A 229,523-nucleotide genomic window follows, 5' to 3' on the forward strand; every position below is an offset into this window, starting at 1 on the left:
TGAAGTAGCAATAATTACCTATACATATCTAGGCCATGTTCATAAATCGCACACATCATGTCTGTGCGCAGAGGGAGGCTGGCTTTCCACACGCTCTGCCTCTTTTCACAGCATTCAGACGTTCAGTAGCTCACTCTACACTTTCCACATTTGATGTTTGCAACTCCACAGGGGATTGTAGCCATGCCGAACTGTTCTGGGAAACAAAAATGCCTTTGAGGTTCAGCTATTAGCACATAGCATGCAGAGATTGTTCCCATCACTGTATCGGACTGAGCTGCATTAGTTCTAAGTTGTGTTTACAGTAGGTCCACTTAATAGCTGTTCCATGTCATTAAAGGTCCTAAACTTTGAATGGCAGATATAAATGCTCAAATCCATGCCAACCCCTTCCAATGTATTATAATGAAGTAACGATGATATATATGATATATGTATATTATATACTCAGACACGAGTTCAGAATGGAACCTTTCCCAGCTGGTGTCAATAAGCGTGTGTGGGTCCAAGTTTACGTCTGCATGTAATCAGAACGGAAAGAGCCAACAGCTTCCTCTTTGGCTCTATGAGCGTGTGTGGGGGTTTAGTGTTAGTCAATATTTGTCCCTATGTGTATTACGTGCATTGCAGTGTTTACATTGCCTCAAACATTTACAAGTAGCCTCAACCGTCCTGGCGTTACAATATTTTCCCATGCGCCTGTTTGTCTATCCGCCTTAATCACATTAACCTCAATGACAGACGGAAAGTAAAGGGCTTGATTTTGCTGCTAAATCGAATCATCCGTCAAAGCTAATTTGAAGTGGTTTTGATATAAATTTGTCACAGTGAGGAGAAAAGTACGGTCCTCTTACATGTGAGCATTTTTAAGCTTCAAATTCAAGTAAACATGCACTAGTAGTCTAGGATGGTGGTAAAGCTTCTCTTTGTACATAACAGCAGATTTTGTTTTGTTTTTCAGGGTAATTTGTCGAGTCTGTTCCAGTGTGGGGCTGCACGTGATCACTTGACAAGATCCTTGCATGGATAATCAAACAAAGCGAAGTTGGGAAACTCTCTAATTTAAACAATACCAGCAGTAGCTCTTCATCTTTGACTGATGATTCATGTCCCTGTTTGTCCTTTTGTCCTTAAGAATTCTGTGGAAACTATCAGATATCACATGACCAGTTTTGTGCACAAAAAAGTGGGCGTATTTAACTATCCAAACTTAAAGTAAAAGTAAAAACTTTCTAGAGAGCAAAGTTTGCTGACCTTCTCTGATTTCAAATAGAAGGTCATGCATTCAAGTTGGAAACTACATAAACATAGCCAAAACAAATCAAACAAAAATCCTTTTTTCCTGAATTATTGGACAAGTACTTTTACTTAACTATTTATGCATGGTGTCTAAAGAAAAACAACTTAACATGAATTAAATGTAAGGTAATTTAACAACTTAATTTTCACAAAGCAAACCACAAAGGGTGTTGACTATGAACTCTGTCGTATAAAATAAATTAATAATTTGGGCATGCTACTTCCAGAGTCGCAACTTTGCTATAATTGAGAATTCCAAATGTCCCACAGGTAAATATGGCTTTGCTTGGTCATTCATGTGCACATACCTCATAATTAGGATTTTTAATCCACTTAAAGGCTGCATATGACTTTAACAGTGCTGTGCTATGTTGTTTTGACTAGTTTACCCACAAATTAAAATTCTGTCATCATTTACTCACCCTCATTTGAATCCAAACCTGTATGACTTTCTTTCTTCTGTAAAAAATAAATATATTTTGAGAAATGTCAAAAAGTGCATGTTTTTTGTGCACACAACAGAAGTCAGTGGTAACCAAAACTATTTGGTTACCAACATGTTCCACAGAAAATTTCCACAGAATTTACATTTTTGAGTGAACTATCCTTTTAATTTCCAAAGTATTCTCATAATTGTGATAAAAAGTGTAAAAAAAAATCCAGCTCGATATGTTTGCGTTACCTAGTTGTCTTTTCACTTCTAGGCAGATACAACAACAACAAAATACTGCAAAGCTGCGACTCTGGACCTCATCTATTGGAAGTTATGAACTTTTCTCACTCTGTCACTTTGGTTTCTGTATGAAATATGACAGTGATGTCATGAGCAGCAAGCCAAATACTGACTCAGTGCCTGGATCCCCATGAAAAAGTAAGAACAGATGAACTTATGCGGAGCAGAATCTCGCTACTTAGCGTGTGGCCCCAGGGCTTGTTGACAATTTGGTGGCCCTTTATGAATCTTCTATGGATTTATTGGTCTGAAATTTTGAAATTACTCCCAGAGTGATTCTGGTATCACTCAGACTGCAGCTGGATCAGTGTGCGGTCGTCGTGACTCCCACAAACATGTGGTGAAGGTTTTATGACGTTCACGCTTTCACACAGACTATACAAGTTAGTGCATTAGTGATATTAGTCTTATTTATAATATTACCTGAAAAAGTTCTTCATGTGGCTGATAACACCTGACTGATTCAGATGCGTGGCACTAGCAACACTGACTTCATGGGTTTGATTCCCAGGGAACACACTGACTTTTTATATATATAAATATATATTGAATGAAGTTGCTTTGGTTAAAAGTATCTGCCAAATGCAAAAATGTGCATTCTTAGCGCATCTGATATCACACTCCCAAGGCCTTGCTTTGTCTTGAGGCAAAGGGTGGACTACAAAAAGTCAAATGGAAACTATTTTCTCTAAGTTTGTGGTAAATGTAATTTGTTGTGAAAAAGCACATGAAAATGTGTGGCTGTTTGATGTCAGGGTCCTCTGAGGAACTTTGGCACAGTCAGGAAGTAACCCATCTTGTGAAAATCAACAGTACATTATCGATTCATTACACCAGGGAAACCATACATAAAGCAGGACAGCCTGCGTAATACATACGCAAATTCAGAATGCTGGCATATGTGCTATTTGGCCAGACTCCAGTGTTTAGGTGGCTCAAATTGTTGAGTACAAAGAAAGCATCTTTTGTGTTTTTTGCATCCACAGATTTATAGAAGTGTTAAAGGAAAAGTTCACACAAATAAAATTCCATCATCAATTAAGGTCCATTCACACCAAGGATGACAAGTACTGTATAACAATAAATACAAAGTTTTAATAAATCTACAAGAAAAGGGATACCACAACTAATGCTAACGACTTCTTTCAGAGTGTTTTTCTTTCCCAGCTGATGAACGAAATATCGACTGATCAGAATCGGTGTATGAAATAACTGCATGTTTAAGGCCCGTTCACATTAGTTTCTACCCCAACACATGATAATATTAATTTACTATAAGTGTGCAATCAAGCCCTTTAAATTCGGATGGATTTTGATTGGCTGTCAATGTTTTTATCTTTCATCACTTGGGGAAGAAAAATGTTCTGCAAGTGATTCCAATGTAATTCCTTTGTGTCGCTATCATTAAGATGTTAAAATTGTTTTTAAAAGAAATCTATTATGGATGCATTCGAAAGCTTAAAAATGCTGCCTTTGGAGGGCGCATTCCAAAGTAAGGAGGCATCAAGGCACGTCCGAATCCAGTGTGGCTCCTGAGATACCTCATCTGATCCATTTTTGAAGGTAGCCTAGATGTGTCTTTCTCTGCCTTTGATTTCACACAATCCTGGGCTCTCCATTCTGTGACAGTTAAGCTAAAAAAATAAAGATGGCATCTGAAATTTGTGATTGGTGGTCATTTTGTGTGTAAATATACGTTTTTGATCAACGTTTTCCACTTTTGATTTCATACAGCCAGAAATCACTGTTGTAGTTATTAAATATTTGCTTACTTATTACCAAAGCTCTCTCTATTTTGTTATAGGTCATAAAACTATTATGCCTCCTCAGAAGTCTGTCCAAAATCATTTTCAGCAGTTACACAAACAGTGAATATTTACTTTCAGTGAATATTTCAGCAGTGAAAGCTACAGTGAATATTTAATGACTATGATTTCTCGCTGGAAATTACATCATAAGTGGAAAACATTGATCAAAAATGTACATTTACACACAAACTGATGATCAGTCGCAACTTTCAGACGCCATCTTTATTTTTAAGCATAACTGTCACATAATGGAAAGCGCAGGATTGTGGGATATCATAGGCAGAGAAGAATATATCTATGCTGCCTTAAAAAAAATCGATCAGATGACGGTATCTCATGAGACAGGAAGTGAAGCTAACATTGGATTCGGACGTACCTTGATGCCTTCCGACCTTGGAATGCGTCCTCCGAAGACAGCATTTATCCGTTATCGGACGCAGCGTTACCTGATAGGGCAGCGAGGCAACAAGTCATAATTCGTACGCAGCCAAAAGCATCCACAGCAATCCACAATAATGCTTAAGTTTGCTATGTACTCAGGCTCTTTAAAGTTGTGTGGATTCTGATTGGCTGTCAATGTTTTGTTCATCAGCTGGAAGAAAGACATTCTGAAAAGTTATAGTTGTGGTGCGGACTCTGCTATTCTTTTATATTTAAAATTATTTTAGAATATCGTCATAGTTATCGTCCTTGGTGTAAACGGGCCTCTAGCTGTGGTGTGCACTTCTCTATTCTCATTTTGGTCGATTATTAAAACTTTATAGATATTGCTTAACACCCTTTGTGTGAACAGGCTTTTATAATAAACAAAAAAAATTGTCTCTTTAATGCTAATATAATTATAGGTACTTAGACTGACACAATCGTAATTACCTTTAGTTTATTTTTAAGGCAGAACCCAACTGTCATACATGATCTCTTTGTAATGTCTCTTTCAGATGAAGTAGATCTTGGCACAGGTTGCCTGCAGTGGCAGGTTTAAGTCTACGGGCACCATGATGAATACACCCCTGCTCCATGTTGGCAGTCAAGTCTCATACACCACTCGAGGTATCATCTTACCTCCCTGCAGAGAGGAGAGAGTCTGCAGCCTGTCAGGATCTGGAATCTCAGCCCCTGTCAATCTTCCCACACACAGCAAATACTGGCTGAAAAACAATGACTGTTTTCCTACCATCAGTGCTGTTTTTCCAGCACTTCCTTTTCTAATTTCATAACACAGAGTTATATTGTCTGGACTTAGCGTGTGTGCCTGTGCATGTGTGTGTGTACAGGTTTATATTGCATTGTGGGGACCAAATGTCCCCACAAGGATAGTAGAACCTGAAATCACCCACAAAGATATATAGCGAAACAGAGCGTGTGTGTGTGTGTGCGTGCATTTAATGTTCAGTTGTTTTGAAAGAGTTGATGATATCCTCTTGAGAGTTTTCCAATGTCTTTTCAGAATGCATTCACTATAACAAGTCAAAACAGATTTAATTAGAAGCCATGGATCATATTTGTAAAAACTTGTTTTGATTCATGCCTTTTGTTTTACCTTCTTAAGGAGATCCTCACTCCAGAAACAAGTTAACTATGGTTTTCCAAATCTACATGAACTTGCTTATGTATTTTTAATATTCTGGCCACTCTTTACAATAAAAAAAAAGCACAAAGTCTCATAAACGTGGTCTATGCCGTACATGTGCTATATTTATGTTGCTGTGCAATCTGGACTGAATGGTTTATAAATCAGACTGATCTAGTTCTGACTGACAAGAAATCAAGGATCAATTATGGATGGACTATCACTTTTAAATATGCATATTACATTAAAACTTGCTCTACTAAATGTCTTTAAGATATAGGGAATTTTCAAACAATTTTTTTAAAACATTCACATATAACTGCAGTATAACACAGTACTCCGAAGTGTGTAGGTATAGGTTCCAGTGTACAGATACTCCAGATTGGACATATAACCCATACTGGAGCTCCTGCACATGCCCCTCGACCAATCTGCACTGAATTAACTCTTCATAATCCTGTTAACATCAACGTCTGAAGAAAACGATTGCATCAAGAGGGCTACCTGAAGTCCAAACAGCCATTGAGCCAGACAGGATGGCAGTTGAAGTAAAAACTGTTTTTGAATTGCTTTCCAATGACATGCTTGAAAAATGTGTGACACGCAACAGTGTCAGTAATGTGATGCACTTACAGAATATATATGTATGGAAACAAATGAGGAAAATTAACCCTGACTCGCATTACTGGCAGTGAAATATGGCTTTTTTTGTTTGTTTGTATTGGTTGCTTTTGTTAGCACGCCTGTGAGATAAGTTTGAACTTTGAGATGTCATAGGTGAACATTGAAGTGAAAACCTAGAGAATTGAATTGACCATGAAGTGTATTTATTCTAAGCTAGGTCTGGTGTAGTGTCAGGTTAACCAAGCAAAATGAGTTCAGAGGTCAAAGTTTACATTAGGGTTAGTAAGGTCATAGAGAAGACACAAACGATGGCTGGTTAAACTATCACTAATGCTAATTTGAGGTTTGAATTCCCTTGTTCAAACTAATTTCAATATGTACAAAAATGATGGTTACGCCACAGGAGAACGTTTGAGATGAGTTGTGAGAGTCCATAAATAACAACTCACCCACACACACTTCAGTTTTCACAGCTTCATATCGCCATCTGGTGGTTGCAGACCCCCCTTTTTTTACAGACTAATCAATAATATATTATTTTCTGATGTATAAGTTATCTTTACTTGCTTTTCTTAGCTTTTTATGGTTTTGTCTGTAAATTCATGCTAAAAAATGTTACAATGCAGCTAATCTTTCATATGTTATATATATATATCTCACAGAGCAAGCAGGAGCCAGCATCAGCCTGATCCCAGGTTTTGTCATTAGAGGTGAAATGAGAGCCATCGTCCCAAAACCTCAGTGATCTCAACAATCGAATGAAGAGGAGAACAGATGGTAAATGTGTCAAACACATATTGACTTAAGATGTTACATCACAGGTGGATGTCTGCCTAGTCATGCTAATACAAAAGATCAGAGATTAGATGTCCATTTAAGGAGCAAAATGTTACAAGCCTGAATAGCTTATATATCAAATGTCACCTTCTTTATAGATTATATCATCATTATATCATCACTTGCAAATATAATATGTGGCAATAACATCTGTGAAATAGAGAAACAAGTGGATCCAACAATCTGTATCCATGTGCTTGCACCCTTAAATTAAGACAAACTAGAGGACTCAGACTTCAGAACTCAACCTTGATTACATTATTAAAGCTCAGCAATAAACAGCATTATTACATGGCTTGGTTGAATTCTTATGTAGAATGCGGTCTGTTATTTATTTCTTGATAACAGACCGTTGCGAAGTATAACAGACCGTTGCCATGAAAAACAGCGCGTTGCTATGGACGCGGAACGGACTATTTTCTTTGGCGGAAGCAATACATTCGTTTTTAAATCAATAAACTCCTTTTTAAATCAATAATTCGTGTCAAATTATTTATTTATTTTGTAGGTAGCCATGTAATAAGCGGGATAATGTATAGAGAGGCGATCGTTATAGCGAATAACAACCCCTTCAGGCTGATTCAAGAGTTGTTCCTGTTCAGCCTGTCGGGGTTGTTATTCGCTATAACGACCGCCTCTCTATACATTATCCCTTACTTAACGCTACAAACACCAAGGTCATGCGTTCAATTCCCAGGGAATGCATGAACAAAAAATATATAAATGCAAATGTTTAAAATAAAAGTGTTATGATTCCAACTTGTGTTCCTGGACTTTTATGTTATTTCCTGTCTTGCTCCATGTTTTGCAGTTCCTTGATACATTTATTGTTGATTAGTCTCCCCAGGTTTTTCTTATTAGCCACGCCCCCTTGTTATCTTGTTAAGCTTGTCTGTCTGTGTATATATATAGCCCTTTGTTTCACTTGTACTTTGTCAGTCGTTGAATGGACATTCCCTGGTTTAGTGTGTTTCCTCCTGATCCTTGGTTTCATTTGTTTTCACCAGTTACTTTGTTTTTGCACTTTAATAAATCTAACCTGCACATGGATCCGCTTCTCTGCCTGTCCCAAATGCTACAAAAAGCTTCTGCCAAATACGTCAACAATGCGTTTTTTAATTTGCTCTTCATCAAAGAATTCCAAAAAATGCACCATGGTTTCTACAAAACATATTAAGCAGCACAACTGTTTTCAAAAATAAATGTTTCCTGTGCTTCAAATAAGAAAATTAGAATGATTTCTGAAAGATCATGTCATACACAGATACACCGTAATAAATGACACTTTAAAATATATTAAAATAGATATTTTATATTGTAATGAAATGTCACAATATTTCTGTTTGTACTGTATATTTGGTCAAATAAGTGCAGACTTGGTGAGCATAAGACACTTCTTTTAAAAACATCTCACTGTCACCAAATCATTGAACGAAAGCGTACATTTGAATAAGTCAATTAAATGTAATTTTTCCAATATTTTGTTTAAAACAAGTGCTGTGAAGAATGTATTTATGTTCCCCAGCGTCTGCCATTTTCATTCCAATGAAAACTAAGGAAGTCAAGTCTGGTTATCTCTAGGTTATTTATTTATTTATTTATTTATTTAATTTTTTTGACTGTTAGACTATTTTTACACATATTGAAGTAGCTATTATTGCAGTCTAATATTGACTCTTGAAAGAGTAACTAATTATTTTTATTGAAAGGCTCAACCCAAATAATGGTGGAGATGTTAGTGAATTTTTGTGGCTGTCTGAATATGAGTCCTATGTCGGCTATTTTATTCAGTTTCCCCCATCAGTTCAGCAGCTTTTTATTTGAACTGTGGTAAGATTTGTCTTCCATGATTTGTTTGTAACCACATTTCCATGTGGGAAGATTTGTCTTCACATTCTCAAGAAATGGCATTGATTTCTTGTGCTTAACTTCAGAAATAATTTTAGAACTGAAAGCAGATTGATCAAAAATGACGGCTGTCTGTTGGCGGCGTGCTGCTTCTGTACATTCAAATATTCAGTTCAGCTCATAAACATTCCTGCATTCATATTATGAGTCTACACCAGTATATCCTTCAGAGATGTAGTTTAATGGCAATATGCACAGTTTTAAATCCATTGTAAGTTGGCTGAACTTCTATCTTAACTATATATTTATTAGATTTACAGTAAGATAATAACCTTTGGTGAAATGTGATTCATGACTGAAATTTACCAGTAATGTGTGTCCCTTTATTCTAGTTTGTGGTTTCATGAACTAATGATCACATCAGCACTGTTTGCCATGATATAGTCATCATCACCTTTGTTGACACATTTAAACTTAAAGTCATCATGAGGAGCGAAATGAGCTTATACCTTTAACAAACATCAATCCTAACAAGATTCTTACTGAAGATTAAAGTGGCATTACAATGTGTGATTAAGATTAATGTGTGAAAGTGATTAAGGACATTTAATTTTGATGTTTTTGTCGTTTCTGAAAACATTTCTGTTCAGCATCACTATGAAAAACTACAGTGAAACACATTTAATATTATTTTTTGATTATCTTAAAGACCTTTGTACCTAAAGGCATATGCTTCTTTTTATTTATTAATATTAAACAGTGGATCTCAACCAGGAGGCAAATTTCCAAGGGGGCCACATCACTCTCAGAAAAAAAGGTTCAAAAGCTGTTGCTGGGACAGTACCCTTCAAAAGGGTACTAATATGTACCATTTAGGTACTAATATGTACACTTTTGATACCAATATGTACCTTTGAGGGACTAATATGCACTTTTTAGGTACAAAAGTGTACCTTTTGAAAAGGTACCGCCACAGTGACAGCTTTTGTACCTTTTTTTCTGAGAGTGCAGGATGACTTCTAGAATTTATTAGGCGAATCTGTTAACATAATCGAACTCTAATTTAAGTTAAAACATAAAATCAAGATGTAAACGGCAACTCAAGTTTCTTTCAGTTGTATAATATTGTTCTTATCAACAGACTACAGTTCTTGAAATTTCTAGAATCACAAAATGAATCATGATTTATGTAATTTATCAATGCTCCCAGTTTGTATTAATAAAACAATAAACCATACAGCTTTGTCATGATCAAAACAGAACATACAGCACATATCTTATCTTTTCTACCTACAAATTTTATGTTGGACATTGATTCAAAATGGATGTGTTGTGTTAGACTAGATTGTAAAGGGCATGCATGGAAATTCCTTCAGGACTGTTGGAATCCAGATGAACCTCGTGAAGTTGTATGTGCAAATAGTTTTTACTTTTTTAAAACGTGTTGGTAACGTTATATATCTCATACTATTATTTGTATTGTTTCATAGTTTCTGTTGACTTGTTACTATGCTATTCATTTCCCTTCTAAAATGTTGTTCCCCATTATGCCCCACCAGATGTCGCTAAACCCTCAATCCTCTGGTGCTTCACCCATCCCAGCATTTCAAGTTTGTATTTATTTGAATGGTTCTTCCTTCCCTCTGAAATCCACTCAAATTCCCGTTTCTTCCTGGTTGTGCATGGACATGCTCTAGGATATATAACGTGCTCTAGGATGCATAGACAACTTTACACAATGTTATGGTGGGTGCTTACGAAATACGATTAGCTGCTAACGTTGTACAAGTTAAATGTTTTGTACGTGCCAAGTCCTTGTTTGCTAGCAGGTGATTAGCCTGACTTGTTTGTTTAGCAACTAGCTATCTGGTGTTTTTTTAGCAACTGCTTTGATATGCACAGGCCAGTGTGAATGTAGACTAATCTCGAGACTCGTCTTTTGCAATTTAATCACAAATGATTGACTGTTTGTCAAAGCGTAGTTGACTTAATTAGCGCGCTAGTGCTAACAGACCTTAAACCTAAACAGCGACGTCATATCATCGGAGGCCTAAAGATTCGTCTGACAGATGTTCAGACATTTACCAGGAATATTAGCTTGTTATTCGGAAACTTATTAGTTGGGTTTCAAACGATTCATAGATCAGTTCTCTGACTCAGCAGAACGTGCTAAGTTACGTGGTAAGAGGTCCGTTTGAAAAATGACTAAATACTTTTTTTTTCTTTTTTTTTCTTTTTTTTTATGTGGTAATGAAATGCTAAATGCTTTACAGTAGGTTGGTATAAATGTTATAACTTGTGCATAACATGTATGTAATATTGTCTTGATAGGTTTTGAGACGCATCACTTCTTGAAAATACAATGTAATAACGTTCTCTCTAGGTTTTTGTAACAACAACAAAAAGAACCTTCACAGAACGAGTTTTTTTGTGACTACATAAACTCATACAGAACTTTTTCTAATGGTTATTATTATAGGTTTTGCTTTATAATCAAAAAAGTTCGCAAAACGTTGTAGGAATCAAAAATATTAGCTGTTTATGATGAAGCCATCAATGCTACTACATTGACTACTGTGCCAGACTTTCTAACAATGGCAATAGCTTTACATTTTAAAGTTTAATGAGGGTTTGAGTATAGCATGACTATAAGCTCTTAAATGGAAGCAATACAATCGAGGCTTTGAGTAAACAGACTGCACATATTTGCTTTAACAACATCATGCATCCTGTACCAGCTATTGTGTTGTTTGCATTGTTCTCTAGAGTCCCTTATTATGGCCACTGGAAGTCATGTTGGAAGTCATGCAGAAGTCCACAGGCTCAAGCAGGCCCAGCCCCATGATCTTCTCAAACGTATGGTTTGTTCTGGAGATGAGAAGAACATGAGGGAGGTGAGAGAGGAATCAAAAATTGACAGTTGTTTGTTTGTAATGTATGTTTGTTTTCGAGAATGGCTTGAAAGTCTGGTATTGTGTGGTCCTCAGTCGTTTAGTGTGTATGATGCAAAAATGTACGTATGATTTAAAACCTTTCAGGTCTTAAGACTTGTCATTTATTCCAGCCTTTAGGAACGCTAGCTTTAACTGTTATTTCTTTTCAGGTGGATTATTCACTTAAGGACGAAACCGATCAAGAGAGGTATGTTTTTGGGCCAAATGCAAACTAAATAACTTTTTGTGTTATTCCTTGGTTTGACAAGCTCACATGGGAACATTTCTTAGGGATGAGCATGTTTTATCCTCCATCCCACAGATTTCCAGTGGGCCGTTGTGTGCACAAATACAGCAAAGCGAAGCGAGCGTTGGTTAGCAAGAAGAAAACGCGACAATCCGGAGTGGGATCAAGAGTATGTCGGAGATCGCCCACCGCAAGCAGGACATCTGACATGGCAAACAAAGAAAATGAACTGACCTGCCCTGATGACGTGCAGGCTATTCTTTACAGTGACAACTGTGGGTTCCCTGTGAACTCAACAGACTCCTCAAAAATGGCAGGAGCTGGCTCCAAGTACAGTGATTATTTCACTGAGGTGAGTTAAGCTGAATGCTAATGCCAGTTTTTGGAAAGGGTGCTCCGATCGGGATTTTTGTGGCCGATTACCGATCACTAGAAGCAGTATTGGTCGATACGATCAATGAAATCGATCACTTAAATAAATAATACTATAAAAGTAGCTTATAATGTTAATGATACTATAAAAAAAAAATAAGGGATGAGAAAGTATCATGAATTGACAAGCAGCATGTGTAACATTTTCTGTTCCCTCTCCTAGAGGTGATTAGGAACAGCTTAGAGCTAAACAAATATAGCAATTCCTGAGAAATTATTAATAAAAATAAAAAACAGAACAGTCTCTGTCAAAAAGGACTTTTCTTGTTTGATTAACATTAATTACTCAGACGGCACAAGAATATTAGGCTGCTGTCACTTGAAGACCAATTGCATGAATCCATACAACAAAGGAGTTTAGCAGTAGACTTTATTTTATGATAATCGCTGATTTAGATGATTTGGATGTGAAGTTTGGGCTTTTAGGGAGGAATGAAAGCGCACTGCTGTGAAGGAAAGAAATGCCCTAAAGTCGCTCAGCCTTAGTTTCTTGCTGTCATTGCTGTAGTGTTGCAATGTCTCCGTTCTCAGCAATGACATTGCAAATTTATTGTCCTTTTCAGACACCTGGTAGAAATGCCAGACTGGTGAATATAGTGAAGTAATTTTAGCTGCGCATAGAAAAATTGTCTCGAAAGTTTTGCGTCATCTGATCGGCTCTTCCGATCGGCGACTGATCAATTGGTGCACCCTTAACTTTTGGGACATCTGTTATGTGTGGTCTATCAGAAAACTGTATTATTTGTATTAACTTAATCATTTGTTGAATTTCAGTTATCAAAGGACCATGAAGCAATGACTCACGTGCTCTTTGGAAGGAATCTCAGGCTGAATGTTGCTTTGACTCTTTGGCGGAAAAACGCGAGTGAATTAGTGGCATATTTGAACAGGTTAGCAATTTGACATTTACTCTAACTGTTCATAATGACACAAAATATACACCTCTATACGCTACCATAATTTTGTTTTGAAAAATGAATCATTTTATTCAGTAAAGGTGACAGTGAACAGACTTTTACATGGTTATTAAATGTAAAAATATTAAGCCGCACAACTGTTTTCAACATTGAAAATAACAAGAAAAGTTTCTTGAGCAACAAATTAGCATATACTAAAGACTGGAGTTTTAAAATGCTTTTTAATACATTTTAATATGTATTAAAATAGAAAACTTGTAATCATTCTACATTATTACTTGTTTTTACTGTATTTTCAATCAAATAAATCAAGCCTTGGTGAGCATGAGACTTCTTTTGAAAATATATGAAATCAACTCCAAACCTTTAAACAGTAGTGTAAATGAAATATTGCTGATATCTATAGATTTGTCTTTACAGTATGATGAATTTTTGGCATATTGATGCTTGCAATTCTACATTTTATGTGTCGTCAGTAGAACACCATGGTAATTTGGTAACTTATTTTCACTTTTTCCCCAGAATACAAGACACGGGGGTGCTTATTGACTGCTTGCCTGTACTTACTAAAAGGTAATGTATTTAAAACCTTTTCACAACATGTAAACTCAAAGTTTGATAGACATGTTATAGATTTGACAGACATGTTGTTTCATACCAGTTTCTCTCTCTATAGTCTTCAGGAAGAACAGCCATGCATTTCAATAGGCTGTTGTGTTGACCTTTTACCACAAGTAAAAATGATTCTTAACGCTAAATATGAAGAGTAAGTATTTTGACCTACTTTTTTATACATTTTTGACCTTTTTACACAAACACACGACACGTGCACACACACATACAGTATAGATATAATTGTAATATACATTTGTTGCTTTCTGTTGTCATTATAAGTTCTTCCCAAAATAATTAATCTTTTAAACTGTTGAATCTTTTCCAGACACCTCATTGTAGCTTTACACTGGGTTCAATCTATCATAAAAAATTGGTGGTCTGAGCTCTCCACAAACACCATAAGCTTGCGTGATGGCTGTTCAAATGACAGGTGCTTCATTTTTATATGTATATACGGAAATAAAATGGAAGAACATCTAATGTTTGCTGGGATGTGTAACCGAACATGTTTGCATCCAGCAGGAATGTTCAGGCAATGAAGACAATGCTGCTTGAACTGTGGGAGGGAAAGAGTCACTTAAGCTCAGTTCCAGGAACTGTAGGGGATACGGCAAAGGTGAAGTGTTCTTAATGAAGTAAAAAAAGGCAACTTTATAATAATCAGTTTAAACTTTTTCCTTACTTGTCATCTGTTGCTTTTCTTGTGCAGATTATAGAATCATATTTGTCACAACTGCGCTGATGTATCAATGTAGCACACTAAGGAGAAAACCACTACAAACTCTTGGTGCATTTTAAGCTCTTTGATCGGCTTGGAGCTGGTGAATCTGAAGCTCGGTAGGCTGTGGTGAATTGGGGATAGATGAACCGAACAATTCAGACACTCCGATTTCAGCACTGGAGGAGGAACTCTTCCTGCAGGCATTGAATGACTGCTTCACATTGAAGTGGACTTGCTTAGGGGCACATAATCAACTCCATGAGACTCTCTGGAATCAGGCGACTCACTGAAGTGCCAAGCAGAAGTTTTAACTGTTGCACTTGTAGTGCTATGGTGTGAATCTGCTTAAGTGGATGTGATTGTGTAAGTGTACCTTTATTAGATGTTTTTTCAGTCATGCACTTGAATTGCAGGAGTTTTAAGTTATTAGCGTTTTGTTGTCCATTGCCCGATCATGAATGGATATTTGAGTGTAATGTGTACATAGTGATTTTCTTTTAATGAGCTTTCAAATAAATTTACTTAATCTGAATGGGTTTTTTTTTCCCACCTTGAAGTTTATATGAATACTTATATTTTACATACATGTTATTTAACTAAGGTAAGAAATATTTCCCAACCATCCTGTGCAGGCACAACCCCGATCACAAGGGTAGTGGATTGTGAGAGTAAAAGATTGTGGCTAAATAATACCAAAATAATAATAATAATAATAAGCCTGCAAAATTTGCTGACAAAAAAAGGTTAAGTCAGTATTTTACAATAATATTGATGCAAAGATGATTTACGAAACCGGTTTGAACGATTCGTTTAACTTACGAGACTTTGCTTTGACTCACTGTTGGGACCAAAAATAACATAAATACATTTCTCAGCAGTAGCAAAAGTACGATACTGGAAATATATATTTGTCTCGAATTGCATGGGGTTTAAAATAATTTATTAACGAACACACTAAACTGGGTTTAAATTAATCGCACATTATGTCATGGTGCAACAAACTGAACTGGGAGACAATGACATAAAAATAAAACGCAATAAACGACAAAATGTGCCTACATATGAATTTACTGGAACGATTAGGAGTATTTAATATGATTCAGCACAATGTCATGATGTAAAATCATCTGAAGTGGCGTTTAAACCGTTTATAACATGAACTGTTTGAAGGAAAGAATTCAAGAAAACGAGTCGGACTCAGAGCTCCCATCCAGGCCCCGCCTCAACGATAATCACGTGTAACATGTTCTTCCGGTCTCTGCCTTCTATGATTTCCGCTTACTTCCTTCAGCTGAGTCCTATTCCTGTGGTCCATATTGACGCGTAGTGAAATATTGTGCGTTATTGTACGTCGTATATATCGTGTGACAAAGCACGATGCAATACATTAACCGTCTGTTAGATGTATATATAGCGTTGCAGGCTCTGTTTGCGTTGTCATGGGGGTTTTCTGACACGGAGCCGGGGCCCGTAGCAGGTTCTCAGTCGAATGGAGACCGTTTCAAAATCGAAGGACGAGCGGTCGTTCCTGGAGTGAAACCACAAGACTGGATCTCCACAGCCCGAATCCTGGTGGAGGGGGAGGAATATGTTGGGTTTCTCAAGTGAGTTATATCGCCAGCAATGCTAACGTCAAAAATGCGATGTTTGTGTGTGTGTTGCTCGATTTACAGCAGCGTGTCTCAAAAATAACAATGATAATCTCAATTACAATGATCTTGTTGGAAGCATTCTGTTTTATAAATCTTGCTAATGTGTTATTTTGAAATATAATATGCTGGTTATATGTAATGTCATTGCAGGGCATGATAAATTCAGATTAAATGGGCAGGGGTTTCAAAACATGCCTTTATTAAATGAGGTTTTGCCAAGATTAACCACATCAATTTGCCTTATAGGACTGATGGGAGCTTTGCTGTCAACGATGTGCCCTCTGGCTCATACGTGGTTGAAATTGTATCACCATCTTTCAGATTTGATCCTGTTCGGGTGGACATTACCTCCAAAGGGAAAATGAGGTAGCTAACATTCTGAATTCTTCTACCTTGTAACATGTGTATTCCCAAACACCTCGGTTAATATCAAGATGTTGCTGAACCACAGGGCACGCTTGGTGAATTACATCAAAACCTCTGAAGTTCTTCGACAGCCATACCCTCTTCAGCTCAGATCCGGTGGTCCACACACATACTTCATGAAGCGTGAAACCTGGGGATGGACTGATTTTTTGATGAACCCAATGGTATGATCATATGATTTCTGTGTGTTCATTATTATTAAATTTTTTTATCAGATACATTTGGTTGTCCTTTTTGTGATTTGAATGGAAATTAATCACAGTCTGTGTTTTCTTTTGTTTACTTATTCTTTAACTGTGTAAGTCTTCTCTATATGCATGAACTAACAATAAGCAATATGTTCTTACAACATTTATTACTGTTCGTCAATAAAAATTTTCATGTTACTTCACAGTGCATTAACTAATGTTAAGATACAACGTTTGATCTTAAAAATGTAGTTGTAAATGGTGAGATTAAGAATGAACAATACTTCTATATCATTTATTAATGTTAGTTCATGTTAGTTTATTTGTATCATTTAACTAATGAAACCTTATTGTAAAGCGTTACCAGTGTTACTAATGCACATTTTCAGGGCCATTTATAATAGTATGAATTATCTATGACGTAATATGTGTTGCTGATTGTTTCTAATACTTGTAAATGTTTTTGTTGTCCTTAGGTCATGATGATGGTCCTTCCTTTATTAATCATTGTCCTGCTCCCAAAGGTGGTAAATACTAATGATCCTGAGATGAGAAAGGTAATACAAAACATATGCTAAATAGACATCCTCATCCACTGTATATTTCTTTATTCATACAATTTTGTCTTTTTTTTTTTCCTGCAGGAAATGGAGCAGTCTATGAATATGTTGAACCCTAACCCTGAATTGCCAGATGTTTCTGAACTGATGACTAAATTGTTCTCCAAGGGCTCCAGTAAGTCTAGCGGAGGGAACAAAGGCAGCAGAAGTGTTGCTCTGAAGAGGAGGTAGTGCCGTGTGTTTGGGATCATTTTGTCGGTTTTCTTTAACACTGTTTTACTGGTTTTCTTCTCTCTCTTTTTTTTTATTAAATGAACCGTTTCTTTTTCGACTGAAATGCTTGACAAAACAGGACTGTGTTTGCACTGTGCTACTTTTCCACGCTTAATTGTCTTCTTTAGCGTCATTGTTAATAATCAGATTATTTTAATCATTGTATGATACACTGAAAACTATACATAACATTTAAAAATGGACCAGTACAGATGGAGCAAGGCATGAATTCATCTTTTTTAATAAAAAATAAATAAAAATAGAGCTCAAATAGGATGTTTTAACTTTAAAAGTAGAATGAGTGTGAAAGTAAAAGATTGGTCAAGATTCCTAGAGGAGATTGTTAGACTGAGATGTTCAGTTTTGCTGAAACATTTCAATATCTTGTCATGCAATTAACATAGTCTATGCTTTCTCTGCTGCTGCATATACGATTCATCACACAGATATGATTCCTTCTCAGAATTGAGGGCAATGCAGTTTCACCTCCGTTACAACTTGAATAAAAGCAAGAATTAAAGATTTAAGTAAAATTGAACATATTGTGGCTGTTTGGCAGTTGAGTGCTTTGGGTTGATGCAATAGCTGCAGTTTTGCTTCACTGATAAAGTCAGATGCAGAAGTCAGTACTCGCTGTATGTAGTTGTTTTGCTCAGTTTGTCACAAAGCCTTCTGGGATATTTCAAAAGCACACTTGAGCTTAAGGGTCAAGATAGATGAAAAAAATCTTTCCAACTTTGCAGTGATGCCTTGTGTGTTTTCAGACCAACCTGAGGAGGTGACATTGACCCAAATTCTGTTTCATAACTACTTGAAATAAAGCTTCTAGGTTATAATATTTACTATATCTTGTTTGGTTTGTACACGACTGTGAATGAAGATGAGAAATGTGTACGATTTAAGCTATGAAGTATAAACTTATTTAAACTGAATGGAAATAAACTTTGGTGGGAAATATCCTTAATGTCTTGCTTATTTTATGTTGCTTGCATGGTAAGATGTGTGGAGAATGAGGTCAACGTTTAAGAACATGTTCATGATAATAAGTGACTGATAAAACGTTGCAAGTATGTCAGACTCTGGGTTGTTGGAAAGCTTTAGTTTGATTAAAAACATTAGTGGAAGAGGGAACCCCTGCCAAATCAGACTGATGAAATGTTTCAATTAGTTGGGTGAATTTCATCTTAAAACATTTATTTCACAAATTAAATGGCATGTCATCACAACACAAAGAGCAGAGACTTATTAAACAACATGAATGGGAAAACAGCCAGTTAACATCCATAAATGTCTTATGTGGTGTATGTTAATGTGCAAGCGAGTTGAGATCTAATTCATGGTACCACAAATATGGATTTGTTTTCTATTTAATATGAACCACTGCACATTGGGACTATATGGGTGATGATGTAGAAATGTTTAAATTGTGTTTCATTTCACATGTGCCATATCATGGATATGACATCCGGAGTGAAGCTACAATCTTTTGTGTGTATTTGCCAGCTCAGAAATCTGAAGATCCATATTTAACAATGTCTAGTTATGCAAACATAATACAACAACATTGCTTTGCACACTAGATATTTCAATATTTACGTTTCTATGCATGCAGTGTCACTGACATGACCAAGACGTACAATACATAATATTTAAAATCATTCTATCGCAAAAAGTTAACCATGTTTTTGGTATCTATAATTAAAACGTCACAGTCCATATCTTTATTTATTGTCCTCAGCATCCCTGGCCTTTAGACATCACACAATATTAAAATACACACTGCTATGTAAACATGTTAAATGATCTTTAAATAAAAACAGATTAGAAGCTAAATAAAATATTAACAAATCATATTTTCAATCAATAAGGAATATAAATGAATACTAAAATGAATTGAATGTTAGCCATCTCTGTTGTATTTAATGGTTTTGACCAGACCAGTACAGTTTCTCCTCTCCTTTATTTTTCTTCCATTTGCAGAGGAATAACATCCAAAAGGTCTTCTGGAAGGTCTTGTTGCATAGGGCGTAACACATAGGGTTGATGGTGCTGTTGACATAGCAGAGCCAGTAGCCCAGATGCCAGAGGGACATTGGGATGCATTTCGAACAGAAGGTGGAGATGAGCACCATGATGTTGTACGGGGTCCAGGTGAGGATGAAAGCCAGAAGGATGGCACTGAGAGTCTGTGCAGCCTTTTTCTCCTTGATGAGGACCATTCGTTTACGCTTGGTCATCTGGATCTTCAAGTTTGGATCTTCTGGTTTGGTTGGAGCCGATGTGGATGAAGGAGCCTGTGGCTCTGAGGACTGACATTGATCTGTGTTTGTTCTCTCAGTCTCGCTACTACCTTGCAAAACGGTGATGTCACTAAGGATCGGCTTGAACTTGTATGACATGCATTTTTTATTGTTCGTCTGGGAGCATTTTGCAAGATCACTTAGATATTTGCTGTCTTCATAACAGTCCAGCTGTCCATTTTTATTGAGTGTCGATTCTTGGTTCTTGAAAGATTCTCGAGGGGTCGTCTCAGAGACAGACCGCTCGTCGTCTTCTGAGGATGTGTAACTGTTCAAGGTGGTGACCTGGCCTGATTTTGTCCACAAGTCATCAGACTGCAATGTCGTCCTAGTTACATAACTCTGGTTGGACGAAGACCATGACGCTTGAGTCCCGTCCCGCTTGTTTTTAAAGCTAAAGCATTGTAGTATTGGCTTTCGTGCTTTAGAGTCTTCACGGCTGTCCAGCGATGGGTATCCTTGGAGTTCTGCTAAGTTCTTTGTGCGTTTCTCGGTTTCTTTGTAGATTTTGCAATATAAAATCGTCATGATGGATACCGGGACATAAAAGGCTGCTATGGCTGTACCAAATGTAATTGTGGGTTCTGAGAAAAACTGGATCTCGCATTGGTCGGGAGAAACCGTCCTCTTGCCGACAAAGTACTGCCAGCACAGAATGGGTGGAGCCCACAATATAAACGATATCAACCAGGCCAAGCCAATCATGATGCCTGCACGTTTCGGGGTCCGTTTAGCCCTGTAGGTAAGTGGTCTTGTAATGGAGAAATATCTGTCAAAGCTGATGACCAGCAAGTTCATCACCGATGCATTACTTGCAACATAGTCAAGGGCCAGCCACAGATCACATGCTATATTCCCTAAAGACCAGTATCCCATGAGAATGTAGGATGTGTACAGGTTCATGGAGAACACGCCAATAATGAGGTCTGCAAAAGCTAAACTGAGTAAGTAGTAGTTGTTAACAGTCTTAAGTTGGCTGTTGACCTTGAAGGAGAGCATCACCAGAACATTCCCCACTATTGTGATGAGACTCACAACAGCTGACACTGTTGCAATGGTTATGACCTCCAACAGACTGTATGGGGCTGGCAGGACAGCAGAGACATTTCCACTTGCTGTTAAATTTTGGATATCCATGTCCACTGCTGACAGGTTAGTAAATGCTGGATAAAAGTTGCACTGTATTCTTCATGCTCACTTGGCAAAGGATCATCTGAAAACAGAGAACAAAGAGACTTAAGATTTCAAAAACATGAAAATAGTGTACTTTTCTAAGACATTACAGGCAAAGCATTGTTTTTTCATGCACATTTCTTTTAGACTGGTGGAAAGAAAACATCCAAAATGCACATTCAAGAGTTTTTATCACACATTATCTTTTTGTGTCTGTTGATTTTAATTATAAATACATGAAGGCTGTTCAGTAGGCATTTCAATAATTTCCAGTTTTATTCATATGTAGTTTCTCAAGGTTTCAACAACAACAACAAAAAAATCTATTTCAAAAAGATTCCTATAACCTTTTATTTAGAAAAACATGTTTTTTTCTCTCTCTCTGGCTGTTGACAGTATTGATTTATGGAGTGATTAAAAAATAGATATAAAAACTTTAATATGCCAACAAAATGAAAGAATGAACCTGGCTTTATCCAATGTTCTGATTTAATATTTTGGAAATGCATGCAAATGAGAGCAATATTAATTAGATATTGCTTATTTAAATTTGCATATTTAACATAGCATTTCAGAAAACTATATAAATATAAAAATTGTCTTAGGCCCAGTTTCACAGACAGGGCTTAGATTAAGTTAGTATTAGGCCTTAGTTCAAAGACATTTAGTTTATAAGCAGAGCCGGACAGTAAGGGAGTACATTTACTTGAGTACAGTACTTAAGTACAATTTTGAGGGATCTGTACTTTACTCGAGTATCATTTTTGGGGAGTACTCATGACTTTACTCAAGTACATTTGAGAGGCAAATATTGTACTCTTTACTCCGCTACGTTTCTATCCATATCCGTGAGTACCCATTACTTCAAAAAAAAAAAAGAAAGAATACTCTCGGAAACCCTCAATTTGTTGTTTCCCTCTCAAACGTGATTGGATTGTGCAGGCGCCACTGATTGGACAGCCTATCAGAAATCACCTTCAGCTTTCCGCCAAAGTCAACTCCATGGTCAGATTTTTAGATAAGAGACGAAACCGGACGAAACAATGGATGAAGATGCAGCAGGTCCATCCCGGGAATGTGCAAACCCGCGGCCCCACCTCGCCAGACTATTTCAATTTTCTGAACAAGTTAATGATAGTTTTCGCTTCAATTGTTTGCTATGTTTCAGTTTACTAATGTAAGCACTGTGGCAGTAGTAATGCAATATTTAGAAAACGTACTCTTGATACTCAAGTACTTTTAAAAACAAGTACTTCAGTACTTTTACTTAAGTAGACATCTGACTGTAGTACTTTTACTTGTACTTGAGCAAAATTTAGTATCTGTACTTTTACTCAAGTAATGAAGCTGTGTACTCAATCCGCCTCTGAGTTTAAGTAGGTTTTTTAAGCGTGCCTTAGGAAAAAAAAACATTACTGATGTGCATCTTGAGATAAAACAATAACAATGACATATTTTAAGATATGTCACTGTAAGTTGCTTTAATTTAAAACAGCTAAAACGTGTATTTTAGTCTGGGACTATAGTTTAAGCCTTGTCTGTACTATGATTAATCAACTTTGGAAGTAGGCCTATTTTTTATTTTTATTTTCAATCTGACAAGCACATATTAAGAGTTATATGCATCGCAATATCGTAAAGATGACTGTAATAACTACCGTTTACAGTCCATTCTATGAAAAGGAATGACAGGACTGCATGGGAGCACCGAGCACCCGGTCAGATCTCACATGCCCTCAAAAGAGCTGGTTTCTCCCCTGGTCCTACTACTTTTGATACTACTGATACTCATACTTTTTCCCCCAGTTCGACCAGCATAAATTTGACAATATCATTCATGATTAAGCGGAACTAGTTGAATGAGGGGGAACGTTTCTCCATTGAAGAGGGTTCTTTTTGACTGTAACAACTGTTGTGGTGTTACATGATTACAGTCTCGGTAACTGTTAGTAGTTCTAATTTTCATATTCAGTTATGGAGAGTAGACATAGTCGGGGACGCGGTGGTCATTGGAAAAGAGGAGGTGGAGGCAGAGGTGAAGGTGAGGGGGACACTGGCGGTTCGGGAGAGCACAGGGGTCGCGGAAGAGGGGGCCACTATCGTGGAAGAGGCAAACGGGACCATCGCAGAGGAAGAGGGCGCGAATATGGACCTCCCGCAGACTTTAGAGAGTTTCGACGAGTGAGTGTCACCCATACAAAACAAGCTCCATGGCAACCATAGTTTCTGCCGAGTAACTTACTATAATGCCATAATGACAGTAAGTTAATGATTACTATAAAACTCTGGCTATTTGGTATTAGACACAGATGTCATAAATATTAAGTAAGTTATGTGAAAATAAAATAATGTCACAAGCACTGTCACACTGTTTGAATGAGATTAATGGAAAATAATTGTAAACTTAATTTATGGCATTTCTGTAGTAACATTACTGTACTATAATGTGTTGGCAGTGGTTACTGTACTATTTGTCTTTTACTCTATCAGTAGTTACATGTTTACCTGTATTACTGCTACCATGTTAATTTTTAAAATAGTTTTTTATAGTTTATTAGAAACCAATTTAGAATCAATAAGTATTCACTGTTTGTATTGTGTCATGCTTGCTCACTGTCATCATTTTTCTGATTGCTTTTCAGAATCAAGATGACCATGATGACAACAAAGAAAACTTTGAGGAAGTAGAGGAGCACAACACCTTCTCTCGACGAAAGCTTGAGCCCAACTGGGACCGTTATGAGGAATCGGAGAAAGAGGACATTAATGAAGATGTACCTACACAAAGAGGCACAGACTATCATGTCCTCCTCACTTCAGCTGGTAAGACATACTGCCCACTTAAATCTGTGTCATATTTCCCCCGTGCCTCTGATATAGCTCATGGAGGGAGGAGATCAAAACTAAAATTAATGTAGAACAACGGTGGTGTTAAACAGCTGTCCTGCTGTGTGCTATTGAGATACTAAAGGTGACGAGAAGGGCAAAACTCTATTTCTGTTGCACAGTTGGATCTGATTGATGGAGGAGGACTCATCTCATGATGAGCAACAGTTTTTGCCATGTTTACAAATAGCACAGCGAGCAACCATTACCACTCACAGAGTTTATTTTATGCTGACTGAATGAGAAGTTTGGGACTAGTAAAAATATTTTATTCAGCAGGTATGCATTAAATTGATCAAAAATGCCAGTAAAGACATGTGTAATGTTACAAAAGACTTCTATTTCAAATAAATACTGTTATATTGAACTTTTATTTATCGAATAATCCTGAAAAAAATAATCATGTGTCCACAAAAATATTGATATTAATTAGAAATGTTTCTTGAGCAGCAAATCAGCATATTAGAATGATTTCTGAAGGATCATGTGTCAATGAAGACGGAGGTAATGATGCTGAAAATTGAAAAGCCTTTGTGAGCATGAGAGACTTCTTTCAAAAACATAAAAGTCTTACTGACCCTATATTTTTCAAGTTAAAACATGAAGAAAACATGATTTAAGTTGTTTTCAGGGAATGCCTGTAGCCAAAGCAATACACGATTTAATGTGCAGCCCAGTTCCTTTATGTATGTCAGTAAGTGAATGCAGAGATTGTACATTTTGTTCAAGGGCAGGTCATACACTCTCTAATTATTCAAAATTATCCATTACAAAGGCATTTGTACCTCAAATTTAACGAGCCTAAATTCCCTGTAAGTGCAGAATGAGTTTCCATTACGCTGTTCTCTTGAGGGAATTTTCTTTGCTCAATTTGCCTCTCATTTCCCTAATCTGCTTCCTCAAAAGCCACATTGATATTCATGAGATATATTTGTGGCATCTAATTTTACAACAGTGAAGTACTGCAGAATTGCACTGCCTCTTGTGGTATTGCAAAAGAAAGACTATTTATCCCTAGTAGTGCATATCTGCGCAAACATACGTACTAGGAAATGCCATTTGTTAGTAGCAATATGTTTCTGTTTGTCGTGGCCAAACAGTTAAAGTTGTACTCCAAACTAAATTGGAGCACTTAATCTGTTTTGTTGCTATCTATTTTTTCCTGTGTTGTTCCCTGCACATTTACGATTAGTCATCAGAGGTTCAAATTTGCTGATCCCTGTGAATGTGGGTGGAATTTGTATCTGTTCTCCAGAACAAGTATTGTATCCATGACTTCAGGAATTATGTAGGACAGCTTTACCATCATGATGTGGTTGTACAGCACCATGATAACAACAATAGAAATAGTTCAGTGCTTTAACTTGACTGCTTTGATGAAGAATCTTCTTTTCTGTATATTATATTTTAACAGTGAAAAAAGTCTTGTTTGACTTGGCAAGATATGTAAATATGGTCACACCTCTTGGTCAAATATTGCAATATAATGACTTCAGCTAAGTTATAAATAGACAAATGGCTGTTCCGGTTTGTTCAGCTCCACATGTCTTTCAAAGTTGCCTGACCTCCCCTGCGATACTCAACTTACTGTCCTTTATCCTATTATGATTCTGCCAGCAGGCCCTGATTAGTGTGTGTGGTGGTAACAGACTGATTACATACCAAATGAGTGTAATTCAGCTTTCACCAGGAACACCCTTCAATTACCCTTGAGCTTTCTCACAAATGACCAAAATCATAGCTTAATCTGGATTCTTTAATGGGGTTGGTTTGCCTAAAATTAAAATTGTCATCATTTAGTCACCTTTAAAGGTCTACAGGTTTGGAACTACATGGGGGTGATAATTTACACATTATTACACATATTGCATTAAAACAGATGAGTTGTCTTCTTCATGACAGCAGGTGCTTGCACCTGTTTGTCACCCACATGGTAGTTTGTAGTGTTTAATCTATCAGTTTGAGTGAGGAAATCATCATGCAGTTCATAGAAAACTCATTCTGTTTTCTTAACCATTCTTTGACACGGTAACACAGGTGTAGCAACGTTATGTAATTGAGACAATATTCCACCAGGTTTGATTTGCATTCAGCAGCAAGATTGCTGTAATCTGTTGATTTGCACTGATCTATTATGTATGTCAAATTATGGTCCCTACCTAGTAGGCTTATCTTTTAGGCTTTCACTGTAAAGAAAACTACGTTTGTCAGATAACAATTTGAAAATCTGCTCACCGAAAGGCTTCATGCTGTACCAAATCTTTGATACGATCATTTTTGTGCATATTACTCGCACTGATGGGTAATTTTATTTTGTCTAATCTCACAGTTGATCAAAGATTAATCTGTCAGAAACTCTTGATCAAATAAAAACATCTTTAAATTTGAATTGCATCATCCAGACCTTGTCACTGTGGCGGTGAACTTGTTGCTAGGGCCAGCATCATAGGACATTGCTCAAGCATTGGGAGTCTTTGTTGGTCTCAGAATAACCCTGCAACTCACATTGCTTTGAAAATCCACTATGAGGAAGAATGTGGTAATTGCTACCTCGTATTACAAGGTAATAATGATCTCCTTCAGATGATATTGATGCACATTTTCCCGCTTAAGATGCTTGAATATTTAAACATTTTGTAAACACAGCCATATAAGCTTTGCATTGATTTCTAGTTTCGGTAAGGAGTCTGTATTGTTAACACAATTGTATTTACAGTAAATGTAAAAAACAATAGTGCATGCAAATATAATATTAATGGTGTAATTTACATGACAATAAGGTGACATCTATTAACATTAGTTAATGCAGTGTGTACCATGAACTATTTTTACAGCCTTTATTAGTCACATTACATTAATGTTGAATGTTTCAAACTTCAAACTTTGAGTATTAGTTTGAGTATTAAAATGCTGTAGTATTGTTCATGGTTATTTTATGAAAGCTAATGCATTAACTAATTTAACAAATTCAAGCATGTTTATTACACTGAATATACATCATAGCACATATTGATTTATTTGGCAATTTCCAAATTACTGTAGGTAGGAGCTTTCTTTACTGCTTTTTTCTGTCCATTTAAATCATCTTAGTGGAACTCTGGGATGTCCCTAGCATAACATTAAAAACAATGTCTGTTTTTTTTTTATTATTATTGTTAAAAGGGACAATAGACCCCAAAATGAAACGTCTGTCATTTACTCACCTTCATCTCCAAACCTGTATGACTTTGTTTTATTATGTGGAACATAAAAGCAACAAAATGAAACCCTATTGACATTGAACGGGCAAGGTTGTATGCCCATGCTAAAATTCTGCTTTTGTCCTCCACAGAAGAAAGACATTTTTGATACAGGTTTGAAACAACATGTGGGTTAGAAAGTGATGACAGAATTTTCATTTTTGGATGAATTGCCCATTTACATTTTAAACATTTTAATTGAAACATAACTAATTCATTAGAATAGCAGTCAGTGATACTCTTTTAATAATGTTGACCTAATATTCAGCCACCTAGTTTGACCAATATTAATTACTACATTGTCTAATTATCTGTAAAAGATGTATGTATTTGGTACTCACTGTTTTCATATCTCAGCCTTGAACTCCATCTACAGATCTGGCTCGGTTACACTGTCACTCATCCCAAACCTTTTCCTCTATTGTCAACTCTCACCACTCTGGAAATCGAGTGTCTAGATGTTGCTTCTTCATCCAGTCATGAGCCTGTTCTTAAATTATATAATCCTCAAAGTTGTAGTAAAATGTTCTCCTCGGTTTTTGGATGGTTGTTGGTGCTCAGGGAAGAGTCAAAGTAAAAAGCTCCGTCTCAAGTTGTGCCGACTACGCCAAAGTCCATTGTTAAGCATCTCCTTTTCTCTCAGTGGTGGAGGATGATTGGGAAACGCTGCTGCTGCTGCTGCTGTTTCTTTGGATGAATGTGTGCTGCTGCCTGTGGATGCTCTGACAGACACAGATGTGAATGGCTGGGAGGAGGTCATTCCCTCTGGGCTGGGATGATCGTCATGATTTGGGGCAGTGAACAACAGGCAGACGCCGAGAATGGGAGGAGGAAGAGGAGAAGAGCAGGGGGCTGAACCGAAGCAGAAATGAGGGGATGGAGGTTAGACCGTTCATGCTCATGCTGGAGACAGAGGGGGTGTGTGAAAGGGTGGTATGATGCTCACTGAAACATAATGGAGGCATTAATTTCTCTCTTTTGACACAGATAGCGTGGCTGCGAGCAAATAAGTGGGTGGAGATGATCGGTTATCTAGAAATACAGAAGTAAGAGGGTCATTTAATGACTTTTTGTTGTGTCTGTATAGGAGCTACTTCAGCTCAACTCAAAGTAAAATGGTCCTCTAAAATAGTACAACTTATTAAGGTGCCAGGTGATGTTTCTCCCATATATTTTGAGGTAATATAGCTGTTTGTCTGATGTTCAACATGAGGTTATCAAAAATCTGTGGTCATTCAAATATGAAAGTTAACCTTACAGTTAAATTGTTTTTGTTCCACTAGCTTCACCAAACAAACAAAAAATAAAGTAAATAATTGTTTTATAAAATTTTATCTACCATTGGTTAGCCAAATGAATAGCCTCACCCCAAATTCACATCATTAGTTGAGTCAATGCTACTGCATATCACACTGGAAGTGATATATTTAACATTTACAAATTATGTACTTCAGCATTTAGCTGTCATATATCCTTGACCATTATGAATTTGTTTATTTATTTATTTATACTGATCAAAAGATTTTTGTTTTGAAAGAAATTATTCTATATGTATTAAATTGATCAAAAATGACATGAACATTTACAGTGTTACAAAAGAAGTATATTTCAAATATATGCTGTTCTTTTGAGCTTTTTCTATTCATCACATTCCACAAAAAAATATTAAGCAGCACAACTGTTTTCAACTTTGATGATAATACGATTTTTTTTCCGAGCAGCAAATCCGCATATTAGAGTGATTTCTGAAGGATCATGTGACACTGAAGACTAAAGTAATGATGCTGAAAAAAAACAGCTTTGCAACACAGGAATAAATAGCATTTTAAGATATATTAAAATAGAAAACAGTTATTTAAAATTGTAATACAATTGAATCACAATATTACTGTTTTTACTGTAATTTTTATCAAATAAATGCAGTCTTGGTGAGCTTTAGGGACTTTGTTTAAAACATGACAAAAATCAAACCGACTTTTGAATGGCAGTGTAATTTATTTATTTATTTTTGCACTTACACTATTTTAAGAGGTTAGTATTAATGTTCATTTGAAGATGATGCCTCTAATTCTGCTCTCACAGCTGCATGGGTGCAATTACTTAAATCACAGGCCATCAAAGGAAGCCTTGAATGATCAGTGAGAAAAAAAAAAACAGATTCAGTACACACAGTACAAACATAAAGTTGCAAGAGGGCAAGGACGCTCAGGAAATGAGTGACATCGTGTCCTTGCAAGTTGTGTCTGTGTAAGCGTTGTCTGGTTGGGGATTGAGTACAGATCGACCAATTCAGGGTCATTTCTTTTTACAATTTTTCCTTTTGTCAGCCGTCACCTGTTTTTTTTTACAATGCCACAGTGTGATCACAATCTCACATCTTCATGTCGTACAGTCAGGTTGACAGGAAATGGCTTATGTAAGATAGTTCCATGTAGGGCAGGATTTCCAGGCCTCCAAGTTTATTGATCATAATGAGATCATAATGGAGGATATGAGCCGTATCACGTACCCTGGAGGAGGACTAATAATGAAGGGTATAGATATACAGTGACAGCTCCGCTGTGTTCCCTGCATCTGTGTGTCTGTCCTAGAGTAGTACGTCTCCTCTGGGTCTCAGATGGCTAGCAGACACAACTCAGCCCTACGCGCTACATACTCAGGTTACACTTGACAGTGAGAGCAGCAAATGAATACTAAACGTTGCCTGAATTTCATGACCTTGTTTAGCTGTTGACTGCACTTCGACCTGTCTGTGTCCCTGCAGAGAAGCAAAGAGATGTTGATTCATTACCAATGACATTGCACCTGTAGGAAACCTTGTCCCTTCCCAACTTGCTGTCCATTATTTCAGTGCCTTGGCCCTCCACCTGTGGCCCTGCTGCTGGCAGTTTCACCAGCTGGACCCTCCACAAATGACTGCACCCTGGTGGGACACAGCTCTCTAGATTTCTCTCTTCTTCATATTCTTGGCAGGCAACAACCTACTGTATCTTGCACAAAGCCAGCCATTAAATTATTACTACCATAGAACCCTTATTGTTTTTAAGCATGCTGATAAACACATGCTAGGTGCACTTTATAAGTTCAGTTTCAGTTGGACTAAAGCAATAATTAAGCTTTTTTTACTGTCACTAACCTGTCCTGATTTTGTGAATTTGGACCAACAGACCTAGATAATGCGATTGTAGCTCGGCTTCGTCGAATGCAAGCGGAATCAGCGTTGTTGCGCATGCTCTGAAAAGGCAAAGGTCTTTCAGAGTATTTTTTTAAAAACATTTTTAAAAATTAAATTGATCAATGACAAGGACACATTATATTCATCAATGGTGATTAAAGTCTATTATAATGTTACAAAAGATTTCTATTTCAAATGAATGCTCCTTTTGAACTTTCTATTCATCAAAGAGTACATTTTTTTCATTATTTCATTATTTTCATTATTTCATTATCACAGTTCATACAAAAATCTTAAGCAACACGATTTTCAACATTGATGATAAAATGTTTCTTGAGCAAATCAGCATATTAGAATAATTTCAGTAGAAAACAGTTATTTGAAATTGTAATAATATTACATTATTACTGTTTTTACTGTATTTTGATCAAATAAATGCAGCCATGGTTGGCAGAAGAGACTTCAGAAACATTATTACCGGCCCCAAACCTTCGAACTGGATTATACTTGCTAAACATGCATTGCCAAATTTGATTAATTGAATATCAATTATGGACTTTGTTTTCTCTGAATCTGAGTCTTGTTGATTTAAGTTAAAATATGCTAAATGGATGTTGATTCCAGCCTGCTAAGTGTAATCACACAAATCCAGCACAAACTGGTGTTTCTGGAAGAATGCTGGAGCAACCTTCACTTAAATGCTGAGCACCTGTGTTTTTGATGGAGCTCATACTGTGACTGTAGTCCCCTGCTTCAAGCATTGGACAGTAATTATGATGCGGGGGTGTGCGTTTGCACCCACACAGAGTATCAGAATGTCATCTCTGTAATAATGTGTAACAGTAACAACCACTCTGTTAATGACTGTGTGTGTCTCTCTTCACACTCGCTCTCTTCCCTCGCTGCCGTTGTTACCATAACACCTGTGCGATTTGCATGAGGCTGCTCATTATTTTAAAGCCATTTTGACACCTTTATGAATGTTGGGAAGAGCAACAGTGGCCACTTGTTTCTAATCCTTTCCATATTAGCGTTCCATATCTTTTTATCTGTCCACCATAACTTACTCCTTGTTTGTTTCCTGTGGCGATTGTTCCCTGTTGTCACATCACTGAAATATGGGAGCTTTTTTCAAACCGTATTTACAGGTTAAAGGTTCAAGTGACACTTTTGCATACATATGGTTGTGTAATAATGATAGCTTTTGACTATAAATAGCCTGAGTGATCTAATATTTTGTCCCCAATGAATGTGTTTTATAATTCTGCCAGGAAATGGTCCCCTGATTGTCCCTTTAAATTCATGTATGCCCAGAGATGCATTATTTGGGGCAGTGTTGATATTTGGGCCATGAAGTCCTTTGGTATTTGGTTGGAAGTGGATGTTCTTAATGGGCGCTGTCATTGAAATACCTCTGTAATCAAGATTCTCTGTTGTTGGGAAGTCTATAAAGAGAAATCTTCCTAGATATTTTGCACAGGTTTTATGTATGCCATGTAAATGGTACTCATGTTCAATAGATAGATTTCCGATTCAATGTCCGTCTTGGAATTGAATGCAGTCCTAATTAGACCTGGGTAAAAATGTATACCTCGATATTTTTTTATGATATTTTATATATAGAGATGTTTTTGCAATTGCTCTTGAAAAGAGCCTTTCAACATTATTGAGATATTCCCTAATTATATGTATTTTATGTCAGCAAAGAAGATATCGCAATAATGTTGCTTGTAGTAATAATAATAATAATGTAACGGCCAGCTCTAGTCCAAATGCATTTTGGTTTTGAATGTTCTGAATCAGTGCCATTATCACGTCTCGTCAAGTCTATATCAAGTATTTCAGGTCTGAATGTTTATAATAAATGTATTATTTTAATAATGAATTTGTTTACTTAATAAAAGTAACAAACATATTACATAATAAATAGTAAGTAAGTAATATAATGCATGTATTAAGTTATAAAATAGATATTTTTTTTCTTGTATAAATTAAAAAAATACTTTTTAATTTATTTGGTTAATTCTCACAGAAAATCTCACAGTGTTATATGACATGCTTTTAATAATTTCTATAAAATATCTTCCTCTTAAATATTGACATTGCTTTTTTAGTAGTTTCTGAAGAGGATCCTCCCTGAGATGTGTTTCCTCTGTGTTCATCATTGGTTAAAGCATCTCCTTTGATCAAGAGTAGCGCATTGAGTGCTTGATTCATCTCTATGGAAATAAATGACTCTTCTAGATGTCTTATTAAGATGAGCCACAGCTGTCTGCTAACCTGATGGTCAGCTCAGCCCATCGTCCCGGCTGCAATACTGGCTCCACTTGTAGAAAGTGAACACGCATTGTATGTAACTTAGTGTAGCTTTTATGTTCAGGTAAAAATATCAAGAAGAAAGGAGAATACTGCTGCTCTTGTAGTGTAGGTCAGGTTGTGCCGAGACAGAAAGGACTCTGGACGACTTCTGCTCTTTGTGGTCTTTCGTTCATTCCATGGCTCGCATCTAGCATCATTCACTTGAGGTGCACCTCACACCAGAGCCCTGTTCTCATACACACTAATGCACCGGACATATGGGGACGTGCATTCACAAATAAATAGGAATTAAATAGATTAATATAGAGCAGTAGGCGTAAACACTGTGTCTGTAACACTGGAAAACTCATCAATCATGAGACTCAATCCTGTGTCTGATAATCTTTCTTTATTTCTTTGTCCAATTGAAAAAAATAAATGCTTGTATATAAATATATGCACATATTTAAAGCTTTTTTTGAGTTCAAAAATTATATAATGAGCATCATAAATCCATTTTTCAAACCGTGTTCTTGTTTTATCCTGAATCACTACGGTACACGGCTATTTTGGCTGGCTCGGGTCGTACCACTGCGCAGTAGCCCAGTATCTGCGTGACTCGTCATAGATATAAACAGAGAAATAACTATTATTATTATTATTTGATTTCTGATACATTAAAGGTTTCAGAATAAGAGTTGATTTGTCACTTTCTGCACCGTTGAAACCACATGAAGAGATTCACAGCTATAGTTCCAGTCATTTCTTTTGTAAATTAAAGCTACACTGTGTAGGATTTTCTCCCATCTAGTGGTGAAATTGTTTATGACTACCAACTAAATATTACTTTCTAGCCCCTCCCATTCCGAGGGCGTTTTAACTCCTACGGTGGCCGTATTATTTCAAATCTGCCGGCAGTCGCGAGTAATCTCCCCCTCGCATTCGTCACGGTGCCACTGAGTGTAAAAACGCGAAAGGCGAAGCTTGAATTTCCAGGTATGTCCCTCTTTGGCTAATGTATTTTCAAGATGGAGGCGCAACATGGCTGCCGCCATTCGAGCGACTCGCTCTATGGGCCCTATTTTAACGATCTGCAACGCAAGTGTCAACGCGGGTCTTGGGTGCTGTTGCTATTTTCCCAGCGGGATAAATGATTCTTGCACCCGGCGCAAATCTAAAATGGGTTGGTCTGAAGTAGCTTCATTATTCATTGGTGTGGTTTGGGCGTAACGTGAAAATAACCAATCAGAGCGTCATCTCACATTCCCTTTAAGAGCAGACGCGCTTTTTCCATGGCGGATTGCTATTATAACGGCAGATTTGCCAGGCGCGCGCCAGGAGCGGTTCACAGCTCGTTACGGCCGTAAAAGAGAGAAGTTACATTGAAATGGAGAAACCCACCCAAATTAACTTCGGTTAAACAGGTGTATGATAATTTGGGTAAATGTGTAAGCTAGATGTATGCTTTTATAATAAATTCTCTATCTATCTATCTATCTATCTATCTATCTATCTATCTATCTATCTATCTATCTATCTATCTATCTATCTATCTATCTATCTATCTATCTATCTATCTATCTATCTATCTATCTATCTATCGTAATAATGTATGATTTGCAAAAATGAAAACTGCTGCTTCTGTGTAGATGAGAGCATTAAAGTGCATGCGAGTTGTGCAAACCCTACATTGATTATGGCCAAGCATGTGCCCTTAAAATAGCATATGAATAACATGCGCAACGCGCCACTGACTTTAAACAATTTTTTCCTGGTTAGTGGCGCAATTGTTTTCTAAACCTGCAAAATAGCGTGAAGGAACGTTTGCGCCGGAACACGCCTCCTCTTTTGCGCTGAACCGCCCAGCAACCACAACCGCAAGTTCATTCCCTAGTTTAGCGACGTGCTTCTGTGGAGGGAAAAGCGCGCTTTGTGCGGGTGCACAATGATACATGTGTCGGTGTACAAAGTCAATTGCGCTGGCTGCAAGATAGGGTCCTTAGTATTCTAAATGGCAGATTCTACGCTTACGAGAATAATTGATTAGTTGGTAGAAGTAATTACACATTAATGAGCACATATCATTTTGAAAGAATAAAGTGTTTTTTGCTTAGAATCAACTTAAAAAATTGTTTTATTCCCCATTTCTGGTTTAGGAAGCTCAGACCTCTTTATAAACATAATGATTTGAAGGTTATGCAACAGTTCAACTTCAACAGATCAAACCCGTAAGCAGAGCTCAAACTTTTAATGATCTGAAGGAAAACATTTTTATTTTACACATTTGGCGTCTTTCAGATATCCAAGCAGTGTTGCATTTAAAGATGTGTTTTCAAATGAACCAAGTGTGTGAACTGCACAAAAGTCTTTCCTTTCAACTCTAGACACTAATAGGAAACTCTTGGTGTTCTCCATGGCAGCTATCCTGAAGCGTATATTAAATAACTGTCTTATTGTTTTGAATGTTCGGCTTGAAATGTTTTAATTGCAATCATCACAGTCTGATTTATTTTGATGGTTCAGTTCGTTACGGAGTTGCTTTGTGCTAATTGGCTTAGCAATGATTTGCTCAAGAGCCGTGACGACAAAGCAAATTAGCAGCTTCTTCCAAAGGGCTGAAGCCTCCCTCCATTAAGTGCCATTTAATGACTAACAGTGGATGGCCTGTGCTCGGTTTAATGGTGCTGTGCTTGTGGGTCCACACAGCGCTTCATGGTCCTCCTGTCATCAGTGTCTTATTGGGGCCCTTGAAAAAGCAAAGAACACTGGCCAGTTTTGGGTTGGCAGACTGCATGGTGCCACTCTCTGGGAGGAAATGACCTGTGCTTGTAGCGTGGCTTCCTGTGAGCGGGTCAGAGGACGCCAGCCTGCAGAGAGACAACATCTGCCACACTCACATCGTGCCAGCACTGCACCAGAACCGCTACTGACAACTGCTCTTCCTCTCACACCACACAGTTTTACTTATTTGTAGATATGCACAATATGGCAACTTTTGGTTATCCATTTCATTTGAAAGTCTAAAAACTGTCCAATGGCATTTTTCTAAACTTCTAAACTAAAGAATAAAAATACAATAATTTGGGAAATGGATTAAGAAAAAGATTTAAAGCAGTCAATAAATCACTTGAAAAGTGAAAAGTTATTTATTTTGTGCAAAGTGATTATTTTTATGGAGGCTTGTTTCCATGGTAACACAAATGTTTCATTAATTAACATGCACTAAGATCGAACAATACTTCTACTGCATTTATTAATCTATGTTAATGTTAATTTCAACATTATGCATTGTTCAAATCTAAAGTTGTTTTTTAACATCAGTTAATGCACTGTGAACTAACAATGAACGACTGTATTTTTATTAACTAACATTAACAAATATTAATTAATACTGCAACACATGAACTGCTTATTGTTAATTCATCTTAACACATTAATGTTAATAAATGAGACCTTATTGTAGTGTTACCAAAACATTTTTTTTTTATGTAATTGTGACTTTTTATTGAACAATTTGTACAGAATTTCAATATATAAATTCGCACAATTCGGACTTTATGTGTAGTTCTGAATAGCAGCATTATTATGTGCATTATCAATTATATTATTCATCAGCCATAACAAAAAAATTGTGGCATCTGGTTTCAGCCAACATATTCTATAATTTTGTGTCCCTAGTAAACCGTACATGATTATTTCTACAATTATTCTTGCACTGTTTCACTTGTACAAACAGTGTCTTTACCATAATTAATGCAACACAACAGTACGCATGTCGCGTGCAGCTGGTTTGATATATTGGCCTATCACACACACACACTCGCTGTGATAATGCTTCGCTGACCCTCACCACACATGCTGACAGGACTTTTGCTCATTGTTATGGCAGCAGTTTCCATGGCGCTGTCGCTGCCAGTGAAGGAAACGTGATGTCTTCTCCTGTCCACAGCTCCTCATTCTCTCATAACAGCGACATCAACCACTGCGTACTTGGCATTCTGCTCCACGTTACGAGGAATCTGGTTTACTGTGAGTCACTGGACTGGTATATAGACAATTTAACATCTTTAGGTTCTTCTTTATCAGTTTAATGTAGGCTGCTTTACATGGAGCCTTTAGTGGCAGAATGCTCGCTTTTGAAGAAGGATCCCTCTCCTTGACCTCGAGACCCTGCGCTGTATCATCCCTGTCAGTTTGGCCAACTGCAGTTGGCAAGTGTGTCTTTAGTGAAAGCGTGTTTCTGAGACAGGACGCCTGCTATTCTGCCTCACCCTGGCTGGACAGCTGTGTGTGACAGACCCACGGCTTCTTTCTTCAGCTGTCCCAACTTGCTGCCGCCTCACATTTCACGCTGCTTGTGTCAAGGTGAAAATGACTTCAAAAGATGACACGCGCTCAGCTGCGGCTGTGATGGTGTGCGGTGAACTGAGGTGCTTCTTCTTGGCCCGTGTCATTGTGTCCATTTGGAATTGAAAACAAAGTGGAACATGATTAATAATTGACTTGTAACAGCAATATAGGGTCTGGAAGGTGAGCTGTAGTACAGCAGTTATTGTTGATGATTAGTTCATCAAAATAAATCTTACAATAAAATACAGATATTATATGGAAAAACTTTTATATGGAAATTACTAAAACGGAAATAAAAAATTAAAGCTAAATAGAAATTGTAAAAAACAAAAATAAGAAAAATGACAAAAGCACATAACATAATTACTAAACTTGGTAACACTTAATTTTACAGTGTTCTTGTTACATATGTTACATGTACTTACCATAGTAATAACAGTAAACTATGCATAATTACATGCAACTGACCCTCAACCAAATCCTAATCCTAACCCTAAGTACATGTAATTGCTTAATATTACTCAGTACTTCAATATATAATTACACTGTAACACTGACACCTTAAAATAAAGTGTAACCAAACTTAAATTGAAATGAAAACTGAAAATATAAAAATTAATGCTAATTTAGAATACACCGAAAGTAACACTAAAATAACACAACTGTCGTATCATTTTCAATGAAATGTGTTAACTGGATCATTTTAATCCTGGTAAATAAATCAACACAGAGTGGGCAAAATAATCTATGATATTATTGCATTATTATAATACTGATTTTAAATATTGAATTAAATCAATTATCATTATTAATTTGTTTGTAGTAATATTTAGTTAGATTCATATAAATGTACTGTACTGTCAAATATTAATAATATTTGATAGTAAATATTATAACACTTTGAGAATTTTGAGTTTGTTGATCATTTAATAGTGTTATTAGTAATAAATAAAAAAATTACACATCAATAATTTCACCAAAATAAAGAATTCATTCCAAGATTCCTGAAAGTGTTGAAACAAAACCAAGATATTAGCTGGTGACTCACTTTACATACTCTGGTTGATATACTGTATAAACATAGTTTTTTTGTGTGTGTGTTTTTTTTTAAACAATGTATTGCATGTTTATCTATTTTAGGGGACTCCTTCACACAGTTCAGGTTCTCTGATGAGAAGGACTGGGACATGGACTCACTGGCAAAAAATCAGGTGCATAATCAGTCATTTCTCAAGTCACTAAATATTAAGATTTGCTTGTATGTTTTCCAGTGCAATTATTGCGTTTTTTGAGGATATATCTTCCTCTGGTTGATTGTGACTTCTCCAGATTCCAGCTCTTTTTATTGACCTGCCAGCTTTAACTCAGTCACTTCAAGAGCTTCCACTGCACACCAGACTGAACCTGGAGGCTGAGTTTGTTCAGGTAGATCCATTGCTTTTTATGTTGAAATGTTTTGAAATGCTACTGCTGAAATATTTAGTGAAATACTACTCAGCCTGCAGCCATATCACCCTGTAGTCCTAGACTGTTGCCCACTGAAGCTAAGCAGGGTTGAACCTGGTCAGTACCTGGATGGGAGACTCCTGGGAAAACTAGGTTGCTGCTGGACGAGGTGTTAGTGAGGCCAGTAGGGGGCGCTCACACTGTGGTCTGTATGGGTCCTAACGCCCCAGTATAGTGACGGGGACACTATATTGTCAAAGAGCACCATCCTTCAGATGAGACGTTAAACCGAGGTCCTGACTCTCTGTGGTCATTAAAAATCCCAGGATGTCCTTCGGAGAAAAGAGTCGGGGTTTAACCCCGGCATCCTGGCCAAATTTGCCCCTTGGCCTCTGTCCATCATGGCCTCCTAATCATCCCCATACATACTGATTGGCTTCATCTCCGTCTCCTCTACACCAGTAAGCTGGTGTGTGGTGGGCGTTCTGGCGCAATATGGCTGCCGTCGCATCATCCAGGTGGATGCTGCACATTGGTCGTGGTTGAGGAGATTCCCCCTTCCATGTAAAGCGCTTTGAGTACTTATAAATGCTATATAAATGTAACGAATTATTATTATTAGTATTATTACTAGTAAAGTATGATGTATTAGAGCTTTAATATGCTTCAGGTGACGACTCCTGTTGAACTGCCGCCCGTGACAGTCCCTCACAGAACCGACTCGACACCGCCAGCTCTTCACGCAGGCCGAGAGTCAGCCCTGGGCATTTCCTGCAGTGTAAAGCCTGTTTCAACCGCCACAGCGTCACTCCCTGCGGCCACTGATGATGCTGACCAGGAGCTCGACCTTCTCCTCAGCTTGCAGAGACCCGTCACAGTTCAATCCCACGCTACAACAGATGATGCGCTGAACACCCCAACACAAGGTATCCAAATCAATTGGTATATCTTGTTTCTTTTTTGTTAAACAGTGTTGGAGGGTACTAAAAGAAGTAGTAACTTTCAGTAACAAATTAACAAAGTAGCGTAGAGTTTGGAAATCAGATTCAATTTAGTGAGACAGTTTTTTTTTTTTTACTATATAAATAAGGTCAGTAAGATTTTTGTGGAAAAAAATATTAGTTTATTCATTAGTTTATTCATAAGAATCCTAAAAACTAAAATCGAAGTATGGTTTCCAGAAAAAACTGTTTTCAACATGGATAACTGGAGACTGACGTAAAAGCCGCTGAAAATGCAGCTTTACCATCGCAGGAACAAATTACATTTTAAAATATATTCAAATACAAATCAGTACTGTACTTTTTTACTGTATTTTTGATCAATGAAATGCAGTCTTGCTGAGCCTTCTGTCAAAAACATTTTACCAACCACATTTTTTTAACATCAGCATATATAACATAGTTAGCCTTTATTTTTTTGTAAAATTCGACCTGAATTCTATTGCAGTATGAAAATATCCTCTGATACACATATAATCCTTAAATACTTGAGTTTCGATTCTGTTGAACTATTTTGCAAGTTATAGATTCAAAGTAGCTTCCTGAACATGGTGTAAAAAATGACTTTATCACCTCAACAGAGGATTCAGAGGAAGAAGAGAGAGAAAATCAAACAGTTGTTATGAAAGAGACCCAGCCAGAAGTGGAGAGTGAACCTGAACCCACGAGACAGGAAGTGACAGAGGAGGATCTGGAGGACTGGTTGGACAGCATGATCTCCTGACCTGAGATAAGCACTTTCTCCCTGCTGACTGACACGGCTGTGGATATGCTGACAGCGTTACATCTGTGTGCACGTGTACATCATACTCAGACACTTGATGAAGTCTTATAATAGCCAAGACTAATTCAGTCATGTGGAAAATAAAATGCTTCATGAATATATAACTCCAGGTGTAATGCCATGTAACAGTTTCCCGACTCATCATATTCTCACTCCGATTAAATGCATCTATGGTCAGCTGGGATTTATTGCATTAGCTACTTTATTTTCGTTCCCCCTGCTCAAAACAAATGCAAATCACCAAAGCCACTACATACATACAAATGGCCATACAATAGCAGTTTACAGTATTGACTGTTCAATACATTTGTTAATCATTTTTATCCTTGAATATAGATTTCCATTGTTTTGCGATCGTACTTCATAAATGATCAGGCAAACACGACTTGAGTTATTTAACCTTAACCAAACATTTAAAAAAAGCAGTGATTATCTTTACTCATGAACCATCAACGAAAGCTACAAAACTACTAACCCAAGTGAGACTGTCAGTGAGAGTCTAAACTAAAATGCAAACTAGCAAATCATACGAGCGGGAACCAAATGTTTGCATAGTCTCTTGTCGTAAGGCACTTTGCTGTATGAGAAACATCTAGTGGACTGAAGCAGATGATCTTTATATTTCTCATTCCACCAGTCAGATTACTGTCTTTAAAGGCATTGCACATTCTTCATAGTATTTTTTGTTGTTTGTTTTTAAATCAAACAGGCATAAATTGTGTTTGGCACTCAGAAGGTATTCTTGTGCATATTTGTGTAGACGTTCATTCAACACATCAAAAAACATATATGTGGTAACATCTCATCTCACAACTTCATGTGCATTTGTGAGTTAAGCAAATGAGGCAATTTACCATGTTGGTGTTTTTTTTTTTTTTATCAAACATGGCTTGTGTCTTAATTTGGCAATGTGTGCTACATTTTTTTTTTTTTTTTTTTTTTCTTTTTTTTTCTCAATGTTGGACTTGAGTTCACATTTTTGGCTTGATCACAATGAGTTCTCGGTATGTCGCTGTCATTTCTGGTGGAGAAACGGCTGAGGTTTTTTTGTTTGTATGAATCATTGAGCAGCATTTGATGAGAGCTAGTTTAGGATGTTGTGTCCAACCTACATAAGATCCTAAAATCCATTTACATTAGGAGCTCACGTAGGTTGAACATGTGGTTTCTCTCATATTTGGACTGAGGACGACAGTACGTCCTCTAGCCCAGCAGGTCCTCGTATTGCTTCCGGAAACAGTCTCCAGCAGGGAAGAAATCCCAGCACCTCTCCTGATACATCTTCCAAACATATGACTCCTGTAGTAAAAGGATAGAGAAGTAATGTGATGATATAATTTATGAAATATAATATACTCTACCGTTCAAATGTTTGGGGTCAGTCATTTTATAAAAAAAAAACAACTTTTTATTAAACACGATAAATAAAAATGCAGAACTTGGCTATTCTATTCATCAAAAGTCTTGAAAAATATTTTATCACGTTTACTATAAACATTTTAAGCAGCACAAATTTTTTCAACACTGATAATTAGAAATGTTTCTTGAGCATCAAATCAGCATATTAGAATGATTTCTGAAGGATCATGTGACACTGAAGACTGGAGTAATGATGCTGAAAATGAAGCTTTGCATCACAGGGATAAATTACAGTTTTAAAATATATTCAAATACAAAAGTTATTTTATTGGTTTACTAGTTTTTTTTTTTTTTTTTTGATAATGCCTAGGACACATTTTTCTATATTTGGGTCACTTTTCACTTTTCCAAAACTCTTCACGCTGTTCTTCCAACCAACTTTAAACTTGGCACAGCAGTTGATTTCACATTCAAAATTCACTAAAACTACCAAAACACTTGTCAAAACGCACAGTCACGTCTCAATTCAATTCATTCTCCCATAACATTAGCAAAGTTTGTCAACAAAAACATGAAATGACATTCATGATATTACTAAAACATACTATTTAGAATTCACCACAGTATGTTAGATGGTCCATGTTTAAATTTCAGTACAAAATAATTCCTTTTGTACAGATGTTAATGCAATTGAAAGACTAACACCTGTGTAGGTGTTCAGAAACATCTAATTGTTTTGATAGTATTTGATTTTTCAGATTCAGAATATCTTTCAGTTTGGTATTATGGAAATGTAGTAAATTACTGTCTTTTTCAGTTTTGAAACGAAACTAAAGTTTAACAGATTTGAAAAGAGTATGTAAACGTGTGCTATAGTTTAGGCCGGTGTTTGTGTCTAAATGAGAAAAGAATAGATGCAATTTGAAAGATGTAGTCGTTGAATGCATTTTGTGCCAAAGCAATGATGAATAATCCAAAGATTAGCCCATATTGACAGCTGTTGTGATCACTGTGTGAAGAGTTTTGAAGAAGTGCCCAAGTATTGAGATACGTGTCCTATAAATTGTAATAATGTTTCACAATATTACTGTTTTGATACTTTTTACAAAAACAAAAACCTTACCAATCACAAAACCATTAATCAATTCATTTAAATTAGATTAGATTACCTGACCAGTGTATTCAGTCTCATCTTTGTTGATAAGGTACATCAGGAAGAATCTGTTAAATAGGAATATTTGAATTTTTAGATGTGTTGACTTGATTCGTTTATAAAGGAAGCATTCTAACTATAAAAAGGTTGTCATCAGATGACATACTGTACGTTCATGTTAGTTGAATTACGTCATATAGGTGATTTACTCACAAATAGTTGGCCAGATTGTGCTCTTGTAAGGTATGGGTCTCAAAACCATGCGGGATTCTGTCAAAGTAGTCATTCCCGATTCCACAGATGAAGCATTTTGTCTAGACCGAAGACAAAACGTTAAAACAGGAACAAACTGTGGTCTTTTTAGACTTCACAGGAGGACGTGTGACATCGCTCACCTCCATGTCCTCTTTCACCTGCTCCTGCTGGTCTCTCAACTCGCCGAAGGCATCGATGATCAAACCTGGGTTGAAAAATAAAAGCATTCACTATTATGTTGATGTTCTGAAGATCCAAATATTGAGTGTGAGGTTGATAATACAATACTGATTATGATGGGTTGGGCAGTGCTATTTAAGAGCAGTGTTTAATGGAGCATGTAAATCAGTGCAGTGCAGCATTACCCTGAATGATGGCCAGCAGAATGACGATGACAAAGAAGAAGAAGGTGATGTCAAACAGAATGCGGTAGAGCTCGTAAGGGTCACCGGCCGGGTCCACGATTTCATCACCGATGCCACCGCCAGCCCTCACACCCACGTACATGTGGAACAGGTAGCACTGAGGATTCATGGGATTTGTTTTAGTTATTAATGATCTAGCAAAGCAGTTTGGGCATACACACACACACACACACACACACACACACACACTTCTGTTTTTTAAGATTTCTTTCACCAAGGCTGCATTTGATCAAAACTACAGTAAAAACAGTAATATTGTTAAATATTATTACAACTTTTCTATTTGAATATATTTTAAAATGTAATATGTTGAAAACAGTTTTTAGTTTTCTTATTCTGGATTCCTTGATGAACAGAAAGTTCAAAAGAACAGCGTTTATTTAAAATAGAATTACTTTGTAACATTATAAATGTCTTTATTGCAATTAATTTGCTATATTTTACAATTCACCGTCTTTATTTTATCAATTTAATGCATCCTTGATGAATAAAAGTGTTAATTTCTTTAAAAAACTTTTGAATGGTAGAGTACAATCTTTGAATATAAAAATGTAAAAATCAAGCTTTAATATATATATAATATTTCTCAATAATAGAAATTCCCATTTAAAAAAAAAAAATTGAATAGTAGGGAGTAGTAGGGAGCCCCTAAAGGGACATAGTGATGGGAAAAAAAATATATGTCAATGCTTTTGCGTTCTCTCACATATGTTTTGTGTTCCCCTGCAAAATGTTTGCATTTTCCCAATAAACTCCAAGTTCACTTGGAAAACATTTGCAAAACGTTATTTTGTGCAATACTACGCATCCACACCAATAGTCAGTATGAGTCCAGATCAGACTAAATCCACATTCAAGCCCAGGAAACCTTTCAAAACGAAAACCTAAACTCACAGTCATCATATCATCACACTTCATGTCAGGTGCGTCCTCATCCTCGCTCTTGTTGTAGAACTTGCGGAAGAAGTTAAAAGCCACTACGGTGTACAGGTAGACCACGACAGCCAGGAGGCCCACGGTCAACACCAGCTGTTCAAATCAAGAAGGTGTTTTCATCAGATCTGAAGTATTTTGGTGGTAAAGCTGTACTGCAGTCACCCCCTGCTGGATGACACTTGCCTGTTTGCCATTGTGAGTCACAGAAGAGAGGATGGTCCTCAAGGTCTTGAAGCCCATCGCAATGTCCAGCAAATGAGCGGCAAAGAAGAAGTTATTGTAATGCCCCAGAATCGACATGGTGGTGTACCAGATCAGGTAGAGGTAAGACTAGAGATGAAAGACAAAACGTTATCGTCCAGGAATAGGATAATCTTCCTGACATTCTCAAATCTGAACCGTACTCACGTTGTCCGTCATCACCACCCCCATTTTCCAGATGTGGTACTTGGTATCAATTGAGCTCAACCTGCAATTGAAACCAAAACATGACTGAAGTATTCAATGCTCCTTAAAACCAAATGTTTTTGGGTCCCGTCAGCTCACCAGGACAGCAGGGAGGCTTCCTTCACCACGGCCTCTTCGGTGGGATCAAAGTCCAGAGCACTCTTATCCAGACCCAGGAGTTCAGCTATGCGCTCGGCCCCGTACAGGTCACCGTATTTATTGATGACCTAAAGAAGACAGTGAAAAATGTGGAATACAAGCACCGTAAATGAGTAACATCACAAGTTTACTGTGATTCTGCTTACCTTCCTCTTAACAAATTTGTCCCAGTAATTGTTAGGGAAGGACCTGAAAGACAGGTAAGTTAGTTTTTCAAGTACTCAAATCCATGATAAAATCAAGTACAAAATCCAGTAATAATGGATATTAACAGATGCATGACAATAATTAATGGATGATCTAAAGGATTAATGGTTTGTCTTATATTTAAATGTAAAAAATTGTAACAGGTCACCATTAATTTTTGAATTACATTTGCATTCACTGTTTCTTTTTAAATGGTTTAAATATATTTAAGTTACAAATATTGCAGCCTCTCAATAAATATGAAATCATAAAAGTGCCATAAATAATTGATGTTTAAAATAGCATTACACTTTTGATTGAAAAGTGAAATGTTTCTTTATGTTGATTGTTTATGACATTTTTTTTCTGTGAAAATGTTTCGATATGCATATTTATTGTAAATTCTAGTGCCGTGTATCAACTTTCCACAGTATTTAATGCCATTGTACATACACTACAATTCAATAGTTTAGGGCCAGTAAGATTTAGAATTTTTAAAGAAATGAATAATATTTTTATTCAGCAAGGACATATTAAATTAATCAAAAGTGACGGTAAATTTACGTCACAAAACATGTGGTATGTATGTATGTGGTGCTCAATGCAATAGAAATTTTTTTTTTTTTTTTAAACACTGACACTGTATTGTAAATATACCATAAGGGACTGAATGAAAGGCCCTGTTTACACCCTGGTATTAAGATGCGTTTTGGTTGATCGGATCACAAGTGGATGATGCAAAATACAGGTGTAAACGGGGTCGCTTGAAGGTGAAAATTGTGAAAACGTTTCAAGCTCTTCCAATTTCGACCTCTTCCAAAGGTAGTCAAAAACGCATTCGACCGGATTGCTTTCGTAGTATAAACACTAATGTGGTTGAATGTGTTCGAACAGCCACAAAAGACCACCTACTGACCTAACTTGTAAACATTTTGGGAAGCGCGCAAGCCAGACAGGATTTAAACTTTGTCGGCTGAAGACCCAAGTTTGGTTTGAGAAACAAAAGTTGCTGCTCTCCGTATGTTTTTGTGCCGTCTCTAGTCGCATTCATATGTAAATTGCGCAAGCTTACTGTATTTCATCAATTAGACTGAAAAAGCTCATACATTTACCCGCCCCTTAGACCCTCCCCTCGAAAAAATCAGGACAGAAGTGGTTGAAAGTGGACAAAAGCGACGGATTAAAACACCAGGTGTAAACCGGAATGTGTCTCCCTCATCTACTTGTGATCCGATTGACCAAATCACTTGGGCCTAAGAGAATGTCAAAAGTGTTTCTTACGGAGTTGCAATGACCAAACGATCCCACTGTCCTTTGATGTCATCATCAGACGGCTGCTCGGTTATATACAAACCATCAAACTCAAGCTTCCTAGCGATCTCCTTCTCCCGCTTGAACACGACTAAAGGAACCTAAAGTGAAGAGAAAACAAGGACACAAATCATGGACACTGTTGTGCAGCATCTGGCTTTGACACTCTTAATCCTGATAAGTATAACCAAACTAGAGGAAACGGGATAAACCTTAAGGTAGTAATATCCAAAGACACAGAGCAAGGAGATGATCGTGTGCGTTACAGCCAAGAAAGTCAATGTGGGAGCCATGTAGCCAGTGCTCTCCTGAAGAATGAAGTATTCCAGTCCTTCATCATCTTCATCACCCTCCTCCTCTTCTCCACCCCAGGATCCCTCCTCCTCTTCCTCGTCATCGAAACCTCCAGTCACCTTTAGAGTGGCAATATTCAAACGTGTTAGAGAGCAACTACAAAATGACCAAATCGGTCATTTAAAATGTCTTTTAGACTATAAATGTCTACTTCATATTTATAAGCACAATTCAAGTTAATAGAAAAGTAATTTGCATGACACCTTGTAGAAGAGCAGGATGAAGTTGATGGCGAAGGCCACAAACAGAGCCAGAAAACGAAGGTTGTAGAAATTACGAGCCAGGTAGTTCTACAGAAAATAAGAAGTAAACTTAAATTTTTCATGTTTGCCACTTTAACAACATTTCCTGTTTAACTAAAAACCTTTTTCTTACTAGTGTTTTGGTTTTGTAGATTTCAAGCACTGCAAAGAAACTGGCCATGAATGCTGGAGCTTTATCTTTGGAAGAGCCACGTTTGGCTTTTGGAGCTGGTTTTTCTGCTGCTGGTTCCTCAGGCGTTTCCTCTTTAACCTTGTCTTCTTTCTCCTGATTCTCGGTGCTAAAAAAAAACATTGCCATGTCAGAACATTTTGACAAAAGAAATAATATAACAATATCTTAATTCAATAGTCAACTTACTCAGCTTTCTCTGGCTCAGATTCTGGCTTCTCTGCTGCTACTTTCTGTGTAATAAAAAACAGTATACTTTCAAAAATACAAAAATCTTACCGTGTACGCCCGCCTTAAGTGGAAGTTGCTTTCAGTTAAGACCGCTTAAACATGCATTTTAGTCTAGGACCAGGCTTAAGCCATATAAGATACAAACCTGGCTTTTCTTCTTCTCAGTAGGGGCACTTGCTTCAGTCAGGACTTCACAGACATCGCCTAGACCGGGTTCTGCTCCATGCTTGCCTTCTTTCTTTACACCAGTATTAAGCAGATCCATGATCGTATCCGGCTCCAGCTTCTCAGCACCAGCACCGGTCATCTGCACCATATCTGCCGACACCACCAGCTCACTGCTCTCAGTTTTTTCTGCTTCCAGTACATCGCCATGGATCCCAAACTGTGTTGGATCAGGCATATTACCCAAAATATCAGTCACTTTCATGTTTTTAGCTCCCTCTACAAAACCCCCTCCAAACATGGAGGACCAAATTATATGGAAGAACCCGAAGATGATGCCAAAAATGCCTTTGAAGAACCCGGTGAAGAGCATCCAGAAGAAGGAGAAGAACCCTGTGATCATTTCTCTGATGGTCAGCTTCTTGAATTTCTTAAACTGCTTCTTCATACTCTTAAATGTCAGCATTTGACGGAAATTAGATATGCTCTTCTTCACAGAGACGCAGGCTGCCGTGAAGGCCGAAGTGGATTCAAGAGATGCGTCTTCCTCCTCAGACAAGCCTTCAAGCAGGCTGTGCAACTCTTCATCTTCTTCCTCCTCAGGTCGTTCTGCGGCATCTGGCTCGGAGATCTGAGAGGCCAACTGCATTTCAAAAATGGTGTCCTCACAGAAGTTTACAAATAACTCCATCTTCTCGCTCTCACCGCCTTCGTTGACCACGTCGAAGATGAACTGTCGTTTGGACTCTTTGACTTGTGGCTTCTCCCACTGGGTTCTGCTAGACTCGCTGATCTCAAAGTAAACCCTCTCGATCCTCTTGGCACCACCCATGATCTCAATGCGGCCCAGGTACGGCTCAAAGTAATTGAGCACACTTTCAGCCAGGTCTAAGAAGGTGGCCAGGCGCGAGTCGTGAGGCATGTGCTCTGAAAGGTTAGTGAGAAGCACAACCACGTTGAAGCCGATGTCCTTGGCTGGTTCATGGAAGCGTTCCACAAACTCCTCGTAGTTGAATACGTCATTTTCATCTGCCTCCACACAGGAGAGAAGAAACTCGATTTCAGACTGTGTGTATTGCTTCTGGCTCTCCATAGACTTCTGGAACTCCTTCTTGGATATAACGCCTTTGCAATCTGGGTCATACTCCTTGAAGTTATCAGATGTAGTGAGGTCCTTCAGTTTGAGGAACATGTCGAAGAACTTGAGGATCATTTCCACATTGCTGGAGGACTCCACTAAAGTGTCGACCATCTGCTTACCGATAGTTCCATTCACCACATTACCTGTAACATACAGTTGACGCATTAACCATTACTAGTCTCTCACTAGCTCCATTGTGATGTTTGAAAGGTCAATACACTCTCACCCTCAAGAAGAGATAACATCATGACCACCATATCCTTCTGCAAATCCATCAGTTCCTTCAATAACTCTATTTGACTAGAATCCTGAAACAAATAGACAATATTCAGTTTTGAGAGACATCATCTTTGGTAAAAGCTAGACATTAACAGTGCCCTGACGGGTTACCTGTGACAGTTTCATTTGCATGTTTGCGAAAACATGCAGGAACCCAACCACTGCATCCCACAACCTGCTGTGTGCCAAACTCTGCTGATTCCCGATACAAGGGCCCTAAAAAGAGGAAATACAGTATTATGATATGCAGAAATCCATTGAAATCTAACATGCGCTGGTGCACTGGTGTAGAGTATATGCATTACCTGAATGTACTCAGTGAGTGAGTTAAAGATTTGTTTGGCTACTGCCAAAGCTTTGGAAAAGTTAAGTTGCCCAGCCTCATCCATGACGTCTTTCCCAGAGTAATACCAGTAGAAATCGCTTATGGATTCCTGGTAGTGAAAACAAGCACAACCAATATTACAGACTGAAGTTGAGAAGATTCATGGGGATTCAGAACTATGTTGTTCTCGTATATAACGCATCTACAAATGTATTAAGTTTGTGTTACTTGTAGACGTAATAGGTAGTCCACAGTGCTAATGATGATGTTGACTGTAGTAGTGTTTCCAGTCTGGGTCCGCAAGAAGTTTTGGAAATCTGTAAAGGAAATTTAAAATTTCAACAATGTTTCACCAACAATTTGCTGCAAATTAAATATATTACTTTCTTTAAAAAGTAATTACATTTAAAAAATTATATATTCTTATATATTTATATTTGTTATATAAAGATATAATATATTTTTATTACAAGAAATCACAAGTCTTACCATTATTGTGGCCCTCGCACAGAAGTTGCAAAAACCTGAATAGATCCTTTGTAAAGTCATCATTTTGTAGTACTTTGGAACCTTAAAACACGACAGAGAAATTAAATTATTTCTGGGCCATATGGTTAAAGCAAAACTAAATAACAAATTTACATCAGTCTCAAGCAAGCAGGTGACTAGCACATATTTTGGGAGCTTGCTTCACTTAGGATGAGGCTCGCAACACCATCCCAAGAGCTGACTGGAGAAAGAAAAGCTTGTCGATTAATACACAGAAATTTCAAGAAGCTGGGTTAGCGAGGTAACTTTCACAAGGATGGTGTACAGTATATTTGCTGGAGATACAAACAGATTATACTGGAACTTGACAAAAATAGTGCTATATTTTGTAGAATTGAATTATTATATACTGCACACATAAAGAGGAGATCCTGTTGTATTTATTATGTTCTACACAATGTCATACTTGTGAAAGTTAGTCATGTGAAGAACCAGCTTTGTGAAATAGCCACAGATTCACGGCCTGGCAAAGCTCTTTGCTCATTTTGTAGCTGTGTTCTAATGTTTAGCTGAGTGTACGCCTATTTTTATTTTTACATGTATTCATCTTTTTCAACAAAGTATGAGTACAGATGATTAATAAAGTTCATAAGGAAGAAAAAATGTTCCCATTGAGTGTACTAGTTTAGTAAAGGGAGTTAGATAAATGAGCCTGGCTTTGGTCTTAGTTCTATCTTAATACTGTGTCAGCATGCATTAGTCTCTATAAGCACTGAAGAGTAGTACATTCATATCACTAGTAGCAGGAGAAGAGAAAAGTTACAAGAAATGGAGACATGCCAGGGAACAGCATTAAGAAATGAGTAGCTAAACTTTATTTACCCCGCTCTCTCATGTTGCCTGCAATCCAGTATAAAATGATGGAAAACAAACACAAAGAGAGCAGACATAAGCAAATGGAGAGAGACTGAATTTCAGAAAGAAAAAAGAAGAGTCATTAAACTTTTAGTCAGAGGATGGATGGACATGCAGTTACAGATGTGAACAGAGACAGACTTCAGACGTGTTTCATGAAATGTAAGACCTGATTTTTAATTAGATGCAATCTATAACAGTGAAACTAAAGTTAGACCACATACTGTGTAACACATACAGCATATTATTCACTGGGACTGGACAAGGCTTTATTTGTTTAGTTGTGAGTACACAGTCATCCTGCAAAATCAGTAGTTAAGGAAGGTGTTAGTATTATTTCCAGTGCAGTGATTTCAATCATGTTCTGTATAATACTTGATATCCGATGCCTTTCATGTGATATCTGATGCAACAATATGGCTAATAAAATAAAGCTATTAGGTTACACTCATCAAGCCTTTCAAGAATATGTCTAGGTTAATATTTATATATAAAATGTATTTAAAAAAACGCTAATTGTGTAAAACATCTCTTCATTACAGTAATGCTGAATTTATTTAAAATGTAACTTATTACATCATGGAAATTTTTGTTCCAAATTAAATTCATTTAATTTGTTTAATAAATCTGGACGAAATGATTCTCATTATTTATAGTAATTATAATCTAATGAGAAAAATCATTGAGAATAATAAAAAATTGCAAACATCTGGACGGATTACAGGATTACATTGATTACAGGATTACATTGAATTGTTTCAATAAACCAATGATGATTTCTTTATTTTTTGTGCACAGCATCATCACACCACTGTGGTCCTTCATTTCACCTTTGAAGATGAAGCCCTTTAATTACTGGATAATAAAACATGTAGGGCCCTATCATACACCCGGTATCAGGCGCGACGCAAGTGTTTTTCGCCACGTTGTTTAAATAGCAAATGTATTTGAGCCCTTTTGTGTGCCCATGGGCGTGCTGGTCTGAAAACGAGGTGTGTTCAGGCGCATTGTTGGCGCCTTGCTATTTTGAGGCAACTGAAATAGACTGCGCCATTGACCGCAGTATTTTTGTAAATAGCGAATCTGCATGTTATGCCCAAAACACACCCATTACTCATTAAGAGAATAGGGACAACCCTTTTAGACCATGCACCAGGCGCGCCAACCTTTTTTCCCGTCGTTAAACTAGCAAAAGTGGATTCGGACACGGCCTATGTGCACTTGCGCCGTGCGCTTTAGACCATGCGCTTAGATCGTTAAAATAGGTGTCCCATAGACATTTGACATTGCATGAGAAGAATACTGCAACTTCCACTGTTGCAGTGAATCCATGTAAACACATTAACTATGCACTTCACAAAGTTATCAGGGTGCAGCATTTGCCAGCTAGCCAAAGGAAGGACCAGAACTGGTACCACTTTCAATCCTGACAGTACTAAAAAAGGCAAAACGTTTGTCTGTATTGTAGTATAATGGCAGGACAGACATTATGCAGATGTTGTTATCAAATACATTAATTACTCATTTTATTCATTAAAAAATTGCAGATGGAGAAGGCAAGGCAAGGCAAGGCAAGGCAAGTTTATTTATATAGCACATTTCATACACAATGGTAATTCAAAGTGCTTTACATACTATTAAAAATAAACAGAAGAAATAAGAATATACAAAACAGTTTAGAATAAAGAAACAAGAAAGAACTAAAAATAATTAAAACAGTTTAGAATAAAGAACAGTTTAAAATAAAGAAACGAGAAAGAACTAAAAATAATTAAAACAGTTTAGAATAAATAAAGTTTATTGGCTTACTTGACCCCTCTTCAGTCATCATTCCAAGACTCTCTGCTTTATTTTGCCTTTCAAATGCATTCAAATCCAGCACACTGTCAGAGATAAAGAGATACTGTCAAAATGAATAATCACAGTAGGGTCAAATGGATAATCGGTGCAGGTCTGCGTTCACACACCCACCTGCAAGACATCATCAGTCCAGATAAACTTTTAAAGAAGCCGGCATCTCGCTTTTCCTTCAAATAATCCAGCATTTTCTGAAAAATTATAAATTACAAGTTTTACTGAGCTCAGTATCCTCTGTGGGACTAAATAACATGATCTGCCCAGTCAAGCTCTTTACCTGCTGGACAAGAACATTGCCTCCGTTTAGGATAGAAATACCCAGTTTAAGGGTGCCAGTCACCATAGGACCAAGTCGGCCTGTAAACAAACAAATGCTGCTGTAGAAAATCAAATGGATTAAGAGAGAGAGCAAAAGCAGGTCAGAAATAGAGAAGTGTACCTTTACTGGCACTGATCATCTGTAGGACCATTTCAGCAGCCCCACGGGCGTGAAGTCTGGCCTGCTGGTACAGAATCTTCTGCTTCTCCATTTCTTTTTCCTGTGAGACAAGACAAACGCATTCAAATTGTTTTGTGTGACAATACAGATTGGTACATTGATAATGAGGTACACAGTCAGACATTGTCCTTTATTAATATTTTCCATGATCCCTTTTAACTCAAATGGACAAGAAACCAGCAAATAAAGAGAAAAGGTCAAATAAAATAAAAATTGTAATAAAATAGATTAAGAAAAAAAGTTCTGTCTAATCGCTGACAAATATTATTTGTTGTCAGTTACCAGTGAGCAACGTAGGCCTTTAATGTAGTTCAAAACGGGATCCCAAGTCTTATAAAGGATTTAAGTGAGCCAGAGAGCTAGCATCTTTACATTTTTTAAGTCTAATACAGTAAAAAAAAATGTCCTATATCCACCCGTCATGTGTCGGGGAGAAGCATGCTTCCACTTAAGAATGATAGCCCGTCTGGTCAGGTTCGTAGTAAAAGCAACAACCTTGCGATCTTGGGCTGTTAAAGCGGATCTAGAGGAAACCCCACAGAGGGCTAGCAAGGGATCAGGGTCCATTTTAATGTTGAGAGCTTTTTTAAGTGGTGAATGTTTGCAACAGTCGCTCCTGTCTGGGAAAAAATGTGTCCAATTGGGCATTGGTGCTCTGAATAGTACTTTACACTGTGGTAAACCATGCCTGGCACATATGGAAGAGGAGTGTACCTGTTCATATGCATTATTTTTTAATTCAGGAATTAAATACCTCAAAAGTTTTTTCTTTTCCTTCCTCTTCTTCTTCTTCTTCCTCATTCTCAGCACAGCTCTGTAAATTAAAATATTGATTGATTGAATATTAACTTTAAAACAATCACAGTATAATTTAGAAGGATTAATTGGATTCAATACAACACTGACTTTTGCCATCATGTCAGCATATGCAATAAAGAGAGGATCCTCTTCTAGGAAACTACAAAAACACAGTAAGAAAATCAGTTGTTTATCCATTATTAAATGAACATGTATTTACTTCTATAATCTTTACAGCACATATATGAAAACATCACCTTCTCTCCGTCAGAGCATTGTGACTAAAGTGAAGGATGAGCTGATGAAGAGGGTCTGGCTGAACTTCAGCTTCCTCTTCCTCTTCTTCCTCTACCACAGCCATAGGAGTTTTCTGCAGGAAGAGCCGCTTAAGTTATAAAGACTGCACCTCCCACAATCTGTTAATCACCAGCTTTCTCTCTAACTTGACTCCACACAAGCAAATGTGAACTTTTTTTTTTTGCTATAATCAGTTCTAATTTGATAAACCTTGGTTTCTTTAACACCAGTCAAAATAAAGCAAATGACGATGCACTAACACACTCTGACACTTCAATCACTCTCTCACTAAAACCATGCTCATCTGCTCCACTGCCAGTGTTATGCTAAATTCAGAATTTATGAATTAGCTCCCTTTTAATCAATGAGTGTAAGTTTGAGTTCAATAGCTCATGTCCCAAGGGATGATTAACTGGAATTTGAAATTGCAATGTGTCCAACACAACTACAAAATGTTCAAGAGCAGATCACTTCATGCGGTCTGACATTTTGAACAGGTAAATCACAGCAGTCTGGCAAATAAAGTATATATTAAATACATTAAAGTCAACATTATCTAATGGTTTTGGAAATATCTCATGTTGCGTGTGTGATAACATGGATAATTCATCCTGACAAAATTAAATGTATACAGTATAAAAAACCTACAATGAATTTCTATGAATTCATTGCCATTCTATTACTTTCCGATCTTGCTTAACTTTTTTAATTTAGGAGCTAAATTCTCAATTCTAAATGGTGCACAACCTTGAACAAATAGCTTGTATAGTGTTACAAATCAAACCGTAACATCACATACATCAAAAAAGCTCATTAAAAACACAACAGAAAATCTGTTCTCCTCATTATGAGAATAAACATGAAATAAACACGTGACACTTTATGCAAATTAGTTTCATTCCAGTCATTTTCAACATTACGACTCCAATACTTTGCTTCCTGATCTTGTGACAAGGGTTTAAATTAGACATGCAGATATTTTACACAAAGACACACTTAAAGGGATAGTTCACTTTGAAATAAAATTTTGGTATGTTTTAGCTTACCTCAAGGGCATCCAAGATGTAGGTGTCTTTTTTTTCGCAGTAGTTTCAATTTTGATATTTTTAGGTCAAACCGTTCTTGTCTTTCAGTCATATAATGCAGGTCTATGGTCACTGTCTCAAAGAGCATGCACAGAGTCCAAATTAAAACAATTCCCTATCGTCCAAATTAAACAATTCCCCATCATATGTACACATTGATGGCCTAAGACACGAACCGAGCGGTTTGTGTGAGAAAACGAACAGTATTTATATCGTTTATACCTCTTGTAACACAGCCACATCCAAGTGGTCTGAGGGCGCGGGCGCTTCCTGCTGTGTGACGTGTGCGTGTGCATAGATATATATATAAACTAGATGTCGCCTTTAAGACATTCGTTCCAATGAACTGCCGTAGCCAAGGCGACATCTAGTGTATATATTTCTATGCACCAGTCTGCGCACACGTCACACAGCAGGAAGCGCGCGCGCCCTCAGATCACTTGGACGTGGCTGTGTTACAAGAGGTATAAACAATATAAATACTGTTCGTTTTCTCACACAAACCACTCGTTTCGTGTCTTAGGCCATCAATGTGTACTTACGATGGGGAATTGTTTAATTTGGACGATGGGGAATTGTTTTAATTTGGACTCTGTGCATGCTCTTTGAGACAGTGACCATAGACCTGCATTATATGACTGTCAGACAAGAACGGTTTGACTTAAAAATATCAAAATTGAAACTACTGCGAAAAAAAAGACACCTACATCTTGGATGCCCTTGAGGTAAGCTAAAACATACCAAAATTTTATTTCAAAGTGAACTATCCCTTTAAATGTAATCGAGATCGGTGTCTCTCTGTTCAGGTCCTGTGAAGCCACTTTAAATTAACATTTTAAAACTTCAAAGAAAGAAACTACTTCTATGTTACTTGGATCAGATGTGCTGCACAATTGGGTTAAATTTATTGGATCCTGGAAGTCCACTGAGCCTGAGCTGAGAAACACTTGTTTGGATGACATTGTGGTCTGAGCATGGTCATGGGGTCTAGGACCAATGACCAGCTCAGGATAAACATGCAAATTCACATGGAGACACGGCAATGGAAATGGCTTTGCAGTGTATGTTAAGTGTTACATAATGATGTAAATGAACTTGTTTCATTATTAAAAACAAATATTAAATATTACTAAAAGGGTGTCTTCATAAGATTTGAACAATGAGCGCCCAATTATTATTATCCCATTAAAAATAATGTTAAATATTTCATTAGTACTCAAAATATTTTCAGCTCATTAATGAATAATGAATATATTCTTATTTAAGACGCACAAATCAGGTGGGTCAATTTAGAGCGCAGACTAAACTTTAGCTGAGACATGATCTCTACATGAGATGAACATGCCACCGACTCTCACAACAGAGACTTACGAAAGAAAGACGACACCCAAAGAACAAATCAGAGCGTCGCGGGGAACGTCCGCCCCCTTACCAAAGCTGCGCTGAAACGGACTGCTTTTCTAGTGAGATGGCGGGTTCTGAGGCTCAGCCGAAACTCATGCATGCCTTGGCTGCTGTGCCTCGGTCTGTAGTGTGTCACGCAACCAGCAGAGCTGAACACAGGCCAGGATGAGTACATGAGGCAGGCAGAGACGTGCTCCCGCGCCTGAGCAGGCACGGTGCTGGCCGCAGAGCATTCGGCCGCCGAGAAGGCACCAGCGGGCACACACAGCACACGGGGCAGCGCTGATGCCAGCCCGGTACTTACTGCCAGGTCCTGCACTAGCCTCTCCTCAAAGGAGTACTCCTCTGTCTCTATCCAAAGTCTCTGATAGCCACTGAGGAAGAGGTTAATTGAGCGATGCCTGAGAAGTGGGGGGGGAGAGGGAGGTTAAGAGGAAGATGAGGGAAGGAGGTGCATTCTGTGGTGTGAGAGGAAGATGTACAGTCCATGGCCTGATCTGACTGGTCACCTTAATGAGGACTTCCATGAAAGCACGGCTACCATCTAAATGATCATTGTTGCATGAAGACTTATCTCAAAGTAGTACTCATCAGGTGAACAACCTTCCACCCACTCTGAAACTGAAACTGCCTGTCGCTACGTAAAGTAAAGAGACCCGTGGGAAACGGAAGGTGACCATTCAGAGTGGCGGCGCTAACTGTATGCTTGTGCTCAGCCCTTAGCTTGGAGAATGGAGGAGGAGGAGGAGGTTGGGATCATGAGTTCTCTTAGTCTCACATTACCGTTAGCATGGAGAACAGACGGTCGAAGCTGGAGGTATGGTACACCTTTTCCAGCCAAACGTACCGATAGCCATTCAGGAAGTAATTATTATTTTTGTATCTGAAGTGTGTTATGGAGACAATAGAAAGGGACAGGTTTTAGGAGGAGGAAGAAAGGAGCATGGAAAAACACCAATAAAACACATTTAAACAATGACACTAGAGCAGGGGTCTCTAACCTTATTTAATTTAAAAGTTACTTTTTAAAAATGAAAGTGGCTGAGAGGTACAGTTGTTTTTATAGTGCATCATAACTACAGATGAAACGGTATGAAAATTTCATATCACGGTAATAGTAACCAAAATGCTTACGGTTATCATGGTATTGTTAAATTGTGCTGGAAATGAAATGATAAATCTATAAAATGATAAACCTCACATTTCAGCCTTTAAATCGTTTTAATAAAAAGAGTCAACATGATAAATCATAGGCAGTTTATAGTGATGTAGTACTCGAGTCCTAGTCTCAGCCTCAGACGTCACGCCCACGGAACGTTGGCTAAACGTCTGATGCATATGGTACACTTAACTGGAAACACTTCAGGAATGTCGAAGTCGTCATCTGATTGGTTGAATTTTAGCGGATTTCCGGGGGGCGCGAGTGTCGCGTTTATTTTCGGTCCGCCGGGAAACAAAGCGCAGACGTTTACATGAGTGACAATGAGCATTTATCAAGATCAGCTAAAAGATGTGGTAATGCAGACGCCATTATTGTTATACGTACACGAACAGATCAATGACTCACTGCTTGTTTTCTTCTCCTTCTTTGATTTTCTATGCTGACTGACTTGTTGCTAGCCGGTCTGTTGTTGTGGGGACATTTCCACGCCCCGAAATGTGACGCTGAACGAAACGAACTGTAATTGGTTGTTTGACATGTCGGTCAAACGGCCTTATGGGCGGGCTTAGCCAAAGAAAGCTGCTATGAATTCCAGACCTTCAGCCGTCAGTCTGAAGGTCTGGCTACGCGAGACTACTCGAGTCCGGTCTCGAGACCGATTTCTGCTTTCTCGGACTCGACTCGGACTTGTTCCTTCAAAGACTCGGTCTTGACTCGGACTCGGCATTGGCGGTCTCGTCCCCATCACTAGTCCACTAGAATACATACCATTAGAAAATGTTCATTTGCTCTGCATGTCCTAACTATGATTAAAAAAGTCAGGGTGGGCTTAACATGTTGATGACAGAGCAGCACTGTTGAAGCAGTTTAGAAAAATAGGCAGAAGATGATGCATGTGGTAGGGATTTTTTTAATGATAGTAAAAACATAGTCCATATTAAGACTGCTCCTCTAAACAATTCCCAATCTAGCTTATTCTGTAGGCCTAACTGTTGATTATTAACTGGGGTGATATTAAATCATGAATATGAAAACTGACATTTTTTTATGGTCTTGGTCTCGACTCCTAAAGACTCGGTCTCGACTCGGACTCGACTGAATTTGAAAACCAACGGACTCGATCTCGACTCGGACTCGACCCTTCAAAGACTCGGTCTTGACTCGGACTCGACCCTTCAAAGACTCGGTCTTGACTCGGACTCGACCCTTCAAAGACTCGGTCTTGACTCGGACTCGACCCTTCAAAGACTCGGTCTTGACTCAGACTCGGCATAGGCGGTCTCGTCCCCATCACTAGCAGTTTATGTGCTCCATTAACAATTCATAAACATAACCAAATTGTACATTATAAGAATGCACATTATCTTATTATCCATCTACAGTAACAACAAACATTTGGTCTGATTTTTGCATTGGTCTAAACGAAAATGTAAATCCACTATCTGCAAGTAGGTGGCGTTTATGGAAGAGAAGAAATAGAGCTCTTTCCTCAGTAAAGGGATAGTTCACCCAAAAATTTAATCATTTACTCACCCCCAAGTTGTTACAAACCTGTATGAATGTTTATCGATAGAAATGTGACCATATTGTTCAAAATATCTTCTTTTGTGTTCAGCAGAAGATAGAAATTCATACACATTTGGAACAACTTTAGGGTGAGTAAATAATGATAACATTTTCATTTTTGGGTGAACTATCCCTTAACCTCTGTAAAGCAGTGCTGCACCTATAAACTACTTTATTAGGCATTACACGGAAGGGAAGATGAAAAGCAAATACCACCTTTCTGAAGACAGTTGGTTCCCTCTTAGATATTCATTAATTCATTCATTTATCTAATTTCTCTTAGCACTCTGCCTACCATCATGTTTTGACAATAACAAAGCCTTCACTGCATGCTTTCTAATTTTGCTTAATGCTGAACCATATTTACCACACATTTTTCAGATTGCGACAATCAAATACGGGTTTAATGTTAATTAAAATATGAAACAATTTTTGTTCTGAATTTTAAAAGAGCAACTTGAATGGAAAAGCCAAGAGGCTCAAGTTACTGTATTGCAATCACCACAAATTAGGCACACACATCTTTAGCCTATATTTGTAAAGAAAAACTCACTCTCCTATTCCTCATGAAAATAGCATGTTTTTTTACGCTGTCTTTAATCATCCAGATGCAAACAAAGTTTTCTAGCTAATACTGCCTTGTAGTTGTATAAACATGACATGCTTGAGTGAAACTTCCTGATAGTTTTTTCCCCCGTTGTTGGTTGTTATTCTGTTATATTGTAATTACATCTGCATGTTCATAAATAAAACAAATAACCTCATGGTCGAAATGTCAAATAAATACTTGATTTGCAATGATGGGGGTGGGACAACGGTCTATATTAGCTCAATCTGAATGGATGAAAAGTACGGCTGTGTCCGAAATCACATACGCAGATAGCTTCCTTATTTTGAATAAGTAATTACTTCATGACTGCTAAAAAATCGTATCTACATAGCTCGAATGTGTGTTGTATGAATGTAATCAGGACATACTACATTCGCCATGTTCTCATTATCATGTGACCTACCAGCTTCAGTTGCGTTGCTTCACTGCCATTCACAACTCCTCTCCCGTGGCCTCATGGGATGGTAAAGTGTCCATCGTATGCACACTTCAGAATCTCACCGGAAGTAGTAGGTCATCCGGGTACTTTTTATCTACTCTTTTATGAGTACCGTGAATTTTGACATACTTTTGTCATATACTGTTTTTCGGCTACTATATAGTAGGGAAGTATGCGATTTTGGAAGCAGCCATTGTCTTGGCGAGCTACCTCCAATCAGGCCACGAGCTACTGGTAGCTCACGAGCGACGTGTTGGAGACCCCTGCACTAGAGGGAGTACGGAATGCATTCAGATGCATTTGGAAGGAAGGAATAGCTATCAAAGAAACTTTCAGAAGTATCTACTGTCCATTGAGTTCATTTTAAAGCTGAATGGTGTGAATGTATATTGCAAAGTTGGAATTTTAATACAAAGGCTTCCAAGAACATACCTTGGTAAGTTGTAGAGTGGTGCCATTCGGAAACAGGCCACTACGGCACGCTTTCGTTGCTTTGACAGCAGCTTCTGAAACACCATCTTCTTGTTCCTAAGTGGCAGCTCAACCTGAGAGTGAAATAAATGATTAATAAAAAATGTCAGTAATCACACTAGGAAGTAAAACATTCATTTATAAGTCTACTTGGTGTTGATGACAAAACAAACTCACTAAATAAGATCAAGATAACATCTTTTGGATAAACAAATCACAATTTGGAGTTCATAGTAAGTGTCTGTTCATGATTCAAAATACAATTAATAAAATTTGGGTTGTTGATCGATTAAAAAAAGATCACAGAGTTATAAATATATTTTCACATTAAATCTCCAAATTGACGTAGAAAAAACAAAGACAGTATTTTACATATTCAATATTTGTTTAATGGCATTTTTTTTTTATAAAGGCCTACTATGAATGACGGCTAAATTATCACATTAGTTTTATTTATCATTTATTAACAATTACAGAACATTACCAATATTACAACAACTTTTAATTTAAGTGTACCTAAAACTTAAAAGCTATGAGAGGCGCACAGATCATACATGTGATCATACACTGTAACGCTAGCCGAAGGATGTAAATGAAAGATATTAGCATAGCTATTGTACTTCAGGAAGTGTTAAACAGCAAATATTAATTGCAAAAATGAATGTTTTATTTTCCCGGACCTACTTAAAATGTTACATTTATTAGCATAGAGTATGTAGAAATGAACATGAACCTAGAATAATAAATGCTGTAAAGGTATTTTTTATTGTTAGTTCATGATAACTGATGCATTAACTAATTGAACCTGTTAAAGGAGAAGTTCACTTTTAAAATGAAAATTCTGTCATCATATACTCACCCTCATGTCGTTTCAAACCTGTATGAATTTCTTTCTTCTGCTGAACAGAAAAGAAGGTATTTAGAAGATTATCAGTAACCAGACAGTTTTTGGGTCCCATTGACTTCCATAGTAGGAAAAAAATATACTATGGAAGTCAATGGGACCCAAAAACTGTCTGGTTACTGATAATCTTCTAAATATCTTCCTTTCTGTTCAGCAGAAGAAAGAAATTGATACAGGTTTGAAACAACATGAGGGTGAGTATATGATGATTTCATTTTAAAAGTAAACTTCTCCTTTAAGTGTTAAGTGTTTCCCAATAAACAAGGTTGCTGACCCGGTGTAGGCAAATGTGTAATGGCATTATATGAGCATGGTGGATTTAATTTGTATGCCTATTGTACCTGTTCAAGGTGGTAGACAGCAGCAGAGATGGCCTGAACTCTCTCCACATTTTGCTCTGGGTCTGGAGCTCCCTCACTCTTCACCACAACATCTTTATAGAGGTTTAGCTGCCACTGCACTGCTGGATCTGCCGACTGTGATGAGACAAGAAAAAACAATAAGCCAATGTCAACATTTCAGCATCTAATCATGTATGTTAGACTTTGCTCCTCCAGACCTTCTCCTGAAGATGGAGGTTCTTCCTCAGGTAATCCTTAACCTCATCATCTGTGTCTTTCTGTTAAAGGGAGATATTGTTAGAGGCTTGTTGGAGATCACTTATCGAGAATAATTAAGACAACAACACACACACACTCACCAGACTGTAACGGATCTTGGCGAGGGATATGAGCTCCTGGTCTCCAGGAGTGCACATGTTCAGGCCAATAGGCAGCATCTTCTTGTGAGCTGCTACAATAAGGGAAGTCTGGACGGAGTACAACTCTCCTTTTCTTTTTTTCCCTCTTCTTTCTTGGTCCTGACCTCCAGACTAGTTTTACAAAGCAATATATCTTAAACACATATGGCTCTATAGATCTTATAATGGCTTTTTGTTTTCATGAGCACATGTTTACTGGGTAATTAGCCTAGAGCTTTTGGGTACAATTTAATATAGCGGACAATTACTTTATAAACATACTTACCTTTGACATCTTCGTCTTGCTGTCTCCAGTAAGGAATGCCAGGTTGTTAATTTCATTTTGCACCACAAAATTTTGCTCTTCCCTTTTAAAGTTCTATGGACAAAGAGCAGAAACAGCTTTTGGAAGTCGTTTATTTGCAAGTCCTTAAAGTGATTCTTTGGAGCAATACAGAGAACTTACATGAGATTTACACCAAAGGATGAAAATCTCCGACACCATATTGAAAAGTTCAGTTGAATCTGAATGTGGTTCCTTCAGCCATGTGGATCTAGATTGTCAAAAGAGAGATGGTCATTGTTTTGGAAAGATTCCAGAAATAGGACTTTTATTTAATAAATAACTAAATAAAACCATAATCATTCAAAATACAAAAAAAATTGTTGTTTTCATTCTTGTTTATTGAAAAAGTTTAGCAGCTCCCTCACAGGTTATGGCATAGATACCTATTGTTGTCCACATAACGAATGAGCATCGGATAGAAGGCATACAGATCCCTGCAGAGAACAGCAAACTCATCCAGAATCTGCAGTTCAGCTTCCTGAGTGTCTATCCTGCTTTCAGCCTTCAGCAGCTCCTCCTCAGTCACTATCTTCACTGTTTTCTTCTTCAGTTTCTCCAGCGTTGGCAGGAAGTGCGCTCTCAGGAGATCTGCGCTAGCCCTGCTAATGATCGGCTGGGTGTATACTACATATAAGGGAGTTGACAGATATTTGACAATTGTCCTGAAATTTTGCAACCATCCTATATTAAAGCAGGTTAAACGTAATTTCCAATTCAAATTCACCCTCACCTGCAAGTCTTTTCATCCAGGGGGCGTTATCAATGCCAAGGTTGTTGTTTAGAATCTTGAGGATATTGCCCAGGATGAGGCTGAGATGCTCAGATGTGACAGTTGTGCAGCAATTGGCACCAACTGGGGAGTTATCTGGACCTTTTTCCCACCAGTAAGACAGGTAGTTACACAACATGGGAAGGATGACCTCGATGACCTGTGGCATCTCTGTATAGCGTGCTCCAGATTCAGAAATCTCCCCAATGTCCTTCATTAGGCCGTCTAGATGAGGCATCTCATGACACATCTCATCCACGGTGTCTGGCATGCTCAAAACTGTAAAACATTCGGTATTAGGGCTGGGAATGTTTTTTCTTTAAAAAAAAATAAGCCACTGTCATAAAAAGACCAATTTGCCTATTATGATTGGCTGCAAATGAACCATATTTTCATTGTATGGTTTCTTACTGAATTCTAAATGATTTAAAATAGTCTCAGATTCTGAAAAATATATACTCACTAGCTCGTTCTCTTGGTGTCTTGGTGTTGAAGACCGATTGGGGATTGTGCATATTTAGGTGGGGTTCCAGGAAAGCAACAGGCATGGCTCCAACCAGGGTAGATAAACATTCACCCAGCGAGGGCAGCTGTCTGTAAAAACCAACATATTGGTCTCAATTTCAAGAAGAAATGGATAGCTCCATCAGAAAAAAAAGTTCCCTCAGAAATTTTTTTTTTTGTACTTTTCCACATAGATGTTCTTGCCACTGCCCAATGAGTACAGGCTGGTCAGGATGCGGTAGCAGGACAGCTGAATGTCATCCACTAAAAAATACAAAGGCAAATATTTTGAGGAATATAATGATTTTAAGAGCAAATAGTGGCATGCAAATCCAATTTTTCTAGCTGGACTGGTTGCACTGTATGTTTTTGATTCACTAAAAAGAACCAATTCATGAGACTAACATCATATAACAGCTCACTTACATAGCAGTTCTGCTCCAAACTGGTGTTGGGTGATATGCTGAAAGACAACCGTCAGGATGGGCAGCAGGGCCACTGAGGTGTAGTTGATGATCTGGGTAACGCCCTTCATCTGAGAGCGTGACTGACCCAACTTCCCTAGCTTCAAGTTCTCCAGAGTCTTCTCCAGGTCTTCCGCTGCATTCTCGAAGAAAGTCCTGATACCAGCCTTCACCAGCTCTGAGCCAGACTTCATCACAGTCCTACAGTAAGAACAGAACCAGATCAAAACAACTTAGACATCAATCACCATTGACTGATTCGTATTGCACTATTTGCAGATTTTGCTCACTACCTGCAGTCCAGTGAGCGTGACAGGATGTGTAAGCAGCTCACCATGGTGGTGGAGTCACTTCCTGAAAGAACAAACAGTCTTAAATCAGTGAAATGAGGTATAACCAGGCAAAATGAAAAGAATTTGAATGCTCGGAGATGTCTTACCAAAGAGTGAAATCCTATGTCTGACCAGGGCTGCCAGCTTACAGAAAAGACTAAGAAAGAATGGTTCAAGTTAGAACTGTCCATAAAACAATTATTGCATCCAAATATGCACACAACTTTGCAACGCAATATACAACCCTCTCTCCCTTCTCAGGACAAACATAAATGATAAACATTTATACTGATATGGATATCGTCTCATTCTAAATAACAGTTGTAACAGCAGCACCTGGTGATCATCTCCTTCTCTTTGTTGGATGCGTAGCCACTGCTGCTAAGGTTGATGTTGGGGGTTGACAGGAAGTACATGCAGTGGTTCTTGAAGTACTGTTCTATGAGGGGCAGCAGAATCTGTATTTTAACCGATCAAGAGAAAAACCTTTTAAAAACTGGCCTCTAACTCCCATAAAATATGAAGTTTGAAGACTGTTCTGCATATGGTAAAAGAGTATCTGCTTGAAAACGGAATGCTACCTTAGCAAAAAACTTGATCTCTTGATCATGGGGAGATTTGTCCGTCTTCCCACTGGAAGCCATAGCCTCTAAAAAAATGTTATGCAAAGAAAACAACTGATCAACTTTTTATGTAAACATATCAATCTTTAATCGTTTACAGAATATTTGTCATCTTTTCTCACCAAGATGGGCGATAAACTCCTGTGCAGAATCAACATAACTCAAGAGCCTCTTGAGGAACTTATAGGCAATCCTTTTTTCCATAGAAGAGGAATCTTGCTCCAGGTCCTTCAGACCTCTGCATACAGAAAAAAAAAAAACATCAATAAAGAGATCACAAACTGTTGCACACTTCATGTGCTTCAAGACCCAGATTGTAAATCAAGTGGCGAGCCCCACAGTACTAACAAACGTAAGAAAAATGTCCTTAATATCGAATAAGAAATATTACTCATAGTGCAAACACTGGGCCAAATATTGTGTATATAATTATTATTATTATTATCTGAATACCTCTTATCTCTGTTTAGTATCTAAGTTTCATTTGGATTATTTATATCATTTGGATGTTTTGTATAATAACAATCAAATAACTGGGTTAGTTTTTGAAATAATTCTCTATTGCTCACCAAGGCGGCATTTATTTGATCAAAATTACAGTAAAACGTTTTTAAAAAAATATATATTTTTATTTTCAGCAGACATTACTCAAATTTTCAGTGTCTCATGATCCTTCATAAATAATTCTAATATGCTGATTTGGTGCTCAAGAAACTTTTTTTTATTATTATTATCAATGTTAAAAACAGTTGCGCAGCTTAATATTTTTTTGTGCATGAAAAATATCTGATTATACAAGAAAAACATTGTTAGTGTGCTGACCTGCTGATGGCATATCCATTGACCTGAACAAATTTAAAGAGCTCCTGGGCCTTCTCTCTGTCTCTGTACTTCTCCTTCGCTGTCAGCGTGTCGTACGGTACCAACAATGGATGATTTCCTCCTCCTTTCAATGACAACACACAATGAGTCAATGCACCTGGGACTGCTTAGACAGGACTGAGCCAAACAGACTTTTCCAGGAGAAAAGCGTCACCTTTACTGTCAAGTTCCTTCTTCTTCTTCTTTGCCCAAATGTTGTGGTAATTTTCTGCAACTGTTTCAACCATTGCCTGTTGAAATGATTAACGGTTTAATACACAGCATATGAGATATCTATTGTTTTTAACAATCCGATTCACACTTGCCTGTAGTTCCCTTGATAGAATAACATTTTCCAAATCTTGTGGGGCTGGATTAAACTCACCCTGTAAAGTGAAGAAGATGTCCTAAATGCATTGATTTGTTGATTAACACTATAAAGAAAGAAACTCTGTCCTCCGTTACCTGTGAGGACTCTGATACTTTGCGTTGTTTTTCTGTTTGCTGCGACCTGGCCTCTCCTTCTCTAGTCCTCTCAATGTTCCATCCCATTGCCAACATGCTCTTTAGAGTCTCTTTCACAGGGTAGCGATAAGTCTCCCTTTCCTATACAAAGTGACAGATTTGAGTAGATTAAACTTTGCATGTTAGAGACAAAAGTCAATACAGAAAATGTATGTGTACCTTTTCACTTAGTGCTTTGTATGGTTTCAGAAGCGGATGAGTTTTAGCTTTGTCATCTAATTTATCTCCCGCAGACCAGCCAAGAGCGATCTATCACCATACAAGATAAAAGAAGCAGTCATCTTTTGTCTAATTCAACAGAGGAAGAGCTCTAGCGACACAATGAACACGCAAGATTAATGAGATGAGTTTTAACATTGTCCAACCTTCTCAGAGGACCATTTCTCATGAGTATGCTCCGCAAACTTGCTTGCAATGTAATCTAGTTTTTCAGGGAGCGAGATACTGAAAAACAAAACGGTATGTAATGAAGTCCATATAAAGTTCAAATGAATGATGCAATTGTCAGTGTTTCTATGGTACTTACTTAGCAGTGCTAACAGGCTGGGGGTCGAAGTTGCCTTGCGCATCCACAGAGGCCTGCTTAACTAATGTGGAACCTGGGCTGGAGTCCACGTAGTCAGGTGGTAATGCACTGGCTATGGCACTCAGACACGGCATGGCCATTTTGAAAAGCTCTGCATCATATTTCTGCAAGACAGGATATGGCGTCAAAGAGCAAGGTTTGATAATATCTTTGTGGTTTAATCAATTTAGCTAAATAACTTTTAATTACATTTATAGTGGGGCTATAAATGTAGTGTTTTCATTTATCGTTATTAATTATATAAAAAAGAATGTGTTTAAAAATTAACAGAATTATTAATTCTTCCTTAATCACACTACTACCAAAAGGTAGGCGCATTTTTAAAAACTGAATCATATTAAAATTAACAGCTTAATATTTTTTTGTTGAAAAACAGTGAGACTTGACAGGATGACCTCAGAAGTGTGCCTTGACCAACAATTTAAAAATTATTGCAGACTTCCAAATCAACCTTTTTAATGTCCATTCAATGCATTTTATGTCATAACAATTAATAATAATAATTTGTATTACAAGTCATTACTATGAATACATTGTTTGTTTGATTGACACCCCAAATTTACACTGAAGTATGTTTTGTACCTTTTGAGATAGAGAGTCAAAAAGTCCCCAGAAGAGTTTCTTGGTGAGGTGGAGTTCCTCCTCTGATGCCATCCCATAGCTGCCCAGGCCCGTTGGCAGACAGTAGTACTTCCAATTCTGCTCATAGTGATTCGTCAAAAGCTGCGAGGATAAACAGATATGTGGATTAGGCTGTCAACATTCAGGATACTTTAAATAATATTCAAGTATTGTCTTGGGTAAAAAAAAAAAAAAAACTAGAATAATTGATTTTATATTTGGATTTAATTTAGGGAATTGTATTGGTTCACAGTTACTAAATAATTCAATGGTGTGTGGTCTACCAAGCACTCTTCTGATAACCTTGCCCTGTGGTAGGGGTGAGACAGCTACCACCAGAGAGACAAGGTGTTTACACCTACCTATCAAAGGCTCACGAATAGGAGGATCTGTGGTGACTCATACTGACAGTTGCATAAGGTAATGTGTAATCCAGATGCTCTGTGTGTTTGCAGGGTGTGTGAAGCTGTCAAATCACAGAAGCTATAACTGTGAGTTGAGTGACCTCACTGTAATGAAGAGGAACTTTTCACCAGGGATGAAGTGCGCCCCGTTATCAGGTAAACACAATGGCAATATGTGTCCCTTAATGCAATTAGCATGGAATACATCTTGTGGGTCAGAGTGCATCTGGCATACTTGATTTAGCTCTTTAAAATGTCAAAAATGTGTTTGATTACACTTTGTTTTTTCGATTTGTTTGGTAACAACACTCATCTCCACCATTTGATGAATCACTGCTGACATGATAAACAGAAAATGTACACAACATCTCTTTTAATGTATTGTATTTGTGAATATGGTGGAACTTACATAGTAACTTAAATCGAAATATGGCACATTTGCATTTAAAAGAATGACTATGACTTTATTTAAATAGTCACGTTGCACAGTTGCAGACAGTGCTATTTTAGTGCATTTAAAACCTTAGTAGAATTGCATGTGGGTAGTGAATAAGATTCAGGTTTAATGCTATAACTATGTTTAGTGAATTTGCCTCTTAAGGTTTTATTAACAGAGCCAAAGGGTAATAAGGATGAAATGTACACTACCATAGTTATTTTTTTAAAATAATTCGGTTAAGCAAGAATGCATTAAATAGATCAAAAGTGACAATAAATTTATAACTGTTGCAAAAGATTTCTATTTCAAATAAATGCTGTTCTTTCTACTCATCAGTCCTAAAAAACATCAATAATTAGAAGAAATGTTTCTCAAGCACCATATCAGCATATCAGAATGATTTCTGAAGGATCATGTGACACACAAAACAATAAAATACATTAAATTTAACATTTGTGATGCTGTGAAAATTATTTTTTAATTGTAATAATATTCAACAATATTACTGTTTTAATCAAACAAATGCAGCTTTGGTGAACATAATAGACTTCTTTTAAAAACATTCCAAAAAACCCCAAACTTTTGAATGGTAGCGTATGGACATTTATGGTTCACTAGACTCACATTAATGGGCATCTTGCAGTACTCTGTAAGCTGTGGGACATCAAACACAAGACGACGCAAAAGTTGCTGTAGCATTGATGGCCGCAGATGCCTGTAGAAAGAACAATCATATATAAACATGTATACATGTATAAACAAAATCTAAAGTATAACATCAGATGATACCTAACCTCTAATTGAGAGTTATCTATAGCATGAAAATGTAGTTTGAGTTTTCACTGAGCTGAGGAAACCATCCCAGCCTCTCAGCTAAAGGTTCTTACTTGCAGATGGCCATTAGACATTCATCAATAGCATCTCTCTGTGCCTTGGTGAGTGATCGGCCCTTTGAGAGGCGATAGATGGTGTGAAGCGTAGAGTCAACGAGCATTGCATGGTGCTCAGTGTGAGCGAACAGATGAGCACAGCGGGTCAGCAGAGGAAGCACTGCGGATCCAACGTAGCGGTTCATGGCCAGGGCTGTCTCGGTAGTCCTGAGCACCTCCTGATGAACACAAAATAACACAAATCAGGCAACTGAGTTGTATGTTTACATTTTTATAATTATTAATTATATTATAATAATGCAAAACTACTACATGCATTCTTAATACTATAGCAATCACTCAAATTAAAGAGGTTAAATATTCTTTTTAGCATTCATATCTACTTTTTGCTACTGCTAAATCACTGTTAAATGGTTGAAATCACATTAAACTTTTAGGCTTTTTCACACAAAGCGTGATAAATTTATGTCTGCGACTTTTTTGTTTTTCTCCGCAGAGCACCCTTACCGAGTCCAGGGAGGCTGAAGCTCGCAGGTCTGGCAGGAAGCCAACCTCAAGCAGGTGCAACAAGAAGCTTTGGTCGTCAATGCCATAGACACGGTCCAGGAAAAGCACCATGGGCGCCTTGTGCTCTGGACAAAAGCTGGCATTCATATCTGGCTCCGTCACAGTACCATCTAAGCAGCCGAAAGAGTTAAACAAAAAGACATTAGGGTTATAATGACTGCGGAACAAGAAGCACAGATAATGACAGACGTAGGGATGAAGATGACATTGAAAGAGTAATAGCATCAATCAATCTTATGCGCATAATAAGTTTCAGAGATTATGTCTTCAGACTCTTTCAAAGGCACCTAGTGACTTGTACAAACCTTTATTGACGACCGGCATTTTGAGAGGAATACTGATTATTCCAACCAAATCTTTAGTGGGTACTAGGGAACGGAGGATGGCACGGATACGCAATGCTTCACCTTTCCCCTTGTTTATAAGCTGTAAAAGAGCATCGGTATTATATTAAAGTGAGGCCGTATACAGTTCAACAGCACTTCACTGGAGGAAACTGAATGCTTTGTCCCCAGCTTTGTAAATCAATAAAATGTGACAGAAAGGAGCACTCACATGCATCTCAGGTGCACATCGGCCCAGAAGATCAATAAGGGCTGAGTAGAAGGACATAATAGAGTTGCCCATGTGGGCAACCTCCTCCTCCTCCTCTTCATCCTTCCCAACCCTGTCAAAACAAAAAGCAGACTTGCTTATTTTAAATCATGCTCGCTCAATCCTGAGGTCAAAGGACATCTCAACTACAACTCAAACCTAACATAAAATGGCAGATTATGCAGATATATGGAAGAATTAAGTGGTCTTACGTTGGTGCAACCCCTTCAGGTAAGTTGGGCAGGTCTAAAGCAGGATCTTCTGAGATCTTGATGGCTTCCTTCATGGCAGCGAGTAAACCTTGACCTCCCTCTCCTCTAAGAGCAGGTCCAAAGCACTCCGGACGCCTGATCAAAAGCTTCACAACGACATTAGCGTTCTCTTCAACACTTTCACCTGAGATGACCAGAACATACACAAAAAAAGAAACAACATAATGATCATGAAGTCATTTTCTATTAACCAAGATACAAAAAGTATTCCAAAACAAATATTATTGGTAAAAAGTACTAACCATTGACAAAAACAGCAAACCGTAGGAAGGACAAATAGCGTTCTCCTTCTATTGGGTTCCAGCCAATGTCTGGGTATCCCCTGGCAATGAGCATTGGGCAGTTCTGTAACCCACAGCCTGCCAGATATGTAACCACCTGAAAAACACATGGACAGAATCCAAAATGAAATCCAAATGGCTCTAAAAACTGGCTTAGGTAAATTTAATTGACAACCATTTGGCAGGAAACTTTATTAGGCATTGCAACACATTACATCAATTAAATCATAAGAAATATAGTCTGATCCTTGCTGTGCTCTATTAAAAGCTAAGTGAACCTCATAAGCCTTTTAGAAACTTCTACCTCAATTGTTAATTTACATTTAATTATTTAGCAGATGCTTTTATCCAAAGCCACTTACAAATGAGTAGAGCCTCGTTTGTAAGTCGTAAATATACAGTACCACCAGAAGTTTATCTAGGGTGCTTAAACTGAAATCAAAAATTTCACATTTATATTCCTCACACTGAACCACCAAAACTAAAGAATCAAAATATCAGCTTTTTAACTTATACCAAATTTGTTCTTTACAATCAACCCTTCTGTAAGTTATTTTTATACATTTTATTAAGAAGTATTACATGAACAGGGCTGATGTTGTAGTAACCAGTTACCTTCTCAAGATCAGGTTCCTCTAGTGCCAGAGCCAAACTGTTGTTGTCCATCACAGAGGACGCAGCTACGTCTAAAGGTGTGGAGCCTCTCATGGTTGGACAAGCTGGAAAGAAACTAAAGTTATCTCCATATGGCCACTAGAGACAGTAGATTTTCGGATTTACAATCACCAGCAGATGGCAGTCTTTACTTTTTTTACTTTTTATACAGCTGCTCTGTATAACCCAATCAGTGAGCTTATATTACTGAAATAAAAAATGAAGACTACAACACTATCTATGCAGCATGAAGATCTGTACATCTTTGGATGCTTCACACCCTGGTTTGCAGCTTGCGGCATTATCTTCATCTGATCTGATCTGTCCTGTCATTAATCTTGGAGTGATAAGGACTATAAAGGTGTAAGTGGGCTCTCAGCTGCTCAATAACGTACTGTTATAGGAAACGACTCCTGCAGAGTCAGGTGGTCTTAGCTGCACAAGCTATTATTCACAGTCAAAACAGAGCACTGTGCAGTGTTGCCAGATCTTGCTCGAAAAACAAGTAACCTGAAATAAATGAGTTGCTGCACAAACACAAGCAGCAGTTTTGTTTTTGGGCAGGTGTTTATGGATCAAGGAGAATTGCCTGTTACATTGATGTAATTTATTACAGCATAAACTTGCATAAAACTTTTATTCAGCAAGGACATTAAATTGAGCAAAAATGGCAGTAACGTAATTTATAAAGTTACGAAACTATACGAAATCTATCTAATATAAATGCTGTTCTTTTGAACTTTCTGATCCATGAATCCTGAAAAAAAAAAGTATCCTGTTTTCCACTAAATATTAAGCAGCACAACTGTTCAACTGTTCAATATTGCTAATGCTAATAGAAAATGTTCTCTTTCAGTCAGTCACGTTCGACGTTACGTCCTCAAGGGTTACATACGAAACCAAGACATTTTTTTGAGGACTAAATCATCATAGAATGATTTTTGAAAGATCATACTGTATGGCACTGAAGACTGGAGTAATGGCTGCTGAAATTTAGTTTTGCCATCATAGGAATAAATTAAATTAAAATAGAAAACAGTTAAATTGTAACACTTTTTACTGTATTTTTGATCAAATAAATGCAGCCTTGGTGAGCATAAGAGGCTTTCAAGAACATAAAAAAAAATCTTACTGACCCCAACCTTTATAATGGTAGTGTAATATAATTAGTGTAAATACAATTAATTGAAAAGATAATTTATTAATTATATCCTTTTACAAAAATAACGTTTCCAATCTTAATCATTTACACATCATTGGAGTTGGGGATAGGCTGAGAAAGGCTAAAAAACAGGAGGTAAGGACAAACAAAAAGTACAATGATTAATAATAATACACAGACTGTGGCTCAAACCACAGGTGGGGATATTGGTTAATTGCTATTAGTTGCCTTTATTGTGCTATGGAGCACAATAGCAATTTTTGCCACTCTCCTTTAAATTGTGGTCCTATGCAGTACAGTATATGTAATTTTTGCACCCCACAGAAAGCTAAAATATGTGACTATTTCTATAATAAAAACTTACAAAAAATTAAAACAGCCCAAAGTAATTTCAATAAGTGGACATGGCAACACAGATACTGTGATTCAGCCCTGCCTGACCTGCATCCCTAAAGAACTATGTGTTGTGTGTGTGTGTGTGTGTGTGTGTGTGTGTGTGTGTGTGTGTGTGTGTGTGTGTGTGTGTGTGTGTGTGTGTGTGTGTGTGTGTGTGTGTGTGTGTGTGTGTGTGTGTGTGTGTGTGTGTGATTACCCAGCCCCACGCTGCTGTTCTCCAGGAGGTAGCTCAGGTGGTCAAACATAGACTTCTGGTTCTGACGGCTGATGCGACAGAAGTAGCACAGAAAGCGACAACAGCTGGCCACCATCTTGGGGAAGGCAATCTCCTGAGAGTTAAAAACAGCATTCGTTTTACTTCTGCTCAGATGGAGATCATTTCCTTCACACTTCAAATTAATCTTTCATCTTTTTTGCGTGCATGTCCTCACGTGGTGGTTAAACGTGTGTAATGTAACATACTCAAGGTATCGAAAGAAGCCCCCGAGACAGCTAAACCAGATTGAGGAAATATGAGATGTGAGGCTCCACCGTGAATACAGGCAAATATGTTTTGTACTTCATCTGAGCAGGGAATATGGTCACCCTAAATGCCTGGAACCCATGTCCCTTTGCGTGAGGCCTCTTCAATGAGGCTGCCAAGCAGAAATGAGAGACACTGTGGCAATGTCATATCTGGCAAAGTCAGTGGTGTTAATTCACATCCCAGACTCCCGACAAACCCCAAAAAGATCTGCCCCTAAGATTGCCCCCAAGCATAAGACGGTGTAAAGCTGTTAGACACAGGCTGTATTTGCCCATGTACTATGTGTTATCCCTTAAGATGTTGTTTAGTTTAGTCTGGCTGAGAGGGTTTTGGTCTGGACACAATGACCAAGTACCCAACTGACTCAAAGGATCTTATTAATATAAAAAAAAGCAGTATTATCTAAATACTATATTCTTCTAGTTTTTAATCATTTGATAAAATGGACAGAAGAAACTTGTTAAGTATGTGCATTACAACCATCAGAATACAACACATCACATCAACAGAACATAATCAGAGCATCCCACCCCAGAAAAAACTATTTTGGTGCAGTTTTGCTAAAAAAAAAAAAAAAAAAACAGTACCTTATTCTTGTCTCCACCCAGCACATTGACCATGACCTCCATTACTGTCTCGTGCATGCCAAGAACACGCATCAGATTTGGATGCTGGTAAAACACTTTGTTGTTCATGATGTCCCTGAATGCAATAATAAGATACAAATTTTATAGGATGTAGCTGTACAATGCAGAGATGCTTGTCAATGCAATAAGGTGGATATTAAAATGATGTACTATTTTGTCTAAATAAATAGAAAATAAAACAGTAAAAAATAAATTAAATAAATTTAAATAAATTTAAATATATAATTAATCATCATAACTTAAAATGATTTAAATAATTAATTAAATAAATACATTTCTAAATAAATTTACAAAAAAAAAAAGTAAAAACTAAAATCAGTCATTTTAAATACTAAAATTGAATTTAGGCATCAAAATACTATAATGTACAGAATGAAAAATTGCTTAAGATTACATTTAACAGTGTTCATAATTTTGTTTTTTTAATTAACTTTAAATGAGCATTAGATGAGCGTTACATTAAATTCTAATGTAAAACTATGGCAAATGATTATGCACAATTAAATGTCCAATATTGGCCGATGTCGACCATTTAAAAATCTCTTAATATCAACTGATAACTAGTATGGAACAAAAATATTGTGCATCTTCAGTAGAATGTAAACATAAAGACTGGAAGATGAAAATTTACCCCAGGCCGTCAATCATGAGCTGGCCCTCCTCCTCGCCCATGCGGACGCTGAGTAGTGAACGGATCTGGCCCAGTGAGGCCAGCAGGTTGATCGCGTCCGCTACAGACTTGGCACTGATGGTGTAGCTCTTCCTCAAAGCTCTGAGCAGCTCACCGACGCCATCATACTGCCTCCTCAAAAGGCTGAACATGCTGCGAACCAGTTCTGGGTCTAGAATTTTGTACTCCTGAGCCCAGCTGACCATAGTCTGAGATATCAGCTCCTTCAGGTTGGCTAGAGAAGGCAAAAGCAGATGAAGAAATAAAGATATCTGAATTTGTTTAGGATTCTGTATCTTTTGGTATGTTTTACCAAGTAATTAGATCTCTGTAATGTGAAGCACTGAATATGGATTAATGCTATAATTGGTGAACTGGTATATTGTATTATATTACATATAGTATAATACTAATAAATGAGTGAGGGTGAATAGTAACTGTGTTATTGATATTAAATTAAAAAAAATAATGTAAAAGAGGTTTCAGACCTCTGCTCTAGTCATGCTTAATGTGTTAGGACCATTAGTGTATGTCATTACATCTATTAATATTTTCTATTCACATATTTCCCCCGTATGCGGTTCTTAGAATAGCTGCTCTAATCCCCTACTCTTCTCATCAAGAGAGAGTGCAGCACTGGCGCTTTTTATCCAGCATCAGCAAATTACATCCATTTTAATATCTACCTGTCCACCCATCGCTGGTAACATGATTCAAGCCTATGTTAATATTCTTGCCATCTTAATAGCCTTTTATGCTTACTTGCAGCTCAGTACTGGCTGCATTTCATTCCGGAGGCTATATAACAAATACAAAGTGGAAATACATTTCTAATCAGATAAGATTTTGCTGATCCTTTGGACAAAAATATTCCACTTCATACATATATACAACATTATCTTCCTTTTGATCTACTTCTTTGAGAGTCCAGCTAAGCTTTAAGCACATTCTGTACAAGTTAAACAATGTAAATGCTTTGCTTAACAAGTTATTTTTCATTAGAAATGCTTGCACACTTTGGTTTAGAATGTTCTGGCCCTCAGGACACAGTCTTTGTAACCAGATAAAGCAGAACAAAAGGCATAAAAAACAGTAAGAAATTAAAAATGTTAGAAGAATTTGTTTTTGACAAGAGCCTTACTAGGAGCGGCCTGCTCTTGCTCAGTTGGTTCTTCCTCAGTTTTTTGAGGACGACCTTTAATCTTGTATACCAGGGACATCAGGCGGCCTTTAAGAGATGTGTCTTGCTCCTCCTCCTCCTCTTCCATAGGGATGCCTGCATATATACACAAAGATGAACACCTTCTCATCCAACTACAGTAGTACATAGTAAAGCACTATATAAATGCCTCATTCATTCACTTTGTCTGCATGTTCCAATTATTTGCGCTGCAACTGGCATTTCACGGTATTAGGGTTGAATTAATAATGTCTTTAAAATTCGAATTGTGTTGGAACAGGTTGTAGATTTAAAGGAAGTAGAATTAAAATAGAAACTTCATAATCTCATATAAAGTAGAATTTGAAATTGATTTGACCTTTCAACACACTTATATAGAGAGAAATATGGGGTGAGAATGGAGGTGGACAATGGAAAGAATGGATAAATACAAACCACAATGTAGTCGAAGGTCATCATGGAAGCCTTGAAGTTCCTCTTGAAGCTCCTCTGGGCAGGTGCAATCATCACCAGCGCTGAAGTTCAACAGCATGTTTATCTGCAATGAAAAGTTATATGCTGCTTCAGGAAAAAAGCATCACTCCACCACAGCAATAACTGAGAAGTAATTCTCTGAGAAGTCTTCTTTTTTTAATATGATGGATTATGAAATATAGATTTCATAAGCCTAACCTTTCACAGAAGTTATGTAACATTCTAATGGAAATCAGATGTATCTGTAGGAAACCTTTCTGTTGCCCTGGTTACAGAGACAGACAAGTTTATTTCCAACATGAGCTTATGATGTAAAAGGCTAAAGTACAGAGGTGTTTCTCAGTTAGTAGATGTGTGTATTTTAAACAGGGTGAACGGTTCTGCCAAGCAGTCCTAATCAGTGTCTCTGAGAATAATGGAGTGGGTGCAGAAGATGCATCTTCTCAGTGACCGAAACAGACACGTGATTAAAAAAAGTAAACATGAATAATTTGGGAAAATGTCCATTCTGAATCAATCTTTGAGCTGTCCTAATGCAAATCAAAAGAAAATAAAGTCAAGGCCTTGGCACTGGTTTATTTGCACTACTAATTCAAATAAAAGGCAAAAATCTGTTCTGATGCCAAGGTGTTTGTTTTCTAGTTCCCATCCAAAAGAATGTAGTCGCTCGCATTCAGAAATTAGAAGAAACATGACGACAGCAGGAGGAACATTCCTCGGACTACAACCCAGTGTTGCTTGTCATTAGTTTTGTACAACAAATACCGTATATTTGGAATTACATTACAATGTCATGATTCTGCCTTCGTGTCCTAGATTTTTCTTGTTTTGAGGCAGAATCATGACAGACCCATGTTTTATGTGTAAGCACATGGCCATTTGTTTGGCTGTGTGCTTGCGTTGTCTCGTCACGTTACCCCGCCCCCTTGTTACCCTTGTTGAGTCTTCATTATTACTTCACCAGTGTCACCTGTTATGTTATCATTAGTTCCCTATTTAATCCCCTTGTGTTTGCTGTCCTGTGCTGGTTCATTGTCAATCAATGTGAGATCTGTCCGTGAGTAAATCTGTTGAGAGTCTTGTCTAAGTAGATGTTTGATCCTGTTACTGTTATAGTCAAGTTTGTCTAGTGTTAGTCTAGTTTAGTCATCCCTCGTCTGTCTTGCCCTTGTTTTGCCCCCTCGTGGGTTTTGTTTTCTCTGTTTTGTCACAATAAACTGTGTCTGAGCATTCAGTCTGCTTTTGGGTTCGTCATCAGCCTCCTTCCACATGACATACAAAGGAAGTGCAGTGAAACACATTGAGCGAAACATGCTGCATGTGATGAAGACATCGGAGTCTGTCATTAAAGTGTTTAAGAGTCATTAAAGGCCTTTGGACATTCTGAGCTTTATGTGGCTCTGTGTGGGTCTAAGATGAAGGCCTACCTGCTCTTGGGGAGGTGAGCGGAACTCTCTAGTCTTCTTGGCAGTAACAGCAGCTGACATGTTGAAGGCTAGCATCAACTCGTTGTAGCGGAACTTCTGATTGTACTGCAGCTTGGATACAAAATCATCTGAGAAGGCCACGATAGCCTCAATGCGCTGCTTCAGCTCACAGTCACAGAAATAGTGCAGTAGCTCACACATCTGCATGATAAACAAACAGAACCCACTTCATTTGAATGCATATATCTTATAGTTACTTTAGAAGAGCAACAGAGTCGAGGTTAAAAACCTGAAAAACTAAAAAAAAAAAAATCACTTCCACAGAAAGCTTTTACAGTTACTGTAAAATCGTCCATATACTCAAACTCATATACTTCAAACTCACTATACTTGTTTATACTTGTGTCAGGGCAATCGTGGTAGTCAGACTGGTAACTTAAAGGGATAGTTCACTTTGAAATTAAATTTTGGTATGTTTTAGCTTACCTCAAAGGCATCCAAGATGTAGGTGTCTTTGTTTCCGCAGTAGTTTCAATTTTGATATTTTTAGGTCAAACCGTTCTTGTCTGTCAGTCATTTAATGCAGGTCTATGGTCACTGTCTCAAAAAGCATGCACAGAGTCCAAATTAAAACAATTCCCCATCGTCCAAATTAAACAATTCCCCATCGTAAGTACACATTGATGGCCTAAGACACGAAACGAGCGGTTTGTGTGAGAAAACGAACAGTATTTATATCTAGTGACAGCTAGTGTATATATCTATGCACCAGTCTGCGTACACGTCACACACCAGGATGCGCGAGTGCACTCAGATCACTTGGACGTGGCTGTGTATAAGAGCTAAAAACGATATAAATACTGTTCGTTTTCTCACACAAACTGCTCGTTTCGTGTCTTAGGCCATCAATGTGTACTTACGATGGGGAATTGTTTAATTTGGACTAAACAAAATTGGTTTAACAAATGTTGTTCCAACCCCGTAAGACTTTCGTTCATCTTCGGAACACAAATTAAGATATTTTTGATGAAATCTTAATTTCATTCTGCCAACCCAGAAAAGTTAGTAAAGACATCGTTAAAATAGTCCAAGTGACTACAGTTGCTCAACCTTAAGTTTGTCAAGCGACGAGAATTCTTTTTGTGCGCAAAAAACAACAAAAATAACAACTTTATTCAACTATTCATTTTCTTCTGAGTGGGCCTCTGACGTGAGTTCACGAGAGCGCCACGACGCATTCGCGAGAACTGAGATGATGACGCTCCCAATCATTTGATGGGAAAGTGTGAAAGGTAAGCCATTCATTTTCCGGCATTGTTTTACGTTTTCTCGTTGTTGTTTTTCACGATTCGGATATCCAGGAAATGCACATTTTAGAACCATTTTAAACACTACATCGAGACCCATCTGCGTCATCTTCTCAGTTCTCACGCATGCATCGTGGCGCTCTCGTAAAAATATCTTAATTTGTGTTCTGAAGATGAACGAAAGTCTTACGGGGTTGGAACAACATGGGGGTGAGTAATTACTGACAGAATTTTCATTTTGGGGTGAACTAACCCTTTAAGGAAAATTGTAATATTTTAAATCATTACATAAATTAAATATTAAATAATGATTAAAATATCTGTCCAAAATTATTAGTTTGTCAAGAGCAAGAATATTCCAATAGCATGAAAATGAAGGTTTACCATAACATGGGCATTAATCAGAAAATGATGTGCATGGCAAACGACAGGTCATCATGAACAAGACAAGTCATTCACCTGGCGTTTGACCGATTCAGGCAAGCTCTTCTCCAGAAGACCTTTGGGAAGCTGCTTGGCCTCTTTACTCTCTTCCTCTCCCGCCTCCACAGCCTTCTCTTCATTACTGGTGGCCTCCTCTTTCTCTGCTCCTTGTTCTGCAACTGCTGTCTGTTTCTCCTCCTCCTTACCGTCCCCAAACACACTGGGGTCGACGAGGAGCAGAATGATTCTCACCTCCTCGCTGGTCAACGCCCCCATTATCAGCAGTGTGCCAATCAACTTGAGAATCGGAACAAACTGATACTCGACGCTTCCGCCCACAGGATCTCGAATGTGGGTGCCTCCGCCCTGCACAGCTTCCGTCAGCATACTTATGGCTTTCTCCTTCAGGATACCCAGAGGGATCTCGGGGCTATAGAGAGGCTGATCACGCTTGGTGGTAATGAAACACGGTGGGGAGAAGTTGAGGCGAGTGGTAAGTGAGGTGCTCAGGCCCACTCCAGGGAGAGAGTGGCGCTTTGAGTCGTCAGGGAAGAGGCGGATGCTCCTTGTCTCGTCCGTCACTGGGATTATAAACTCGTTGTTCATCATTAGATGGGCCTCTTTGGCTGTCTCCAGGTGAATGCTAATGAGGACATTGTAAAAGCCTTCACGTAGCTGACCAGTCAGGTATTGGTTATCAATGGTGTACAGGAGCTGCGATTGGTCGAGATGGCTGCAGAGGGCGTGAGCTACACGAGTGTTGCCCAGGGCACAAAGGGCGCAAAAAAGCTTTAAAGTGTGATAGTGGAACTGCCGTAGACCTTCATTTTCCGACAGCTCCATGATGTCGATACACCTATGGTGGGGGAAACAGGAAGAGGTTTAAGATCATCGAACTCAGTTGGAATTTGAGTAAGGAGCCAAATGAGCACTTAAGGGGTTTTATTTCAATGAAAGGTCACATTCCCAGGATCACAAAGTTGCCAATGTGTAAAACTGAGTGCATGAGTAATGCATCACCTGTTCTCCTCTGGGATATGCACGCCCATCATCTGCAGGGGCTCCAGACATTGCACCACCCAGCCATGCCTCTCACTCACACGGGCCGTCTCCACCGACAGGAAGGTGTTGGGCATTCTGCTCCACAGCACGGACACAATCGTCTGGACATCCAGCCGAGGAGGACACTGGGGCTCCGGGTTTTTTTGTAAACTCTTGAAGATGGCTGAAGACAGGGGCATTGCATCCTGTGTGACAATTGATGCAGATGTCAGTGAATTACAAATATGTGAACCAGAGGAACTTGAGTACATAAGTAGTATAAACTTACTGGGATTTTTGGAAACTCAAACTGGAAGAGGTTGGGACTCGTGGGTTGAACAAACACAGCAGGGAATAGCTTAGTGTTAGGCTCAACCTAAGAAGGCAGAAAGCATGAAGTCCATTGTGATTATAGTTTACTTGCTCTACTTGGACAAGCAAGTGTTGCACACTACTTGGTTTACGCTACTTTTAATTTAAATCCAGTCTGCTCAGACATGATACAGCCTTTACATAATTGCTAATGTGAGTCTGATTCAAAATCAGAACCTGAGGCAAACTAAGACTAGACTGAGCACAGAGCTTCATTAATGTTATATTGCAGTAGCCTTTACTAGCTCTCTGGAAAGTCTCACTTTCAACCCAACTGACGTCCCAAATGCTTAACCCTGTAAAGTCTGACACAGTGGTTCTCAACTCCAGTCCTCGGGACCCACTGCTCTGCACATTTTGTATGTCTCCCTTATTTAACACACCTGAACCAGATCATCAGCTCGTTAGGAGAGACTCCATGAACTGATTTGAGTGTGTCAGATAAGAGAGACATACAAAATGTGCAGAGCAACGGGTCCCGAGGACTGGAGTTGAGAACCACTGGTCTGACATATAAAACAATAGTCTGAAAAACTTTCTTCTTTTTTTTTTTTTATGGAACAGTTTATTGAACCTTTAGACAAAATTTTCAGGAAAAAAGTTTGTGTTGAGTTTTATATTTGATTCATCATGCTTTTATGTCCCATATAGTATTATAGATTGAGAATATGGAGCTCATACTCGAGGAGGAAATAAATACCTCAATTTTATTCAGAGGCCCAAACTGAGCAAAAATATGCAATTTGGTGCAGAGAATGTGATTTCGGATGGAGCCATTTTGTAAACCACTTGGTGTATGTGCCATTATTGTGCTAGGATAGCTCTGCACATTGTAACATCTCACTGGTCCAAAATAACTGTACAATAAACATCAAATATCACCAAATTGCCTGGGACTGAGCCCCTGAAATGCACTGTCATTTGCAATTTTAATAGATCTATTTAAATAAATGTAAATAAATTTTCTTTTTTTTGTATCTTTTACGGTATACCTCTTAGTTGATCACTTATTTTATTATCTTTTCTAGCAAACCTTTATAGCAGCATTAATAGTCAAAATAAAAATGTGAATTTAATTATTGAATTATTTACTCTTGTAGTGAGCTTTGCATTATAATATAGCATTACAATACTAAGCTCTGTATGTTATTTACATCTAGCGACATCCCTGTGCCCTATTTTGCTAAAGGTTCGAAGTTGAGATTACCTGGTATGCGTTAGGCAGCTCTCTGCCATTGGCAGTGAATGAGACCAGGCCTGAGGCAAGATCTATGGAGCAGCCAATCTCCAGATCAGTGTTATTACGGCCTGTGGACTGGCTGACAATGTCGCCAGCACAGACCATGTAACAGTTACTTCTCCTCACACTGAATTAAGAGAGATGACAAAAAGACAACAATGAGCACATTCTGAGAAAATTTCTGGGCTATTAAAGGGCTATTAATATATATCGGAGAGGTATGAAAATGACTGTGTGAAAAAGGAACAGCAGTCTGAATTGATGGGGTTTCTTTTGGTGTTCATTAGGCTAATGAGAACCAGTCTTTTGAACTAACCTCTCATGAACACGTCCCCGCTCGTCTCCCAGTGTTACTGTGACGGTGCGAACTGTGTTAAGGCTGAATTGTTTGCTGTAGTAATGGTAGTCTGGTGTTACCCAGCCCACCCAAACTGATGATGGATCTTGTCCGGCAAACACTCTCACAGAGTAAAAGTACTAAAGCACATAACCATCAAAAGTCAAATAAGAACAATAATAAGGTTATTTTATTATTCTCAAATGTAATTGATTAGTGGGCTGCAATGCAAATACTGTATTATTATTATTATTGATTTATTTTTACCTTTGTAATGCTGCCATAATCAATCTTGCCTCCATCCTCCTTCTTGGCTCTTTGGGCATCAGCAATCACCTCATTGATATCAGTGATCTTCCGAGGGCCAGAGTGGAAATCAACAGGCATGCTCAGACGACAACAGACCATATCGTCATTGCTGGCCTGGGTGCCAAATGTCTTGTGTGTCACCTTTAGGCATGGAGGTGTGTCCACAGACCCATCTATTCTAGTAACCTAAACACAAAGGGATGCCAATTAAAGAACCCATCCCAGTATTTTCCAAGACAGTCCTGGGATATAATCCACAAAATTCAACATCATTATATACCTCAATATGGGGGTGCTCCTCTGGCACATTCACAAATGTTGGCAGGCGTTTGCTGAACCACATGGTGACCTCTCGATTCATGTTGACAGCAAAGGGTTCAAAGCCCTCCTGAAGGCCACACATAGTGTAGTACTTAAAAGTATTAGCATCTTTCCCCAAGTTCATGCGACCAATTTGGGAAAGACCCAGGCTGCACACTGGAATGAACCCTAGGGGTGACAAAGGTCAGTTTGTATCAACATTTTCAAGGTTGGACTGAAAACTGATGACCAGTCATTTATATGAATGCCATGTTCTATTACTTTTATTTTGACCATGCAACTTTTTAAGTAATATAATATGTTACATGCTTTGTTTTTATGAAGATTATTGTCTGTTTACCATCTTCAGTTTCAAAGTCAGCAAAGCAGAGCTCGGAGCCCTTGTTGGTGATTAAGAGCTCTCCATTCAGGGTGAATATCATGGATTTGTCCTCCATGTTGATCATGCAGCCCACCACATCTCCTTTATTCCATGACCGCCCAAAGAAATGACTGCCCATATGCACCCGGCGGCCCTGGCAGAAAATTTTTTGGATTAGATCAAAACCATTAAAATCATGTATCATTATTGACTAATACATTCTTAGCAAACATTATTCGTTTAATTTTGTGATCGGATGAAATATAGTATTGTATGTAGATTCATGAGAAAATACTACTGTTTTGTTCAGTACATTCGAATGTGTTTACACATCCAAATCCTTTGGACTTCACTGTATGTCCTCAATAACTTGTACCACTATATATCAAAAATAAAACTAATAACAGGTCAATGTGTTAGTATCAGATAATCACCCTGTAGCCATCAAAGATATAGGCTTGGTCATCGAGTCCCAGTTCCTTGTCAGGTCTGCATCCAGGCCGTGCCCAGCCCACCCGCATGTCACCTCCAGTAAGCGCCTCAAACTCAAAATACCACTTCCCTGTCTTCACAGCGTAGGTCTTCTCCACACGGAACAGACGGATGGATTCAATGCCCTCATCTACATGGTGAGCAGCTAAAGAATTTGTGAAATAATTTATTGCATATTTATAAAATAAAGAATATATACAGACTTATAGAGACTATATTTGTTGGTACCCTTACATCTCATTGATAATATGCTTCATTCCTCCTAAATTAAAAGGAATTATCTCATGTATATCTGCATGCCTTTGGTTTGTCATAGAGTAATGCAAATAAAGTGTGTTCAATTCCTTGTTTTGAGGACTTTTATTTTGAAGTGTATTTTCTTGATTCCATTGTTCCCAATGTTCACCTCCTGTGTTTAGTTCCTGTTTACTTTGTTTCCAAAGTCACCCTTGTTAGTTTACATAAAGATTAATTACCCACACCTGTTCCTTGTTAGCCTTTTGTTATCCTGTGTATTTATATCCTTGTGCCTGGATTTACTCTGGTGTTGTTAGTAAAAAAAAAACATTTTAGTTGCAATTGGATCCTATCCTTCATCTTTCTCAAGTACCCCGCATTACAGTGAGAAGATTTTTGTTTATTCTACAGAGATTTGTCCGGACAGATTTGTTGGAACCCCTAGGAAAGAAATAATTGTATTATAGTGATGATTCAAGTGTTTTGCTTAATTAGTATCACACATGACTCAATCTTGTAATCAGTCATTCAGCCTATTTAAATGGAGAAAGTATTCAATCTGCTGTCTAGTATCATTGTGTGCACCATACTGAACATGGACCAGAGAATGCAAAAGAATAGAGTTGTCTGATGAGATCAGAAAGAAAATCACAGACAAGCATGCATCTCCAAGGAACTTGATGTTCCTGTGACTATAGATTTAAATATTGTAAAGAAGTTTAAGGTCCACGGGACTGTAGCCAACCTCCTGGACAGGACCACAAGGGGAAAATCAACCCTAGATTGAACAGAAGAGCCAAGGAAAACTTTCAAAGATACACAAGCTGAACTCCAAGGTCAGGGTACATCAGTGTCTGATCACACCATCCATCACTTTTTGAGCAACAGAAGCAAACTGAAGCTTTTTGGCAAAGCACATCATATCTATGTTCACAGACGGAAACAAAGCTTTCAAAGAGAAGAGGCTTCTTTCCTGCATCTGGCACACTGGGTGCCTTGAATCTGTGCAGGGCACTATGAAGTCTAAACACAATCAATGCATTCTGGAGTGAAATGTACTGGCAAGCATCAGAAAGCTCTGTCTCAGTCACAGCTCATGGGTCCTCCAACAGGATAATGACTCAAAACATACAGTTAAAAGCACTCAAGAATGGCTGAGAACAAAATACTGGACTGTTTTGAAGTGGCCTTCTATGAGCCCTGAATTGAATCCCAACAGACATTATGGAAAGAGATGCAGTCTGGAGAAGGCACCCATTAAAGCTGAGACAGCTGAAGCAGTTTGCTCATGAAGAGTGGGCATAAGTACAGGTGCCACACACACATACAGTATATATATATATATATATAGAGAGAGAGAGAGAGAGAAAGAAAGAGAGAGAGAGAGAGAGAAAATTAAAACTCACACTCTTGATCAGGTGGATCAATGAAATATCCATATCCAACCAGAGTACGGATGGCCTCACGAAGACTGTCTCTGTTCGATTTCTTAGTGCGTTCATCTAATAAAGCATATGGCACCAACCGTGGATTACGACGGTTTTTCAAATCCTTTGAATAAAATGCAAAAGACATGATTGTACACAACTTTATGGAGGAAAAATGGTTGATTTTACTTTTAATCATTCTTAATGGGTTTGTTTGTCAGTACGCTTAAGGCAACATCATATCTAATGAAGGCCATTTTTACCTGCTGAATACCATAGGTCCATCCTTGTTTGATGCGATCTTTGGCCCAAACATTATGAGCGTTTTCAGCCAGTTTATCAACTAGAACCTCTTGACCAAGTGTCAGTTTCACTTCAGAAAGGTCTAGTGGTGTAGGTTTATAACCATTTGCCATCATGTAGCTTTAAATTAATTAGGATACAAATGGGAAAGGAATTAAAGCAGAAACAAGAAAAATATTTAACAATATCAAAATGTTCATAAATCAAACTTCATTTAGACAGCTAGCTAAAATATGAACTTTATGATATTATTTTTTTTAGTGTGTGCTAGTTTTACTTCTTGGGGAGTTTCATCTTTTTCAAGTCTTCCTCAGCATCTATATTGACTTGAGCAACATGGCAGCCCAAAGCAAGTAGGGTCCTGAAAAAGAATAACTTTCAGAAAACTGAGGAAATGATCAGACAAACAGTATGAGCAATACTTTATGAAAGATGCAAGTCGAAGTGTCAAAGACAAGTAGTGTACAAGAAATGAATCTGTTCAACACCTCATCGAGCTGGTTATTGCGTTTCAATCTAAATACTGCTGAGTCTAGAGGCCGTATTGGGATGAATTTGCAGCCACAGCCTATCAATATTTACTGATGTGCATTTAATTACAATAAGCATTCTAATAATCGTAGCCCAAGGTAAAGCCTTTTACAGCATATGCAAGTCTGTATTATAGGGGACATTGAGGTAATACTCACTTCAAAGTTTCAGTTGACATTTGTAGGTTATAATTCTTTTCTGTTTCTGGCAGTTTAGAAAAGTCGACAAGACAAGGGTGCTGTCTCTTGTTGTCATCACGAACCTAAAAAATAGCAATTTATATTGATTAGTGAGTGAAATAATAAATCAACAAGGGCCGATTTCATGTGGAATATGGAAAGTCAATACTCCAAAACTAATACCACACTCTAATTCATGACACGTATAACTCTTTAGATTTATGTGATGCGAGAGAGAATGCTAAAGTGTTTAGGATTGAATAATGGTGGCAGAATGAAAGTGGCATTGTGCTTGCCAAGCCGCTCTTGTTCTGTGACCCCACACACTCACAGCAATGCCACATTGAGCCAGCAAAATCTTATTAAAATCTGATTAATCAGAGACCAGCTGGGCCTCTGAAATATTTGTTATTAATAAATGCTAAGATCTGGCCTCAGGAGTAACGGCAGCGCTCAACCACAATTCATTTTTCTGCCACGCTCTTGGACAGCACGCTGCTCATTAAGATTGTCTTAACTACTGTAATACCGCAAAGCTCTGTCATCAGAGTGCTTTTCCACTGTGCTCTGCAATTTTGCATTTACTCTCCTGCAGCGATCAGTGGAAGAAATAAGACCGGATCAAAGTACTTTCCTTTTGCCATTACTATCTAAAAATAAGATCTGCATGGCCATCTGCTGTGTAGCTACTTGGGATGCTTAAATATTCATTTAGACTGCAGCCAAGGACTCTCAATTCAGGTTGACATTTTCAATTATCCTTCTCTGGGTTCCTCCAGTAGTTAAAGTTACACAGCAGAAATTATCCTGATATCCGAGCTTGTGTCATACAGAGAGGATCTTGCTTTTGCTGAGAAATTCTGATGATGCTATTTAGTATTTTCACAGTCCCCTGAAATGTTTTCCTACCTTGCCGTACATCCAACCAAGCTCTATTTTGTTCATGCCCCAGAGCTCATGGATGTTCTCAGCCAACTTGTCCCGCACATTTTCAAGATATGGAGGCAGGACAATCTGGATCATAAGACAACACCAACAACAAAAAAATACAAATGTAAAATTACAAAACCAATATTTATGTCTGTCTTTGTCTTCATTTGATAGTAACACTAAGCCATTTCAGACTTGAATTCAGAATCTTGAATTAATTGAGCAGCCCTAGCAGAGCTTGATAACATGTAGAAAAGAGTGTAAAATATGGTGAGTTAATATCTCACCTGGCTGGTGTCGACAGGAACAGGAATGAAGGAAGCCTGGGACAGGAACTCTGTGGTGCCCAGCAGATCTCTCACTCCTTCCAGGTCTCTTTTATACTCCTTCACGGGCTCCACACGCATCTTTTCTTTGGGGAGCAGGGCTTCATAACATGGTGCATAGCCCGCAGGAGGAAGGAACTTAAAGTCTCCATGGCGACCACCCAACAAGAAACGGACCCTTGAGGAAAAATAAAGAAAGATGGCATTTAAACTCATGATCAATTACTTGATTAATCCTAATACACCACCGGGTTGTTCAAAAATGTCTTGGTGCTACTTAATTTGTTTGGATTTGGTTGAGAAGTCAAATGATGAGTAATGGCCTTTCTCTGTTGATTGAACATAGAGCGAAAGAAGAAAGGGTTCATTTGTCACACAGAACTACTCCTGTACAATCATTTCAGAAGAGCTAAGCTCAAAGTGAAAATGATAGAAACAAACTTGTTGACTGATTGTTACAGAATTTTGTCCTCGTTAATATTAAAACTAATGTATACTGTAAATCCGACTATATTTATTCTTGCTATTTATGTATCTGTATTAACACAACCCGACAGATCAGCAGTGTTGGGCACTTTATATTGGAGAAACTCACTTGACCCCTGCAGAGAAACTGACGACGGGAAAGAAGAAGCCATCTACGTTGAAGTCTTCAAACATGCCTTGAACGGGCTGACCGTTAATTCGGAAAGACATGCTAGGGGCTCCGAGATCCAGACAGCAGCTCACCACATCATCTGAATTCAGCAAGTGCTGGTTAATAGAGGCCACGGCCCGTGGGATTCGCCCTATCATAAGTGGAGAGAATAAAGAATTTAGTAGATTTGTGTGAATACTGCTGCTAAAACAAGAGAATCAGAAATGATTTATGAGTTACATTCATATATGAGTTCCCTTTCAAGGGAACTCGCGTTGCGTCGAGTTTGACGCTATGGGAACGCTTTGCGTGATGATGTCTTGAAGCACATGTAAAATCAGTCCAATGGCGTGGCGGAGCGTCAGATGCGGGTGACGTCACGTACCAGGAAACTATAAAGCCTGCTTGAAAACAGAGAGCGACAGCTTCTGTGTCTTCAGTAGCGCTTTATGTGAAATCTGTCTCTGTCTATTTATTGTTGCCTGATAGACCCGGTGTTTCTCATCAGGGTGCGGAAGCACGCGCGGCGGTTTCTTCCCCCCTGATGGTTACACAAACACTGCAATTGTCCAGTTCTGAGGAACTGGATGTTGTTAATGTTGAAGAATTGCTGGATGTAGTGACAAGAGCAGTCGATAGACTATGTATTGTGTGGCAATCTTATAAACAGGACGTTCGTTCAAATAAATAAATAAATAAATAATAAACTTGACGAACGCTTCCTGCCCTCACGTGCACAATCACAACGCCGAAATCTGCCGTTTTTCCCCGATCTCCATACTGAGGTGTCGAGATCGTGGGAGAAACCAGTGTCATATAGAGTGTTTAATTCCAAATATATCTGATTATTCCTCTATTTTCTGGTTAAAGAGACATGGTTATGAGGAGATGCCAAAGGTGGGAGAGACGCTCGCGAGCTATCTCTCTCTAGCAATAGCATCGTCCCTAAGTGTTTCGGCATTGCCTAAATAAGCCCCTCAGAGTGACATAAAAAAAATAAAAAATATATCTCTGGTGGGCAAGGCTTATTCCGCGTGTGTTTATACACGATGTCTTTGCCATTTATGCTAACCCTGCCACTTTGTGTGTTTCGGGGCGCAGTGGTCTCCGGCGAGCACATATCTCAGGGTCCACCCGGAAACGTAGTGGTCCTGGGATGCTTGCCCCCTCCGAGGAGGGTCCTAGAGCAGTCAGTTCAGTCGTTCCCTGCCGGTTCGCCATACAGGGCACTGAATTGGTCGCTCGAGTAACATCTACACCAGTCTTGAGAGGCTGGTTCTCTTAGTAAATTTTTTGTCCTGATGCTCGAGGGCTCAGGACAATGAGGGTAGTCCCCCCCCCCGAAGTGCAGCGGTCAACACCTCTTTTCACGGTGCCCGTCTCTCTTCGGTACCCTTAGGGGACCGTTCTGCCAACCCTGCCACCTCTGGTGTTTCAGGGCGCAGCGGTCTCCGGCGAGCACATATCTCAAGGTCCACCCGGAAACGTAGTGGCCTCGGGATGCCCGCCCCCTCTGAGGAGGGTGCTAGAGCAGTCTGTTTGGTCGTTCCCTGCCGGTGCGCCGTTACAGGGCGACGAACCGACTGCTCAACAGCAGGAGAAAAATACGGTGCCGTCTCTCTTCGGTGCCCTCAGGGGACCGTTCTGCCAACCCTGCCGCCTCCGGTGTTACAGGGCGCAGCGGTCTCCGGCGAGCACATATCTCAAGGTCCACCCGGAAACGTAGTGGCCTCGGGATGCCCGCCCCCTCTGAGGAGGGTGCTAGAGCAGTCTGTTTGGTCGTTCCCTGCCGGTGCGCCGTTACAGGGCGACGAACCGACTACTCAACAGCAACAAAATCCAGAAACCAGTCTCGAGAGACTGGTACCTCTAGTAGAATCTTTGACAGCGTGGAAGCTACTGTCAAATGTTTCTCGTTGGGTCTTGCAGACCGTGGAAAAAGGGTATTAGATACAATTCTGGTAACGCCCACCGCGGTTTATGGGGATCCTGCCCACAATGGTGGGCCCCGAGCAGGTTCTGGTTATGGAACAGGAAGTAAACACTCTGTTAGAGAAAGGGGCCATAGAATATGTACCTCCCTCCAACAGGGAAACCGGGTTTTTCAGCCGGTACTTCATAGTTCCAAAGTAGGACGGGGGATTGCGTCCCATTTTAGGTCTTCGAGTTGTCATGCAGCTCAAGTTCAAAATGTTAACATTGAGACAATCGTGCCACAGATTAGTCCGAGGACTGGTTTGTCACGATAGACCTCAAGGACGCATATTTCCATCCGTCCGTGTCATTGGAAGTTCCTGAGGTTTGCTTTCGGGGGCAAAGCATACCAATATCGAGTTCTTCCATTCGGCCTGGCTTTATCACCCCGCACTTTCACCAAATGCGTGGATGCAGCTCTGGCGCCTCTGCGCCTCCGGGGTATTCGCATCACGAACTACATCGACGATTGGTTGATTTTAGCTCAGTCGCATTAGATGGCGGTTCAACATCGAGACGTTGTTCTCGCCCATATGAAAGAGTTGGGGTTACGGCTGAACGGCAAGAAGAGTGTGCTTCTCTATTTTTGAGGACCACTTTTTTAGGCGTGGTTTGGGATTCAGTGTCGATGCAGGCACGCCTGTCATCGCCACGCTTCGATCCTGGCAGCTGTGAGAAGTGTAAAGCTAGGCCAGCTACTCACTGTCAAACAGTTCCAGAGACTGTTGGGTCTCATGGCAGCAGCTTCCAACGGGATACCTTTTGGACTGCTGTACATGAGGCCCCTGCAGTGGTGGCTCAGGACCAGAGGGTTTTTCCCCGAGGGGCAACCCATTTCGCACAATCAAGGTCACGCGGTGATGCCTACGTGCCTTGGTTATGTGGAAGAAACCTTGGTTCCTGTCCCAGGGCCCAGTGCTGGGAGCTCCTTGTCGTCGCAAACTGCTAACGACGGATGCTTCCCTCACGGGTTGGGGAGCGATCCTGAGGGTCGCTCATCTCAAGGTCTGTGGGAAGACCATCATCGTTCCTGGCATTCTATAGCCTAGAGATGTTAGCTGTCTTCCGGGCTCTGAGGAGCTTTATCACAGGTATCAGGGGACACCATGTGTAGTACATACGGACAACACGTCGGTAGTCGCCTATATCAACCACCAAGGGGGTTTGCGCTCGCGCCCGTTATGCAACTTGGCACGCCATATCCTCTTGTGGTCCCAGGGAAAGCTGCTGTCTCTCAGGGCAGCGTACATCCCCGGGGTCCAGAATATAGGAGCAGCCACTCTGTCGAGACAGGGGCTGAGGCCCGGGGAATGGAGGCTCCACCCCGAGGTGGTGGAGCTGATATGGAGGGAGTTTGGCAAGCACAAGTGGATCTGTTTGCGTCTCGAGAGACGTCTCACTGTCCACTTTGGTTCTCCCTCACGCATCCAGCTCCTCTGGGACTGGATGCTATGGTGCAGACGTGGCCGAGGCTACGTCTGTACGCTTTTCCCCCAGTTGCTCTGCTCCCGGGAGTTCTGGAAAGAGTTCGCAGGGACCGGGTTTGCCTGCTTCTGATAGCCCCGCACTGGCCGGGCAGAGTATGGTTTCCCGACCTCGTGTCTCTCCTCGACGGGCCTCCCCTGGAGCTACCCGTCAGGAGGGATCTTCTGTCCCAAGCGGAGGGCTCGATATTTCACCCCCGACCAGAACTGTGGAACCTGTGGGCTTGGCCTCTGAGGGGGCCCAGCGCATAGTGTCAGGTCTCTCAACTGAGGTTGTTGAGACCATTCTACAGTCCAGAGCTCCCTCCACGAGGAAACTTTATGCCCTGAAGTGGAGACTATTCACTTCTTGGTGTAGTGACTGTCGGTTGGACCCAGTTAACTGCCCACTTGGTACAGTGCTGGAGTTCCTGCAAGAACGGTTCACTGCAGGTCTAAACCCCGTCCACTTTAAAGGTTTATGTGGCGGCCATAGGTGCTTACCACATGCTTTTGGGTGGAATCTCTGTGGGGAAAGACCCCTTGGTATCTCGTTTCCTTCGTGGCACTTGAGGCTGAGGCCTGCAGTTTGCTCTAGGGTCCCTCCATGGGGTTTGTCCTTTGCGCTGCAAGGCCTTTCCCTGGCCCCTTTTGAGCCTATTGAGGAGGCTCCAGAGAAGTTCTTGACACTGAAAGCTCTGTTCCTTCTAACTATTTTCTGCAGGCCTTCTGTCCTCTTCCTTTTCACGGACCAGGAAAGAACTATTTGCTTTGCCCAGTTCGGGCGTTAGACGCTATGTCCACAGAGCTGCCCTGTGGCTTAAAACTACCAATTATTTGGGTGTTTCGGGTCCCCTAACAAGGGATATCCAGTGTCTAAGCAAAGGATGAGCAAGTGGGTGGTTAGGCCATTTCGCTTGCTTATGAAGCAGCCGGACAGCCTTCTCCTATGGCTGTCCGGTCGCACTCTACTAGGAGTATGGCGGCCTCCAAGGCCCTTATATCAGGAGTTTCCTTACAGGACGTTTGTGATGCGGCAGGCTGGTCCTCACCGCACACATTCGTCAGGTTCTACTCTCTGGATTTGGACTCTACTCCAGGGTCTCATGTTCTGTCTTCCTAGTGCTGCTCACTTGATTTCACACAGGACAGACATTCGTAGCTATGGTGGCGTTGGTATAGACGTTCCCATAGCGTCAAACTCGACGCAACGCGAGTTCCCTTGAAAGGGAACGCCTCGGTTACGACTGTAACCTCGGTTCCCTGAAGAGGGAACGAGCGTTGCGTCACCTTGCCATATCTCCTTCATGCCTGTCAGCGGCTACTTCAGACTTTTTACGAAGCTGTCGCTCTCTGTTTTCAAGCAGGCTTTATAGTTTCCTGGTACGTGACGTCACCCGCATCTGACGCTCCGCCACGCCATTGGACTGATTTTACATGTGCTTCAAGACATCATCACGCAAAGCGTTCCCATAGCGTCAAACTCGACGCAACGCTCGTTCCCTCTTCAGGGAACCGAGGTTACAGTCGTAACCGAGGCGTTTTTCATAATGTCATATTAGATTAGCTAGTGAGGAACATGGGTAAAACATACCTGACCACAGATGAAGTCCATCAAAACTGTAGGAGTAAAGATCGTCACCCGCACCATTTCCTCCCCAACCCTCTCCACCCCCAGGATAGGGGGCATAGCCTTTAGTGGTGGCCCAGCCAACTCGAAGGTGGGTGGGCTCACTGGTTACATAGTGGTCTACTTGATCGATGATCAGCTCAAAGTACCATTTCTTATACTGCGCAGAGCCCTCATTAATGCCCAGGAAGATGTTGGGTCTCATACTGTATAAAAAGAGATCGCATTGGAATTATAGGAGAAAAAAAAATACATCAATTATTAACAAATATTCCATTAACAAATAACTCCATAGAGGATGTTTGAGTGTTGACAATGACTGTTAGCTTCACAAAAAATATATAATTGTCTAAATTAGTATTTTTTTGTCTTGTGGTCTAGTAAATGTACTCTGTCGACAAACACTTTTTTTCTTGTTTTATTCATAAATCTAAAAAAGTGGTTCATGCTTAAAACAAGAATGGAGCAAAAACAGTAAAAGTAATTTAAATACAATTTTAATCTTACATTTTAATTTAAATAGAAAATCTGACACAAGATGTGAAAAACACGTCTTATTTTCTTATGCAAATTTGCTTCTCAAATAAATCTTGTTTAAAGTTTTTGGCATACATTTTTTTAAAGAAATCAATACTTTTATTTAGCAAGCACACATTATTGATCAAAATATTGATCAAAAGTGACAGTAAAGCCTTTTACATTGTTACAAATGATTTCTATTACAAATAAATGCTGTTTTTTTTTTGTTTTTTTTTCCATTCTATTATACAAAGAATCCTGGAAAAAAATGTCTCATAGTTTTCACACAAATATTAAGCAGCGCACTTGTTTTCAACATTGATAATAATAAGAAGTGTTTCTTGAGTGGTAGATCAGGATATTAGAATGATTTTTGAAGGATCATGTGACACTGAAGACTGGAGTATCGGCTGCTTTAAGAATCACAGGAATAAATTAAATTAAATAACTTCTGAATAAGAAACGTTTTTCACATTTGTGTGTATGGGGGTGGGTGAGTGGTTTGTCTACCTTTGGACATCATTGACCAGACGTGTCTGGAGCAGCAGGTCTCTCTTGGGAAGCAGGTGATCACAGATGAAATTCTGATTGGCTCTCACAGCCACACCATTGCAGACACACAGGGAACAGAGAACATCTAGAATCTGAAAAGGAGTGTGGGATACAATTTAACAATGCTGTAGTTTTATTGCTTTAAACACATTTTATACTGCACATTTTCCCTATGTACAACTTTATAGTCTTGTGCTTACATATTCTCAAGTGCATACTTGAGAGGGTTTGCTAGCGTAACATGCTGTGCAGCTCCTAGAATGTATTTACGAGTTTACATGACCTACATTTTATAAGACAGAGGAATTCTCAAGTCAAGTAGCACGGGTCTAAGCTAGCAGAAACACCTGCCCCTTGTTAAAATGTCTGGATGTTTGCACCTCTCATTGCACCTTGTGACGTTTAAGCAATTTTTTTACTCTGCTGTTCAACAACTGGGGTCAGGAAGATTCTTTTTTCTTTTTAAAAGACATTAAAGGCAGTTATAATGTTACAAAAAAATGTATTTCAAATAAATGCTGTTCTTTAGAATTGTATATTTATTAAAGAATTCTAACAAAAACTTAGCACGATTTCCACAAAAATATTAAGCAGCACAACTGTTTTGAACATTGATATAATAAGAAATGTTTCTTGAGCAACAAATCAGCATATTAGAAGATTGTGACACTGAAGACTGGAGTAAAAAAAAAACAGCAAAACTGTTTTTACTGTATCTTTTTCATCAACTAAATGCAGCTGTGGTGAGCATAAGAGACTTTTTTTCAAAAACATTTCAAATCTTGCCGACCGCAAACTTCTAAACCGAATTGTATGTCTCCCCCATAATATAGAAATGTACAGATTCACACTAAATCTGAAGGATTTATCTATGAAACTGCATTTTCAGCTCTTCATATAATATTTATACTATTCAGGACTGCAGGTCTTAGTTTCCATCTAAAGACTTTGGATGGTCAGCAACATCCTTTATATTCCATACTCTACTATACATAATCTGTGTATGTGTGTGTGTGCTTGTAGAAATAGCAAATGCTGACCTTGTGGTTGCGCCCATGCTTGTACAGCAGAGAAATAATGGATTTGATGTGGGCCTTCTGGATGATGTTCAGAGATTCTGGACTCTCGATTAGGACACAATGAAGCACCTCTAAAATGCCTGTATAGAATTGCTTTATTAATATTGCAATGCAGTAAACACAAGAAATGATCAATGCATTACATAATCAGATAGCAGAGAGTTGTATAAGCAAATTACTACAATTGTCCACATGATGCTATTAATCCCATGTAATACTTCAGTGACATGAAGCTAAAGCTAAAACCATTGACATATGTGCAGATGCTGATGGTGGAGCACTCAGTTTATGGCTACGTAAGACAGACTGGATAATGTATAACCCCTCTATAATCAGTGCTAATGAATGTGTCTAATTTGACATATAGCGGTATTTACCTGATGAGGACTCCAATCGCTCTAGCTTGCTGACTAGCCAATCCAGCTTGCGAGAGAACTGTGTGCAGTTGGTTCTGTTGCCTCGAATCAGAGCGGCTAATGGACAAAAATCAATGGCAATAAGCTCAAAGTTACACTGATTTTCCTACATACCTCAGACTACAATCCCTTTCACTATCCTTCACACAAGGTTTCCCACCTAAATGGTCATATTCTAAAATGAATGCACCTTCTGGTGTGTGTGTGTGTGTGTGTGTGTGTGTGTGTGTGTGTGTGTGTGTGTGTGTGTGTGTGTGTGTGTGTAAAATAGGGCTTGCATAGACTAGTCGAGTAGTCGATAGATCGACTACTTCAACCACTAGTCGACGCTGTCGGAAACAATCGATTACTCGAGCGTCCATTAAACATAAATGAATTAAAAATGGCGAACGTCACCAACAGACACCACGCGTCAGATGTGTGGAAGAATTTCATCAAGGATGACAAAAATATTGTAATTTGGCCAACTCTGCAAGAGGCCGTTCACATATTGCTTCTAAAAACGTGTGGAAAGCGCGCGCGGCCGTGCCGCTGTCTCCTACAAGCGCTTGCGCTCCCGTGGCGTCTGTCGTTGCTATGCAACCAAACTGCGCTCTACATGATGACGACGAAGAAGTATCATTCAGCAAAGGATTCATTTATTTCTAGCCCTTGCATTAGCTTTACTACTAGATATATTTCTGGAGATGAGAAGGAAAAACCCGCCTGGACAAACTAGCGCACCAGGTCCGTTGCTTTCATTATGAGCGCGCTCGCCGCGCGCCTACATTTGAAATAACGACCTTGAGCGCGGAAAAGACGCGATATGTGAACGGCCCCATAGAAGCAGACGTCTGAAATGAAAGGCAAGAACGGCTATTTATTTGGCTTTAGACTGTTACATGAAAATTTAAAAATGAAATGTCATAATTATAATGTTTTGAGAATTTACTTATGTAATTGTTGCATTAGGCTATGAATTAATAAATGTTTATTGATAAGATCTAGCTATTTCATGTCTTTTCATATACAGTAGCATAAACGACGAGTAGTCGAGTAACTCGAGTATTGTTTTGATAAGAAATCGACTAGTAGAAATCAGTAGTCGTGCAACCCCTAGTGTAAAATACTAAATAGGAGAAATCTAACCTAGACATTTTTCTCAGAGCAATCAATCAAACTCAACCCCAGAGCTAAAGGCACTTTGCTGAGAAATTGTCTAGGCTGTTTTGAAGCGCTAACCCCCTGAAAAGAGCTGCTTCCTGTGGCAGCAAATGCATCCATATGGAGCCTTTAAAAACTGGCTGTTGTCACTAGCATAATGTATCACGCTACTGTTCGCCAGACAGACTCAGCACGGCCCCTCTCAAGGGTGACCTCAGCGACTGGAGCGAGCAAAATTTGGAGCGAGCCTTGATGGGGGCTCTGATAAATGCCAAGCCAGTCAAGGTGAACTGAGGAGAGTGTTTACGCTCACTGGATGCTGATGTGATGTCAAAATTTAAAACAAAAATCATTTGCTAAAGATACTGTTCTTTAGAGTGCTGCAAGAAAGAGTACCATAACTCCTAAATAAATTCGCATTTTTGGACTTCCGGTTTCATAGTCCCAAAATTAAATGAGTTTTTGTTTAAATGCCTGACCATATTTACTCAATATAGTCTGCTTTACATTGTGTTTACACTTGTGCTCTTGCAAACTATTATAAATAAAATTTTCCAATTTGTAGATTTTAAATAAAAAGTCGTCAAAAACTTAGTTAGTGATGACCAGTGTTGGGGATAACGAGATACAAATAGCACATGTTACATAATCAGATTACTTTTTTTCAAGTAATGAGTAAAGTAACACATTATTTTTAAAGTTAAACAAAATATCTGAGTTGTATTTTCAATTAAGTAATGCAGCTAAATTGCCTTTACACTTGTAAAAAATAGAACTTGTAATTAAAAAGCAGAATAATATAAAGCAGCATAATGCTATATTGGTCTGAAAAAGACAGAAAGAGCCAAAGCCAGCTAAGGTGAGAAAAAGTAATGCATAAGTAATGTAACACATTGCTTTCCATAATTAATAACATAATTAGTTATTTTTTAAGGGGGTAATTCATTACTTTCCCCAACAAAAAAAAAAAAGAAATCATGAAAGTTTTGTTAATTTGTGAAGATTATCTTGATGACCAAAACTTGCAATGTTGTAATGAATTACTTCTAAAAGTAATTTTCCCCAACACTGGTAGTGACTTATTTTATTATAGCCTTATTTTAGCTTTTTACCTCAGCCGATTGTATTTAGGCTTGAAAATAAAAACACTTTGAAATAAAAAACTTCATTTGTGTTAAATTGTGAAGATTATCAAATTCAGCTTTTGTTGATCATAGAGCTTCTTTTCTGCAATAATCTAAAAGTCAGTTTTTTATCAAGGGGAAAACTTTTGGGTTGGCCTACAAAAATATATAATCCCTGCAGCACACTTTTATTACTACTAATAAAAGTAGTATTCAAATGCTTCAGGATCTACAAAAATATTGAAAAAGTAGCAGAAATAAAATGGTCTCAATAGATTTCTGAAGCAATTTTGCTTCGATCTCAACTTTTAATATCTTGAACAAGGTCCTTCTTCTCTAACTGTATGTTTGCCCTCCATAAATCAGGCTGAGAGTCAACAACAAGGTGATAAAAGAGAATAGAATTGCTATTTAACTGCCTCTAATAACTGTCATGTCTCTCCATCATCACCTTCCGTGAACAGCTGAAGGCTTTGGGAATGTGATTGAATTCTTCTTACCCAGAAGCTCATAGAGGAGGTTGAGAATGTCCTTCCATGCCTCTCCGGCCTCCTCGCCAGCTAGCTCCTCGAACTCAGCGGCACTGTTGTACACGTTTAGCCGATCGATGCAGTTTGAGACCAAGGTTAGCATTCCCTAAAATAATCAGAATAAGTGTCAGCCTGTACATTGTATGATCCTGAATCTAATAAGGCATGTGTGAGTTGTATTCAACCTCCTCTTTGAAGAGATCTTGGCGCTTAATGAGAGATCGAAGCTGCCTCTGTTTCTCCTCATGTTCGAGCTCAGAGTCTGGCTGCTGGAAGTACACAATGAGGTCGTTGAGGGTCTGCAGCACTTCACACACAGGCAGAGTCACCTCTGTAGCCTTTTCTCCATTCAAACCATCCAGACCCCTAAGACCAGAATAATACAATTATCAATACTATTTAAATTATTATTTCATATTTTTTTATATTTTAATATTAAAACATTAGGAATTTAATAACTAGTCTCATGGTACATTGCACTCAGTTATGAGAGGTCTATTGTACTATTTGAGCATTTGAGCTCTGTGAGTTAGAGTCTTGTACCTGATGAACTGAGTGAAGAGGTGGGTGGTATTACGAATGATGCGAGCCGCCCTGGACTCCTCGTGCTGGCAGAGCTGCAGAGTCAGCCCGTCATCCATATGGCCCTCAAGAGACAGGACAGCCTGTACACATCGTAAATGTACATTAGCATTGACTGAAGAGTAAAACAGCTGACGAACCAGTTCAGATATTCAAGGTTCAAAAGTTTCGCATTTTTTTATTTAAAGGGTTAGTTCACCCAAAAATTCTGTCATAATTTACTCACCCTCATGTTCCCTCAAGATGTTCATCTTCGGAACACAAATGAAGATATTTTAATCATGAAATCTAAAGGAGATCTCTGTCCTTCCATTTACAGTCTACATAACTACTAATTTGATGCTTCAAATAGTTCATTAACAGATCATAAAACTGATATTTAGATATTTAGTCTGTATTTTCTGAAGAGACATAATCGTTTTATATGACAAACAGATTGAATTTAGGCTTTCACACATCAGTTGTGGTAAACGTGCTTGACGTGTGAGAACCAATGAGGTTAATTCTCATGTGTTACACAGCACGTTTGAGCTTCCACAAGAACCAATGAGGTTTGTTCTCTGTTCTCAACTGGGTCTCTTTTGGAAAGGTTCTAAAGGTTTGTAACGACATGAGGGAAAGTAAATGAAGACAAAATTTCTTTCTTTTTTTTCCATTTTCATCACAAATTATATTACCAGTATAACAATTAGAATTTTCTGAAAAATGTTGAATTTCAGAGTGTATTAGTATTTGTCATTTTTGCTTAATAATGAACATCTGACCATCTGTACCAAGAAATAGTGCAGAATCTGAAATAATGCTAATTTTTTTAAAGTTGCAATTTTGCTCATTTTCAGGTTTAAATTTAATTCTGAGTCCCAGGTTTTAAATGTGGCCTCAGAGTTTTGTACAAAACACTAGAAAAGGTTCCTATTCGACGTCGCGGAGAACAGAAAGTATGATAATCTCAGGTAGGCTACTGTTTATGTGCTTTATTTAATGTTAAAAGCGTCTGTGTGAGTTTGAGTATCATTTTGTGTGTCTTTTATACTGAAAGCAACAATTCACCTCAGATCTTCAAAATAAATAAAAGTGAACAAGAACGTTCAAACTGTCAACTCATTGTTAACAGACAAGTGTATTCTGTGACAACAATTGTTTCAGTAACTCAGTATGTATTTTTAATAGTGTTAATATTCATGAATTTGATTATGTACTTAACCATTTCAATCAGAGTGCTGGGAGCTTGCCGAGAGAGCCCGTCAACGCGCTCTTCAGATTGGCTGAATTTGAATTTTGATAGACTACATCGCGTCCCATAGTTGCGTCGCATCTGGTGTGGACAGTCAAATTATTTTTCGCTGAAATCTTATCGCATCGCGTCAGGTTATGACACGGTGTCAGAGTCTGTGGTCATACTGTATTTATCAGTACTTTTCTAATCTAGCATTTGGACAGGATGCTCATGAAGCCACTTTTTAATGTCAACATTAGTGCTTAGATTCAGGTCACTTACTGTAGTAATTTCAGTGGCCATTACAAATCTATGGGCTATGAAATCTATTCAGCTTGGCACCTCCTCCTCACAGGAAAGTCAGAGTCCGTCCAGCAGACTTCATAAGCTAAAAAATCAATATTGGTTTATTATTTTCGAAGTGAAAATCAAATCAAGTGTCACCAAAGTTGCGACTTTGGCTGCCTGGACTGTGCGTAAAAGTGGCATGCTTTTTCTGGCCTTTAGCCCAGAGTTAAGCTGCATACCATAAGGCTGGAAAGATGTGCAGTCCATGTGAACGTGTAATCCCGACCACTTCCCCAAAAACACACTGTCACCATGCCTACCTCATTATCACATTTAAACCACGGCCTCGTATATCCTACACTCTTCACAGAAGCCACTGCGGTTAAGCTTGAGCCAACATTAGACCATAATGTGAGCCCCATAATCTTTAATGGGATCATTACTTACGGCACATGATGTCATGAAAGATGTGTGTGTGTCATTCAAAGTCGTTGTAATCATGTACGTGTGACCTGGAGAGGGAGCTAGGTGATAGTTTCAGCCTCTTAGGACAAAAAAGCACAAGGACACTATCTCTTAGGGCTGACTTCTAATAGTCGAGGATTCGACGATTCGATTCGGAGAAGTCTGATTCGACTATGAACCTCATAGTCGAATACATGGGCGTCAGTTTGGTTTGAAATGTGCTGGGGACAGAGACGCATTCGCATTTTCAGAAGGGCTGGGTACCATTTTTATTTTATTTTTTCAGGTCATGTTTTAAAAGACGATGTCCTGTAGCTTACTAATGTAAATAAATAAAAATGTATTCAAAAATCTGCTTCACATTTTCAGCAGGGCTGCGGAGCGGCTGTGAGTTGACTCCACACGGTTCTCATGTGCGTTTAAAAGCTTTACATGGTTTAATGTACCTAAACAATGATTACCAAATTCCCCTCTCATGTTGCTCCACATAACCACTTAAAATGATAAAAAAAATTGAACCTAGAGTCCAATTATTATGGACGTTATCTGATATTAAGCGTTTCTGCTTCACATTTTCAGCAGGGCTGCGGAGCGGCTGTGAGTTGACTCCACACGGTTCTCATGTGCGTTAAAAAGCTGACTCCACACGGTTCTCATGTGCGTTAAAAAGCTTTACGTTGTTTAATGTACCTAAACAACGATTACCAAATTTCCCTCTCATATTGCTCCTCATAACCACTGAAAATGGTCAAAAAATCGAACCCAGAGTCCAATTATTATGGACGTTATCTGATATTAAGCGTTTCTGCTTCACATTTTCAGCAGGGCAGCGGAGCGGCTGTGAGTTGACTCCACGCGGTTCTCATGGGCGTGAAAAAGCTTTACGTGGTTTAATGTACCTAAACAACCATCACCAAATTTCTCTCTCATATTGCTCCTCATGTTTATGAAATGTTATGATATATGTGTGATATATATGTGTTTTTTAGCTCTTTTGTTTGAAATGGAAAAAATCTAGCTGCTATCAAAAAAAATAAATAAATAAATAAAAAGGTTCGACTATCAGTCGACTACGGCAAAATCTAACGAATCAGATTCGACTATGAAAATCCTTAGTCGAAAACAGCCCTACTATCTCTCACCCTTCTCTTCAGCGGTCCCAGGCGAGAAGATTTTGCATCAGGCGCTTGGTAGGACAGCCACAGGCCCGTGGACACATGCATGATGAAGCAGAACGAATCACCATATTTGATCTCTGCAACCCCCATACCATCAATATCACGCTTTGGGCCAGAGTCAATCTTTTCCTGAGAAGAGAAAGACAAATTGCAAAAGTCTGTGCCATTGCCATTACTGTGCCAACTCAATGTCATGTGGTCATGTGTAAGCTTTATTGAGATAAAAGTAGAGCAGCTTGTTTTATGACCTCTCTGCTTGTTACAGCAGAGCAAGGCTAATGCAACACCAATATACAGTAATAATGCATTGAGGATTAGTAATTGGGAAACAGATGTAGCAATTACAGAGTCTGAGCACTGACTAGCAGGGCTACAATCTAATAAAGTCAGTTTGTCCAATAGCTGAAGCTGTCTAGCTCTGAAAGTCAATGATTCATCTCATTTATTTTATTTTCTATTAAATATAAGGAATGTTACTGGCTCAATTGACTACATTTGTGGCATAAAGTTGCACAAACAAAAATTGAAAGCTAAAATCAGGGTTAAAATATATGGTTCAAACCTTGCTTGCCCGGAAACAGAAGGCAGTTGCAGTGGTGTCAGACTTCTCTCTGTCTATCAGTATCAGGCCATGTTCCTCTGTCTGGCCCAGGTAGTGACCGGTGGAGAGATGGCGCAGGCGGAAGGGTTGACCCCATCTGATGTGGCTCCCACTCCAGCTATAATTCAAGAAAAAAGACTACTCGGTGAGTATGCATCTTTTCATCTTCAAATATGAGACGCAAACAATTTTAATGCTTAATCAATCCATAAGACTTTGCAGAAGATTAGGAAACCTTTCGATTTTCTAAGTCATGGATTACATACACTGCTCACTGACCTGACTTTGAACTACCCTTTTGGGCATAATTGGAAAAGACAGAGGAGGAGAAACCAGTCTGGGGCATAAAAAATTTACTGCAGTTTCAACCCAAAGGATTTGTGTGTGTGTTTGTGTGCGTGTGTGCATGTGTGTGTGTGTCTGTGTGCGTGTGTGTGTGTGTGTGTACAGGTTTATATTACTTTGTGGGGACCAAATGATAGTACATAATAATACATTAATACAATTGATAGTAAAGGATAGACACAAGGATAGACCAGCCAGCGGTCCCCACGAGGGAAATGGGTTAATAAACATACTAAATTATATCTTTTTGAAAATGTAAAAATGCAGAAAGTTTTCTGTGATTTCTGTGGGTAGGGTTTGGGTTAGGGAATAAAAAAAATACAGTTTATACAGTATAAAAACCATTACACCTATGGAGAGTCCCCACAAAGATAGTGAACCAGACTGTGTGTGTGTGTGTGTGTGTGTGTGTGTGTGTGTGTGTGTGTGTGTGTGTGTGTGTGTGTGTGTGTGCCCTTGTTTATATTACATTGTGGGGACCAAATGTCCCCATAAGAATAGTAAAACCTGAGATCTCCTGAGACCAGCCAGCGGTCCCCACTTTTCAAAAGGCTTATAAATCACACAGGATGAGTTGTTTTGAGAAAGTAAAAATGCAGAATGTTTCCTGTGATGGGTAGGTTTAGGGGTAGGGTTAGTGTAAGGGGACAGAATATACAGTTTGTACGGTATAAAAACCATTACGTCTATGGAGAGTCCCCACAAAGATAGTGAACCAGACATGTGTGTGTGTGTGTGTGTGTGTGTGTGTGTGTGTGTGCGTGTGTGTGTGCGTGCGTGCGTGCGTGCGTGTGTGCGTGTGTGTGTGTGTGTGTGTGTGTGTGTGTGTTTGTGTGTGTACACAAGCAGGTAAGAAAGTGTGTATTTGATTTGACCTTATCCGAAGAGGCTCCAATCTCCATAAAGACCTGGCCTTGGACCCTCCTTTACCAGTCTCATAGTTCACCACTCTATAGGAAATAAAGAGATTAGTAGACATATTTTCTCAGATCGATGGATGGATATTTTCTATTTTGCCAATTTCTGAAATTGTCTATATGTTTTTGTAGATAGACAATGATAGACAGACAGACAGAACAATGGATGGATGGATGGATGGATACCTCTGTTGTGCTTCACTTTGTTCGGATCCTGGTATAGTGAGACTCTCGTCGTGCCCATGGAACAAGCGCATCACTTGCCCACCCAGAAGAAATCCTACAGAGACAAGGGAACAGAGAGACAATTCCTAACATCAACTGTGCTTTAATAACTAGTAAAGCTAGACAAAAGTAATAGATTTTGATTTTTGAAAGCACACAGCATTAACTTAACTCACCCACTGCCACGTTGCTTCTGGAGCAGGTAGGCTGAACATTCCACAGTGTTTGCATGAAAGAAGCATCCACTTGAATACTTCCATTGGAGATAGAGAGGTGCTGCAAAAGAGAGAAAGAGACAAGTGTTTTACTAAACTAACTATGCATGCATGTTTGTGCTTGCAGAATCGGAAAAAAAGAGAAAGGAAGGGAGAGCAAGGGAGACAGAGAGAAAGAGATATATCGAAAGGGAACAGGAAAAGAGATACTGCCATGTGGCCTTGATGCTGCCAGCCTGTCTGTGTTGTCAGCATCTGAGTTACAAATCTGTTTTTAAAAGATTACTGTCAAGAAAAATACAAACAGGATTGCCTTTCCCAGAACATGAGCTCTCTGCATGAGCAGCTCCCCAACCCCTTCCAAGGGACTTTTAGTTCATTCATAGCTGGAACAAAAACAATGCAACTGACCTGATCAAAAATGTGAGCAGTGCCTTAATTATAATAATGACTTTCAGAGGTGAAATATTTCTGGTCTCATGTAATAGGTATACTTTTTTCAACTTCATTTTTAACAAGAAAATTATGTTTTTGATACATTTTAATCTGGTTTTAGATCAGGTCATAGCACAGAATCAGCTATTCTTAGAGTACATAATGACATTTTATTGAAAACTGACTGGTAGCAGTGTTGTTTTGCTGGATCTTAGCACAGCATTTGACACGGTTGACCATTCTATCCTTATTGAACATCTAAGGCAGCATGTGGGCATCCAAGGAACTGCCCTGAGTTAGTTTGCCTCTTATCTTCAAAATATAACCTATTCTGTTAAAATTGTAAATTTCTCATCATCTATAGCTTCTCTTACCTTGGGGTCCCTAAGGTTTCATTTTGGGACCAGTGTTATTTTCATTTCATATGCTTCCTCTTGATTCTATTTTTTTTTTAAATATAGTACTTCATATAATTTTAATGCTGATGACACCCAGATGTATTTGCCTATGAAGTCTGTAGATGATACATCCATGAAATCACTTTCTGAATGTCTAAATCTCTATGTAAAATGCTGGATGAATAATAACTTTTTCCAGTTAAATGAGAAAAAGACAGAAATTATTATATTTGGGCCTAGTAGCTATGCAAATAATATAGCAACGAGTCTAGGTCCTCTATCATCCAATCTGCATACTTATGGCAAGAATATGGGATTTATTTTTGACACAGAGTTAAAGCTTGACAAACAAATCAATTCAGTTTTTAACTGCAAAATATTGCTAAACTTAAATCTGTCTTAACTTTCAGTGATCTGGAGAAAGTAACCCATGCTTTTATTTCTTCACGTCTTTATTACAGCAATGTTTTGTACCTGGGTGTAAGTCAGTCCTCGCTGTCACGTCTTCAGCGGGTAAAAAATGTGCTAGCAAGGTTGTTGACAAACACAAGAAAGAGGGATCATATATCCCGTACACTGTTAGAAAAATCTGTAGAAATTACAGTATTACTGGCAGCTACTTGCCAGTAACTTACTGTAGATTTAAATTTATGTTATTTACTGGCAACAATTTGTTCAAAATTAAATGAACATTAAACATTAACAAGTCTTTATCTTTACAGAATAAAACTAAAATAACATCCTCATGCAAAGCATTCTGGGAACCAAAATCTGAAGGAAAAAAAACAGAAAAAGGTTGATGAAGATTTCTGGTTCCCAGAATGCTTTGCATTAGATTGTTATTTTATAATTTTATTCTTTAAAGACAAAGACTTGTTAATGTTTAATGTTCATTTAACTTTGAACAAACTGTTGCCAGTAAATAACATAAATTTAAATCTACAGTAAGTTACTGGCAAACAGCTGCAAAACTACAGCAAATTTTTTACAGTGTACACTGGCTACCAGTTCATGATTTTAGGATAAAACACCACAAATAAATTACATTTTAAAAACTATTAAAATAATTAAAAATAGAAAATAATTTTAATTGAAATAATATTTCACAATATTACTGTTTTACTGTATTTCTGATCAAATAAATGAAGACTTGGTGAGCATAAGAGACTTCTTTAAAAAACATTTTAAAAATCTTACCAAACCCAGACTTATGCCCTCTTGTAAACGATAGTGTATTTCGTAAGATCACCAATTTTGACATTCTTTTTGGGGTTAATACTTTTATTAGGGGTTTCACACCCTCCAAAATAATTTGCACTCTGCAGGTCAGATATAATCCAATAAGCCTGAAACAGGACAAACTGGGGTAAAACCTCTTTCTCTCTCTCAGTGCATCCATTCTCCTCCGGTACATCTAGGGGAAGTCAGTGCATCAGTGCTCTGTTGGCAGGCTGAGCACGTCACCATGACAACTTACTTGATTAAAACTGATGGGCTCCCTCTGCATGAAAGAGGTATATTAACTGTCATCTTACCAGACACAAATGAAATTATAATGAGAAATTATAGAAGAACTTTTTCTTCTTCTTTTTTTACTGCAGATCAGTCTATGTACTACATTATTGCATTGCTTAAAGTTAAAAGTTTATCTGGGAAATTTTAAACAATGACTCTGGGTGCCTGAGTCCATTAAAGAGGTGGTATAATGCCCTTTTCACAAGATGTAAAATAAGTCTTTGATGTCCCCAGAGTGTGTATATGAAGTTTTAGCTCAAAATACCCCACAGATATATTTATATACTGTAGCATGTTAAAATTGTCCCTTTTTGAGGGTGAGCAAAAACGCAACGTTTTTGTGTCTGTCCCTTTAAATGCAAATGAGCTGCTGCTCTCAACACAGGGGGCGGAGCTTCAACAGCTTGTGTCCTTTTACCTCACACAGACATGCACTGAAAATGTCAATGTTTATGTTCAAACCAGACAATGATGGAGAGACTCAAGAAGTGGCAACATGTAGAATGCAACAGGACATTTCTGAACGGTTAGTGGATGAATTTAGGTATCTTATGTGTAGTTATCTTCTAGTCATTGATTAGCATATTCTGTCATTATAATCAATAAATCGCGTTCCCGGGGGAGGGGTTCATGTACATTTTAGGGTTGGTGATGTCACTAACCTGGGAGGAATGTCGTGTTGTAGTCCTTAAAAAAACGATTTCTTTAAAAGCAAATATCTTCCTTTGCTTTGAACTTTGCAGATGTTGTTTATGCTCAAACAACAACATTACACACTAACTAAAGTTAAAAAAGTGAAATCATAATCAACCACCCCTCAATAGAATAGATCACTCAAAATTGTTCATACACTGGCAGTTCGTAATTTTTTTTGTAACGTTAAAAATGAACACACCATTTTTTAAAGAGGGCCTATTATGCTTTTTTACATTTTAAAATTTCTTTAGTGTGTAATGTTGCCCTTTGAGCATGAAAAAGGTCTGTAAAGTTACAAAGCACAAAGTATAGGGATTATTATCTATATCAGTATGTAAGCACTGTTTCTGAACCTATTTTAGTAGACCCCCAAAAACAAAATCAAGACTTTGTAAAATGGCATAATATTTCTGTCTGTTGCTGACACAAAGCTATCATGACTTCAGAAGACTTGGAAAACACTGCATTGACTATTTCATATTGTGTTTTAGTGGGGCTTGAAAGACATGGTCACTATGACTTGGTGTTGTATGTAAAGAGCTACATTGCTCTTTTAACCTCAAACAAAGCAGGTACTCACCAGGAACCTCTCAGAAGACACACTGACCAAGATGAGGTCATCCCCAATACGCACTTTCTCACCCTCTGACCTCTGCTTGGATGCCGGGTGAATTGTCCACCAACAAGCTTCCCCTTTGATTGAACAAATCATCAGTTAAAGGACATTTACCAGATGTACTGTAAATAGAGAAACAGCTCATCAATGTCCCATAGCTCTCAATGATTCAATCAATTTTGACCATGATGAACTGAGATTGCCTATAAGATCTTTTGGGTGTTTGCAAACTTAGATGTTGATACCGATATTCATGTTTCTCTATTTTGGGTGTCACAACACACAAAAATAGTAAGATATCTAAGTTTAATTTTGGATCTCTTTTTGGAAGTAGTCCTAGCACTGCATCTGTTACCTACAGTTCAAATGTCAAAGAAAGAGCCCTGAAAGGGATGATTCATAAAAAAAAAAAATGTGATGATTTTTCATTTTAATTAAATATTTGAGTCCATTGAAGCACACCATAAAAAAAAAAAAAACATTAGATGAAAAAAACTTAAGCTTAAAGTTTGAAGATTAAAAAACTTTGGCAGCTAAATGAAACAAAATAAGTTTAAGTTAGGGTACTAAAATTACTTAAACTGAACCTGAAGTAAACCAATATGAAATGACAAACTACCACAAACTAAAATTAAAAATATAAAAATACAAACAAAAACTAATTTAAAATATAAATAACTAATACTAAAATAGCACTGATGTTATTACCAATTGAATCCTCTTCTAGGCCAACATCAAAAGACAGTTTGTCTGTTAGAGACCTGGAAGTCTTCAGACATGTCAGATACTGTGGGAAAACAGAGAAACAAGTGTAAATTCTACTAATAAAGCATGAAAGATAAGGTTCCCATACACTGTAGCAACGCAATATTGGTAAATGCCTCCAGAAGGATCAGTTCAATAAGCTTCAAGCTTTATAGTTAATGTTTATCAACAATATAAACACATAATTATCCTATTTAAACATAAGCCGTCCTGTCATTTGTGGTGTTAAAGCATTTTCACTTATCCCCATCTCCCCTCAATATACTGTTGGGAGTCATTGATCATGAAGTTGATGTGTGTGAGCTGTAAGCTGTGACAGGCTGCCTAATCCTTCTCCCCACTGGCTTCAATTTGTGTGGTGCATTCTCACCATTCCACTGAAGGAATGCCTAAAGAGGATAGCGTGACCGTAGAGCAGTGTCCGATGTCCACCTCCTTGTGCTGCCTACAGAAGAGAGTAAAATGCTGTAAGCACACTCAAGGCAAAGGTTCAGAGACATGGACAGAATGGTCACTGCTAAAATAAAGTTAGGAGTCACTGAAACAGAAAACACTGGGAAGAACATGCTGGACGGATGTTAAATGGAAATTTCTCGTTCAGCGGTTTGAACGAGAACAAAATTTCGTCGTTGTACCGTAGATGAGGAAATGTGAGGAGGGTGTGGAAAAAAACTAGAATGAAAAAATAAAAACGGCCCACAAGAAACAGAGGAATAAATATACTTACCCGTCTTATAAGCCTCTGAATGCATTGGGGGAAAAGATGTTTCTCTTAGTTAAATTTAAATATAATGTAGAACCTCAAGTAAAACTCATGTTTTAGTCTGCAGCTGGTGATAGTGTTCACTAATCATGATTACCAATAATAATTACTGCCATGTTTGACAATCATATTTTTAATCTGACTGTTTGACCCCTCACAGGCAGTCCAAAAACGAATGACTTTGACAAAGAGGAAAGCTGAAACTTGTGTTCCCTTCTCCCAGCTGTTGCTGTATGCCTGCTGTCTAACTGAAATATCAGTTGATACACAACAGTACGTTGCTGTATGTCACTGAGATATCGTACAGTTTAGCGCCACATTTAAGCAGAAACTGCAACTTTCAAACAGTTGCTTTTTTCCTGGTAAATCCGACTACTGTGTTCACCGTAAGCTTATTAAAAATGGCAAGATCTCTGGACTGTTGATAAAAAGGTCAAGAAGCCATCTTGATGCATAAATGTTAAATGAATATACACTACCATTCAAGTTTGGGGTCGGTGGGATTTTATGATGTTTTTGAAAGAAAACTTTTATGCTCACCAAGGCTGCATTTATTTGATCACAATACAGCAATAATGCATATTATTACCATTTAAAATAACTGTTTTCTATTTTAATACATTTTAAAATAAATATTAAAATGTATTCCTGTGATGGCTGAATTTTTAGCATCACAATACAGCAATAATACATATTATTACCATTTAAAATAACTGTTTTTTATTTTAATACATTTTAAAATAAATATTAAAATTTATTCCTGTGATGGCAAAGCTGAATTTTTAGCATCACAATACAGCAATAGTACATATTATTACCATTTAAAATAACTGTTTTCTATTTTAATACATTTTAAAATAAATATTAAAATGTATTCCTGTGATGGCAAAGCTGATTTTTTAGCATCATTACTCCAGTCTTCAGTGTCACATGATCCTTCGGAAATCATTCTAATATCCTGATTTGGTGCCCAAGAAACATTTCTTATTATTATCAATGTTGCTAATAGTTGTGCTGCTTATTATTTTTGTGGAAACCAGAATTTCAGAATTGTTAGATTAATAGAATGATCAGTAGAACAGTATTTAATTTAAATATATATATATTTTATAGAGATCTTTAATGTCTTTTAATCAGTTTAATGCATCCTTGCTGATTCATTTCTTTCAAAAAAAAAATCTTACTGACTTTAAACTTTGAACAGTAGAGTATTATAAAGTAGCACAATATCCTATTTTGGGGCTGAAAAAGAAGCAATACATAAAAAGAAGAAACCAAAAAATGAATAAAAAGACTGAAAAATCATGGAATATTCCATGTATCAAGACACATTCTTTCTGGAATCAGCATTCCAGATCATTTCCTCGTCATTGGTACTCCTGAAATTTGACAGTGTTAGAGCCCAAATGCAAGAAGAAACAGTTCACATCTCAAACTACAAATAATCAACACAAAAAAAGGCATTAAAGGCATTGTTTCCTCACGACAGGTGTGTATCAGACACTGATTTCATTACATAAATGACACGATAGGAATCTTTATAGTGAAGTATTGCATATAGAAACTCTGCTGCACAATGGTTCTCCAACAGAACTCACTCTCTCGTAGACATTAATGATAGCACAACAGATAGACAGCACTGAGCTAATAAAATATATGCTGTGACAATCTCATTTCAAAATGCTGCAGTAAAAAAAAAAACATGAAATAAAATATTGGGCATGCCATTTTGTGCTGAAGGGAGGGCGAATAAAGCATTCAAATGGCCCTGTGCAAAACATGCTTAGCCAGTAGATTTTATTTTGGGATTTGCATAATTCTTGGCCACTAGCTACCAGGTTTGACAAGTTCATTTATATTCTTTGTGCTACAGGAACATTTTCACACTCTCAATTATAACATAAAAATGAAAAGGGGGAGAAGAGTCTGAGATAAAGGAGAGAGACCTTGATTCTCTGACATGGGGTTAGCATTGTGAACTGTATTAGTAGGGTTATGTCATGAGTTAAAGCACACTTAAAAATCAGTTAATTACACGTGAAGTGGTTGGGATGCTCAAAAGGAGCAGTAGGTGTAATTATGTAAGTTAAAAAAAATGTGTTGCATAATTTGGATTAACATTCATGCATACTCGTTGGTCAACAAATTGTGAACATACCCATCGCTCATGATCAGGATTCTTGCAATGATGAACAAAGATACAGATATGATTAAAGAAGGCAGTTGGAAAACCCTCGCCACTTCAGCACATTCAGTTCATTATGTCTCAGCAAAAAAAACAATTAATTATACCTACTCTTGCTACTGTTTTTTTTCTTTAAAGTTTTTTAACGAAATAAAACTCAAGTATTGATATTGGTTGGATGCATGGATATTATAAACTGAATGTAGCCAAATGATGAGGCAATCCATGAGCAAAACACTGTAAATAACTTAAAATGTATTTTTGTGAAGTCATTCTATTAAAAAAAATATATATATTATATATATATATATATATATATATATATATATATAAAGAGAGAGAAAAAAAAAAACATTTTATTTCACCTTCTACTGAAAGCAGAATAGACATGTGGAGCGATGTAATTAGTCTATGAAAAGCAAAAGGTGAGGTACGACACTAGGCATTAAAAGGATGGCAGTATTTTATGCATTTATGACACTACATACCTCACCTGCATTTGTTAGTAAGTAGGTGTTTAAATGATTAAGGGATAATGGATTTGCTTTACTATCATATTGAAAATATAAAGTAATTTTTCATTCATAAAATTCATAAAACTCTCCAAATCAAACCTGCCAGTGTGAATTGTAGTTGTGATTTATCTGTGGTCAGTACTTCACAATATCAATGTCATCACTCATGATTACTTACCCTATATGTCACACAGAAGAACTACAACTAATGGGATAGTTTTGGCAATAAAAACTAAAGTTTAGGGTCGGTAAGATTTTTTTCATGTTTCTGAACAAAGACTCTTATGCTTAGACTGCATTTATTTGTTAAAAAAAATAGTCAAAACAGCAATATTATGAAATATTAGTACAATTAAAAATACCTGTTCCCTTTCAGACGTAGTCGGACGTACTGTACTGATTGGAATCATGCTTAAGGAGCCGGTCATCTTCGAGTATTGAAAAAACGAGCCAATGCACATTAGCGTGCGAGATATGCATCTCGCGCTCCGCCCCACAGCGCGGGTATAAATACAGAAGCGGATGCACGCACCACTTGTCTTTCGCTTCGGAGCCGATCGGATGTCGATGTCGATGAAGAGTGTTGGAGTGTTTTCAATGAGCGAGTGTGTTGGTGCTTCTTCTGGAAGTCTCTCCCAGTGCTGGTGTGTTTACAGCGTGAGTGCAGCGGTGATCGCAAACCTTCTGAGCTCTCAACTGCTGTTTTAACAGCATTCTGTTTGTTCTGACGGTTGGTTAGAGGGCGAAGAAAGTGAATCCTTCACTGGTACAGGCTGCACCATCTCCTGTCAGTGTTGCCGCGGTCATTCCCCTGTGTGCTCCGGCACTGGTGAGAGCGCTATTTCCTGAAAGAGTAACACGGGTGTGTCTACGTCTTTTTCAAGATGCCATTCCACCCATGCGTTTCTGGAAGCGGTCGTTCCCTGTCCCCAGCTGACGGTCACAATAGATGCATCAAGTGTTTGGGCTTACAGCACACTGAAGCAGCTTTTGTGGATGGTTCATGTTCTCATTTCGGGAACATGAATCTCTCGATGCTGAGATCGAGACTCACCTTCATCCGTGAAGGTTGAGTCCCCATTCCCATATCCCGCTCTAGCGCCCCTTCTGGCCCACCCCAGAAGACAGCTACTGCACCGTGTGGGATGGGTGTTCTGAGGATCAAGGTGGTCTACGCTCCCGTCGCATGTCGCAACTTGCCCGCCATCTCCTCCTATGGAGTCAGAAGCATCTGAGGTCGCTTCATGCCACTTACATCCTTGGCCTGCTCAATCATGCCGCCGATTGGGAGAGTGGAGACTCCATCCCCAGGTGGTCCAGCTGATTTGGGATGACTTCGGGGCCGCACAGATAGATCTGTTTGCCTCTCCGGACTTGTCCCCATTGCCAGTTGTTCTACTCCCTGACCGAGGGGACCATTCGGCATGGATGCACTGGCACACAGCTGGCCCCGGGGCCTCCGCAAGTATGCGTTTCCCCCAGTGAGCCTTCTCGCACAGACACTGTGCAAAGTCAGGGAGGAAGAGGAGAAGGTCTTGCTAGTTGCCCCTTATTGGCCCAACCGGATCTGGTTTCCCGAACTGGTTCTCCTCTCAACAGCCCCTCCCTGGCCCATTCCTTTGAGGGAGGACCTTCCGTATGGCACCCGCATCCAGACCTCTGGAAACTCCATGTCTGGTCCCTGGATGGGACGCGGAGGTTCTAGGTGACCTACCCCAAGCGGTTTTGACACCATCACTTCTGCGAAAGCACACTCTCTGAGGCATGCTTACGCTCTGAAGTGGAACCTGTTCGTTGAGTGGAGCTCTTCTCACCGAGAAGACCCCCGAAGATGTTCGATCAATACTGTGCTTTCCTTCCTGCAAGATGGGTTGGAGCGTGGGCTGTCTCCCTCTACCCTCAAAGTATATATAGTGTATATTGCCTCTATTGCCGCACATCACGATGCAGTTGACGGGAGATCTGTGGGGAAGCACGAGCTGATCGTCAGGTTCCTGAGGGGAGCGAGGAGACTGAATCCTCCTGAATCCCATTCTTGCTCCAGTAGAGTTCCTCATTAGCCAAACCCTGTTGAGTTCCTCCACACCCCTCGGCAACGGACGTGGCAGAGCGTCCGATGCCAGGCCTAACACTCGTATGCATTGGTGGAACCTGTGCTAGGCTGGGTCCCATATGTTGTGATCCCTACGGCGATCCCATATGTGTATTCTTCCATGGTACGGCCCCCTGTGGCGAGCCCGTGTCTTTCCCTTGGCAGAGCTCCCTCTGCCGTCTCTGACCAGTGCTATCTCCCCCCTGCTTAGGCTGGAGCCACCTCAGTGACATTCCATATGTTGTACTTCCCGGAAACAACCGGGTTCATATGTGTAACCTCCACATGATACCTCCCTACGGGCAGGATGTGGCTTACGCAACGTCTCCCTTTGCACCGAAAGGGCACGCTTTCCCAGTGTTATCCAAGTCTGTCTGAGTGGGTCATGCGGAACATCAATGGACTTCCCTGGCCTAAGCCCTGTCCCATCGCCGCCTCAATAAATGCGGGGGGTTCAGGAGGCTTCCGCTAGGCACTGGAAGGTGGCAGCACTAGGTGGCGTTTAAATTGGGATGCCAATCAGACTACGTTGAACGTGACCGAACTAAAAGGGAACGTCTCGGTTACGTATGTAACCCTCGATCCCTGAAGGAGGGAACGGAGACGTAGACCCATCACCACTAGTACTGGATCACCGCTGACCCCGGACTCCGCTCGGCTCCTCAGTGAAAAACAAGTGGTGCATGCAACCGCTTCCGTACATATACCCACGCTGCGGGGCAGAGCACAAGATGCAAAACTCGCACGCCAATGTGCATTGGCTCGTTTTTTCAATACTCGAAGATGACAGGCTCCCTAAGGGTGATCCCAATCAGTACGGTACGTCCGACTACGTCTCCGTTCCCTCCTTCAGGGAACGAGGGTTACATATGTAACAGAGGCGTTTTCTATGTTTATATAGTTTAAAATGTAATTTATTCATGTGATGTCAAAGCTGAATTTTCAGCATCATTACTCCAGTCTTCAGTGTCACATGATCTTTCTGAAATCATTCTGATATCCTGATTTGGTGCTTAATAAGAAACATTTCTTATTATTATCAATGTTGAACATATTTTTGTGCTGCTAAAAGCCAGCATGAAATCAAAATTGATAAATCTTTTTTTTTTTTTTTACTAAATGTTGCATGAATTTACTCATGCACATCATTGTTTTTTTAATTAATTTGCTCTCATGATCTTTAATCAAAAACTAAAATATTAATCGCTTTAAAAAAAAATCTTACTGATCCCAGACTTTTGATTGGTGGTGTATATCATTTTCCAGCTACAATAACTTTCCATGACAGTACAATGAATATGACTTTCTTTGCTGTTGCTTTCAAAACACATGAGTTATTGTCTATATCAAAATGCAGTGTACGGATGTAGAAACATAATTAGTGGTTCTACCGTCACTAAATTTAGCATTTGCTCATCAATGTTAATGAAGCCTCACAAATTATACTTTTATTTAACTTCAGGATGCATTTTCAGCACCATTATACTCTCCGATTGACATGGTAAATGTACTCAAAAGTACTCAAAGGGTTTTAAAGGATTCTTACTATAAAGGTTGAGATACTGTATATTCAGTATAATAACCCTGTAATCGCTGTGATTTGTTTACTTACTCCTTCACCGTTCTGCCCGGCGAGCATCTCCTGTAGGGCCCGCACTGAGAGCGACTGCTCCAGCACAAAGTTACAGATGCATAGGTCAGGGGGAAAATACTGTGGAGAGAGAAAGATAGTGTGGGTGTTTTTTCTTACTTTTGCTTACACACTACCAGTCATATAACTGGTAGTGTGGCTATGTTTACAGATTTAAGTCTTTCATTAGGCTTAAATAGACATTTTGTTTTCGATATGTGTTCATTAAGATTAGCTTGAGAGGCCAGCGAGGATTTACATGGGCAAGTGTTGAACTCCACCCTTGGTCTAGAGAAGTCTATCCCACCCTGCATCTGTTTATCAGGCTGCTATTTAAAGCTCCTTGACTGTCTAGTTCAGCTATCCTGAGAAAGTGAACATTATGTCACCTTGTGATAACTACGGTCTGAATCATGTACAGTCTTACTGAATGTATACTTTATAAACCCTTAAACACTCTGCATAATTAAGCCATGAATTATGGTGACCTATGAACTCTAGGGTCTTAATATGATATGTGAGTAGGGAGAATGTGCAAAGTAGAGTGACAGATGCCTATGAGGAAAGTCATCTGTAGCCATAAACAACAATATATATATATATATATATTTATTTATTTATATAAACTGCACACACTTGATAATAAAAATGAATGACCTTAATTTATGGTCTTAAACATATATGTGAGAGACCAGGGTGATTGTAAAGCATGATGGTAAAGGCTGACAGTTATCCTCTTTGTCACTCAGGCAATTACAGCAGATGTCTCACTATCACTGAGGGTTATCCGGTAATAACGGTAATAACGGTAATATCCGGTAATAACGGAATTGGTAACCCATAAGAATTAATTTATTGATATGCATGAAGAAGACCAATACTTTATATGATAATGGAAAGATCATTATCATCCACCTTCATTTTTTCAATGTATGAACAAGGTCAGGCCCAGTAGACACAGCACATAACCATAGATGCCCACAGATCTTCTACTGCCTTGCCTCCTGATGCATAGAAAATATGGTGCAGAGCACCAGGATCAATTGCTGTTGCCATGGTTTTCAACTACATGAATCTCTTCCCATTAATTTGATGTATTGCTAGAGGACAACATATCAAAGGCAAATATCTTCAAACATATTTAAGTCTCACTACTTTACTCAACATATATTTTTAACCAAGACATTTTCTTTCCACATAAAGAGGAACATTATTTAAAGTATTTCTTAATCGGCATACCTAAAGCAAATCAGATTGTGTAACTCTAACATTATGCACTCGTACATTGTAGTTATCTAACCATTAAACAAAAAAAAAAACATTAAACCATTGTCTAACCATTAAACCTTTTTTTTTAAACAAAAAAAGAAAAATCAGTTTTTCATAAATTGCTTTGTTTCGATCTGCATTGTGGTTTGTGTTGAGAGGTTCAGGCATATTGAAGCAGTGATTAGTTCCTCAAAACACATGAAGAGGCATTACCTTCGCCTCTGATGTGGGCTCTAGATAACACAGGCGGTTGCCGAGTCCCTCTGCTGAAAGGCAGAATTTGCGATTCTCCTTCTGAATGGCGGCGACACACTGCAGCACCACCTCATCTTCCTGCCAGAACAAAAACATTAAATTAAACTTATGTTTAAAAGCAAAAACGCTCAAAATACTTTCACTCAAAGTAGTCCCAAGAGCTTGACACAACATAAAGGTGCAAGAAAGCGATTTCTGAGAAATGCTGTTGAAAATTTAAATCAACACCTAAACAAACAATTTTGTGAATATTTGCTAGATGTCTGTTCTGTGTGTGTGCTGAAAAATAATATTGTTTTTGTACATAGTCCTGGCTGCGTAAATAGGGGAAAAAAACGGTGGATCGGATCGATCCACAGAGCACCAAAACACTCTTGTAAACATTCAGCAATATCCACTCATGATGGGGGAGGAGAGAGAGTGAGTAAGCGGATCATTATGCAGAAAGACTGTAAAAAGAGAGATGGGTGACATACTACCAAAGAGGAAATGGTCAGATGAATATAAATGGAAGAAGAAGGGCAAGAGCTAAGACCCCCATTAATATTGGAAAAGCTTTCCACTGCTGGAGAGACGTTTGAAAGCAGGAGGACCTGAAAACAGACACAGAGATTGCTTTGTTTCTGCTCGATACATTAGTACCTCTGGTTTTGCTATGTTTCACAGAACCAAGATATGCTTTTGTATGCTGTTATTGTTGTTGAATCACAGCTGATCCATACTTGTGCAAGCTGTCTGATGCACCAGCTGTTAGTGGTTGCCTGTGTTGCATAGCATATTTGTTGTTTTGTGGGTGGAGCAATGAAGGCAGGGGTGTGTTTCTTTTGGGTAGGGCTGTGTTTGTTTGAGTCTCTATTTCAAATATCAACAGTGTTTCTCAGAAATCACTTACTGCACCTCTAAAGCTAAAGTGAGTAATATCTGTGAAACAGCATCACCAAGCAGAACTACAAAATGTTTGTTTTTGAATGTTGTTGAATGTTGTTTTCAAACTAGTTTCCTGGCCACTCCCCCTACCTACCATTGGTTAGCCAAACAGAACTAATTGTTTAAATACACCGACGGAGTACTTAACCAGTGATTAGTGATTAGAGCTAATGAACAACCAAGGAGACTAACTAGGAACAGATGGGTAGGAAGACAGGAAAAACAAACACAAAGAATAAAACCAAACATAACCCCTTTTAAACTTTAAACAAAGAAAAAAGTCCAACAGAGGAGGAAGGGTGGGGGCTCTGGAGGCGGAAGTGGAGCTGGTGAAGGACAGTGAACAGAAAATGCCGTCAGGAGAAACCAGGGAGGTGCTGAAGGTGGGGGGAACCATGAGCAGAAGGAGCCAGGAGCAGGAGGAACCAGGCGGAGACCCAGACCACAGCCAGGGCTAAGGCCCACAGTGGAGTCGAAAGAGGGAGGTGCCATGATGGAGACTTGGCAGGTTTAACCAGGGGGATGACAGACGGCGACGGAGCCGATAGAGGTGGAGACCCATGTGGAGCTGAAGAGCCAATGAGACCAGGCGATCGGAGAGGTCAGGGATCATGGATCAGGAGATTGAGCAACGACGAGCGTTCATGGTGGAGTCAGAGTGCCTGAGGACTGAGGCGAAGCCAATGCGACTGAGGACCAAGGTGAAGCCGAAGGGAGAGTAAAGCCTGATGGAGCCAAAGAGGTGGAGGGACAAAGCGCAGCTGAAGGCCGGGAAGTCTGTGGCACAGGCAGAACAATGTCTGACCAAGGTGGAGCCGGAGGGATGAGGGGGCCCGGTGGATCCATAAGGACGATGGTCCCAGGTGGAGCCGAGGGAGGGAGGAGCCAAGGTGGAGCCGACTGGTTGACAAGCCGAGGTGGAGTGACGGGCTCGGCAGCTGGAGGCGAAGCCAGCGGATCCTCTTGACAAGGCAGAGCTGGTAACTGGAAGACCCGAGGCAGAGTGGAGTCAGAGGAGGAGCCAAGGGACTGAATGGAAACAGCAGAGGCGGGGCAGAGGAACTGGCTGTTATAGGCAGATGAGGTGGGAGAGGAAGGATAGGTGGGATGCAGGAGACTTGGTGTACGCTCCATGCAGGGTTTAGAAGGTGGCTGGCAGGGCTCTGGGTCCAGAGTGGGGCTGGTGATGTCCTTCACAGCAGGGCAGATGGTGAACATTGAACCGTTGTTCACCAGCATCCAATCCACAAATGTGGTGAAATTTCCCCAAGGACCATCACCAGGCAGGCGTGCCTTTGTGCGTTCATTCAGGCTAGTCCTGAAAAACACACACGGAGAGCGGTCTGGAAAGTTCACCAGGTCTAAAAAATCTTTTTTACGGAGTAATCAACGTAAAACAGAATAGATGTAGAGCTAATTAACAACCAATGATGAACTAGGAACACAGATGGGCAGGAAGACAGGGAAAACCAATAAAACCAAACATAACCATTACATTTTACACTTTATGAGGAATGACTAGGAATCAATTCCATATTAAAATGGGAAAGTAAAAAAAAATTAAAATTGCACACTTTACTTACACAATGATCAATTAGCAGCAATATTGTTAGCTAAAATAGTTATCAATAGCCAGATATATGAATTATAAAATAAAACAGAAAAAAAAATTAAACAGATACGAAAAAAAAACATTCATAAAGAACTTTTCAAGTTCCTGAAAAATAAATGTAATTGAAGGACATATCATGTCAAGTCATAAATAAGTAAATACTGTATTTAAATAAATCTGATTGATGTAACAAAAGCTAAATTATTTCAAAGTTGTCACTGAAGGAAAGGAAGAAGAGTGGAGACACTTATGTCATTAGAATCCACAATGAATCTCTGTACATCCTCATCCTCTCTCAGGATGAATATATTGATTTCTGTCTCATTTGTTTCCAAGTCCAACCCGGTGCTTTTCTTGTGTGCCAGCTCACGTATCACATTAATCCTAGCCGATGGTTGCCATGGTTCTGATGAACACCATCAGAGCAGTAACAATTCTTTAACACAGTCACGGCATAGAAGTTCATTTTTATATTTCATTCATCAGGTTCAGGATGTGTTAATATGATGAGAGCTAGCAGGAATTTCCAGAATTCTGAATAGACAGATAATAACCAGTGTATATTTGGGCTTGACTTATGCTAATTATATTGGGCTGTCAAACGCTGCTGTCTAAGCTATGCTAAAACTCTGACAGTAAAGAAGTGGGAGCGCCTAGTAAAATAATCCAGATGCCAAACCAACATTTGATGTAAACAAATAAGCCTAATATAACATTACCCACCATACCCCATTTAAAAAAAAAGAAATTAATACTTTTATTTAGCAAGCATGCATTCGATTTATCAAATGTGACAGAAGAGACATTTTTAATGTTACAAAAATAAAAAATATTTATCAAAGAAAAAAAAGTATGTATCGCAGTTTCCACAAAAATATTAAGCAGCACAACGGTTTTCAACATTGGTAATAATAAGAAATGTTTCTTGAGCACCAAATCAGCATATTACAATGACTGCTAATGCATATCAGCTGAAGCATATCATAACTGGGGGTACATATTATTTTGTGATTTCACTGTAATGGAGAGCATGCCACAGAGCAGGTGTCTGAGGTATGGGGCACATTGACATTCTAAGCAAATTTGTTTGGACTGAGTACACTTTCTAAATGGAGCTGAAATGTGTGTACTGGATCTGAACTCAAGCCTACAGGATTGACAAACAAATTGCCAGCAATTTCCAAATCGTTCTATTTCAATTTTGCTCCTCATTATAACCTGAAAAGTATATTTTCAGTGCTTGCTTTTCTGCTGACAAATTAAATGATCAGTCTTGTCTTTAAACAATACAATACTCTATAGATCAATCAAGGCTGCTGACTTAATCATACCAACCCCAGTCTTTTGAACAGTAGTGTATTGATTCCTGTTTGAGTCCAACTGATAAGCCCTTTTGTTGTTGTTATGCTTAAAAAAAAGTCAATGACGTCCAGTTTTGGATCCCACTAACTTTCATTGTCCAGAGAAAAACAATTGAAAAATTCTTCAAAATATATTCTTTTGTGTTCCACAGAGGAAATAATGTCATGCAGGATTGTAAGAACATGAAGGTTAAGACAATTTTCTATTCCTTGACCACTCTGCATAATATCATGTGCAATAGTACCATGCAACACATCTCATACGCAATTTGGTATGCTTTGGGTATTTCTATATATGAAGAGTTCAGATGCAAAAGCCTCTAAGTGCCATCTGAAATTTTCTTCTAGAATGATCATTTTTATCAAGCTTGTATGTTTATGTTCAGTAATTTCACTTTAATGGCAATGAGAATTATCCATTAATTGTCATTAAAGTGAAATTACTGAACTTAAATATACGAGCTTGATAAAAATGCTCATTTTAGAAGAAAATTTCAGATGGCACTTAGAGGCTTTTGCATCTGAAGTCTTCATATATTCTATTTACTCTATTTTATACATATTTTATTTTTGACTTTTGGCAATAAAAGCTCATTCTGATTAACAGCATTAGTATACGACAAATGGTGTACCTATACAGATGTATGTATGCATTTACAATACAGCGTTATCTGCCTAATGCAGTCGAGTGGTCTTTATCTAAAAGAGGAGATCTTCCCTTTCTTAAGTCTCACCTAGATCCCCTGCCAAGGAATCTGGTGAATCTGCAGCAAAGTGATCCAGGGGAAAGCCGCAAAGCCATCTGCAAAACAGCTAAGGGGCAGAGTCACAGTCTATCTATAGGGGTGTTGCGTGTTTAAGGATGCTGGGGGGTGGGGTGCGTCTGCTCCAAATCACAAGGGCAAGTACCAGAACTCTCCAAACTCTCTGTTATGCATCCATATTCCATACGCCTGACTTCCTGGACCATCTGCCAAGCCGATGTGCACCTTACTGACCAACCCTATTCATGCTTGTGAGTTTAAACACAGGTGCAGCAGAGATATACAGATCTCTCTACCCCCCTCCTCCACCATACTCAGTGTGTGTCTTTAAGGACGTGAACAGGTGTGGGTGTGTGGCCTGAAGACTTCAGGGGCTGTAACTTGAGAGGTCCTGATGTGCTCTGGTGCCAAATAAATACTCACAACTCACCCGGCCCTGCGACTGACATGAACTTAAGAAAAGGTGAATTCACAGCGTCGCCCCTCCCACAATGCTATTTTGAAATGTACGCACATGCTCAGTCAGCCAAAGTCTTGAACACTGTAGAATTGTTCAGTTATCTGCAAGATGGAAAGACTGTTCACTGCAGAGCCAATGGGTGGAGCTTGACATCTAGCTCCCCCTCGCTGGGTGTAATGGGTCGCTAAACATAACTCCACGCATAAGATCCACAGAGGTGGAGCTGGACTAGGTCAAGCTCCACCCATTAGGTCCAGAGTGGGGGATTTGTCGTGATCATCATTCGGATCTGTAGTGAACACCACTTGAGATGAGGTTTCTGTGTCTCGAATACATCATAAATCATTATATGTACAATGGGGTTCAAACTCTAAGTGAAAATGCATTTTTCTTCAAAGTCTTCTAATTGAATGCATTTTAATATATTGTCAGCATAACAATTTGAGATTGGTTTAATCAGCTGAAGTATTTTTCCTTAACTCAAATGTATTGCCAGCAACTGTTCACAGCACCTTCAGGAGATGGCAATAGCAAATTGTGTTTTGTTTTTTTTATTTACTTTTTCTTTTTTTCATGATAAATTGTCAAATCACTACTTAAGTACTACACTACCAACAAACATAAAACAAGATCTACCAATCAGGGGTGCGTTTCCTGTACAATGACATAACTAACTGCTTAACTACCATAGTACGCTGCAGAAATCAACTAGTTTGTCACGACTGTTTCCAGAAACCGTACTGTCGCAAATTTGTCGTTCAACTACGTTGGTTAATGATGTCATGGTGGAGTGTGAAGTAATAACTTTTAATTTTAATTAATCCGTTGGAATTATTAATTATTAATGCGTTTGAGTTGCTATAAATTACGGACATGGAGGATTAATTCTCATTTTTTTCAGTTATTTTGCTTCTTTTCCAGATTCAAACATAGGCTCCTCATTCTTACGAACTAGAGCACCTACGGACATGTGCACTCTTCAAAAACGGTGCTTTAAATCTTTTGACAAACTAAAAGACGTGAATAACATTTGTACATATTAGATTAGATCATCGGATGCAAAATTCACTTTTATATGGTGTTTGCATATAAATCTGTCTTTGCAGTGTGCGGACACAACCACCATACAATGAAAAAAATCCATTCACTCCTTTTTTTTTAATCCTCAAAAAGTCTAAACACTCTCAATAATCAAGCCGTTTGGATTTTTCTGAGCAATATGATGCCATATTGCTCATGCTCTGCCCACTACCACTGACAGACTGTCCCATATTAGCATATTTCCACCCTCAGCCATTTGTATACTGTCCACCAAGGCAGGTTGCCAAGGCAGCACTTTACAAGTCTTGTGTTGACACCACCCATGGAAGAGAGGGGTGGGGTGAACAGTCATTAATGGGGTCATTATCATTTAAAGAGACATGCACCGAAACGGGTTGCTGTGAACAGAGCTGTTTTTGAGGAGGTAAAAAGGGTGTTGTTTTACACAACCATTGAGGAATTTTAACCAAAGTATGTTACAAACCTTACATGAAGACCCTAAAGAATCATACCAACTTGTGGAAAATGGGCATCCGATGACCCGTTTAAGTCCACATGTCATGCAAACAAGACATAGGCTCCAGTTTGAGAGCTGTCATTCCAACCACACAACTTTGCGATGCTGTTTGCGAATGTTTGTTGGAACTATGGTTTTCGGGAAACAACAACTCATTGAACTATGCTGTTAACGACAAAACTTGCGACCATAGTTGGCTAACGATGCTTTTGGGAAACGCATCCCTGAACACAACATTTATTTTTATCAATATTATTTAATATCAATTTTATTTTTCCATTTAAATTCAGTGAAAGGCAGTAGTTGTAATATTTTATGATGATTGATGATGAAAAAAAAGGGAAAATATACTCTGAGAACCCTAAAAATGGACTGTCACTATATATGCACAATAATCATATTACTTGTCGTGAGTTTTTTTATTCTCAATTCAGAAATTTTCCACAGACCTCCTGGCTATCCGATACTGAGTAGCACTGTGCTCAAGATTTGCTTTGTACTGTATTAAATCCATGTCTAACTATGAATGAATGATTCTAATTTAATGTCTTTTCACACTTTAGAGAAATTATTTCATTGTAGACACATGCTGAAAGAAATTATTAATTAATCAAAAATAGAGTTGTTTTGTGCAGTTAATGCAGTTAATGTGTTTTTTTCCACTCTTTAATTCTCTAGCAAAAGTAATCACACACAACATAACTAAAGAGGCTGGATTCACACAGAAGAATATACATTACAACTGTAAGTGACTCTCTTCTTTGTCCAACAACTGATGTAGATCATTTTTATTGGTGATTAGACTAAAATGCAAAAGCCTTTTCACCAGTGCTGTCAAGCATCCTTACAGAGATCTTTCCTTGAGTGACACAGCAGAAGGCATGCTTTGATGTTTGATGTTTAGCACTGCTTAAAATGTGATTGTTTCAGGGAGACGAGCTTCAGTGTCACAAACAGCAAATACTGTGTCTTCCACTACAGACAAATTACAAATTGTATTACTCAGCAACCTAAGCTTAGCATGCACACTGCTGGGAAAAATAGCCTCACGCAATAGTGGCTTGCATGCATGCCTGAGTGAGCTCCATCTACACTAACAAATGAATTCAGAAAGACTGCCGGTAGACAGAGATATCTCTGCATGTGGAAAAAATACTGATGCATCATATGTGATTTGGTCAGTGAAGAAGGACTGAACTCTGAGTTCACCATTTACGGCTGGAGGAGCAATTAATGGACTGGGAAAGATCCCAAAAATCCTATCATTTACTCACCCTCATGTTGTTCCAAACCTCTATGACATTAATCCAAAATTATTTTTTTAATAATGTACTGTACGCTTTTCCCATACAATTGCAAAGACACAAAATTAGATTTTTGGAATATGAATGAGAACTTTTAAAAGCAGTTAAAAATGGCAATCATCATAAAATATCAAAGAAGTAGTCCATCCGACTTGTGCACTTTATTTTAAAGGGGTCCTATTATGCCCTTTTACCAAGTCTTGATTTTGTTTTTGTGGTGTACTAGAATATATTTTCATGCTTGATGCTTGCCGTGTTTTCGTGAAATGCCGTGTTCTGCCCCTCCATAACTGCAAGTTCTGCTCTAGTGTAAATATGAATAAGGATGGTGTCAATTTCAAACCATTTCGAGCTCGATTCAGACCCTGACAATGTTAACGAACAAGAGGACAGTGCAGAACAGATTTCACAGGACATTTCAGAGTGGTATGTTTGTAATTTTCTTATACATTATAGATACAATGTTATCCACCATTTAATCGTGATATTTGTTGGAAAACTAAGGTAATACAGGGAATAAGGTAAACTTTTCTGTTTTATTATATTTTAAAATGTAATTTATTCCTGTGATGGAGAACCTGAACTTTATTCAAGAAACATTTCTTATTATTATCATTGCTGAAACAGTTGTGCCGCTTAGTATTTTTATGGAAACCATGATACATTTTCAAGATTCTTTGAAGAACAAAAAGTTCAAAAGAAATCATTCTAAATGTCTTTACTCCACTTTTGATCAATTTAATGCATCTTTGTTGAATCAAAGCATTACTTTAAGTCATAAGGGTTTGCAATGACATGAAGGTGAATAAATAGTGACAGAATATTCATTCATAGCGATAACTATCAAGAACTTGTTTGGGTACTTCCTCTAAGCAATGCTGTTGTGCTCTTGAGTAAGCTGTCAGCTCCAGGGGCCGCCTCGCTGCTATGAGGCCTGTGTGTCAGACAAGCAAAAGCTATGCCACACATGTGCTGACTTTGCTGTGACAAGAATTCTTGTGTAATCCTGGCATAGCTAATTGCCTGAAGTGAATTTTAGAACAGTTAACGAGCTCAACCTATACACCAGTCTGATGGAATCCTGTCAGATAAATTATACGCTAAACATGCTTTACAAATGTTGGTACAGTAAACACCCACACAAACACTTTTAATCTTGAGCATTAGTGCTGTCCTTTAGCACAGATGGCTTGTTCCCTTTGGGATAAACCAAGAGGGCACAATAAGAGCTGGGCCATCAGTAATTAATCTAAAGGAAGCTCATTGAGCTGAAGCTGCCACATGAAGCTCATAGACCGCAGATGTGTCATATACAAAAACCACAGGGTCGCACACACAAAATTCAATTCACATACTGCGGATTTCAGCTGTGCCCCAAAGCTCTTTGGTTTACCTTTTACAAGGGCGCCACTCATTACTCACAGTCGCCGAAGCTATCTACACTCAGCACAATCTCAGTGATGGTGGAATAGTGAGAGCAGATCACAAAATGCTTTAAAATATCCACCTCAATTGCTGATCAAAGATACACACCAAGAGTTATGGGAGTTATGGGTTATGGGAGGTGTTTTCTAAAACAAAACTTATTTGAAGAAAATAAATGGGGGTAAATTTGTGCTACCTTGTAAAAATATGCTGTTAAATTTGTGGTTAAACAAAAATGGCAACTGTGTTTTATATGGAAAACATTTCATTATGCAATGGCATATTGATTTAAATGTGTACTTCACTGCTGGCCAAATGGGGTTTCAATAAAACTTATCTGCTCTACAGTAGAAAGGCAAAAATATACTTCGCTAAAAAAAATAGAGAAAAAAGGCTGTTGTCCTCCCTTTTGCCAAATAAGTACCTAATTTTCTTACCAAATAGGTAAGAAACCTTCTATACCGATAATGCACTGGGCATGTTGACATCCAAAGCCACTCCCACCAGTCTGCGCTTACCAGAGTCAAATACCGCCAGTAGGAAATAGTTTTTAGCAAACTTGTATTGTTCCTGGTTGTAAGAATTAAAAGAGTAAACATTTAACAGGAGAGAGTTACTTTCGGTTTTCAGTGAAGGATCCAGCACGTTGTAGGCAGTGGCTAAAGGCTTCAAAGAATCGTAAATACAGAAAGAACGCTGCAAAGGAAACCTCTGTGTTTGTAGTCAGCATTTCAAACTGGATGACCACAATTCCACAAACAAAGTGTTTTAGGCCAAACGGAGGGGGAAAAACTCAAAGAAACTGCTGTTCTGTTCTTTTTTTTTTGCATCATCCGCCAGACTTTTGCTAACAAATTAACATGAATTTATTAATTGATGCTGAAGTAAGGCCATTTTACTGTAGTTGCAGAAAGCGAATGTGGTGTAATATGCTGATATGGAGAAGGGTCAAATGTACTTTATAGCTGATAGATTATAGTGTAGCCATCATTATGCAAAGATATTCGACCACTCCATGCCACGATTGACCAATCAGAATCAAGTATTCCAGTGCGCCATGTAGTAAGGTGATGATACGGTATACTAATCCAGGTTTGCGGTACTCTTTGCAGTATTTTTTTAATATCTTAGCACATGTCGTGGTAGTTGTTGACTTTAAAATACGATACTGTGCAAATAAAAACAGTGATGAAACATCAGTGGCCTGGCTTGCTAAACTAGCTGATGCAATGACCTATGGAGATGGAGCCTGAGAACTGTGTGTGTATGTGCGGTGGAAGTATTAACTTTTAAGAGGCTAAATTTAAACCCTGGAATGCAGAAGGCTTCCAGAACAACATAAACTCCAAATAAGCCCACTGCTACTGTACTGGCCAACTCTACATCTGGATTTATAGAAGTGTGCCCAAACAACACTGTCAAGTCTCATTTGGCCAACACTGCACATTGGACAATGAATTTCTTGCCATTTCTCTCAGTTTGGTTAACCTGTGGAGGCCCTATGAAACTGTTTTTGATTTATTGTTTCTTTGTGTTTTTACTATTTAATTTATAGTAATTATGTTTTCCCCAGAGAAATTAATATCCACTTATTTATTATAGTTTAACCATGCTGCCAATTATTGATGTCATTCAGAGTAAATTGCCTTGATTGTCTGAGCAAACTATTCACTACCAAAAATAAGCTAAAGAGAAGGGATTACATCCTGATGCATAAAATGACCAGCAACTGGGGTGTGAAAACCATGCAACTGCTATTTTGTGTGCAGTGTACACAGCCAACCAACAGCAAAGACAGAATTGGGACACCTTTCACAGACATCTAGAGTGAATTAATGTCCCCTATTTAGTGAGATTGTAACCTTCACTGCCAGAGTTCTCACTTTAACGCTTTAACAGGGACGTGAGATGTCACACACCTGCCTAATGCAAGATGCTATAACAGACTGCAATAAATTGGTGTGATGGATTTGATTGATGTTGCATTGCAAATGATAGATGATAAATATCAACCATGCTAACACAAATTCTTCAAAACCATAACTCGATATAACATATTTTACACACTTTATATAAAAACTCTAACTGGGGCCCCAAACAGTTTATATATATATGAAGAGTTCAGATGCAAAAGCCTCTAAGTGCCATCTGAAATTTTCTTCTAGAATGATCCTTTTTATCAAGCTTGTATATTTAAGTTAATTATTTCATTTAAATGACAATTAATAGGTAATTTGCATTGCCATTTAAGTGAAATTATTGAACTTAAATATATGAGCTTGATAAAAATGATCATTCTAGAAGAAGATTTCAGATGGCACTTAGAGGCTTTTGCATCTGAACTCTTCATATATATATATATATATATATATATATATATATATATATATATATATATATATATATATATATATATATATGCTTATATGCATATATATATAAGCGCATAAATGCATTATTTAAAGCACTGTGTCCTAACCTAAACTGTGAATTGTCTTAATAGGCTACTCCTAATTTACTATTTCATGAATGCTGTGTCCCTGCAGCACTCCCATTCAGGAACATTACCAAAGCCACATCAGAAACTGTTCTGATTTCAAAATATAGCAATTTGGCAAGTACTCTCAGAACGCCCTTTTGTCCATGTCTACCAAGTTTTGTGAAGTTTGGATATTTTGACATTGTTCTCACAAGATTCCTTGCCAATCATTCATAATGGGCCAAATTCTCTCAAAAAGTATCAGTCCACATGCTAAATTAATAAATGAACCTAAGTTCTTATGTCAGAAGTGTCTGTAGGTAGCTTTATTATTTGTGTCGATCAGACGAACAGCCTAGAATGAGAAAAGTTTGAGAAAAGATTTTTGTAAAGATTTTTTTTCTTGCAGAAATGGAAAAACCATATGACATTTAGATTTATGGACAGAAGGGTTCTGGTGCTATTTGCAAAAATATAAATTAGCTTAGCCTTGTGAATGGTTATCACAACGGTTGGTACAATGCCTCATCTAGACCCCTTTATTGGTATGGCAAATTTTTTATTAATCAGCAGTCCACAGTTTAAGATATTAGTTTCTGAAATTGAAAAGTAGATTTTTCTGAATATTCAACATGTTGTTAAAAAATAATAAACGGACAAATATATCATTAATTGCATCGCAAACTATGTACTATTCACTGTTCATTTACACTACAAACAATTAATACTATGGCAGTGTCGTCACAAATCAAACTTATCATGTGAAAATGCTATTCGTGCTATAGCCTACTGCAAAATGGCGTAGAAGTAGGCTACAGAACGCCAAATAGGACACACGGTGATACCTACACTTGAATGCCTGAGTAGAGATTTGTGACAATCCCAACAAGTATCGGATCTTTGTGATTTAAAATATATTTTGCCCAAACGGTTTTAGAGCAGAAAAATGATAATAAGGAAGAAAATTATGAGTGTAGCCTATTTGTAACAACCTCTAAAGTATACTAAGCAGTCCTCAAGACACCTACTCAACCGCCTTTTCATTTTCATAACTAACTAACAAAGTGTGACAAGTAATTTAAACCACAGATTCCTATCCTATCATATCGTTTACACAGGTAACTGCCATGCGTCATGGCATCTATGTAACCTATCTGCGTTGAACCACAGAAATAGAAAGGTCCTAAAGAAGGTGAGAGGATCGTATCAAATGTAATCGCATGCGGGAGACCACACAAACAGAGCACTTCTTTATGGAATGAAAAATACTGCAGAATTTAAGATCGACAACCAGTGCACGAGCGCCAAATGGATTAATTTAGTAATCGCGCGCTCATTAACTCCTCTGTTGTAGCGTTCTAGACCATTACAACACAACAAAACACATATTTATATCTTTTCAGACAGACATGCACATCTCCCTCTCGCTAAAATTAAAGTGGCATAAACATCATTTGTCCTTGCACCTGCCTGATGCTCATTGAATTCTCATTCACGTGCGTTGACTACAGGTGCGTCGCGAGCGAAAACTCGCACCTGACTCAAGTTCCAAAAAAGGAATAATACTTTAAATAGCTGCTAACATGACACCTTGCTATCATATATGCGTAAGGACGGAAAATAAACCAATATGACCACTGAGGAAAAGCCTAACAGCGTTGCTTTAAACCCGGAGTACAAGCCAACATTTTTGATGTCTCAGCATTACACTGTCTTTATCGTAATTGATCATCAACAATGCGCAAAAAAAAAAAAAAAAAAAAAAAAAATCTATATTGCATTTGCAAAAAAAAGATCGTGTTTTTACTTACAGTTCGTAAGAACTGGACCTCATCTTCCCCTTCACCACCTTCGGCCATGGCTGTAGAAGAGCCTGCCTAGACTCCGAAAGCCACCACTGACAGCAGGCAGCGGAGCGGTGCTTCTCCTGTCCTGCCGATATTAGCATAGCGCTCCATCCACAGCCATATAAGGGAGAGCGGGCAAGCCCACTGCCGCTGCTGTCACTCAGTGTCTCAATGCCACCACGAGGACGAGCGCATCTGCATCACCTGCGGTCTTCCAGTCAATCGGAAAATATGGGGGGTTAAGTTAAGTCAGCATGCAAAAATACTCTCCATGCTGCAATATAAAACGTATTTTAAAAGCAGATGAATGTGAGAAGGAATGATGCTGTATAAGGTTTTTCTTTTCTTTTTTTCCTTAATTAAAGCCACTGGGGCGGTGTTATAAACACACCAAACAAAGAAATAATTGCATTATACTTTGATAAAGATTACCAAAATCTATGCCGATACGACCATGAAGAAATAACGTTATTTCTGCTGTATTTCTAATGCACTTTGGTAGCAAAAAAAAAAAAAAAAAATTAATCATCAATTTTAAAGGTAGCCTACTTAATTGCCATAGGCTAATTATTTTACATAACATAGGCTATAATATTGTCAAGCATTAATAAAAATAAAAAAAAGTGCAGGAAAATAAAAGAAGAAGAAGAGAAAAGAGAGGAAACCCGATAATAAGGTGCCAAAAATAAAATAATGAAAATAACAAATAATAATGACATGCAAAATATAAAATTGAATAATATTTTTGTTTTTTAATTTCAAAGTTAGACCTACTGAAATTGGTATAATTAGGCTACATACAATAATCTAGACAGCGTTATTAGCCTACACACACCATTAAAAAATGTGACGGGTTAAACAAAAAAATTAAACAGTAGTAGGTCAAATCTAAATAAAATAAAATAAAATAAAATAAAATAAAATAAAATAAAATAAAATAAAATAGGCTACTAGCTAATACAGGTTTATTCAGTTAACTCTTAAAAAAAAAAGATAAAATGGAATAAATTGACATTCAAACAGACATTAATGACTACATCTTAAATATGAGATGCTGATTTTATATGAATGCTTGCCTATGACAGGCCATCATACCAAGTACTTGTTTACACGCGTCACATTCACGGTCGTCTTGGGTCACTTGGGTCTCTAGATTAAATTCTGGGGTAACAGCTCTCTCTGGCGGCCAACTCTGAACTGCAGTCACTGGATTCACAGCACAGCTCTTGTGTGCCAACAGGCAGTCGTGACACGCTATCAGTCATTTCCCCTGCTAGATCATGCCTCCAACCTTTGCCTGCCCAATTAATACCTCTCCCATCTGTATCATTCCTGCTTGTTTTTATTTATCTATTTTTGTACAGAATACTTTGACATTGACCTCAGATCTTGGATAATTCCTGTTCAAGTCAGTGTTGATTGGACAGTTATGTGTCAATCACAGCCAGAGGGGACAATACAGGAAAGACTCATGGGACAGACTACAGTTCGAGTGAATACAGTGAAGTAGCCAGAGGATGATTCTGGTAAGAAATTAAAGTTCTATGGATTTTATATAAGCATTGATTGTGGATTTTATAAAGACTTTTACTTGCTTTATTTTGCAACCTGTTTATAGCAAATTCTTAACTTAAATGTTTTACTTTGTTGACACAACTGTTAAATTAATGCAGATAGTCCATAGTCAGAACTAAAATCATTGTAAAGTTAATTGAAAAGATTTTTTATTCGCCCATGGTCCATTCTTGGGCGTAAAATCATGTCTTTATCATTCGGTATGTTGTAGGAAATAATTCTCCACTATTACTGGCATTATATCAAATGATGTATTAATTTATACACTACTGTTGAAACGTTTTTGAAAGAAGTCTCTTGTGCTCACCAAGTCTGCATTTATTTGATCAAAAATACAGTAATATTGTGAAATATTACTCCGATTTGATATTTACTCGGATTTGTGGTGAACAAACTGAATTTTCAATTGTCACATGATCCTTCAGAAATCACTCTAATGTGCTGATTTGGTGCTCAAGAAACAGTTATTATTATTATTATCATCAGTTATTATTTTTGAGGAAACCGTGATAAAAAATACAAAATTTCAGACTTCTTTAATGAGTAGAAAGTTTAAACAGCATTTATTTGCAACTCATTTGGCTAATTTCTTTTTTAGAAAGACCGTCATAATGGTTAACACTCTAATAAGGAAGCAGACTGTCAATGAGGGCACCAGCACTGTTCTTCAGCTTTACAAAACAATCAGAGAGAAAAACAAGAAGATAAGTACGTTTCTCCCAGTCATTAATGGTCCGGGCTGCGTAACGAAGAGAAGGGCAGCTCTTAAGGGCAAAGCTTTGATTAGTTCTGGCATGAAGGAGGTGGGACTGTCGGAGACTGAGCGTAAGGGTCTTGATCAGACAAATGAAGTCAGAAAAAAGCTGCTTTATGAGGACCTGTTGGATCTACGTGCGGATTGCAAAGCCGAGACTATAATGGGAAATCAACAGGGGAACAAGAATTCCGACTTGGAAAGTGACCATGGGAGTGGAGTGGATCTGTGTTGCACCAGCAGCCTGGAGCACAAGCTCATCATCTCTCCTAAAAGCCTGAGAAAAGCCTCCAGAGGGCGGAAAGAGAAGAAATTGTGGATGATGAGCTCGGTGAATGTGGAGAGGAGGATGCCCATGAGCACTACTGAACCACTCTCACTCAAAGTTTTGAAAAATGAAAAGGGGCAATGCGAGGATGAATGTCCCAGGACGCCGGCTGAATTGGAAAATAAAGAAATAGCTAAGGATTCAAGGAGTTTTGAGGAAGATCTGTCCAGTGAGCACTCCGAATATGAAAATGGATTTAATATTGACTCAGATGAGACACACAATCTAAATACTAAGCATAGTCCTCAAGAGAAGTCTAAAACACCAGACATGATTCAACTGTACCGGTGTGGGAATGAAGGAATGGAGCAGCAGGAAGCAACGTCCAGAGTGAGAGACAAAATAGTCGAAGTGGAGAACATTATTCACCAAGTTTTTTCCAGTTTAGACTGTTTGAGAGGAAGCACGCATGCCTCAACCGCAGGTGGGATTTTGCATAAGGACAGTCACATGGAGAGTTTCCCTTTGGAGCTCTGCAAAGAATTTAAGCAAACAAACTTAACATCAGGAATGAAGAACATTTCTTTCTCTTCTTTAGATGCTGTCTCTGCAATATCAACAAGTCTGGACACAGTATCCACGCCATTATCCCGTCTATCCTCACAAACCTCCAGACTCCTGCCGCTATATCGTATTCTGCCGCTACCTGAAGGGGATGCAGTGGACTACGACAGGATTTATGTATCCGGGAGCACAGAAACGAGCACCTATAATGGATCTGTATCAGCAGTCATTGAGCAGAGTGTCAGTTGGACCCCATCCACTACAACAACCATCCCCACGTCTTCAACTATAGGTACGAGATCTCTCTGTCCTCAAGAACACTTTCTGATTCTGGTCTTCTGTCTCTCACTTTTTTATGATAAAGACCATTTCATGAAATGCATGATATTTAGTACTGGCCTGTGATTCATTTCTACAGGGCAAATGTCAGTGAATCTTTATTTGAAAGAAATTAACACTTTTATTTAGTAAAAACGCATTAAATCGATCAAAAGTGTCACAGTTGACATTTATACATTCTTATTGTTACAAAAGATTCTCTATTCATCAAAGATTCCTGAAAATAAAAATGCTCTGAAAAAAAAACAGGGTTTCCACAAATACATTAAGTGTTTTCAACGGTAATAATTATAAGAAACATGTAACAAATTTACCTTTTAAATTTTTATTTTATTTACATGAACATATAATATTTGGTTACACTTTATTTTGATGGTCCTCTTTAGACATTCTGTTGACTATATGAATAAGTAGTTGCGAAGTTACTTATAGTCAGTGGAATGTCTAAATGGGACCATCAAAATAAAGTTTTACCTTATATTTTTATTGTATTTTTTAATCAAATAAATGCAGCCTTGGTGAGATTAAGAGACTTCTTTCAAAAATACAAAAAATATTAACCCCAAACTAACTTTTGAATAGTAGAGACTGTACACTATACACACTTTATACACACACACACGTGCATATATATATATATATATATATATATATATATATATATAATTACTGTATATACTGTATACACACACACGCACAGTATATACACTGACGAGCCAAAACATTATGACCAGGAAATATCATTGATCATCTCCTAACGAGGCCACATATTAAGGTCTGGGTAGATTAGATGGTAAGCAAACAATCAGTTCTCATAACTAACATGTTGGATGCAGGAGAAATGGGCACACTCTAAAAACTGCTGGGTCAAATATGGACAAACCCAGCCGTTGGGTTAAATCAATGACTAAATTCAAGTTTTTAACCCAATGTTTGGGTTTGTCCATATTTGACTCAAAATTGGGTTAAAACAACCCAGCATTTTTAGAGTGCAGGAATAAAGACCAGAGTGACTGAGAAAAGGGCCAGATTGTTATGCCAAGGCAACTGGGTCATGGCAAGGCTTGTGTGTTACTCCCAGTCAGCAGTGGTGAGATTTTACCAACAGAAGTCTGAGGAGGGACAAACCACAAACCAGCGACTTTTTCAGCAGGATAATTCACCCTGCCACACTGCACACATTGTTCATAGTTGGCCTCCAAATACCCCAGATCTCAATCCAATCCAAGTTCGATCCATTTCGACCTACTTCACCTCACAACCTACTGGACTTGAAGGATCTGCTGCTAATGTCTTGGTGCCAGAGACCACAGGACACCTTCAGTGGTCTTGTAGAGTCCATGCCTCAGTATTGTTTTGGCAGCACAGGGAGGCCCAACAGCATATTAGGGCAGATATATTTATATATATATATATATGTGTGTGTGTGTGTGTGTGTGTGTGTGTGTGTGTGTGTGTGTGTGTGTGTGTGTGTGTGTGTGTGTGTGTGTGTGTGTGTGTGTGTGTGTGTGTGTGTGTGTGTGTGTGTGGACCTAAAGAGGCAAGATTAAGATGTGCAGCATTAATTCCTTATGCAATGCTCTTCAGCTTCAGTATAATGTTTTGAAGGTACATATGTTTGAAAGTAGAAACACATTGAGGAGGGGTTAAGAATACAGCAAAGCATGGCTATTACTCCTCACAGAGTCTGTGATCACTGAGGTGGATAGGAATGCTAAACCTAAACCTTGTGATGGTTGTCATGATACAGATTAGCACGGGTGAGACGCTGAAACACTGAAGACTTTCCGTCCAAAACCTTAAGACATTCTGTGTCAACCTCAATACTTTATTTTGCAGACGATCATATGATTTCAGGGGTCAAAGAATGAAACATTATGGGCCTGTGGTCTGTTAACTGGTGGTGCTTGAGGTTTTCAGGAATGTGAACATTAAAACGCAAATGAGTCATCCTACCATGAAAGATTGTAGATGACTTTTGATCTCCCTGCTCCTGTTGAAGTAATGCCCAACTTGCCTAAAAAGGGAAAAGGATGAAGAATGAGGAAGTTACTTACTTGCAGTTGTGGTTAATCTCTTGGGAGATTCTTTCAGTCCAGATATGTTTGAATACACATCAGTTAATAAGATTGTGTGATTTGTTGTGGGCTTACACCTGTTGGCTGTAGGACAGTCAGTTCCAGATAAAGCTAGTCAACCAATTTCTCAGGCTTGTGATCTATCAACTGTTATTAGAAGTGCAGTGAATAGACCATGACATGTGGATGTGCAATCAATGTTGTGTGAAATTGGTTATTTAGAATGATATTTTTATTGCTTTATTTAACATATCTTCTCTGTATTGACTTTGCAATGACAGGCCTAAACTCCTTAGCTTTGATCTTATTTAAATTTCCTTTAGACATGTCGTCAATGCATGGACCCCATAGAATACAGGATGCTAGAGAAAGCAATGAAAATGTTTATGCTACCTGCCGCATTGTGTTAAGACTCTCACGTATCACAGTTGCACAGTTGCAGCCCAACAGCTAGCTGTTAATGTTCCAATCCCTTGAGCTTTACAGGAAATGATATCCTGAAGATGAGTCAAGCCTCAAATGAGATTAAAGGTACACAAAATGATTTGAGTTTGACGGCTTGTCTGTGTGTGTGTGTGTGTGTGTGTGTGTGTGTGTGTGTGTGTGTGTGTGTGTGTGTGTGTGTGTGTGTGTGTGTGTGTGTGTGTGTGTCAGAATTCAATTGAGAATGCAAACTGAATTTGAACTGATGCAGTAATTTAAATTTAAATTCAATTGAAAAATAATGAAATTCTAAATTGCATATTTTTTACTTTAATGTGAAAAATACACATAAATTATTTTTTGGGTAATTACTCACCCTCATGTTGTTCCAACCCCTTAAGACTTTCGTTCATCTTCGGGACACAAATTAAGATATTTTTGATGAAATCTGAGAGCTGGCTCACTCCTTAGGCTTCTATGTAATTTCATTCTGCCGGCCCAGAAAAGTTAGTAAAGACATCGTTAAAATAGTCCAAGTGACTACAGTGGCTCAACCTTAAGTTTATCAAGCGACTAGAATACTTTTTGTGCGCAAAAACAAACAAAAATAATGACTTTATGCAACTATTCATTTTCTAACGTGTGGGCCTCTGACGTGAGTTCACAAGAGCACCACGACCTTACGACTCCACATTTTTGATTGGTAGTTTCATTATTTCAGTTTTGTTGCAAACAAGTGAATCTGTTCTAACTTTATTTTAACTAATTCAGTCAAATTCCACTTAATGAATTGAAAGGGAGTCAAATCTAAATTTGGTTTGTGCCACAAAGTGTTAGAGCTATTGACATTTTTTAGCCTCTTTTTGTTTTCTCTGTTTTAATCCAACAGTCCGTAGAATGAAGTTTAAATAAGGACAATGTGCTTGTTTCCCCACTACTATCTCTCAACTCATTAACCTACAGTATCCTATCTGGACCAAACTACAGTTTGCATCACTCCCCTCAGGGTTCTGTCCACTGCTTACAAAAATAACTCGCACTATGAAGCTAATGACATTACCTCTGCATGTCTACTATTATAGAGTTGTCCAAGAATAATGTTTAATTAAGTGACCATCACATCACATATGTATATATATATATATATATATATATATATATATATATATATATATATATATATATATATATATATATATATATATATATATATATATATATATATACAGTGAGGAAAATAAGTATTTGAACACCCTGCTATTTTGCAAGTTCTCCCACTTAGAAATCATGGAGGGGTCTGAAATTGTCATCGTAGGTGCATGTCCACTGTGAGAGACATAATCTAAAAAAAAAAAAATCCAGAAATCACAATATATGATTTTTTAACTATTGATTTGTATGATACAGCTGCAAATAAGTATTTGAAAACCTGAGAAAATCAATGTTAATATTTGGTACAGTAGCCTTTGTTTGCAATTACAGAGGTCAAACATTTCCTGTAGTTTTTCACCAGGTTTGCACACACTGCAGGAGGGATTTTGGCCCACTCCTCCACACAGATCTTCTCTAGATCAGTCAGGTTTCTGGGCTGTCGCTGAGAAACACGGAGTTTGAGCTCCCTCCAAAGATTCTCTATTGGGTTTAGGTCTGGAGACTGGCTAGGCCAGGCCAGAACCTTGATATGCTTCTTACAGAGCCACTCCTTGGTTATCCTGGCTGTGTGCTTCGGGTCATTGTCATGTTGGAAGACCCAGCCTCGACCCATCTTCAATGCTCTAACTGAGGGAAGGAGGTTGTTCCCCAAAATCTCGCAATACATGGCCCCGGTCATCCTCTCCTTAATACAGTGCAGTCGCCCTGTCCCATGTGCAGAAAAACACCCCCAAAGCATGATGCTACCACCCCCATGCTTCACAGTAGGGATGGTGTTCTTGGGATGGTACTCATCATTCTTCTTCCTCCAAACACGTTTAGTGGAATTATGACCAAAAAGTTCTATTTTAGTCTCATCTGACCACATGACTTTCTCCCATGACTCCTCTGGATCATCCAAATGGTCATTGGCAAACTTAAGACGGGCCTTGACATGTGCTGGTTTAAGTCAAGTCAAGTCAAGTCAAGTTTATTTATATAGCGCTTTTCACAACACAGGTTGTATCAAAGCAGCTTCACAGTAATAAATTAGAACAATACATCAATGTTTGTTTCTAGTGGAACGTCTACGTTCGGTAATGCTGATCAATAGTATCGTTGATTGATTAATTCAATTAAATATCCCCAAATATCCCCAACTGAGCAAGCCAAAGGCAACAGTGGCAAGGAACCGAAAAACTCCATCAGGTGACCTAATGGAGAAAAAAAAACCTTGGGAGAACCCGGGCTCAGTCGGGGGCCAGTTCTCCTCTGGCGTTTATGAACTAGAGGTCGGATTTAACTGTAGGATTAAAAGTATTATATGAATGCCTGGCTGAAGAGATGCGTCTTTAATCTAGTTTTAAACTGGGAGAGTGAGTCTGAGCAACGAACAGTATCCGGAAGACTATTCCAGAGTTTTGGTGCTAAATGTGAAAATGCTCTCCCTCCTTTGGTGGATCTGGATATCCTAGGTATGACCAAAAGCCTCGAATTTAGTGATCTTAAAGAGCGCGATGGATTATAGGGCGATAGAAGATCGGTTAAATAGACTGGAGCTAAGCCGTTTAGGGCTTTATAAGTCAGTAGCAATACCTTGTAATTAATACGGGACTTTATAGGTAACCAATGTAGGGATGATAAAATCGGTGTTATATGATCATATTTTCTTGATCTAGTTAGAACTCTAGCGGCGGCATTTTGGACTAACTGTAGCTTGTTTATTAAGGATGCAGGACAACCGGCTAATAACGCATTACAGTAATCTAGTCTCGAGGTCATGAATGCATGAACTAACTTTTCTGCGTCAGAAACTGATAGCATATTACGTAGCTTAGCAATGTTTCTAAGGTGGAAAAAGGCTGTTCTTGTAACATATGAAATATGATTTTCAAAAGACAGGTTGCAGTCTAATATAACACCCAGGTCTTTTACTGTAGAGGATGAAGTAACAGGACATCCTACTATGTTAAAGTTGTATTGTGAGAGGTTTTGTGGGTGGTTTTTTGAACCGATAAGTAGTACCTCTGTCTTGTCTGGATTTAATAAAAGAAAATTATGCGTCATCCAATCTTTTATATCTTTAACACACTCTGTCAATTTGGATAATTTAGCGTTTTCATCTGGCCGTGATGAAATATAGATTTGAGTGTCATCAGCATAACAATGGAAACTAATTCCATGTTTCCTTATAATATTTCCAAGTGGCAGCATATATATTGAGAATAATAGAGGGCCTAACACAGATCCCTGCGGCACTCCATAGTTTACTGGAGTTATGATAGATTTTTCTCCATTTAAATAAACAAAATGGTAGCGGTCAGATAAATACGATCTAAACCAGCTTAATGCTTGTCCTTGAACACCAGTATAATTTTGTAGTCGATCTAAGAGTATTGTATGATCTATAGTATCGAACGCAGCACTAAGATCAAGTAAAACTAATATTGAGATACAGCCTTGGTCAGAAGCTAAAAGTAAATCATTTGTGATTTTAACGAGCGCAGTTTCAGTGCTATGATGCGGCCTGAATCCAGACTGAAACTTTTCATAGGTGTCATTTTCTTGTAAGAAAGAGCCCAGTTGAGCGGACACAACTTTTTCTAGTATTTTAGACATAAAAGGTAGATTTGAAATGGGTCTATAATTTACTAGATTATTCGGATCTAATTGTGGTTTCTTAATGAGAGGTTTTATAACTGCCAATTTAAATGTTCTTGGAACATGACCTAAAGATAAAGACGAGTTAATAATATTGAGGAGAGGCTCTTCCACTACAGGTAACACTTCTTTCAATAGTTTAGTTGGTATGGGATCTAATAAACATGTTGTTGTTTTAGAGGAAATGATAAATTTATTTAACTCTTTTTGTTCTATAGTTGAAAAGCACTGTAATTGTTCTTGCGGCGTGATAATTGAGGTTTAAGCAGGGGAACCTTCCGTGCCATGCATGATTTCAAACCATGACGTCTTAGTGTATTACCAACGGTAACTTTGGAAACGGTGGTCCCAGCTCTTTTCAGGTCATTGACCAGCTCCTCCCGTGTAGTTCTGGGCTGATTTCTCACCTTTCTTAGGATCATTGAGACCCCACGAGGTGAGATCTTGCATGGAGCCCCAGTCCGAGGGAGATTGACAGTCATGTTTAGCTTCTTCCATTTTCTAATGATTGCTCCAACAGTGGACCTTTTTTCACCAAGCTGCTTGGCAATTTCCCCGTAGCCCTTTCCAGCCTAGTGGAGGTGTACAATTTTGTCTCTAGTGTCTTTGGACAGCTCTTTGGTCTTTGCCATGTTAGTAGTTGGATTCTTACTGATTGTATGGGGTGGACAGGTGTCTTTATGCAGCTAACAACCTCAAACAGGCACATCTAATTTAGGATAATAAATGGAGTGGAGGTGGACATTTTAAAGGCAGACTAACAGGTCTTTGAGGGTCAGAATTCTAGCTGATAGACAGGTGTTCAAATACTTATTTGCAGCTGTATCATACAAATAAATAGTTAAAAAATCATATATTGTGATTTCTGGATTTTTTTTTTAGATTATGTCTCTCACAGTGGACATGCACCTACGATGACAATTTCAGACCCCTCCATGATTTCCAAGTGGGAGAACTTGCAAAATAGCAGGGTGTTCAAATACTTATTTTCCTCACTGTATATATATATATATATATATATATATATATATATATATATATATATATATATATATATATATTCTAATAAAAGTAATAATTAGTATCTGATTGAGACATTTTTCGTCGTCTGACATTGGATGTAACATTAGTGACTTCACAGAGTAACTTTTCGGCCATCGAAAGAAGCAAACGGCAACAATGGTTGAAATGTGACCGCTATGATTGCCATGCATGCAGGGCAAACACAATTGTACTATACATTATTTTTACTATACTATACTATACTATATACTATACTATGTATATTACTATAAATGCACAACATTTTTATATACATTTTGTATGGAAGTATTGTGATATTAATTTACATAAAACATTGCAACAAAACGGTATTATTTCAATTATTTGTGTATTTGATGTTTGTTTGTTTTTGTTTTTTTCATAAAAGTACATGGATCTATAATATAAGCCTACATTTTATATGAACTTATGGTGTTTATTTGTTTACACCAATGTTAATCTGCTGCGCGACTCTGATGTCGTCTGTATTTGATGACGTCATTGCCCGGCGTAAAGAACGCATTTTGACTAATGTTTGCTAAATATTATAGCCTATATGCCTACATAAATGCAGATTACTTAAATGTTTAAGTACTTAATTGTAGCCCAGCTAGATGCACATTATTTAATTTCTAATAATGAAAAAAGCAACGACAGTCCTTTCGACAATGTAGCCTACCATTGAACAAGCTTTTCTTTCCACAACAGACAGCAATTTGTGACTTGTGCATGCCTTTTTTAAAAATTATGTAACTGTCTGCTGCACCACACACTCCTGTTCTCTCCTGCACATTCAATGAAATCTGTCCATTGATTGTTTGTTCATTGTTTCCTGCTCTGCAGGGGGGAGGCCTGGGGAGAGGAGTGGATCTCAGGTCTCCTGCTGTGAACCTCAGCTGTATATTGGTTAAAAGCTTTATTGATTCTTGGAGCTGTGTAGAGATTTTCCATGTGTTTGTCTGATTTATGTTCACTTTCAGAATGTCCAGTTATTGGGATCTGCATTTTAGTTTTTACTCTATATTATAATTTTAAAATGAAAGGTGATGAGGCAAGATACACTAACTGAAACCCAGAGTCAATTGCAGTACACTTCAGTGTCCACTCTGTGGCAGTCTGTGTATTCCTGTTAGCTATGCTCACAGCAATCAGGAAAAACATGGATTTTCATATATTTCAATTTATATGTTGACAAATACATCTTAAAATGATGTGCAACCGTTATCATGTTTCAAACAGCATTGCAGCTATAAATATGTATGCTTTTATTTTTTTCACTTTACTCAGGTCAACAGAGAGCTAGCGGCTGTCACTAACAAAACAACTTTTGGCTCATGCATCTGGCTAATGCATTGCATATTCATTATATTCTTTGTTGCAGAGTCCAAATATTTTGAGTCATTAAAAACCTTGATTATGAATAAATTTGTTTAGTTTTGTTCGTGTTTTCACAGAGGAGAACGAGAACAGGGTGCATGCATTTGAGCACAGGGAAAATGTGCCCTTCTGCACCTCTGTGTCCAAGCACAAACAAGCTGAAGAAGACGAGATCGTCATTGTCCCACATGTCTCTCTTGACCATGACCTCACTGTGAGTATTAGTTTTATTTTTGACAGATTTGTAGTGAACCATTATTGTGTATTATTTGATACATTGATGTATATATGTCATACAAAAAAACAGTATTAAGAAAAAAAAAACATAGATTTTCATGTGATGTAAAAATGTATATTTATTATTATTATTAGGTCTATTATTTAAAACGTGCTAAAGAATCTCTATTTACAATATTTTTTCCTCGTGGATTACTGTAGTAAAAACATATCTCTGACGGTGTCAGGAGGACTAGTCTCTACAAACAAAACCATAGGTGATAAAACAGGATGTAGGTGGGGTTAACAGGTTAATCATGGTGATTAATGTGATGTTATCCCGTGTGAAGTGGACAGAAGGAGATATCCAGCTTTACAGAAGCAGGACAGACTGTCTCGTATGGACAGAGTTACTCTTACTGGAGTTTTGTGTGCTCTTCTGGGTGTGGTACTGTGATGCTACTTCTTTCTCATGGATGACTGAGAGCGGGACCAGAAATCCTGTCATGTGGCAGAAAATAAGTGGGTGGAGCACTCACTGCCTGTATGCGTATATCTCAGGATTGAATGTTTTGCCGTATGCGCTTTTGTTGCGAATTGTGGATTAAGAGCAAGTACAAAAATCTAACATGGAAAAGAAAGAAGAGGCTAAATAAAAGTAAAGGCTGGATAAAGGGAGCAAGCTGCATGCTGGCACTATTTGGGAATGTCGTTGCGGAATGTTTTTTCCATTTCTTCAGCTCTCCTTTAATGAGAGCCTGAGAACAGCAGCTCTGGTCTTTAATGCACATTTTCCTGGCATCCATGATTCTGGAAACTTCATGTAAGGACTACATGTAAAGACACATTAGACTTTAACCAAACTCAAATTATTTTAGTAAAACAGCAGTAGAAGACTAATAAATGGAACACATAGTAGGAATAAATTCGTATTCATAATTTGTTGTTCAGCACAAGGGCTTGACATTCAGGGATGGGTGAATGGACTTGGAAAGGCAATTGGAAAGAACCTGGAATTATTATTATTTTTACTGCGAACATAGACATATCAGTTTTACCTATAGTTTGAATTTTGGTTTTGGTTTTAATCACTTGTTTGAATACAGACTGAATTTGATCTGAAAGAGACTGTGAACCATACTGGAAGGAAATGGAGAGTAAGCCCATCAATACATTTTTTGACAAATTAACAAACTTTTTTAATCACCATGAAAAACATGAACTCCAAACACTGACTGAGGAGAGTCCAGATTTGACTTCTTTTTGCTCGTTGACTAAGGAAAGAGGGGTTAATGGTCAACAAAAAGTTGCTCAAAGGCAGGATGGTTTTGATGATCGAGGGGAGGATTTTGCTTTAATTGTTACAATTTTACATACAAACGCTGAGGAAGACAGGACAAAGGACCACGTCAACAGATCGGAGCAACAGAATGTTAATGAAATCGATTTTTCTTCAGAAAAGGAGGAAGTGGACTTAGACCTCAATGTTATGCACCAGAGAGATAATTACAGTAAAACATCAGTTGTGCGCCAGACTGTCCAGGATGTAACAGATGGTCAAGCTGACACACCGTCTAAATCACTTAGCAAAGTCTCAGCCAGTGGCAGCGCTAACAGACTGGACAAACAACTTGAGGATCCAGTAATTGGTACAGTGGATAATAAAGAACCTGTTTTCAGAGAAGCACACAGACTCAATCAGGACATATCTGCAAATGAGACAGTTGTTATGGAATCAGATAACTTCAGCAATGAAGAGCTGTTTGCTGAGGATGAACCATTGAAAGAGAGAGTCCTCACAGACAATCAAAGCAGAAATGATTTTTTAATAAAAGAGTCTTTGAATTCATCCACAAATAACAATAACGACATTTCAGTGCAAAGTCACCGGGAAGCTTCTGCTCCTGAGAGCAAAATAGAGTCTGGTGGAAATCTTCAAAACACTGCAGATGTTCCAGAGGTAACCAAATATGGTGTAAATGAACAAACTCTGACTAACCACAAGGCAGACGTTCAGACCACATTAGCTCATAATCTCACTGATAAAAAGGTTCTTACATCAAACTCACCTGTGAACACCAGACCTGTGGTCATCACCCTCACATGTGTTGAAGCTCTTTCTGCAGGACCGTGTGTTGATACTGAAGAGATCCAGCTGAGAGATGAGACTGCAGGTAGCCAAGCTATATGCAATGAAAGCAGCGCAAGTTCAGACAGCATTTTTGTGGACGTCCATCCAGCTACCACAAGCCAGGAGAACCAAATGAGACATTTTGAGGCTGGAGGTGCGATTTTAACATGTTCTGACCTCTGTGACACTGAAGAACACAGTTCCAGTTCGTCTGAGCTAGATAGTAAGACTAATTCAGAAACAGAACCGGTGCCTTCAGTCATCCAGTTGGAGACAAAAATGCATACAGAGGGGGAAATGAATAAAGAGAGTGTGGAAGAAATAATACAAGAAGACACCATGTTAGATACAGATTCATCTTCCATTGAGAAGACCACAAAAGACCAAACCGTACTCTCCCCCACTACTGTAAAAGCCCTCTTCACTGGGTTGCTCAACACCAAGAAAGAAGCACTTGAGGAAAATGAAACTACAGAGCAGCCTCAAAGCCCTACCAAACGAGGACTTTTTACCAATCAGTCTAAGAAAGAAGTCAAGGGAGACTTACTGGAACAGCTTACCCAATTTCTCAGCAAGGGGGAAGGGAAGAGAAAGCAAGAGAGCATGTCAAGCCCCCCACTGTCTCCGATCGGTCAGGACCCTGCTGAAAAGCCAGAGACTACTGTAGAGGAGCCGGTCATTCCCCAGTCTGAGGAAACCAGCAAATCTACAAATGCAGAGACGGCCTTAGGTGCATTGAAGGCTTTCTTCACAGTTAAATCTGCCAAAAAAGACACTTCAAATCGCATGGACCTGGATATTGTAAAGAAGAAGATCAACAGGGACAAAGAGGTCCTCAGAGCTTTCTTTGACAGGAACTCAAGCAAGTCTCCAGACAACAAAGAAACTACGGATTCTAAAGTATGAAGTGAACAGATGATTGCATTTATTGGTGACATCTCAATATTAATGCATAAAGTTTATATAAAGAGTCTTCCTTTATGTACACCTAGGAAAAATATTATTGTATTTATTTATTTATTTTTCATTCCTCTGCAGGGTCGTGGGGATATATATATATGTGTGTGTGTGTGTGTGTGTGTGTGTGTGTGTGTGTGTGTGTGTGTGTGTGTGTGTGTGTGTGTGTGTGTGTGTGTGTGTGTGTGTGTGTACTGTATATATATACTAATATATATATATATATATATATATATATATATATTTTTTTTTTATTATTATTTTTTTTTTTTTTTAGGTCCTTTAATTCAACAGATATTAACAGTACAATGCACATTAATTGTTGCTGTTTTGTGTCTTAGGCTGATGTGATTGAGGAGCACGCCCCAAAGCGACTTCAGACTGTCTGGCCTCCACCAAAACTGAAAAATGAGGAGGAGAAGATTGGTCTCAAATACACGGAAGCTGGTAAGGGCTTATTGTATAATTGAAGAAGAAAACAAGCAGCAAGTGTAAATGTTTGCTCTAATTCAAATATTTGCCTTTGTATAAAATGTGACAACACTGTCCAAACAAATCCCACTACACCTCCACCCTAAATGTGTTCCTAAAGGGCGACTCTGCAGATGAAATAACTTACTTTGGATACAATATCAGATTGTTTGTTACTTGTAAGAAAATTAGTTTTCTCAGCAATGCAGTCATTAATCTTTTTGCATTGAAAACATAAGTTTACATCCATAACATTGCCCGTATTGCAGTATCTTGTAGATTTAAAGGGTGTGGAGTCCTCAAACACACCTAAGCACACATACTCAGTGTGTGTGTTGTTGTCATATGTCTAAATATACTTGAGGAAATTATTTTTTCCCATGGTTCTCTAGACAATAACAGTCCTACCACTGCCATCTATTGGACAGTTTACATCTGGATATCCAATTCTTCATTTCATATACACTACCATTCAAAAGTTTGGGGTCAGGAAGAAAAAAAGGACAGAAATTAATACTTTTATTCAGACATTTTTTAATGTTACAAAAGATTTTTATTTCAAATAAATGCTGTTCTTTTGAACTTTCTATTAATCAAAGAATCCTGATTTTTTTTTAGCATTGTTTCCAAGAATATTAAGCAGCACAACTGTTTTCAACATTGATAATAGAAATGTTTCTTAATCAACAAAACAACATATTAGAATGATTTCTGAAGAACCATGTGACACTGAAGACTGGAGTAATGATGCTAAATGAACACTATTTTATTGGGTTTCTGGCACTATTCAGTGCATTTTGTGATATATTTAGCCATAATGATGTCCTTGTTTTATGTTCTCAGAGCATCAGGCTGCTCTTCTGCAACTAAAAAGAGAATGCAATGAAGAGGTGGAGAAGTTACAGGTGAGAAACTCAAGAACAGTATTTTACAACTGAAGGGAAACAGTTTACTAATAGCATCAAGAATTTAAAACCTCTCCCAGGAAAAGCGTGTTTCCAGAATCAGTGCTTTCAAATGTATTGTACTATGCTGCTTATTGAATATAGTCACACTTAATTCACACTTCTTATATAGAAGTATCAAGCCAAATTACATTAAATTTAAAGAAAGCAAGCAAAACCCACTTTTCAAGAAAAAAACATTTCACAAAAAAGGTTTCAAGATTTCAAAGATTGTGTTGTCTGCTAGGACACTTTTAGACACTTTTATCAAACGTTATACATTTTTTATTTACATTTTGTTGTTTGGACTCTTTAATACAGGCCGACTTCAAACTTGAGCTCTTCCGGTTAAAAGAGAAGAACGAAGAGGATCTGTCTAGACTAGCGGTAACCATTGCAAGCTTACAAAGAGAGAAAGACAAAGATCTTCACAGAGATCACAGAGATGTTGCCGTGTCCACTGACGACAGCATCAAAACACGGGCCTTCCACTCTGTGTGCATTCAGACAGACAGAGAGACGTTCATCAGGTCTGAGGAGGCCAAGGAAGCGCAGAGCAGGAGTCTTGACCCCCTGCCTAAAAATGCTGACCTCAACTCAACAAAAAACTTTACTGAAAGACAAAAGACAGTTCCTCCTCCAGCTGCCCCACCTGTATCACCTCAGTTACAGATGGATAGAAACAATATTCCACCTCCTCCTCCACCTCCACCTGGCCCTTGCACTCCTAAAGTACCTCCACTTCCTGCTCCGCCACTGGACAAGACAGGAAGTGTGCCTCCTCCACCTCCTCCGCCACCTCCATCTGGCCCTTGTATTCCTAATTTACCTCCACTTCCTGCTCCGCCACTAGACAGGACAGGAAGTGTGCCTCCTCCACCTCCTCCGCCACCTCCATCTGGCCCTTGTATTCCTATTATACCTCCACTTCCTGCTCCGCCACTAGACAGGACAGAAAGTGTGCCTCCTCCACCTCCTCCGCCACCTCCATCTGGCCCTTGTATTCCTAATGTACCTCCACTTCCTGCTCCGCCACTGGACAAGACAGGAAGTGTGCCTCCTCCACCTCCTCCGCCACTGGACAGGACAGGAAGTGTGCCTCCTCCACCTGCTCCGCCACTGGACAGGACAGGAAGTGTGCCTCCTCCACCTCCTCCGCCACCTCCATCTGGCCCTTGTATTCCTAATGTACCTCCACTTCCTGCTCCGCCACTGGATAAGCCAGGAAGTGTGCCTCCTCCTCCACCTCCTCCGCCACCTCCACCCATGACAGGATGTGGTCTTCCACCGCCACCACCCGTCCTCCCCTCGATCTCTAATCCCCCTAATGGAGTTGGTGTCTTCCTCAGTACAGCAGCAGACAATCCTCCTCGCAAACCTTTAGTGGAGCCAGTGTGTCCAATGAAATCGCTCTACTGGACACGAATACAGATTCAAGATAACAGGTATCTCTCATCACCTGACCTCATGTTTTAATTGACACGGGGCAATGACATGATGCTCATTTGTTTAAATTGTATAATTTCTTTTATTTTTTTAATTTCTGGGTTATTTTTATGGGGGAATAGTAAAAAATGCTTATAATGAAAAAAAAACTCAATAAGAAAATAAGATAAAAAAAAGAAAATATTTGGTCATATCTGCTTCACTACAGCCTCATTGAGTGTGACCAAAAAAAACAGGAAAATGTCATTTATAGAAGGCCCCTCATGACTGTGTGTGAATGTCAATAAGTCTTTTAAAATATCAGATGAGTATTTAAAGTCTGATTGATTGATTGATTGATTTAAGATATAATGAGAAAGGGTTTAGCCACTGACACAGTCTGTGTTGTTTTAGTATTATTTATATAGTGTTATTGTATTTATTAATATTGTGAAACAGCTTATATTTTATTTTTATTTAAGTTTTAGTACTTTTTAGTGCTTTTGACGGTTTTCTTCTTCTTTTTTTTATATTTATATTTGACTTTTTTTCAGTTTTAGACAACAATAATAACAACACTGAACATAATTCACTTTTACAAATAGATAAAAAGTACTTCAAACTAAACATAAACATCATCCCACTCTACCTGTATTCAACCATAGACCTTTAAACAACATTTCCATTGTTCCTCAATCAAAAGTTTCCTGAAACACGCAATGTATGTCCACAAGTGACGCTGACATTTTCAACTCTCCCTCGTCAGACCTCATGGGAAGTTTAAGACAGACCGCCGCAGACATTTGTCTGCATGAGGGGCCAGCCACAGGCTGAGCTGCAGTCTTTCCAGGACCTCTAGTGGCGGTGTGGATTTCTGTGGGATTCGGCTCCCTAGCCACCTCTGTGCTGTTGCAATGTTATTTGACTCCTCATGAAAGCTTTCTGCTCTCTTCGTGAGCATTTTGTCAAGCCAAAGCCGAACCCAGTCAAGCTTTGCTGAGCGCCGTCGTCCTGGCTCCTTAATTATTTTTATGGGAGAGAAAATTTAGCATGCTCCTGTTGATTTTCCTTTTCCTGCTTTCAGCCAAGGTTGCTCAGCAACAGTAAATAACTTACGCAAGATGCATTTTTACAGATGCTAATATTAGAAAATGCTTTGGTTGGTGGCCTGTATGACTTTGATTCAATCTCGATAAGCCTTAGACTGAGCAGAAACTGTTGTAAATGCAAAATATTTGAGAAAAATCAAATCTCTCATCATCTGTCTTTTCTTAGGAGCGATATGCTATGGAGTTCCCTGGAAGAGCCACAGATAATAAACACCAATGAATTTGCGGAACTGTTTGCTAAAGCCACATCGCCCACCAAAAGAAAGCCCCTATCCGAAGCCTATGAGAAGAAACCCAAAGCCAGGAAGGTACCGCTCTGCCCTGAAGATAAGAAAAAATGATATAACATAGAGTGGATCTTATTCTGAATGGCAGTCCCATTAATTTTATACATGTGCTTATATCTATATAGCAAATGCAGTTTGATTCATATTTTTTATAGCAAATGCAAGGTTGTGGGTTTGATTCAGCTAATTTAAAATATGGATAAAAGCGTCTGCTAAAATGCATGAATGTTATTCACTGCTTGGTAAGTTTAGAAAGTTCAGATTTGAGACGTATCCACTAGGTGGCGCAGTTGTCAACTCTTTAGAATTATGTATGACTGGAACACTAGCCCAACTGATGCGTTCAACCATCCACCTCTGCTAATTACTTTTCTTAAACAGAAACATCATTTGTCAGGTGCAGTCACTTTACACTTTAAAATCCATTAATTTAATACAAATGCTTGTGCGTAATATCAGGATCCCACAAATGCCTCTACAATTGCCTTTGAAATTAATATAATTATATAGGAAATGAGGATAATTTGAAATAAATGAACCTGTTTATGAAATGTGATCATGCCATTGTTACCTTTGGCAGGCGGATTTTATAATGGAGGTTTGGAATTTCCCAAAGGTTCTTTTGTTATTTATTCATTCCACTTTTGCGTAATACAAGTCCTTAAGGCATTGTATTCATATGGTAGTGTAAGCTTTTTTTGATTGATGAACTTCTTTAGGTCATTAAATTACTGGATGGCAAGCGCTCTCAGGCTGTGGGCATCTTAATCTCAAGTCTCCACCTGGAGATGAAGGACATCCAGCAAGGTGAATCACACCACCAGCTCAGCAGTGTCATTTATTTATTCTGTCCAGACTAATTTTGCCTCCACTAATAATAAACAGACATGTTAAAATGATACAAATTTGTGTGGCCTGGTTAGAAAAGGCTAGCTAAGACATGATGTTGAAATAATTCTGTATATAAAGACATATCTTGCAACAATGTGATTGCTCCAGCTCTTATCAAGGATAAAATGGCTGTATGTTTGTTAAATAAACTTGTCTTGTGGTTTACCGCTAGAAATATTCTTTTGCACGTATAGCTATCAGCCCCACTTACCAAACATATACTTTTCACAATCTTGAATTCATCACAGCTTGCCTTAACATAGTCAGACAAGCAGATTTTTTTTGGATGATTTTAGTAGATTGAGCGAATTCAAAGTATATGTTTGGTAAGTGGGGGTTTGGTTACAGGGGGGGGGGGGGGACTCTCAAATACATATTTAGACTTTTACATATCACATCCATGACACGTATGTCCAATAACTAATCAGTGTTCTTGTCTAGAGACTAATACTTCTTCATTTCACAGCTGTTTTGAATCTGGACAATTCTGTGGTTGACTTGGATGCTATTGAAGCCCTGTATGAAAATGTAAGTATCCTGCCACATTGGAAACGTACTTATGTACAGGCCCACACTAAATCATAGCCTCCACAACAGTAGAACTACACAAGTTCTACACATTTTGCATGTTTTCTCCTTTTCAAATAGTACAAATTGAGGTTGAGTATAAGTGTATGATGTAAATTTTTAGAGGGGTAAGAAATATGGATATTATAATTGTTTATATTGTAATTGTTATACATTAAACGATTGTATTATGTGAGCTGTAAAACTATTTAAATCATAATTTGTAGTAACTTTAGGGATTATGGTATTGGTGACAAAGTTGTAAAACTGGATATAATATATCAATATAATATATCATAGTAACACTCATTTTGTTTACATTTTGTGGCTATACTAAAATAGTGAATACTGAATATGCTGAAAAATGCTGAAATAGTGAGTATTTAATGTTTACGGATTGGCCCCATTCACTTCCATTGTAGGTGTTTCACTGCAACTCAGAGATAAGTGGAAATTATTTTTGTTGTAATCAAGAAATAGGGATATTCCTTAAAAAAAAAATTTTGCTGACTTTCAGAGACCAATAAGATTTATTTAACTGTATTTAAGTTCATTCTACACACGTTTCTGCCCAAAATCACTTCAGAAAAAGCAGAAAAATCTGCAGATTCTGTATCACCAATCTTGTCTCTCTAGTTCCAGTTCCAACATAACTAAATAATAGATAGTTTCAGTGTGGTTTCATAAGTTTATGTGTGTATCATTGGTCAGTTTTCATATGAATGCGTCTGTTCTGTTTCTCCCAGAGAGCTCAGCCTGAGGAGTTAGAGAAGATTAAGAAACACTATGAAACCTCAGACGAGGAGCGGGTCAAACTACTGGACAAGCCTGAACAGTGAGATATTCCAGAAACACACCAGATAACTCACTTTTTTATGCAACTAGTGATACGTCAATTGTCACTTACAAGGGCAATTTCTATGCTCTTTGCAATGTATACTTCTCTAAAGTTCCTTCATTTGAAAACAAACGTTGTTTTCAACACTACGCACTTTAGGTTGACAGATGTTCATTGCTTTTCCTTGACAGGTTCCTGTATGAACTCTCCCAGATCCCTGAGTTCTCCAATCGGGTTCACTGTTTCATTTTTCAGTCGAAGTTTACTGACGCCGTTGCCTCCATTCAGCGCAAGACCGAGATTATTCTCCAGGTCTGCAAGGTACAAAGGCACTTTCAAAGAGGTCAGATATTATCAAACGTTTGATAAAGTATCGACGCTGGCATTTCTTCAGAGCACAAAACAGCCCTTCAGGCAGCTGCGGTTTATTCAAGAGAGGTTGTCTCCAACATCTCCAACATCTCCGTGTGATGAATGCACAAATAAATGTTGATGTGTCTTTTAGTGTCTTTTGGAGAAAGATAGTGTGAGGGAGGTGATGGGACTGGTGCTTGCTCTGGGAAACTACATGAATGGTGGGAGCAGAGCTAGAGGACAGGCCGATGGCTTTGGACTTGAGATTCTTCCCAAGCTTAAAGATGTCAAGAGCAGGGTAAAGATTTCATGAGCCTATGTTTGGCACTGTTAAGACACTATAACCACACTGAGGTCTTTGATAGAGCACGATTTGTTGTACAGAATGACATAAGTTTTTGACATAATTCTCTATAAATCTACAGGGAAATCACATTAGTCTGTTGGACTACATTGTTTCCTACTATCTGCGTCACTTTGATGAGGTAAAACATGAACTTTTAATCTTTCACATGCAAGTTTGTTTATTTTACACACTCCAGATCTTCATCTGTTCACATTGTTTTCAGTCAGTGATGTGACTCATTTTTAATCCTATCTATTAATTTTTGGAGTGATACATGATAAATGCAATTTATACAATGTCTTCAGTAGACTTCTTCTGTGATAAACGTGTTTTTAATTTCTAATTTTGATAGGTGGCATAAACTAAAAAATGTTAGGGTGCTATCATAATGAAAAACTATTTTTTTTTAACAAAATTGCTTCACAGTGTATTAAATGTAAACTTTTCTTGTAAAGACGTTTATAATATTACAAAAGATTCCTATTTCAAATAAACGCTGTTCTTTTGAACTTTCTATTCATCTGAGAATCCTGAAAAAAATAATCACGATTTCCCCTTGCTTAATAGATTGATTTCTGAAGGATCATGTGACATTGAAGACTGGCTTAATGTCTGCTGAAAATCGTTTAAAATTGTAATAATATTTAACAATATTAGTGTTTTCACTGTATTTTTGAACAAATAAATGTAGGTGAGGAGAAGTTTTTCTTTCAAAAACATTACAAAATCCTTCCAACCACAAATATTTCTAAGAAAATGTGTTTTAATCTAAATCTTTAAGTCTCTCTTGGCCGTGGATACTCGTATGTTTCGCTGACCCTTCGATCTCTCTCCAGGACGCTGGGACAGAAAAGAGCATCTTTCCTTTGCCTGAACCTCAAGATGTTTTCCTTTCTTCTCAAGTGAAGTTTGATGACCTCTCCAAGGATCTCAGGAAGATGAACAGAGACTTGACAGGTAAGAATTACCAAAAACACTCTGAAGGTCTTCAGAAACGATTTTAGCGTGCCACTGATTTACTATAGCATCAAAAGAAGCAAGATTACATGGGTTTGGGTGGATGGATGTCTGCAGTCCTGCAACATGGCTCCAGCTGAATCCGGAGGACTTTACAGCATCTGTTAGCAACAACTCATTATTAAACCACATCAGATCAGGTGGAATATACAGACGTGTTTGCCTATGTATATACGTGCACGCTGCACAGATGCAGAGACGAAGTGGAGTCTGTGTGATTTCGCCATGGCGCCTTTTAGATATGACTTTAATCCTGCCCATCAGATGCTCTGGCATTGTGTGATTCTTTAGCTCCGTCGCAGGGGCCAAAGGCTACAGTGCTTTGGCGCTTATGTAATCTGAGAGAAGAGCAGCTTATCGCTGGCGGGATGGGCTTTATCTGCGCAGAGATGCACTGCCATTCTCCCGCTACACTGTATCAGTCCGTGTTCAGTGTGGCCCCGCAGATGTGTGTCAGAGATTCTTTTCTTTACCTCTCAACAAGCCTTTCTTATCGGGCGACGGAGAGACTGCCAAATCTGGCCCATCGCGCTCTCCCTTTTTTGTCCTGCTGTTTGAACTCCCCTCATGACTGAGAGAGAATCATGTCTTTGTTTTTTATGCTGTGTTTGTTCGATTTTTTCGAATTACAGCCCCACTGAGGTTTTGGCTGCTCAAGGTGACCGCATTTGTCTGCGATGTAATTTTGCGGAGCAAAAAAGTGCTGCACTAATCAAATTAGTCACTGCGTGCCTACACAAAAAGGGAATGTCCCTGCGATTTTATTTTCCAGAGACAATGATGACAACATTGTGAAGCACATCTAATGCGTTGAGACTCCACAGCTGATTCATCTGGCTTGCGTTTGAGACATCTTTTTGATCTCTTTGAGATCATTGTGGCAGTGGTTTGGCTCGCCGAGGTTCACAGTTGAGAAAACCTGAATGTAGCTGTGAGCCGCCTTGGTGGACACACTATATGAGGATCCAATCAATTTCAACTCTAATTGATATTTCGCGTGGAAATGCTGCAGAAAAGATTCCCAAACGTTTCTTCGTTTCCAGCTGTGTTCACAGTTTATACAAATGCTCAATGAAAACGGTAGTATGTGTAGCCTTATCCGGCGTGAGATGCAGATGGAGCATATCCAACAGTCCCGGGTTCCCATCAGGGTGTATTATGACTGAGGCAGGAGACTGGCTCCTCTGATCCTCTGATTGGACGTTGAACAAACAGTGCTGTGTAGGTCCACGGGTGATACAGTGACTATCTGAGGATGTGATCAGAGGTGCATCAAAACAGATCTTAGAGACAAAGATATTTGATTACCTCTGACTCTGTCACAGGTGGAGCTTTAGCTCTATGGTGTTTTCTTGATAATAGGTTATGAACAAATGCAAACAAAAAGGGTTTAAAGAGAGAGTTTTCCCTGAGAAAAACATTAAATTTCAAACCTTTCTTTCTTCTATGGAACAGAAAAGAAGATATTTTGAGAAATGTCATCATACAGTGAAATTCATTGGGGTTCAGTGCTGTTTTGGACCCCATTGACTTTCAATGTTGGAGCAGTTGTATGTATATTATACAGTTATTACAAGATCCAACATACATAGAAGGCTGACGCTCAGCTTGTTTATAGACTTTGGAAGTTCCCCCATTTCTGTAACCATTGTTTTTACAGATGTAATTGACATAATTCACTGCACTGATGCCATAATTAAGGCACTAACAGCATTTGCTTCACCAGCAGAAAGTGCTTTCATTCTATGTGCAAGTAATCAGTGATGCGCAAATGGCTTTGACCGCAGTAGCTGTTGTTTTAGATGACTTGATAAAACCAATGTAAGCTGAAGTTGTGAATGATTGTTGGACTTCTGGTAAAAAGCAGTTGGTGCCTACTCAGAATGTGAGCGGACTGATAAACATGGCCACATACATTCTATTTAGTACATTATATCAAGTAAATGTGTTTCACCAGCATCATTACTCCAGTCTTCAGTGTCACATGATCCTTCAGAAATCAGTCTAATATGCTGATTTGCTGCTTAAGAAACATTTCTTACTATTATCAGTGTTGAAAACAGTTGTGCTGGTGAGTATTTTTGTAGATAAATATTTTTCAGGATTATTTGGTGAATAGAAAGTTAAAAGGTTTTGTAACATTATAAATGTCTTTACTGTGACCTTCAATTTAATGCATCCTTGTTGAGTAAAAGTACTAATTTCTTTCACAAGAAATCTTACTGACCCCTAACTTCTGACTTTTTTATTATTATTTATTTAGAACTTTTTATTATTGTCACCAATAATGCCCAAATCACTTATCTTTATCATCTTAATCAACATTGTCTACTTGTAAAATAACATACTGGTTAAATATTGTATAAGCTTATTAGTAATGTGAAAGAACTTCACTATATTTGCAGTTGTGTGCAAGATCTGGGTTATTGGAATAAAAAGTAAGCGCTCATGGTGGTCTAACAGAAAAAAAAAAAACTGTTTAGTTTAGGATAAAATATTGCGTTAAAGTAAGTGTAAACCAATGACTGGCTTCTGAAAATTGGACCTGATCGGGGATTTTACTCTAACCCAGTGTTATTCCTTTTGTCTCGTACAGTTTGTGAAAAGGATGCTCTAACTGTGTGTACCAACTCGTCTCAAGAGCACATACATCCCTTCAAGGAGAAAATGGACTTTTTCATTGCCAACGGTGAGCTATGCTATGCTATGTTGCGTGAGATTAGGCCACATTACCTTTTAGAAGAGGATCTGCATTCAAAGTTTTGAAGTCTTCTTAATATATGCTCCGTCACATCAGCCGATCCCTCTTGTCTTCCTTGTTCAGACGACCTGCCTCTCTAGAAGATTGGTGGAGAGGAGTAAAAATGTTTGCGTAGATTGTACAGGATTGTTTTGTTTTGCAGATCATAGAGGCAGATATATGGAGATATAAACTGGATGAGACAACGCTAGTGAACTAGACTAATAAGTTTAAAGGCCCTATCATACAACCGGCTCAATGCAGCGCAAGGCGCGACACAAGTATTTTTTGCAAGTTTCAGCCCGACGCAGTTATCATTTTCATGTTGTTTAAATAGCAAATGCATTTCTTCCATGGGCGTGCTGGTCTGAAAATGAGGTGTGATCGGGCGCTTTGATGGCGCGTTGCTATTTTGAGGCAACAGAAATAGACTGAGCCATTGACCAACTGAAACCTGGTCTAAAGTCAGTGGCGCAATATTTTTTTTTTGTTATTTAAAGAGCGCGTTAGTAGTGTGAGCTTATAGGCGGGTCACACAGGGACGCAGCAGCACACAAACATGCCAAATATTAAAAATAAAAGGATTACAGTGTAACGATTATTATTGTGTACATAAAGATATGGTGGAATCCGGCTTGTCTCATAGATTGTCTGCTTGCGCGCTTTAACCTCGCGCATGAGCAGATCCGTTTCCTCTCTGGAGAAGCGTTCGGTCTTTCCACTATCAAACTCCGTCATGTAAATAGCGAATCCGCCATGGCGCGAGCGCAACTGGCTTTTAAAGGGAATGGGAGATGAGACACTGATTGGTTTAACGCACGTAAAGCCCAAAACACACCCATTACTCATAATGAGAATAGGGACAACCCTTTTAGACCATGCGACTTAGACCTTTTTTCCCATCGTTAAACTAGCAAAAGTGGAATCAGAATGAATGCACTTGCACTTAGACCATGTGCTTAGATCGTTAAAATAGGGCCCTAATTCTGTATGTAGTTTATGTATATAGCAGCACGTTTAAAACCAAGCTTTTCCTTTCCTCACATTCTTCCTCCTACAATTATTTGATTGTCTCCACTACACAGATAAGACAGCACACATCCTGCAGTCATGAAGAATATCTGCCGTATGCCCTTTTGGGGACCTGATAAGTGTCTGTGACTGCCTACCTGTACAAGATTGCTGGTCAGGTTCAGAAGACAGACGCAGAGATAGGAATCAGAGAGACTTTGGCTATGAAGGAGACTTCTTAGTAAAGGAGAAACATCAGTTTTAACATTGTCTTTGAGGCCCTGGCCAAAAGTAATGTTCCCATAATGTTTGCAAAATTCTAAAATGGAATGTGTCCTTAATGTTCTCATGGCAAAAAACATAATAATAATTAAACATTAAAAAAACTGCCCATTTTGAAAGTTCAGAGAACATTCAGAAATAATGTTTTCATAACTGAATGGGAACGTCAGCAAAACGTTCTTAGAACATAATTTTGTTAGCTGGGATACGGCTGCTAAAGAGGTCAAATTAAAATCCTGAAGTAATAGAAGAGATATTGGCTCTCAATATTGAAACCATTTGCAGATACAATTATGATACAATTTAAATGCAAATGTTGATACACATCTTTTCATTTTACAGCACAAAAAGAGCTAACTGCTGTGGAACACCAAGTGATATCAGCACGTAAAAGGTACAGGCACACCACTCTTGTTGAAAATATTACAAAAAATGCAAACTTCATAAACATTTTTGACATTTAGTTACGTTCATTTACAATTATGGCCATCCTGGTTGTTTTCTGGTGCTTCATGTCTTTTCTTCCTCAGCTTCTCTTACCTAGTGGAGTATTTTGGGCTGCAGTCCCGTCCCGGGGAGCAAGAGATTGTGCCAGGCCATGTTTTCACATTTTGGTTTGAATTTTGCAATGACTTCAAGATCAGATGGAAGAGAGAGAACAAGGTCATATCCAAACAGAGGTGAGAAGTTAACAGCATCTTGAGTATCTAGCATCATATTTTCTGATTTACAGCTGCTCTAACCAACCACACAATGTGATTAAGTTAAGTTAAGGCAAGTTAAGGGTAATTTTGTCACTGACAGTTGATGTTTTTTTGTTTTTTTTTACTTCAGAATCAAAGAGGCCCAACAGTCAGTGCGCAACATGACAGCAGAGAAAAAGATTGAGACCAGAAGGGCCAATGCGAATGGACTGGTAAGCGTCTGTCTTCATTGGTGGCAGATAGATAAGCAAACACTATTGTTCTTTTATCAAATCAAATATATATTTCATCACGGCCGGATGAAAACGCTAAATTATCCAAATTGACAGAGTGTGTTAAAGATATAAAAGATTGGATGACGCGCAATTTCCTTTTATTGAATCCAGACAAGACAGAGGTAATACTTATCGGTTCACAAAACCACCCACAAAACCTCTCACAATACAACTTTAACATAGTAGGATGTCCTGTTACTTCATCCTCTACAGTAAAAGACCTGGGTGTTATACTAGACTGCAACCTGTCTTTTGAAAATCATATTTCATATGTTACAAAAACAGCCTTTTTCCACCTTAGAAACATTGCTAAGCTACGTAATATGCTATCTGTTTCTGATGCAGAAAAGTTAGTTCATGCATTCATGACCTCGAGACTAGATTACTGTAATGCTTTATTAGCTGGTTGTCCTGCATCCTCAATAAACAAGCTACAGTTAGTTCAAAATGCAGCCGCTAGAGTTCTAATTAGATCAAGAAAATATGATCATATAACACCAATTTTATCATCACTACATTGGTTACCTATAAAGTCACGTATTAATTACAAGGTATTGCTACTGACTTATAAAGCCCTAAACGGCTTAGCTCCAGTCTATTTAACGGATCTTCTATCGCCCTATAATCCACCGCGCTCTTTAAGATCACTAAATTCGAGGCTTTTGGTCATATCTAGGATATCCAGATCCACCAAAGGAGGGAGAGCATTTTCACATTTAGCTCCAAAACTCTGGAATAGTCTTCCGGATACTGTTCGTTGCTCAGACTCGCTCTCCCAGTTTAAAACTAGATTAAAGACGCATCTCTTCAGCCAGGCATTTATATAATACTTTTAATCTTACAGTTAAATCCGGTCTGTAGTTCATAAACGCCAGAGGAGAACTGGCCCCCGACTGAGCCCGGGTTCTCCCAAGGCTTTTTTTTCTCCATTAGGTCACCTGATGGAGTTTTTCGGTTCCTTGCCACTGTTGCCTTTGGCTTGCTCAGTTGGGGATATTTGGGGATATTTAATTGAATTAATCAATCAACGATACTATTGATCAGCATTACCAAACGTGGACGTTCCACTAGAAACAAACATTGATGTATTGTTTTAATTTATTACTGTGAAGCTGCTTTGATACAACCTATGTTGTGAAAAGCGCTATATAAATAAACTTGACTTGACTTGACTTTTATGAATCTGATTTTTAAAACATTCATGAAAAATGTAAGCACAGCTGAATAAGAATTCAAAATGATTTATGTTTCTGTATGTTTTTTTATGACAGAAAGAGAGACTGCGCCTGAAAGAAGCGAGTCTGACCACCAGCTGACCCTTTCTCCAGACTGCATGTTACTGTACAACAGTCAATCATTCACTTGCACATTTATGATCCAAAGATCCCTTTGACTATGGTTTAGATATGAATGAATGCTGTTCAAAGTGAGAAACATTTAAGAAATGTTTATATTACAAGTTTAATCTGCTCTGGAATCTTCACCAGTCTAAACAATTAAGCCTTCAAAACGTGTTGAAAATCTCGATATCTGACTTGGAAAAAGCAGTAACTTTATTTTGTATATTGAGTAACAAAGTTGTGTAACTTTTTATTGTCATATTAAATCATTACAGAATATTACAAAACATAAAGATAATGTACATGTAAAATAATATAATTTTAAACTATCCTTATCAGTTTTTTTATTTTGATCAACATCACACATTTTTTATTGATGTCAGTTGTTGCTTCATCACATCTCATTACCATTTAATCACAGTAATATTGTTCCTTTTGCGATAAATACAAACATAATGGTCCATCCATTTAACTGTTTCTTCATCAGTCATGAAATTCAAAGTGATCAAGAAGGTTGTAACTCTGACACCTCATTCATTTGACATTACTTGCATGAAGACCAGGACAAAACTCGTTGGAATGTGTTTGTTTACAAAATTACTTATTTACACCCAAAGGTATCTACATTGATCCACACAGTGGAAATTAATAAGCATATTGTTCATATGTCACTCTTTTTTAGCAACTTGCTTATAGTAATGGCGTCAATTGTATTTCTTCACAATATAAAGGCCACATTTAGATGACTTTTTGACTGAACGAGTAACGATGCAGGAAACAAATCGATAATGCTCCTTCATTATTATTAAGCTATAGGAGTGCATTGAATATTGACTTTCAGACAAACAGTTGCCTACACCAATGACGTCAGCGAGTTTAATCCAAGTCGACGGAAGTACAGCGGCACTGTTTCACGCGGCGCACGCGCTTCTTCTTGGTGCTGGGGATCTGCCCGGGACAGAGGAGCGTGTAAGTGACAGTCGTGTAACTCTTTGGCTTGCACACGGAGCACGACTGAAACGCACTGTCCTCTTGATAAACGTGTCGAGGTATGTAGAATGAGTTGCACTGTCCGTAACAGAAGCGATTGATGATGGTGCGCGGCTGGCACCCGTCCTCGTAAATCATCAGTTTCAGCGGCTGCGTTTTACACCAGTCAAGTTTGAGATAACGGCGCTCCGTTACGTGTAAAGCCTCCTGGCTGGAGTCCAGCACCTCGTCCCCGACTGAAGGCGGTCCCATTCCCCCAGAACTAGCCTGCGGTGTCTGCGGTGACTGTTCCGACTGGTTTGGGCTGTATTTATTTGGGTGAGGAATGGCGCCTTGAAACCCCCCGGTTCCCCAGATCCTCGCCGGATTGCAGAGCAGCCACAAGACCACGATAGTGACAGCTAATGCTTCTTTAGTCATTCTTTCACGAGAAAAAACAGATACAACATTTTATTATATAAATATATATACAATATTAAATAATTTTTATAAAACTTGTCATATTTAAAATGAACACATACAGCTACCAAACCTATTTGAAAGCATATATATATAGTTATAAATTATTTAACCAAAAAAAAATACTATTCAAGTTCTCTAAATAATTTTGAGAGCCAACTGCTATTTCCCTCTGGCAACTTATTTCTTTAAACACATGATTTAAACTAAATATCCAGTAGATATGCTCACTTACCTCAGATTAATAATGGTTCAAACTTCTTCACATGGACTTCAGCTGTTCACAAAGTATTTGTATATCATAACAAACTACAATTAAAAATAGGTTGAACCAAAAAGTTCCAGAGCCAGAGTCAAAATAAGGTATGGAGCTGTGTTCTGAGCGCTGACATTTAAGAGAATGGGGCAGTCCACGCCTCCTCAGCCTAAAATCATTCACAGCACTTTGGGGATGGTCCAGTTCTTTTAGAGAGTACGGTCCTTCACGATGCAGGCGTATCGGATGCGTATTGTGGTATTTGTAAGTTGGATGAATCTTGAAGTTAAAAACGCATGACCCTGATTATCTGCACATGGACATATACGTCATTTTTATTTGATTAAGTGGTGTTACAACAAAAGTTGTGCCAAGAGAATAATCATTCATGTTACAATCACCATTTGCACCCTTGCTCTATTAATATGATTTATTTGAATATCACACATAATTTAATGCTTACTTTACTGTGAAACAGAAAAGTCATTTTTATACAAATTTTATGAACATGATGTTCAGGCCTTGATATTGCTTGTAGCAGTTTCAACTTCATCTTCCTCAGGGAAATGTGGCACTGATTTCTTGGCCACTACGTTATCCAGCCTCTTTCCCATCAGATATGGATTTGCACTCTGAAACACAGTCAGTGACAGATCCTGTGACATTACTGAAAATACGAGACATGTATGTAATTAGAAAATCGCTTAATTCTTGTACTGGTCTATTGAGAAGGATTCAGCAAAGAAAAATAATGTTTTAGTTATTTCATATTTATAGCATACCCTTTTTCTTCTCTTTGGCCCACCCTTCAGCTTTTCGTACAACAGTCCTTTATTCTGAAAGAAAAAAAATGTATTTAAGTGCAGTCTGTTAACTTCTAGCAATTCGTAACTATTTAACATTTTGGTGAATTGGTGGCGAAGTCGTATGAATTCCTACAATCTCATTTAAAAATATAAAAGGTTAGTTTACCCAGAAGATAAAATTCTGTCATTAATTACTCATCTTCATGTCGTTCAAAACCCGTAAGACTTTTGTTCATTTTTGTAGCACAAATAAATATATTTTTGATGAAATCTGGGAGCTTTTTGTCCCTTCATAGACAGCTACACAACTACCATTTTGACGCTTCAAAAAGTTCATAAAGAAATCGGAAAACTAATCCATATGAATTGAGTGGTTTAGTCCAGATTTTCTGAAGAGACTTTTAGCTATAGTTTTATATGATGAACAGAATTTTTTATATACATTATTAGCAAAAACAAACAGAAGCTCAACTGAACCTGCTTGATGCGCGAGAACAAACACCATTGGTTCTTGCAGAAGCTCAAACGTGCTGCGTAAAACACAAGAAGGAACCTCATTGGTTCTCGCATTTTAAGCAAACATTCTTGAGCTTCCGTTTACCATAACTGAGGTATGAGTTGATGAATATTTATATGTGAATAAAAACCTAAATTCAATCTGTTCATCATATAAGGTGATCTCTTAAAAAAGTTGGACTAAAGCGCTTAGTTTTACGTTCTCTATCTTCATTTGTGTTCAGAAGATGAACGGAACGGGTTTGGAAAGACATGAGGGTGAGTAATTAATGACAGAATTTTCATTTTTAGGTGAACTAACCCTTTAAGGTCCTTCTACACTGTTGTTTATATTATATTGTTATATTGCATTAAATTACATAGTTATATGTAGTAAATGTTATTTGTTCTATGTAGTTCATTTGATTGATTCACCAATTAGGATGTAAGAATCTTACTAAATGTAGAGGAGAACATATGTATGTTAGTACAGGAAAGGTACTTGACAGAATCATCAAATACGATTAGAAAAGTCTGACAACTGAGAGAAAGTAACTTCACTGCACTTTTCACTAAATTAATCATGAAAAATCAGAAGTCCAGCCTGTTTCAAGGTGCCAGGTGTGAACTCACCCACTTCGCCAGCGCAGGGTAGTCATGCTCAGGGTCAAAGAGGTGCTGATGTTTCTGGAATTCTCGACTGAACTCCGCAGTGTCCGGAGCGTTCTCTAAACATCCATCAGCAGCTATAAAGACATGATCACATTTTTTCAACCAGGAGAAATGCATCCCATTCCAAAACCATTCACAGAAGTTTAGATTCCTTTAGGAGGATATAGTAAACATTTTCAATCCAATCAAATATTTAAAGGGATAGTTTACTTTGAAATTAAATTTTGGTATGTTTTAGCTTACCTCAAGGGCATCCAAGATGTAGGTGTCTTTTTTTCCGCAGTAGTTTCAATTTTGATATTTTTAGGTCAAACCGTTCTTGTCTGTCAGTCATTTAATGCAGGTCTATGGTCACTGTCTCAAAGGGCATGCACAGAGTCCAAATTAAAACAATTCCCCGTCGTCCAAATTAAACAATTCCCCATCGTAAGTACACATTGATGGCCTAAGACACGAAACGAGCGGTTTGTGTGAGAAAACGAACAGTATTTATATCGTTGTTACCTCTTGAAACATACCAAGTTATCTGAGGGCGCGGGCGGGTATAGATATATACACTAGATGCCGCCTTGGCTACGGTTTTGTTCCAATGAACTGCAGTAGCCAAGGCGACATCTAGTGTATATTCTATACCCGCCCGCGCCCTCAGATCACTTGGACGCGGCTGTGTTCAAGAGGTAACAACGATATAAATACTGTTCGTTTTCTCACACAAACCGCTCGTTTCGTGTCTTAGGCCATCAATGTGTACTTATGATGGGGAATTGTTAAATTTGGACGACGGGGAATTGTTTTAATTTGGACTCTGCGCATGCTCTTTGAGACAGTGACCATAGACCTGCATTATATGACTGACAGACAAGAACGGTTTGACCTAAAAATATCAAAATTGAAACTACTGCGGAAAAAAAGACACCTACATTTTGGATGCCCTTGAGGTAAGCTAAAACATACCAAAATTTAATTTCAAAGTGAACTATCCCTTTAATATGGATTCCTCTTGGTTTTTATGTGATTGATAAACTAAATGAATGGTGACACCACTGTATATTTGTGCACTGCATACCAGTCTTTCCAAGGGGGCAAGGATTGGGAGGGTCAGGGTAACCATGGTCCTCGCTGAAGTCTTTGGGAACACTATCCCCAGTTAACTCTGCAACAATGTTAGGGATGTTCCCATACGGCCCGAGATGCTGGAGTCCCTCATGGGCACCACCTATTGGATAAAGTGTAAAATTACAGATAAAGGTAACCGCGTCATGAGTATTATACAGTTATTATATCATTTGCATCTTTTAAAACCTGCGCTTCTACAGAGAAACTCTTACCTTGGATGCTGAGAGGACCCACTATGTTGGTGGCCTGGTGCGCGGGATACTCGACCCTGGGCCGCGCGATTCCCAGTTGCTCCATCACTCCATGAAGCAGGCGCTGGATATCCGCCTCCGACACCTGATCCACCGTGCGGGGACTGCGGCCAGAAACCACGGCCATCGAGCATATAACGACACTCAGAAGAACCGTGTGTGTCATTTTCGGAGCCGAACCCATCGTTGACTTTCACTACACACCGACAATAAACACAACATGTAGTATGCTAGCTAAAACTTAAGATGTAAACAAAATATATACATTATTTTTTATTGTTTTATGTTCACCGACCAGCTAATGTTGAAACTGGGTTATAAACTTGATGCTATGATCTATAACGTTAATTTAGATATTATTGCGCTCAAAGAAAACGCACATCCCAGATTGTAACTAAAATACGTAACGTTGCGTCACAAGGCTTAATAAAAACACAGGCCGTTATTTTACACGCGCACATTAAAAAACATTCGTTGTTCAGCTAAACATCCAACGTGTTGTAGACAATACAGAATAAAGAGTTTGCGAACACAAAGAGGTAACCTACCATGTAATCTGGATTGAGAAAGAGTGTGTCGGGTTCAACACAGATGCCGTCCTCCTCCTCCTCCTCCTCGCTTCATTTGCTCTGTTGCCAAGCAGCAGAATCATCATCACACCTATTGGTTTAGTGACTAGCACACTGCTAGCACATAGCCGTTAAAACATCTGCTGTATTTTATAGGAAACGGAAAGCCTCTTAGGGGGAAAAACTCATATTTTCCATATCATTATTTTTAATTATATAATAAATAAATCACTTGGCTATGTATGTCGTGTCGTCATAGTCCTTTAATGTTATGAACCTGTCAGTTTAATCGAATTATAATAATAGATTAACGTTCACAATGCAAATACAGCCTACAATGCAAAGAATAATAGCCAACAACAATCATGGTTCAATTATTCATTGATTTTCTTGGTAGTCTATTCTCGCGAACAGGCATGAATTCGAATATATATATATATATATATATATATATATATATATATATATATATATATATATATATATATATATATATATATATATATATATATATATTCTTATATAATTCGACTTTGTTCCAGTGCACTACTATTAAGTGACATACCGGTGCCAGTTTAATTGTTCACTTGTTTACACCGCAGTTAATAAGATATGGTGGTATTGACATTTTACAACCCCATTTTTGTAAAATGCAATAAAATCAAGAATCTGTTATTTGTCAATTCTCTTTAATCTTTAGTTAACTTACAAAAGATTTTCAATGTTTTTACTGACCAACTTAATTGTATTTTGTAGCCTATATATATTTGATGGCTGCAACACAATCCAGAAAAGGTTGGGACAGAGGCATGTTTACCACTGTCACATCACCTTTCCTTTTATTAATTTTTAATAATTTGGGAGTTGCATGAGGATACTAACTATACTATAGTTATATTTATACTATAGTTACTATACTATACTTTTTTTCTTTTCTTTTCTTTTTTTTTTGCCCAATCTCTCCTGATACAAGACAGACTGTGGTCGCCGTTGTCTGATTCTTCTTTTCATGATGCCAAACATTTACAGTAGAAGACAGATGGACTGCAGGCAGGCAACTCTACAGTGTGTCTAGAAAACACTCTGTTGTAACGCGTGTAGAATGAAGCCTGGCATACTCTACTCTACAGCATCTCTGCATAGAATGGATGTAGGGCCTATAGATTTCTCCTTGCATAACAGAGATTCAAGTTGCATTTCTTGATCAAGTGACAGTAACAGTTTTCCAAAGTACTTCCGAGCACATATGGCTATATTTAACACAGTAGCATGACGGTTTCTCATGCAGTGCCAGCTGAAGGTTCGAAGGTCACACTCAACAGAGGTTTCCTGCCTTACCCTATAAACTAAGATTTCTCCCTGAATCTTTTCACAATGTTATGTAAGGTAGATGGTGTAAGACCTAAATACCTTGCAATTTTGCACTGAGAAATGCAATTTTTGAATTGTTTGACAATTCTCTCATGTAATTTGCCACAAAGTGATGAGTCATGTCCTATATTTGCAGTCTTTGGTGGATGCTCCTTTTATACCCAAACACGATACCCTATAACCAATTCACCTACTTATTGTGGACTGTTTCAAAACAGTTTAACTTGGATATTCTGTAATCTTTTCACTTGTATTTTGCCTCTGCCCAAACTTTTTTGGAGTGTGTTTCTTCAAATTCAAAATTGGTTTATTTTGGACAGTGAAAAGGAATTGTAATTTTTTCCTTTGTACTTTTGTCAGTTAAACAAAGGTTCAAGATAATTAACTAATCACAGATTGTTGATTATTTTAGCATTTTACAAAATATCCCAACTTCTCTGAAATTGGGGCTGTAGTTTTTGAGGATTTTAAAAATGGAATAATTTTAATTTAAGAATGTTAGAGAAACTTATTTTTTTTAGACCTTTTTGCACTAGGACTTGGTCGATTTTCCACAGTGTGTGTAAAGTTTTGAGGATTTCCTTTTAAACAAAAAATATGTAGCCTACCAAATTTACAGATATTAAAAAACTGAGAGCTTTTGTTTAGTAAATTACTAATACCTGCATTAAATATTCAGAACACAAAGAGTATGTTACACTTCACAACTTTTATTACAACAGTAAATGTATATACAGAACAAGACACAGTAACAAATGCATACGGAGGGTTAGATGGATTGACTTGAGGAGGATCGAAGGTTTAGAAGCACTTTCTATGAACGATGGAGGGACCTGCCTCATCATATTCCTGCTTGCTGATCCACATCTGCTGGAAGGTGGAGAGAGAAGCCAGGATGGAACCACCAATCCAGACGGAGTACTTACGTTCAGGGGGAGCAATGATCTAGAGGACGAACACGAGAATATGAATGTAGTTAGACTGTAAAACTGGAACTATAAAGCAAACAAGAGCTCATTTAGAAAAGGTTACCTTGATCTTCATTGTGCTAGGGGCCAGAGCAGTGATCTCCTTCTGCATACGGTCAGCAATACCAGGGTACATGGTGGTACCACCAGACAGGACATTGTTGGCATACAGATCCTTGCGGATGTCTATGTCACACTTCATAATGCTGTTGTAGGCGGTTTCATGGATGCCAGCAGACTCCATACCTGTGAGGTGCAATGTCACAAACTGTGTTAGCGATATTTCAGAAGGGACGACTTGTGATGTATGGACAGCAACATAGATGCAATGAAGTCATTTGAGGCCCAACTAAAACATACCAATGAAAGAGGGCTGGAAGAGGGTCTCAGGGCAGCGGAAACGCTCGTTTCCAATGGTGATGACCTGGCCATCAGGCAACTCATAGGACTTCTCCAAAGAGGAGGAAGAGGCAGCAGTGGCCATCTCATTCTCAAAGTCCAGAGCGACGTAGCACAGCTTCTCCTTAATATCACGCACAATCTCACGCTCAGCTATGGAGGAGTAAAGAGAGTAAGTGAATTGGGAAAAGACAATGAAAACATTTGTTTTGAGATACATGACTGTACGTTATCCTGTTTATTGCATGAATCTCACTGAATAAATGAATAACTTGGATATAATGAAATTATTTAACTTTATAGTATCTTATAGTGTCTGTTAAGATTTTTTTTTACAGAAACAATCTGCCCGGCAATGAGACAAACAATTTTACATTAATATTAAAACACTGAGGTAATTTCTTTTTAGCGTTTACTAATTTCTAAACAAAATCATTAAAAGAAGTATGATTCTTCACAGGGCACCCACCAGTTGTCACGAAAGAGTAACCACGCTCTGTCAGGATCTTCATCAGGTAGTCAGTGAGATCTCGACCGGCCAGATCCAGACGCATGATGGCGTGAGGTAGAGCATAACCCTCATAGATGGGGACGTTGTGGGTCACACCATCACCAGAGTCCAGCACGATACCTGTAACATGATGCATTGGCATTTCAAGTTTTCTACTGGCATGTTAAGTATGTATTGCTTTCTATTACAGATTTATAGGATTTAATGCCTATAATGTTATGTATTAATTCTGGTGATTTGATAGACACTGACCAGTGGTACGGCCAGAGGCGTACAGGGAGAGAACAGCCTGAATGGCAACATACATGGCAGGGACGTTGAAGGTTTCAAACATGATCTGAAAAAAGGAGAAAAATACAGCTTTATTATCCTTAAATAAAACTACAATCATAAAAACAGTTACTTGAAATAAAATAAACAAATGAAATATGTATAGATGATATGTATATAGATAGATAGATAGATAGATAGATAGATAGATAGATAGATAGATAGATAGATAGATAGATAGATAGATAGATAGATAGATAGATAGATAGATAGATAGATAGATAGATAGATAGATAGATAGATAGATCAAATCTAATTCAAAATACTGACAAAAACTATTATAGTATTTCAATGATAATATAACACTGGTTTCAGCATGTTAAACACATGGTTAATGTAAAACCCAAGGCTCAGGGGGCCACAAAGGGGGGCTAGGGCGACCGTGAAAACGCTCAAAGAAATATAAATACATAAATGAATAAAACAAATATATTTTTGGTTACAATTCATTTAAAGGAGACATAGTTGCATTGCAATTACTCAAATAAGCATTGAGTAATATTAATTAACTACATAGAGTTAGGGTTTGGTTTAAGGTTTGTTACTTGTAATTATGCAATTTACTGTTATTACTATAGTGAGTACATGTAGTAGCTGTAACTAATTGACCTTAAAATTAAGTGTTACCCAATTTTTTACAGTATAAATGTATTTGAATATTTGGCTGCTATTATACGCTTCCACATCATAGGGTCCCACACAAGGGGACATTCATATCCCTGCATTAGCTCACCTGTGTCATCTTCTCCCTGTTGGCTTTAGGGTTGAGGGGGGCCTCGGTGAGCAGAGTGGGGTGCTCCTCAGGGGCCACACGCAGCTCGTTGTAGAAGGTGTGGTGCCAGATCTGGAGAAATATATTAAATGAATGGATGAATGCATGGTGTGAATCCCTTGGTGACCAAACTAATAGGGAAAAAAAATCCTTATGTTTGATTAATGGATGAAAAACAAATCAGCATTCGGTAAGAATTCTGTGATTGCTACCTTCTCCATGTCATCCCAGTTGGTGATGATGCCGTGCTCGATGGGATATTTCAGAGTGAGGATACCCCTCTTGCTCTGAGCCTCATCTCCCACATAGCTGTCTTTCTGACCCATGCCGACCATCACACCCTGAGGTACAAGAGTCATAAATTAGATCTATAATCAGTAGTTCAGTTAATCTATTGCATACATTTTCCAGTATGCAATATAATAAACATGCTTCGGAGGCCCACCTGGTGACGGGGTCTGCCAACAATAGAGGGAAAGACGGCACGGGGAGCATCATCACCGGCGAATCCAGCCTTGACCAAACCAGAACCATTGTCGCACACGAGCGCGGTAGTCTCATCGTCGTCACACATGATTGGTCTTTTTTAGAATGGTCCTGGGAGAAAGAAAACATGTTTTAGGAGAGTGTATAATTGTACAGCTATGGTAATAACAGAAATATTAAATAACCTTTATATGTTTTTTAGCTTCAAAATGGTCAATATAGAGCCCTTAATAGAAAACGTAGCATCAGGTAAGGTCAACAAGCAGCACAGCAGAACCCTTTAAACTATTTTAGGAATCAGCTCTTGTCAGTCTGAACAGAGGCCCCTGACCGAGTGTCCTATCTGTAGCTATTTCGCAGTTGTCTGATGACAAATGACAACAGGACCTAAGGATCGCCTCCTCAGCTGTCTAGAAACTGTAAGAGATCCACTGCATGTGTCACTTCACTACATCTGTTGATGACTCTCTTTATTAGAGCATTTTCAAGTGAGCCTTATGAGATCTAGACATGGATTCCAATCCAATCTAATACAACTCGTCACCATCCTTCATTACATCCAGTGTTATTTCTTTATGCCAACCAATCTGTTTTCATACATTTCTCTAGCTACAGCTACAGATATATTATCACAGAGGATGAGCAATTATCAGAAAAAGTAGTTTCTGTTAAGACCATCGATGTAAAATCAGCCAATTCTCCACCATCTGCATCAACAATTCCAGAAATTTATGTTCCTTCCCATGAAAGAGATGAAGTGTTGGGTTATTCCATCTCAAATCTTTCTCTCTGAAGTAGTCCATATAAAGGTAGTAGCAAACACTCACCAAGTTGTAGCACAAGACTGGGGTTTCCACTGGGATGAAGGGCATCGGAGAAGGATGCCCCTTAAATATGCTGGTAGGGTGGGGGGCGGGTTCAGGATTTCACACAACACCAAATAAGAGATGCTAGAAAACGGCCCACATCCTGTACTATATTCTCCTGCATGATTACCAAAATGGACAGATGTTTCTTAAGAGGGGACAGATCCTCTTTCGTAGCAAAATAAGCAGTGGAAAACTGTTATGATTTCAGAGCCAAATGGAAGGCCGAAAGAAGCCAAGTACTATTCTTTCATCGTTCTCCATCTCTTTTAATATATTATGCAATGTTTTATGTCATGTTCTGTTGTTATGTGTGACTGAATGTTACTAGATGTAATTTAGTCAAAAAAAAATATAACGATAAATAGCATTGTTCTCTATGAATGTGGCTAAAGAGAAATGTTATGCTAACTGTTGCATTCTTCTAAAGATGCACAATAAATACCATAGCGGTAATCGGACCGTTTTTTTTCTGCTGTCATCTAACATTTAAAAAATCATCATAATTTAACACTGTTAAAATTTAGCAAATATCAAAAGGAATATTCATTTTTCATACTGTACATTATAATATAATGTCAAAACCAGTGTTGCTAATGTTAACTAAAACTAAAACTATTCAAATGTGTTACCGTTACTTGAATACAGCTGAAATAAAATCAAATATAAATATTTGTTGGAAAACTTAAATGTAAAAAAACAAACAAAAATTGAATAAAATAAAATAAGTTTAAGTTGAAGAACTATAACTTAAAAACTTAAAAATAATTTAAAGTTAAATAAAAATATTCAAAAGTTATTCACAAAAGCACATAACAAAATTACTAAAACACTGAAATTAAACTTAATAGTAAAATAAAATAAAAGCAATTTTTAAATATGAATAAATACCATAATAGTGTAAAAATAATACTAAAATACCATTTAAAATGACTGATTATTTTTGTTGACAAAATAGTATGGAATTGTAATATTGACATTTTCTTGGCCACTAACAATCATATCAATATGAATATGACAATAGCACATGCAAAATAGTTGGTTTGTGATGCCATTACACACACCAAACAAATAAACTTAAAGGAATGTCAGGAAATCACACGTCATGACCTTTGACACGGAACAATATATATGTACGGTCGGTCATCACTGATGACACAGTGTAAAAACAATGATTTGACTTCACAGGCATTGGAAAGGGATGTAACACCAGACGTGTGGGGTCACATCTAGGAGCCGGACCTGAGTAACACCACCTTTGTCAAATGGCCTGGGCCCTGGTATGCGATCGGGCCCACAACATGCCAGACAGCTGAGAGGTGTGGGGGTGTTAGGAAGGACCTGTGTCCTTTCTCTGCAACTGCTGTTCTCTGATTGGCTCAGCTCTGTCCTTTTAGGGTCATGGTGAGTGACAGGTGCTCCTGGCGACACATCAGTGCTGCTCCTTGCTTGGCTCCATCTCCTTATTTGTCACCTTCTCCCCCGTTATCTCTTTCACTCGACACTGTGTGAAAACAAATGTTTCCTTTGTATATTCCTCTATATTTGCGAAAAACTGTAGTTTGATTCTACGCATATAATCTGGGTTTTTAAAACATGCATTTTACACATTAATTTTCTTTCACCGTTTGGTGTTAAAGGTGCTATTGCCTCCTGTTGTGGTGTGTGTGTGTGTGTGTGTGTGTGTGTGTGTGTGTGTGTGTGTGTGTGTGTGTGTGTGTGTGTGTGTGTGTGTGTGTGTGTGTGTGTGTTATCTTGTGTTGTTTCAGGCTTGGTGAACAGGAGATAATGTTCTATTTGTGTCCCTCAAAGCTCAAACCTGACTGAAAAAGGCCGTGATATCAGCGTGATAGTATTTTCTAACCTTTTGTTATCAGATTTCTGGAGTTTCTTACAGACCCTCTGGCTTGCTGTGCCAAAGTTGGATTATGTGTGAGCATTTTTGAGCATCATCCTCTATCCTCTCTGTTAGATGTGCTATTATTAGCAGTTTTTTTCACCCCAGCTTGTTAGATATCTACAGCACACAATCCATTCGGATTCCCTTGAACCCTCACGTATACTGTGACTGATACTAGCATCTTATTATAGCTCAGATGATGCCGTTTACCAAAATGAGACCATTGCTAATGATTTCTTTGCAGTTGTAGTGTGGTTTAGTATCTTTCTGGGTGAAAAGTGTGGCTTGTAGCGTCAGGAAAGATAAATGAGAGAATTTGGGTGTCTTGTTGGGCTATTAAAGTACAGTAACAGTTGTAATTCTACCATGGCATTATTTACTGTGTTGATGATCTATTAGCGTCAGTTAAGAAGCACTGCTGTGTGGGAGGCCCAGTGGTCAAACAAAGCAGGCAACCAACACACACACTTTGACAGGGTCCTGTCTCCTTAAAAGGGCATGGAGGGGACACAGGATTTGCCTGTTTCAGACAGCTGTGCTTACCAGTAGACCACCACTTGGAGTGTGGCAACTGTTGGGCCCAAATGCTTTTTAACATACATTACATTGGGAACAATGGTTTGTTGATCAACCTGTGACATGAGCCTGCAGGGCCGTATACCAGCAAGTGATGTGGATCATATGCTGGGCTGTTGATCCACATCATGTAGTGTTTGCAGGGTCTTTAGTATACGTGGTATGGATGAATTCACCTTAAGTAAGTACATAAAAGATGAGTAAATATCGATATTTCAGAATATCCAAAACAAATGACAAAATGGCTAAAAAATTGAGGGGGTAAATGCCAGTAAATAAGTCAGTGTTGTTTCCATTAACTAAAACTATTGAAAATTGTTTTTAATAATTGAAATAAACTGAAAAAAGTGTATATCTATCTATCTATCTATCTATCTATCTATCTATCTATCTATCTATCTATCTATCTATCTATCTATCTATCTATCTATCTATCTATCTATATATATATATATATATATATATATATATATATATATATATATACACTACCGTTCAAAAGTTTGGGGTCAGTAAGATTTCTAATGTTTTTAAAAGGCTTCTGCTCACCAAGGCTGCATTTATTTGATTAAAAATACAAACAAAAACAGTAATATTATGAAATATTATTCCAATTTTAAAACAGCTGTTTTCTATGTGAATATACAGTAAAGTGTAATTTATTCCTGTGATCAAAGCTGAATTTTCAGCATCATTACTCCAGTCTTTAGTGTCACATGATCCTTCAGAAATCATTCTAATATGTTGATTTGATGCTCAAGAAACATTTCTGATTATTATCAATGTTGAAAACAGTTTTTTACATTTTTCTTTCATGATGCTATGATGAAGTTCAAAAGAACAGCATTTATCTGAAATCTAAATCTTTTGTAACATTAAACACTACCCTTCAAAAGTTTGGGGTCAGTAAGAATTGTAATTTTATTTTTGGGGGAAATAAATAAAATAAATCAATACTTTTATTCATCAAGGATGAGTTAAACTGATCAGAAGTTACAGTAAAGACATTTATAATGTTAGAAAATATTCTATTTTAAATAAATGCTATTCTTTTGAACTTTCTATTCATCAAAGAATTTTGAAAAAAAATTGTACACAACTGTTTTCAACATTGATAATAATAATGAATGTTTCTTGAGCATCAAATCAACACATTAGAATGATTTCTGAGGGATCATGTGACACTGAAGACTGGAGTAATGATGCTGAAAATTCAGCTTTGATCACAGGAATAAATTACAGTTTAAAATATATTAAAATAGAAAACAGTCATTTTAAATTGTCATAATATTTCACAAAATTACTGTTTTTTTCTTTTATCAAATAAATGCAGCCTTGGTGAGCAGAAGATACTTCTTTTAAAAACATTAAAAAATCTTACTGACCCCAAACTTTTGAACGGTAGTGTGTGTATATATATATATATATATATATATATATATATATATATATATATATATATATATATATATATATATATATATACAGTATATCAAATGAGGAATACTGTAATACTTTTACTACCTGTTGTGCCACTGGGCTGTTTCAGTGATATGTCTGCTAACAAGATGTAATGTGTGTCAATGTGTCGGCTAAAGCAGCTGTTAACTCTCCAGAATGACGAACCACTGACAGGCATGCTAATAAGAAAAACCCCCTATAAATGATCCTCACAGTAATGTACATGTCCCAGAGTCAATCACTGTTCATAACACTCATACTGACCCTAGACAGGAAGTTCATGACTATCCATTACCGTGTTTTCACAGCAGTTACGGCAGCACAGATCAATGACAGTTGTGCCACTGATATAACAGTGTGGCATATAAGGAAAGATTTAAGTTTAATTATTATTATTATTAAATAAGCATAAAAGATTAATAGGCCTATTTTAAAGCAGGCCGGACAATGTTAACGCTTTGTTCTTTGTGTTTAAGGAATGCGTTCCTACAACTTAAAGTTAACGCCGTCCCATGCAGAAACTGTTTCGAAATGTCCTGAGAGCACTTAGAGGAGAACAGCCGGTCACCAGCTCATGCCATGAGTGCCCCAGATAATGACTACTATAAATATATTGAGTGCTTTAGAAGTTTCCATGTCAGAAATGTTGTTCATTACAGGTGTGTGTGGAGATGTGATTTTTATATTGACCATTCAACAGGCAATAGTTACTGGGTTATTGTATTGATCAGCATTCCCAGATCAGTTATGAACTAACACTCAACAGTCCAGAGACTGGAGTCAGTTTGGACAGAAGCTAAAATGCTTTATATCAGCTGAAATCATTCATTAAGCCTGTGTATGAAACAACGGCAGCCAGGAGGAAAAACTTGCCAAATGTTATACGATAAATGGGATGTTTTGGATTTAAGGAAGTTCATCTGCACTATACATGTACCAACACGGTCATTTTACTCTCCTGTTCAATAAAACCATTGAAGAGGTACTTCTGTCTTACAAATGAAACTAAATGACCTTAAGCACTGATTTAAGTCTGCTTTAGTCACATCACTAATATTTGCAGTAGGACGATGCATCGGTCACATTAAAAACTCCCAGGCCCAGTTTCACAGGTGGTTTAGATTAGAGTTCAATCAAGGCATTTAAGAAGCTTTAATAAATGTGCCTTAGAAAGCATTACTGGTGTGCATCTTGAGACAAAACAATGGCACTGACAATCTTTAAGATAAGTCAGTAGGGGTGTAACAATATATCAGGTCACAATATATCTCAATACAAAAATGCAACAATATGTATTGTGAATAGTTCACCCAAAATAAAAATTACTATGTGAGAATTTTTTTTAAGGTTTCTAGTGTCAGTACTACATTCAAATATTATATATAATGTTGAATATAATGTTGAATAATGCAATAGGGGAATATCTGTGTAAAAAAGTGGCCTACATTATTTTAAATGTATCTAGTCAGTGACAGAAACATGTTCATCTAAAATAACTCCGTATTTTCAACTTCAGAATCATGAATATTTTTATTCTGGTGTCTATTGTCCTGTGCTTTGGGTTTCCAGCACCAAGTCCAAGAATATTCATTTATACACACAATGTAATATCAAATGTATCAGTTTAATAAACAGTAAATTTTTTGTTAACCTTTTATCATATGTCTTGGAGTATCGCAATGTCGTATCATGAGTTCAGTATTGTGATATGTATCGAATCGTGACATGAGGGTATCGTTACACCCCTATAAGTCAGTGCAAGTTCCTTTCAGTTAAAACAGCACAAACATGCATTTTAGATGTCTAATCCTCGTCTCCGCCACGCCCTAGAGGCAATGCAATGAGTAGAAAAGCAGCAAGTAGAAGCATTTCTTTTTATTATCATTTAAAACAACAAAAATAAAAAGTAATTGCAGAAAACATCATTAAAACAAATGAATAGTTAAAGAAAAATCATGTAAACAAGAATAAGTGAGGCTGAATCTCCTTAGAGTCCAAGGATCCATAGCTTACAAGTGTCCATTCAAGTCACTCAGAGTGAGTCTTTAAAAATCAGCATCCAGTGTGAAAGTGTTATCTGTGGATCCAGACATGACTCCCATCCGCTGGTACTCGCCAACTCGCTTCTCAAAGAAGTTGGTCTTGCCCTCCAAGGAAATGTTCTCCATAAAGTCAAAAGGGTTTTCCACTTTATAGACCTAGAAACAAATTTAGAAAGTTAATGACACTTGAAATGCCATGTTAAACTGAAGGCACAGAACAAGCTTGATTTGTAGTCTGATATTAGCCAACAAGGCTAACGACCTGAGGTCAGTCACAAAGACTAAAGTACCATGAGCAAAGATACAAAATACATAGTTTAACATGTCGGTTTAAATGAGTCAAATAAAATTGGCTTTATTAAGGTTGCCATATAAACCTACCTTGTCAAATCCCAACTCCAGCAGTAGCCTGTCCGCCACAAACTCAATGTATTGTTTCATTAGGTCACAGTTCATGCCAATAAGCTTTACGGGCAGCGCATCAGTCAGGAACTCCTAGGAAGACGAGAAAAATCACATGAGCTTCTTGCCAGTAGCATGCATTTCATTCAAAGCAGTTCAAAGTATAGCGTCTACACAAAAACTCCAAGGCCAAAAAAGACTGGCACTACTTGAACTTGTTTTATGCAAGCCCACAAACCTGTTCAATTTCAACTGCATTCATGATGATTTTCTTCACTGTAGCTTCTGATGGTTTGTTGATCAAGTGCTTGAACATGAGGCAGGCGAAGTCACAATGAAGACCCTGTGACGAGAATGAGAATATAACTTAAGAACACATCTTCAACCTTCACACAACACTCAAAAGCATTCAAGCCTGTGTTAGAAGACATTTCTAAATGGTTACCTCATCTCTGCTGATGAGTTCATTGGAGAAGGTGAGTCCAGGCATGAGTCCTCTCTTCTTTAGCCAGAAAATAGAAGCAAAAGACCCAGAAAAGAAGATTCCTTCCACTGCAGCAAAAGCCACCACTCTCTCGCCTAAACAGACTTAAAATTAGCTCAGGCCATCATTTAAATCATTAGTAAATAAAATCTGAAGTAGTGTGTTACATACCAAATTGTGCATTTTTGTCACCAATCCAGTTGAGCGCCCAGTCAGCCTTCTTCTTTACACAAGGCATCGTCTCAATAGCATTGAACAGATATTCCCTACAGGAGCAAAACAAACACTTCATTATTTATTGGTTAAATGACTAAACAGATTGAAGTTAGACAAGCACATAGTTTAAGAGGCTCAGTCACGGCGATAGTTTCGTGCTGACACCCTACAACCAGTGGACCACACGTCCACTGATCTTGAGCAGTCAACACTCAGCTCCCATTATCAGCTGAGGTACGTACCCCTGCGCCACTCATCATCGCCCCTAATATCTCACACGTGTCTAATAACTCACCTCTCTTTGGGATCTTTGATGTAGGTATTGATCAACAGGCTGTACATTTCAGAGTGAATGTTTTCCATTGCAATCTGGAAACCGTAGAAGCATCGGGCTTCAGTCACTTGGACTTCCTGAGTAAATCGCTCAACCTAGATTAAATCACAGAATACCTGTGATAAGAATAGTGTGACTTTACAGAAGTTTAAAAACCTTGTGAAAGTTTGCCTCCGAACGCACCAAGTTCTCATTGACAATGCCATCACTTGCAGCAAAGAAAGCCAAAACATGGGAGATGAAATATCTCTCCTCTTCTTTCAGGGAATCCCAGTGCTGAATATCTTTGGACAGGTCAACCTTGGAAAAATTTAAATAGTTAAAAACGCTGCAATATAAAAATCATTGTATGCTTGCTTTGATGTCATGGTTTTAAGAACCATAACGTGGAACAAACTTGAATTTCCTCTGGTGTATCAAATATACATTGAAGCTCACCTCCTCGGCAGTCCAGAAGGAGGCCTCGGCCTTCTTGTACATCTGCCAGATGTCATGGTACTGAATTGGGAAGATCACAAAGCGATGGGGGTTCTCCTTTAGAAGGGGCTCTTCCACCAAAGCTCCTTTCTTGACTTTTGTCTGCTCCTTAAAATAAAAATAAATTAAGCCTTTAATCACCAGTGCCTATTCTGTTGCATGTGAAAGGGAGGAGCATAGTTAATAACGCACAAACACTTCATGATTAACGATTCAAGTGCATGACACATTTTGAAGATTTGATTGTTTTTAAATTACATGCATTTCCACCAAATATATATATATATATATATATATATATATATATATATATATATATATATATATATATATATATATATATATATATATAAATCTCAACTTTGCAGCATTTAAATACTTCAAAATATTTACCATTTTGCATGAAAACCTAGTTTCACCTGATTTGTTGCTTTGGTAACCAAACTTTTTTGCTCCATACTAAGAAGGTAGAAGTTAGAGACTTCATATAAGCATTAGCATATGCCATTTTCTGTAACTATTTATGTAACTTGGTACTAAACGGGATTTTTTTTTCCCCAACTTGCCCCACTACTTCCGGTCTAGTTCGCCGGTAAAACAAGAGTGTTCTTCCGGTTGACATAATAAAATATGGTAATGGAAACATCGCTCGAAACATGTACAGAATATTTTTGCATATTTAATCGTAATTTTTTGCAACATTTCTGCGTAGTTTACACAAAGAATCAGCTCGAGATACCGACGGCAAAATCAGCTTAAATCCAAATAAGTTAACTGGCTTAAAATACACCGTAAACCCCCATTTTAGGTTACCATATAGCATGGTCTTCAGTTAGATTTGTTTTTACGAGCCATTGTTCACCTCACAGGCTTGATAGTTTTGATGGACCAGACCAACTTGGCGCCAAATTTTATCTACCACTTTAAAACATCACTTGAGAAATCAATAGTTTAAACTTGTATATATTTAACATGCATTACTGCTATAAATCCTGAAGAAACGTGCAGGGATGCAGTTAAAGTAAGCGTACCTCTGAATCATCAAAGATTTTGCGCGCCGTTTTGGACGCCAGGATTCTGGTGGAGTTCAGGCTGGGTGGCTGAGGACAAAACAAAGCACACATTTTACAATCTACCTCGTGGCTAACGTTAACGGTTCAGTATTTGGCTGTTAATTCAACAGAAGTCATAATTCTGATATAGTATTGATCTAGGAACGTTAACTTAACGTTACTCCCGAAAAATAAAATCTCAGCACATGTCTTAGAATTAAATGTATGGATATCGTATTACACCTAAAAATACAAATAAAAACGCACTTACCGTGTTTTCTTTGTCCACCAAGGACATTTTAGTTATTTTTGCAGAAACTGTGTTTTCATTCTTGGCCTTCAGTGGAGAGCGAGTTGACATCATTGTAACGTTAAAGATTAAAGCGTTGGGTAAAACAGAAATGGGGTTAAGTTAAAAAAAATAGATGTAACACAACTTCTAAAACAAAGCCAGATACAAATAAATAAAAGCAAAGTATGAGCTTGAAGGTCCACAGTCCAGCTGAAGCGAAGAAATTGAAGAATGAATGCCAGAGATACTCTTTTATATCCGAGTCTTGGCGCTCATTCTCAGCCAATAGGAACTGGGCAAACCTTACTGCTTTGTCTGGTCCTTTTAAATCTTTCATCAGATGAACCAATCACAATTCTCCACGGCGTCACGTGAGGACTACGCCTCGCGGGAAATTCAAACATTTTTGGGGGGGATGCGAGTGTTACAAAACCGAACTTTCATAAGTTACACAAGCAGGTTTAAAAGGGCGCGAATTAAGAAAAAAAGAGAGAAAAAAAACAGGTATTTGCATTTTGTACAAAAACATTTAATTTACGATATATTGTGCGAAAAGTGTGTTAAAGTTAACTGCCCACTAAAGAATATATTACATTTACAGGATATGGAATTTCTGGTTAACGTACACTTTATCATAATGAGTTGTTATAATTTATATTATAAATTATTAGAACAGAATAAGGTCAAATAAAATAACACGTAGTGCCATTTAAATCACTCAAGTCTGTAATTGTTGATTAACTTAGGCTACATACAGATGTCACATTTAACAGCACACACAATTGTTTAAGGTAAAACATGTCGACTGTTGTATGAGGAAAAATACATGAAAAGTAGGAAAAAACTGACACTTACATTTCTCAGTGCCTCGTTTTATAACAAGCCAACAACAAACCCAAGCCCATTTTACACAACAGAAAAACCTGCCAGGAAGAACTTTTCGCGCCAGATTTGAGTAAACAATTAAAATACATAACTTCAACCCGTACTATTATCCATGATAGTTAAAAAACTGAAATATTATTTTTTAATAATAAATATAAACTAGATATGCGATCTTTAAAACTACTAACTTCATAAAACCATGGCGGAAAATGTTTTGCTTTTCTTCTTGTTTCTCGTGTCAACAAGCACAAAGATCATAGTGAGCATTATTAATTAATATAAACTGTAGACTTTGGTGTATAAAAATAGGGATTATGTATTTATTGACGATATTACACCACGTACAACTATCAGCTGTTAGGCCAGTTGCTCACCAGAGCCAAACCAAAACACGAATCCCTCAAGCCTTGTGATTAATTAAAAGTCGGCATAACACAATAACCCAAATTGTGTTGAAAATGTATTTTACAATAGCGAAAATGTTGAAATCCTTTGTTTTCATAAAAACAAAAAAACATTTTCAGGACGCGGGACGAGGAACAACAAAACGCCCAAGCGGTCACTTCCTGGGATAAAATACTGAATGCTTTTGGGATACTGCTTCCTAGTGGCAGGAGGACAATAATCACAGATGTTGTGTGTTTTGTAGAAACTCTCATCAAATAAATTGTGGTAACAAAGTTAAACATCTGTACAAAAAACTATGAAAAATGATCAGCTACATACACATTATCTTAAATCTTCTATTTACTCGGAGACGACATTACATTACTTGTTTAACTAGGATATTGATTGATGACTATTTGACTATTTCATTTTTAACAATATAATATATCAACACTGTGTAGGAAATAAAACAAATCTTCGTATATTCTTTTACTGTCTATGTATGCGACATTATGCAATAGCCTGCCTGCCCAGCAGGGGGCGCGCTTCACCTATATTAAAATTTGCCGTTCGGAAAAGTTGTTAAAAGGCTATTATTATTTTTATTATCAAATATACATGTTTTATCGTAAATTATAATAAAACAACGATTCTATAAAGTATGACTAAAATAAAAAATTATTTTAGTTCGCCAATTGCTTTTTATCAAAAAGACAGTTGTTCACGTAATAGGCCATCGTCGAGTTTTCCCATTTTTATTTACTTCTTTAACTTTGGTTTAGTTAATCATCATTTAAACAGAAAATACTGTATCTTAAATCTGTATCCAGTTTCTGTTTTTGTTTATTTTGTGTTTCCTTTTCCCGTTTGGAAATATCGGTCAGTAAGGCAAATGGGCGGAAACCAAGGCTTGTCAGTCAAGCTGCTGCTGCCATATTACCAACTCGTCCTCCTTTGTGATTGGTCGCGCCCCCTAACCTCTCCACAATGAAGCGATGTGATTGGACGAGGTTTGTTACTGGGTGCTGTGGGGTGACAATGTTGAGAATTGATGTTGAGCTGGTGTTGTGTAACTGTGTCGTCACACCAGTTCGCGGCTATGTAATGATTCTATTGTTTTCTTTATCCACGTTTTACGCGTTGAGTAACACTATGTTCATATTAATGTGTTTTGTTGTTTTTTCATGTCTGAGTTTAATCTCTTTTTTGTAAAACATATTTAAAACGTAGTGTTTTTTGTTACTTTCTTTCCTTTCTAATGTTTTTTAAATGCCTTGTTTATCAGAGGTACCAAATAAAACAAATTCTATATTCTTACTACAAATGTTTATTATTAAATAATATGGAATATTGCAGGTAGTATCACATTACAGGAATACTGTCCAATTAACAGAAGTAACATCAATAACATTTATTTATATATCAACAATAAATGCTAATTTGAATACACATTACATTCATATAGATAGTAATATTTATCTACAAATATACAACAATTAAGATTAAGTAACAGATGAACTGATGCAAAGACTTTGGCAAAGGGAGTATAAACATTGGGAGACATAACTTATATAAAAGTAAACAAGAATTCCTTATAAACAACCATGATTAAAGTAAAAATCCAGTGCAATGTCACGTTGTTTTATGTACATGGATGTGTAGCAGCCTTGGTTTTCTTGTATTTCCCCTGTTAAATGGTCAGTGGGATATTGTCCTGAGGTGACTGAGGTGAGTGGTCTGAGTCTCAACTTAGTTTGAGGCAGGAAGAAGCACACTAAGGGGTATGGAAGATGGTGCTTGAGAAGTGGCCATTTTGTTTACGTCACGAACTTCGCTAGGCCACACTGTAGACCTCTTGGTTGTCATGTGACGGCGTGCGTGCTTGGTCAGGTGGTCGCTTCGCATAAACCGACGCTCGCAGACAGTACAGACGAACTTCTTTTCACCCGTGTGTGTCCGACGATGCCTGGAGAGTTCATCTGAACGGGCAAATTTTTTGTCACACCCTTCCCAATGACAACTGAAAGGCTTCTCACCTGAGAAATAGAGGGATATGATCAATAAACATGCAACCTTTAAGCACAAAATCATATTTTCTGCTAAGTGGATACAAACCTGTATGGGTTCGTAAATGAGCCTTCAAGTGGGAACTTTTGAAGTAAGTCTTCTTGCATCCTTGGAAGTTGCAGACGTAGTTCCTCCTGCGTGAGAAGTCAGACTGTGTCGCTCCGCCGCTCTGACCTGAGGGCACGTACACTGGAGCGGGTGCCAAAGGCAGGAGCTTCGTGTTCCCGAGCGTAACAACGCTCTGCTGGCAGGTGGAGGATTGGGATACCTGAGACTGTGGGACTACAAACATCACAGTGCCCTGAGCCACAGATGAGCTCACCAGAAGAGGTTGAGAATGTGGAAGAATGGGCTTTGACCCTGAGGTCTGCATCTGAACTGGAGTCTGAACGAACGCTGAGATGATTCCGGTCTGCCCGTTAACAGGAAACACCTGACAGAGCACCGGCGGGCTGGAAATGGGCGACTGTGTAGTGGGGATGGCAAAGCATGGGGAGCCGGGAGAAGGGGCCATCCTCTCCGTTTCTGCAGTGTCACATGGGCTGCTGGAGCTTTGCATTTCTGCTTTGAGGTTGGCACTGGGCTCTGTGTGCTGTAGAGGGACTTCTGCAGAACATGGCCTCTCCTGCCCTGTGGTCGGAGAAGGAATGTTGTGGTCCACGGATCTGTCGGCGGTGTGCCGTATAACACTGGTGGCTCTGCGCAGCGAGGACTGTTCTGCCATCTGTGGCGGAGCTGGGTTAAGAAGGACTGTGGTACTGGGATGCAAGCTGATGTGACATGCAGCCCTGTTGGTTAAGGCTGAGCATAGTCTCGGGTGTGGTTTGAGACTCGAGCTGGCCACTGAGGTACTGAGAACCGCTGTGCCTGAAGTTTCCGCAAAGCTCGGGCTGTGGGGAGGGGTCATGCACTGGTGGGAGAGAAGAGATTTGCATTGAGCATTGGGAATTTCCTTTAAGGCTGGAATATACTACATGATTTTTGATTTTCAGTCTGGACAAGTTGCCGAAAGTCAGAGCCATCTGCAGATTTTGACTGATTTCACAGAAATTCACATAGTGTAAGATGGGAACAGACTCCAATTTTGTAGCTTTAAGGCCCGTAAAACACCGGGACGAATATCGGCGCGCGTTATTCGCCAGCGTTTTTCAACGCGTTTTTTGTGTTCACACCCAAGCGATTTTCGCTGACGATGAGTCGAGTGAACATGCAAATTCATTCCCTGACATTAGATGGCGCTTAATACCACTCCATAACAGTTCTCTTTTATCAAGATTTTTGTAGTCGCTGTCGCGTTTGTCATATAGTTCTTTATGTTCCGACACCAACGAGACCAGCAGCTCTACATTCATCTTGCCTTGCATCTTCCTTGTCTTATTTCTTCCCGGCAGTGTTTAGACGCTACTCGGCGTATATCTTCTTCGCCGTTACGTATGTGTGTTCGGCAAGACCGTTTTGTGTTTGAGCGCCCCCAAGTTGTGTTTTACTGTAACTTCAGAAGCTCCAGACACGTGAGCAAAAGCGCCAATCTCATTGTTCGGATAGTTTTTGACGCGGCGCGTCAAACCAAAAAAACGAACCCGAGGCGTTTTTTTAAAAATGACGCTTTTACGCATGGCGTTTTTCGCGTCGGTGTGCATACTCACATTGGCGCCCTTTGTTTAGTCACGAGGCGTTAAACGTGGGCGAATATCACGCGCGAAATTCGTCCCGGTGTGAACAGGCCTTCAGACTACGATTCTATCCAGTCAAATCCAGTTTGTTGTTTTGAGCCGATTTTAGAACAAATGAAGAGTTCAGATGCAAAAGCCTCTAGTGCCATCTGAAATTTCCTTGTAGAATGATCATTTTTATCAAGCTTGTATGTTTATGTTCACTTATTTCACTTTAATGGCAATGAAAATTACCCATTATCATTAAAGTGAAATTACTGAACTTAAATATATACAAGCTTGATAAAAATACTCATTTTAGAAGAAAATATCAGATGGCACTTAGAGACTTTTGCATCTGAAGTCTTCAAATATTGTTTTCATTTGTCATGTGTCTCCTAGCAATTAGGTATTTGAATTTATTGTGTTCGTAAAGACTTGAAAGTCTGGCAAGTGTGTGATAGTCATTTAGTGTATGATGACCAGTTTTTTATGAGTAGTTTATTCCAGCCTAGTATACTAGCAACTCTACACTTCCTATTTTAAAAAAATGTGGGCCATAACAGCTTTCATTTATGCAGCATCCACAAACCAATTTTGGAAAAATGTATTTATACTGCTCACACAGTCCAATTTCGAGTCACTCACCAGTGATGAAAGGGAGACCAGGTCTTTAGGGGACTCAGTGAGCTCAGGCTGCAAGGCGAGAGAATCACAGGAGTCTGAGGTGGGCGTCAGTGGGCGAGGCTTGTGCGTCCTCTGGACCCAGGAGCTCATGCACACCAGAGCCTCCGCAGCCTCCAGGTCATTGTATTCCAGAGTGGAGGAGCAGGACTTCTCACTGTCATGCCTGTTTCTCTCCATCATCACCTCGCAGATGTCCACAAGACTGGACTATAGATTAAAAAAAAAAAACACTTCTTATTTTAATAAACCACAACACACTAATCTGAATTGACACCATCACGATAACGGTTCCTATAATTCAATCTAATTGCATGACATACAATGAAAGTGGCAAGATGGTGATGTCTGTTATGCATCTACTGTTAAAAGCTGCTGCTGCCATTCATAAGCAAAGAAAGGGCCCCTACTTTGCGACTACACCCACCCTGCGCCTTGCATAGCGTTAACCGTGAGCTGATGGGAACCTCCCATCGCCAAATATAGATTTAAGTGTGACGTGCACCCAACCAAAAATCCATGTGAGTATGCCATGCAAAAAAAAAAAAAAAGTATAATCTAAGTGGTTAACAATATCAAGACGTTTTGCACTAAGGTTACTCTTTTTGTCTTACGATACACCAAGCATGATAGGAAAATACAGAACGTTGTTGTAATAACACAAACAATGCATTCTGAAATAACTGACAATTTAATGTATAATATAAGGATGAGAAAAATTAGGTTCAAACTCGAGTATGTTGAGGGGGCACATAAGGTCGCTAACAAAAAACAAAACAAAAACGATGACAACAGTTTGAACATAAAGTAGCACTGCAGCTTAATGGCAAATGTGCAACAATGATTGCGGCAAATGGCTCATCATGACATGATTTAATCAAAGCAATTTAACACAAAGAATGTGGTTCATTTTAAGTGTCAAGACGATCAAGTATGTTTTTTTTGTGTGTGTAAACAGAAATTATAAACTCAAAGTCAACTGTTCTCCGTCAATGAGCGTGGAATTATTGTTTATAGGGCACAACTTACAGCAAAAGCGGATGTCATTAGTGGGTCAATGCGCAAATACTAAAAAGTAGCAGTAAAGCCACTTTGTCAATAAAATCAACTTACCCGGCTGGAGTCAGAAGTGAAATTCAGCATATGTATACGTCTCTTAAAAGCAACGAGAAAGACAGTTGTGATACGAAGCCCGGGTACATAAGTCTAACCACTTTTTTTACAGCAAGGTCCAACCTCAGCTGAGTGAATCAGAAGCGCGAAAAAAAAAACACAACAGAAAGAAGAAAAAAAACAGAAACAAAATTCAGAGCGCTCTGGCGGGTGGTAACATGTTACCAATCAAAAACAAAGGTGTAGCGGAAACGGACCAATGGAAAAGCAGGCAGCGCGTGATCAGTACGTGATCGCTCGCTGATTGGCTGAAACGGGGTGCGTGGCTGTTGGGGGGCGTTTCAGAGGAGTCAGCAGTGTCAGTGTAAACCCGGTGAACCCGGTGCTCGAGAACTGGGGGAAAGGTCGGCGCAGCGAACGAGCGGAATCGTGAGATACTCGCACGCGTCTGGCTAGCTGTGCCAGCGGAGTGTGGCATGCGCAGACGAGCACAGTCCACACTGAAAGTACGCGAGCCAACGCCTGCATTCAAGACAAAACTGACACAAAGAAGCGAAAACCACATCGTACATATTTTGTTTAAAACATGGATAGTCTGTATTGCTTTTATTATATAAAGTGTTGTGTTGTCATGAATGTTCAGCAGCCTCACGCGACTGCACAAAGGGGAAACACAGTGAGATGCTGCCTATAAAAGAAATAATAAATAATAAAATGAAAATATCGAAATATATAAAGAGATTTAATTCGCCTTTTTTAACAAATACAAACACTTTTTGTGCGAGGATGCACATATTTTTATGACAACCCCATTTATGTCATTTGTTTTTGTCTCTATAAAAAGACAGTTGTCACAAGGGCGGTCCGGAAATCATTACATATCCCACATGCGCACACAGTTTTAGTGAACTCAACTGAACTGAACTCAGGAACCTCGGTGGAACAGCTTTCTGTGAAAGAATCCAGGGCGGAGTCTATGAGTAGCCTATGCTGCATCTCTTTGTTGTTGTAGCTGCACTAATCTTTATGTGTCTCTCTCTTTGTCTGTTTTTTTTGTGATAATTAGCTGTTCTTACACTGGAATGATTAGTGGGAAGAGGTGTAAATGTGTGCAAATCATATAGGTATATCCTAACTGTGCGTCCCTGCAGGAGGGCTGTGATTTTTGCTGGTCTGTCTAGAGCTGAGCAGACAAAAGGCTTCATCAGTCCCCCTCCTCTTCAGAGATTCAGATTTCCTGTGAAAAACACAGAGGAGATTGTATTTCTCTGTCTGTGATGTGTTGTACAGCTGAGGAAGACATTTGCTGTCTTTATGTTCAACATTTTGTAATGTTCTTAGCAATTAAAGAAATAAAATAAATGGTTAACATTCGTTTAAAAAAAAAAGTAGCCTATCGATGGCAACACTTAACGTCTTTTAAATAATAATTAAATTATTTAGGCTACATAATTGTTTTTTTCCCCCACAAAGATGATCCAATAATAAAAATCAATGTGGAGTCCTAAACACGTAATTGACGAGAACTAAGGCAACTAATTAAAGTGCAATATTTCATTCTGTAGGGAAGGTTCAGCCATTTTGTCTGATAATAAAACTGAATGTTTCTGCTGCAGATCTGGAAATATTTAATCCCAAGGAACAAATTTAAACTAATTGGACATAATAAGAAAATAATTGCTTCTTAAGCCTGCACAAAGTGCTAAACAACACATTTAAACAAAAAAGAGGACTTTTACTAGTGAAACACGTTTCTTTACTGCATTGAGGTTTAGAGGCCAACATCTGGTTTAGTTTCATTACATTTTGATGGCAGGATTGGGATTTTTCTGTTGTCTTTATATCTGTTGAAACTGGTGTTGTGGGGGTCTTAAATAGAGATGAGTCCATGTAAATAAGGAGCATGTCTTTATTTTGCAAAAGCAAAAGACTGAGGAAAGCAGATCTTCTGTGTTGATGAAACAAGAAAACAGATCATAAAAGTTGCACATGAACTTTTTTTTCAGGATTTTTTGATGAAAGTTTAAAAGAATGAGGATGTCCTACTCTGCCTTTAATTTCTTTAAAATAATAATAATAATCTTACTGAACCCAAAACGCTAGTGTATGTGGATATATTTTTTCCCTGCTGGTTCATCTGTTTAGCTAACCAATGTGTGATATATTTATTTTTTAATCAAAATATAAAATGCATACAAGAAAAGAAAAAACTTTTTAAGGGAGATAGATTTGTTCATAACAATAAATCTCATAGCAGATAAAAGTCAGTAAAGTCAAAAGATATTTAATGAGAAATAAAATTATTTACACAGTTCTGGAGATGCAACCTTTGCACAAACCATTTTAAATGAAGCTGAGACATGTTCAACCTAAAATAACCAGATTTTGCTGTGTTATACATCACAACAACTAGATTCATCACCATAGCTTGTGTTTTCGAGAATGAACTGAGTGAACCCAGAGACTGTGGAATCTTGGGAGGGTAGTGAGGCCATGTATGGGGGTTAGGCTGCTAGCCAGCGGAGGCAGTTTGTGTGTCTGTGTGTGTGAAAGAGAGAGGCCAAACAGGGCATGCAAACATAGGCTATGAGGAGGGTTGGGTGGCAGATGTGCTGTCTGCTTTGGGCTGCTGAGGAAAAACAGTTGAAACTGTGAGGCTTCATCCAGTGTGCTGCTGCAGCCCGTCTGAACTGAATGACTTGAGCTCAGATAGGTGGAGTTCTCAAAAAGTAGGTCAGCCAAAAAGGGCGGGCTTGCTTTTAACCTCTGAGATGCAACATGCTTTCCGTGTTGCGTATAGCCCGAATCTTCCCATTCATGGCCGTTAGAAGTAAATATTATTGGTAAATTAACATCATAAATCAAAGTAAGAGCGTTGGTGCTTTATTCTCACAGTTTTTGTACTTGAATGAGACTTACTCAGCATTTTGAGTAAGTTACATGAATTCTCAGAGGCACCATCACGACTAAGAGCAAACAGCTCGCCTCCACACCCACGACTCACACAGAAGGATGGAAAAATTGTTCACAATATTCACATCACACCCCTTCTGAATATGCAACATTGACATATAAATGCACATTGACTCATGATGGCCCACCTTCTTGGTTTAGCATTAGTAATAAATGCATATTCTGATTCTGTTTTATATTTTGCATAGCATTTTTGATTTGTTATCAGTGTTGAAAACAGAGGTGCTGCTTAATATTTTTTTCTTGAAACTGTGATACTTTTTATTTTTCAGGATTCCTTGATTAATAGAAAGTTCAAAAGAACAGCATTTATTTAAAAGATCTTTATGAATCTTTTGTAACATTGTTAATGTCTTTACTGTCACTTGTGATCAATTTAATGTGAGCTAAATAAACATTTTTTTTAATTATTATTTTCTTTAAAAAAAAGTAGAAATCTGATCCCAGTTTTGAACTATTCTATATTGTATTCTATAATATTAATTATTATATAATATTTATAATTATTATAAGATATTATTATATCTATAATATAATATTCTATATAGGCTAATCCAGCATTAAGTGTAGAGTTGTGATAGTTTATCAATTGAATAGACCTTGATACTGGCCAGATGTTTGACCAATGCCTTTAATGTACTACATAAACTACAAGTAAATCATGCTCACTTTTTTCAGTATTGGCCTACACAATTTTATTTTAGGCTATTTTGAAGGTGGGCTATACAATTAGACAAGATTTTGAGGGAAAGTGGCTTTTACAACTGCTTCCAACAGGAAAAGTCTCTGTTATAAGCACTTTCCTTTCGAGTTTTTCTAACTGCAATTTAACAAAAAAAATGGTTGCGACACCTCCATAAGACAAGTTAACATTATTAGGCATATAAATATAGGCCTAAATCTATCGAGCGAAACCTTAGCGTCAAATACTGACGCAAAGCACTGTGAAAGAGAGAGAACCAGCGGTGGGGGAAGGAGAGGAAGTGAAGTATGAGGTGTCTCGATAAAACACGAAAGATAAGACCGTCGGTTGTTTACAATGAAACTGTACCGGTCTGTTTATCTGTGTGTATACAGAACACTGACCAGAAAGCAAAGGTTAAACCCCGTTCGTGGAGTGCAATCCCTAGACCGAGTGTTTTCCGTTTGGCACCACGGAGTGTGATCAGCTCAAAAATAGCGCTGTCTGTTTGGGAGAGCCCAAGACAAACAGAAAACATGCCAGGAAAACGCTCTTTCTACACGTGAGAAGGGAAAACAACCCTGAAAAGCTTGCTGGGCAATTTGTTTAGCTGGAAACAAGAATGTTTCTGTGAGAGTTAGTACATGTTTGTGCACGTCAGGGCTTTTCGTGCAGAAAGCATGTGGACGGTGTGTTTACACGCACACACGCGCAGTCAGCTGGTTTGGTTGAGGAATAGTGCCAGAAAAACACCCATGACACCACACAGGCTCTCTGTCCTGGTTTTCCCTTATATCACCCACCCCCCCTCTGGCTCAGTCTTCCTCAAATGTCTTCCTCCCTCCATCACTCATGCCCTGCTGTTCTAATGCTCATCTCTCTGGATCTACCGTTTTATCTCTTGGCTGAAATAGTCCAGTTCCTTTAGCCAATGGGATTGTAGGCCTACTCTTCGGTCAACAAGTTTAAACATAAACACACTAGTTTTCCTTTGTTTTAGTTTTTTCTTAAAATAATAATAAAAAAAAAGCTTTCGTTTTTTGATTTTTAGTTGCTTTAGTCTGTAAGCAATTATTTCTTATTTCTGAGAAATGTATCATGATAATAGCATGGTTTGGGATCTGTACAATTTTTTAAATGTTTTTGAAAGAAGTCTCGACTGCATTTATTTGTTCAAAAATACAGTAAAACATTAATACAATTTATATAATATATATATAACAATATAATAATATATACAAATTTGATTTATTCCTGTGATGGCAAAGCTGAGCTTTCAGCAGCCTTTTTTTGTAAAAAAGAGAAAAAACACAATTATAATAAAGCATTTCAAAAACATTCTTGAATATAGGCTAGGTGTTCATCAACTTGGCAAATAAATATCTTTAACCTGTCAAAGCAGCAAAAGTAGTAATAATAATAAAGAAATCATGTGCATACAAATAATAACAATATGAACTCTTGTCATCAGTAGCTTTATCACATTTTATTTCAATAGGTGATATTTCTGAGATTTTTTAAGAAAAATAAATGTGGCATTTTGCAATATAATATGATACAATCCAGGCACATTGAAATGACATGTATGAAAAGTTTAATTTCGTGACAGCAGTGGGCCACAATACATACATCTAGAGCAGTGGAGGAATATGTATATATGCAATTACTTTAAGTCACAGTATGATCAAATATAAGCCATTCTCCTACATGAGTCATTTATTGGACTAAAAATGTGAAATGGCTTTTGTTCCTTTACCCAGGTCTGTTAAGACAAAGACTGTAAGAACAAAGAAAACTGCTCAGACACGAAACCCTCAAGCAGACACATCTACCCAGCAGAATTACTTCAATTTTTCCACCACTATCAATTTTGCTCGCACAAATAAGACAAAACAATTTTAGTGAGCTGCAGGACAAAAGAATCTATCACTCAATTATGAGAAGCATTACTCCCCCTGCTGGTTTATCTGTGTAGCTACAACCAAACTAAGTAAATTCAAAATATAAAATGCATACAAAAACAAGAACAAATTTTTGAGGGAATAGATACTCTCATAACAGATTTAAACTGTGCAAGACACTACTGAAAAAGATAATGTACATGTGAAAATCTTGCACAACCAAAAAAATAAATAAAAATAAATGGTTGCTGCCATTTTGATGGAGGGGAACAAAAGGGTTCTTGGAAACTGATGTGCACATTTCACACTCCGTCTGTTGTATCAGTGATTTTTTCTTTAGCAACAGGGGTTGCAGTTTTGGACTTTTTTACTTTTTTCTTTGTGAGGGAACAATAAGTCCATTCAATCTTAGACCGATGACTTCTGCTCAAGAAGCGACGCTCAACATTGAGGACCTCTTGGTACACTTCTGCCTGACGGACCCCCAGAATGAAAGAGAAGAGATCAAGGACCCACACGTACATCCTGGGCAACCAGGGCTCCATTTCTGAGAAATGATTACCGCATGACCTATGAAGGGGAAAGTGAATGAGAAAATATATTTTACACATTACATTGTATATTTTATAATGTAAATTCTATTCAAATACAATATAAAAAAAGCATTTGCGATGAGACTCACTTCTTAACGCATAACCTCAGTTCAGGATGCCAGTATTTTCGGTTGGCGAGGTACTTGACACCATTCTTCTTAAAGGTACAGTCCAGACGCCTGTTATGCATACTGGGTCCATCTGATCCCTCCTCATTTCCCCAGCTGAAGCGAAAGCTGGAGTAAGGGTTTGTGGTGGAAGGCAGTTGCTCTGGTGCAGAGTCAGTTAACTTATGAAATCTCTGCTCCAAATAATCAGCCACACCTGGAGATATGAATGTAGACAGCATTGGATGAGAGATAAACACACTACTGAGATCATTACGGAGATGTGACCAGACCAGCTTACGTCTTTTTTTGAGGACCAAGCTCTTTTGTTGCAAAGATGTAATGAAAGGATTCGTGGGCTTCCATCGCCGCCTGAAAGAGGAGAACAGAAAAGATTGTAGTAAAAGATTTGCCAATAAAAGTCATGGAAACTATTGAAATAATTGGGTCTTACAGGGCTTCTTCATGTTCCTCATTCTGTCTGGCTTTCTCCAAGGCGGGTTGTACGGTTTCAAACCAGCTTTTTAACCTGAAGACTGTGAAAAGCTTATGAGAGCATGTTGTGACCCCAAAAAACAAACAAAACTAAAATGATACACATCAAAATGAAAACTAGCAAAATAGTTACTTGTCTTTTTCTTCTTGGCCGCTTCCTCAGATAACTTCCTTGAGACATTAATGAAAAAAAGAGAAACATTCAAAATCAGAAAAGATTTAGGGCCCTATTTTAACGATCTGAAACGCAAGTATCAAGCGCGAAACGCAAGTAACTTTGTGGGCGGCTCTTGGGCGCTGTTGCTATTATACCGGCGGGATAAATGACTCTTGCGCCAGAAGCAAATCTAAAATGGGTTGGTCTGGTGTAGCTTCATTATTCATAGGTGTGGTTTGGGCGTAACGTGAAATAAACCAATCAGAGCGTCATCTCACATTCCCTTTAAGAGCAGGCGTGCTTGTTCCATGGCGGATTGCTATTATAACAGCGGATTTGCCAGGCGCGCACCAGGAGCGGTTCACAGCCGAGGAGACCGACGTTCTCGTCAGGGCCGTAAAACACAGAGAAGTGACATTGAGGATGGAGAAACCCACCCAAATTAGCTTCGGTTAAACATGCGTATCAAAATTTGGGTAAATGTGTAAGCTAGATTTATGCCTATTTTTTCACATCTTCATGGACACAACAATGATTTCCCTCGTGTGGTAATATTTTTCCTTGTAATAATGTATGGTTTTCTAAAAATGAAAACTGCTGCATCTGTGTGTAGATGAGATAAGCAAAGTGTGTGTGCGTTGTGCACATGCTACATTGATTATGGCCAAGCATGCGCCCTTAAAATAGCATATGAATAACATGCGCAACATGGCTAACCACTGACTTTAGACTAGGTTTTTCCTGGTCAGTGGCGGAATTGTTTTCTAAACCTGCAAAACAGCACCAGGGAACGTTTGCGCCAGAACACGCCTCCTCTTTCTGCTGAACCGCCCCGGGGAGCGCAAATTCATTTCTTAATTTACCGACATGCATCTGTGGAGGGACAAGTCCGCTGTGCGCGGGTGCAAAATAGGAATGATACATGCATCGGTGTACAAAGTCAATTGCGCTGGGTGCAAGATAGGGCCCTTAATTTTACAAAGACAGTAAAGTAAAATTCCCCCCCCGAAAGATAACAGCAAAACCCTCAGTTACAAGGTATGAAGTGACGCACCACTCCACATGATCATCCAACTTGAAAAGGAGCTTCATGGCAACAATGATGACAGCGGCCGCCTGAATTTCATAGCGCAAGAGACCAGGGCTCTCTCTTTTGGGGTCAAAGGTCAGATAGGATTCGTCATCCATAGCTGCCCCCCTTATAACCTTGTGGACCCAAATATGAAGGGCATCTGAGGAGGATCAGAGACATATCAAACAAAAAGATAAAATTGGATGTTGGATAAATTAATTTCAAATCTAAAACCATCATTTGCCACAACTTCTCCACTACAGTCAAAAACACTCACCTGGGAGGTTTGCATCCAGCAGATATCGGACAGTGAGAGGAAGTGGGTGGAGAAGGCAATCCTGAGAAACCGTTGGGAAGGAGGGTAACTGCATGATCTGAGCCAGATTAAAAGCTTCTCTATGGACCGTTGAGTAGGACGGAAGATGCTGTAGAAGAGTAGAAGTAGTCATGGCTTTTAGAAATACAACACACTGATTTATGACTGAAGAAGTGCAAACTGGTTGTGTCATTCTCACCCAAACTCGAAAGACATGGACATCTTTTCCAAACAGTCTCATCTCCTCTGGAAAAGCCTCTTGAATGTCCATATATGGGACACGTCTCTCTGAGACCAGCCTGCAAAAAAACATGACAGCAAAATCAAATTTTTCAAATGATCCCGAACAAGTGTAAAAAGCATCAAGTCATCACTAATAATACATCTAAATACACAGGCTGGAAAGACTTACAGCAATATTTGATGCTATTTATTAATTTTTTTAAAGCTACAGGTTTGCTGTGTTGGTCCAAAATGCGAGTTTGTATCAATATGACTATAAAATAAGTACAAAATTAGAAAAACTGTCTTAATTTTAAACCACAAAGAGGCCTTACAATTTTTCTTTTGTTGACAACTGCCGGTTTTAAAGCATTTCTCATTAAGTGTGGTATGATGGTTGGCATATGCTAATACTGAATGCTTGTTATAAGTGACCCAAAATCAGCAGAGTAGATGCAGAGATGCTGTGAACCACAGCGAGAATGAAAGCACCGGATCATGAGCTGCACGTGTGTAAAAGAGCAAAGTGTAATAAAATCACAGACTTAGAAATTTGGTGATTGCACCATATCACAATCTTGCTTTTATTTCAATTAATTGTGCAGCCCTACTTAGCATCGCTTAGTAGATAATGTTAACTAATAGCCAAATATCCATTCTTTTAGTGAACATGCATTCAGGTCTGGCTCCGTTTTAGTATGTAAGTTACATCCACTTTTCACATTCCAATTCAATCAATTCCCAATTGATAGAATCATAACCTGCCCTATATCTTATTTCACTCGTAAATGTCACATTTTGAAGTACGGTATTGTTCTGAATATTTGACCCTGATTATAAGATGACCCCTCCTTTTTCGAGATTTACCTTTTGGAAAGGCTTTTTGAGGACTAAATCTAGTCTTTTGTAAAGAAAATGATTTTATTTGAAAAATAATTGTAATATTGCATATTTTTCACATTTAAATTTTTATATTGAAAGTATGGCCAATACAAGTAAAAATGTGCAGATCTCAGTTCCAGTAGATTTCACAATGACTTATTTCTCATCTTTTTTTATGTACAGTGATAGATGTTGGCATGTCAAAAAAGTGTTTGATCCGCATTAAATATCTGATCATGGGGAGATGAATGTTTTTTCCTCAGGCTCGTTTTAAGCGTATTTGGTGCTCCCTGTTGTTGCGGGTGTATTATTGAAATTTTTCAGATTAATTATGAGTTAAATGGGTTGCTAAAGGCAATTTGTGTTGAAATAAGCAGTGCTTGTACTCCAAACCTCAGTAAGTCACCCAGCGTGATGGCCTCTCGGACCCACAGCAGAGCCAGATAGCACAGGGCCAGTGTCCGTGGCATGTTCATAAGAGTGAATGTATGTTGGTAAGCTTCTGAACATAGTGATGACTGTACATCAGTGGTGTCACCTGCAGCAGAAAAACAAAATGCAGCTGAACTAACACTTTCAATCGGGTGTAAATGTGCCAGCTGACAGAAAGTAATCATATCCGTACCCGAGGCAGTCATTTCTGTTTCTGAAGAAACCGCACTACTGTGAAATGACATCTCGCTCTGAGTGTCAGACTCTGGCTCACTCTTCGGCTTCATGTACTTGAGGAAAAAACATTAGGAAAAAAGCAGAGCAGTGCTTATGGTTAATTATAGAGTGTAAAAATCATTATTTAACTTTTGGCCCTCTAGTGGTTAAAAAGCAAAACTGCATTTTGCAGATTTTTAAAGAACATGTTTTGGTCGTGCTTCAGCTCTACGTAGGGCTGGGCGATATGGCCAAAAAAAAATATCACGATATTTTTTTTTATATCAGTCGATATCGATAATTATCACGATAAAAGTCAAATCTTTATTTCTTTCAAGTTTAAAGGCAGATTTTGGCTCCTAAATGAAAGTTGTAGAAACCAGAGCGTTAATTGTGGTTTTAAACTACTCTTTATTGTCAGAACATATCAGGACAAACACTTGCCAAACTGGTGAACATTTCACAAACCTGAGGTAGAACATTCAAACATTTGTCATTTTTCCTTAACAAAATTAATTTCTTAGTTTTTGCATGTGCTAATTTTTATTTGGTAAAATGTAATATTCTGACTGTTTGAGTTTTATTAAACTTAACCATTGGTCATCCAGTATCATGCATTTAGATCATGGTAACCTCAATATCATGGCAAAATGTAACTTTATGGTTTCTATGGTATTTGTATGAAAAACAGTTGCCTAAATGCATTATTAAATACTGTAATGATATTCCATTAGTCCTTTAATACATTGTCTACATTAATAATATAATACAATTCAATATGCATATCCCACATTTCATGGTGCGGTTAATATTACTAGGGTAACGTTACAGTAAATCCATGGTAAATGATGGGAATTTGTAGACGGAAAAGCCTTCTGACTGTATCGTTGCGCACAGTGTTTCTCCTGTTTGTCAGTGCTGTTTCATCTGCCTTTAAACTGGTTTAAATCACTGAGACATTTGTGTTCTTCGCTGAACTCAAGCGCTTCTCACTGGATCTCGCGTCCGAGACCGATCAGAGTAAACCCATCTCCTCTAGTGAGCTCGCGCTCGCGCTGCCGTTTGGACTTTGAGCCGAGCGGATAAATGGTCCGTGTGGCGCGCGGTTCAAATGAGTTTCGTTCCGCTTTTGGCGCATAAACATTATCGAACATTTATCGAACTCTTGATATCGTTTTATCGAGAATAATTATATCGCGATAATTATCGTTATCGTTTTATCGCCCAGCCCTAGCTCTACGTGATGAATATGGCTCTTTCTCATAACCAAAAAAGAGAGGGAGATTATCCTTCTGCTCATAAATCACTCACTACTAGGCTTAAGACATATAACCAGTTTAGAAAGAATCTCAAGCTGACTAGCTAAAGACGTTACTGTAGCTCTACCCATTAATAGACACGGTACTTCCTTAAATGAATACCAGCATAGCACTGCAACCATAATAAAATAACCCTTCACAATAGATGAAATCTGATAGATGAAATCCCTTTACAATGACATCTGTTAGAGAGTTACATATGGCAATTTATCTGTCCAATAAAATACCTTATTCAAGATTCGAGATTGTATGTCGACCGTCTCTATTTATGGATATGACGAGACATGAACAGGTGAGTGATGCATGTACGCAATTTCCCGTAATAACCATCCCGACAGGTCTAAAAGAACACTTACTATTGTGATCAGGGCAAGACCAAACATGTTTTAGATGAAGGATTGACTATAATTTAAATTTTGAAGAAAAAAATTACATAGTGTACCTTTAAAATAAAATGAAAACTGAAAATACATAAAAGCAAATTGAAAATATTAAGTACTGTAATAGAACATAAATAATACTAAAATAACACCCGAGCAGAGAAGTTGTGTGTGTTTTTTAAAACTATTTTTTAACTTCAACATTAAAATTCAACATAAAACTTACCACAGTAAATCTTGGAGTGTATACTGCATTTTCGGTGAAAGCTTGCCGTGTGTTCTGCAGGTATTTCTTCCAGAAATTCCATAGAATTTCTGTCTGTCAAAACAAAATATGACATCTTACAGAGACACATTTTCTTGTCATCTATAGATGGCCTTTCACACTGAGTGCAATTAAGTGAAGCGAATGTACGACGCGATGGCACTCTTAAATCGAAACAACAGAACCCTATGGAGCTATTCACACACAGCACAATTAATCGTGGTGTGACAAAGCGAGAATTATTTTTTTTTTTGGACTAGTGTGTTGATTTTTTTTTCTTCCCAATCACCCCGCGATGAAGCTGGCCGTCCAATTAGATTTGAGCTTTAGAAGTCTTCTAGAAACAACAACAGTGTGCAAATAGACATTGCGAACTACAAAGTTGTCCGCGTCAGTCGCTTTGGTTACTATCAGACGGATCTGGTTGCCATGGCAGCACAAGCGGAAACCAGGGACAACGCGGATATGACGGCATTGGCGGCGACAAAAAGGAAATAAAGAAACGGGACGTTTCTCGAATTAAATTACAAATTTCTCCTGGTTTGAAAGTTGTTGGAAACAGTATGGATAATGTAAGAACACAACTAAAAAAAATATATAACATAAATATAGTGATTTTTGCTATTTTTAAAGCAAAAAAGTTACATATTGTGCCTTTAATTTACTGTTGTGTGTTGAGCAGTGGACAAGGTTAAAGCCAAAGGAAAAATGCATTCTCGGTGAGCGCCGTATGACATCACTTTGTAGGCCAAAACGCTGAAGCGAGTTAGCATTTTAGCACTTGCGTCACAAAGTCAATGGGTTTTTTGAACTGGGTTTTGGTTAAATGGCTGAACTAAGGTCTGTGGTGGTGAACAGAAGCTCTTTTGAGACACTTTCAAGTTTTATTCTACGACATAAAATACATAAATATTACCCCACTCGTGGTTAAAGTGGTTGCTAACAAGTGGCTAAATGGGACTACAGAGTCTGTCGAGGAGATTAAACGTCATCACGCCGAACAGGTCAGCTCAGTTCGCTTGTCCTCAGTATGCTCATAATTGTGCTCTTATAAACTATTCTAACTCAAACGTTCTGGGAAAATGTTTTTAGATAAAAACTGAAAGGCTTGTCTGAAACTTAGTGATGGTGACGTTGAATATGTGGGGCCGTGGTGTAACTAACCCTAACTACATTTAGCCTAGGCTTCAAAATTCATAAAAGTTGTAATCTGTGAGAATTATCTTGATGGACAAACATGTAAGTATCAAACTTTTGTTGATCACAGAGCTTGTTTCTAGTGATAATCCAAAAGCCTATGGAAAATCCTTTTGTTTTTTTTGTCGAGGGAACCAGTGTGATGCTAACTGCCGATTGGCCTACAAAGTGACATCATACCCACTCTATTGCGCAGCCGTGAATTGGCCAAAATAGATCAATCGTTTTGCGTTTGATGTGAAAGCACAGTTTGTTGGAGATTCACTTTGCTTTATCACGTCACACTCAGTATGAAAGGGCCTTAAGACTATGATATAGTAAACTAAACTAAACTTAAACATAAAAGGCAGAACAGTTTCTGACATTTCAGTTCTTGTCTGCAGGTAATCGGAGCTGCTCCGCCCTCTGCGCCGGGAGCAGCAGCTCATTTGCAGTTAAAGGGACACGCACAAAAACGGCACGTTTTTGCTAACCCTCAAAAAGAGACAATTTTAACATAATGAAAAAAATAACCTGTGGGGTATTTTTTAGCTAAAACTTCACATATACACTCTGGGGACATCAGAGACTTATTTTGCATCTTGTGATTATACCACCCCATTAAGATAGCCTATGCAGGTGTAAGTTGCTTTCAATTAAAACTGGGACTAGGTCAAGGCAAGCCTTGCCTGTGAAACCGGGGGTAAAACTACTAACCTCAAATTTCATGCAAACACCAAGACTGACCAAAGCCTTGGCCTGGAGTTTCAGGATGAACTGAAATCCCTCACACACCATCCACTCTCGTTCATCCTCTGAAAAATAACAGAAGACATGAGATCATAAAAAGGACTGTTTGTAACTCTAAATGTCTCATACCAGCTTATCAAAAGTGGATAGAAGACTGACCCGATCTCTTTCTCTTGGGTTTCTTTACTTGTGAGATCCTGCTGTATTTACAATATAGGGCGGTGGAATCCACCACCTCCCTTGTTTTCTATGGAAAGATGTGAAATTATAAAGCATTATTTCATTAACGTTTTGGTCATTTGCATTACTGGATGAAGGCCGTTTTAAAATTATTTTATGGAAAACACATTTACAAAGAGAATCTGTCAAATGAAAAACACGTATATCGACTACCCAATTGTTCATTATTTTCAAAAAATAAAAATTAATTAATTAATAACCATTGTTTCCATGACAGTGAGTGCCCCGGATATCTAATAGTTTTTGTCTATTTACCAACCTCGATCACATTGTGGCAGTTCTTGCAGAAGAAGTGACCCCCATCTGAAACTCCCCAGTCCACAGCGGAGCACTGGCCACATGGCTCACTGAATCCATCCTGGAAGAAGAGTCCAGCGGTAACATCATCATCATAAGCTCACATATCGAAATACCAGTGCAGATCGCCTAACAACACTAACTTCAGGAGAAACTCACAATAAATTCGTCCATGATTTTAATTAAAGGTTCAGAAAACTTCCATATCAGATCCTGCGCACACAGTTTGTTTTGCAAGCAGCGTAGGAAAACACGCTTTCAAAATGGCCACCAACATATATTTTTCATAATAAAAGTCCAAGTCAGCTAAAATTTTATGAGGCTTAAAATTTTGTTTTACAACTTTAGGTCATTTTATTATTGTTAATATTCATTATTTTGTTTTATATAATATTTTATGTAATATATTATTTATATAATAAATGCATTTGGTTTTATATGTGCCTAATGTAAGAAACTGTGTAATGATTGGTATATATATTTATTTATTTTATATAATTAAATATAAATTACAATAAATACTTTAATAGAGAAGTTAAAATGAGTAAAAAGCGTACTAGCTCATAATAATGCATTTTTGCACACTGTATGCAAATAATACAAATTATTACCCCTTATTGTATATATTTATTTCAAATTTGGTTTATTATTTATATTATTTTATTATTATATTTTATACATAGGCCTAATGATATAATTGTACATAGGCCTAATTATATTAATAATATAATTATATTACATATTTATATATTTTTTATTTTCTCTCATGTATGTAGAAATAAAGAATTAAATTATTTATTCTATTATTTTTTATAGGCTTCAATTTTTATTATGTTATGTTATCATTTGCTATCATTAATTTACGCACTTTTGTTTGTTTGTTTGCACCAATGTTTTGCTTTGGCAATACAAATGCATACTTATTCACTTTATGTCTCTCCTGAATAATTTGACATATGTCATCATGGACAATGAACAGTAGATGGCGTATAAGTGCATGAATCTGTCAGTGCCTTGGGGGTGTAAACAATATAGGCTACTCCATACCTGGACTGCATCCGCTCCCCCCAAATTTCCTTCTCAAAAAGACCTGAGCACATTCTCTTCCTATTGCTCTCCTCACTCCATGACGACAGTTATATGGCTAAATAGTGTCCTTGTCTGTATGACTGTGTTATTATGACACTGTGGAAGACCCATACAAAGTAAATGTTTAGCAGTATTCATATCAAACATTACCGTTTTATGACATTTCTCCTGCCACGTATATAGGCTAAGCACACCATATTTTTTTAATATGATTCATGAACATTTCTGTCCAGATTATGCATTTAAAGTTCAAAATGAAGATCTGCAGGGAATTTTAACACATTAGCAGCACTTTATATGGGACAGACAAATTAAAGGGGGTCTTAATGTGCAATGTGACATTTGTCTTTTGTGTGCGCCTATGTGTGTGTTTTTTCTCACCCACTTGGGCTTCAGCAAAGCAAACCTCCCTTCCTCCTCCCCACTTCTTTGAAGAAAGCTGCTTCTTTCACCAATGGGCCAATTTCATGGTTTACTGCCTCCCATGCTTTCTGTTGTGTTCTCTATGCAAAACGCAGCATTGTTGCCAATGGAAATCAGGAATAGTCAGTAACTGCAGGTGGTATTATTCCTGACAGTAATAATACAGCGGATTGCCTATGGCACGTTTTACATCCCCACAGACGTTGCATGGCGTGGATAGAGATAGTGGGAGGCTGTGGGCGAAGAGAAAATTATACTTGAGTGTCACTCACTTGGTTCCTATCTGGTATAAATATTACATGCTCTCACTGCTTTTCCCATCACGACTCTGCTTCCTGCTGTTCACGGCAGCTAAGGTTAGCCAAAACAAAACAAAAAACAGCCACTGCTTGCTGTGAGCTGCACCATACAGTAGAGGGAGATACTTCATCTGTAATTAGAGCCTATGAAACAAAATTGACTATCATAACACTTATGTGTGCACGCCTAAATGTGTACGTGTGTATGTGTAGTTTTTTACCAATTCACTGGAAATGTCTGTTTCTTTCTAGTTAAAACCTAACCACAAAACAATATTTGCTGTCACTTAATATAAACTTAACACTCGACATGTGTAGGCCTATGTAGTAGATAGCACAGGTACATCTGTAAGATGTCTGCTAGATCTGGAGATCTGGAAAACATCTCCAGTGTAAATACATCTGATAAACCTCTTAGAAAGAGCAGTTTTACATACATTCTAAATATCTTAAAGACATCTTCTAAATGTCTATATGACATCTGACGTCTCAGAGACGTATTGCAGATGAGCAAACATCTCTACAAGACGTCTCTAAGATGTCCGTGTGCTATCGTGTTGCTTGTGCATTAAGGCACGAGGAACAACTCAACCAATTCAATTGATGAGCCATTACGCTCGTTCCGATCAATTCAAACTTAAACTGTTTAGACCGATTCAACCAATTCTCTGAAAAGTTCTCAGTTTCTCTGTTATTAACCTAACCATGAAAATAGCTATAACACCCAGCCTGAACACCCAGTACATGTGCATACACCGTGAAAGATTTTGGAAGAACTTCAGTCTCAACCGTTTCGGATTGAGTCAATATACGCTGGAACTGTTCAGAATTCCGATCAATGTAACGTTAATCTAAAAACGGTTCAGTCAAATAAAAACAACCAACCCAAAATAGTCGAATTGCCCTTTGCCTGTTCTCCGGCCAACAGAAAATATTACACATTAAAAAAAAAACTGTTTTTAAGATTACTCGTTCATTCAATTGTATAAAATCCCATCTAATTGAATTAAATAATCCCTAAATATTATTCATATTATGAAATAAGGATTTTAAATGAGTTAAAAAACAATAGGTCTAGAGCTTTATTGCATCTTTATTGCTGAAATGCTGCCAAGAAGAAAATCCAGAAAATAGCAATTCTCAACTACAAACAAACTTAAACTAATTTAAACTAATTTTACCGATGTTACCGCACATCACTGTTAACCAGTAAACCTCTCTTGGTCAACCAGCTTCATCAGAAAGACATTTTTGTTGGTGAACAACATAGTTTTGCTGGTCCAAAGAAAAGACCAGCACAAAACCAGCATAAGGACTAACATGGCCTGAGTTATTCTTTTCAGCAGGTTATCAGTCTGTCTGGGCAGCATTATTTGATGAGTTGATTAGGGCTGTGTTGAAAAAATCGATTCACCGATTCTGAATCGATTTTCATATCAATTTCTAAAGATCGATCCGTAACTCAGAGGATCGATTTTCCCCGTGAACTTTAACTTTCCGCGTCATTGAATTCACGCATGCGCGCGAGGTGGAAGGACATTAAAACAACGTCAGTACACGTTAAGCAAGCGGTTGCTTTGAAAACTCCAGAAACGCTCAAAGCTGCGATCTGGCACCATTTCGGGTTCAGAAGCAATGCAGAGAACGAGCTTGACAAAAGCAAAGGTTTTGTAAGTTCAAGTTTTATTTACATTCTGTGTAATAGAGATGCGCGGTTGGCGGTTACAGCCGCGGACTCCGCGGATAAACCGTGGATCGGGCGGATGACGTGACGAAAAAATATATTTTAATTAAATTCGGAAGGGTGGCGGGCGGTTAACCAATTAAATAAAAAATATATGCATACATTAACCTGTTAACCGTTGCCAGAGCGCGGGCGCACTGAAGCGGTTTTTTTTATAAATAGTTCAAAGTAACTATCAGATTTAATGTTATACCTTGACAAACTATACATCATTACAAAGATATAAGACTCAAGTTTCAGAATTTGACCACTATTGTATTCTGAGAAACTTATAGCGACAGTTATTTCTTAATTTGTGTCAGGAGTTATGAAATGAAAAAATGAGTCGATACCTTTGATATGAATTATGCGCGTCAGCCGCTTTCATTCATAAAAAAACTCCCGTGCCGTCGTCATGACAGCGATACACAAAACAACGTCCTTCCGGGCTTTTAGCTAAAAAATGTGCAGATTTGGAGAAATATTGATATATTCTCATAGGTTTACATCAGATTTCTATAGACAGGAATAATATTTATTGAATTTATACCCAAATGCGTCGATGTAATCATTATGAGCGTTTGTATACTCTGTTAATGCGTTTTCAATTCATACCAATAGCATGAGGGCGCCCTCGCCGCCCTGTGCACAGTATTAGAACATGAAGAAGTGCCATAATCATGTGACAATCCAGGAAGCCTCGAACACACACACAGCTAACAACAGATCGCGCTGTAACATGGAGAAACAGTCGTTTTGAAGACAATAAACATGTTTGCTATGATATTTGAGTTACCTGTGTTTTTCAATCCATGCCAGGTATTTCCATAATAATAGATTATATTTATAATGTAATGCTAATCTATATAGACTATCATTGTGCAGAACAGTATACAATAGTATATTTTCTGTCTGATTTTTTTATCTGAAGCCAAATTAGATCACAGAAAATTATTTAAAATACTCGATTTGCTTTATAAAGTAAGTTTATAAGCACAAACATGGTTTTAATCTCATAAATTGTCGTGTATTGATGGTGTGCTAAGCTAACATGCTAGCTAGCCCTAGGTGCACCTGCCACCTAGAAGTTATATTTTTATTATTTTTTGAACGCTTACTGAAATGTTTCTTTATTCAAGAAATGCATTTAAAACAGTTTAGAATGTAAGGGTGAACTTTGAGAAAATAAATTAGTGACTGAAACCATATGAATAGCATGTGAATAGCCAGTCGTTAGTAACTAATGCAGACAAAAGAAATGCATATTTAGAGCCATAACCTGGCTGGAGAGGTGTGAATGTGTGCAGGGGGAGACTGAGACTGAATGGGGCTCGTTTGCACCACAAAACAACAAAGACAATATACTGCATAGATGGTAAGAAGATGACACTAAATATCAGTAGCATTTTAGCATCAAATCAAAATAAAGTCACATGACATGGTCTTGAAAAACATTTCACTAAATACAGAGTTTTGGACTTATTATCTTAAGATTTTAAACATAAAATGTTTAGACATGTGGCATTAGCTGTAGTGCATTTCTAGACTGCTCCAGGGCCAACTTCAATTTTATTTTCATGAGGATGTTTCATAAAAAATAATTTCTAATAACTTTACAAAACTTTGAAGCTATTTATAACAATTTTTGTCATTATGACAATAATTAATTCTACATTACAATAAACTGCCAGGTGTCAGCTTTCAAATGAGATCATACTTGTGCTTTTAGTACAAAGGGTTCATGAACTGTATCTGTTTCAGTTTGGGTATGTCATTTCTTGGGATTTTTCAAAAGTGGGGTTGCAGCTTAACAGGTTAAGCGGATGGCGGGCGGGTGCGGTTTTGAAAATTGGTCAAAAACGTTGGTGCGGACGGATGAGTTTTGTAATGCGGTTGAAATAATAGCCCATCCGCGCATAATGTTGTCTGTTTACTATGAAGCCAGTAACCAACAATCTGTTTACATTTGCACTGGCTTAGAACAAATGTGTTCTAAATGTTGATCATTAAAATAAAAAATAAAGGTGCATTTGCATATGAACTGTAGCAGCTTTTTGGAAAATTCTTAATGTCATTTTTAATAATACATCAGGTTCGCGTCTAAATAATCGGTCTACTGCTGCTGATATACCTCTGCGTCCTCGGTCGTCTACACCAGTGCAAGTTTGTGAAAGCAGTTGTATCAACACTCTGGAAGGGGGATTGTTCTTTACAACCACCAATACTCCATTAATTTGCAGTTGAATGTCTATAATAATAGTATCAATATGTTGCATAACTACAGTCCTGTAATTCAGGTAACAGCTGGAAAAAAATGCTTTTTTCAAAAACCATTATCTAAATCTCGAAGATCGGATCGGATTCGGATCATATCGGATCGAATCGAATCGAATAATGATAATCGATTCAAGATCTTGAGAATCGGAATCGAATCGATTCTTGAAATTTGAATCGAAACCCAGCCCTAGAGTTGATGCAATAATGTTATTAATGTTGCCACGCACTGTATTGGCATACTAAAACCTTCTGTATACACATTTCTGTCGTAACAACTCTCGGAGAGATTAGCATGGTAATGGATGTGGTAATGATTGTTAATGTATTTGTTCTTGGCGGAATGCAGAGCAAGTGCAGAGACTATACTGCCAATACATTCACATACATTGCTGTGGCACATGTAACAGACATGAATAACCCCCATAGCAGATCTATACAGGTGGAGCTTGGGAAGGGGGAGGGTTTCTTAAAGTGCGCTGCAACAGCAACCAATAGATGACAATGTGATCACTACCAATTGAGTTATGGACCTCAGCCTGAGCCATCTAGACTTTCTTGCCAGAACTTGGTATTGCAGTATTAACTAATTAAATTGGAGCAAATATAAACACATATAGCCAACACTATTTATTAAATAAACCTAAAATATTGAATCTATAACTTAAAAAGTGCTTCACTTTTATAGATATTAGCCATTGTCAAATACATATTTTGATATGCTGAGGTGGAGGCAGGGGAATCTTCACTCACTCTCACACACTACACACATGGAAAATCCTATTGTTGCCCACCTCAGGTCTGCATACCGTCGGTTACTATGGCAACCACACCATGTAGTTGCAGCCGGAGCGAACGGAGGGGGTAGTTCATGCATAATCAAAGATGAGAGCATGTGCACAGCTCTCATCTCAAAGAGGCTGTCAGAACTCCTAGAATTATGCGCCCACAAAGGATCTGATGTTGTGTGGGGTCTGGAGGATCAACCACCGTTTTTACTGAGAACAGTTAAATGTAAACAGGCAAAATGTAATTCAGATGATTTAAATTGACCTGTTTTCATAAATAGGCCTATCTAGGGTTAATATGCAGAATACTTATGCTGTGGTGTTGTTAAGCAACATTTTCTGATTTTATGTTCATGTATGGGGTCCCGAAACCCCAATGTTATAAAAAAATGTAATATTAATTTAAATTTATTGTGGTATTAACTTGAAAATGAGAGTCAGATGGATCAATAAGCGACAAAACAACCTTGTTCTATAAGCAATGTATCTAAATGTTACACACTTTTAGCTTTACTCTTTGTTTATAATCCAGAACGTTCAAAACATAACCAGGCCTATTTGTTGTTTTCCCTTGAAGCATTAAAATCTTCATAGCTGTTCACCCACTGGCCTGTAAATAGGCTGCATATTTCTTTGAACAATATCCACACTTCGGTAGTTTAAACAAGTACGGTATACACTTTCACTACATCTATACACATAGAGACATACACACCAGATTTATGTTCCTCCCATCACTCTGGAACAAATGACCTCATTGCCATCATTAGTCAATGCGGTAGCCTGTCAGCAGACCCGCTGTTTACTCAGCCCGCCATCACCATGGTGATAAAAGCTGCACATATTTCCCTTCTTTCAGAAATACTTTGGACAGGCGTATGTTTAAGGCCCCGTCCACACTACTGCGTTTTCGTTTAGAAACGGAGAATTAAAACGAATACGATCTCCGTCCACACCAGCGTTTTAGCTGCGTATTAGAATTGATCTCGTGCCGGTGTAAACATAGAGACTTTCAGACATAGACTGTAAAAAAATGCTTTCAAACATCAAGATGTCATTTATTAATATGTATTTGTGTCAAAATTACATATTTTCCTATTCTATTTTGCCTGGAAACGCTTCCAACACGTGTCGCATGAAAAATAGGCGTCGGTTCTATAGGGATCTCCCAGTCACGTGACCTCTAGCCGCGTGTCAGCCATTTTGACGGAATACTTCAGCGCACCTACATACATGAGAATGCGGATTATCACATGTTTTATGACTGCGAATTGATTAAAATAATATAATAGTATATAATGGTCACTGTATTAATTATCTTGAGCCTGCTGTAATGTTCCTATAAATATTTTTCTTTCCAACTGTGCATTCTGAATAATAAATAGGCTAAATATATTTATCCACTAAGCTGCAGCAGTCATATGCTCGTCTTCCCATTAACAGTTTTTTTTTCTTCTCTTTCTGACATTTCTTACCTGTTGGGTTTACATTTTTTAATTAAATTGACTATAAAGATTGCTTGTGTGTGCTGGTGTTTATTCCAGTCTTTTAAAATAGTTGAATGAATGCTCGCGATCGTGCCTAGTAACGATGTTAAATAGGCTAACGTTAGGCTATTTAATCAATAACGTTAATGTACACAGGATAGAGGAGAATGACAGTCAACTACTTTGAATATTATAGCATTTTGGGCATAAACATGTAAATAATGAAAAGATTGACATTGAAAATGACACAGAATGATTAAAATTTAAATTTTTTATTAAAATAAATAAATGTTCGTGGTTCACACTGATGTTATTCATTTGTTCTCACGCACTTCAGCGACGAACACTGACCATTATCTATTATTAGCACAGCGGCCGTCAGCTAACTCTTCACGTCATATGTCATCACAAAAAGAAATATACAAGAGGAAGATAAAGGAATTAGTAATCATAGATCCTTATGAAGCACCACAAGTTCTTTTTACAGACATTAAATGTGCAGAAAAACTTCCTGACATTGAGTTCGGTGACATTTACAGCTAAGTTACGTTACCTTATTCACTTCCCATCACGCTACACCGGAGCTTCATTAAAAGCATACACAAGCTTAGCAGGCTATCGGTATCACAGCATCGCTCGGGCATGATAGAAAAATAGGTGAATACAGAGCCATATTAGACATTCTCTGGTGAATATTTCACGACGACCTGTATTATGACCAGCGGTTTAGGATTTTCTATACCGTCAAAATGGCTGCTCCAAATGGCGTGACGTCACGCGGGACATCCCTATAACATATGCACGCGTTTACCGCGCGAGCCGCGCCTGAGACGCGGCAGTTTATTACTGTAAGAAACTGTTCCAGCGGGTGAAGTTTACTGAATATTACCTGTGTACTCCATGACTGATGACACCCAATCATAGAGCCGAGTGTGAGCCTCTGCGTCATCGTTTCTAAAGTCCTCCGTTTTGACCCGTCCACACTAAAACGCCCTCCGGAGATTCAAAACGAAAAACGGGTCGGCAGCGTTTCTAAACTTCTCCGTTTTGGGTCTCCGTTTTTGCCGTTTTAGTGTGGACGGGAGGTGCAAACGTTGCAAAAGGTCTCCGTTTTTAAACTAAAACGCAGTAGTGTGGACGGGGCCTAAGACAGCAGAAGTCATAGTCCCATACGTTTGCTTACACAATCTGCTGTAAGACTAACACATCTCTAGAACGCTAAAGCTCAACATACTTCCTAGAATCTCTGGATCAATGAGCTGCTCAGATTCTTCTTTTCCATGTGTATATTTATTCCTTCCAGACGGCAATTTAGTCCTGCTTCATTGCAAACAAAAGACTAAAGACTTTCCTTCCCCACAACAGCAATATGGTCCTCAGAGCACGACCAGTAATTGACTGACGTTTCTCTACCAGCCCTATTAGAATATACTGTGGTCAGCAGAAAGGAATGAGGCATTTCCCAGTATCCTGGGATGACCTTTGAAATACAGCTGGCTCCTTCGGCATCTGCTTCAACTTTCTACAATCGCGGGTGTTATTCATCAATAAGCTTGCAATTAATTTACGATAGCCTTCAGAACCACATATTCCCAGTAGCCTAAGAAACAAATGTTTAAAAAATGTATCAGAAATGGAATAACAAAATGACTCTACAAAGTATTATACAAAACACATGACAAAATGCAGCCAATATGCATATGCACAGCTAGTAATAAACACGATCGCATGTAGTCTAGGCCTATTTAAACTGTTTTATGTGTTTTAATTGGTTTTGAAAATTGGCTCTCAAACATGCTCTCAGAAGAGAGCAGGGAAAGAGAAGTGTACAGAAAGCACATGGATATGGTTTGCGTGTGTTTAATGAAAATAACAAGCTCTCTCTCTCTCTCTTAGAATAATTCAGATTCATGTACATTAAAACAGTAACAACAATAGAGTGCAACATTTGGGTTAAAGAAGTAAAAACTTCAGTCATTTTCTTCATAAGAAAATTAATTTTGACCCTTTCAAGACCGACCTATTGTGAGCTATACGAGGTTGTTAATAGGCAATATGTGACCCTGGACCATAAAACTTATGTCTTATGGGTACATTTTTTTTAAATTGATATTTATACATCACCTGAAATCTGACTAAATAAGCTTTCCATTGATGTATGGTTTGTTAGGATAGAACAATATTTGGTCGAGATACAACTATTTGGAAATCTGGAATCTGAGGGTGCAAAAAAAATCGAAACATTGAGAAAATCGCCTTTAAAGTTGTCCATTTATGTTCGCGATTGTGCTGCATTCACTCACAAAAATAAACTTTTGATTTTATTACGGTAGGAAATTTACTAAATATCTTCATGGAACACGATCTTTACTTAATATCCTAAAGATTTTGGGCATATAAGAAAAAGCGATAATTTTGACCCATGCAATGTATTGTTGGCTATTGCCACAGATATACCCGTGCGACTTATGACTGGTTTTGTGATCCAGGGTCACATATGGTGTTTGTTTCTGTTGAAGCCGTCAGCCCACATTATTTAATTTCATTATTTAATAATAATAGTGGAATTCCTGGTGGATAAACTACATTACCCATGATGCTGTAAAGAGAATTGTACCAATCAGAGAGTCGAATCAAGCAACGCGCTCTAAAATAGCACTTTAGCTCCGCCCACTCCCATGAAGCACTGCAAATGTCGTAATAGAGTCGATCTCCCTACGCTCTTAAAATACTGAAACGCTTATATATATGCATATTTTGCTATAAGCATAAAAAATATATAGTTTTTAATTAACATTTGTCAATGAGTAGCCTTTCTCCATCATTTTTTAAAGGGATACTATGCAGTTTCCGTTTTTGTCAAAGAGCGCCCCCTAGAGTTGCTGTGGAGCACTTGTATTTAACGTTACTTTCGTAAATACCACTCACGCAGAGCCGTCTCTGCACTCACGGCCTGATCCCCTCCCCGCTTTCTTCGTCGACTCTGCCATGATTCACGTCTGAAATGCGTGCTAGTGTCTTCCATAGAGGCTGCTTTTTATGTTGTTGATTTATGTGACGTTGTGCCGTAAAGCAAGTCGTGATTCTCGCGAGATTTGGCGGGGTGCCACCTCTCAAACCTGCATTGCTGGTTTTGGATGATTTGCCCTACTACGATTTCGTTTACCATCTAAATGACTTCGAAGCTGTTATATTAAGGTACAAATCTTGCATAGTGTGCCTTTAATTTGATTATGCTATTCGCAATGCAGTTTTTACACATACTAAATAAATACACAAAATGTATGAAATTATTTGTAAATGAGGTCTACAGTATTGTTACAATGTATGAAATAATAGGAGAGGTATATAGACAATTTTAATAATATGACACATGCATATTTATGTAGGCTGTGGCCTATTAGTTTCTTTTAGTGCTCATTGAACAGTAATGCACTGTGGTAGATGACCAATAGTCTTTTAATTAAGCAATATAGCATGAGAGGCCATCTTATAGGAATATAAGCTGTGTCTGAAACCGAAGACACCCCAGTCATTAAAGACTTCACAGAAAGCATTTTTATATAATTACATTAAACGTACAAATACCCAGGGTACCCCTGTGAGGTCTAATATTGTGATTGGTGCATTTGCCCATCGGCAGATCTGGTCTCTCCTCCACCTGCTAAAGGGTCGTTCAGAATACAATACCAAGTCAGGGATAACGGGGCCTGTCTCCATAGCAACTACCGATGGACTCTACGACAATGAAAGATAGACTGTGTGAGAGAGAAAAAGAGGCAAAGAGAAGAAGAATTCTATGGTAACTAACTCCTTGCAACCAGCTAAAAATAGGTCCATCGTAAGTCACATGTCTTCTACATTCCAATACACATTTTACAGTAATTGCTTAGCCTTTTATAAAACACCTCACTTGGACATACTTCATTTCTTTTGAAGATAGTAGACTAAAGAGCAAAAGCTTTGTGTGGGTGGGTAGTTCATAAAAGCCTCTTCTGTTTTGGAGTGGCACATGTGTAGATCTAAAACTAAGAACTATTCTACGCAAAGTACATGATTTTTCTGTTCAGGTCAACTACTGTCATGACAAAGAAAATCTAAAGAGAATCTCGATGAGCAAGTTTGCATTATTCAATATGTTTAGCTAACTACTTTTATTTCACATTTGAAGGGAACCATATCACCCCCTAAAGCACTGAGGCTATTGCCAGTACAACATAATGGCTGTGTCCCAATTCAAAGGCTGCATCCTTTGAAGGACCCCGACTTCAAAAGCAGGCGTATTTGCATATTAACAAATTAATATGCAAATTAGATACAATGTATATTGTATTGAATGGAGCTACCCAATTATGGCCATTTTACCCACAAATGGCATAAAGTAAAATGGAATATATTAATTCATTTCGTTATATCTTTCATAGTTGAGAATAATCTTTATACAAAGTTTGGTTAAAAAAAAAATCCTGAAACCTAAAAAATTGTTGGTGAATGAAAAAAAAAAAAATGAAAAAAAAACATTGTTTTTGCCTATCCATGTAATTTTTTTAACAACTGGGTCCTGGTGTCCACTAGAGGACATAACATATTGATAAAATATCTGTTTGTATATTTATAAAATATTAGTTTTTTACGCTCTAAACAATGTACTGACATGGAAAGAAAAATATTCAAAAAAAAATTTTTCTAGGTCTCAGGAGGAGTGAAGTGAATGGGCATCTGTGTACTGTAGACAGTTTCAGTGATTATAATGGGTTCTATTTGCTGCTTTTGAAGAGACGCTTTCATCCGGTGTACTGAACGCCACTAGGCGGGGCCTATGGTACGATTATGTAAAACTATTCTTCGATGTTTTGCTCTGGAGGAATATGCAAATGCATTTGCCCGTGTGACATCAGAAGTCCCCCAAAGAGGTGTTTTTGGAAATTGATTAAAATGCTTTGTTTATAGTGAGGAGGACATTTTAAGCTCTTAGCAGTCCGGTACATTTCCTCCTTTCTTCTAGCACTGTTCACAAAATCACAAGTATCACAACTCTGTAGTTTTCAACATTGATAATAATAAGAAATGTTTGTAGCACCAAATCATCATAGGCTATTCAAATGATTTCTGAATGATCATGTGACACTGAAGACTGAATTAATGAGGCTGAAAACTTTGCTTTAACATCACGGGAATATATTACATTTTAAAATATATTAAAGTAGAAAACAGTTATTTTAAATTGTAACAATATTTCACAGTATTAGTGTTTTTACTGTATTATATAAATAAATGCTGCATTGTTGAGCATAAAATACTTATTTAAAAAACATTAAAAACTTTTGGTCGGTAAATTAAGTAATTACTGACACCAAATATCATACATTTTCTACTTATATACTCGAGTCACCAAATAATAGTTTTCATTCACTTCATAACATCTCAGTCTTATTTTTACATTCCCGATGATTCTTAATTCTAGGAAGATTGTTTTAATATGCAAGCATGAGAGAAGCATCTGGTGATTCTGCAGTGAGAAGGTGATTTATCTGTAGATTAAAGTGCCAAGCGTTTGGTTACCACAGTGCTTTACTCTTGTTTCTTCACAGAGGACTGTAATTATTGCCATGGCTTTTGACCCATTTACTTGAATAGCACTTTCACACATCAAAGGGATTATCAAGTTAGACATTAACCTGCAATTCAGTTTGATAACCTCTAGAAACACAAATACAGTAGTATATACTGCAAAGTAACATATCTGTTTCCATAGAGATATATGTCTACATTATTTGTTTAATATTTCTGCTGCATATAGGTATTGACATGCATTAGCTAGAGTAAAGCACCATTATTTTATGATTACTCTGCTGATGTACTCACAGATTAATTGCATCAGTGGGTGAGGGTCAGAACAAAGGATCACTCAGTCTTATTTGTCATCATTGTTAATGTAAAGTTTTGTGGCTTTTAGTCACTAGAATTCTCAGGCTTGTCAGAATGTTATGACACCTGCCCACACATATGAATAATGCAGCCTTTATTCCTTAACCACACACATCTCACCCATCTCGTGTTAGCTACAGGAGGATTGTGTTTATATGTGTCAAAGTGTTTGTGATTAGAGGTGGTGGTGGGTAGAGGGCTTTGAAATGGCATTCCAACATAAAGTGACAATATGTGTGCAATTTTCCTGCTGTTATTTACAGATAATCAATGATACAAGTCACAGGTGGTCTAATAGGAAACCATGGTAACAAACAAAGTATGAGAACTCAGGAAAGACTATATGGGCATGTTTACAACGATGAACTAAAAACGGAAAAGTTTTTCCTTTGCGTTTTTTGCATAAGTTACAAATGATAACATTGTCAAACCGATCCCCGTTCACACGTACGGATCCGTGAAAACAATTTAAAACGCTGTTAAACGCAGGCCATTTTGTAAAGAAAAACTATGCGCCTATATACACAGGTGTATGACTTCACCATTTTCACTATTCACGTTTTTGTAGTTTACAACGAGACAATAAAGTTTTTCAAAAACGTAAACTTTGAAGCCCGTTTTCAAAAGTTTGCGTTTTGAGGCCCCCAAAACTTATTTAGTTGAAAACAGTGTCATGTAAACGGCCCCTAAGAATGTGTAAACTAGACATTGAAACTAAACAGAATATGATAATGAAACTAAACAAGACATGATCGTGACAGACAGTGCCAAAAATGTTCATCCGTTTGGCATCTAAACAGAAGTCATTTTTTGCAGTTTGGTAACAATAAATGGCCTTTTTAGAAGTTGTGAGATCTGAAAAGTGAAGAAAGCCAGAGTATTATAGAGATGTTCCACCCAAAAATGAAAATGTCATCCTTTACTCACCCTCATGCCATCTCAGATGTATAAGACTTTTTGAACAATACACCGTATAATGCGAGTGGATAGTAACTCAAAAGTTGATTCTTCAAAACAATGCAAAACGAACACAATGGTATTGGTAGGAGAAATGATTGATGTGTGTGAGAAAAATACTATCAGAAAAATACCATCGCTTCTGGCCAACTGTCACGTGTGGGCTCATAAGGTGTGAACATCATCACACATGCTCACACAAGTACTAACAGGGAAAAATCACTTGCTAACGTGCTAACGTCAAGCATGAATTTAATGAAATATTAGTTTAATGCTTTAGTATTAAAATATAAGTTTAAACGATAGTTTATAATTTCAAAAATGTAAAATATTATCAGGCTATTTTTCTTACTTACGCCTGTCATTCTGCTTCAGAAGACATTATTGATTCGTCCACTGGGGTCGTATCTTATCATCGTGTTCGTTTTTTTTTTTTGGGGGGGGGGGGGGGGGGGGGGGGGGCGATAGGAAGTCCGATTCATTTTTTGTGTTGTTTTTGAAGCGTCAACTTTTGGGTTACAACACACTTTTATTATAATATGAGTCACTTGCAGAGATGGATTATTTTTCTAAAAATCCTTCAGTGTTCATCTGAGAAAGAAAGTCATAAACATCTGGAATGGCATGAGGGTGAGTAAATAATAATTTATCATTTTTGGCTTGAGTATCCCTTTAATAGAGCACAGCATAACTCCATCTTTCCATAAAGGGGCGGAGTCGAACGACCTCATCGTTTTGACTCCGCCCCTTTATGGAAAGATGGAGTTATGCTCGGGCTCTATTAAAGGGATACTGCAAAACTGTGGTGGAGAATTCTCTGAGGAGAATCTGTACACTGTGCATGCGCTGACAGCTCTCACACTTCATTATTCAACACATACACACACACACACACACACACATACTGAGAGCACAGAAAAGCTCTTTGGGCTTTTGAGAGGATGTATTTTTAGAGTGATGAAATCTCATGACCAGACTAAAGCTGCATGTCTCCCTAGATTCTTTGCTCTAGGCACTGTCCTTCCACCAACTCTAACTCGCTCCCTGAAGGTTAAGCTTCTTTAAGTGTCCTGTTTTGTTTTATAACTCATCTTCTGTGTCCCATATAATGGGAGTTTGTATTTAATTCATTCAAAGTGTCCAGCTGCCATTGTTTCATCTGTTATACAGAAGTGTGATTTATTATATTGTAAAAATCTGTGTGAACTACAATGCTGCAGCAGTATTAAAAAAAATCATTCTTTAATATATGCTTTATTCAGAAATTCACTGTATGAGGTAATGTGGGCAGAAGCAGCAACACAGTATGTGTGGGATCCTGAGCTTTCTCAAAAATTAGATAAAACATGAGTTATTGATAGTCAAATCTTCAGTCTCTTCTGAAGGATGCAACAGAGAGTCCTCAAAGCCATTACACATTTAAACAGAGACATGATAAGGGGAATCCGCACAAGGGGATCCAGTCTATGATTCGATTTGTAAACAAATGACTCTTATATGAATCGGTTCTTATAAATTACTCTCAAATGTTCATGTAATTTTGAGGTATGCCACAATATATTCCTGTAAATTAATATAAAAATACTATAGGCTACTTTATTAATGTGTATAATATGTCCATGTGTATTGATATAAAATGTAGACCATTATAATTGCAATTAATATAATTTTCACATTTAAAAATGCCCTATGTGATCAATGTCCCGTTATGTAACTGTCACACGCTTGGACACAATGATCAGAACTGAGGCAAATCTCAAACAAGTTTATTTGGAGATATGGCAAGAACACAATGCATAAACAGAAAAGTGATGATACTTGAGGTTGTTAGTAGATGAGACACTTGTATTGTTAACTTTGAGTCTTTGTCTTACAGAACTGTTGGAGCACACACACTCACACACACACACACAAGGGAACCACGCTGAGACGAAGGATGACTGGAAGACGACTTGGATGATTGGAAGATGACTGGCGATCGACTTGGATGAGGTAACAGCAGTAAATAGCAAGGTAGCAAGGAACATAAAGCAGGTACTTAGTGTGTCAGATGAGGTCAGACATGGTGATGAGGGCTAGGGGTTGGCCCAGTGACTTAGTGGGTAGCACTGTCACCTCATAGCAAGAAGGTCCCTGGTTCGAGTCCTGGCTGAGCCAGTCCTTTCTGTGTGGAAAATTCTCCTTATGTCTGTGTGGATACAAAGGTACAAAAGCTGTCACTGTGGCAGTACCTTTTCAAAAGGGTGCATATTGTGGTGCGTTCAAGTCCTCCTGGGAAGTTCGTACGTACGAGGTGGGAAGTCGTGCTTATAACGACATGTGCGTTCAAGTCACTTTCGTTGGAGCAAAATGGCAGAGTACTTTCTATTAATTAATTACACAAAAATACAGTAAGGTTCTTAAACTCTTGTTCTAGAAAATGAAGAACAAAGAAATGTGCATCAGGTGTACTTTGTATTTTTATGTTTTTAATTAATTTATGAAGCCACTGCCAACACATCATTACATGTTGCATTGTTATATTATAATACTATCATATTCTGTGTTGGCGATTAGCTAACTGAGCTGTTAATAGAAAAGCCTGACAATATCACGGCTAAATACCTTTACGTATTGTGCATTCCGCCATGTTAATCACTGACACGCCCCCAACTCGTACAGATCGGAGCTTAGAGAAAATCCCGAGCTCCCCACTGGTATTTACGACATTGTGGTGGCGTTCAAGTGCGTTCAACTCGTAAATACGATCTATACGAGATGACTTGAACGCACCATTGGTCCCTCAAAGGTACATATTGGTACCAAAAGTGTACATATTAGTACCTAAATTGTACATATTAGAACCCTTTTAAAGGGTACTGTCCCAGTGACAGCTTTTGTACCTTTTTTTCTGAGAGTGAGAGTTGCCCCGGTTTCCCCAACAATCCAAAAAACATGCAGTATAGGTGAATTGAAGATGCTAAAATTGTCTATGTGTGTGTGTGTGTGTGCGCAATATGTATCATGTATGGCAAGAGATGGCCATAGAATCACCAAGAGTTGGATATGACTGAAATGGTAATAGGTAGATGGCTATGAGATCCAGGTGTGTGTGGTTTGGTGCCAGGGAGGATGATGGAAAATGCAGTCTGTGACAGTAATTGGGTTGTTTTAGGCGTCTTTTGTATTTATCTCATAATCATGATAGCTTCAATTCCCGCACTTTTTTTTTTTTACCCGCAAAAAAATGCATATACAAACCACACCCGGGACTAAACTCAGTAAAAACGTTTATTTTTTTCACACCTATTATGCAATGGGTGAATTATGGGCCTATAATGAAATTTCTATGGCACAAGTAGAATAAAGACCACAACAACAACAGAAGGTATGCGATACAAATGGATTAGTAGAGTTAGTGTTGACAGAACTATAGTGACCCCTAAGTCAGTCATCGCAGTGAGAGTAATACGATCTGATGGCTTTGGAAAGTTAAAGTACTTATGTGTTTATTTCATATCTAAGAAGGTTATTCCCCAGTCAGGCTGCTGTGTGTGTGCATTTGATGATCACCAGATGAAAACCTGACTGAATTATGGCCAATGTGATGCGAAGTCCCACTTATATGCCACTTAAAAAAATGGAGGAAACCTGCTCTGTCTGTTTGAGCATTCTCAATAAATATTTCATCACCCTGAGAGCTGATGCTCGCATTGAATGTGAGTGGTCTACGGACTCCATATGTGGGCTTTCCCTTTCACTCTCTCTTGGACTGAGAGGCCCGATGGAGCTCTGCCAAACTAGAGCACCATGTGCGATCAGGGTCTGGATAGAGAAGATTTATGCACTGAATGGAATTGCTGCAAATTCATGCTTGTATGCCCAAGAACAAACCAAAGGAATGTTTGACTGTGTGTGAGTCAGTGATGTAAAAAGAAAGTAAAAAGGATGTATTTGTGTACATCTGACAGAAACCACAGCAAAGTATTAAGCCTTGCCTTTGGCTCGAATGACCAGATGCAGGATGTGATAAAGCATTTGTCTGCTAATGTTACATTTTATGCTTGTGATCACAGATTGTACTTATATAACACAGTGTAGGCAACAAAAGCATTAGCTGTAGGCACCATGGGCAGTCAGTTTCTCTTTAAACAAGAGAATGCTCATATATGCACCAGAAATGTGGTTTTAACACTGATCCATATTTTGTATTGTTGTAGAAGCTCCCTTATGATTTGAGATTTACAGCTAATTCAAGAGATTGTGCAGACATTTAAAACCCCTCATTGTTTTTTTGCCAGCAAAAACATGGATTATATAAAATGACTTCATATTACGATTGGCCAATATTCTGTAACATACTTTTCTGACATGTCGCATTTTTTGAGGATTTACAGAACCTCATACATGCAGATGTAAGAAGAACATTCACAGCAGACATATTTAGCATCAGTGCTAAATACTTTAACAGCTTCTGTAAAGTGATAAATGAAATCTGACGGCCAGGAGGAGCATACTGACAGAGCCAGAAATGAGGGCGATAACTTGTGCCCAAGCGTTATACATAAAAGCAGTGATGTGACACCAAGAGTTTCCATCTACCTCCTGCTTTTGGAAGGCCCCAGAAATTTGACAGGGTTATGCTGTATTCTCCAATAACATCTCCAACTGTTAAATCAAGGTTAGAGTCATACACTCAGAAAATAAAGTACATAATTGTACCTTGAGGGGTACAATGGCTTGTCAATGGGGCTATATTGTACCTTAACCTTTATAATAAACAGTACATATATGTACCTTTTAATGCTTTTTGACCCTCAAAAAGGTACATAAATGTACCTTGAGGTCCAATAATAAGCCCTATGGGGTACATTAGTGTAGATTGTAGCTTGGGGGACAGAAATGGACTCCTACTGTACCCCTATTTCTGACAGTGTACCATTGCTCTTTCATTTTTAGCTTGCTCATATGAAGTCAAGCTGAAGCTATGAGTGTGAGAGATTAAATGAATTGAGATGGTGCCAGTGGTGAAAATTAACTATTGCCAAACTTTTCAGTAATGTGCCCATACAAGCTTAGTCTGATCCCAGAACGAGACATTGGCAACAGCCCTAAGACACTTTTTACAGCATATGATGGCGACGTCTGACCGAGGCGAAGCCGGCATGCCGAAGGAGCCCGGTGCAGCGGTGAGCCCGATGGTCCCTTGTGGAGCCGAGGGAGGGAGGAGCGAAGGCGGAAGAGTCGAGGTGGAGTGATGGGGATCAGCGGCTGGAGGCGGAGCCAGGGGTCGAGGTGGATCCACGTCACTGTGAGGAGGAGGAGGAGGGAAAAGAGGCTCACAGCAGAGACTGTGTTGCAGCCATTTAAGTCAATTTATTTGGTTTCATATCTTTGTTACAGTTTTATGTTATTAATTGTTTGTTTTGTTTTAATTTAATCTGTTAATTAATAAAGAAAATATCGAAAATGGGATACGTCATAAAGGGCGTGGAAATGGATTGAATACAATATGTCGGGAGATATGGAGTGGGTCAGAGGCGATTTTTTGAAGTTTTTTCGTTTCGTATAATTTGTACCTTAATTTCAGTTGATGTTTTGTAAATCAATTATCTGGATTTAAATAAATAATAAGAAAAAAACAACGCTTGGTGGAATGAAGTGCGTTACAAAGCACAAGCCCACTACTACCATGCTTTCGCGGCCTTGAGAAAAGGCCGAAACAGACTGGGTAAGGACTGGCTGAGGTGTGGAGAAATGGCAGGAGAGGGATGCTGGGTGGGAATCATAGATCTGAATATGAAGAATCTGATTCAGGTGGAATAAGGGGGGGTCAGGGAATAATCCTCTCCAAAACAGTGGCAGGAGTGTGGGCGGGGCTCAACTCCATTCCCTCAATCTCCACTAAAACTCCCACGGCGATGGACAATGTGGCTGGCTCACACACCTGGTCAGACATGTCCTTTTGGCGCTAGCTCTCCGTCTGCAGTGGGCTCGGGTGTCTTGTCCATCTCACATGGTGGTGTCTGGCTGGACTCTGGGTTGGGAGTGGAGCTTGAGTCCTCAGGGCTGACGATAAGATCTAGTCCATTATGCACCAGTACCCACTCCACATAGGTAGCGAATTCCTCACGGGGACCGTTCGCTGACAGACGTGCCTTTGCTCGCTCAGGCTGGCATGATAGAAGACGTTGAGCGAGCAGTCGTCATAGTGTGTAAGGCACGCCAGATCTAAAAAGTTCTGTGTATAATCCCCCAGTGAATGGTCCATCTGCTCCAGGCATAACAGTCTTACTGCGAGCAGATCCATGGTGAAGGGGGGAATGAAACACAAATATTCAAAATCACACACACAAAAAAAAGCTGCACAAAAGTCTGGTATTCTGTAACGTCCAAGGGCAGATTCAGTAGTTCCAAATAACAACAGGATTTATTAAATGAGCACTGACAACATGAAACAGCTTGATAACGTGGCAATACCGGACAATGAGGGAGAGGAGGTGATAAATACACAATGGTGATGAGCAAGATGACAAACAGCTGTGATGATAGATTAGTGCCCATGGAAACTGATGAGAGTCGGGAAACTTGAACAAATGAAACTAACTGAACACAAACTTGACAGTAATAATTTGTTTCTTTGGTTATGAATCACATATTATCCACATAACCACAAAACAAAGGTGGCTCTTGTAAATTTAAATCAAATCACAACACAATTTGTGATGCAGCCAGAGAGTGCTGTGTATGCGAACATCAATATAATCACAGGCTGAAACCAGATAAATAATAGAGGAAAGCATAAAGGAAATTTCAACTGCTGCCTTGACAAAGTGGAGAAATGGGGGAATGACAAGATAATAGTCCCCTAGAGATGCCCATGTTTCAGCAGTGTTGGATCACAGGTTCACAGAGGACATGCACAGGCACATTCAAGACATCAGCAGTCTTGAAACACCACACTGAATCTTATTCCATATGTTTCTTCAGGTTTCTGTTGAACGAGTCTTGTTTTTCTGGAACATCCCTGTTTTTGGATGCTGTAACACTGCTGCAAGGAGGGGTTGAGAGAAAGTTTAAATAGAAACTATTGTACGTGGCCATGATAACAGGTCTAAGTATCCTTTGTTTCCAGGCAGGTTTTCAGGAGACGAGACAACGCCCTGGGACATTTTTCCTTCTTAACCATTACGTAATAATGCTTGCCTGTGCAGACAGTGTGAGCCGACAGCCTGACTGGTCCACTTCGTGAACGCGCATGACAGCAGACGGGCTGGGAGGCGGTGGAGGAAAAATTGGAGAGGGTGTGAGCAATGCAATATGCATTTCACTAAAAGGCTTAATCTTGCTCTGTACTCAATATAAATCTCAAAATGATGTGTTCTTCATCAGGCACTGCCCAATTTTCTTGATCTAAAAGATTGGTTCATTGACAAAAGGTGGATTTTTAAATAACTTGATCTAACATTTAATATATTTTTTTAAATGTTGTAGATGCATGTTGCTAATGAGAATACCTATACATTTTTATATATATAATTAAGACCAAAAATATAATATCATTCCATATAATTTATTCATTTATCAGATGCTTTTATCCAAAGTAACTTACAAATGAGGAATACAGGCGATTCATCTTAAGGACGCAAAAACTCGAGAAGTGATGGTAATATAAAGTTTCAAACATTGTCCAGAATAGTACAAGGAACAGGGAAGGATATAAGAAATAATAAAAACAAAGTAATAATTATTATTATTATAAAATCAGAAATTCACATGTAAGTGTTCATGGAATTTTTTTTTGAAGGTGATGCAAAAGGTGCAAAAAGTTTTCAAATAAAGCTGCCAAATAAAAAAGTGAGAAAAAATGAATAAAAGTCTACCTTGAAATACTCAAATTTACTAAGTTAGTGATACTTAAGCAATACAAGCAAAATGATGATTCATAAAGTACTTGAAAGTTATTCAAGAAACATCTTTCTATTTCAAAAACATTTTTATATGGTGAAAAGATTATGCTATATATCACTTTTGCTATATATATATATATATATATATATATATATATAGAGATATAGCCTATCACAATATGCTCTTCTGACGCCTTTAGATTTACATGATTTTTAATAAAAACAATATTGTTTTACCATTTCCTGTTACACAAATTATGTTGCTCAATCAGTATTATTAGTAATATTATTATCAATATTATTAAAAAAATTATTCATCATATATGATATGTTATTTATTTTAGTACCAGAAAATAATATCACCATAATCATAAAACCAGCTTCTTGAAAGGGTGGCCTACTTCATTGGAGACATCTCACTTATCTTAGGCTTTTCTAATCAGGGAACACTTTCCCTCTCCCTCTTTCTCTTTCCGCTCTTTATGAATGTTTTACAGCCCTGAGGCCGGAGAGGGTGCAGCAGTTCAGAAACTTCACATAAATGCCCAGCACTCATCATATGCCGACTCTCACACATTCTCAACAGCTCTCAGGCTCCCTGTGAGTGTTAGATAAGCCAAGTATATGCTATGAGTGCTTAGAAGGAGGCTCAGTGTATTACTGCTCTCTATCACTGTAATATCCCCTTATCATTTTAAGCCTCATAGGAATATAAAGTCAAGTAAATAGAAGTATAAAGTGGAAGATTTAGAAAGATAGCTCTATAACAGAAGGTAATGCAGGCCTATTAGCATCTCTGTCACCATGTATTCCTGCTATTCAGTAAATTATGATCTGGCTGGAAGATTCAGTGAAAGTTATGTATTAAACATTGCATCATGGAGTTGAGGAATGCCATGTCATGAATCAGAAAGGCCCCATTCAGTTTTTAAAACACTATACACCCTTCCAGTCAATGGGGCACAACAATCGGATGGGATTACAGGGCAAGAGATCATTCCCGGTAACCGATCTGCAGTTTTTCCTGTTTTAGAGCAGCCACGTGACCTATTGTGAAGTCAGACCGGAGCCAAGTGTGACCTGGAGCAAAAGGTCCTCTATTTTCAATTCAGTCCCCATTTTATTCCCTTTGCTGGACCAGTTTTGGGTACAGTTTTAAAATTCAAGTTTGAGTGCTTCTTTTCTTTAGAAGCATTTAATGTCTTAGACGGAAAAAAAGTGATCAGAACTCTTAAGTCGGACATAATGAATATGGTTCATTGGCATGAACACAAAGTAAGTGGTAATTTACAACCACTTTGCAGCCATTTTCAGACTCTGGTTGATTCAGTCATTGTACATATTAAGTGCAACATAATGTATGTCCGTTCTCTGTAAACTGGCACAACATTACTGAAAACATTTATAATGCATGGATCTTCAATTAAAGTAATGGACATGGGCTCTCTGCGTGGCATTTAAAAATTATGCACATCCTAAACTACCTCTTATTATATAGATTATTAGATGCATATGGGTCCACGAACATTCAAATTTTACTTCAATCATACAAAAATATATTATCCCAAAGCTCATCATGATCCATAAACATGTAGGCAGCCTAAATGTGGTGTGTGGCCTACATATTTTTTTTGCAGACACCTTCTTATCAAAGCAATGCATACACATATCCTCCATGTAGCCAAT

General features: G+C 38.2%; 12 protein-coding genes across 27 annotated transcripts; 4 read left to right on the top strand and 8 right to left on the bottom strand.

The window, feature by feature from the left end:
• Positions 1–10,320: 10,320 nt before the first annotated feature.
• katnbl1 (katanin p80 subunit B-like 1) lies at positions 10,321–15,154 on the top strand. 7 transcript variants are annotated; one of them, XM_081378598.1, is made up of 10 exons: positions 10,321–10,465; positions 11,486–11,613; positions 11,823–11,860; positions 11,975–12,251; positions 13,106–13,221; positions 13,771–13,821; positions 13,925–14,014; positions 14,189–14,293; positions 14,386–14,479; positions 14,573–15,154. In XM_081378598.1, the coding sequence occupies exons 2-10, from the start codon at positions 11,497–11,499 to the stop codon at positions 14,603–14,605; spliced, it is 921 nt and encodes a 306-aa protein (XP_081234724.1). In that variant the 5' UTR covers positions 10,321–10,465; positions 11,486–11,496; the 3' UTR covers positions 14,606–15,154. The 7 variants fall into 7 exon arrangements, with proteins under 7 accessions (XP_081234724.1, XP_081234721.1, XP_081234725.1 ...); XM_081378595.1 differs by having other exon boundaries at positions 10,325–10,465; positions 14,383–14,479; positions 14,573–15,119; XM_081378599.1 differs by having other exon boundaries at positions 10,453–10,900; positions 14,573–15,132.
• Positions 15,155–15,814: 660 nt separating this feature from the next.
• On the top strand, positions 15,815–18,651 carry emc7b (ER membrane protein complex subunit 7b). The gene is made up of 5 exons (XM_081378353.1): positions 15,815–16,188; positions 16,483–16,602; positions 16,688–16,826; positions 17,327–17,407; positions 17,495–18,651. The coding sequence occupies exons 1-5, from the start codon at positions 15,962–15,964 to the stop codon at positions 17,639–17,641; spliced, it is 714 nt and encodes a 237-aa protein (XP_081234479.1). The 5' UTR covers positions 15,815–15,961; the 3' UTR covers positions 17,642–18,651.
• A 951-nt stretch (positions 18,652–19,602) lies between these two features.
• chrm5b (cholinergic receptor, muscarinic 5b) lies at positions 19,603–21,120 on the bottom strand (the record flags this gene model as incomplete). The annotated part of the gene is made up of 1 exon (XM_081378199.1): positions 19,603–21,120. One exon carries the CDS (start codon positions 21,118–21,120, stop codon positions 19,603–19,605), a length of 1,518 nt encoding a protein of 505 aa, XP_081234325.1.
• A 1,742-nt stretch (positions 21,121–22,862) lies between these two features.
• On the top strand, positions 22,863–41,068 carry aven (apoptosis, caspase activation inhibitor). The gene is made up of 6 exons (XM_081377719.1): positions 22,863–23,337; positions 23,799–23,979; positions 38,245–38,315; positions 38,434–38,529; positions 39,221–39,476; positions 40,133–41,068. Exons 1-6 carry the CDS (start codon positions 23,131–23,133, stop codon positions 40,273–40,275), a joined length of 954 nt encoding a protein of 317 aa, XP_081233845.1. The 5' UTR covers positions 22,863–23,130; the 3' UTR covers positions 40,276–41,068.
• Positions 40,505–133,165, bottom strand: ryr3 (ryanodine receptor 3). Of its 4 annotated transcripts, XM_081377714.1 has the most exons (103): positions 133,013–133,165; positions 119,270–119,389; positions 117,770–117,868; positions 113,524–113,544; positions 110,973–111,047; positions 110,546–110,624; positions 109,802–109,914; positions 106,139–106,238; positions 105,924–106,017; positions 105,696–105,770; positions 104,437–104,593; positions 103,839–104,003; positions 100,689–100,810; positions 100,331–100,511; positions 100,116–100,251; positions 97,310–97,405; positions 96,894–97,012; positions 95,812–95,945; positions 94,747–94,988; positions 89,674–89,866; positions 89,040–89,256; positions 88,732–88,836; positions 87,802–87,905; positions 87,390–87,473; positions 87,073–87,232; positions 86,789–86,933; positions 85,088–85,290; positions 84,633–84,807; positions 84,252–84,460; positions 83,930–84,157; positions 83,642–83,802; positions 83,293–83,452; positions 82,003–82,089; positions 81,693–81,919; positions 80,709–81,528; positions 78,943–79,143; positions 77,477–77,579; positions 77,003–77,137; positions 75,823–76,096; positions 75,132–75,246; positions 74,215–74,347; positions 72,422–72,525; positions 71,768–71,903; positions 71,466–71,649; positions 71,215–71,326; positions 70,965–71,085; positions 70,600–70,769; positions 70,090–70,310; positions 69,827–69,917; positions 68,321–68,461; positions 67,679–67,842; positions 67,518–67,596; positions 67,312–67,401; positions 67,093–67,233; positions 66,954–67,013; positions 66,803–66,878; positions 66,589–66,712; positions 65,889–66,004; positions 65,725–65,792; positions 65,480–65,601; positions 65,251–65,300; positions 65,105–65,165; positions 64,774–65,012; positions 64,530–64,611; positions 64,307–64,437; positions 63,805–64,122; positions 63,458–63,698; positions 63,195–63,282; positions 63,015–63,107; positions 62,690–62,860; positions 62,549–62,608; positions 62,331–62,465; positions 61,047–61,159; positions 57,142–57,238; positions 54,309–54,421; positions 54,160–54,211; positions 54,008–54,067; positions 53,194–53,293; positions 53,032–53,111; positions 52,869–52,945; positions 52,707–52,780; positions 50,865–50,882; positions 49,983–50,063; positions 49,722–49,810; positions 49,474–49,602; positions 49,280–49,384; positions 49,116–49,197; positions 47,729–49,032; positions 47,542–47,585; positions 47,296–47,461; positions 47,124–47,210; positions 46,779–46,979; positions 46,537–46,667; positions 45,216–45,258; positions 45,010–45,137; positions 44,872–44,932; positions 44,647–44,793; positions 44,422–44,556; positions 43,468–43,624; positions 43,243–43,307; positions 43,061–43,161; positions 42,864–42,915; positions 40,505–41,634 (listed from the first exon to the last, which is right to left on the bottom strand). In XM_081377714.1, exons 1-103 carry the CDS (start codon positions 133,058–133,060, stop codon positions 41,539–41,541), a joined length of 14,592 nt encoding a protein of 4,863 aa, XP_081233840.1. In that variant the 5' UTR covers positions 133,061–133,165; the 3' UTR covers positions 40,505–41,538. The 4 variants fall into 4 exon arrangements, with proteins under 4 accessions (XP_081233840.1, XP_081233843.1, XP_081233841.1 ...); XM_081377717.1 differs by lacking the exon at positions 113,524–113,544; XM_081377715.1 differs by lacking the exon at positions 50,865–50,882.
• Positions 133,166–135,234: 2,069 nt separating this feature from the next.
• fmn1 (formin 1) lies at positions 135,235–163,495 on the top strand (the record flags this gene model as incomplete). The annotated part of the gene is given in 21 exon segments (XM_081378986.1): positions 135,235–136,501; positions 145,337–145,473; positions 145,826–145,997; positions 146,933–148,506; positions 148,905–149,010; positions 149,878–149,939; positions 150,300–150,977; positions 151,206–151,423; positions 152,679–152,820; positions 153,519–153,606; positions 154,157–154,218; positions 155,004–155,092; positions 155,287–155,416; positions 155,601–155,747; positions 155,875–155,934; positions 156,632–156,752; positions 159,409–159,501; positions 161,188–161,239; positions 161,376–161,525; positions 161,680–161,761; positions 163,096–163,495. Coding segments are annotated over 21 exon segments (5,475 nt in total). The 3' UTR covers positions 163,141–163,495.
• Positions 163,398–164,574, bottom strand: grem1a (gremlin 1a, DAN family BMP antagonist; the record flags this gene model as incomplete). Its single annotated transcript, XM_081378636.1, has 1 exon — positions 163,398–164,574. The coding sequence occupies one exon, from the start codon at positions 164,572–164,574 to the stop codon at positions 164,041–164,043; it is 534 nt and encodes a 177-aa protein (XP_081234762.1). The 3' UTR covers positions 163,398–164,040.
• A 602-nt stretch (positions 164,575–165,176) lies between these two features.
• Positions 165,177–168,902, bottom strand: scg5 (secretogranin V). 3 transcript variants are annotated; one of them, XM_081378634.1, is made up of 6 exons: positions 168,505–168,766; positions 168,171–168,405; positions 167,909–168,058; positions 166,804–166,916; positions 165,652–165,705; positions 165,177–165,501 (listed from the first exon to the last, which is right to left on the bottom strand). In XM_081378634.1, the coding sequence occupies exons 2-6, from the start codon at positions 168,391–168,393 to the stop codon at positions 165,385–165,387; spliced, it is 657 nt and encodes a 218-aa protein (XP_081234760.1). In that variant the 5' UTR covers positions 168,394–168,405; positions 168,505–168,766; the 3' UTR covers positions 165,177–165,384. The 3 variants fall into 3 exon arrangements, with proteins under 3 accessions (XP_081234760.1, XP_081234759.1, XP_081234761.1); XM_081378633.1 differs by having other exon boundaries at positions 165,178–165,501; positions 168,758–168,902; XM_081378635.1 differs by having other exon boundaries at positions 165,178–165,536; positions 168,758–168,821.
• A 1,937-nt stretch (positions 168,903–170,839) lies between these two features.
• actc1a (actin alpha cardiac muscle 1a) lies at positions 170,840–174,605 on the bottom strand. Of its 2 annotated transcripts, none has more exons than XM_081379574.1 (9): positions 174,443–174,605; positions 173,575–173,726; positions 173,342–173,470; positions 173,091–173,201; positions 172,280–172,364; positions 171,986–172,147; positions 171,478–171,669; positions 171,182–171,363; positions 170,840–171,094 (listed from the first exon to the last, which is right to left on the bottom strand). In XM_081379574.1, the coding sequence occupies exons 2-9, from the start codon at positions 173,701–173,703 to the stop codon at positions 170,951–170,953; spliced, it is 1,134 nt and encodes a 377-aa protein (XP_081235700.1). In that variant the 5' UTR covers positions 173,704–173,726; positions 174,443–174,605; the 3' UTR covers positions 170,840–170,950. The 2 variants fall into 2 exon arrangements, with proteins under 2 accessions (XP_081235700.1, XP_081235701.1); XM_081379575.1 differs by lacking the exon at positions 174,443–174,605 and adding an exon at positions 173,801–174,392.
• A 5,673-nt stretch (positions 174,606–180,278) lies between these two features.
• rrm2 (ribonucleotide reductase M2 polypeptide) lies at positions 180,279–185,175 on the bottom strand. Of its 4 annotated transcripts, none has more exons than XM_081378541.1 (11): positions 184,977–185,175; positions 183,697–183,762; positions 183,405–183,473; positions 182,335–182,481; positions 182,080–182,196; positions 181,858–181,991; positions 181,518–181,612; positions 181,308–181,441; positions 181,101–181,205; positions 180,842–180,955; positions 180,279–180,616 (listed from the first exon to the last, which is right to left on the bottom strand). In XM_081378541.1, exons 2-11 carry the CDS (start codon positions 183,721–183,723, stop codon positions 180,464–180,466), a joined length of 1,095 nt encoding a protein of 364 aa, XP_081234667.1. In that variant the 5' UTR covers positions 183,724–183,762; positions 184,977–185,175; the 3' UTR covers positions 180,279–180,463. The 4 variants fall into 4 exon arrangements, with proteins under 4 accessions (XP_081234667.1, XP_081234666.1, XP_081234665.1 ...); XM_081378540.1 differs by having other exon boundaries at positions 184,573–185,174; XM_081378539.1 differs by lacking the exon at positions 184,977–185,175 and having other exon boundaries at positions 182,335–182,475; positions 183,697–184,001.
• A 1,130-nt stretch (positions 185,176–186,305) lies between these two features.
• klf11a (Kruppel like factor 11a) lies at positions 186,306–190,710 on the bottom strand. Its single transcript, XM_081378604.1, has 4 exons — positions 190,506–190,710; positions 189,357–189,602; positions 187,105–187,966; positions 186,306–187,025 (listed from the first exon to the last, which is right to left on the bottom strand). Exons 1-4 carry the CDS (start codon positions 190,533–190,535, stop codon positions 186,739–186,741), a joined length of 1,425 nt encoding a protein of 474 aa, XP_081234730.1. The 5' UTR covers positions 190,536–190,710; the 3' UTR covers positions 186,306–186,738.
• A 4,913-nt stretch (positions 190,711–195,623) lies between these two features.
• taf1b (TATA box binding protein (Tbp)-associated factor, RNA polymerase I, B) lies at positions 195,624–205,268 on the bottom strand. Its single transcript, XM_081379298.1, has 15 exons — positions 205,140–205,268; positions 204,943–205,041; positions 204,603–204,690; positions 204,411–204,508; positions 202,479–202,571; positions 200,531–200,627; positions 200,299–200,443; positions 199,001–199,100; positions 198,763–198,910; positions 198,468–198,645; positions 197,390–197,427; positions 197,216–197,297; positions 197,063–197,133; positions 196,744–196,978; positions 195,624–196,631 (listed from the first exon to the last, which is right to left on the bottom strand). Exons 1-15 carry the CDS (start codon positions 205,152–205,154, stop codon positions 196,364–196,366), a joined length of 1,755 nt encoding a protein of 584 aa, XP_081235424.1. The 5' UTR covers positions 205,155–205,268; the 3' UTR covers positions 195,624–196,363.
• Positions 205,269–229,523: the final 24,255 nt, after the last annotated feature.

Source organism: Scardinius erythrophthalmus (assembly GCF_964197995.2).
Source record: "Scardinius erythrophthalmus genome assembly, chromosome: 11".
Classification (NCBI taxonomy): domain Eukaryota; kingdom Metazoa; phylum Chordata; class Actinopteri; order Cypriniformes; family Leuciscidae; genus Scardinius; species Scardinius erythrophthalmus.

What these genes read in the sequence shown, in the direction of transcription:
- actc1a (XM_081379574.1), bottom strand. Translation starts at nt 173,703, where the DNA reads ATGTGTGACGACGATGAGACTACCGCGCTCGTGTGCGACAATGGTTCT. An exon ending in TTGGCAGACCCCGTCACCAG is followed by an intron (nt 173,471 to 173,574) that starts GTGGGCCTCCGA and finishes CTTGTACCTCAG; the next exon opens with GGTGTGATGGTCGGCATGGG. An exon ending in CGCCTCTGGCCGTACCACTG is followed by an intron (nt 172,148 to 172,279) that starts GTCAGTGTCTAT and finishes ATCATGTTACAG; the next exon opens with GTATCGTGCTGGACTCTGGT.
- ryr3 (XM_081377714.1), bottom strand. Translation starts at nt 133,060, where the DNA reads ATGGCCGAAGGTGGTGAAGGGGAAGATGAGGTCCAGTTCTTACGAACT. An exon ending in CATATCCCAGAGGAGAACAG is followed by an intron (nt 81,529 to 81,692) that starts GTGATGCATTAC and finishes CCCCCACCATAG; the next exon opens with GTGTATCGACATCATGGAGC. An exon ending in CACAATCTGGCCAACTATTT is followed by an intron (nt 42,916 to 43,060) that starts GTGAGTAAATCA and finishes CCTATTTAACAG; the next exon opens with ATTCTTCCTGATGTACCTTA.
- aven (XM_081377719.1), top strand. Translation starts at nt 23,131, where the DNA reads ATGGAGAGTAGACATAGTCGGGGACGCGGTGGTCATTGGAAAAGAGGA. An exon ending in ACTCACTGGCAAAAAATCAG is followed by an intron (nt 38,316 to 38,433) that starts GTGCATAATCAG and finishes TGACTTCTCCAG; the next exon opens with ATTCCAGCTCTTTTTATTGA. An exon ending in TGGAGGCTGAGTTTGTTCAG is followed by an intron (nt 38,530 to 39,220) that starts GTAGATCCATTG and finishes AATATGCTTCAG; the next exon opens with GTGACGACTCCTGTTGAACT.
- emc7b (XM_081378353.1), top strand. Translation starts at nt 15,962, where the DNA reads ATGCAATACATTAACCGTCTGTTAGATGTATATATAGCGTTGCAGGCT. An exon ending in ACCTCCAAAGGGAAAATGAG is followed by an intron (nt 16,603 to 16,687) that starts GTAGCTAACATT and finishes GCTGAACCACAG; the next exon opens with GGCACGCTTGGTGAATTACA. An exon ending in ATGATCCTGAGATGAGAAAG is followed by an intron (nt 17,408 to 17,494) that starts GTAATACAAAAC and finishes TTTTTCCTGCAG; the next exon opens with GAAATGGAGCAGTCTATGAA.
- taf1b (XM_081379298.1), bottom strand. An exon ending in GTGTTTGCATGAAATTTGAG is followed by an intron (nt 202,572 to 204,410) that starts GTTAGTAGTTTT and finishes TTGTTTTGACAG; the next exon opens with ACAGAAATTCTATGGAATTT. An exon ending in TTGGATGATCATGTGGAGTG is followed by an intron (nt 197,428 to 198,467) that starts GTGCGTCACTTC and finishes TAATGTCTCAAG; the next exon opens with GAAGTTATCTGAGGAAGCGG.
- rrm2 (XM_081378538.1), bottom strand. Translation starts at nt 183,789, where the DNA reads ATGATGTCAACTCGCTCTCCACTGAAGGCCAAGAATGAAAACACAGTT. An exon ending in AACTCATCAGCAGAGATGAG is followed by an intron (nt 181,206 to 181,307) that starts GTAACCATTTAG and finishes TTCTCGTCACAG; the next exon opens with GGTCTTCATTGTGACTTCGC. An exon ending in ATGCAGTTGAAATTGAACAG is followed by an intron (nt 180,956 to 181,100) that starts GTTTGTGGGCTT and finishes TCGTCTTCCTAG; the next exon opens with GAGTTCCTGACTGATGCGCT.
- klf11a (XM_081378604.1), bottom strand. Translation starts at nt 190,535, where the DNA reads ATGCTGAATTTCACTTCTGACTCCAGCCGG. An exon ending in TCACTTCTGACTCCAGCCGG is followed by an intron (nt 189,603 to 190,505) that starts GTAAGTTGATTT and finishes TTTAATCTATAG; the next exon opens with TCCAGTCTTGTGGACATCTG. An exon ending in TCATTTACGAACCCATACAG is followed by an intron (nt 187,026 to 187,104) that starts GTTTGTATCCAC and finishes TCTATTTCTCAG; the next exon opens with GTGAGAAGCCTTTCAGTTGT.
- scg5 (XM_081378634.1), bottom strand. Translation starts at nt 168,393, where the DNA reads ATGGGTTCGGCTCCGAAAATGACACACACGGTTCTTCTGAGTGTCGTT. An exon ending in ACCCTGCGCTGGCGAAGTGG is followed by an intron (nt 165,706 to 166,803) that starts GTGAGTTCACAC and finishes TTTTTCTTTCAG; the next exon opens with AATAAAGGACTGTTGTACGA. An exon ending in GGCCAAAGAGAAGAAAAAGG is followed by an intron (nt 165,502 to 165,651) that starts GTATGCTATAAA and finishes ACTGTGTTTCAG; the next exon opens with AGTGCAAATCCATATCTGAT.
- katnbl1 (XM_081378595.1), top strand. Translation starts at nt 11,497, where the DNA reads ATGGCCACTGGAAGTCATGTTGGAAGTCATGCAGAAGTCCACAGGCTC. An exon ending in ATGAGAAGAACATGAGGGAG is followed by an intron (nt 11,614 to 11,822) that starts GTGAGAGAGGAA and finishes ATTTCTTTTCAG; the next exon opens with GTGGATTATTCACTTAAGGA. An exon ending in GATGGCTGTTCAAATGACAG is followed by an intron (nt 14,294 to 14,382) that starts GTGCTTCATTTT and finishes GTTTGCATCCAG; the next exon opens with CAGGAATGTTCAGGCAATGA.